General features: G+C 46.5%; 4 protein-coding genes, 1 long non-coding RNA gene, 2 other non-coding genes and 1 pseudogene across 26 annotated transcripts in view; 5 read left to right on the top strand and 3 right to left on the bottom strand.

The window, feature by feature from the left end:
* Positions 1-6,762: 6,762 nt before the first annotated feature.
* Creg1 (cellular repressor of E1A-stimulated genes 1) lies at positions 6,763-19,418 on the bottom strand. Of its 2 annotated transcripts, NM_001105966.1 has the most exon segments (4): positions 6,763-8,168; positions 12,385-12,569; positions 13,699-13,818; positions 19,042-19,418. In NM_001105966.1, coding segments are annotated over 4 exon segments (663 nt in total). In that variant the 5' UTR covers positions 19,396-19,418; the 3' UTR covers positions 6,763-8,164.
* Positions 19,419-49,360: 29,942 nt separating this feature from the next.
* Positions 49,361-52,221, top strand: LOC120096304 (uncharacterized). Its single transcript, XR_015636133.1, has 2 exons — positions 49,361-50,181; positions 51,502-52,221. It is a non-coding gene; the product is annotated as an uncharacterized LOC120096304 (long non-coding RNA).
* Positions 52,222-66,686: 14,465 nt separating this feature from the next.
* LOC148001737 (small ribosomal subunit protein eS28 pseudogene) lies at positions 66,687-66,954 on the top strand (annotated as a pseudogene).
* Positions 66,955-72,469: 5,515 nt separating this feature from the next.
* On the top strand, positions 72,470-136,840 carry Rcsd1 (RCSD domain containing 1). 7 transcript variants are annotated; one of them, XM_087581261.1, is made up of 7 exons: positions 72,470-72,852; positions 119,971-120,072; positions 121,643-121,732; positions 125,782-125,853; positions 127,833-128,036; positions 128,790-129,521; positions 135,531-136,840. In XM_087581261.1, exons 1-7 carry the CDS (start codon positions 72,769-72,771, stop codon positions 135,561-135,563), a joined length of 1,317 nt encoding a protein of 438 aa, XP_087437387.1. In that variant the 5' UTR covers positions 72,470-72,768; the 3' UTR covers positions 135,564-136,840.
* A 6,151-nt stretch (positions 136,841-142,991) lies between these two features.
* On the top strand, positions 142,992-143,063 carry Trnap-cgg3 (transfer RNA proline (anticodon CGG) 3). Its single transcript has one exon. It is a non-coding gene; the product is annotated as a tRNA-Pro (tRNA).
* A 560-nt stretch (positions 143,064-143,623) lies between these two features.
* On the bottom strand, positions 143,624-143,695 carry Trnap-agg14 (transfer RNA proline (anticodon AGG) 14). Its single transcript has one exon. It is a non-coding gene; the product is annotated as a tRNA-Pro (tRNA).
* Positions 143,696-149,478: 5,783 nt separating this feature from the next.
* Mpzl1 (myelin protein zero-like 1) lies at positions 149,479-186,237 on the top strand. Of its 2 annotated transcripts, NM_001007728.2 has the most exon segments (6): positions 149,479-149,702; positions 171,819-171,985; positions 174,348-174,561; positions 175,512-175,644; positions 178,329-178,434; positions 184,784-186,237. In NM_001007728.2, coding segments are annotated over 6 exon segments (813 nt in total). In that variant the 5' UTR covers positions 149,479-149,611; the 3' UTR covers positions 184,886-186,237.
* A 17,383-nt stretch (positions 186,238-203,620) lies between these two features.
* The window catches only part of Adcy10 (adenylate cyclase 10), an 88,680-nt gene continuing 73,272 nt past the window's right edge, over positions 203,621-219,028 (bottom strand). For 11 of the 12 annotated variants that reach the window (XM_087581528.1, XM_087581531.1, XM_087581536.1 and 8 more), the window contains 7 exons: positions 218,774-218,978; positions 218,598-218,694; positions 217,633-217,748; positions 215,175-215,292; positions 214,014-214,209; positions 212,785-212,973; positions 203,621-203,817 (listed from right to left, as the gene is read on the bottom strand). In XM_087581528.1, the coding sequence (XP_087437654.1) occupies positions 203,656-203,817; positions 212,785-212,973; positions 214,014-214,209; positions 215,175-215,292; positions 217,633-217,748; positions 218,598-218,694; positions 218,774-218,978 (1,083 nt within the window). In that variant the 3' untranslated portion in view covers positions 203,621-203,655. 12 annotated transcript variants of the gene reach the window in all.

Genomic DNA, 219,028 nt, shown 5'->3' with positions numbered 1-219,028 from the left:
GGGTCAAAATGTTTCCCTCAACGGCCACTAGTTCTTTCTTTATGAACTTATAATTTACAAATAATTTTATATTTATAAATTTCAGGAATAGTTTATACATTTATAAATAATCTTATAAATTTTATATATTTATAAACAAATAAATAAGAGTGTCTCTGTGTAGCCCTGGTTGTCCTGAAACTCATTCTGTAGACCAGGCTGGCCTCAAACTCAGAGATCCAGCTGCCTCTGCCTCCATGCACTACTCTATAATCTTATTTATTTATTTTTTTGGACAGTAGCCCAGGCTAGTCTGTAACTTTGTAACTTACTGTGTAGCTGAGGATAACCTTAAATCTCCCACCCTCCTGTCCCTAGTTCCCACAGTGCACCACCATGCTTATTTATGGCGGGCAGAAAGTATGAATCAAGCCCAGGGCTCTCTCCCTACACATTATTCCACTGAGTCCATATCTCCTCTGAGTCACATCCCGGTCCCCATCTTTTTATAATTTTTATGAGGATGTCAGGTAACACAGCTCAAATGCTGTTCCCCTAGAACTCTTTCAAAGGTTTCTTTAATTTTGTGTATATGTGTGTAGAGGGAAAGTGCTGTGTATGTGTTTCAGGGTGCCTGACTGAAGAAGCCAAAGGCATTGAACGCTTCCCCAAGGCTGACCCCCTAAAGCTGGAGGTAGAAGTGGTTGTGAGAAGCTTGATATGGATGCTGGGAACTGAACTCGAATCCTGCGGAAGAGCACTAAGTTCCCCTGACCACTAAGCTATCCTTTCAGCGTCTGCTTACTTAGAATTTAAGAGCAGCTGTGTACAGTGGCAGAGGCCTGAGACCTCAGCAATTGGGTTACGATTTTTTTTTTTATTAACTTGAGTATTTCTTATATACATTTCAAGTGTTATTCCCTTTCCCGGTTTCCGGGCAAACATCCCTCTCCCCCCTCCCCTTCCTTATGTGGTGTTCCCCTCCCAACCCTCCCCCCATTGCCGCCCTCCCCCCATAGTCTAGTTCACTGGGGGTTCAGTCTTAGCAGGACCCAGGGCTTCCCCTTCCACTGGTGCTCTTACTAGGATATTCATTGCTACTTATGGGGTCAGAGTCCAGGGTCAGTCCATGTATAGTCTTTAGGTAGTGGCTTAGTCCCTGGTGGGTTACGATTTCTTGATCATCCTTGGCTACAAAGTAAGTTTGAGACCAGCCCAGGGTGCAAGACTATCTCAAAAAAAAAAAAAAGTCAAAAATAAACAGGGTCTTAAAAGTAGAATCCAGCCTAGAAATATCTCTAAGTCCTTTGTCCCTACTTGGATTCATCCCAGGAGCTGCCTATGTCCTGTGATTACTGTGTGTCTGCCTGTGTCCTGTGCCTACTGTGTGTCTGCCTGTGTCCTGTGCCTACTGTGTGTCTGCCCGTGTCCTGTGCCTACTGTGTGTCTGCCTGTGTCCTGTGCCTACTGTGTGTCTGTGCCTGTGTCCTGTGCCTACTGTGTGTCTGCCTGTGCCCTGTGACTACTGTGTGTCTACCTGTGTCCTGTGCCTACTGTGTGTCTGCCTGTGTCCTGTGCCTACTGTGTGTCTGTCTGTGCTCTGTGCCTACTGTGTGTGTCTGTCTGTGCTCTGTGACTACTGTGGGTACTGCTCCACTCCACCCCAAATTCAATTTCTGTTGCTGGCAGACAAATGATTCTAATTTATGTATTGAGAGATTTTGGGAATTGAAGTAGCTTTCTATTGCCACATAATGAACTATCACAAACTTAGTGTCCTGAAACAGTGCAGACTTATAACCTTAAAGTGATATAGGGCTGAAGGGCAGATGTGGCATGCTGGCTTGGCTGCTGTTTGGATCTGAAGCGCCAGCTGCTATTCCTAATTCACTGGTGACTGGAAACTTTTCTTTCACTTAGAAGAACGGGGTCTAGATATTGCTCTCAGCCCTCGGAGGACACCTCCAGCTTCTTGTCAGTTTTCCCCATGCCAACCCAGCACTCTCTACTTTGCCCTTCTGAAGCTACTTGGAGGAAAGTCTGCATGGACTGACAGGGCATAGGAGATTAGGTCAGACACTCTGAGTTAATCTCTCCTTTTACCATAGACTCGATGAGAATCACAGGCATGCTAGCCCTTCCAGGCACAGGTCTTCTGTCATCAGGAAAGCTACACTGGTGTATATACCACAGTGTGGACATCGTGGAAGCTACCCTAACAGCTTGTCTCCCAGGGGAGTACCTCTCTCCCTTGTGAGCACTAGGCTCACCAAATGAAGGACTTTTGACCTTTTGCCCAAGGATGAAGCAGACACAGAGATGGGCAGAGTAAGAGATTTGTAGGAAACAGTTAGTGCACCTGTTGAGAGCCTGGATTACGGCATGTTTAAGGGTCTGCTTCATGGGTTTTAATTTTATAATCCAATGACTTTTCTGAAGAAAGTTGACTTTGAACCTGCAGTTTGCCCTTGAAATGCTCCTGATGTTACAGACGCTGAAAACGTGGCCACCAAAGACGCCACTGACCTGGGCCACCAAAGACGCCACTGACCTGGGCCCATTTTGCTGGGAGGCTAATTTTAGTTAACCCTTCTCTCTCTCTTTTTTTTTTTCTTTTTTTTTTTTCTATTTTTCGGAGCTGGGGACCGAGAACCCAGGGCCTTGTGCTTGCTAGGCAAGCGCTCTACCACTGAGCTAAATCCCCAACCCCTAACCCTTCTCTCAAAAGACCAATTTGTTTTTTAAGGATTAAAGCACAATTAAAAAAAAATTCTGTGAGATATTGTGGGGGGAAAGCATGCCCAAGGTCCAAACACACCGGTAAACATAATAGAGGACAAAATAATTTTAAAACATTGCACAAAGAAATAAAGCAAACGTGTCTTTAATGATCTTTGTAAAAGGTAGCAAAATTAAACTGGAGGTGTGGATAATATTACACGGGTACTATCAGGAGATAGGTCGAGCGATTGATTGCGTCTTAAATATTGTCCTTGACAGCCCAACACTGCTGGAGGGGTGCCTTCCATTTGAATGTCATTTTTACATATTGTCATCTTAATCTTTTTAGATGACCCAGGAAGACAGCCGTTACTGATGTGCACTTTCCCCTTTATAGTTAAGGAAATTGAAATTTTACCTACTATCCCAAAAGCTGGCAAACGTCCAAATCAAGACTGGAAGTCACGTGCTCTGGGTGGTGGTGCATCATGGTAGTGGGAAGACGTGTGCCGTACGGGGGCAGACTTTAAGGTGAGAGGACTTACTAACCAGCTCTGGACAAGTTCAGAAGTCTCTGAACCTTTGTCCTGAATTTGCCGACCACCAGCATGGCTTTTATCCATGAGTTATGCATTGGAAAATGGACAGCATGCTTCCTGGTAGTTTTCCTGAATCGTATGTCTGTATACCGCGGATGCTGGGAAAAGTTGGCTCCCTTTGCATACTTCAGGTTAGTTCGTCACTGTCAGCACTATCTGGGAGAGGGAAGCAAGGGGATTATTAAACGTTTAGCGGAAGAAGCTCTGGCCAGAATCTTCTAGAAATGATGGGAGCTGAGAAAGGACCGTGCACGGTCTCTGTGATGAGGAAGAGACTGAGAAAAAGCAGGCTGTGGACAAGTCTTAAGGGAGCATAGACCACGCCTGAGTAAGGACCTGTGGGCTTCTTTTTAATTCTTTCTGAGCATCGACTCAACGTGCTTGCCCTGTGTTCCTTATGAACAGATAGCCCTGGCTTCAGGGATGAGTTCAGCCTCAGAAGCTCTGAGGCACCTAAGCAAATGCAAAGTCATTGAGATGAGAAAAAGCCAACCCTGAGCCCTGAGGGCACCCCGGGAACCAGTTATGACATCTTGTGGGGAATGGGCTTTGTTTTCATGCTCAGTTCTGGTTCTTCCAGAAGGTCTTCCCCTCAGCTGGTTTTTGAGGAATACACCGCCCTAGGATCTGGTCCCAACTTCGTCCTTCACTTACTGTGTGACTTTGAGCAAAACAAACAAGAAAATCACTCTCCCTCTCCAGGTCTCTGTGTGCCCCCTTGAAGGGGCTGAATTCTTTGGCCTCCACAAACTGGTTTCGGGTCAGGCCCTGTACTGAGTATAATTTCTCCTGGCCGTTTCAATGCCACCAGCTGGCTGGCACCTTCCTAGAGCTGAGGCACAGGGTGGCGCTTCCCTGCATTGTCCCAGACACTAAGCGGGTGTCCAGTTTTGGTTGAAGAGTGGAGAATCAACCTCGGGGCCTGAAGGTTCTACCCAATCCCACGATGCTGGAGATTTTTTGACTTCGAATGGGTCCACTTTTTTTTAAGGGAGACTAGGTCGCCTCACCTCATCTGATGTGAGGAAGCTGCCAGAAGTCTTTGCTGAGCCAGCCTTGACTCTGGGGGCAAACAGGTCCGGCAGAGATCTCTTGCTCTAGGAACAATCCAAGAGCTCCAACTCTGGATACTGCTGATACTCTTGGCCTCTCCTTAGGATGGTCATTTCATTAAATGAAAGGCAAGATGTCAAAAGGGGGACGCAGCTCCAGCGGAGCAGAGGGTCTGCTAGCGAAAGGACTAACTTTTCTCATCCTGAGGAGAAAGGGTCGAAGGGCCGCCCCAGTGAACACCTGCGCTCGGCTTCACAGTGCCCTCTAGTGGCCATCATGTCAAACTGCGGTTCCCAAGTTTTGTTTTGTTTTGTTTTTCCCCCTTGCTCTGGGGCTGGCAGCCTAGCTTCTCAAGTCGGACCTCAGAATTCCAGGCCCGGTCTCCTGTGGACTCCTTTCCCTCAGTTCTTAGAATGAGGGAGCATGCGTACAGAACAGTTGGGACCTTCCCACGGTCGCATCATTTTCTAGAAGGTCGGGTTCCATGATTCTGCGCTGGTCTTACCTTCTGTGTAAGGACTTCTGGTCATTCGTATCCTGATTGATAAGTAAACAAAAGTCACTGTCTAGCCCGATCCTGGACTTAGTCCTGGTGACCACAGGCTAAGCTGTTGTGTTGAGATTTGGACACAGTCTGGCTTCAGAGCTCACAGGGCCTACTCCCCACCTCCCACCACCAAAGATGTCAAAGAACTACGTGGGAAATGAAAACCTAGCTTTTTCAAACACATGGCCCTTGCCCTTTGTTTTTTTTCCTTCCATACTACAAACCTTTAAAAACAAACCAGGAGGCAAAGCATTTCTTTAAAGGACCCACAGGGACCTCTAGTGTTGCGTTCCTGAATCAAAGTTAAAGGATCTGATATGGAAATGTGTGGACGACCTCAAACCAACGCTTTGGGTATCCAACCTCTTCCATAAAGTTAAAAAGGAAAATCCACGCGTGCTTCACCCGTTTCTTGGGCTTGCAGCTAGACTCAGAAAAAGAGCACCGCGCATGGATACATTTCATAAAATTAAGTGCATTGACATCTGCGACTATTACTTTTGAGAAAACTTGATATTATCAATTGATATGTGAAGAAACAGGATTCCCTATCTAGTCTTCTCTCTCCCCTATCCTGTATGCTCCCTAGAACACAGAGGAAGTGAAAAGCCCAAGGAAACAAATGCTCCATACTGTCTTCTAAACTTACCATTTGTCTTCTCACATGGAAATACAGACCATCTGTTTTTGAAGAGTTGGGAAAACACCACAAAAACACCGGCCAGTAAACTCCCACAGGGTATTATTTTCTCAGCGCTAAAACAGCTCCAGAATGTGCCGTTACAGCAAAGTAGTCCTCAGTCACCTTGTGGTTCTCGGTCTGAATACGACTAAGGATGGCTCATGATCCTGGCAGCCTCGAGTCAGAACATTCCTGTTTCTCCTGACCGTGCCTCCGTTCATAATGGATCCCCACCCAGATGTAAACCCAAGGGCTTCGACTCTGGATTAGAAGACAGGATTAACCTGGTTGTTGGTCATGGTTTGGGCAGGGAAACATCTGCCAAATGCAGCCAACTTATCCCAGCTAAGACCGGGGCTTAGTCTCTCTGCAGCAGGTAAGGTGTGAGACCCAGAGTCTGAAGCAAAGGCCCTGGTGTGAAGGAAGCGACCGAGCCTTGAACCTACCAGCGGCAGCGTGAGGCTGGGCCTTCATCTCACATTTTCTCTGCTGAAGTACCTATGCTAATGTCACCATCATGGTCACACTGGACACTGGCCTATGTGAGAAAGTGGCACTGTGCCGGGCATAATGTCATGCTTTTCTCATCCCAGTACTTAGGAAGCTGAGGCAGGAGAATCACAGGTTTGAAGACACCTCAGGCTACCGTCTATAAACACTAAGAAATAGAGGAAAACAAAATAAAACCAAACCACCGAAAACCAAAACAGTCTGGATCTGCTCTAACGGTAGTCTATGGCACCCCCTTGTGGACATCTAGAATACTCCCGTGACAGTCTGCAAATTCAATTATAATGGAATGTGCGGACCCTGCTGTGAAGAGCTGGCTGCTTCGCCCTGTAGGATAATTGGATTTGATCTGGATAGTTTTTTCATGGTGCCAAGTGCTTAAGACAGAACTCACAGTTAAATGGGAAAAGAGACAACTAGGGAGGTACCCTCAAGTCAGTGCCACAACTCATGCTGGAACCCAAGGGCCCGTGACAAAGCCTGCATTCAGACATTGCCCAAGTTCTAGGACATGAGCTCTCTGCCACTGGGGAAAGCATATGATTCTTCTCAAGTTCTGGAACAATCAGTGGTTGATTTAAAGTGTGACTAAATAGAACATTGATTGAGCAGTGCACAATGGAGCTTTCTCATAAACGCCCGTCTCTGAACTCAGTCCGACACACCTTGTTATAATAATGCTTTTAATTACTGATTTCAATAACAAGATCCTTACTGTTTAGTGGGTTTTGACTGAGACGTCGTTTGCTGGATTTCTGTTATGATTACCATCTCTTTCTCCAACATGATGGTTCATAGTTAACTTTTTTTTTTTTTTTTTTGGCTGTTTAAGTCAGTGTCTTGATTCCCCCACACTCTGTTAAAAGAAATCTTATGTCATCCAAGAGCATGAAACAGGTAATTAAACTAAGTAGTACCTCTTTGGAATAAAAGATGTACTGTTTTAAATTGTGTTGCTGTGTGTCTATGTGTGGGTGTGTGTATTCCAGTGCAGGTGACCTTGGAGGCTAGAGGTATTTGATCTCCTGGAGCTGGAGTTCTGGGCATATGTGCCTGTCTGACCCCTTGCGGGTACTGAACTTGGGTCCTCTGCTAGAGCAGTCATCTTACAAGCTGAGCCATCCTCTGGTGCAGAGACATGTTTTGTTGTTGTTGTAGTTTGTTTTTATGCCACAGTACCGTGGTACATCCCACAGAGGACGCAGGCAGCAGCACCAGGAGCTTCAAGATACAGAATGCCGGAGGAGGGCTTGGATTGCGGCTGGCACAGGGTTAAGTCTTACGAAAAAGAGCCCAACATATGCGAAATCCTTTTTCTTCTGAGGTTGCTTTTTCATGCACATAAAGATGTCGTCTGTGGCTGGCTGGTTGTTTCGACGTTATGGTCCCATTCATGCTTGGCAAGCTCTGTGCCAAGAAAGCTGCGCCCCAGCTCAGGCGTGCACATTCCAAAGGATGAGGAGTGAGTGCACAGTCTACTTAGATGGAGAATGGATGCAGGAAAATCTTTCTGATTTATTTTGTTCTGGGTAACGATGACTTTAGAATGTAAGACGTTTATGGAGTTTTACAGAAGACCCAGCTTTGCCTTGTGCTGATCAGCTATACAGGTTGACGTGAATGGGACGCTGCATCCGTGGTCACTGCTGTCCTGGACTGGAGGATTCATACGGCCCCTCTGCACTGGCTCCTGAGGCAGCTGGGTGAGCACAGCACCTTCAGGCACAGTGGCCATCAGGCACAGAGCATCTGCACCTCTGGACCTCCAGTGCCAATGGGCGGTCTACAGCTGGTATATGTCACCCTACTGAGGGCACCACTGAGGAAAAAGCACCGAGCATGGCTTCTTTGATCATAAAGAAGGGCATTTTTCTCTGAAAATGGCTTCAAGACTTTTTTTTTTTTTAAATCCAGCAAGCACGTCTTCTAATGGACAACACTCTGCAAAGACAAGCAAAGGAAATCGAAACAAGAGGTGGCAGAGTGGGCTAGCAGCCAGGCAGGGTCGAGCCCTCTGTGTGCATGAGCCTTGGAAGACCTGTCGCTGGTGTGATCCAGTTCACCGTATTTGCTTCACCTGCAGAGGAAGAGAGAGACCATTATCTCATGAGCCAGGATGACCAATCTTAGAGGTTCATTCATTCTCTGGAAAGACTGGAGAAAAACAGCACCTAAACGTTTACTATTTAAAGTTAATTTCAGAGACTCCCGAGCCCCGGGTCGGTGACAGACACGGGTCAAGAATCCTTTTTAGCAAGCCCCTCCCATCTCCACGGTTGGCATCTTAGTAAAAGCCAGAGTCATTTACACACATGCTATGGAGGCTCTTGTTTTTAAAAAACTTCTGAAGGGTTAAAATTTAAACAACAACAACAAGAGCTGGGGATGTAGCTCACTGGGAGAATGCTTGCCCGGTACTCACAAACACTTAGCAAGGTGACTCACACTTGCAATCCCAGCACTCTAAGGTGGACAGAAGGAGTTTCGGGAGTTCACGGTTATCCTCAGCTGCACAAAGAGATCTAGACCAGCCCAGGATACGTAAGACTCCTATCTCTCTCTCTTCCTCTCTTTCTCTCTCTCTCTCTCTCTCTCTCTCTCTCTCTCTCTCTCTCTCAAAAAGGGAGTATGAAGCAAAAACCTTAAAAAAAAGGGGGGGGGGTTCCCAGAACACTCGAGCAGGAGAGAAATGGCTGGCCAATGCCACCTAGCTGGGAGGTGATCTTGTCTGTCTTCCTGTCCCAGCTGGAGTTTCCATCCAACCAGGAAAGCTACACCCAGGTAAGGGTTCAGGTATGTGACTCGTGACCTTTCTGTGTCCACCTTGGTAGGATTCGTGTGAGTGAGCTACCCTGGACCAGCCTCCTGCTGCTGTCCCGGCTCCATGGTGATAGGCGTTCTGATCACGGCTGCCTCCAGGATGTAACAAACACATCCTGCCGACAATTACACCTTCACCCCGCATGCAGAAGAGCACATGGGCTGGGTCCAGCAACTCAGGACACTAGCCACTTAGCCCTGACTGAGCCGTCCCTGTGTGGACGCTTTCTCAGGATCATTTCAGAGTCTAGTCGTTAGCTACAGAAGGGGCTGGACTTTTTGGAGAAACAATGAGAAAGGCTGGGAAGGTGACTTGGAGAAAGAAAGCCCAGGATACCAAGAGGACCCCGTTAGTGGTTCCTGAGAATGTGCAGCCCCCAGTCCTCACAGACTCTGAAGTGGCAACCAGTGGCTACAGACACCTGGGGACAGGCACCTTCCTTCCCCAGTAGTGCCACCGGATGCCTCCCCCTGGTGTCCTATCCCCATCCCCACCCCCACCACGCCCTGGGGATCAGAGCAAAGGCTCCGTCTTATCTTTGAGCTGCAGAAAAGCACTTACCCACCCGTCTACAGAACTGAACAGGAGCCTCTGTTTTACTCACTCAGAGCAAAGACTTATGGGAAAACATAATTTTATTTTGTTATTAAAGTGAGCACTGCCCAGGGCGTGTTATTTACACGGAGATAACTGCGCTTTGGAGATTGTGATGTCCTGGGAAGGTAAACTCTAACCTCGCAGAGCAGCCCATCATTCTTACTGTCACTCTCCTTGATAATGTGCTGCCCGGTAATAATCTCACAATCACTACCTCCTACATCCTATAAAGGAGGAGGCCGGCCAGCCCCAGGGAGGGTCAGCAGCCCGTGCCTCTTCTCCCACACACATGGCAACAAAATCAATGTGAGGACAACCGGATTCTTTGCCCAGACAATTTGAAAGTCTTTGTTTCCAGGAAGCAGGGGGGAGGTGTTAGGGCTTACATAGTTTAATATAGGCTGCTCTCTAATAAAATAAAAACAAACTATACGTAAGCACTAAGAATTTAAGCTCTAGGACTGAAGATTGCTTGGTCCCCCAAAGAAATACCTTTTCCCAAGGTTGGGCATTTAGACCACTCCCTCAGGACTTGAAAGGGAGCCTTGCTCCTTGTCTCTGGCAAAAGGAACAAGTGGATCTTCCGTTAGCACACACTGTGGTGCCTAAGAACTTGACAAGGTCAATGTTAGCCTCTGGGCTCCCTCAGTCCCTGCTCATAAACCCCACCCAGTTCACAAGCTCCGTCTCTCTAGTTCCCATTTAACTCTGGAAATCTTTCCTTGTCTTCTCTCCTAGCCTTCCCAGGTTAATTGGAATAAAGTTTTCCCGTTTCACCTATGAATTGGCTACTTCTGGTTTCTTTACCGCACCCATATTCATTCGGCATTGATTTATAAATCTATCTTAGTATCCTCCCCCATCTCCCCACAGAGCTGTCAGTCATTGCAAACAGGAAGTGAACCTGGGGAGGCAGCTCCAGCTCGGCACACAATTAGGAGTCTGATGAGAGCTGGGGACTAGGATGCCTAGCGCTTGAATCCCAGCGCTGCCACCTGCTGGCTGAAAGGCATCATGCAAGCCCCTCCTTTCCCAGCCTGGCCCTTCTTGCATCCTAGGAATCAGTGCTTGCTTCACAGGGGTGCGGTAAGAATTTAAGCTAATCACAGGAAGCGATTAGCATAGCACGGACCAGCAAAACGTGCTCAACAGACTCTAGCTGCTATTACACCTCTCAGGCTTATAGATGTCCTATATTGCAAAACTCGGTGTCACTTAGGGGACACTCTAGTCCCTCCCCTTCTGTCCTCTGGCCCTTGACCTCACTTCACATCTGACCACTCCCTGCCCCAGTCCATCTTTAGATATTGCTACTTCTCTACATCCAGACAAGATGTACTGGGGACCAAACCCAGGACCTTAGACTGAGCTCTGTCTCCAGCTCTTAGCAATTTGATGATTCTTGTTTTCTCGCAATGCCGAGATTCCCACCCAAGCCCCAGGGCCCAATTGCTGAACTTAAATGTCCTGTACTCCTCCTTTCTCTCCAGCTGCCCTTTGGAATCAACTCCATTACCGTTGTAGTCATAAACCACAGATCCCTTCCAGTTGTGTTATAATTATGATCATAGAAAATGTGATTAAGTACAGACTCCAGACTTCACTATTCTGGAAGTTATAGGCTCCTTACTAGAGCCCCCTTGTTTGGGCTTGGTTTTGTTTCAAACATGGTTTCATGTAACTTGAGCTGACTTTCAGCCTCTCCGTGAAGCCGAAACTGGCCTTGAATTCCTAATCCTCTTGCCTCTGTCTGCCAAGGTCTAGGGTTATAGGTGAGCTTGCCCATTCTGTATTGCACATTTAAAACTATTTTATAAATATATTTTAAGAGTTGTTTCTGGTTAGTTAGCTGCATTTCTTTGTTTGTTTGCTTGCTTTTTGGTTATTCGATAGAGGGTTTCTCTGTGTAGGCCTGGTTGTCCTGGGAATCGCTCTGTAGACAGATTGGCCTTGAACTCAGAGACCCAACTCAGAGAGCTGCCTCCTGAGGGCTGGGGTTAAGGTTGGTTTAGTTTTTTTGAAACAAGATCTCACTATGCAGCTCTGGATGTCCTAGAACTCATTATGCAGAATTCATGCTGGCCTTGAACTCACCAAGATTCTCCCTGCCTGACTGAAGCACTGGGAGCGAGATGCTACGTCTTTAATCCCAAGTGTCTTATTATTTTGAGAGGTGATCCCAGCAGAATCAGCCTTGGAAGTGCTGCTGGGGAGAGGCACAGTGCGTCAATGGTGGACAGTGTATAATTGATGGACCCTAGGGGCTCTCACCAGCATTATACCTACTGCCTCAGGTCAAGACTAGGCCAAGTACCAGCTTCCCACCCCAGGTCAAGGTTAGACCAAGTTCTATTCTCCACCCACAGTTCTCCCGAGGAGCAGGGACACTCTTGAAAAACGGCAGAATGTACTGACATAGTCCCCTGACCCTCTGGTCCCAGATAGAGTTCGAATGCATGTCACATGCTTGCTAGCCAATAGATTCAAAGGTCAATATGCTTAGCCAGTAAATTCAAACTGTAACCTTGCTGATGCAACCTGTACCCTTATAAAGTATAAAAACTGCTTGTTATAGCCATTCGGGGTCGCCACGAAGGGCTGATTGAGGGTCAACCCTGATGCACGGGAGAAATAAACCTCTTGTGTTTGCATCAAACTCCATTCTCCTGTTTCACTTGAGAGGCAGGGTGGGGGACTGGGGGGCGTTCCTGGTAGTTAAGACTCACTTTGAGGGCTGGGGATTTAGCTCAGTGGTAGAGCGCTTACCTAGGAAGCGCAAGGCCCTGGGTTCGGTCCCCAGCTCCGAAAAAAAGAACCAAAAAAAAAAAAAAAAAAAAAAAAAAAGACTCACTTTGAGCCTTACTTAATTACTTACTGCAGTGTGACGTTAAAATATTCTTCAGGTGTCACTACTTTCGGTCCACCAAAGTAGTCCAAAACCCAGATATTGCTTATTTTTAACTTAGCAAAGAACCACTTATGGCTAGGAGGCCAGTGTTTCATCTCAGGGTGTCTGATGAATAGCGAGTCCCGTGCGTAGCCCTCTTCTGTCTCATTCACCTGAAGGACAAACAGGAGATAAACAGCCCATTCTAACACCACTTTCATCCCTTTTGCTAAGAGGGTGTGCTTCCTCCCACCTGTCAAGGACACCGCCCGCCCCTGAGATGCACCCACAGACCAGAAGTTACAAGGATCAGAGAGCAAATTGCTGGCTCAGCGATACGGTTGGTGTATTTACTACCTGCACACCAGCATCCAGCAGTTCTTTCTCCTATAGTTGTTTCATTGGGGTATTTTGTTTGTTTGTTTGTTTGTTTGTTTTTCTTTTCTATTTTTTGGAGCTGGGTTCCAAACCCAGGGCCTTGCACTTGCTAGGCAAGCGCTCTACCACTGAGCTAAATCCCCAACCCCTGTTTGTTTGTTTTTTAATAAGATTAATTTATTGTGTACAGTGTTCTGCCTGCATGTATGTCTGCACACCAGAAGACACTGACAGATCTCATCATGGATGGTTGTGAGCCACCATGTGGTTGCTGGGGATTGAACCCAGGACCTCTGGAGGGAGCAATCAGCGCTCTCTCAACCTCTGAGCCATCTCTCCAGCCCCGTTGTTTTGCTTTTTGAGATGCTGGACTCATGTAACTCACTATACAGATGAGACTGGCCTCAAACTCAGAGATCCACCTGTCTCTGCTTCCTTAGTGCTAGGATTAAAGGCATGTGCTGCTGCCAGCGCCACCACAGACTGATTGAGGGTTGACCCCTTATTTAACCTCTTCTCACCAGCACTCATCCCAAACTGTCCAAATGTCCTCCCTCCCAGTGAGTGACAGACACTCCTCTCACTGGTATCAAACACCGGGACAAGGAGCCCACATGAAACTAGAGAGCAGTGGCTCTGGATGAGCAGCTGTTTTTAGCAAGAGTGTTTAATACAGGAGCCTTCCAGATGTTACATCTATTTGGCCCCAGGACAGGGGTCCTTTGTCCCATAAGTACCCTACTGGACGCACCTCTACGACAGACCCTGGTCAGGACCCTTAGTTCTTGGAATTACTCTGTTAGAACATATTCTCACCATCTGCCCCTTCACAAATCAATTGTGTTTTATTCTCCAAACATCCCTCCCTTCATTTTTAATGCCTCCCCCCTTTTTTAAAAGCCCGTCTCTCTTCGTGGAACTTACTTTGATCACAGTCCCAGACATCATTATATGAACACAGAGGGGACTCTGGGGATCAAATCCATGGTTCCTACAGTAGGCAGTCTGTGCTAAAGACATAGTCAGCGTAGCCTCTGGATTTCCCTGAAGAGAGAAAAATAAAAATTCTTCCATGTGAAATACGGTTTCTGGAGAGGCACAAACTTTACGGCCTGCAGCCATGCTACCCTCAGCGCTGCAACACACTTCTTTGAAGCAGTGAACTGTAAGCTGCCGGGGTAGGGGGGCGATACATAGATAGAAAGTGGTCCCGTCCCCCACAAAGTGTGTGTGGAGAGGTGTCGTGTTTTAAAGAACAAACTACAGAGAATGTTTTAGTGTAACTATTCTTATCAGTTCCATAGTTATCCCCTAATAACATAAAGTTACATAAAGTATCCCCTAAGCCAGAGCTGGTGAGAGCCCTCACTGAAATATCTACCAGATTAAGCTCTAATTAAAAACAAAAAACAAAAAACTGCATGAAATTACCAAGGTGCTGGGACAGTCTGATTGCATAATTTAAACAAGAAAGTAGCTGAATCATGCTACATGGTTATCTCTTGACCTCAGAATTGTCATGTGATCTCAAGTTGCTTACTTCTTCTGTAACCAGAGAATTTTTACCTCAGATTCGAAACACAAGGCAAAAAGATTCCTAATTCATTTCCCTTCAGAACCCGGCACTGTTCAGATTGCTGCAAACTCACAACTATACCCACCCATCTCACCATGGGCCATCAAAACCACTGCGTCTCAGACTCTCAGGAAAGAGGAGGGAAGAAAAAAGACTCATCAGGGATGAGCATCCACTGCTCTTCTGAAGGCCTACGTTCCGTTTCCACAACCCACATGCAGTGGCTCAGACACTTATAAGTTAGGTTCAGCTCCAAAGGACCCAGTGTCTGGCCTTCGAGGGCACCCACACTCACATGAATATGTACACAGAGAGGGCCACACATACACATGGTTACAAAAAAAAATCTCACTGGACATGCTGGTGCAAACCTCTAATCCTAGCTAAAATGTCTGCAGTCTTCAAGCTGTAAGAAGAGAACCCCCCGCCCTCCCAAGAACGAAAAGAAGGGAGAGCCCTTGGGTAAGGTTTCTCCATTGTCAATTTTGCAGGCCATGCTTAAGCAGTGTTTTCTGGACTCCCCTACAGAGTCTGTTAAAATGCTGAGTACCAATCTGTACCCAAGGTTTTATTTATTTTACTATTTGTGAGTGTACGTGTGTGTGTGTGTTCGTTCCCATGTATGTGGGCAGATACACAGGTGTGGAAGTCAGAGGCTAACACTGGATGTCTTCCTTGACCAATCTCTCGTTACTAAGGCAGGGTTTGTTTTGTTTGTTTTGTTTTGTTCAACAGGGAAGTCAGAGTAGCTTGTCCCAGGAGACACCCAGTCTCTATTTGCCTAGCAGTGGGAGTATAGGACCTCCAGTTGACTTTCCAGGTGGGTGCTAGAGATCTAACTCTTGACATCTGCACGTCAAGCTCTTTTCCTGATGACCCATCTCCCCAGCCCTGACACTCAGGGTTTGCCGTAGCAGGCGTGTTCCTTAAGTCCTCTGTGCAGAGGGCGACCTGTAATTTTGTTATTGTAAGTCTGGCAGGCAGGGTGGTTCAGACAGATAATTTAAAAGTTGTTTGAGCACTTTCGAGCACGGTGGGGAGGACTTAGCCTAAGCATAGCACGAATGAAGAGGAGAGAACAGACATGATAACAAAGAGAGCAGAAGAAAAACTGAGAGGTGGAGAGGCAATGAGAATTCTATGCGTTTACTGGGAAAATCATTCCACAATCTGGGATGTTGCCAGTCGAGGGAAATTGGTTTCCAGAAGGAGAAAGAAATGAGACTTTCATTGGACAGATATTTAATGAAGGCAATGAAAAATACAAGACTCTGAGCTGGATCGGTGGTTAAGAGCACTGACTGTTCTCCCAGAGGTCCTGCGTTCAATTCCCAGCAACCACATGGTGGCTCACAACCATGTGTAATGGGATTCAATACCCTTTCCAGGTGTGTCTGAAAATAGCATATATATATATATATATATATATATATATATATATATATATATATATATATATATATATATATTCTCGATGAGGAAGTAAACCCTAGATGGAAAAACCATGACTGTGCACACAACATTCAAAGTATCTGATGAACAAGGAAGTAAGAGATGAACTTGTTTTTAATGGATCAAAGGGGAAAAGAAAAAATCAGGAATAACCTGGTCATAATCACAAGAGAGAAGCACCAAGAGGGACAGAGAGGTAAAAGGGTTTTGTTCGGTTTGAAATGGGACATTAGGTTGGGGATTTAGCTCAGTGGTAGAGCGCTTGCCTAGCAAGCGCAAGGCCCTGGGTTTGGTCCCCAGCTCCAAAAAAAAAAAAAGAAACGGACATTATACAGTCCAGTCAGGCTGTGAACTCGCCAAGATAACAGAGAAAAGTAACCATGCGCTGCTGACCCTTCCACCCCCACCTCCCAAATTCTGAGACTATATACGTCTGTACCACCAAGACTGGTTTACACAGCGCTGGGACAGAACTCAAGGCTTCCTGCATCCTAGGCAAGCGCCCTACCAGCTTTACTTTTGACTTGCTGGCTCTACGACACAACCTGGTACCATATTATCAACCAGCAGAAACAAATTCTTCCTTTAAACGTTCGTTATACAAAATTATCACACACCAAAAATCTAGATAAGAGGAATATCCGTATGGGAGGTACACCCAAACTTCCCCTTGTCTGTGAGGAAGATGGCTGGCATTTTACACAGGGGAAATGGTTTCAAGCCTCAGCCTTGTTCCTTCTAACCTAAAAGGAAGGCCCTTAGAGACTCTGGGTGGTTGAAGAGGAAAGGCACATCAGGAACCAGTTTCAGCTGGTTAACTGACCGAGTCAGCATCCAGAGGAATCGTGCCCATGCCTTTTCAATAATACCACAATGATACCATCCCAGAAACCTGAGAGCCGGGGGGTGGGGAGGTCACAATTGCCTCTTTTCTATGCAGGAAATATTTCACTGGAGGCCTACCTGCTGGCCATCAGCTAGGGGGTCACAGGTGAGCCCCCATCTCTAAACCTCAGTGCTCCTCATTTTGGCAGTGCAGATGATACGACCCCAGACACCTCACAAATAGAAAAAAGATCACGGGGTGTAGCAATGCTCAATCTGTCCCCTTCCTATTAGAAAGACCGGGGAGGGTTTGAGGGGGCAGGGGGCATCGCTTTAGAATAAAGTGACTTGGTAGTGCATTTTAAAACCTCTCTGCAAGTGCTGTGCAGGTCAGTTGAGTACCACTGCTGGGGTAGAGGGAACAGCCGACGCCTAGAGAAGGGAAACGGGCAGGGAAGAAAATGGTGAATTGGGGTCAATCTATTTGGACTGGAAGGGGCAGCGACTTCTATTCCGTTTGTCTCTCAGAAAAATACAGCCCCATCCCCCACTCCCAGTGCTGCTAAGTCTTCTGACATTTTCAAGAAGAGTTAGAAACTTAAATAAATAGACTTTGTACTCTAAAATGTTATCCTGTGTGTGCGCATGCGTGTATGCGTGCATGTGTATATGCATGTGCATGTGTGTGTGCGCGTGTGTGTGTGTGTGTGTTGTGTGTGTGTGCGTGTGTGTGCACCACAGGCACATGTGTATTATTAATGAGTATATGACATGGCCAGAGGTCAATTTTGGATGTCACCCCTCAGAAGCTGGAGCCATCCTACTTGCTTTTTGAGACAGGCTCTCTCCATGCGGTCTGAAGCTCACTCACTCCATTTGGCTGGCAGGACAGGGAGATGCCTAGCCAGTGTGGGGTCACAAGTGCTTGCATGCCATTGAGCCTCCCTTTTTACATGGGTGAGAGGAGGACCAAATATAGGTCCTCTTGACTACGTGGCCAGTATTTTACCAACTGGGCTATTCCCCTAGCCCCTACAATTGCAGTTTTAGAAGGCGGTCGCTAATTTTTAGAACAAAGCAGAACTCTGTGTAGGCTGAAGAAAACTGGTTTCTAGCACACAGGTTCCCAGTCTATGGCTTGTGCTTTGAAGTCAAGGGGGTCTGAGGTGAACTAGGGTGGGCCCCTTGGCTTTGCGCAATTACTTAACCTCACATCTTCATCTATAATATGGGAATAGCCAAGCCTATTTCTAAGAGTTACTACAAGAGACAATGTATGGAAATGAGTGGAATCAAAAAGCTGTTGGCACCTGACACTGCGGACTTGATAAAAACGTCAGCGTCTCTTGGTTCCCTTTTACCACTACCCTATGCCCCGCCCCCATCACGCCACACCCCGCCCCGCTTTGCCCCAAAGACCCTCCACCGAGTCACGCTCCATTTCTGAGCTCCTTTGTGGCCTTTCCCTTCCAGGGAGTTTCCACCCGAATTATAAACCTAGCCCGATCCCAGAGAGTAGGCAAAGGGCGAAGAGGAACCAGCCCTTCAAAGAGTCCTGCTCTCTACTGGGGGCAACACTATGACTATGGAATCCAAAGAATGCAGTCAACCATAGTGCTGTGTAGTAGTTTCCCACTGCTGGTAGGAAAGCTCTGCAGAGGTGGGGAAGAGAACCTCCGAAGTCACATAAGCCAAGTGCTAAACTATCCAACAACCTGGATGTCTTTAAAGAACAGGAGTTCAGGGGGTTGGGGATTTAGCTCAGTGGTAGAGCGCTTGCCTAGCAAGCGCAAGGCCCTGGGTTCGGTCCCCAGCTCCGAAAAAAAAAAAAAAAAAAAAAAAAAAAGAAAAAAAAAAAAAAAAAGAACAGGAGTTCAGTTCATGCCAAGAGGGCGCCTTCAAATGACGCCTGCCTTTTTTTTTTTTTGGTTCTTTTTTTCGGAGCTGGGGACCGAACCCAGGGCCTTGCGCTTCCTAGGTAAGCGCTCTACCACTGAGCTAAATCCCCAGCCCCGACGCCTGCCTTTTTAAAGGGTGTGAAGTGCTCCAGGTACTGGCAAAGAATTTACCTCAAGCGCTTAGATCAGGAGCAGGGTAAGAGAAGGAACGTCCCGGTAGTTGCCCAACATCTGGGATGCTACAGCCTCCGCCTAGCCAGCGCCGGCCGCATGAGACAGTCATGTAAGCTGGGTTCAAAAGTCTTATCTCTGGGGTTGGGGATTTAGCTCAGTGGTAGAGCGCTTGCCTAGCAAGCACAAGGCCCTGGGTTCGGTCCCCAGCTCCGGAAAAAAAAAAAAAAAAAAAAAAAAAAAAAGTCCTATCTCTAAGACCCACGCTCTCTCAGGAAGGCTAAACAGGAGAGGCCGGTTCCCTGCTCTGCCCGTCCTGGGAAACAGCGCCGCGCTCCCGCTCACCTGCAGGTCGCTCACTGCTTGTTGCAGCGGACTCAGGTACATGTAGGGCTCGCCTGAGCCTTCTCCCGGAGGACCGTCACTAATTGAGATGATGTCCGCGAAGGGCCTGCCGCGCACCTCCTCTCTCGTGGAGATAGTGGCCAGCGAGCCCCAGTCCGAGACGTGAGTCACGAAGCGGGCCACGCGCGGCCCGTCATCGCGGGGTGGCAGTGGAGGCAGTCGCCTGTCCACGTCCCAGTCCCCGTGGTCCCGGCCTCCGCGTCCCCAGGCCGGCGACACCAGTAGTGCCACTAGCGCGGGAGCCAGAAGGGCAGCAAGCAGGGAGCGCGCGAGCTCAGGAGCGCGGGCAGCCATGGCGCTGACTGCAGAGCACCTGCTTTGCGACCAAACTCTGCCGCCGTAACTATTGCACGCTAGGGTTCCGCCCCCCCGAGAAGGCCAATCAGAGAGGAGCAGGCCGGAGGGGGCGTGGCTCCAGTGCTGGCTAGTTTCCAGATGCATATGTTCTCTGCGTCTTGTGATCTGCTCTGTAAAGATTGCGAGTTTACCCTAAAGAGATACTTGTTCTGTTTGATTTACAGACAGATAAATGAGGTCTAGAAGAAATTAAGCAACTTCCTAAGTCACAATGCTAGAAAAAAGACTGCCTTCACGCACGCACACACCACCTTTTTAGCACACACCACCGTTTTAATGTCGTTTGAGTATGCGTGCCTGGCATCTAAGAGAAAGTGAGTTTTCTATATGCTCTTTTCCATTTACTCGCTGTTAGCAAGCAAGCCTATATGTAGTAAAGGGCAGAAGTACCGATAGGCAGGAACTTAAAAATTACTGGCTCAGAAGTGTCTTCAGATAAAGCCACTAAGAGTTTGTTAGTTTTCAGTTTTTACTCAAGACTTTGACCTTGCCTGTTTGAGACCTGTTAAGTCATCTAGCTTGGTTAAATTCGTGGTTTCACACATTTATTATCCTGGCAGATCTCCAAGTTGGTCCGATCTTCATTCTGCTCCCCCAGGGAGTTAGAAAATGTGTGTAAATGACCCCATCCACATTTTTCATCATTTTAAACTTTGGCCACTGTTAGAAGATAGAACTTTTAAAGCCCCATCCTATAGTCTGAATCAGGCCATGTCTCTCTGCAGCTCTCTCTCTCTCTCTCTCTCTCTCTCTCTCTCTCTCTCTCTCTCTCTCTCTCCAGAGTTAAGAAGCAATCTGTACTTGACAGCACCTCTTAGTTTATAGCACTCAGTTCCCTGTCACGAAGCCTGGACTGTGTGAGACTCCTTTCTAAAGGAGATTGCTGGAAAGATATTCTGAGGTCTGCCTCTAGCTGGGCCCCCCACCCATCCCACTAATCTGCCTCTCCCCTATCTCTCTCTCTCTCTTATTCATATTTGTTGAGGTTTGGTCAATTGCTATGTGTTGTATGCTAAATTCTATATGGGAAAGTCTAGCCTTGCTTTACAAGCTTTTGTTGTACAAACCTTGTTCCTTGATTTAAAACTATTGGTTTAATAGAATTGACTGCATCCAATTACTGGAAGGACTAGAGGTAGGTGGGTGTGGAGTGACCTAGTTGGGAGAGGGGAGACTGGAAAGAGGAGAAATGACAGGAGGAGAAGAGGAGGAAGAGAGGAGGAGGGAGAAGAGGAGGGAGAGGAGGAGGGGGAGGAGGAGGAAGAAGGGGAGGAGGAGGAGGGCGCCTTGAGGGAAGGGAGGAGGAAGCTGCCATGAGAGAAGGCAGGAGGAAGCATGAGCACATGGCCAGGAGAAAGAGGTACTGGGGTACACAGCTGGGGAGGTAGCCAGGCCTGCAGTTAGAGGAGTAGATTAGGGGTAACCCCCAGTAATTGTCAAAGCCAAATAAAATAACCATAGTCTCATCTATTTGTAAGCTAGTCAGGGATAAGTTTAAATTGTTTGCACTACACACATTCTTTTTTGTTGTGGTTTTTAAAGATTTGTTTGTTTGTTTGTTTCATGTATGAGTGCTCTATCTGTATGTACATCTGCGCGCCAGATGAGGGCATCAGATCTCATTACAGATGGTTGTGACCCACCATGTGGTTGCTAAGAATTGAACTCAGGACCTCTGGAAGAGCAGCCAGTGCCCTTACCTGGGGAGCCATCTCCCTAGCCCTTATTCCCATCTTTAGTGAAGCTCCTGTCCAGGTTTTAAGGGGAAGCCTTTTCTTATATTCAGGCTCTATCTTGTTAGAGCTCCATACGTTACATTGTCTCTGTGTAATGCTGTCCCTCCCATCTTCCGGCCCTGGATTCCTACTCAACGGCACAGAAGGACCGTGTCTGCTTCTTTGTTGTTCATCTTTTACAACAGTCACATCCTTGCAGGTCTTTGTGACCTGGCCTCTGGTGTTTGAAGGGCTCTGTAGGCCGGAGCATGGCGACCTCGGTTCTGACAAGCCTTTCCTTTCCCCAGTCCTTCCTAAACCACAGATTATTTTTCTAAAGCTAGACACCAAGGTCTGTCACCTTATTTGGCTATTCCTCCGCCCTCCCCCTCCCAGGCTGATCACCAAGGTCTAGATATCAAATTATTGAAGTCCAGCAATCAAAAGCTCCCTTTTGGCTGTCCTAATTAGCATGTCCAATCAAAACAGACCAACTCTTTGTAACATGAGGTTTCCCCTTTCCCTTTATAAACTGCCATTTTCCCATGAGCCTCTTCTGTCTCTATCCAGAGGCAGTCGTTTCCCTCCAAGGCAAATATCTCCTCCCACCCCTGTTCTTTTTCCCTTTCCCCTTCTCCTGTCTGCTGTCTTTGTCTCATTCCCTGTCCGGGCAGATACAGCTCCTCTGTGCTGGAACTTGGTCTCGGTATGTCCTATGTTATTCCCGATCCTTTCAGTGTATACCTCTGTTGTTACAAAGATGGTACCTTGTAAGGGTTCGCTGGTGTTAATCTGGTGACACGTGGCCTTCTTGGGCTTCGTTACGTAACTGGGGTAGCTTTCTTCCGCTGTGTGCCAGTCATGTGAGCAAGTGTGGGTAGCAGGCATGTAGGCCAAAACCCACCTCCACTTCTTGTCTGAAGGCCAGTTTCCCCACATTCAGCCAACTTTCAAGGCTACACAGCAAAACATGACTCAGCACTCTGAACAAGTCTGCGTTTCCGTCTGGTAGCCAATCCGTGTCACGCTGATTTCCACATCTGGCTTAGTGTCAACAAGGTTCTGTCCCAAGTTGCTTTGCTTTTCAGCCAGAGTTTAGAAGAATTTCAAGCTAGTTGGAAAACTAAGTAGGACACATTTAAAGGGAGGAAGGTCAAGTCCTCACCTTTCAAAAGCTACTATAAACAGTTCGAGTGTTTGTCTGTTAGCAACTGCTCAGTCATTAGGAACTGTGGAGGAAAAGGTTCGCACAGCCAAACTTGGAGTTCCAGTCGCAAGTGTAGCACTAGCCAGTCACGTGTGTATGGGTCCTTTCACCTCCACTTTTAGATTTCAACTGTTCTTATTCAAAAGCTGGAGTTGAAAGCTGGTTGTGGTGGCATATGCCTTTAATGCCAGCTGTAGTAAAAAAAAAAAAATTAAATAAAAATTCTGTTATGGAGTTTCCTCCTGGCTTTGACCATTTATGTTCCCAGATAAAAGACACACACACACGCACACACACACACACACACACACACGCACACACACGCACACACACACACGCACACACACACACACACACACACACACACACACACACACAGCACAATAGCTGGGCAGCTGCCCACCCTCCATGTTGCTAGAATCGCTTTCCTATTGATAACCCCAAATTCTCACTCACTATTTATTACCTTCCATCCAGGCTGCTCTTAACCCAATTTTGCAGCCCTCTGGGCCACATTCTCTTGGCCCGTAGCCCATGGAGGCTCTTCCTCCCTCCTGCACATTCTTATTCTTCCGTAGTGGCTCTCCTCCTCCCTTTCCCTCATGGTCTCAAGCCTGGGAACTCTAAACCCCGTCTGAGTTTCTTCTCTCCAGCTATCGGCTGCTGGCCTCTCTGTTTACCCCGAGCATTTGCACAGCTTGGGGATGGCTCCAAATCACACCACATCACCTGAGGAAACAAAAGCAACATTTACAGTACCGTCTCCACAGTTTTCATCATTGGACTTGCTGTTCCCTGTGGTCCAAATATGTCTCCCTGCCCTGACTGCCTCCCGCCTCAAGAGTTGGATGCCACTCTGCAAAGGTGCCCTAGACACCAGCTTCTTCTTTTTTTTTTTTTTAAATTATTTCCTCTCTGTGTGTGTGTGTGTGTGTGTGTGTGTGTGTGTGTGTGTGTGTGTGTCTGTCTGTCTGTCTGTCTGTCTGGTACCCTCAGGCCAGAAATGAGCCTCAGAGGCCATGGAACTAGAGTTATAGACCGCTCTGAGCCGCCATTTGAGTCCTCTGCTAGAGCAGTCACCTCTCCAGTCCCCAAAACCCAGCTTCTTAAACTGAGGTTCATGACCATACATAGGAAAATCTAACTTAACATGGCCATCATGAAACATTTGACAATAGTAAATTAATTGAAAAATCAAAGCCACGATGAATGTGAGACCTCATTGGTAGCACGCATCTGAGTTGCACCAAGACTTCCCTGTAGTCTTGGCTTGAAGCTCACACGTGTTCTTTGAGCTCAGTGCATGAGCTATCGTTCCGTGAAACTCCCATGCCTGAAGTACCAGGGCTCACAATGCAGATGACAGCACATTTGAATTGCAAGGCTTCTAATGGATGTTCAAAGTTTTTTCCTCTTATAGAAAGAGAGTGGTTTGATTATGAAAAAGAACAAAGATTTTTTAAATATGTTATATCAAATTTTTTAAATATGTTATACCAAATTTAAATATCATATCAAATTAATATAACTTTGGGTTGTTTTGTGCCATGATGTTTGACTCTTAACAATTACTATTTGAGTTGCTTGAGCTTCATTTAAAAATTGTTCAGTGGGGGTTGGGGATTTAGCTCAGTGGTAGAGCGCTTGCCTCCGAAAAAAAGAAAAAAAAATTGCTCAGTGAACTTGGGCTTGAGATTAGGATGGAATTGCTAACAGTCTCTGAAATGGCTTAAATGCACTTCTGCCATTGTGCACACAATGTATCTGAAGAGATGTTCTCGTTATTGTCTACCATGAAGTAAAAATGTTGTTCATCTCTGAAAACGTGCAATATGCTCTACCTGCTGTAGTAAATACCCACCCCAAAGTCATTATGCTTCAAGAGTGTCCTTGGCCTACTGACCCCTCTCTCCTCTGTTTACCTGGTGCTGTGCCAGGTCCTCCTGGCATTTACACACACACACACACACACACACACACGTCGAGGCTTGCTCCCCTACCATAACTGTAGCCATTTTATCTCATGCCTGCAGCCAGCCATCTTATGCTGATACTAGGAAGCTTTCTCATGTCTGAGTTAATTGCGTATTTTATTATAGTCTATGCTTTGGTGTTTTTTGGAAACTCCCCAATCCCTAGCCCTATTTTGAAACCAATCACGATAGATATCGGTTAGAGTTGTTTTGTATAGTTAGCCACAATAAGCTTGGACCCGAACCAACCACCCAGTAGCACTTCCTGCATCTGTGTATGAGCTTTTATGGTTTTTGCCTTTATAAGCTGCCCCTGGGATGGACCCCAACATAAGAGGGACACTTGTACCAATATAAGAAGCCATTTGGAATAAAACTTCCATTTTGAGTAGGAGTCAAATAAAGTTTTAAGTTCCCGAGACCTCCCTGGGAATTGACATTCTGTTTGGCAGAAAGAGGCATATACATGGGTAACTGACATCCTGGTTGGCAAGTTTGGACATGAATGCTAGGCAAACCAAATCACCCCACCACAGTTGAATAATTCAACCGGTGACAGCAGGATATGTGTAACACAAAGACATGTTCCTCAGGAAGTCTCCTATCCCTAAATCCTGATTGGTGAAATAATGTGACACAGATGTTTGTGGATTTCAGGCTTAAAAGCTCTGTAGGATTCTGGCTTGGGGTTGAAGTTTAAGTCTAGACTGCCACTCCCTCCCTGATTGATCAGTCTTGGGGTGTGTATTCGATAAACCAGTCCTGTTTCACTGAGATTGGTGTCTGAGTGGTTTGTGCGGCGCCTCCCAGATCTCAACAACAACAACAACAACAACAACACACACACATACACACACACACACACACACACACACACACACACACACACGAATCAATACTTTATAATTTATTGACAGTAAAAATCTTATTTCTATGCTTGTTTTATATAACTCTGTGCCTGAGGTCATGTACGAATTTCTCGGGTGAAGTGAGACAGTGAGTTGAAAGAAGTTTAAGAAGCCCTACCCCTTGGGTCAAGTGTAGGGGCAAATGTCTTTAATTATTCCACTTGGGAGGCAGAGGTAAGTGGTTCTCTGTGAGTACATCATGAAACACTGAACAAGCAAACAAACAAACAAACAAACACAATTTTAAAAGCCCTACCTTACACCACTCCTTCTGAGAGGATTTCTCTAATTATGCTTCATCAGAGAATATTCTTTCTTTCATTAACTATCACCACACCCTGCAATAACAGCATTTGTTTATTTAGTAACTTCTCCATTGTCCACTGCTGGATTAGGAGCTCTTGGAATGCTGTCTGTCTTGTCCACCTCCGTATCCCCCAAGCAGAGTGGGTGCTCAATCCGTGTGTCGAATGACTACTTGACTTAATGAATGACAGCTGGTGGAATTCTTTGCACACAGAGATGTGTAAAATTGGCAGTGAGATGTGTGCATGACAGCTTTATAACAGGCGAGTGCTTTAGCTCTTAATTAGCAAATTCCCCCATTAAAATGAGGAAACTCCCAGGCAGCAGTGGCTGAAAATCATTTGGGATCCTTCTGTGTCTTCTCACTTAGTGTTACTATTTGAGCAACATGACTGATTCCCATCCCCGATGGCCTACCATGAAACAGTTCTCTTCCCTTCACGGCTGTTCTTCATCCTGCTGAAAAACCCACCCCACAAGCTCCCTCCTCCTCATGGCGTTTCCACTGAGTATTTGTGCTAACAGTGCTAACATCTAGCAAACACTCACCGTGTTGTTAAGAAGATCAGCTACATTCAAGTAGTAATGTCGAGGTACGAGGGTTCTCAGCCTTCAAATCCTCAGGATTAAGTTCTGAAAGGACAGACATATTCCGCTTTGTGACATGTGCTTCAGCTTCCAGTGGGGGAAAGACTAGCTCAGAGATCTTCCATGTAAGCATGACCTCAGGGCGCAGGACACTTGAAAGAAAAAAGAAATAAAAAGGTAGGGAAAGGACACGGCTACTCCTAGGTGGAGGGGAAAGTTTATGGTAGATAAAAGGGGGAGAGTGACATCCAAGAGTCCAGAGTGGACTGTGCTGGGCTGTGTGAGAGAGAAGAGTGAGGGGTGCCAGGCACAGCAGCTAGAAGGTCAAAGACACAAAAGGGTGTAACCAAAATGTTTGGATTATATACGGAAACGCCTCTAGGGGAGGGTAGCCCAGCCCCTGGGCTAGATAGTGTAGGGTAGGGGGTGGGGTAGGGTAGCCATACCCTGTAACAGGTAGGGACTTAAGGATGCAGGGAGACCCTGGAGACCAGTTTGCTTTGATCTGTTAAATAGGCACCTCAACTGGGTTTTTTCCTCAAGAGGGTTTGAAACTTAATATTGTTGTGCCTCAGTTTCCTGGTTATTAAAAGGGAGCCAAGTAAAAGAGATGACCCAGAATGTGATCTGTTCCTTGGAACAGATCCTGGAGACCCTGTATGATGGGGAGCACTGTTACTTGCCAATAAAAACAAACAAACAAACAAACCCAAAAAACAAGCTCATAGCCAATGAGTTGAGGCTGGGTTAGAAGGTGGGATATCTGGCAGAGAGAGAGGGGATTCTGGGATAGTCAGGGGGGGAGGGGAAGGGGATTCGCCCCAGAACACTGATGGAGACAGATGCATGAAACTGAAGGAGAGGCAACTAACTTGCCATGTGGCACTCACAAAACAGAACAGACAGGATTATTAAGATATGAGCTGATTGAGAAACAAAGTCAAAGCTATTGGCCTAGGCCTTTATCATATTTAATTCAGTCTCAGAGTCCTTATTTCAGGGAACTGAGCATGAGAGGAAAAGACCAAGATTACAGAGGATGTACAACGAGGGGCATAGAATCCAAGCTTAGAATAAAAGATTCAAGCGTTAGTCCAAAAATTCCAGACACAGGAGCCAGACCAGAGGTCAGGCAGCAGTGCACTAGCTGGACAGGAGGCCTGGCCCTTTAAGAAAACAAATCAGGGAGACTGCAGAGAGGCAGAAGTACAGGCCCCTTACCCACTGTGTCCATTATGGTGGTGTAATGTGGCTAGCTGCTGTGGCAAGTGGAGGCCTGTGAGTAGTGGATAATGAGGCTTGGCTCTCACAAAAGGGTTAGCAGTGGCTCCAGCCCCCAAACCAGCCAGGCCAGCCTGTTGGACAGAGCCCAGGGGGTACAGTTAGATGCCATAGACACGTGCTGGACTGAGGAGCCTACGGACACACAGAAGGGCAAAGGGAAACTTTCCTAGAGCATCAGAAGAACTAAAAACCCCAAGCTTCTGAACTGGTAAGGTATTCAGTTTGAAAACAGTAAAAGAGAAAGGAAACTGGATCTAATCGTAGATGTTAAAATGAGAAACACAAGGACACAATGCATCTGGACGATATAGTTTTGCTTTGACTCTCAGCATAGCATAATTATATGTTCAGTAATGATTATAGTTTTATACATCCTTTTATAGAAAGACCAGAATAAACCAGATAAGGAGAGGACTGAAAGATAGAATGCTAGGTCACAGTGATAGGACAGAGATTGGAGGGTTCTTCCAATCAGAACAAGGAACCTTTGGAAGAATCTAATTTGGAACCTACGATAACAGCAAAAAGGGTAATTTCAGAAGACAAAAATCCACAAAGGCTTGAGTAATTAGAATGGCAGCCCATATAGATACAATATTCCGAATTAAGAATCCAGATTCTGCTTAACAAAATCACTTTAGAACAAAGTCATATAATAGCTTATGTATTTCATTTTCTAGGGTTTGAAAATCTAAAGTATGTACATGTGTTAATATATCATACTATTGTTACATGTTCAGAATTCCAATGGGCTTTTGCCTTGGATTCTGGCAGAAATGATTCTGAGATTACACATTTAATTAGAAATGGTGACTGTCTTAGCCTTCTCAGACTGAAGCTGATGATGCTTCAACACATACATCCATTTGAATATAACAATATTTTAGACATTCTGGCATAAAACCTGATATAGATATAGCTTGAAATCCTACAGGTCAAGCACTTATGGAGCCATCTAACAGGACTTTAACAGAAATGCTCATAGGACAAAAGGGAGACATAAGATTCCCAGACATGGGGGTTGGTGGTAGAGCACTTGCCTAGCAAGCACAAGGCCCTGGGTTCGGTCCCCAGCTCCGAAAAAACAAAAAACAAAAAACAAAAAACAAACAAAAAAAAAGATTCCCAGACATAGATTGAACAATGCTTTATTTGAATTTTTAAAATATCAACAAGACAGATGATATAGCTGTTAAAATATGCTGGGATTTGAAAGGAACTGATAAATTAGGTCAGTATATATTTATATATATAACACACACACACACACACACACACACACACACACACACACACACACACGTGTGTGTGTGTGTGTATATTCATGCCTTGGAATGGAAGGTAGGAAATTACATTGGGGAGGAGACTTTGTCTTTTGTCAACAGGAGAGAAAAGGCTGTTGATTCTGTTCAAATTGATGAAAGTCAGATTTGAGAGGGGAGATCCCCTGAAAATCTAGGCTGCACTCATAAAGGAAGAAATGAAGAAGACCAAAACAGGTAAAAATGTCTCCAGCCAGAACTTCAACTACACATGACCAATAAATCTTGTTAGCTACAAAGTTCTCAAGTCATTCATTATAATGCCATTCTTTCAAATGGCGTAGAGAGAAATTAAATTATATTATGATTATACAGTCCTAACCAACTTATAAAGAAAGACAGATGACTTATTTGCTTGAACAGAGAGCAAAAAAAAAATCATCTTTAGCTGAATTGTGCACACTGCATATCCCCTACTTAGGATAATGCAGAAACGTATACCACTTCTGAAAGTTTATATGTTCATAGGAAGAAAAAAAACAACAACCAAAAAAGCAGCCCTGACAAGATTCATCCTGAGGATGCTGAGAAGGATGATGCTGGGACATATTTATTCCAGCATCCTGCTTGACCCTACTCAGACAGCCTCAATACTATTTCCTCAGAATTCTGCATTCGGGACAGCTTCAAAGAAAGCAGCTGACTCCAGTCGGCCCAACATCACGGACTGTTCCAGTCTGGACTTCATTTAAGTTCTGAACCTTCTCAGCGGCTCTAGCTAGATTTCTTAAGACTGACCAATATCCTCTACCTTCCCCCCCCCTTTTTTTTTGATGGAGGCAAAAGAAAAAATGATGTTCCAAATCAACAGGGAGCAATTTATTTTTTCTTTTTTTCGGAGCTGGGGACTGAACCCAGGGCCTCGCGCTTGCTAGGCAAGCGCTCTACCACTGAGCTAAATCCCCAACCCCAACAGGGAGCAATTTTAAGAGAACAATGCCCCAATCCCCAAAGCGAGGTGGATGGATTTTGGGTACTCAGGGGATGATGTTTGTCATCTTTTAAGGGGGTGGTGGTGGTAACAAATTGTAATCGTCTTAGATCAGGGAGGAAACAAACAAACAAAAAAAAAGGAGCTTAGATTCAGGGATTTCTCTTTCTCTGTCCTTTTCTTTCCTCTATTCTTCTTTTTCTCCTATTTAATGTTAGGAGGAAAAGGCAGGGAAAGGGTTAAAAAGAAAAGGGGGGGGATAATGAAATAATGCAGGAACAATAGGAATAATGGGTGGATTATTGAATCAACTCTTAAACTACAGAGCCACTACTAGCCAAAAATCTTACATTGGTACAGATCTTTCTATATTGATACAAAATTCAAATTTGGTTACAATAGTGTGTGTGTGTGTATGTGTGTGTGTGTGTGTGTGTGTGTTCAACTCTTTCTAAGGTATTGTACCTATTAATTCTTAGAAGTGCAACATTAAGTTTCTAGTCCTTTTGAAAGTTGCTATTACAGACTATTTAAGATAATTAAGAAATACAGCTTAGCAGTAAGACAATCAAATTCATGGCCATGATCCTAGTCTAGTGTATTAAAGAAATATGTTTACAAGGTGGATCAGATAGTAAGTAGCTAGAAACAAGCACCATTTGCCCATTTAGATAACTACAGATAACTAGACGGGCTTCAAAAAGCTCAGAGATCCACAGAATATGGCATTTAAAGGTGTTTTATTATAAAAGGGTGTTTTTTTGACAATGAGACAGGTCCACTCCTGGCAGCACCCCAATTCCACTTCAAAGAAGATGATGAGCATTGAAGAACCTCCATATGGAGTTTGCTTCATATATGGTAAACTAAGTCACAGGGCAAAAACTGCCCTTGCTTCAGAATGCTGTCCAAAAAGGACAAATGGGGTGCAGGGAGGTCAACCGCTGAGCTTTGCCAAGAGAAGGTAAGCAGTCCTTCACAATCCCTTCTTCACAGAAAACTCTGTACATATTCTGGGCTACAAGGCTGAGGATGGATGCTCCAACGTTACAGAGACATTTTGATGGACTGTCCAGGCAGCCAGCTGGCTTTCTCTGTCATTTCTTTAGTTCTATAAGTTGCTTGCCTGCACTTCCTGTTTACGCAGGTAAAAATGTATTCCTTCTCAGGCCTCTGATAAAATGTATTCCTTCTCAGGCCTCTGATAAAATGTATTCCTTCTCAGGCCTCTGATAAAATGTATTCCTTCTCAGGCCTCTGATAAAATGTATTCCTTCTCAGGCCTCTGATAAAATGTATTCCTTCTCAGGCCTCTGATAAAATGTATTCCTTCTCAGGCCTCTGATGGGGTTGAAGACTAGAGAGTTATAGTCTCACATGTAAGTTTAAGTTGTTTAGAATTTAAGAAAATGTCTTTAAGTCTGAGAAGGTGTTTTAGGTTAATAATGCAGTTGTAATAGAAGTACAAAACTCAGGACTCACCAAGGTAGGATAGATAGCAGACCTTTTTCCAAGACTGCCAAATACAAAGGGACTAGACAGTGTAACTCTTACTTGATAGTTCTCATAATTGCTATGATTGTATATGGTTTATTACTATAAAGACAAAGAACCTTTCATTGTACTAAAAGAGTGAAGTATAGAGAGAATCTCTTGGGCCCTGCATGGAAGCTTCACCTGTCAATAAAAAAAAGCTATGGCCAATGAACTGAGGCAGGATTAGAAGGTGGGACATTTGCCAGAGAGAGAGAGAGGATAGGATAGAGTCAGACATGGGGGTATTCACTCCAGAACACTGATGGGAACGATGCATAGAACTGAAGGAGAGATAACTGGCCACGAGGCGCTCATAAAATAGGATAAACAAAATTATTGAGATATGAGCTAATGAAGGAACAGAGCCAAAGCTATTGGCCTCGGCGTTCATTCATATATAATTCAATCTCAGGAGTTATTTTGGGTAACTCTTGCATGGGAGGAAAAGCACAGGATTACAGAGCACAGCACAGCACAGTCCTGCTGGTCCTGCTGGTCTGTCAGGGGAGAGCAGGACAAGGGGAGAAAGGAGCAATGGATAATCTAAACTTCAAGTCAACCCGCAGATCTGTCCTGGACCCTCAGCAGAGTCCTGCTTTCTCCTAGATAATCTCAGAGTCAGAGATTCAGCTGCCCAACCCACTTCCTCCTGCAATCCCCACCCCATGGTTCCGGAAGACTTGGCCCATTTTTTTCTTGTAATCCAGGCATGGTGGCTCATACTTATAATCCCAGCACGAAGATAAGAGGATTTCCCAGATAGAGTCCAGCACAGGCTACATAGTGAGTTCCAACACGGAGTACACAATGAAACCCCATCCCCTCAAAAAAGAAGATATGGTCCTCACTGGAAGTGACAAAACTAAAACTGTTCGCTTTCCTTGTTTCTTTCTCTTTAAAATGTGTGTAGTTATTTGGTCTTCATGGCTGTCTGTGAACCACATGTGTGCCTTGTGCCTTTGGAAGCCAGAAGAGGGCGTCAGATCCCAGAGGGCTGGAGTTACAGAAAGTTGTGAGCTTCTGTGTGGGTGTTGGGAGCGGAACCCAAGTCTTCCAGAACTCCTTTCATAGTAACTAGGATAGCTGGGAGGATCAAAGGGAAGAATGTAGGCCTTTAAGCCTGAAGGAAAGATTGGGTATTGCCACTGGGAGAATGCAGAAGAACGTTTTGTACTTTAATGTTTGTGCATTTATTTCAGGAGAAAAATCTAACCTCCTTATGGAAGAGTTGTTATTGCTTAAAGAAAGTAGTTAAACAACTTGTTTGAAAACTGGCTTATGAATACTTAAGAACTGTTTTGTTGTTTGTTTTTCTTTTTGACTCAAAAGAAAAAGGAACAATAAGATATTGAACTAAGGGTTTGGGGATTTAGCTCAGTGGTAGAGCGCTTGCCTAGCAAGTGCAAGGCCCTGGGTTCAGTCCTCAGCTCCGGAAAAAAAGAAAAAAAAAAGATATTGAACTAAAAGATGTTCCAAACAACCAGATGTTGGTGGCACACACCTTTGATAGTAGCACTTGGGAGACAGAGGCAGGTGGATCTCTGTGAGTTCCAGGCCAGCCTGGTCTACAGAGTTTCAGCACAGACAAGGGTATACAAAGAAACATAGTTTCAAAACCAAACCAAACAAACAAACAGAACAATTTCAACTAGACTTTAGAACAGTGGCCTCTTTCGCATTTTAATATCGCAAGAATATTTTTTAACATGAAAAGAAAGCTATCCGTTTCTCAAAATAAAATGATAAAATCAGTTCATCCTAATCAAGGACAGTCCTTCTCTGCACCAGTCCAGTGATTTAACATGCTATTGAAGAGTACTTATGGCAAAATATCTGTTCATTTGCCTGTCAGATGCTAAATTCCACTACTTATGTGATTGAGTTTATGGAAGGCCTGGGGCTATAGGTCAGTGGTAGAACATTTCCTTAGTGTTTGTGAGATTCTGGGTTCCATCCCTGTGACTACAAAAATTATATATATATATATATAGAGAGAGAGCCAACCATACCTGAAGCACCATGATAGGAACTAAGAAATCAAAGATTAGCAGACATTGTCTCTATCCTTGGAGACTTTTTAAATTAATTCATAAATAAGCAAACAGACAATTTGTTAGTAATATCTTATTGTAGTGTGAAAAAATGTAGAGAATAAAAGTATGGAAGAAGGAAGTTAGATCTCTCTTGAGGGCAGGCTTCAAATAGGAGGTAATTTTTTTAAGTGGAAACCTGGAAGACAATGATAAAGTAGGAGAGAGAGAAGGAGGGGAGAGGAAGTAGAAGGTTAACCAGCAAGGACACCCGATGGGTTTTGAGGAGCGGCTCTAAGCTGAAGAGACTATTAAGGACCAATGTGTGAGATGGGCATGTTCGTTTGAGGAGGGAAATGGATCTTGGCAAGGAGAAGGGATTTTGACTCCTAGAAGCCATAGAAGATTCTTGGGTTTTTTGTTTGTTTGTTTGTTTGTTTTTCTTAAGAAAAATCAAGGGCTGGGATGTAGCAAGAGGAGCTAACCAGTATTGGCAAGACTGTCTGGGTTGCTCAAGGAGGCTGAGAGGGAAAGGAGGGAAGGAGGAAGGAAGGAAAGTCGATAGACTCAGAAAACTAATCATAAGTATTGGCAAGGCTGACAGTAAAACTTCCTTATACACTCATGCTATGCCTAGAAAAGTTAAGTTGATGAACTGAAATGCTATTAAATCTAAGCAAACTCCATAAAGTGGACTAACAAGACAAATGTAAAATCAATACCTTTCCAACACGCTGGCAATAAACAGTGAGACAACATAATGGGAACAACAGAATTCGTTAAAAAAAAATCATGAAAAGTGTTCCTTCTTCTCAAGCAAACAAATGCAGTTTAAATGGTTCGTTCTCTCTTAGTCTAGTAAGTCGGAGCTTCCAGCCAAAATCCCTACAGGACTGTAACAGAAGTCTCTTTCTGAAAATCACCTAGAATTCGAGTTTAATCATCAAGAAAGTTTTTGTAAAGAAAAGCAACGAGGGATAATGTGTCTTAGAACTATCAGACACACTGTGCAACAATAATAACATATTAAAGACATAAATCATAATTTTTAGCGAGCATGTTAAATGATGGCATTTATCAGACTTCAGTCAGCCTTGCAGCATTATGTGAAATTGCAGCATTATGTGTGGTTATGGAGTTCAGAAGTTAAAAGGTCATTATAAATGATAGCAGTTAAGATGCAGCAACAATTGTAGGAATTAACTGTTGCTAGCTGGATCCAAAAGAACTGGTGCAGGAGGGGTTGGGGATTTAGCTTAGTGGTAGAGCGCTTGCCTAGGAAGTGCAAGGCCCTGGGTTCGGTCCCCAGCTCCAAAAAAAAGAACCAAAAAAAAAAAAAAAAAAAAAAAAAAAAAAAGAACTGGTGCAGGGTTTGGCCTGCGGAGCACCCAGAATACATCAATACTCTGGGAAGGAAATGCGTGGAAGCAAGCTGCCTCAGAAAGAAGCTAACCCATTCTGTGAGGGAACAGATTTCCCCACTAGGAGTTCTAAGATGTGTATGTCCCATCAGCAGGTGCTAAATATGATGACCAGGCTCAAGATGCAAATTAACCTCACTTCGGAAATCACTAAAATGTGTTTAAAAGCCTGACAAAGCTAAGGGTAGGAGAGGATGCAGAACAGCCAGAGCTTACACATTTTTCTGCGAGACTACGAGTGGGCTGTAGGCATGTATTTTTTTGCAATCTACTTTTAATAAGGTTTGACCTCTTCTCTAGCCCACCACCCAGCAGAGGTAGTAGAAAAGTCATTAGGATGTGGGGGAAGTGGACCTGTTCAACAATAGTTCTTTGGGGGTGAGCTCAGTCTTCTTGGGCAGCAGCAGTTCAGTCCCTCAGCAAACACCAAATACGACTGAGCAGCTGCGGACCAGTCCCCCTCGGCAGGCAGACACCAGGCACGAACCAGCAGCCCCAGTCCAGTCTTCTCCGCAGGCAGACACCAGGCAGACATCAGGCAAAAACCGGCATCTGTAGTTCAATCCTAAAGAAACTGCCAGGCTGGCCAACCAGCCTGAGGTGAAGCCTCAGAAGCAGCAAGCTGATGTAGGAGCCTCATGAGCAGTTCTTGGGCAAGTTTCTCTCAATGGCTGTGCTATCACAGGTTGAGCCCAACGGTTCTATGCAAGGCAAACCAATACATGTGTGTTGTTAGTGAAGAAAAATGAGGGGCAGAGAAAACTCCACCAAAGCTCAGTGCTTGTCCCCCCTGTCTGTCGGCGTCACATTTTTGCTCCTTTATCGAGCATCCTTTCATGTGTTTGCAATAAGAAAACATCCTTTCACCTGTGTCTGCTTCAGAAAAACAGTCTTTTATGTGTTTACTTTAGCAAGACGTCCTTTCACCTGTGTGCCCCAGTGAAACATCATTAGACACAACTAACTTTCCAAAAACCAGAAGTTTCCACTTCAGTGGGCTGACCAGAAGGATCTACTGAACATGGGGGTCAGAAATCCCACTTCTCGGTATATGCTCAGCTGAAATTCTTATAAATGTTGGCCAAGATCTATGTACAAGGATGCCCATAACAGCATTATCAATAACATTTCCCAAGTGTATATCAACAGTGGAAAAGAAAATTACATTGTAGTATATACTCATACTGAAATGCTGTCATGAGAGGGCTGTGCCTTTCCAATGTCAAAATGTATTGAGTCACAAGAGATGATCACGTGGTATATTGATCATGATTCCCTTGGCCAAAGAGAACATAAGTTCTCATATTTGGACCTTAACTATTAGTGATGGTTCTCAGATCACACATTGCATAGTAAAATATGTCCTCTCTCTCCCTATGTTTGAGCGTTTTGCTTGATTGTATGTATACCAGGTGTATGCACGGCTCCCAGAGTCCAGAGAGGGTGTCAGATCCCCTGTTACTGGAGTTACAGAAGGCTGTAAGCAGCCGTATGGTTTTTGGAAACTGAACTCAGGTCCTCTGGAAGAGAAATCAGTGCCTTTAGCCAGTGAGCTATCTCCCAGCCCCTTTAGAAGATTTTAATATACCATGTGTTCATATGACGCCCACCTATTTTGGTAAGTGTACAGGCTTTGGTTGTAAGCCTAGCCTTTCATGGCAAAGGCTTCTCTCCAGTCCAACCCCTTTTACTTTAAAGAATAAGTTACTTATCAGTCTATGTTTAGCAGATGGCATTGTCTATGTGCCCACCCCGGCGCCCAGGCCTCTGTACTCACACTGGAAAAGAAGTCCAGAGCTTTACACTTTGCAGGGCTCTGTCTGGCAGGGCACAGCACATTTTGAAAAGCACTCAGTCGTGAATTATGAAGTAACCTGGAACACGGTACTACCTGACCTCATCAAATATTATAGCAAGGGATGTACCAACATGGATGAATCACAAGGGACAAAAACAAATCTCCCAAGTTGACTTTTATAATAACAAAAGCAGACAGACCGTTCTCAGAGGACAAGCATGAGAACAGCGGCCTCTTTAGAGGGGCGGTGGCAGGGACCCAGTGCTTTGGTTCAGAGCCTTTTGGAAGTGGCGAGTGCTGACCCAGGGGTACCCTGGTATAAAACAACCCCGAGCCTCCTCTGATTTGCACTCGTTCCTGTGTTTCTCCATAAGGAATGCCATCAGACGGAATTTCCCAAGACACCAGCCTTCTGTGGTCGGGAATCCAGATGTGGGTAAGTTCAGCGTTCCAGCTCAGCCTCTCTCATCACGGCCACAAGGCATTCCCGGTTCTATTGGAATCTCCTTGTAACTCTTTATGATCTCAGGACAACGTGCATCGCTCAGGGAGAGGAGGTGATCACAGCGCACGATCCCAAGGCGGAAAGCACTACTCTGGAGTTGAGAGTCTGTAGGACACAAGAAGCCTGCACCTTCTTTGTATTCTTTAGTCATTGGCCTGACATCCTTGGCCAGGAGCACAACAATAATGGAAAGAGGAAGAGAATACTGAAAATCCCTCAGTCACAGGGACAGAAAGTGAGCATTGGCAAGCGTGCTTGGCAATAACAGGGTCTGGGCTCCTCTGTAAACCTGTTATGGGACTTGAGGTCATGACCTGTGCCTTGATAAGTTTTCTTATATGCTAAAAACAAAGAAAGAAAAGAAACCTTTTTATCATATATATGTCAGCCACTCATCTTCAGTCAGGCAATCAAGAACCAAATCAATAGTGAGAGGCAGAAAAAGGAGATTTATTCAGAGAGATCCAGGAACTCCCCCAAATCCATCTTCAGGTTCCTGAAGTAAGATGAAGTTTACCTAAAAGAAAGAGTAAGGCCGTGCATATCTAAGCAGTCCTGGTCAAGGTCTGATCCCGCCCACTGCTGACTCAGCCTCTCCTGGGCGTCATCTCACCCTGTAAGTGGTCTGATGCGCTGTTAAAACTGTGTGAGGTCTCTTAAGGGAGTTGAGTTGGCCTTCTGGCTTGGGCTTTTCTTTCTCTGAGCATGAGAAATAGGAAAGACACCAACTTGGATCATCACTGCATTGAGGCTCCTCTCTAATCCTCTCGTCAGAACTGCACCAGTGTTGTGATAGACAATGAAAAAGACATCCTAAAAGCCGTGACAGATCTTCCAAATGACTGCATGATAACCCTCAGGGATTTCACTGGGATGGACAATTGCCTAGGCATTGTTCGTTACAAGATGGCAATACAATCAACAAACAGCTTGCAGGAAGAATGAAAAGTCTGCTGGAGACTTAGACCCACAACGGGCAGCCATGACATTGTGGACACACATTTATTTTGTAACTGACTTTGCTTTGGGGGTGCCTTAAACTGGAAGAAGAAATTACCTTGTCTTTACAAGGGCAGTTGAAAATATATAGATCGTGGCCAGGTGGTGATACACACCTTTAATCCTAGCAGTCGGGAGGCAAAGGCAGATGGATCTCCCTGAATTCGAGGCCAGCCTGGTCAACAGAGCAAGTTCCAGGACAGCCAGAGCTGTACAGAGAAACCCTGTTTCAAACAAACAAACAAGACAGAAAGAAAGAAAGAAAGAAAGAAAGAAAGAAAGAAAGAAAGAAAGAAAGAAAGAAAGAGAGAGAGAAAATATACACATTGTGATGGGCGGCCTCAACTGAAGAGCTGTCTGGATTGCCGTAACTGACGAGGGAAGACCCCTACGTGTAGACCCCGCCTTCTGGTAACTGTGTGCCTTGTGATGCTTTTGATGCTGAGTTGGTCTGCCCTGTTACCGGCCCCTGATTGTTTTGCTAATGTCAGAACTAATGTTCCCGGGTATCAATCCCTCACTAAGGACAGCAGCTCTTCAGGGACCTTCCAGGTGTCCAGTGCCAGCCTGGGACCTCTGAGAAACCCAGCTTCCTGGGCTGAGACATTGTGGGGTCTCTGCCTCTCCCGGTTCAGACAGCCACTGTGGGACTTCTCTGACTATTGAGACCCCCACCTCAAAGACCAAGCAACTATGCGCTCACCATTGCTTAGGTATTTAGGTGTGAGATAACTGTTGTATGTATATATATATATATATATATATATATATATATATATATATATATATATATATATATATATTCTCTTCTAGAGAACCTTGACTATTCATGAATTAATGAATAGGACAAAAAGACAAGTATGTTACAACCAAAGAGAGGTTTTCAAGACCTGTAACTGCCCTCTATCAACACAGTTACTCCTGCGTGCTACTCCTGCAGGCTGAGAGCTATTCGTGTTTCTTCAGAAGCGAAGCGACTTGAGACACACAACCCTGTGTTCTGTCTCAGCAGACAGCTATGCCTCTGTCTGTTCTGGAGTTTTTAACTGTGAAACTGGCACTTGGTTAATCATCTAAAAGAAGAGCTTGCATGGAGCAGGTCTTACCAATGATGATGGGGAAGAAACAGCCCAGATATACCGTTTGCAAGGTTCTGGAGATGACTTTTAAAGTTTTAAAAAAGTGTATTTCTAGGCTGGGGATTTAGCTCAGTGGTAGAGCGCTTACCTAGGAAGCGCAAGGCCCTGGGTTCGGTCCCCAGCTCCGAAAAAAAGAACCAAAAAAAAAAAAAGTGTATTTCATGTGTTTGGGTGTTTTGCCTTGTATATATGCTTGTGTGCCATGTGTGGGCCTGGATCAAGAGTTGGCCAGAAGAAGGCATTGGATTTCTTGGAACCGAAGTTACTGATAGTTGCGAGCCACAGACAGGTGCTGGGAATTGAACCAGGAGTTTCTGGAAGGGTCACCAATGCTCTCAACCTCTGAGCCTGGACATGTCTAAGTGCTAAAAGCCCACATAGATTTGTTTTTTCAGTTACAACCTGCAACCTGTAGTTACTCTGTTCTCTGCAACTAGATTTCTGCCTGGATATTGGGGATTACTTAGGGGTCCGTCTTAGACAAAGACTGAGTATCATCTGCCGCTATGTGGAGCTGGAAGCCATGGGGGAGCATTCCCGGGACCTGCACATCAGCTCAGTAGCTGCTGATTAGACAGGAGTATGAACATTAGTGCCTCCTGACACAGACCCCGTGACCTTCGTTGCACTAGGAAATTGGACAGGGTTGGCTGGCTCTACCATGCAGTAGCCAGTGCTGAACTGGAGTGTGATGGAGCGGTACAACAGACTCTCACCGGAGGAAGCTAAGGAGGATGTTTGGCTCCCTAGTGAATCTGGCCCTTTTCCTTGACCTCTCTAGAGAGTATAAATCATGTATGCAAAATGTATTGTGACATGTTTATAGTCTGCAACTACTACAGAGCTATAAAAGATGCTGAAAGAAGGAAGGACCCTGGGTTTTTTGTTTGTTTTTTTTTTTTCCCATTTCCACCATGGGAAAGAGTAAACTTAAACGTGGACATTGAAAACTTGCATTATACAACAAGGCAAGGAGTCAGGAAATGTTACAATATAACCACGGCTATCTCTCTAAAGAACCGTTTATTTAAAACTAGGCACTCCATGTTCATTCTTGTGAAATAGAAATTAAAAAAAAAGAGTTTTATGTCGTTATGTATTGGGTTTGTTATTTTGTAAGACTCTCAGAGAGAATCTTCCCTCAGGAGGGAGATCCTCAAGCCCCAATGACCAGTCCGAGTCCACCGGCTGTAATCTGTAAGAGGATTTTTATTGATCAGGATACACAGGTATCTGTGGGCGTCCCAGTCAATTTGGAAGACTGGAGCGCCTAGCAGAACCAGGGACGGGTTTTTATAGTGTATTGGGAGCAGAAGCAGGCTTACAGAAGCAGATGCATGGTTACAGGGATGTGATTGGTGGAGTAAATGAGGCATACGTGTATGTTACCTATTTTGGCTATAATCATAACAGTGAGTTAGCAAAAAGTACATGGTGGTCAGGGCTTCCGGGGGGTCAGGGACTTTTTCTTTTTCCTGTCAGGTGGCCCATGGAGTAGTGCCCATAATTTAGTCTGGTTTCTGCATTTTGTTTTCTTTTCTGGTCTGTTTTGTCTAAATGATGGGTCAGCTTGTCCCACATATCTAAAAACTTACTTTTTATTTCTATAGTTGAGGGCCTTGGGCTTGTACAATTCCCTTTCTGGGAGGGGGTCTTTCAATTTAAAACATGTGACAGCATCTCTCTTATTAGGCTGAATTTAGCTGGCATTCCTAAGGTGGACATTACGGGTTTGGGGTTTTATTTGTTTGGTTGGTTTTTGTTTGTTTGGTTTGGGTTTTTTGTTGTTGTTTTATTTTGTTTTGGGTTTTTTTTAGGGGGTGGGGTGGGGGTGGGGCGGTTGGTGACCTGTAGCCTTGGCTATTCTGGAACTCACTCTATAGCCCAGGCTGGCCTTGAACTCATATATCCAGCTGCCTCTGCCTCTTGAGTGCTAGGATCAAAGGCATCCGCCCTCACCACCCAGCTGAACACTGTGCTTTTCAACTAAAATGTATAAAATGGTGTGTGACTTTCCCTTGTCTGGCTGTTTTGGTTTTGTTTTGTCTAGTTTTTGTTTGTTTACTTGGTGTTGTTTTGTTTAATAGTAAGAAGAACAATTGGCTACAGTTAAAGAGGGAGTCATCCTCTGGCTTCATTTTGATGAGGGCTCTCAGAGCCACAAAGAAAGAAGCCAAAGCTTAAGTCGCGGAAACTGTGAACCAGACTCTACATTTTACAGTGAGTCTTGTCAGTGGACAGTTGGCTCAGCAGCTCTTCCTGCTGCTGCTGCAGAGGACCCAGGTTCAGTTCTCAGTTCCCATGTTGTGCAGCTCACAGTCACCTGTGACCCCAGCTCCTGAGAACCCAAAGTCATCCTCTGACCTCTAAGAGCATCCGTCCACACAGGAAGATCAGTAAGTAGTTCAAGGCCAGAAAGGCTGCACAGCGAGGCTTGCCAAAAACAAGCACATGACTGCCCCTTAAATACTTACAAACAGGGGTTGGGGATTTAGCTCAGTGGTAGAGCGCTTGCCTAGGAAGCGCAAGGCCCCGGGTTCGGTTCCCAGCTCCGAAAAAAAGAACCAAAAAAAAAAAAAAAAAAAAAAAACTTACAAACAAGAGTATATCGTTTCTGGGCTGGAGAGATGGCTCAGTGGTTAGAGCACCGACCGCTCTTCCTGAGGTCCTGAGTTCAAATCCCAGCAACCACATGGTGGCTCACAACCATCTGTAATGGAATCTGATGCCCTCTTCTGGTGTGTCTGAAGACAGCTACAGTGTACTTAGATATAATAAATAAAAAAATTTAAAAAAAAAGAGTATATCGTTAGACAGCAACTCTATCATACATCTTTACTACACTATCCACACCTCTCTGGCCTTTAAGATCCTCCCTGACTGAACTGGTCCCCAACCATCCCTCTTCTTATTAACGCTGCTTTGATCACAAGCTGTTCCTCAAGTGTCTTTTTAAGTTTTCCTTTATACTTACCATGTCATATGGCTGTATTTCCCTAATGCCGAGATGGCGTGCCTGACCCAAAGCACACTTGCTAAAGAATACTTGGTTGCCACTAACCAAGTCACATCTCACTAGCTGCATATCAGCCATGTGTCTATATGTGACGGGCAGTTTTCATAATGCCTCAGGAATCTGCCCCTTACCATGTTCCTGGAAGACCAGGCTGAAGAACAGGATGCAAACCAACCAAGTCCTAAAGTACTCAAGTGATTAGAGGCTCGATTCAGCAAGCTTCCGGGAGAGTGGGTGAAGGACAGCCTGGATTCCTTCCTGCACACCAGCAGCCATAGTTCAAGAGGTTTGGATCTTATCAGGAAGGGCAGGAAGGATAGCTGGGGGGACCTTCGGGAGTCTGGTGGGATCTCCTCAGTCCCTGAGTGTCTGTCACACTGAGTTTAATTGTAGGGACTGTTCCAGATCTTCCTGCTGGGATAGTGCAGTAATGTTTTTCTGGAAAATTCTAAATTCTGGGATACATCAAGCCTCGAGAATCTGAGATAACAGATTGTGTTTTTCTTTGTTCCATCTAACAGCTCAGGGTGCCGAGGCCTGTGGGAGTTGAGCATTAAGTGAGCAGCCATCCAGCCTGTTCTCTGAAAGTCACTCTCAGATGCTAGAGCAGCTGGGTCACAAGGACTAGGGCCTGTCAGTCAGGAGCCAAGCCCAGCACTACTCTGCCTCTGGACAAGGATGATGTGGCCTGCATGGCCTCCCTCCACCCGGAGGCTGAGAACTGAAGGACAACAGAACTCGCAGGCAGACAGGCCTCCTTCCCCTGACACATACTTTACTGACACATACTTTACTGACACATACTTCGTCTCACCTAGAGTTGATGAGGAAGACGGTGGCCTTCACTTCTTCTGTTTCCTTCCTTATTTGGCCATCATCATTTTTTTCTCTCCCCCAAGAATCATATAGAAATTAAAAAAAAAAAAAAGCCTGATGACTCATTGGAAATGAAAGGTAACGTGCTTGCAGCCTGGTCTTCTAGTTCTTGGGGAGGCTGGGGCAATGGTCCCCATGGCTCCCCTTGCTGAGTGTCTACGTGGGGTGAACTTCACACTGACCTTCAACAAGACTCCTCAAGACATGTGCACTCGCGAGCGCACACACACACACACACACACACACACGTACACAGGCACACACACACACACAATAAGACAGAGAAACAGAGACAAATACACACAGAGAGACAGAGGGAGACAGAGAGACAGACAGAGCAACAGCAAAACACATGGCAAACAGGCCCCCTGAGAAAACTGTAAATGCAAAAGAAAAATCACCTTTGCCACGATCCTTGTTTCACCGTCACCTCTTCACAGCACCTAGTTCTATCTTACAAACACCCCCGAGCTCTGTGTTTCTTCACACATACACCGAAGCCACTCTACGCTCTGCTTACTACGTGGGGTGTACTAAACCCTCTTCTCCTTGTGGCTCAGACTCCCACAGTGCCTGTGGGTGATTGAGGAAGTTCATCGGGAGGCAGAGGGATGTTCAGGAGGAGACTCACAGGCTGAGTGGTTTCAGCCTCAGCTGCCCATGGTGAAGCTATAATAATGGAATAGCAAGCTCCTCGGGGCTTGGAGGTCTCATTTCAACGCTGCCCGGGTTGAGTCTCAGCTAGTAAGGGGCAGACATTTCTCACACCAGCACACACACACACACACACACACACACACACACACTTCCTAGCAAAAGCACCAGTTTCAGCTTAGTATGACCAGGTTCCCTTTTTGTTTTTAAATTTAAAAAAAGAGAACTCACACGCTGGGCTTGAAACTCAATGCTTCCTTCCTTCACATAACGCTGACGGTTCCTTAGCAAGCTGCTCCTCACAACTGTCATCTGCGGGGCTCCTACTTGCTTGGCACTTGATGGTCCTTTCACTACAATGAGCACACCAAACGCTTTGTTGCCATTCTGGGCCAGAAACACAGCTTACCCAAAGTTCCACAGGCTTTTGTCCAATATTTAGGGTGTAGTCACACTGCGCCCAACCACAGCAGCTCACTTGAAATTGAATATTCGGATCCCTGGTCTAGAAGGTTTCTCAGACCGATTAAAGAATGAAATTCTTTTCACTTTGGTAAGGATGGTAACTTAGTTCTATGTCCTTTATTATCCTGGCCACTCAGGCCCTTGGGCTATTATATATAACAGTCTTTATAGATAATGGACTTTGGGCATACTTTGACGAGGGGTCAGAGGAGGCTTACAGGGAGGAGTCAAGCTAGGGATTCTCTGTGTAACACTCTGACTGTCCTGGAACTCACTTTGGAGACTGGCTTGGCCTCAAACTTCCAAAGATCAGCCTGCCTCTGCCTCCTGAGTGCTGGGATTAAAGGCATGAGCCACCATGCCTGGCTTTCTGGGCATACTTTTAAAAGTCCTTCATTCAGACTTATAAAACTGCAAAAAGGACACTATCAGTAGCATTAGATACCAATCAACATACACTCAGTCCATGATAATAGAAGTAATTCCCTGCACAGTGGTTGGCGATGTCTTATCATTTCATGCATACAAAGGAGCAGAAGACATTGCAGGTCTCTAGCTTGTAAGCTATATGTGGGAATAATGTGAATTCCTTTCACCCAGCTGGTGCAGGGCTATCCGGGGCAAAGGTTGTGAATGCTCCCTGCGGTGGCATTATGCTGCCCACCCTCTGGCTGGCTCTATTTTGGGACCTAAGGAAGGACAGCAATTCCTGCCTTGTCATTAGTAGAGCCACGTGACTACCTCTAGCCAATGAGCTACAAGTGGAGATACTGTGAGTTCCTTCCACCCAGCTGGCGCCAGGCTCCCAGAGGCTTCTCTCCCTTCACCTGGCAGCTGGTAAAGTTCCAGGCTTCTCTGCCCATGCATTTGGAGTATGTAGAGGAGAGCCACTCATCCTCTGGGACTGGCTTCCTGCTTGCTCTCATTCTCAGTAACAAGAGGCCACTCCTTCACTGGCATTAGAACTGACTCCTTAAGGATTCTGCTGTATACTGCAGACCAGCTGAGATACCAGGCTCATGGACCATGGACATATATATTTATATTATTATATAAATTCTGTTCCTCTGGAGAACCCTAATACAGTTACCATTACACAACCCACCCCACCTTCAATTTATTGATTGAATTAATAGACATAAATTTATGCAATTTATTGATTGAATCAATAATCAATCAAAGTATTGGTTACAATCCTTGTAAGCCCCCTTGAGGTAGATCTTATTGTTACCAGTGAGCTGCCTAGGATCCTATTACCTGGATAGAAATCATAAGTGGGCAAGAAGAGGGTCTTCAAGAGCTAGCCTTGGGCAGATTTTGTTTCCATTGGCATTTGGCAGACAGGATGTGCAGCCAAGTGTCCCCTCTGGTGTTAAAGTCTTGTGAAGCCTAGAGCACCCTAAGGAGGTACCTGTCTTTAGCATTGAGGTATGTTTCTTCGGTACAGGCATCCTGGTTTTGATTTTGATTTTGTTTTGACCCAATAGTGACTCTCTGTCTTTTGCTATGAGAGTTGAGTTTACTGATATTTACGGTTTCTGAAAGGTGTTTATTAATCCCTGTCCTTTGCTGAATTTGTGTGTTTAATGGTGAGCTGGTTAGTTTTTGGTCAACTTGATACAAACTAGAGACGTTTGGGAAGAGAGGAAGTCAAGTGAGGAATTGCCTCCATTAGAATGAAGTGTAGGCATAGCTCTAAGGGAGTTTTCTTGATTGCTAATTGATGGCGAAGGGCTGGCCCACTCTGGGAGATGCTGCTCTTGGGTAGGTGGCCCTGGGCTACATAAGAAAGGTAGTTGCCCTGGAGCCTAGGAGCAAACCACAAAGCATCATTCCTCAGTGGTTTCTGGGTCAAGCTCTTGCCTTGAGTTCCTACCATGGTTTCTCTTAATGGGCTGTAACCTACAAGTCAAATAAAAAATAACCTTTTTCTTTCACAGTTACTTTTGTTCACAGTGTTTTAGCACACACCAGGAAGATCAAGATCTCTAGGAGATCGTCATAAATTCTCTGGAACGCTTCATGGAACAGATTAGCAAGGGGACACTCTTGGCCATAGCAAGGGGACACTCTTGGCCATAGCAAGGGGACACTCTTGGCCATAGCAAGGGGACACTCTTGGCCATAGCAAGGGGACACTCTTGGCCGTAGCAAGGGGACACTCTTGGCCATAGCAAGAGGACACTCTTGGTCAAAGCCACTTGTTCCCCCTTTGCAACTGAGCCTGCTGTAGGTGTGTAATTGTCCCAGTAGGCCTGGGAGTTATCTGTTTACACAAAATCCCTGATGGTGTGGGGTTGCTTCATCCTTAATGAGCCTGGGTTTCAACAATCCTTAGCTAAAGCACATGAATTTCTAATCCACACTCCATGGCTCATCAATTTAACATCCTTTGAGGAAATTTGTCTGCGCCAGGGTTTAGTCTCTCTTCTTCAGCCTTTGATCCTTTGACCAGGAAAGTTTACAGATCAAAGTTGTGCCCACTGAACATTAGTTCTTAGTCACTTGAGATAGTTTTGTTGTTGTTGTTTTGTTTCACCTTAAAGTTCAGAGTGAGGCTACTGTGGAAAGACACCAAGCCCGTACCATGAATTACACAAATAAAGGAAGGGGTTTTGTGCCCAGTAGGAGGGAAAGATGACAGTCTGACTAGACTAAATGTCAATATTGTATTCTGCGTCGTTGCGAGAATGCTAAGTGGGCTTGGCCATTGAGGAAAATGATTCGCAATTATCTTCTATACTCAGACCTAGTTGTGCTCATAATTCAAATAGCATCCTAGAGAGGGCTTTGCTCAGCCTTTATAATAGAAAAAGCAGATTAACGCAGTAGAATCTGCTCAAATTTCCTCAGCAGGAGAGTTACATGGAAACTGTTCACCGAGAGGAACATTATACAACAACGAAAATCACCTCCTGCTACGGGCACCGATATGGAAGCACCGTGGAAATAGAAAGTTCCATGGGAGGACTTCAGAGATGCCTCTGTGGTTAAGAGCACTTGTTGCTCTTGCAGAGGACCTGAGTTCAGTTCCCAGCATCTGCATGGTAACCACACCAATGGTGACTCCAGTTCTAGCGGCTCTGAAGCTCTCTTCTGGACTTGGGGCACTGGGTTTGCATGGAGTATGTATGTAGTTGCACATACATAATCCTGTGAAGCACTCACACATGTACAGTAAAAACAGATGTTGCATAAATGAAGACCAACTAACTCCTGGTGTCATTCTCCAAGAGTGGGTCTGTTTTACTCAAAAGAGTTTTGACCTCTCCTGTCCAATCTGAAACAAGCCTGATCTACAAGAGAATGGTCTAATCACAGAGAGTCTAGTCTTAAGAAGCAGTGACCCAAACAAAGGCTTCTCTCATTGTGATTGATCAGTACAGCACATAAGATAACGAAAAAGGAACGAGGAACCTTTGTCTCAGGCAATCGGTGCTGTCCGAACCACACAAGGCCACATAAACTCCTAACTGAATGAGCGGCTTCAACTTGCTCTAAAATCACATCAGTTCTTACAAACAATAGGTTAAAAAAAAGACTTGAAGTAGGGAGGGGGACTGCTGGGGTGTTTGATGCCTACAGGGAGTGAAGGGGAAGGACTGAGAATGTATACAATCAAGATACGTTGTTTACATGGATGATATTGTCAAAGGATAAATAAAAGACAGTCTATTTTTAAAACGAAGGAAAACACAGCTTACAATAAACATAAATCAAGGCTTTCTGCTGAGAGATGTTTGTCCTTGTGAGCAATGACATCTGCTCCCACTTCTCTTCCCAGCTCGAAGCATCACAGTCTTGCTGTGGCAACATCCCCTTTCCAAATTGTCCCTTTGGCCGTTATTGAAAATTCAGCTTCGTTCTGGAGCGGGCAGATTCCTCAGGCCCAGTCTAAAGTAATAGGGCCAGATGTTTGGGTGAGACTTCTTTAACAAAGGCTCTCCCAGCACACTACCGTTTTAGAATCCTTTTCATGTCTCCCTTTCTTTCATGAGCTACAGGACACACTGACTAATTTTCTAAAAGGGACTTGGAAGCCAGGCGTGCTGGGAACATCTGTAGCTACAGCTCTCTGAAAGGCTAAGGCAGGAGACTATCAAGTTCGAGGCGAGCCTGGGCTACATTGTGCGATGAGGTATCAAAACAATTTTAGTTGCACCAAGAGGAAGTTTGAGTCTCGTTTTCTCTTTCTGTTGTGATGAAGTCGGCACTGTGAGTCGCGTGTCTTGGTAAAATCCTTATAATTTTCTCAAATGCAAGCATGAATGGGCCGGCGAGAGGAGAGATTTTGGGACTCAGCTCTCTCATCCCACCTTACTGAGTCAGGGTCTGTCCTGTGGTCTCTGATGAAGTGAAGCTCAGTTTTCCAGGTAGCTGGCCTAAGAGCTTTCAGCCAGCTCTGTCACCAGCTCCCATCTTCCAACCTGAACTTCGTTCCGGAATTACGTCACGGTCTTACTTAGGACACCGTTGAAACAAAGCAGGATACAAGACGTGGTGGGGCAAGCCCATGATCCCGGCTCTTTGGCGGCTGAGGCAATAGGATAACGAGTTTGAGACAAGCCTGAGTTATTTTGTGAGTTCTATATTTACACAGTAAGACCCTGCCTCAAAATAAATACAGGAAGAGAGGAAGGAAGAAAATGAGAATGAGTTGTGGGTGGTGGTGGTGGTGAGAGCATTTTTCTCTGGAGACTGTGTGGCTTGCTCTGGTCACAAGAGGGCACTGTTTCTATAGCTTGCAACAGTCTTGCAACCGATGTCTGTGGAACTCAGGAATGGGAGACAAGAAGTTTGCTGTGACTCCCAGAGTCTGGTTTCGGCAGCGAAGCCCATTTCAGTGCTCTAGACTGTATCTGGAGCCTCTCTGCAGGGCGTCTGCGCAGAGACAGGACCAGTATATGAAAGCATCAGTTTCAGGGTTTAAACTAGAGCACAAGATGAATGACCTGGAGTACTTCTTGGTTTAGAAGGGAAGTATTGGAGCTGCGGGGATGGCTCAGCAGCACACTTGTGGCTCCGGCAGAGAACTCAAGCTTGATTCCCAGCACCCACATGGAGGGTTTGAGAGAATCTGATAACCTCTTCTGGCTTCTGCAGGCACTACATGCACAAGGTATTCTGACATAGGTAGTCAAGCCACTCATAAACATAAATATAAATAAACCTTTAAAAATGGAAATATCCCATGATGCTCTGGGATCCATCTGAAGCACCCGCTCCCTCAGACCTGCCAGGGACTCAGAACATACAGAGCCAGTGAACTCAACCGTGGCTAAGCAAGTGAGTGAGTTGTGCTCGACTGCACGGATCTAACGGGCCTAAAGAAACCAAAAGGGAACTCAAATTGGTAGAGGCAAGTCTGGACTCAAAATGGAGGGCTGTGATAAAGGAACCAGAACAATTGAGAAAGCTGTTTATTGGTGGTCTGAGCTTCGAAGCCACAAATAATAACTTAAGAGAACGTTTTGAGAAATGGGGCACTGTTACAGACTGTGTGGTAACGAGGGATCCCCCAAATGGAATGTTCCAGAGGCTTCGAACTTGTGACCTTCTCTTGTGTTGAAGGGTGGATACTGCGATGAATGCTCCACCACACAAAGCTGATGGTTGTGGTGGAACCGAGGAGCCATTTCTAGAGAGTCCAAAAAGCCCTGGTGCTCGCTGAACAGTGAAGAAAAACTTTGTAGTATAAAAGAAAATACTGAAGAGTATAATCGAAAAGACTACTTTGAAAAGTATGGCAGAAACCATCCATGTTATAGAAGTCAGACAGAGTGGGGAAAAAGAGAGGATATGCTTTTGTGACTTTTGATGATCATGACACAGATGATAAAATTGTTGAGAAATACTGCACTGCCAATGGGTATAATTGTGAAGTGAAAAGGGCTTGCTTCTAAACAAGAGATGCATCTGCTGACCACAGAGAGACCACAGAGAGGTCTCTCAATGGACGTAATTGTGAAGAAGAGGTGCAGTCTGCTGGAGCGTAGAGAGGGTGGGGAGGTGGATATGGCAGCTTATGGGTCACGGAGGAAACTTTGGAGGTAATTTTGGTTGTAGTAGAAACTTTGGTGGAAGAGGAGGCTATGGTGGCAGAGATGGTGGCTGCCGAGGTAGTTGAAGTGGTGACGATGGTTATAAAGGATTTGAAGGTGATGGTGGTAACTGTGGTGGTGGTCAAGGTTACAGTAGTAGAGGAGGCTCTGGTGGTGGACCAGGATATGGAGACCAAGGTGGTGGATGTGGTGGAGGATATGACAGTTATAATGAAGGGGGAAACTGTGGTGGTGGTGGTGGTGGTGGTGGTGGTGGTGGTGGTGGTGGTGGTGGTGATCTATAATGACTTTGGGAATTAAAGTGGATAAAAGCAATCAAACCTTGGATCCAGGGGTGGGCAGTCTGGATGGTAAGAGCTCTGGCAGTCCCTATGGCAGTGGCTAAAGGTCTGATGGCAAAGGTGGTGGCTATGGTGGCAGGAGTTTTTACAAAAATAGAAAAGGGCTATCATTCTTATCAGGTTCTTATCGGGAGAGAAAGTGAGGAGTTGTCAGGAGAGCTGCAGCTTACTTTGAGACGGTTGTTACAGATGCCTTAGAGGAACTGTAACCGTCCGCTGCAGCTTAGACAGGAAGCCCTTCTTGCTTAGTGCTGTGCTAGTACTGTTTGCAAAATGTGCGGCTATTGATTAATGCAGTGTAGACTCGATTAGGTGTGCATGCCTGAGGCCTGTTATCCGCTGTACCTTTCTCTTTTTCTTTTTAGTGATACCAGAAATAAAAAAAAAATTAAGGAATTTTTAACTTGAGAGAGGTGGGGGTGAGGAGGAGGAGGAAAGGAAGAAGGAGGAGGAGGAGAAGAAGGAGGAGGAGGAGGGAGAGGAGGAGGAGGAGAAGGAGAAGGAGAAGGAGAAGAAGAGGAGGAGGAGGAGAACGAGGAGAAGGAGGAGAAGGAGAAGGAGAGGAAGGAGAAGATCAACAGTGACTGCAGAGATGGTTCAGTGGTTAAGAGCTGCTCTTCCAGAGGACCTGGGTTCAATTGCTAGGACTCACAGCTCACAACTCTCTGTAATTCCAGTTCCAGGGGGTCCACCACCTTCACAGTGACATATATGCAGACAAAATACCAATGAATATAAAATTAAAGCTAAACAATTAAAAAAAAAAGAAGGCTAACATGTATGGGCTTAAGCACCTTGAAATATAGAGCAGCCACCTCATAGTAAATACTTTAACTCTACTCTGCTCTGTGTGTGTATGTGTGCTCATGTTTATGTGTAAATGTTGATGTGCACGTGTACATACATGCTGTATTGTGCCCTCAACGTCTACCTTGTTTGAAGCGGGATCTTTTGTTTTCTATTACAGCATCCAACAAGCGGGCTAGCCTGCCATCAGCCAGGGGTTCTCTGCCTGCCTCCCATCTTGCCGTGCGAGCCCTGGAATTACAAATGTGTGCTACCCTGTCTGGCTTTTATAAGGGTTCTAGGCCTCTGAACTCAAGTCTTCATGCTTGCAAGCCTAGGATCTTACCCACTGAGCCGTCTCCCCAGCCCCCATAGACCTCTTGAGTCTCCTTATAAAGCGAAACTCATGGAATTCAATGACTGGGCTGGGAGGAGTTAGGGACTGACCCTAGAAAACAAACAAGCTTTTGGTTTGGTTTGGCTGCACTTATGAAGTCCACTGTCACCCAGCAGTGACCCCATCCTGGTGTGGAAAGAGCTAGAACAGTAAGGGGTTGCCACCCATGGAGAGCCACTAATCTGAAGGCCTTGGTGGAGAGCACGCTCACTTCCCCAGATGCAATCCTGCCTGTGTCGAAAGGGGCCTTGGGTCACCCTTTCTCTTTGTGCAACCAGGTCAAGAGAACAGTTTCTGCTTCTTCATCTGCTTCTTTCTTGAAAAACAAAAAGTTAAAGATTTTACTTGTTTTACTTTATGTGTATGAGTGTTTTGCCTGTGTGTATGTCTGGGCACCACAGGCATACATGGAGGTCAGAAGAGGGTGTCGTATCCCTTAAAACTGGAGTTATGGCATCAACGGGAGTTCTGGGGACAAGAGCAATAAACGCTTTTAATCACCGACCCATCCTTCCTGTCATCAAAGTTCCTTGTGAATTCTCAGGAAACAGATCTGCTGTGATCACCGTTGGCTTTTGTTTGGTTGTTTGGTTGGTTTTATTGAAACAGCCTCTAACCCCTGGCACCTCCATGCCCAGTGTGATTTTTTTTCCATCTCAAAGCTCCCCCTGGATTGCTGAGTGAGCAGATTAGCACTGAAGGTGTGCATATGCCTGAAGGCACTCATCTCTTCTGGGTGGACAGGCTATGCTGAGGACTAGCCCTGCCGCTGTCTTTGACCTTCTAGGTCTTTCTAAAAGCCCACGTGAGCCATACTTTCCAAATTAATAAATAAGACTCATTATCTGGCTAGCACGTTTAACTTTCTTTCTCTTATTTATTTTTAATAACGTTTTCTCAATCTTTTTTTTTTCTTTAAAGAAAGGATCTCACTATGTAGCCTTGGCTCTGGTCTGTACATTTCTATGTAGATGAGGCTGCATTTGAACTCAGAAATACAGGTGTCTCTTTGCCTCTGCCTCTCTAGTGTGAGATTAAAGGTATGTGCCACCATACCCAGTTTTTTTTTTTTTCTTTTTTCTTTTTTGGAGCTGGGGACTGAACCCAGGGCCTTGCGCTTGCTAGGCAAGCGCTCTACCACTGAGCTAAATCCCCAACCCCTACCCAGTTTTTTATTATGGTTAGTGTGTGTGTGTGTGTGTGTGTGTGTGTGTGTGTGTGTGTGTGTGTGTGTGAGCCCAACCACGTGCAGGTAGACTCAGTTCTTTTCATTCACTGTGTGAGTCTAAGAGATCAAACAGGTTGCAACCACCTTTACCTTTGGCTCTCTCTCTGAAGCCCACGTGACTTCTGCACTCTGATACAAACAGTGTGAAGCTGGACCTTGTCAGGAACCCCAGGATGGATGCCCATGGCTCCGGGGAAACCCACTCCCCCGTAGACAACTGTTGGAAGCACCATCTGCTTGTGCTGGAGTCTCATGGCTGCGGGTATGACATAGACATCGGTCACAACTGCCCCTTGTTTGACTCGAGCTCCAGTTTTTCCAGGAAGCCAAGCAGAGAAGCACTGCAGGAAGCCCTTTCCCATGGTGAAGGCTCCCTAAGACCCTGCACCTTCAACTCTTGGAATGCTGCTCTGGTTGTTTTAAAACGTCTATCCACGGGCTGAAGAAGGGACTCAGTGGTTAAGAACACTGGCTGTTCTTCCAGAGGATCCCAGTTCATTCCCAACTCACACATGGCGGTACATAACCATCTGTAACTCCAGTTTCAGAGACTCTGACACCCTTTTTGGCCTTCCTGGACATCAGGTACACAATTAGTACCCAGATATACATATAGGCAAAACGCTCGTACATGTAGAGTAAAATAAAAAAATTAAAAATACATCAATTCAACAACCAAAGTATACCCAATAAACACAATACTGTCTGTTCACTGCCTGTGGAAATGGCGAAAACCACCATTCACTCAAATTCTGAGTTCCCAGCAAGGGTGTGAAACTACACCAAACAACTTTGGGTTTCTACCCCTTCCGCTTAAGTGTGATTCTTCAACAATAGAGAGCCAGACTTGGCCCCAGACGTCCTGCATTCAAATCTTACCTCCTTTCTCTTGGTGGCGGTACTGTGCAAGGTTTTCTCCCAAACTCAACTCCTCCCCTAGCAGCAGGTAAACTCAAATTCCTGCTGGCCGACTGGGGCAGAGGATAAATACTGGCCCCTGAGTGATGTAATGGGTGGTAAGAAAAGGTTTTCTCCTAAGGAGATTAAAGGCCAATGGATGAGAACAGGTTCCCATAAAACAGGCACAGGCTGGAGATTGTCACAGACTCCACCAGAGTATGCAGAAGGGTTACTAACGCTGTGTCTGTGCCTTACAGCCTAGAAGGGGAGGAGAATGACTCCGAGGCATCCTGGAGGCTGTCTAATGGCTTCCTTCTCACAGAAGGTTAGTAAGTTCCACTGCCCTCTGATTCTCTTTGGCTACCTGCGATTACAGCTCAGGGGCCAGCAGGCACCCACCAGAGGGAAGCACAGAAGGCCAGGAGCAGAACCCCTGAGGAGCAGTTGGTCACAGTGTACTAAATAGAGCCACGGGAGTGCTCGCAGCAGAACAGGAGCAGACGGGCAAACCCAAGAGCTGTTCTGCAGGGCTCGCACCTACAACCAGGCTGAAGCCAGCTTGGGCTGATACGTTTGAAAGACGTACCAAAACAATGCTAAATGGGTATGCTGTGCCTGTCAAATCGCCTTGTGAATGTTCGTGTTTATGGCTACAGGTTAGTGAGGCTGTCCACTTTATCTGGACAAGCTTCTTTTCACAGTGGTTGGCAGTTACGGCTGAGACTCATAACTGCTCAAGGTGATGAGAACTGCTGGATGGATGGTGTGCTTATATCACACACACACGTACACACACACACACACACACACACACACACACACACACACACTGTCCACCGACCAAAACCCAGGGATTGTTAGGGACGAAGAGGCAGAAACAAGGTGATGGCGTTGAACTTCACTGTTTTCCCCACATGACCTGCCTGCTGCATTCTTGAGCTCCCAGCTTGTATGATTGCTTGCAACAAGACTCGAGCACAACTGGACCCATTAACACATGGTTGTGGCTTGTGAGGTCTCACTCTCCCGAGGATCTATATAGGAGGTTAATGTTTGCTGGAGGAGGGAGAATTTTCCTTCAACGGTATAACCGGTATAACCGCTGATAAGGTACCAACGCTCAGGTAAGGAATTCTAACTAGCCTCATTGGATACCTAAGGGGCGGGGCCTAGAGCTGGGGTAGCTGACTGTAGAAGGGAGATTAATTAGGAAGATAAAGGGAATGAGCTGAACAGGAGTGGGAGGGAGAAAAGGGAGGGCAATGCACTGCAGAGGTGGTGATGTCCCACACCTTCAATCTCAGGAGGCAGAAGCAGGCAGATCTCTGAGTTTGAGGCTGGACTGGTCTACAGAGCAAGTTCTAGAATAGCTAGTAGTAGAGCTATACCGAGAAATCCCATCTCAAATCAATCAATCAATCAATCAATCAATCAATCAGAAGGCAATGGGAAGTGAATGTGACCAAAATGTAAAATACATTATATATGGGTATGAGAATGCCATAATGGAACCTACTATGATGTGTGATTAGTATATGCTAACAAAAACGTAGAAAACAAGACAAACAGCCCTCCAGGTATCCCAGTATAGGACCTCTTCACTTTCCACCTGGCCTGGCATCCCCTAGCAAGTTCATTTATTTGGAACTTCCAGCATCCTCTTGAGATGTGTAGATTAATAATTCTCATCTCTTCACTGAGCAGAGGAAAAGTTAAATTTTGAAGAAGTTACAGAAACTTGCTATAAGATCAAACCTTCTGGGCAGAGATGTCTCTAAGCTTCACCTTCTTATCAAAGGCATAAAACGGCCTATCAAGCCAGGCAAGAAGCCAGGTAGTAGTAGCTGTTATCTGTTCTCCACATATGTTCTCTCTTTAAAAAATAACAACAGATCCCCCCCCCCCCCCCCCGCATGTGTGGCCGGATGCAGTAAAGACTACATTTCCCAGCATGCTTTGCATCTACAGCTGTCTGTATGGATCAACATAGGCTATAAGTAAAAGAGTGGCAGATGAAGAGTGTGATGGTTGGAGCCGAGGAAGCCATGTTGATGTGTACCTGGGAATTTTATGTGAAGAAGTAAGCTGAAGTCTAAGCCTCTGTTGTTTGCATTTCTTTGCTCCAACCACTTAGCATTTACTGTGATATGAATCACAAGTAAGAACTGTGTACGTTGGTGGGCCTTCCTTGTCTCAAGGAAAGGAAACTGTGGCACAATGGATGCTAGCAGCTAAGCCGGGGTGTCAGGGGACATGTTACCAATAGTTATGCCTGATAGTGTCACCTATAGTCACCACGCACCAAGCTTACACATGCACATGACGCTCCTGCGTCTTTACCGCACCCACATGGGAACAGCAGCCACTCTTGTCTTCAGAGTGATTTTTAAAAGCCCCAGACTGGAGGTCGAGAGGTCAGAGATCAAATCCCAGCTCAGCCTGTTCTGCCGGACCAAATTGCTCACTCTCTCTGAGTTTGCATCTCCATCTGTGAAATGAAGACGCCTGGATCCACCTGCAGCCACTCTGCACTCTCTCCACCCAGCCTTCTCCCTTACCCCAGCCGGATCAGTCTTGCTTGTGGGGTTTAATCTTCCTGAGTCAGAGACTCCGGGGCCAGCATCTCCCTGCCATAACTCCAATAAGCCAGGAGTCTTTTTACAAGGGAGTGGTTCTGTGACGCCTGGAGGAAGGGGGGCCTGTGGCATCTGTGAACTCCACAGTGGGAGCCATTGTGTGGATGAAGGGCGAAGATCATGACGGGAGCTTTTGAGCTCTTGGCTGGACCTGAAAGGTCAGAGATGCCTGGGAAAGAATGGTTCAAGGTCAGCATGCCACAGTTCTGGTGACTCGACTCTACAACTGAGAAACCTGGGAAACCTCTCTGCTGGGTAGCCCAGGGCTGACATCATCCTGAACCCCTACCAAGTATCAGTAGACACTGAAAAAAACAGGACAATTAAACACTGTGCAAGGAAGCCGATGGCAGGTTGTGTTCCAATCCCATGGCCAGCAAGCATTCCTGAGTGTCAGCTTAAACTAGCTATCGAGAGGTGGTGTCTGTCAGGGGACTTGAATCCCTCAACACTCTCCAACCACTTTACTAGTTTCCAATTTTCTCAGGCAGCGAGGCCCACCCACGTATACAGTCCTACCCATCTCCCACCCACTGGATGCCTGGGAGCTGCACGACAGATCCTATGTGTGGGGTCTTAATAGAATTCCATATTTCCCTCTCAACCCAGTCTAGCCCGCTGTCTGCGAGCACACTAGGGCATCTCCTTTCCACCCACAGTGGCTGAGGCTCCTGAGTCAGACCTGCCAGAGGTTTCCTTCTTCTACAGGTATTTCCCAAGGTGTGCACGTTAAGTTTGAGTATCAGGAGGATTTAGACTCATACTATGGTAGTGCCTTTAGTATAATGGACACAGAAAAAAAAAATAACCAACCATCTGAACTAGGTTATTTCCTTGGGGTTGTTACTTATAAGAATACTAAATTGTAACAACCATGTAACAACCATGGGCTGGGGAGATCGCTCAAGGAGCAAAGGCAAGCACCAGGTCGAGTTTGATCTCCAGCATGGGAATTAAAACTGGGAGAGTTATTTGTGATCGCAATGTTGGGAAGAGAGAGACAGGCAAGATCCCTGGTGCCCTCTGGCCTGGCACCTAACCTAGTCAGCCAACCCTAGGTCCCAGAGAGAGACACTGTCTGAGAAACAGTAGACAGCTCCAGAGGAATAACTCCTGAGGCTGACCTCTCACCTCCAGATGCACGCACATGTCTGCCACACTCATATGCACCCCACACACAGCATACTCAGTGAACGGTGGGTGGAGCAAGCTCCAGGACACGGAAGCAAAGACGATGTCTGAAAATGCTTTTATCTCTGCTCATGCTCCGGATGAAAATGAGAAATCCGATGGCGTCAAATACTCCTCCCAGTTCCCAAGCGTTTGTTTCTTCCCAGCAGGACCAGGTACCAGGTAATTCAGTTACAGATAGCATTGTAGCCAGAGGGTTTATACACGAGTGTGGCTAGCACAGGCAGCTGGCCTGCACTGAGGAGACTGAGGCAGGAGGATGATAAGTTCAAAAACAGTCTGGGCTACATCATATCTGTATCAAAAGGCCCAAAGAAATGAAGCTTGACAATAAATAAATAAATAAATAAATAAATAAATAAATAAATAAATAAATGACAGCAGGTCAGACTTATATTTAAGATGAGTTCGAAATAAAGCTCTCTGGGGAAAAAAACCCATAAACACTTGATTCATTTAGAACTTGAGATTAATTATAGCCCAGGACATATTTATACAGAAAATTATTCATAATTTGACATTCCATATTAACTACATGTCTGGTGTTTTTATTTGAGAAATCTGTCAGCCTTATTTCAAAATCTTAAATTATTCCAAGCCCCTTTAGCTCCCTACTCCATCCATCCTTGCCTGATAAGTCTTTTAAATCTTTTTTCCTCTCAGGTTTAGGTTTTCCGGTCTCAACCCCACGCTCTCTTTGTTCTGTTCAAAGACTTGCTGTTAGTTACCTTCCTAGAACATAAACCTGTCCTGTCCAAAAAGCCTGTGAAAACCGCCCTTCCCCTGCATCCAGGGGTGGATGAAGCCCAACCCCCTTCACAGGCCTGAGTCAGGCTCGGTTCCTAGTCACCCTCTGAAGCACTAGGGTTTTGCAGTCCGCGTTCACCAGTGAATCCTGTCATGAAGCAGTCTCCACTTTCCACTTCTAACAGCCTGACACACTACAGAAAATCTGATCAGAGTCTTCTGCTGTTAACCAGAGTCATCCTTCCTGTGAATCCTCCCCAGCGCCCCAGCTTCCCCCACCTCCTCCCACGCCTCTGGCCACATCCCTGCTCCAGGATATGGGAGCTAGCCTGGTCTACGGCTCTCCACTCAGGCTGATGGCGACGCTGAGGTGGGATCCTGTCCACAGCAGTAGCACCCTGGATCCCTTGAGTCAGCAAGAGATGAGAAGAGCAGAAAAGAGGGAAGGTCAAAAGATTAATAGAAGCGGTCTAGGAAGGGGCTCTTCCTCTCTTCTGTTTCAGTCTGGACAAGATTTTACCTAAGCCTTGCAACAGCATGCAGCCTCCACCTCAGATTCACACAGGGTGATAAAAGAGTTTACATGATTGGCCCGCAAATCCACAACAGTGGGAAAAAAAGTCGTCCAGACCCGTGTTTTCTAAGAAGGTTGCATGTCTCATTAACTCCACTTCCTCCCACTCCACGAGGTCCTCTCCGCTGACCCTTGTGCTCCAGGAGGAGGCCCAAGAAAACAAAGCCATTTCTCTTTAGCAGGCTACGGGCTCATTATTCCGTACATAGTGCCTGTATCCTGCTTACTGTATTGAATTGGTGATGGTTCGGGCTTTGCTGTTGATGTTTGCAGAAAAAAATTAAACGGGGGTAGGGTGGGGGAAGGACAGATCCTTTCATTGCTGCTGGGGCAAACAGCTGGGTAAACAAGACCGATATATTTTCAAAAGAATGAACGAGGAGTAGAATCTGGGATGGAACTGGAATCACTTGTCTGGTCCCCAGGACATTCCAGATAACCGGTTCTAGCAAGAGACTTTAGCTTGCAGAGTCAAAACTCCAAAAGGGTTGTCAGGTATGATGAGTTCCTGCCGTAATCTCGGAACCTGAGAGGTGTCGGTGGGAGGATCAGGAGTTTAAGGGTTTCCTCAACATCCAAAAGACTTCCAGGTCAGTCTGGAGCCTGGACTATGTGAGAAACTGCCTTAAAGAGAAGGTAAGTGAGGGAGGGACTGAGTGGGAGGGGAGGGGGGGAGGGGGGGGAGAGGGGAAACAAAGTAAGTTTGTTTTTTTTTTTTTTTTTTTTTTTTGGTTCTTTATTTGGAGCTGGGGATTGAACCCAGGGCCTTGCGCTTCCTAGGCAAGCGCTCTACCACTGAGCTAAATCCCCAACCCCTGTTTGTTTTTAAGTCTTCAAAATATTATGTTAATGCCCAGCTGTGGTAGCTCGGGCTTTTATTCCCAGCACTTGAGATGCAGAGGCAGGTGAAATCTCTGTGAGTTAGAGGCTAGCCTGGTCTACATACCCAATTCCAGGCCGGCCAGGGCAATATAGTGAGGTCCTGCCTCAAAATATATAAGTGAATAAATAATGCATATTTTATTTACATAACATATATCTGTATAATACACTTTGCTCTCATTTAAGTCTCTTGAAAATTCAGAGCTTTCAGCTGTTCTTGCCTCAGAGCACATTCTGGGAGGCCTGACTACCCACGGCAGGTGACTTGTCCAGGGTCCACAGTGCCTAAAGCACCCTGGTACCTCTGGAGAAGCCCTGGGAAGCCAGGGGGACCAATGTGTTCCCCTAGAGGGAGTAACCAAGACCTGGGAGGATCCCCTCCTGATCCATCCCCACCCAACCCTTCCAACCCTTTCAACCCTACCCTCACTTTGTCGTCTGCCAGTGCTTCTGAGAAGCCTCACAGCAACTAGGAGGATAACAGAACCTGGAAGCCTCCAACCATCCATCCTACAAAGTCTGGGCGAGGACCCTAAGCCACAAGCACTGGGAGGGTGGCAACCGATACATAGTTCTTCTCCCAGGACTACCAGGAGACCATCTCAGATGTCGTGAAAGATAACATATTCGACGAGGATCACGATGCGATGGTACTGTGAACTTCCTGTGTGTGTGAACATCACAGTGTCGCATACAACGAGCCAGTCCCTGGACCAGCAAACTTGCCAGGATTGTGGAAGTCCATGGTAGAAGACCACCCGTTCCAGAGGCCTCACTAAAGCTAACTGCGGTAGCCATCACAGAAGACTTGCAGCTTGCAGGGTGGGGTCAAGACTGAAGCCTCACACATCCTTTATGCAGCGTTGAGAGTGACTTAGGGACGGGTACAGAAAACTAAACAACACAAGGTGACCAGCAGCGTGCTAGGCGTTCTGGGACGCCTTAGGAGGAAGTCCTCCCACTCGTCAGAAGCTGGGCTTGTGTGTGTGGAGCTTGGGGTGCAGACCCTACCGGTGCTAATGTTGTCTTAGTCTCCCATTTCATTATCAGTTGGTACAGAGGTGATCTTCTTAACACCTTATTAGTGGCAGTGTTAAAATGAACCGCCCACAAAAGGTAGGCTATATGCACCAATCATTGCTCTTCAGATCACCTGAGGAGGCAGGCAAGGAGAGCTTAGGGATTTGGTTGTATTTGTTGTGGTTTTAGCCACTAATCTCAACGCCCAGCCAAAGACTAAGATACTGTACACAGCCCAGAGCACTCCACCTCTCCTCTTGCCACTGCTCGGCTCAGCCCTGTGGTTCATCTCAGAGCCTCCATGTTGGAAACCACCTCTCAAGCCAGTCATTAGACTGGATCATGACACAGGTGACTCTGATGTCCTTGTCTGAAGTTGGCTTTGTCTTCAGTCCTAGAAAACACAAGAGGCAGAATGCAGCTTATGGTTTGGTATTATAATGGTTCTTTTTTTATCGATGTCGTATCTGTTTTCTCAGAAATTTTTATCCAGTGAGTCATATACCTAGAGAGAAGAGTGACGGGTGGGGGCGATCTGTGGTCAGGGCTATTCAAGAATTCAGTTTAACACCTCCCCACTCCCCACCTTGCCACTTCCTTAGCATAAAATTCACCTTCTCAACCAGTGTCCAGAGCAGTAGTATTGACTTAACTTTAAGCTATTGTGTGATAGCCCCAAACCCAGCACAGTGGAACAGTGCAACACTGTAAATCTTAGCTGTTCAGGACATGGAGGTAGAAAAGTTACTTGTACCTCTCAGTTTTGAATCCAGCCTGGGCAAACAGTAAGATCCTGTCTCAAAACGCAACAATGGCAAGTTTATCTTTTTGCTAAACAGAGATTCTGTACCCATTGCACAGGGTGGGTGGATGGGGAGGGGGCCTCCCTTTGACTGGAGAGATGGCACAGCAGTTAAGAACACTTGCTCTTGAGAGGATCTGGGTTCAGTTACTAGCACCCACATAGCAGCCCATAACTACATCTAAGTGCAGGACCATGGGGTCCAGTGCCCTCTTCCGACCTCCTCTAGCACCAGGCACAGCATGGTACACATACATACATGTAGGTAATTGACAAACACATAAATTCCCAGTTTTCTGGATAGAAGAGCAGATATTATATCCATTCCTTTGAGAGGACATTGCTTAATATTGCTAGTTTTCCTGGAGATCTCTGGGCATAAGGAGGCCAGCAACTTCCAAGGTTTTTGGTAATTTAGAGTCCCTTGAGGTTCCATATGAATTTTGCAAGTCTTCCTTCTGGTCTGTTTTCCAAAAAGCGCTGTGGCAACCTTAACAGGGGTGGCATTGGACACCTAGATAGCTTTTGGCAATGTGGCTGTTTTAACAATGTAGCACGTCCTGATCTATGAACACATAGTATCTTTCTCTTTATTTAGCTTTCTTTAATCCTTTCAATGTTTGTGGTTTTCTGTGTCCGGTGTTTACCCCCTTGCTAAGCCGACTCCTTCCTGCCCAGTTCATTCTTTTTTATGCTATTTCAAATGACACTGTTTTCTTGCCTTTCTTCCTCGGTTGCTCATGCTGTGCAGAAACAGAGTTCTGTGTTAATATTCTATCCCGCGGCATTGCTGGATTTGTTTATTGTTTCCAGCTCTGTTTTCTTGCTGAATCTTCAGGGTTTTATACAAATAAAATCATGCCGTCTGAAAGCAGAGGTTTCTTTCCTTCTTGGGTTTCAGTATTCGTTATCTCTTCTTGCCAACTCCTCTGACTAGAACTCCGGGTGCCTTGTTGAAGAAAAGTGGAAAAAGGAGCCCCCTCACCTTGCTGCTGACTTTATGGAGAAAACTGTCAGTTTTTCACTGAGGACTATGATGCTAACTGTAGGCTTTACTTTTTTAAATTATAGGGCTTGGGGGCCAGCAAGATGGCTCAGTGGGTAAAGATGAGTCTAGTTAATTGGTCAACCTGAGTTCCATCCCTGGGTCCCATATGGTGGGAAGGAGATAACCAACTCCCTCAAGTTTTCCTTTGACTTCCACATGTGTACTGTGTCACCATACATACACACATACACATACACACACACACACACACACACACACACACACACACACAGTAAAATAAAATACTTATAATTAAAAATAAAACACAGGATTTGGGGCTGAGAGTAAAAATGAATGATTATGAATCCTAGCATTGACGGTGCTGAGACAGGACGTTCATAAGTTCAAGGTGAGCCTGGGCAACTTAGTAAGACTCTGAAGAATAAAACAAAGTTCTAGTGCCAGCAGAGGCAGGGGGATCTCTGTGAGTTCAAGGCTAGCCTGGTCTACAGAGTGAATTCCAGGACAGACAGGAGCTACACAGTAAAACCCCTCGAAAAAGAAAGAGTAGAGTAAGAATTAGGATAAAAGAAAGAAAATAAAGCAAAATCCCAAAAGCCATATATATTATATATAATATATGCTATATATTATATATATGGCTTGGAATTTATTGAAATATCAATTTTGGCAGATGCTTGCCTAGTGTTAGAAATGACAGCCCAGCTGAGAATGAATCTCATAGGCCAACTGCTTTCTTATTGTGTGTGATGTTAGGATTTTGATCTTCAGAGGTAGGAAGGAAAAAAGAAAAGGAAGAAGAGAGGAAAGCAGAAGGAAGGGGTGGAGAGAGGGAGGGAGAGAAGAAGGAATGGTGGAGGGAAGAAAGGAAGGAAGGAAGGAGGGAAGGGAGAAAGGAAGGAAGGAAGGAAGGAAAGAAGGAAGGAAGGAAGGAGGGAAGGAAGCAAGCGTGGGTAAGCAGGGGATAAGCCCAGGATGACCCGTTGCTAATAAAAGATGTTCTTCTGTATCATAACCTGGGTTTCTGAGCGTGGTTTATAGAGACACAGTTAAGGTGCATTCTCTCACACGTGGGTCTGAGGAGCGGTGGGCACTAAGGCTTTACCCAGGAAGTGTAACCCGAGTAACAAAAGATAAGCTACTTTCCTGGGCGGTCTTTAGAGCCCGAGCGGATGCTTTGCACATGCGCAGTAATGGATCAGTTACCACCATGAACGGGGGACATTCTTCTCCAATCTGTTGAGGGAGAACTTGGAAGAGATTAATTCCCATCCTAAAGTGCTTGATGGCTGTGGAGGCTTAGTTTAACTCTTGTTTTCTCTCTTGGTCTCACTCTAGAGGTATTTTCTCTCTAAACTCGAGCGCGAGGCAACAAAAGAAAAGGCAGCGTTCGAGGGACGGCGTCTCATTCCGAAGAGTACCAGAGCCATCTTGCTCCATGAAGACAGAAATATCGACAAGTAGAGAGCAAGACAGAAGCAGCCACAGGAAGAGAAGAAACAGCATCTCCAACAGGACCAAGTTGCGTTTGGGAACTGTAGCTTGCTTATTTGGGTCCTGTTTCTTTTATTCATTACCTGACAAACTGGGTTGAGGTTAAAGGACAGAGAGAAGGAAGCTTCATTCACTTCAGCACCAGCTGCTTCCGGAATGTATGAGGGAATGTGGTGGCTGCAGCCTATGCCGAGATGGCAGTGTAGGATGTTAGGAGAGAAGATACACCCACACGTGGCTGATAAGGGGTGAGCACCATGAATGAGTGAGGAGAGACTTTATGTAGGGCTCCTTTTCAGTCTTGATGGTCTTTCTTCAGTAATGATCCCTAAGTCAGACCCAACATCCTTAGCCTACCCGCAGTCAGCATTTCAGCCCCTGATGTTTTCTCAACACCCGACTTCCTTCTTGCAAACCATTCCTTCATTCTCATTTGCTTGCTCTCGTCCCATTACATAGCCTCAGTTCTTGGTGCCAAATTGTCTCCATATTTTCAGTCTTCTGTGCATGGATGAGGAAAGGAAAAGCACCAGACAGGGAAAGAGATGGACCCAAGATGTAGAGCCAGAGAGGATGCGTTAAGCCTTAACACAGCTGCAGATTTAAAACAAAAAATGTCAAGGGAACAGAGTGTTCCAGCTGATTTAACTTCCTGTTGATAGTCTCCAGGGAGAAGGGGGTGAGGCCTGGAGTCTCAGAATTGGGGTAGAGGGAAGGCAGGGGCTGGAGGGGCTGGACTTGCTTTTTCTTGGGTAGTCAGTCACCCAGAAGTTTGGTTCCCATCTGCGAGACTGTTGACACTCATTTCCTGAGGCAGGCCATGGTCAGACGAGGAGGCTCTTGGAGCCCGATGCGCCCAACCTACAGAAAAACAGGATGTGAGCTTTCAGATCTGACTGAGCCATGAGATGCAAATTCCTCCCTGTCCCCACACCCACCCCACTCCCCAGCCACTGCCACCCACACCACTCTCCTTTCCGCTGCAGAGACCATTCCTCTCCCTGTGTGGCTTTCATCAGGGAGGCCTGCAACCTTTTCTTACCTTTCTTTCTTTCATGGTGGGTTTTGATTTTAGGAGCTCTGTACCCATGGCTGATGAGAATTCTCATCAAATGAAAGAAGCAGAAAGGTTGAGTAATTCTGCTTTCTCACAAAACCTACCTGTAGTAAACTTGGGCCTCAGACCTCCCTGGGGCCCCTTGCTTTTCCTAGATCACCCTTCTTTCGCTTTTTGTTACCACTAAAAAGCCCTTCCTTGTGTGAATGAAGGAAAAAGAAACAAAATAGAAACCAACAGACACACAATCACACATACAGACATACGCACTCATACACAGAGACACACAAACTCACATACCTACACACATGCACACAGACACATTCACATACACACACACATACACTCACACATACAGATACACAAATTCACACACACAGATTTACCCTCACACAGACACACACACACTCATGCACAATCTCAGACACACACATAATCACATAGGCACACACACACACACACACACATACACACACACACACACACCACCTATTTTCACAGGGAAAAGATCAATGGTAAAATACTGGCACACTAACACTCTGTGTGTAGCTGACTTTCCTAAGAGAAGATGAACCCCAAACCTGTGCCTGCTTAAAGACTGGTGTGTGTTCGCCCTGTTGGTAATGTAGTAATATACACTACCAGCCTGAGGGCGTCTTCAGCCTGGCCTCTGAGGAACACTCATGCTCTCCCTACCCCTTGTTCCTCAAGGCTCATATAGCCCTGTCCCCCATGTCACCTCCATCCCATCCTCCACTCCACCATGGTCCACTCCCCCTCCTCTTGTCTCCCAGACTTCCCTGGACCAGTTCATCCTTGTCAGCATGGTCTTCCTCAGGATCCAGCAGCACCCGGCTGCCCACCACTTCAGAATATGTAGTGTAGTGTTCAATGTATTAGGTTTCCTTTTCTCAGAGGAGTGACAGTCTCATAAGTAGGGCCCCGAGCTTGTCTCATGGCACCTACAGTATAGGATGTACAGGGTGAGGAACGTCTTAAGTCATAGACAGATCAGGAAGTAGGGAGGTAAAGAAGCACATCTGATTTTAGACAACGGAACTGTGACATACCCCAAAGGGCAAAATCATTCTGAAAACCTCAGCACCAAGAATCGTCAGTTCACACATGGAGGAAGAGGAATGAGTAAAGTGTTGATGTGTGGGAAACGTTATGAATGACAGTCCCTCCTGCTCGCACTAGGGATAAACTATAGATACTTGTTTGTGTGTTATTTAGCTCTGGGGAACCTAAAAATGGTTTTCAAGATGGTAACCATTCAATATTTCTAATTTTATTCCAAATTGTGGTATGAAAATCATCATAGTCGTCTTCTTCCTCTTCTTCCTCCTCATCTTCCTCCTGCTCCTCTTCCTCTTCTGGCCTGTGTAAGCATAAGTAAAGAATCTCGCTCTCCACCAGATCATCCATCATGGACATGAGTCGAGTACAGTCCATCAAGCTGGCTAGGGTAACCAAAGTGCTGGGCAGGACCGGTTCACAGGGACAGTGCACGCAGGTGCGAGTGGAATTTATGGATGACACCAGCCGCTCTGTCATCTGAAATGTCAAAGGCTGTTCGAGAGGGTGATGGGCTCACCCTATGGGAGTCAGAAAGAGAAGCTTGGAGGTTGTGCTGACCTTGCTGCTGGGTCCTGGATATCCACACCTTAGCCCACGGAATGACCTGCAACTGTTAAATAAAGCATTTGTATTCAAAACATAAAATCACATCTGAACTTAGAATATTCAAGAACTTCTATACAGATTACAAAAGAGAAAAATGAAGTCTAACAAAGGCTTTCTCTAGAGGTCAGGCTGTGTCCAAACTCAGAGGCTTGTAAAAAGTGGGTGGAAATCACTAGGGGCTGGATGGCTTGGAACTGAGTGGTGACCTGGGAATCATGAGTGAAGTGTGCTACCTGGCCCAGGCCCTGTTTTAAATCTGTCCCTGCTGCTACTGACCAATGTATTTATTACAGTCATGTGACAGTGCTCTTTTAAGCATTCCTTGGGCCTCAGTGCAGTGAATTCCCTCATTCCTATTTTATTGATGAATCTGAGAGACAAAATCAAAAGTCACAGCTGGGCCAGAATGCTGATGACCGAGCTGACCCTAAACCTCTGTGTTCTGTACTTTCTGCTATGGCACTGTTAGCACAAGTCCATTTTCAGGGAGACAGGTGAGAACTGGATTACAAATGATGACACTACCTTTTTGCGTGGAGCGAGCATCCATTCAGTGCTTAGTCACTCGTCCAGCATGTATGGGCATCAAACTTGAGGTCAGCACTGACCACGAGACCTGTGAGAATGAAGTGTGCCCTCGTTAGTCTCATACTTTTGGTGGAGTGTGGAGAAAGTGTGTGGCTGTTACAGAGGCTTCACAGTGCTGGGTTAGGTCAGGAAGACACTGAGAAAGCCTTCCCAGAGGGCACCTCAGCGGGGAACCTAAATGAGGTGAGTGGGAGTTAGCTTCCTGCAAAGCAAGAGGAGCCAGAGTGTGGTGGTGCACGTCTTTAATCCCAGCACTTGGGAGGCAGAGGCAGGTAGATCTCTGTGAGCTCTATGTAGCCCAGACTGACCTTGAACTAACAACTCTCCTGCCTCTGCTTTCCAAGGGCAAAGACTAGGTGCTCTCTTGAGAAGAGGCTTGAGGAGTAAGTGGTGTGTGTTGTGAAAGGGCACAGGTCAGTCCTGCGCCATGTTCAGCTTCGTCCTGAGGGTTCCTGGGAACCATCTCTGGAGAGTGCAGAACAGATGAGGGGGACAGTAAGCAAGGGTGGAGAGGAGGAGAACCCGTTGGGAGATGTGCAGCTTTAGCCAAGACCAGCTCGCTTCATACAGAGGCAAGATGGAGGGAGAGGTTCCCTTGAGGCGTCTCAGAGCCAGAATTCAGTACTGACTGGTAAAGATGTGGGGAGCACAGGGCCAGAGCTGGTTTCTGTCAGAACAGATAGACAGTGAGATCAGCACACACAGACAGACAGAGAAACTAACAGTGAGGATGCAAGGCTTTAGTAGACATTTGCAAGTGAGTACACTAGCATCAGGCCCCACGCCCTAAACTATGTGGAGTGGGGCTCATAGCTTTTCAGATCTCCTTGGGTCAATGCCGCTGGCAGCTAAAGTTGAAGCTGGTGTGCAAGTGATCCGAATGACCTTGGGTCAGGCTCGAACTGGCTTGTTTAGTTGGCCAAACTCTACTCCTAGCCCTAATGTCATGCCTCAGAAGAGAAAGGGAACATCATCGGCTTGAACCGTTGGCTTGCCTTTGGGCTTTTATCACACTCTTCTTTAGCCTGTTGGCCAGTCCAGTGTGCTGTCTCTGCTTCTCTAACACATCCGGGTTCCCTCGTGGCCTCCTCTTCCTGCAGCCGCTGTGCAGGTAGCCTCCCCTCAGAGCTCCAGAGCTGCCAGCTCTCTCCATCTGTCTTCCACTCCATTAAATCTCCTCTCCAAAATTATAAAATACTCAGAAGGTGGAGGCCTGCCTGGTGATCAGGAGTTCAAGGTTTTCCTTGGCTATGCAGTGAGTTCAAAGGCAGCCTCAGTGGTGGGTGGGGGTGGGGAGAGGTATTAACTCAACCCACTGAAAGCAGCACAGAGACTCTTGCAACGGTGTGTTGGAATAATCTTATCTTCCCCATCTTCCCCTGCGTTATCCGAAGGCCGGACTCCTAGTATACATTGTTGGTCTCCAGGCCAGTATCACCGGACCCTAGAATTGGGAAATGAAATGACAGAGCCGTGCTCAGTCCAGAATCTCCCTACCTCACTACTGTTTTCCTTAATTTGTTCAGTTTAAAATAACTTTAAAAACGGTATATGTTTGTGTGTCTGTGTTGTGTGCGTGCCATGAGGGTGTTGGAACCCACAGAAGTCTGAAGAGAGTACATGATCTCTTAGAGACGAAGCTGGAGTTACAGGGGTGAGCCACCAGATGTAGGCACTGTGAGCCAAGAGTAAGGTGTTCTCTTAACCATGAAATCATCTCTCCTGACCGCTGATTTTAAACTTGGAGAAAATTGAAAATCAGTATAAAGGACTCTCACATACCCTTTGCTCAAAATTCATTTTAGCATTTCTATGCAAACTCTTCACAATTTTTGTAACGTGTTTCCAGACAAAAGAGCTAACTTAAAACTATGTGGTTGAAGCAGCTGTCATGTGTCTGCAGCCTTCTCTCCCACCAGAGCCCTGCGTGGGCCTCCCCTCAACATTGACAATGACTGCCTGATGATCACGAGTTCAAGGTTTTCCTTGGCTATGCAGTGAGTTCAAAGGCAGCCTCAGTGGTGGGGTGCCTTTAGGCTGTAGACCGGCCATTTTGAGAAATAGCTTCCTATTGGTCGGTGCCATGTTTCTTCCTGATTAGGCTCAGGTTGGTCCCTTTTGGTTAAAATAACACTGAAGCAGTGATGGGTTCTTTTCTCATCAGATAGCACAGGATGTGGTCTGTTCTCTCACTGGTGGGATTTGCTCTGGGCACTTGTGAACTTTCTTCTCTATCAAGTCACTCACTTCACTGTCACAGTAAAGTATCATTTTAGCATCTCCTCTATGAGCCAGGGAGAATGTCCTTATTTTCTTGGTATAAGATTTTCCTGGGCTTCACTTATTGTGTAGGATTTCATCCATTCTGTTAGTGAAGACCGGTCAGAGACAAAGGTGTGGACTGTGTGCTCCTGTTACTGTGTGCATTGCTTCTGGGCCATCTCAGCAGATCAGAGGAGGAATGCACATATGCAGACACACATCCATCACTACAGTCATTCTACAGAGAGAGAACCACGAGCCCCACATATGTGCTTCCTCAGTACCACCCCAGGGTTCATGCTAGCCCTCTCCTTTTGCACGTTGGTTTGTTCATTTTTAAGACAGAATTTCTCTATGTAGCTCTGGCTGGCCTCGAACTCACAGATATCTGCCTATCTCTGCCTCCCGAGTGTTAGGATTAGAAGTATGCACTGCTTCAGTGAGGATACTGATTCCTACCTTCCTTGACATTGATGATTTCTCAATGGGGCCCATCTACTGATCTCTACAGGAAGGCCTGGTTGAAAACCTTCCTCATGAATCCCCCATCCTTCTTTGTGGTAGAATAATCAGGGGCTTTTAGGTGTTATGTTTATTTTACCACATTCCCAGATTTAGACCTGAAATGTAGACAATCAGGTCTTTGTAATTGTGATTCTGCATCCATGGACTTGAAAAATACTCAGGAAAAAAATACACTTCTATTGATCTCATATAGATTTTTGCTTTCTCCTTATTCCCAAATAAACACAATTACTGGCACTGCACTTTCGCTATAATAGATACTGAAAGTAGTCTGAGGCCAGGAAGATGGCTCAGTGGGTACAGGTAATTGCCACCAAGCCCGATGACCTGAGTTTGACCCCCCCACCCAGACCCACATAGTGGACAGAGAGAACCAATTTTCAAAAGTTGAATCTGGCCTCCATACATGGGCTGTGTGATATGTGTTGTCACACACACACACACACACACACACACACACACACACACACACACAGAGAGAGAGAGAGAGAGAGAGAAAGTACAAATAAATAAGTGTAAATTTTTAAGAATTAAGTAAGCTAGAGATGATTTAGAGTATACAGAGCTCTGTGCATATCTTATATGCAAGTCTCATGCCATTGTATACAAAATACTTGAGTACCCCAGATTTGGGTACCTGTGGAAGGGTATTCCTGAAACCATTCACTGTAGGACAACTGCATGTATGTTTTACTTAGTATTTATAGTCACTAGAGAATATTTTCTTCCTGCTCTAAATACTAAAAGTAACAACCAAGCTGGGCATGCTGGTGCACACCTATGACCACAGTTCTGAGAAAGGCAGGCCGCAATTCTGAGGCAAACCTGGAACACAGAAAGACTATGCTGTGTAGTCTTAACCATCAACTTGACACAACCTAAAATCAGTTTAAGAAGGAATTACTTGGCTAGGGTTGGTCTGTGGGGAGATTGCCTTGATGGTTAATTGACCTAACCCATTGTGGGCAACACCATTCCCTTGGCTGGTGTAAAAGTGAAGAAAGTTAGTAGAGCAAACACAAATGGATCATGTGTTTATTCTCTATTCTTGACTATGGATATGCTATTTTAAGGTCCTGCCTTGATTTCCCCCAAATAATGGGCTGTAACCTGGAATGTTAAGCCAATAACTCCCCTTCTCCTCTATGTTGCTTTTGGTCAGGGTATTTTACTATAGTGACAGAAATGAAACTAGAACAGAGATGCTGCGTCAGCTTTATCAATCAATTAAAGTAAGTGATCAACAGCACTCGAAGGCCACTTACAAAGAGGTAGCTAATTGGAGGCCCTGGTAGTTCTGCATCCAATCAGTCTATTCAGATACTATTTATGGCATTCAATGATCTCTTCCACAAAGTCCTTTCTCCCATAGGACCTAGAGCCGGTGCCAAGGTAATTGTTGAACGACTCTGACTTTCGTTCACATGTACAGATTCTGCCAGGCTGCTCTTCATCTTCATTCTTTCAACTTTCCACATGGTCATTCATCCAACATTTGCTGATAGTCCGTGTGTAAGGGCTGCCCATATACGTGGGCGTTTCCTCTCCTGCCCTTTCCTGGCCCAGGCTGCCTCTCCAGTGTTCCACGGTCTTGCCTCTGTCTCTTGCTTAGCTGGTTTAGATCATTAGATTGTGTCAAGGGGAAACCCAGGTGGAGTGTGGAGGAAGCGGACCCTCCTGAGTGAGTTAGACCCTGGAGAGTGGAGAGAGAGGACTAAGGGAGCCATTTTCTCTACCCTTTGGCTGTCAGAAGAGCTGGGTGTGTATGAGTTCGCCTGCCTCCGCTTTGGTTTCTGACGATCTACAGAGGTGGGAGGGAGGACAAGGGAAGAACACATCCCACACATACTCTGCATTTCTGAGTGCAGCTCTGGGCTTCCATATTCCCCTTTACTCCTTCCCTGGGAGAAGGCCCCTGATGGGCAAAGAACTCTAGTGTGGCAACACTTGTTCCTGGGAAACATGGAGAGAGAGAGAGAGAGAGAGGGGGGGGGGGGAGAGGCTGTGGTGTTTTCTCTGTGGCTCATCTGTCCTCAGGCTAGGGAGGCCCTGCCTGAGGAGGGTGGGGCGGGAGAGCAGCTGCATCTCACCTTGGTGGCTGTGATGTTATCTGAGCCTAACGGTCTCTTCTGGGTAGGTACTTCCGCTCTCCTGCTTGAGGAGCAGAAAGACTCGAGCGGCTGTCTTTGAGTGGAAAGGAGCACCCGACTCTAAGAAAAAGGGGAAATCAGTCTGACCTGAAGGCACACACCTGTCAGCCCCGTATCAGGGAGCCAAGGCAAGGGGATCAGAAATTCAAGATCAGCGAGACTTTGCTTTCTTGCTTCCATCATCTCTGTTCTAGAATCTGCTTGCAGCTGTGCAGATAAAACAAGGGAAACTCTGTCTTTGGAACCCAGAATCCCTGACTCTTAAATAAAAAGATTATGGGGTGCTTATCCATCTGAACTATGTACATGAGACCACGCACTTTAAAAATAGCTCCTCTTTCCAAACATCTGCCACACCGAGAAGATGCAGACAATGAGGACCAGGTAAGAGGCTTTTCTAAAGGAACGCATTTAGAAAGCAGTGAACTGGAATCTAACCCTCCGTCTGCTTCTGAAAGCAGAGGTCTCGCCCCCGCACTCTGCTGAGTTCAATGAACAGAGGCTGCCCTGACATCATGGTTTACAAAGTAAGGTTTAGAAGGCCTGTGACCTCAAGGTCCACAGACCAGCTGTGACAAGACGCAGTCAGGACAGCCTTTGCAGTGTGGCTGAGTCCTCTACTGGTTTCTGGTGGTGGTTTCTCTTGGGCTCCTTGCACAGGGGTAGCACCAACATGCCCTGTCCTATTGTCCGCCACTGTGCTGTCTTTCTCTCTCTCTCTCTCTCTCTCTCTCTCTCTCTCTCTCTCTCTCTCTCTCTCTCTCCCTCCCTCCCTCCCTCCCTTCCTCCCTCTCTCCTTCCTCCTCCTCCTTCTCCTCCTCCTCCTTCTTCCTCTCTCTCTCCCCCTCCCTCCCTCTCTCCCTCCCTTCCTCCCTCTCTCCTTCCTCCTCCTCCTTCTTCTTCCTCTCTCCTCTCTCTCTCTCTCTCTCTCTCTCTCTCTCTCTCTCTCTCTCTCTCTCTCTCTCTCTCTCTCTCTCTCTCTCTCGCATAGTAGGTCCTGGTTAGGAGTACAAAGTCTACCGAAGCGCTCTACAAAGATATGCAGGCATCCTTGCCAGCCAGTTCTCTGAAGGCATTTCCCCTGAGAAATGGGACCCTGAAGGGGCACCCAGAGCTACAACCCAGAGCAGACAATGGCCTCGGCACAGATTCAACTCCCTACATCCCTCCCACACAGCCTCTTTGCTGTCCTGGGGGCTGTACAAACCGACATTCCCTGGGGAGAGTTACTAAGCTGGGCCTTCTGCTATATTTAATAGGAATGGAGAAGAGGTCCTTTAGCAAGCAGAATGGAGAAGCAGATATTCCCACAATCCCCCATGCTGCATGCATCAGAGCAGCTGAGGAGAAAACTTGGGAAACTTTGCTTGGATTCCCACCCCTCTTCATAGACACGTAGATAATAGATGGATAGACGGATAATTGTTTCCTGCAGATGGAATCCTGGGAGGTGGGCAGGAAAAGAGGTATCAAAGCAAAGGTGGTCCTATTAGGCTACTGAACACAGGAAGGCCAGGTAAGAGGTTAAAATACAGGAAAGGATGTGGAGCGGGAGAGGAGGAGGAGGAACGGAGGCTGGGAAAATGGGTATGAAACGAAGGAGATGGCGAAGAGGAAAAGACTGAAAAGGCGGTTCTAATCCGAGGGGCAGGGAAAGTAAAGAAGGCAGGCTAAAAGAGGGAGAGTTGAGGTGGTCTGAAAACGTGCAAAGCCCAGGGTCCTGAGAAACTTCGCGAGAAAGGGGGCGCGGCGCTGCCCTGCCCATGTTTGGGCAGATTAATGGAGTCGTGGCTCGGGCTCTTGAGTCCTGCCTTGGGAGGGACAGTATCTGTTTAGATTTGTGTCTAAATTTAAACCCCAATCCGGCCTCCCTCCCTGCTCCCCTCCACTCCCCTCCCCTCCTCCTGCGTCCCTCGGTCCCTCCCTCCTCCTCCTTCCTCGTTCTCTGGCGCTGGGCCCCCAGCTGGGGCAGTCCCGCAGCCGAGTGCAGCCAGGCGCGCGCCACCGCCCACTCGCCCTGTGGCCGCTACAGCCCAAAAGTACCCCGGGCTGGGAGCTGAGGGGACAGCGGGGATCCTGAGCTCTTAACCCGAGCGAGCGGGCGTGTCCGCAGCCGGAGGACTACCTGGAGGACATGGAGGTAAAAGACTGGGGCGAGGACGCGGGCCTGGGGGTGGGGGAGAGTGAGGTCAGAGCGCTCCTGCCCAGGTCGCTGTCCCTGCTCTCAGCAGGGAGCACGCAGCTAGACCGCCGCCTGGGCCGAGTGAAAGAGGTGGGTCCTGCTCCTAGGAGACCCCTGTGGGCCGGTGTGGGCTTGTCAGGAAAGGACCTCAAGGCGAAGGAGAGGGCCCTTTGTAGGGATTCAGGTGTTCTGACTGTGCAAATTCATTTTTTTAAGAAAATAAAACTTAGGCACAGCTAAAGTCATACATAAACGGCTAAAGGTGTGAGCCAAGAAACCGCCCCCCCCTCCCCGGAACAGAGCTGGCAGTTGAGGCGAGGACTCTGTCCGCATGGCTTCCTCTTTTGATCAGAGCGTGGCTTTTCTGACCAGTTGTTCTCTTCCTTCTGATGTCCCTTGTTTCTGTCACATCTTCTTTATAACTTTCTGCAAAGTTCCCTTGCCGCCGATCAAATAAACTTACTTCTGAGAAATTGGAGGCTTTCCAATATGCCTTGCCTCCTGAGGTTGTGTACACCTTGGGGTGTGGTAGCCATCTGAGAGGTATGCAGGGGTGAGTCCCAGACTTTCTCTGCACTTTTCCAACCTCAGTGGAATACAGCCCAGCCCACCACATCTTTCCATCCAGGGCGTACTGGTTCACCTAGCTCCCTCCTCCAGGACCACAGATTTCCAAAGAATGTCTCCCTTCAAACCCAGACCAGCAAGAGATGGGTGACCTTTTATTTTATCCTGATCGATCTCAGCAGGACCTGGGATTTTCAAAGAGGAAAAAGGGGGCGAAAAACCCCACAGGCCTTTCAGGTGATTCCTACTCCCATTCAAAAGGAAACTGCTCCTCGTTGCCCAAGGTCTGCAGAGGTCGCAGTGCACAGACGTCCAATCTCTCCCAGGCCCCAGTCTACTCATCTTTTCTAAGCTTCCCTGTCTGCTTGCCTTCTCTAACAGAATAGCAAGGCTGCACATTCAACTCGACCAGTGGTCATACAGGAACAAGGATTGTATTCTGTATTCTGGGCACTTGGGGAGTGCTGAGTACCCAGGATGTTGGGGTCTGAGATGGACTTTCTGTAGACATTTTCAAGTCAGGAAGTAGTTGATTAGGGTAGATAGACAACAAAGCATTCCAGATGGGTTCTTACATATGGTCAAGACCCTGCAAACTCAAAGCAGTAGGATTCTCTGTGCTGGCTACTACTACAGGGCAGAGGAGGGAAATGGAGCAGGGGGTATTCAAGTTGCTGGACCAGGGAAAGGCTCAGAAAGAAACGCTGTACTTAGAAGCTCCCTCCTCAGGGAGAACTCGGGGTCCCTCGGGTGACAAGCTAGAAGCTGTGGGATCACTCACAGAACTGTAAGGGACCTAAGATGGAGGCCTAACTAGACTTAAGGGGGTGCCACTCGAAGGCCCCAGTGTGAGTTCTAACCTTAATCTAGGGAAACACAGAAGGGCCCCCTTCACAGGACCACTTAGTCCTCCCTCAGCTGAGGAAGAAACAGAGGGAGTCCGGGCCTCTGAAAGTATCAGCCCAGCAGCTTCCTGTGTGGCTTGGTAGGTGGGAGGCACGAAAGAGAAGACTCCCATCTACAAGCTGATGTATAGAGTAACGGAAAAGGGCTTGGATGGAGATAGCCAGATTTCTGTGTGCCAAAGGCTGGACCAGCTAGCTAGCACTTAGCTGTTAAAGGAGGTAGAGAGGAAACAGAAGACAGAGGAGCTGACAGGTTCTCAGCTAGGAAGTGAAAGTCAGTGACAGGTGTATTGCCTGCTCATGAGTGGAGCTAGGACCTGAAATCAGTCTCCTGAAGGAGGCTACTTACTTTATTTGAGAAGAAACCATGTTATGTCATGTCCTCATCTTGAGCATTCAACCCAGATCAGCAGGGCCTGCTAATCACACTCAGACTCTACCCTGCAGTTCCCTACCGCAATGTTAGGGAAATCTTCAAATCCCCGTGACCACTGTCAGCCGCATTAATCACATCTCAGCCTACAGGGGCCTCCCTGGAATAAACAAAGCAAGGTAGCACTTGACCTGTGCCTTTTTAACACTCGAAATTCAGTCGAGGAAACAGGACCCACACATCCTGTCACTGTGTGGTTAATGAATGCCTCTGCAAGCGTGACATGTGCAGGCCAGAGTAGCTGCTGCTCAGGGCGTGATTGGGTAGAGAAACACGAGGACGGGGTGCAGGGCGAACACACTGGCTTCATTCAGGGAGGTAGGATGGTTGGTTGGAAGGGAAGATAGGGGTCCCTAAACGAATAAAAGTGAAAATAACAAGATAAAGCCATTGAACAAATGAGGTCCCCCTCTAGAGGTGGCGCTGGGGGCCAAAATCTAAGCCACCTAGAAGTCGTTGCTTTTTCTCCTTTCCTAGCTGTGCTCCCCACTCCTACCTTTTTCTAATTTACCATTTTCAGACCTCGAGGGCAGCTCATGAGTGGCCCTGGATTCTGCCCCACAGACAGTAGGAAACTGAGAAGTTCTGTATGAGGTGGCAGACGTGATGCCACCCATTGCGTATGCAAGGTGCTCAAGCCCCTCTGAGGCTCTGGACAATGTGTAGCCTGACTCCCAGAGAAGGACAGAGAGTAAAGACATTGTGCTGGAGGGAAAGGGGAACCACACCTGCATTTGGGTTCACCAGGGTGTCCAGGAGGGAGGACTGCACAGCATATGTGAAGTCCTGGGTTTGATCCCTAGCAGAGGAACAGAAAGAGGGGGCAGAGGGGGAGGGAGAGAGGAATAGAGGGAGGGTAGGAAGGAGGGAGGGAAGGAGAAAATATATCTCAGTGTAGGAGGGGCTGTCTTACTGGAGGGTGGGTCTCCATAAGCCAACACAGAACCCAAATTTCCCAGTAAAATTTGCCTAATAAATTAATAGAAACTCTGTAGCTCAAATGTTACCATCTCCCAGGGGCCCTCAGCCTCTAGAGAGCACTTAACTAGTCCCACTAGGGCTGGCTCTTTGGCTCCCAGTGAGGAGGAAGAGACCATACTTTACATATCTAGGGTCTCATGAGCACCAACTAAGACATATCGATTGGGTGAATATGTTATTGGAGCTGAGAGACATTAGAAAAGAGAGAGAAGGAGAAAAAAGAAAGAAAAGAAAAAGCAGACTTTAGTATGTTTATTTGCTGGTTTGTTCTGGACACTATTTCAGCACTGTGAGACAGGCAGACCTCTGGCTATGAAGGGTTGTCTCTAGAAACAATGATAGTGAAGGCATTGGAGATAGGAATCCAGGGAAAGCCCTCTTCTGGCCTCTGAGGGCCCTTGCATGAGCGTGTGCATACACATAAGTAATACTTTCCAAAGATGTGGTCTGAGAATGGTGGTGTACACCTTTAATTTCAGCACTGGAGAGGCAGATGCAGGTAGATCTATCTCTGTGGGTTCAAGGTCGGCCTTGTCTACAGAACAGTTCCAGGCCGGCCAGGACTACACACTGAGACAAACCCTCTCTGGAAGGGGCTGGGGTGTTTGATCAAGTGAGTGCATTTGCCTCCTTTTAATTGCAACACAGGGGAGCTGGAAGCAGCATAGCCAATAAAGATTATCTTCAACTACATACTGAGTTCCAGGCCAGCCAGGGCTTCAGGAGACCTTCTCTGAAGAGCAAACACACACACACACACACACACACACACACACACACACACACAAAACGAAGCTATCTTTTCATCCTTATATGAGTATGTGTATATGTATGTGTGTTTATCAGGACATCAGATCCCATTGTAGACTGCCATGAGTCACCATGTGGTTGATGGGACTTGAACTCAGGACTGGAAGAATAGCCAGTGCTCTTAACCACTGAGCCATCTCTCCAGCCTTGTAACCTATGTCTTAGGTTCATGTGTTTTTACCTTGTTAAACATTTGCTAGTTTATTTTACAAACATTTTAGCAGATTAAATGTTTATTATTATTATTATTATTATTATTATTATTATTATTATTATTATTATTATGACTGAGAGAGAGTATGGGGCTTCCAATGCTGTACTGTACATGTGCAGATCAGAACTTTCCATAGTCGGTTTTCTCCTTCCACATGGGAATCCCGGGGTGAACCCAGATTTTCTTGGTTACCCAGCAAGTATATTTACCCACTGGGGCATCTTCCCAGCCCTTCTACCTTATTTTTTTTATCTCATTTATTTATTAGAGGGGAAACTCCAAGTTTAGGTAAGAAAGATTATTTGGGGATGTCCCTGCGACCCTCGCTGGTTTTCCCCATCCTGTCCCTGAGCCATGGTGTGCTGGTTGAGGCCAGCGGTCATAATGGGGGACTGTTTAACCTCTGAAGGGGGAATTAGACTGGATAGACTTGTGAGCAAGCCGGGATACCCACTCCTCTCGTGCTCCTGCTGTGTGGAGACCCTTGCAGTCACTCGGGCTCCCCTTAGCAGACATCTTTCATTTGCTGGACTGTGAGAATAAGATTAGTTTTGGGTAGGCACGCGGTCAAGACCCGGCCCTATCACGGAGGGGTGAGAGCATTCCTGGAGCGGGAGTCAGGTTTCAGAGCCTGATCCTCAGCAGGCTGCCCACAGCAAGGAGGGCTGGAGCCTGGCTCCTGCGGTTCCGTGGGAAATCTGAACACCGCCGGCAGCTCAGCAGAGCCGTAATCTTATCGGAGCCACGGAAGAAAGCCTTTCGGTTCCAGAGGAGGCAGCTCTGCCTTCCTCTGGTGACAGTGTCTGAGGTTTGCCGAGCCAATCTAGCCTATCTAACCCACTGGAAAAACGCATAGCCCTGGGAGAAACAAGACAGCCCCTAATTGTCCCTGCCTCACTAGGAAGGAGCAAACCGGACTCTGAGGTATGCTGGGACCGTGGGGGCAGTCGGACCTTTGGAAAGCAACAACTTGTGGTTCTCCTCTTATCTGGGGAGTAGTTTAGCCCACACTTTGAGAAGTCAGTCTCATGAAGGTTGATCACAACAGCAGCATGTGGCTCGAATATCCCCTCCCACACACAATGGTGTCAGGTGGACACACCTCTCAGAGATACCATACATAGGCAGAGCACAAACATTGAACCACCACCGTCACTGCATGCCCTAGGACCCTCTACAAACCCATCTCCCAAACAGAGCCAGACCAGAGAGGACATTGCCATTGTCCTTTGGTCTTTGGGACAGTGTCCTTTCCACCTATTTTTCCCCATTGGGGCTTTCTAAATACTGGCTATGGGGACTTGTGGACATTACCTGGTGACCCTATGAGGCTCCCCATGTAAAGTCTCACATTTGGGTGGATCAGACCCTGTTCTAGTGAGAAGGCCATTCAAGACTCAGCAGGTCCCTAGGAAAGGTAGGGTGGACTTGCAGGATCCTTACCTCTCTAAGTCTCTCCACATGAAATCTCACCCTCAGTGGACCTTGGGCACCCCCAGCTAGAAGCTCTTAGTTCTGGTCATTAGAGATAACACAATCTTCCTAGATCATAGATGCCCCTGTGCCATCTCAGGGCTCTCTTCAGGGTCTGTGGATGGCAGCTCTGTCTCCAGCGAGTCTTCTACAGCCTATTGGTGGCGGTTTACAAGATAACAGATAGCTGGTTTTGGTTATTTTGGTTTTGGTTTTATTTGCATGCATGCATACATGTGTATACGAGGGCAGAAGTGCATGTGGAAGCCAGATGTCGACACCAAGTATCTTCCTAATTGCTCTCTGTCTTGCATTTCCGAGACTCTCACTAAATCTAGAGCTTGCCGATTCAGACGTGTATCACCTGACGCACACCCCCTTGTGACCTAAGTGCTGGGGACTGAACTGCAGTCTTCATGAGTACAGGGCCGGCCTCTGATTCACTCAGCTACGTCCCCAGCCCACGGAGCTGTTTAATTAGGATTAACCAACACATAATGATCATTCACAGCCTGCCAGGCACTGGGTCTGTACCTGTGACCTATCTCTCACCTTGCTGACCCTCTCAGAGGGGAAACGAGCACCCTTAATTGCAGAACAGGATGAGAGCTCTCCCACTGGAGGAGGGGTGCCACACCCAGCCTGGAGCTCAGGGAGGGCTTCCCATGACGGGTGACCTCTGAGTTGAGTGTTGAGGGAGTAGTAGACATTAACGAACAGCAGAGTGTCAGGAAGAGAACATTCCAGGCAAAAGCAAACACCACACTATACCTGTTGATCCCTGGAAGGTAACAGGAGATGGCAAACTTTGAGAAGGAGACCTGAGCGGCAGCAGAGAAATGTAGATTGTAGTTACTACCATCATCAGCTCTTTTCTATTTGGAGAAACAAGATCTACACATATGACAGGACGTGTTAAAAAAGAAAAAACAACAAGATGCGATCTTGATAAGCTGGAAGGTGTGTGGAGTTCAAAGTCAGCTTCTTCTGTGTGGGAGAGAAAGCAGGCTTCCTTCTTGGGCTTCCCCTCCAGGTGCTTCCCCTCCTTCATCTGACAGCCTTGGGGGTTTCAGTCTCAGTGAGCTCACTCCCGTCTGCCACTCCTACTGGGAGGTTCAGTTTGACACAGGGTCTTGGAACCCTGAGAGGAGCCTTTAATCCAGCCCACCAAAGCCATCTTCAAAACCACCTCTTCTTTTCTAACTAGAGGCCTCAGAACAAATCATGCACACACAATGTATTTTGATTATATTCACACACACACACACACACACACACACACACACACACACACACACACTCCTGTCCCACTCCACCTGTCGCCCCACTCGTGTCTCCCATTGAGGTTGCACCTCCTGCTCATTCTGTGAAAAGCCAGTTTGCTTCTCACTGTCCCCAGGGATGAGCCAGGTGGACCAAACGCATGCACGTTAGCCCCACCCAGTTAAAATGGAGCGGCGGAAGTGAACGGCTGAGCCTGTGGTTGCTGTTACACAACTCAGGCACCCGCCAGAGAGGGCATTTCCATCACATAAAATGCCACGCAAGGCTTCCACCTCCTCTGAACCTCCCTCCCTGCTCGACCCTCATCCTGAATGGTTCATTCCAGACTCATGAGCTACAGGGCCACTTACTCCAGCCTGCTGCCCCACCCCCCACTCTCTCAGCCCTCTAGACTACATTCCTAGGCCTCAGGTCCCTGGCTTGTCATGCTTCTGAGATATGAACTGATGGATAGTGGGAAATTCACTCCAGACAGCCACTGCAACGGCAGCAACGGCAGCGTGAGCAAACACCTAAAAGCTGTTGTCATGGTGATTACTACAACATGTTACAGACTTACTATGTGCGGGTGTTTTCCATAAATGTATCTTTTTATTCCTTATAAAGTCTAACTGCATCTGTTTTCTGGAAAAGAGAGGTAAGGGCCCGTGTTGCCAGAAGATCTAGAAAGTAATGAGCACAAGTGCCACGAGGGTACCCTCATGGGTGGGGTCCTAGGGCCCCTATGCTTTCTCTTCTGCCTGGACCCTCTTCCTTTAGCCAGCCTAGGCAGCTCAACACTTGGAGTTTTTAAAGACCTGGATCAGCTGAATTAATTCGGATCCTCGTCTAAAAGACATCAAGACGATTCCATTGTGTCTCCGATAGGGCCGAGGACGCCAACATTCATGACAAGGAAGTGGAATTTTGAAAGTTCATTTTTGTTGTTAAGATTTTTTTTTTGAGACAGGGTCTCCTATAGCCCAGGCTGGCCTTAAATTCTTGATCCCTCTGCTTCCACCTCCCAAATGCTGGGTTTATTAATGTACATTACACCAGTCATGGTGGTGCGCGCTTTTAATCCCAGGGGAGACAGAGGTCAGTGGATCTCTAAGCTCAAGGCCAGCCTGGTCTACAGAGCAAGTTCCAGGACAGCCAGGGCTCCACAGAGAAACCCTGTCTTGAAAAAAAAGCACATTAATGGATTTCCAGAGGGTAAGAGTTTGGAAAGTCAGAGGACTTAGAAGGTGGGGTCCTTAAGCATGGCGTATGGGTAGGAGTGCTGGAAGTCAGTAGTGGCTGAGTCAGAACTATGGCAAGGGCCTTCTAACCCCCGGGGCTCTCGATACAGGACAGGTCTGATCCACAGGCCTCACCTGACTCACACGTTCTTTGCTCTGTGCAGCTCAGAGCCTCACCTCCCGCCATCTCTCTTCCGTCTTCCAAATTCTAGTGTTCAGTGTGTCAAGGTTCTCCCGGCAAATCATTATTCTCAGTGGGAGTTGGGAGAATAAGAGTTTTCATAATCACTGTTTTAACCAGAGTCAGGAGACCATGAGCCAAGGCTAGAAAAGGTCTAGCCCCTTCCAAGTGCAGCACTGGTTTTCTCTCACTGTTTCACTCTCACTCCTCTTCACCTTGAGGGAGCTTCCTCTGGGAGATTTGTGGTCCCTATTGGCTGGTCATGGCCATGGCCCCTCAGGATGGCCTGACTTTGTATACTCCAAGGAGAGAAAGGAAGATCCTAGAGGTTTTTTTCTTGTGGAAATGTGAGAGAGGCTCACCGGGATACCTGGTGCCTTGGGCTGCTGGGACAGAGGGAGAAGCCAAAGTCAAGGAAGTTAGCCAGTGTGTGCGTTTGCTGAGCGTGTGTACCTCTGCTAAGAGACAGCCACAACCTGGGATTAGCTGGACCTCACTCCTTATCAAGGCTCCAAGGAACAATCCTCTTCTCCTCTTTCTTCACTCCTGGTACTTGCTGGCTCTGGCTTGAGGCTATGTCCCTCTTTTCTCGTGTTCCTAACAGGGATATGTGTCACTGAATTATGACCCTTGGTGACAATTCAGGATTATGATCTCCTCATTTCAAAATCCCTTACGTCCGTCTCCAAAATCTCTTTGTAGAAATAAGGTTGTATTTACAGGTTCCAGGGATCAAGGGGTGATTATGTGGTTGGGGAGCCACTAATCACCCCGTTTACAGCAGAGAACTTGTTATTCATACAGCAGTAGAGGGCTTGGGGACAGATAGGGAAAACCCTTGGTTTTAGGTTGTAGTGTAAGCATCCTCCCTGCTAAGCTCAGGAGGTCAATGTTTATTTAATGAATATAATAGATATTTGTTACCATTTACTGTGTGGCAAACTTCCTACCTTCTTAGGTACCCCATTTCCACTTTTGTCTTCTTTACACCTAAATGGATACAGAGCTTAGCTACAGCTCTTCATTGGGAGAGCTGCTGTTTGGAAGGGGAGCCCCTGGGGTGCAAAAGACCATTTCCATGAGCCACCCTCATCTCCTCCCGACCTTTTCTTCTGCTGGTGAGACTAGCTGGGTTGGTAGGCCAGCAGGAGCTGATCAAGCGAGCTCAGCACCACCTTCAGAAAGGAGCAGGCCCAGCGAGAAGCTAAGATGACATTGTACCTAACATTTCGCTCACTCCATGGTCCAGTCTCTCATTGCTTTTACATTCACTCATTCTTTGATTCTCTTATCAAGACATACGCTGAGCAGTTAGCAAAGAGAGCTGGGAAGACAGAACAGTTGCTCTCAAGAAATCTACCACCCAGAGGGGGAGAGAGGATCAGCGACAGAGCCAGGACAGCAGGATGGCGAGGAGATAGATAGCTCTGTTCCGGAGGTTCAAGCCAGGTGAACGTTGCCGCAACAAGCAAGGCCACGGTTCTAGTCTAAACAGCAAGTGTCTGTTCATTCCAGCAGTGCTATGTGACCCCTATCGTTAGGTAGGCCCCCCCCATCATCGGTCCCTCATCTGAGCCTGGAGAGGTGACAAGTAGCCACACAGCTTCTCACAACCACATGAGCCAGAAAGTATAGTTCCTCCTACCACCTCCCTGCTACCACGAGCTAGAAATACTGCGTGGTGCTTTTATAGGCCGAGGAAGTCTTATTTCACAGCACTGTCCATCTCTGAGCTGGTCTGGAAGCAAGGCTGTGTGTGTCCTTCAGGCTGCTGAAGGTGGGAAGGCTGAGGAAGGCCGCAACTTTACAGATCACTCAGTCTCGGGCTCTGGGGATTGGCAGAGCTGTGTGGTCAGATCTGCTCTTTCTGGTTGAAGCAAAAGTTGCTTTGCAAGCAGAAAGCTTGTTCCCAATAGTGTCAACTGTGCTCTGTGCTTGGGGGATGGTTTGGAAAGGCAATAGGCTTGGAGCGGAAGTCAAGAGTACACATATACCCATTTCTATAGGAGACCAGTGGAAACATCTATAGCTAAGCCATTAGGTATGGCTGCTTGGACAGTTTCTTAAACATCGTGGTCCTGGAATAGCTGGCTTCTCAGAGCATGCCGTCAGGAGATGTAGTTTATAGCTTTATTGGCTCCTGGGATTTGAAAACCTCTTTGCCTTTTGCAACAGCACAGTGCTGAATCACCCCAAAGTCTTTGATTTTAAACCCCACCTCCACTGCCATCATACCGGGAACCTTAGCCTCTCCCCTGCTTGCAGTTACAGGACACCAGCGATCACCATTCTTTTCCATGGCCCTTGCTCATAAGTCTTGCCTTTTGTGCCCACGGAAAGGTTAGGGAAGGTCACTGGAACTTGGCAGTGATGTTGAAGGATGTAGTCCAATCGTTAGATTTGGGGCAAGCCCAGGATGGCGCTGCCCCAGAGGGAGATGTGAACTCTGAGTTTTGGGCTCAGGGTAGATTTCAACCTGAGAGTCTGTTCTCCATCAGCAAAGCTAATGCCTCTTTACCATTCAGGCTGTCTTAAAAGGAACTCTGACCTTGCATGTCATAGATAAGATAATGGACGGTGTCAACTTGAAAAGCTACAGAGCCACAGATTCGCGGTGGTGTTAACAAGACTTAATCAGTTAGTGTATAGAAAACTGGGACAACCCTGAATAGGTCTTGTGGTATAGGTGTCAGAAGAGGAGGTGAAGAGGGGGACATGAGCAGAACTTTGAGAAAATAAGGATCATAATATAAGCAAGGACATTATCTCAGCCAATAGTGGCTCTGGAGGCCGAGCATGGTGGCTCACACCTTGAATCCCAGAACCCCAGTAGCAGAGGCAGGTCTCTGTGAGTCTGGTCTCCAAATCGAGTCGGCCAGAGCTATTACAGAGAAACCCTGTCTTGAAAAACCAAAACCAAAACCAAGCCAAACAAACAAAAAAGGTAGGTCTGGGCCAGAAGTATAGCTTGGTTAGTAGAGCATTTGCCTTGTATGTGGAGAGTCCTGAGTTCAGTCCCTGGCAGGTATGGTGGTGCATGCCTGTAATTCAAGTACTTGGGATGTAAAGGCAAGAGGATCAGGCTCACTGTGGGTTGGAAGCTGGCCTGGGCTAGATAACCTGCTTTAAAACAAAACAAGTCAAAGGTTCTGGGGCCAGTAAGATGTCTTAGGCACTAAAGGGCTTGATGCTCAAGCCTGATGACCTGAGTGCTATCTTTGAGTTTCCATTTGAAGATGGAAGGAAAGAACCTATTCCAAAGTTATCCTTTGATTTTTAAATGACTGCTGGGGCACGTAAACATCCCTGTATGCACATATCTTACACAGAGCAACAACGAAGTTCTGACCTGTGCCATGCAAAAAACACTTCTCGCTTCTCTAAAGTGGAAGATCTAGACACACTGGCTATAGACCCTATGAGAAGACACAGAATGCCCTTGTCCCTGCAGGCAGGATCACAGATGTCCTGCTCACGCTCGCTCTCTCTCTCTCTCTCTCTCTCTCTCTCTCTCTCTTAAGATGTATTTATTTCTTTCATGTGAGTATAGTGTTGCTGTCCTCAGACACACCAGAAGAGGGCATGGGATCCCTTTACAGATGGTTGTGAGCCACCATGTGGTTGCTGGGAATTGAACTCAGGACCTCTGGAAGAGCAGTCACTGCTCTTAACTGCTGAACCATCTCTCCAGCCCGACATTACTTGTCTTAATTAGGGTTTTACCACTGTGAACAGACATAATGACCAAGGCAAGTCTTCTCAAGGATAACATTTAATTGGGGCAGCTTACAGGTTCAGAGGTTCAGTCTGTCATCATCAAGGTGGGAGGAGGGCAGCATCCAGGCAGGCATGGTGCAGGCAGAGCTGAGAGTTCTACATCTTCACCTGAAGGGTGGTGGTGGAAGATTGACTTCCAGGTCATGAGGGTGAAGGTCTTAAGCCCAAGCCTACAGTGACACACATCCCAGTAGTGCCAATACCTGGGCCAAGTATATACAAACCATCATATTACCATTCACTAGAGTGTGAATTCCTATGCTCTTGATTCCCTATCTGTAGAGTGGAAGTCTTTAGAGAACACCTTTGAGTTAACGTTAATGATAAGGGCCAGGTGTGGATAATGAGTCAGGGAGGGGCTATTAATGGAAGAGAACAGCCCATGCATACAGTTGGTGCAGCCTTGCCTGGGACACCAGGACATCTGAAGGTCTCCTCTAGCCCCAGGGTCAGTGACTGGCACCTAGTTACTGCAGACCACACACAAGCCCACCTCTCAGGATTTCTGCAGACAGCTGGACCTGGTGTGGAGTAACAGATCAAAGCTGCAGGCTCCCAGAACAGCCCAGGCCTGCCAGAGGAAAGAAGATTCTTGGACTTAGATGCATTTTAGAAAAGGAAAGGGAGGAGAGGAGACAAGTGCATTTTATGTCTTCAACCTGGAGATGTGATTAAGGGAGGAGACAGGAAGCAGGGGAAAAAGATCGATTGCCTTTGATATGGTTACAGACCTCAGGAGATGCCTAAAAACAGAGTAGCACACCTGATAATTTAGTAATTTAATATCTTCCTCTATCTGTCTGTCTGTCTGTCTGTCTGTCTATCTATTTTTTTTTCTCTTTTTCTTTTTTCTATTTTTCGGAGCTGGGGACCGAACCCAGGGCCTTGCGTTTGCTAGGCAAGCGCTCTACCACTGAGCTAAATCCCCAGTCCTATCTATCTATTTTTGATTTCATTCATATCCCAGGCTGGCTGGCCTGGAACTCGTGGCAATCCTCCTGCTTCATTCAGCCTCCCAAGTGGAGATCTGTCAAGCGTGAGCTGACAAACCTGCCTTTGCCTTTTCTATCATAATCACAGCATGTGCTATGGTCATAACCTTTACAGAGTGAGGCACACTTGCAAAACTACCATGCACGATTTTGTGTAGTTTTTCCTTTGTCAAAATTTTATGGATAGAACATTCAATCTTACAGAATCTTAGCAGCCCAGATGATGATTTCCTTTTTCCTAACTTATTGAAAACAAAGAGTGCCCAAGCTTTTCACCTGAAGGAAGCACTTCATAGCTACTCTTCGGCATGTCCGAATCGCAGCTGATGCTGCTTTTGTGCTTCGAGGCCATAACCAAGTGAAATAAAGTTGCTTGAGCACGAACAGCAGCATGACAGTAGATCCGATGTAAGCCAGTAGGTGGGTAGCATATACAGACCGGATACGCTGGACGAAGAAAGCAAAATTTGTAACTGATTAGTTCTTTCTGTCTGGGAGTTTCTATTTAGTATTTGTGGATTATAGCTGACCATGCGTAATTGAAAGAAAAAATACAGTCAGGCCCAATGGAAAGTATGGTCTGCCCACCCTCAGCTTCCCCTCCGCCTCTCATATCCCCAGGACACTCCACCCACCCAATGCCCTGCTGACCTTCTGTAGGGAGGCCCCCTGGGAAGCAGAATAAAGTGGGGTGCCTAGGAGCACAGCAGGGATGGGAAAGTAAACATCAGACCTAAGCCCATGTCCCCCTCTCAGCTGACATCAATCAAGAACTTCTGGCTAGAGTTAGAGAATCAAATGTTTTCATATATCAACAAGGGTATTCTGATTTCTCCCATAGTCACTTTACTTATATTAAAAAGGAATTGTTTTGCCAAGTTGGATTCAGAGTAGCTTGAGCTGCCTGTCCAAAGTAACCTCATTAGCGACCTTGGGTCTTTCCTGAGGACAGTCTCCAGTGGCAAGACGCAGCATTCTGTCCTTGGCATGCTCTTGTTAAATATTTTTGTTAACGATTTAAACGAAGCCGAGAAAGAATCCAGATGACCTACAGCTGGGATGCTTAATATGACACATGACACATTCGAGTTCAAAATGATTTATATAGGATGGGACTCAGGGCCAAAGCCAACATAATGAAATTAAGCAGGGATAAATGTGAGATCCCCAGCTTAACTTTAGTGTAGGACAGACCTGGCTTGGAAAACCATGTCTGTTGGTTCAGTCAGTCTGCAATGGTTTCACGGCTAGCTGCACAGAGAACGCTGTCTGATTCTTGGAGAGAATACGATGTAAAGGCAGTGGTGAGCTGGCGGTGTGGTGGTGGTGGGAAGGCCTGTGCTCCCAAAATGAAGCAAGGGGATAGGTGTACTAGGTGCTGCGGAGGCAATGAGGCAATGGTGTTGAGGATTTGAGGAGAAAATACATTCTCCATTTATACAGCTGAAAGTGTATGCGTGTGTGTGTGTGTGTGTGTGTGTGTGTCTAGATGGTGAAAGGCCACTGGTCAGTGACCTGCAGGGTCTCAGATGTGTAAGGTGCATACATATGGCTGCACACAGGGGTGGACCAGTAGGAGAGCATGAGGCAAATCTCTGTACTGATTAGAAAGATAGCGTCGACCAGTGTATGCCTCCTCTTGTCTATAATGAGGGCTCTGGGACTCTTAAGGCCCAAAGCTGTGCTGGCAGGCTCTTGACTGGCCCCGGTGTATTGTGGGTGAAAAAGGAGAGGCAGACGTTTCAGTTGAGGGGCTGAAGCCCTAGAGAGGGGTGGCATTGGGCTTGGGATGGCAAGGATGCTGAAAACTCAGCCGAGGGAAGGATGAGGTGGAGCTCCAGTCCAACGCTCTCCCTCAAAAGAGAAAAGAAATGAGAAGGGTGAAGAAGTGACGTGTAGGAGAGGAGAGGGATGGAAAGAGAAGGGGAAGGAAGAGAAGCAGAGGAGAGGGGAGGGAAAGGGAGGAGAAGGGAGGGGAGGAGAAGAAGGAAAAGAGAGGAGACGGGTAGGAGAGGGGAGGGGAGGGAAGGGAAGGGGAAAGGAGGGGAACAAAGAGGAGGGAAGGGAAGAGGAGGGGGAGGAGAGGAGAGGAGAGAGGAGGGGAGGAGAGAGGGAGGAGAGGAGAGGGGAGGAGAGGAGAGGAGAGGGGAGGGGAGGAGAGGAGAGGAGAAGAAAGGAAAAGAGAGGAGACTGTAGGAGAGGGGAGGGGAGGAGAGGGGAGGGGAGGAGAGGGGAGGGAAGGGAAAGGGAAAGGAAAGGAGGGGAACAAAGGGGAGGGAAGGGAAGAGGAGGGGGAGGGGAGGAGAGGAGAGGAGAGAGGGGAGGAGAGGAGAGGGGAGGGGAGGAGAGGAGAGGAGAAGAAAGGGGAGGAGAGAGGAGAGGAGAGGAGAGGGGAGGGGAGGGGAGGGGAGAAGAGAGGGGAGAAGAGATCAGGGTGGGGAGAGGAGGGGAGGTGGAAAAAATAGCATAGAGAGGGGAGGAGAGTAAAGACAAGAGGGCTCACTTTCAGGCTTTATTTCCATCAGATGAAGTCTGTGCCTACTAGAGCTTCTTATCCACCTGGGTGACCCCTGGAATCTGTGGGACCCATCTCCTCCCCTCAAGCTCCAGAGGAGAGTGTCTGCAGGACTGCTGGGCTGTGGCCGGGAGGCTGGGGAATGGTGGCCAGATGGAGAACTATTTGCTCACTACACAAAATTGTCCTCTGCCTGCCTTTGGTAGCTGCCATGCTACTGTCCCATGCGGCAGGTAATTTATAAACCCACCACCAGGTACTGGAGAGGTCCACACGAGGCATATTCTCATTATTTTATTCCATGATAAAGTTGCAATTAAGGGGGTGGGGTCCTTCTAGAAATCCCTAGCACTTGTGTTCAAGGCATTTTCCATAGTTTCTAGACACAAAATATTAATGTATTAATAAGGGCCGGAAGCAGGGGTGTCCTGAGACCAAGGCCAACCTAGACTACGTGATCCAGGAGGGTCTCTCCTCCTGTTCTGTTTTTGTCTCAGAGCAGAGGTGGGGTGGAAGGAATTCGATGATCCCACTACACATGACTGCACCCAGCTTTGTGTGTCTTTATTATTCTTAGCCACATGAATAATTATGTTCAAATTATTATTTTTATTATATGTGTATGGCCATTTTTTGCATGTATATGCATGCCTGACAAAGCCAGAAGAAAGCACGGATCCCCTAGTTATAGATAATTGTGGGATTGAACATGGATCCTCCAGGGCTCTCAGCCACTGAACCATCTCTCTGGCCCCCGCTTACACAATTGTAATAAGTATATGCGCGTGCAAATCTGCACTGTAATCTTTTTATTTAAAGTGATTTGCAAGATGATGTCCTTGTTCTTACAAAGTTGTGTTTCCGCTTTAAATGTCTTTGCGATAGTCTGCTACACAAATACACCATCATTTATTTTATTATTTTTCTATTTTTGGGTCATGGCATTTGCTTCTACTTTCTCTGTGTTATAAATAACATAGCTATAAACGGCCCATGTATCCTTTCCTTCTTTTAAGCGATTTCTTTGGAAGCAATTCCCAGGAGTGGAATTAATAGGCCAAAGGATGTGGATATTTTTTATGGCTCTTGATGAGCATTGGCCCTGCCTGCCTTAGTCCACACAGCCTGGCTGTACCTGGTCTATACAAATTGCACAGCAGAGCGGACCAGAGAGGGAATGTGAGGGGAGAGGGACCCACAAGTGTATCCAACAGGCAGTCCGCTCCCTCCCTCCCTGCTGCCCGTGAGTCCTGTGGTTTCCGCTGGGAGGGGAGAGCAAGGCAGGGCAGGAAGGGGATGTGGACACTCTGGGAAATGAAGCAACCATTTGGTACTTCCTGCTGAAGCATCTGCAGATGGGGGAAATAGCAGGCTGGTGTGGTGTGTGCACACATACCTGTGCGTGCGTGTGCGTGTGTAGCCAGGGATAGAGCAAAACCAGAGTACTGTGTTAATGAGAAGGGAATGCCTTCTGGAAAATCCTTCACAGTTTAGTGTGGTCTGTCTGGGCTGTAACCACTAGCTCACTCACTCGATGGATAACCCGTTGACAAGGACCCACTAGGTCAGGTTCTTTGCTGGGTCTGGACTCAGTAGGAAAATGACTTGGCTTCTGTCTTTTGAGGGGACCCGGGACTTTGCAGTCTAGCGAGGGAGCCAGAAAGATGACAGATTGCTACAGTGTGATCAGGTGTTCGAGTAGATCTGACCTAGGTATCCTGTCGGGGGAAAGGAGCAGATAGGGTGTTTTGCAAGGGGAGGTGATGCTGAACTCAACCCTACTTGAAGGACAAATCAGGGACAGATTGCAGCAGGACCACACAGGAGGATAGAGCCTGTGAATGTACCCTACAGCTGGTGAGCGCATTACAGTGAGACGCTCCTGTCAGACCTTCCGAGCATCACCATCAGGGCGTGGGTTTAGAGGGGCCAGGATTTCTGCACAGTCTAGTTTCAAGGGAAAGTCTCAGGGGTTAGCCTTAAATCAGTGTCCAAATAGCCAACACCCTCTTCCACTTAAACTCATGGGTGTGGTTCATGGGTTACAGTGAGGAAGAACTCTCCCAAGCCACTCTTTGGGGTTACTGCTCATTTTAATTGAAGAGCAATGGGGCTAGGAATTGTGCAAATACACTAAGCTCACTTGGGCAGTGCAGGGAAACGAGTGGAGAATGCAAGTTAATGAAGACCTTTGGGGCTGTTCAGACATCCAATCTGAAGGCCAGGAGATCTGGGCTTCATGGGGGACTGGGGAGGGAGAGGCAGGAAAAGGAGAAAGGAGGAAGGAGGACCATTCTTTATTGGGACAGGACTTTTCCACCGAAGACCTAGAAGACTAAGAAGCCTGGGTTTTAGTGGGGATGTTGAGGTGCAACCATAATTTTAGACTTGTTTCCATAGCAACAGCAAGCATCTCACCTTGGGTACATGTGCAAGTATTGGTGTGGTGCGTATGATTCGAGAATGGGATCTTAACATCTTTAAAGTCTAACTGGACCTGGTGATACTAGACAGAACTCCATCGCTAAATTGCTATGGAGTGCTGAATCGGGCATGTAAAGTCTAGAGACCTCACCAGGATATAGTTTTTTCCCCTGCCTGGATTGCTGGAAGCGTTAAATGAGATAATATATTCATAGGCAGAGACTTGGGAGAATCGTGAAGTTCTCCCACACGTGCAAAGTACTGTTACCACTGTTCTTTCAAACATGCAGGGAAATATCTGGAAAAGATTTAGTTCCTTAACAGGAAGCAGGTGCCCTGAAACCGGGAAAGGTATTTGGGAGTGGGGATAAAGCTTCAGGACCTTCACCTGTCTGGAGCTCAGCCTCCCCCTCTTCTTATGGCTTCCCTTTGATGTTCCAGAGGCTGTTACAGATGAGAAACTAGGCTGGGCAGAGCTGACAACTCACTTGGAGGCTGAGACTGTTGAAGGCGACAACCAGAGACTTGCAGCACTTTCTGACTCTCCCCAAGAGGGTTGAGCACTGGTTGGTGTGAGACGTGCAGACACACCGGTTGCCCAGCCCTCAATGGCTGCTTGCCCAGCCATGCAGTCGTAAACTGTCCCAGTCACCGCAAAGACCAGGCTAGAGATCCCCCTGTCCAGGTAAAGAGTTTAAATTCTAGAAACAGGACTCTAGGTAAGGATAGAGCAAGGTAGACACACATCCTGAGTAATAGCCCAGCCACGGGCTCTGCCTTTGCAAAGTCACAGGTTTGGGTAGGCTGGGGAGACAGCACAGGCAGTGAGCAGAAGGGTCATGGTGGGGAAGGCGAGATCTCGAAGCTTCTGCCAAGCCACTCTCGGCGGCTCAACCATCAGATGAGCCTCTTTCTCACAGTCCCGGAGGCTAAGCGTCCGAGATCAAGGTAGATGAGTTGTCTCTTCTGAAACTACACCTCAGGGTTTGTACATGGTCATCTTCTCACTGTGTCCTCACATGGTGTCTGTGTGTCTATTAGTCACCTTTCTTGTGAGAAAATACCTGATACAGGAGGAAGGCTTTCTGTGGGATTACTGTTTCAAAGGTTTCAGTCTCTCATGGAGGTTGGGGTGAGGGTGGATCCTCCCACAACAACATCAAGAAATAGAGGGGTACAGGAAGGAGCCAAGGAGCCGGGGACCAATACTGAGGAAGAGCACACATCCTCCACACATACTCGTCCTCCCCCTCCCCTTCCCCATGATCTACTTTCTCCAGCTAAGTCCCATCTCCCAGAGTTTCCAATTCCCAAATGTCCTAAGGACCAAGATATTCAACATAAGGAATCTGGGGATCACTTTTCATGTTCAAGCTAGAATGATGCGTGTGTCTGTGTCGTTATCTCTTCCTCTATGGCTTCCCGTGTTGGTTCCGACCTCTGTTCCTTTGTGTCTAGCAGTCATAGGGGATTGAAGTAAAAAGGAAGCACCCTTGGGGGCTGGAGGGATGGTTTAATGGTTAAGAGCACTACTTACTCTCACAGAGGCCCCAGATTCAATTCCCAGCACCCACATGGTGGCTCACAACCATCTGTTCCAGGGAATCAGGGACCCTCTTCTAATCTCCATGGGCATCAGGCACTCGTGTGGTATACGTGAATTCATATGACAAACACTCATATACACAAAAATAAATACTTTTTTAAAAGAGATCACCCTCAAAGACACATTTTAATTTCATTATCTTGATAAAGACCCTATGTCCAAGTGTGTTCTGAGGTACTGAGGATCAAGGATTCAACGGGGGAGCTACAAAGGGCTCAATCCAACCCCTAACAATGCCCTGAACCTCACTGCCTATTGTGGGTGAGAATGGGAAGGTCTGGCTGGGTGGTGGTAGCCCATGTCTTTAATCCCAGAACTCCAAAAGCAAAGGAGTTCAAGGCCAGTCTGGTCTACAGAGTGAGCTCCAGGACAGTTAGGGCGACACAAAGAAACCCTGTATTAAAAAACAAGAGAGAGAGAGAGAGAGAGAGAGAGAGAGAGAGAGAGAGAGAGAGAGAGAGAGAGAGAAGGTCCCAGCAGGATTAACCTCTTTAGCCATCCTACTGGAATTTCATTCTCCTGTGATTATGTGAGAAAGCCTGTCTTCCCATTTAAGAGAGGAGAAGGGAGTGCAAACGTGGGTGTGTTTCCATGAACTGGTCCCCTTCTCCCTTGTACCTACTACAGTCCTCACTCTAAGAGAGATAGAGACATAATGAGTCTCCGTCAAATGACTCCAAGCTAGTTCTAGGAGTGTCTGTGTCCCTCCTCAGCCCCCATCTTTATCTGAGGAGTAGAGCCTAAATGCTTCCTATCACCCAGCCATCCCCAAAGCCTGTTCCCAGAGGAGAGCCTCACTGGGTTAAGAGGCCCAAGTGGAAGGAACTCTCCTACCCTGGCTCCTACTTCCTTCCCAGCTTCTCACCCTGCATGGGGCCACCATTCCTTTCCTATCCCTCAGACTGGAAAGAATTTAAGAGTAAAAGAAACTGAACCCCTTAAAAGTTGAACCGTCTCTAGGACCATACACTTGAAGGTAATTTCAGCCCCCTGGGGCCAAGTGAAGATGCCAGCAACTGTCCCTAAGACATCCATGATTGGATTGCTGGCCCCGGGAAAACACAGGGTTTCTTTCCAGTGATTATTTTCAAATTGTGAGAGGTGTGAACAGCCCCAAAGCTAGTAAAACATTACCATTTTTACCATCTCCGTCATGCTTGCAGTTTCCCCTCCAGTCTTGGCACCACATCCCTTCTGCTTGGTTACGCTGCACACTTACCATGGGGTTTCCAGCCATTTTGTGGCTGTTGTTGTTGTCGTTGGTGGTGGTGGTATTCATCTCACGGTGCAGGAATGTTGTATGAGTGTCTCGTTCAGCAGGAGCGTAATGTTTTACGAGCTTTGTGATCTGTGATTGACTTCAGACCTTCTCTGAATCCCAGCAATCAGATGGTTTCTAATTTTTTTCATTTTTATAGGACTAGCACTGCCATGTACAACAATGACATGCTTTCTCCACTTCCTCAGTGCCTATTCTAACAGGACGGCATAGCATTTCAGATCTCTTAACGATGCTTTTCCAGGTGACTGCACCAAAAGGGGGCAGAACTAACCAATGTGTAATGCTCACAACAGTTTTTAAGGAACCAATTCTCACCATAAGCTGGCAGCATTGGCCTCTAACCACACTGACACTTTGGTTTTGCCGCCAATCTGATGCTCAGCCTTCCCAGGTAGGAACTGTGAGTTGGTGTTTTCTCACTTGAGAAGGTTGCTTTCTAGAGCTTTCTTTGCCCAGATTTCACACCCAGGGACATGGGAGTCCCCTGGGGAGCCCTTTGCCTCTACCGTCTCCTTTAGACTCCAGCAATGGTGCACAAGCCCAGATGCATGTTAGGAGCACGCAGGGAGACTGTCTAAATTCGCCCTGGGAAGTGTTGGAAATAAAAGAGCGGAGCTGAGCAGACTGCTAGTCTCAGTTAAGACACAGCGAACCAAGTCACAGTAGCCGGGGGCCTGAATCCCAAAGCCCCTCAGCCTTCTCCGGTGGCTGATGTCTTGAAGTCAAATGAAATTGTTGCAAGTCTGTTGTATGCCAGCCTCTTTTCTAGGCATATGGGGAACCCAAGGTAGAGGCCATGGTGCCAACCTTTGTGAGAAAGTTACCAGCTAGTGAAAGGGACAGAGCGCCAGTCTGGCAAGCAAGTGGTGTGAGAGAGGATGCGGAGAGGAGCAGTGGTGAGGCAACTCAGGGAGAACTTCCACATAACCTGTGGGAGAGCGGGCAAGGAGCTGGGTCATGGAGGATACCAAACAATCTAGCCAGAGACAACAGGGCCAAGGCATCTGAGGAGCAAGAATAGCATGTGCAAGCATGCATGCATGTATGCGTGTATGTGTGTGGAAATGCAGTGTGTCGAAGGGCTGCAAGAGGCACGTGATGGGAAGTTCAAGGACCTGGAAAGGTTGGAACCCCAGGTCCACCACAGCTCGAGGCCCTAGGCAAGCCATTTAGCCTCCCTGAGTTCCAGCCTCCCCACCCACATTGTGATCAAAGTGTCTGGCTTGGACGGCCTTGGTGAGGATTCGGTGGGCTGGTTTTATGGTTCTGCCACGTGGCAAATGTTCAGTGAGTGTTGGCACTTGCTACTGAGGAAACATGACTTTCTCAGGAGAGATGAACAGGGACCTTATGTTCTCAGTGGGTCAAATACCTCTGACTAGAAATGCTTGGGGAGCAGAATTTTTTTTAAGATTGGTTCTCCTTTGTGTTTGTTTGTTTAGAGACAGACTCTTACTATGTAGCTCTGGCTGTCCTGGAACTCATTCTGTAGACCGGGCTGGCCTTGAACTCACAGAGATCCTCCTGCCTCTGCCTCCTGAGTGCTGGGAATAAAGACACACATCACTATGCCCGGATTGATTCTGCTATTTTAAATTGTGTGTATGTCTGTGTGGGGTGTGTGTTTATGAGAGGCCGGAGGCATTGGCTGCTCTGGGGCTATAGTTACGGGTGGTTCTGAGCTGCCTGACAGGGCAGCTGGGAGCTGCACTCGGGTTCTCTGGAAGAGCAGCCTTTAGCCACTGAACCATCTCCCCAGAGCACAAAATTATTATTATTTTTTTTTTTCGGAGCTGGGGACCGAACCCAGGGCCTTGCGCTTGCTAGCCAAGTGCTCTACCGCTGAGCTAAATCCCCAACCCCACAAAATTATTTTTAATCCTAGACTCTTTTCAGAGTCAAATCTGTGGCTATCTTGAGTTTTCTGGGATGCAAGAACAAACATAAGAGGCGGGCATGCTTCATTTACACCTCTTACGCAGAGGCTGGCGGTAATTTTGTGATACAGATTATTTTATTTTATTTTATTTTTTGTGTTCCTTCGTCTTAACCTCCTCCTATCACATGAGATTGGGTATGGGATTTTCTATTTGTGCCGTCATGCTTTCATCCGAAGAGTTTTGGGTTATGGAATCACTTCTGATTAAGGATTTGAAGATTCAGGCTGTTCGTCCTGCCCAAAGATGTTTCAAGCATACATGGAACAGGTAAACCAAGTGAGATCATGACTGAACTCAGTTTTGAGGATGAGTCTCTGGGCAGTGGAGGGAAGAGCAGAAGCAAGAAAGGCGGTGAGGTGAGCACCACCAGTGGCCGGAACTGAGGGAGAGAGGATAGCAACCTGGGGTCAGTGGCACAGCGATGTGGACACTCGGCCAGAAATAGATGCTAAGGACAAAAGTGCTAGGCTTGGTGATTTCTTGCAAGTGAGACATCAAGGAGCCAGCACGATCTATTTCTGGATTGCCACCCTCAGTCTGAGCCTGAGCTCAGCCAGGTCCTGTAAAGACAGCATCATGTCCTCTCTGGACAGGGTTGTCACCGCTGTGCTTGGTGACCCCAGGGACAGACTTCCTGGGATTGAGAACACAGTGAAGGAGGAATACAAGGGCCCCTTGTTTCCAACTCTGACTGGAGGCTGCATATCTCTCCAAGGAAATGAGGTTATCTTGGCTTCCCCTAACACACCCTCCTGCAGAAGAAGCCCAAAGCTTAGGGAGTGGAAACCTGTTCCAAGCCCGTCCCTCACAGACACCATCAATCATCTGGTTGTTAAAATGTGTGGTCCAGGCCCAGCTCTGCCCGGAGAGGGCTGTGCTTTGCTGAGAGGAAATGGCTCAAACCAGATATCGCTTTGTTTGTTTTCCCTGTGAAGAAAAGAGACCATTTTCCTCTCATCTTTTATTTATTTATTTTTTTGAAAGGGATCGGAAGATATTTTTAATCCCTCCAGCTTCCTGCTGTCTACAGGTGTTTCCTATGGGGTTGCTGTGGAAACGACCGAGTCTATGACGTAATCTGCTTTGTTCTCAAGGCTCCAAAATCCCTGCTCTGACCTGTGTTGTTGGATCCCCTCTGGGCAAGGTGCAGTGACTGCACTGCTCCACCAACCTTGCACCCCATCTATCCCCACCCCATTGCTCCCACCCCCATCACCCTCTCTCACGTCTGCTCCCCATCCCAGGCTGTCAGAAAGTACAAAATGGAGCACAGGTGGAAGCCTCCATCTCCATAGCTGGCTGCAGAGTCCCTGGGGACTGGGGACTGGGGACTGTGCGGAGGAATGGCACTGTAAGACAACCAAGTAGAACTGTTCTTGGCTTCTCACTTCAAGACAGCTCTTCTGTTACCACTCATGGGACCGGTGAAAGGCCTTTTCCTCTGACATTGAGAACACAGACTTCTTCATTTAAAAACAAAACGTTGCCCAGACCTAAAACTTAATGGAAAACACCAGGTCCTCCATGCACCAGAGAGACCTGTTACAGGGGATCCTTTTATAAAGCGAAGAGACAATTATTAAAATAGAGCTTCCTTAGTTTATTCATTTACAGCCTATGTGGACGTATGGCACCTCAAGACTTCCTTTTAGATGGAATAGAACTAATGTTCCTGGAATATTTTTTTTATGTGGCTTCTTTTAAAGCCATTCTATGAGACGGGTCTTTATTTGTTTGTCTTTCCTTTTTTTTTTTTTTTTTTTTTGATAGTTTTTCTGTACAGCCCTGGCTGTTCTGGAACTTACTCTGTAGATCAAGCTACCCTTGAACTCAGAACTCAGAGACCCACCGGCCTCTGGCCCAGTGCTGGAACTAAAGTTAATCCACCACCACACACAGCTAACATAGCTCCTTCGTCTCTTCCCTTTTTGTGGGGATGGCAGAGTCTTACCATGGTAGATCAGGCTGGCCTCAAACTCACAGAGATCCTCCTGCCTCTGCCTCCTGAGGGCTGAGATTAAAGGCATGCACCACCATAGCTGGCCAAATGATTCTCTTTTTTTTAATGATTTAGTTTTCCTTTAATCATGCGAACGTGTGTCTGTGTGTAGGTATGTTCATGTGAGCGCAGATGTCCTCAGAGGCAGGCAGGCCATCGGATTGCCTGAAGCTGGAGTTGCAGGATGTCCTGAGTTTCTCAGCTGATTCATTCTGCTGATGAGGAAACTAAGGTTCTGAACGTTAGGAGGTCTGATAGTTGTTAAGGGACAGGAGGAGAGTTTGAACCCAGGTCTTTTATCTGATCTGGAGTTTTATAGTACAATCCAACTTAGAATTCAAGGAGGAAGAAATAATACCTTTCGCATCAATCAATATTAAGAAAATAATACAAGCTTATAAAATTAAAAATAAATTAGTATAATTAAGCCAAAGACTGTCACATAGAATTGGGGAGGGAAATGGGTTTGCAGGATGACAGAATTCTTCCCATGAATCAGTGGTGGAAACTGGATACCTGACTTGGCCAAATGCACCTTTCCCGCCTTCATTACCTGTTGTAATCTTCTACTGAGAGTCAGACCAAGTTGTTCATCTGGAGCCTTTGCTGAGGTAGCATCCACATTCACTTAGATAGCCATGGCTTAACCACACACCCTTCTTTTACGTCATTTGCTTTGTCTCTGAACACCCTGAGGCCTCTGATCCCACGGCAGGAGAGAGGGGCATGTCATGGACTCAGCCTGCCAAGGTCACCACCCCAGCCTCAGCATGAAGCTCAGGTGTTGGGAAGATGTGTCTCTCATCTAGACAGAAGTGGGGCTTTGCTCTCAGGGCGAGGCTGTGTTCTCAGAGTAGCACCTGCTGTCCGTAATACCAGCATGTAGAGCAGAAGTAGACCTTGAAGAATCAGGCTTGCATGCTGACAGACTCAACAAGTTTTGAAGCCTGTGCCATTGGGCCACCATGTGGTCAAGGAACTAACCCTGTAGTACCATGTAGCTCCCAGGATGCAACGAGGGCTAAAAGCGGATGTCTGTAACACATGCACAGGAAGTGCTCCTGTCTTCTTTCTCCTTTCCCAAGGCGAGGTCTCCATGACCTCCTCTGGGGACATAGTCTGTTTATTGCCAGGAATATGAGTTTAAACTGGGTTATTCAAGGCTCTTAGGAAGTCAGGGGTGTGGGGACGAAAGGAAATTACCTGTGATCCTACTTCTCTCTGGAAATTGTCTCTTCTAAGGGGATGGTGAGGTCAAGTGGCTGTTTGAGCTTCAGACTGACCATAGGAGGAGGAAGAGGCAGGATTTAAAAATATGTCCGGGGAGGGGGGGTTGGGGATTTAGCTCAGCGGTAGAGCGCTTGCCTAGCGAGCGCAAGGCCCTGGTTCGGTCCCCAGCTCCGAAAAAAAGAAAAAGAAAAAAAAAATATGTCCGGAGCTACTGCAAGTTGACTTAAGTTTCGGTTTTCCTGAAACCACCTCCAGGGTGTACATATTTACATTTAGTACCGAAATATCTTCATGCAATTATTAGTAACTCTACCTCCTCTCCTCCTCTCCTCCTCTCCTCCTCTCCTCCTCTCCTCCTCTCCTCCTCTCCTCCTCTCCTCCCCTCCTCCCCTCCTCTCCTCCTCCCCTCCTCTCCTCCTCTCCTCCTCTCCTCCTCTCCTCCTCTCCTCCTCTCCTCCTCTCCTCCTCTCCTCCTCTCCTCCTCTCCTCCTCTCCTCCTCTCCTCCTCTCCTCCTCTCCTCCTCTCCTCCTCTCCTCCTCTCCTCCTCTCCTCTGGGCGTGCACGCCATTCTGCAGCCACCTGGGGCTAAGAGTTGACATTTGAGAGGCTGGCGACTCCCTCACTTGGGTGTTTTCCAGGTTTTGCTCCTGAGCCACCCCTTCCTCAGAGGACAGAGCTTGAAAATCTCACTTCAGCAATTCAACTTTTACTTCTATATTTAATATTTTAATATATCTTAGCAATTACCTTTTTTTCCCAAGAAAAAAAGTATGATGGACACCTTTATAATCAGCTCTGGATGGCTGTCTCATTCTGTTTGCCAGCATGCGTGTGCTCAATCTCGTACCTTTTCCCATGACTGGGATTATTCCCCACAGTCCCTAGAAGGCCCGGGTATGCCTTTCTGCAGAATGCCTATGCTCATGTAACTATCCAGTTGTGCGTGTTTGTACACATATGTATAGTTGCAGATATGCACGCACGAGACTTTGCATATACGGTTGGCTTCTAGAGTGTTACCATCTTTTTGTGGAAGTTCAGAATGTTCTCTTTCATGCCTTCTCACGGTTTTTTTTTTTTTTTTTTTTTGGTTCTTTTTTTCGGAGCTGGGGACCGAACCCAGGGCCTTGCGCTTCCTAGGTAAGCGCTCTACCACTGAGCTAAATCCCCAGCCCCCCTTCTCACGGTTTTGTAATAGCCTCTTATGTGAATACACTGTAAACCGTTTTCCTTTTTACGGGTATTTTCTCTGTCACTGTCATTACTTTACTGGTGTAAACAGTGCCGAAGTGGTCTCTGCGCCCATACACACGGGGCTTTTTTACAATCCGTGAGGTAGACAGAGAATGAGGCTGAGCCGGGAAGATTTGTATAATCTAGTGTAATAGATGCTTCCAAATTGCTTCCCCAAAACACTGAAACAACTCGTACTTCCTCCAGCAATGGATGAGGACTCCCCATGGCCTCTGGCTCCTCCACCTCCTCCTTCCTGCCCGTGTGAAAGACATAGCAGTCTCCTTGCAACTTTAACTCATGTTTCCTTACAATGAGTCTAGGCATCTTTTTACATAGACTAGCTTTTACATTTGCATGTTTGTACACACACACACACACACACACACACACACACACACACACACACACTCGCTTTCCATGACTGATGTTGCTCTTTTTGTTTGTGTTGCAAGTTCTTCCCCAGGTCTACTGTCTTCCCTTTGTGTATAGTAATTTTACCATACAAGTTTTTAGAGACTGGAGAGATGGCCCAGTTGGTAAACTGCTGCTCTGCAAGCTTGAGGACCTGAGTTCAAATCCCCACACCCCCACACAGCAGCTGGGTGTGGCAGTGTGTACCCGTAACCCCCAGCCCTGGGGAGGCAGAGACAGGAGATCCCTGGAGCTTCCTGGTCAGCCAGTCTAGCTGAATCAGCAGACCGCACGTTTAGTAAGGAACCTTGTCTCAAAATAAGGAGAGTGATGGAGGAAGACCCTGCTCGCCTCTGCATGTGTGCATGCTATGAGTACACGTCTTCACACAGGTGTGTACACAATGCATGAACAAATAGACATAGGCCACATACCAAAAACAGCTTTAAAAAGTTTTAATAGTTATAGGACGCTTCTGCTTTTTAACGTTGTTGTTTTAATAGCGTCTAGGATCTCTGTCTCCATTTAAAAGGGGAAGCACGTCGTGTTGGCACTCATGTGACATGCACGCTGCTGCTTCGTCCCTTCTCTCAGCTGAGTTATCTCAGTTTGCCTTTGAAATCCTAGAAACCAGAACCAAGTGTGGGAATTTAGCAAAACTTGCTGAGTTCTGTGGCTGCAGCCCCCCTCAGGCCTTGTGAGTCCTGTGGCTGCAGCCCCCCTCAGGCCTTGTGAGTCCTGTGGTGCAGGCCCCCTCAGGCCTTGCTGAGTCCTGTGGTGCAGGCCCCTCAGGCCTTGTGAGTCCTGTGGTGCAGGCCCCCTCAGGCCTTGTGAGTCCTGTGGTGCAGGCCCCCTCAGGCCTTGTGAGTCCTGTGGTGCAGCCCCCTTGAGGCCTTGTGAGTCCTGTGGTGCAGGCCCCCTCAGGCCTTGCTGAGGCCTGTGGTGCAGGCCCCCTCAGGCCTTGTGAGGCCTGTGGCTGCAGCTCCCGCAGGCTTCAAGCCCGCTCTGACCAGATCCCATAACAGATACCAGTGTGGTGTAATTCTGTGTTTTAGCCACTGTCTCCCTTTCCCTCCTCTGTAATCCCTCCTCCATGTGCACCTTAGATGGGAGTCCCCATTTCCCAGCATTCCGCTACATTTTGCCCTTTGCTGTGGTGGACTAGATATAGAATGTCCCTGAATTCTCTATGCCCCTGCTCCAAACATGCCCAGTATCGCAAGGTCCTTTCCAGTAGTCTCGGTAGGTCCCTGCCCTTCCCTGGACACCCAGCACTCTCTATGGAAGGATGCCTGCAGCACGGTGGGGTCTGCTCTCCTGTTTTTGTAGTCTCTCTTTGGGTAGTAAGATCCAGGTCAAGAGTTTCTCCTTAAAATTCTCTGCAGCTTTCGCCTCTTCAGAATAGCTTCCAAACACTTTTGCATTTGTAGAATAGTCAGGCTAACAAATACTCTGCACACACACCATCATTCGATTTTTTTTTTTTTAATTTATTTTTTGGATGTGCATGAGTGGTTTTTGCCTGTTTGTCTGTGCACCATGTGGATGCAGTACCATCAGGGTCCAGAAGAGGGCATCGAATGCCTTGGAGCTAGAGAAAGTTGGGAGCCACCCATGGGAGTGCTAGGACTGATCCCCACCCAGGTTCTCTGCAAGAGCAGTTTGCACTCAATCTCTGAGCCATCTTTCCTTTGATTGTCACACAAGCCCGTGATGGGAAGAGTTAGCGTCTGTCCTTTAGAGACAAGGTCCTGAACATCCCAGAGGTGAAGCCATCTGTCTACAGTCATGTAAAGTAAGATTGGCATCAGGTTTTTGCTTCCACAACCCCATCCATAACTGCCCATAACTGCCCCAGGTCTGTCCCCTCCTCATTCTCTCTCTGCTTCTCCTTCCTGGAGAGTCTGACCTCTCTTCCAACCTTGTTGAGGTAGGCCCTTATTTCTGCTATGCTGAATGCCCTAAGCTAGCTGACCTACAAACTCCCGGGCAATCTCCACCCCCGGTATCATTATAGATGTGCTGAGATTACAGATTCACACAGCCACGTTGAGGTTTTCGGACTTTAAAAAAGTTTTTCAAAAACTTTATCTATCTGAATGTGTATGTGTATATACGTATGGATCTCTCTCTCTCTCTCTCTCTCTCTCTCTCTCTCTGTGTGTGTGTGTGTGTGTGTGTGTGTGTGTGTGTGTGTGTGTAGGTATAGGTATGTGTGTCTGGGTGTAAATGCCTCACATGTGCAGTTACCTACAGAGGCCAGGAGAGGCTGTTGAATGCCCTGGATCACAGACTGTGTAAATCACCCACTGCGGGCCCTGGGAACTGAACTCAGCTCCCTGGAAGAGCAGCAAACACTCTTAACCACCGAGCCATGCCTTCCGCATCACACAAGCTGCTCTTTCCTGTGGATTCTGGGATCAAATTCAAGTTGTCAGGTTTTGCATGGCAAGTGTCTTTACCCAAGGAGCCACCTCACTGCCCCGTTCCCTGACTTCTAGCTTGTGTCATTTTCCAGGCTTTAACTCCTACCCGGACTGGGGTTTAATCTCTACTTTCTTCCTATCTCTGCAGTTGGACTGTGGCTTATTTCCCTGTAAACACAACCCTTATTGTGTTAATTGACTTCATGTCATTTTTCAAGAATTTGTATAATCTCCAGGAAAAAAAAATGAGGTTTGCTTGGGACTCTACTGAGATATTGTCTTAGTTCTCAGTTGTCTTAAGATCTTCATGACCATAAACTCACAGAAAGAAGTCTAAGCTTAATTCAGCAGATTCTGATTCTGAACAGTCTGGGGTCGTAGTAACTAAAACCAGTCCAAAATAGGAACAAGAAACTGGGGGCTGGGTCTTTAATGATGTTTTTAATTCTCCCACTGCATTATTTCATTTAATATTCACGGTCCTCTTAGATATGCAATGCCATAGATACACCCTCATTTTACAGAGAAGGAAAATGAAAGTCTAAGGTCACTGACACAGAGGCAGACCATGCTCTTCCGGCTGTTAGAGCCTCCTGAACAGATCTTGTCACCTGTGCCCAGATATAGGCTGACTACAGGCAGGCCAGAATGGGTTGTTCCAACCTCACTGCCAGCACTCTCCTGACCCAGGTGACAACGATCCCCCCCCCCATTTCTATGCTCTGCTTTCTGAGAGGACGCAGAGGTCCTTTCAACTCCAGGTCCTCTGTTTGAGAACTAGGCTAACCGCTACTGAGTGGAGGGACTTCTGGAAAAGCCTCGTCTGTGACCAGCCTGGGTACCATGGAGACAATTAGGAAGTGTGTGTTCTAGGGCGAGGGCATAAGCATTGCCGTCGTTACCCACTGATCCACTGGTGATTTAAAAGGAAAAAAGGGAGGGAGGGAGAGAGGAAGAGAGAGGGGGAGACAAAGAGGGAGAGGGGCAAGAAGAAAATAAATCGTCTGTGGGTCCCACGGCAAAGTCCCTATGTATGGAGCATGTTGGCTGGACTCCAATGAGAGAGCTCCCAAGGACAGTGGAGGGGGGGTTCAGATGCTAAGGGCAGTTTAGCTGCAGGAGGCTGGATTATTTCTTAGATCTCATAAGCATTGCTTCTTGAGATGGGGCCAGTTTCTTTCTGGCCCTTCTTGCCTCTGGGTTTCCTATGAGGAGTATAATGCACACATGTCTGCCAAATCCTGATCTTCAGCCACCAGGACAGACATTGCTCTTCCTTGGTAAGGGACCCAAACTCTCCTTGTCCTCAGATCATTCCTTGATGAAATGGGACCGAAAACTGTGGAATCACTCACAGAATATTTAACCACTACAGATGAAGAGATAGATTTGAAGTCCTCTGGACTTGTCCCAGAGTAGGTTAGGGATCAACCCGAGAAGGAAACACTCAGGGCAGAACATGAGATGGTAATGGGTTTCTTAGCTCTTTGTACACATGAGCTCTGATTCTTAAGTAACGAATTGGGCAGGAGCCATTCTCCCTCTGCCCTCCATTGCTATTCCCGTGACCCTGATGAGTTGCTGGAATTTAATGGAGATGTGCAAACCGATTTGCTCAGAACCATCCCTGGCTGACAGCGTCTCTCCACTTTCACCTCAAGGTCTGGATCTATATTTATAAGACCTTCAGAATGTTGGTTTTCTGAGGCAAGGGCTATTTCTTCATACATCCATTGGCAGGCATGTGTTAGGCACCTGCTATGGGCCAGGCAACTGGCCTAGAGGCTGGAACTAACCACATTGTATCTGTGCTCTGTGCTCAGGGGTGACAGCAGGAGAGACTCTCCCAGAGATGTATCTTAAAGGACCTCTTAATTCCAGCCACACAAGTTTCCTAACCCCAAGAACTTCTTCTCAACAGTCTTTTATGTAAGTCTCTGGTTGCAAGCACACACACACACACACATACACATACACACACACACACACACACACACACACACACACACACACACACACACATGGGCATGTACACACACCGTGCACCTTGTCCACACCACTTCTACTTATCTTATTTAAATGTCACATCTTCTTTCTCGTGTGCGTTCCTCACCCTTCCTCTCTGCATTTTTTCCCTAATAAACTGTGAACGGAAGTAAAAATAATGATGACTGCTGAATGAACGTCTTCACAGTACCCTCCATTATGGAAGGAGCTATTTCTTGGCATGCCCCGAGTACTTGGAGGTGCAGGGCACAGGCTACAGGAAGCTTGGGTGCACAAGTCTAAGACAAGGTAGGACAAAGAAGGAACAGCTACTTCTGGCCAAATGTGCAGATGGGTGACAGCGCCTGGCACAGCTCGTGCAAACGCCCAGTGTCTTGGGGGGACTCCGTGTCAGTTTGCCAGGTGAGGTCCCTGTACGCCTAGGCTCACAGCACTCTCTGGGGCCGGACAGTGTTTTGCCAGAGTTGTTATGCAGGCTTGTGGGTTCAGCTCTTTATTTAAAATAATTAAGGTGGTACCCTTCTGTTAGCTTCTCTCTCTCTACTGGACAATTCCACTTCTCAGAGCAGACAGGGGCCAAGCCAACTCAGTGCACAGTAGACATTTTCCTCTCGTTTACCAACATCCAATCAGCTGTGACTTCAAACACTGAAAAGCCTTGTGGGGAACCGTGGCTGAGTTACACTAGGCAAGTTAATCAAATAGCCTTATTTTGTAAAACCATCCAACAGATACATACTGATTAATGGGGAACTATTTAGCTTCCTCTCTTCAGTGCACTAGCCTCTGGTGGTATAAGCCCAAGGCCCCTGGCTTCCAGACGAGCCCTCAGCTGTGGTCCGAGTCTGCCAGACCTGCCATTTTCAGATAGCCCTGTCCTATCTGTTCCTTACTGCGGCTATGAAAGTACTCCTCTGTGGGACACAGAGTTCTGTGCACATTCCCCAGGGTGACACCAGAGAACATTGCTGTCCCTGCCACTTAGGGAATGTCACCTGCTAATAGCTCTCTGCCTTAATTTCTCCAGTCACAAGAAGCCAATATTCGTCCTTCTATTGATAGACTCTATTGTGTTGCATAAACTCTATGAAGCTGTGTCCATAGATGGGTCTGGTACTTGGAAGATGCTCCGGGCACTTTAGCTACTGGAATTACCAATGAGTTCTTCTGCCTGTGAACTAGGTCCACAACTCAGACGGGAGATATTTTAAGGGACTTTCTCCTCCCCACATCACCCCCTATGAGACTCTCAACATTAGGGATTCCAGGAGTCAGTACCACTCACTCCTGTGGGTCCCCCAAGCATGGGACATCCTGAGAACCCCTGATAAAACCCCCATTCCTGGCTGTGCTGGCAGGAGGAAGCTCCTGTAATAGGAGAGGCAGCAGCTGCCTGGCAGGCAAGCCTGGTCCTTGGGAAATCTGTTCTAATCTTAGAAGGTCGTATCCACCTTCTGCTGTGGCAGGCAGGACAAATGTCACAGACCTCGGATATATATACGCTGTCACCACTGTGGTCCCCAGAGAAGGGTTTTTGTGGTTCCCTCTATGTGGCTGCCCAGAGAACTCCAGGCTCACGGTAGGAGGGACTCTCCAGAAGGTCAAGTATATTTGTAGAGTCACCAGTGTGAGCATAGCACAGGGCTGGGAGGCTTTGAACAGACTCTGGAAAGAGACGGAATGTATATTTTACTTGTTGATGGTGAATGACTTGTCTAGGTGCACCTGACCTTTTGGCACTGGGACTTGATGTTGCCGTCTACAAAGTTCACAGTCAAGAATTGTGGGAGTGAGTTTAAAAAGCAAAAACAACTTGTGTTTTAATCTTACGTCAGACTGCATTGATAACTACCCTCAACTGAATGTGGTCCGAGGTCCTCCATCCCCACCTGTCTGCAGGCTCTGCTGTCACCTTGTAGTACCAGCCAGGCTTCAGCTCCAGGTTCCTGCCCGCCTCAATCCCACACTGGTGCTGCCAGGTCTGTGTGCTCCATCTCTGGCACCTCCTCTAACTTCATTTCCTGGGTCCTGCCTCTCCCTGGGCCTGTCCTCTTCGCCAACAACACCCTTGTCTACCCAGAAGCCTCTTGTCTCTACCCTGCACCTCCCTACGTACCCTCCTCCCTCCAGTCACCAGTTGGAATGTCTCTAGTGAAATCAGAAGCATCTGCTCCACCTTCCGGCCCTCCTGCCATCACAACACCATCATTCCTGTCCCCTCTACACAGGTGACAACAGCCCTTGTGGTCCCAGTCTCCATCCATTAGGTTAACCCATCCCACTGTACCCAGGTGTGACACTCACAGGCCAGGCAGTCACTTGCTCCTGCTTCTTTCCATTGGTCCATCTATTCTCTCCCCAACCACGTTCACTCCTCTTTCTGAGACAAGGCCTCATGTAGGCCAGGCTAGCTTTGATGTAGCTGAGGATGGCCCTAAACTTCTGATCTGCCTCATCTGCCAAGAGCCAACGTCGCAGGTGTGTGTCCACACCCAGTTTTCTGTTTGTTTTGTTGTTGTTGTCTGGGAGAGAGGGGTGTTTAAGACAGGGTTTCTCTGGGTCACACACAGTCCTGGACGTCCTGAAACTCACTTTGTAGACCAGGCTGGCCTTGAACTCATAGATACCCGCCTGCCTCTCCTCCTAAACACTGAAACTAAAGGTGTGTGCCGCGCCCTGGTTGGGTGGAGTCTTTCTAGGCCCCAGCCACTGACTCTTGCCTTTCAGTCTTCTCTACTCTAAAGATCTCGCAGTTAGATGGAGCCCACCCAGACCACACAGAACGCGCCTCCTGTTTTAAGATTAGCTAGGGGTTGGGGATTTAGCTCAGTGGTAGAGCGCTTGCCTAGGAAGCGCAAGGCCCTGGGTTCAGTCCTCAGCTCTGAAAAAAAGAACCAAAAAAAAAAAAATTAGCTAATCAGCAACTTCATTTCCGCCAGTTGCCTCATCTATCATTGACCCTGTGACCTAAAGTATTGACAGGCCCCAGGGACTAGGCTGTGGGTGCATTTGGTGGGGCCAGGGGAGCACCGTTCGGCCTCCGATGGTGACTATTTGTTGTGCTTTGACACGGGGTGCTCATCCCACCCAGATGCACACACTTCTCACCCAGTGCGCTAGCTCACGCTCTACATCACGAAGCCTCGTGGCCATTAGGGCACAGGACAAGGCAGGGGTAATCCTGATGTCACAGATGCAGAAGCTCCGGTAGCTCACGTGACTTGGTCGGGGTTACCTAGAGAGAGGAAGCCCAAGACTATCCTCCCCCAGCTGACTTGACAGCAGGCCTCGGAGAGCTCCTGCATTGGGAGGAAGGAACGTGTATAAAATAACAGAAATGGCCAAGACCAGGGTGATGGATGAAGAGAGGATGCAGACAATGACGTGTGTCCTTTTAGGGGGACTGCCTTCAGAGTCACAGCACATCCTCTCCAGTTGCCCACCGTCCCCAAGATGGAGCAAATTATCCAGTATTGTGGCTGGAGAGATGGCTCAAAGACTAAGACCACAAACAGCAGGGAGGCATGGTGGGACGCACCTTTAATACTAGCACTTGGAGGAAGAGGTGGTTGGATCTCTGAGTTCGAGACCAGCCTGGTCAACAGAGCCAGTTCCAGAGCAGCGGGGACTAAACAGGGAAAACCCATCCTGGAAAACAAACAGACAAACAGACAAACAGAATGCATACAGTCCTTGGAGAGGACTAAAGCTGGGTAAACTAAAAAACTGCCTCTAACTCCAGTTGTGGGTGAGCACACTCTCTTCCAGCCTCTGCAGGTATATGCACACACACACGTATCCCCATGCAGACACACATGTGCACGCATCATTTAAACAGTAAAACAGACATCTTCAAAACACGAGGAAAGAAATATCCATTCTCACAGTGTTGGCCTTGAGGTTAAACAGCAGATCCTTTAACATTTCAGCCCACATCAGCCTAAGGAGTGGACCGTGTTCTGACAACTTCAGTTAGCACGTCCCATATGGTGAGAGGGCACGAGAGGAATGAGCCTGTCACCCAGGGAGCTCACAATAAGCCCTGGCTGTGACCCTGTGACACGCTGATCACCTCCTTCGAGAGGTTGTTCCTGTGCCTTTTCCTCCGAGCTTTTGGTGTAGGTGGCAAGCCCCGCCAGCACAGTGGCCGGCCCTTCTCATCACCACCAAGCCTTCAGGTAAACCAGAGCTCTTTGAGCTCCAACACTATAAATGTTGCCCTTTAATCCATTGTTTAATATATCCATACATGGGTTATTTATCTTAACCAATAAGCACTTCACCATTGTTAGGCACACACAGCTGCGTCCAACTTCTCAATGCCGAGTGACTGAATCTAGAGCCTTCTGCTGCTTCTTGGAGCAAACTCCCTCCGTCCTTGAAGACGGTTAAGGTTTGGTGCCTAACTTATAAACACCTCATTAGCTCCTTCCCCCAGAGGCTGACTGAGAGACTCCTCCAATACATCTGCAGCTACAAGGCATGCTGGGAACAGGAAGAACCTATCCACAGGGGATGCAGAATGCAGCGAGGAAAGTCAGCACAACAGACACAAAGTCAGTTTTCCTCCCCATTAGCTTCTCTATCTCAAGTCAATGGTTCCTTTAGGCTGAGTATTAAGGATTTGCATTCTTTAAGTAATAATTTGATTGAGATATGATCGTATTTAAAGCAGACAGTTAGTGCTGGCAAGATGACTCTGGTCAGAGGCTTCCAAGTCGGACAACCTGAGTTTAATTCCTGAAACTTTAGTGGGAGGAAAGAAATGACTGATCTCTAGCATGCGCGTGCGCACGCGCACACACACACACACACACACACACACACACACACACACACTTAGTAAATAAATGAATTTTCCAAAGTAATGGGCAATTAGAACTGGCATGTTGGCTCAAGCCTATAGTCCCAGCACTTGGAAGGCTGAGGAAGAGGGATAGCTGTGAGTTTGGTACCAGCCTGTGCCACAGAGTGAGAGCCTCTCTCAAAGTTTGTGGGAGCGTACAGTGAAATGGTGTGGCTGTGTTGTGTCTTCTCTGTTCACTGGCTAGTGGACATGAACCTGGAGTTCTGATCCAAGGGCTTTGATTTGATTTAGAGATCCACACATAGCCAGGGTTTTGGGAGGTGGGGCAGGGCTCCTGTGAAATTTTCCTGGGGATGGTAAATGAGTCAAGGATGAGAGAGAATGTCTGCTGTGCATGCACCTCAGTGATAAAGTAGCCCAGTGGTTGGTGCGGGACGCCATACTCCTAATGGAGGAGTACAGCATCTTAGCCAGCGGGGCCTTCTGTACCCCAAAGAGAGCAGAGGAGAAGATTAGGCATTATGAACACCTATCAGCCCGTACAGGCAAGGGGCTAGCACCATAACCTACACTCATCAGTGAACCCTTTCTATGTGCCAAGTCCTATTCTAAGCATTTTACATGCATAACTCATTAAATCCTGTCAGTGGCTCTATAACATAGTACTATCATATTCGTTCCCATTTTACAGATTGGGAAACTGAGACATGAAGTTTAGACACCATTGTATCCAAAATGGCTGGGAGTTGACTTGCCTAGGAGCATAGGGAGAGAGGAGAAAAGAAAGACATGAGTACCCAGAATCGCTGGGGACAGTTGGGTCATGCAGACTCTGTTAGAACGGCACCAATGACCCCTGCAACCCAGAGCCTCAGCATGGTTATTATGCACAGCACAGGGGTGGGTAAGGATGTGTTTGTAGGGGAGCCGTCTTTGGCTGTAACCTTCCAGGGTGAGGAAGTTGCAGTTGTACTTTTGCACACACTGGTTACTCTCTCATCGACACTCATATTAGGCCAGAAGAAAGATTTGCCCAATCCAAGCCTAACCCACATGGGAAAGGCCCTCCAATTCCCTGTGAGTCAGAGGCCTTGATCCTTGACATGGCCGGCTCTCACTCAGGACCCCACTGGCTCAGGACTTCACTCGCTCCCTAGAGTTAACATCTGGGGCCACAGAATGGAAAGTTAAGAGCCAGCATTTGAACTCAGTCTGAAACCTGACCTGCTCCCCACACAGAGCAGGTAAAACACGCCCTGCCTGGAACACAGGGTTCACTCCCAGTCAAGTGGGGCTGTGTGGGTCTTAGTTTCTTGCCATCCATGGAGAAGGGTGGTGCGGCTTCCAAAAACCAGGACACAAGTTGCACATTGTGCTGAAGCAAAGGCTGCTGGGTATTACTAACCTCACTTACAAAACAGGAAACGGATGGTCAGGAAGGTTCTGTTGGTCCACTTTCCATTGCTGTAGTAACAAACACACACCCAGGCTGAATCAACTGCTAAAACAGGACAGGTTTGTTTACGTGTGTGATCTCTGAGGTTCCATGGTCAATCAGCCTTGCTGCTTTGGGCCTGTGGTAGCATACTACGTCACAGGGAAAGTGTACGGCAGAGGAGACTTGCTCATCTCATGACAGCTAGGATACAAAGAGAGAGAAGAGGTCACAGGTCAGAGTCGTAATATTTCCTGCTAGCACACGTCCCCAGTGGCCTCATGCCCTAACACTAGACCCAACTTCTCAAAGGTTTCACCCACCCCCTCACAATATTAGGCTGGAAACCAAACCTCCAATACATGGGCTTTACAGACATTCAAGATGCCCCTACCCTCCACACATGAGGAGCATCCGGAAGCCGACATCTGACTCTGAATGCGTTGCTCTCATTTATTGTCCCTGTGCCCTTGTGAGCCTAAATGCTTTCTTTCCAATGCTTGGGTCACAGCTCACAGTTGGGTTTCCCCCCAGAAAATGTATCTCCCAGATTACATTGCTAAACTGAAGCACTGCTGTGGCCATCCTTTTCCCTGATACCCACCGATGTTACATGGGCATCCACCCAGACCCCAACCCTGCTTACATTCCTACCATTATCCTACCATTATCCCTGATGGCCCCCACTTGATGGCCTCCCCAGGCCTCCTGCCCTTAGGCACCCAGGACTGTGTCCCATAGTCACCCCACTAGGACCAATGAGGTGCAATACCAAGTCCCAGATAAAATAGAAAGCCCAGAAACCCACCCCACACCAGTGCCCGGGCTCCCATGCTGTATTAGGTGTTTTATGTGGGTTTTCTCTCGGAGGGAGTGGCAGGGGCCAACTTCCATTTTCAGGTCCTCAAATCCTACAAATGGGCAGGTTGGAGATATTTGGCACTTTCTAAATCTTGTGTGAAATAAGTAAGTGTCGCCGCATGCCCGTTTCTTTTCTTCTGTCAAGAGTCGTTCACTTCCACCTAGTGTTCCCCTAGAGTGGGTGTTCATAGATTAAGGGCATCACTGGTTCCCACAATGCATTTGACAGACTCTGGTGATGCTCAAGAGAGAATGGATGAATTGGCAGGAATGAGGAACACCACACGGTCTATGTGGAACATTTGGGGGTTCTTGCCCCCTATTCACTTGAGTCAGGAAACCTGGCAGTGCCCTATCCTGTTGACAACCCACATGTGATGTCTCCCCTGGAGTGACAGTGAAGATCCACCTTCTGGAATGAAGGCCAGCTCATGGCGGAGGAGACCAGCAGTGTCCTACCTTCCATCTCTGTCCTTCCCTGTTCTGAGTCTCCTCTGATTTGATCCAGCCTTGTGGCTTCAACTGCCATCTCTACCTGGGTACTCCTGGGTACTCCTGATGTTGTTTCTTTCTTTTATCTCTAAACCCAGGTGTGCATTCACTCTCTCTCTCTCTCTACTGTGTCTTTTTTCTTCTTCTCTACTGCGTCTTAACTAGGGTGACTTTGAGGCATTGCAAACATTCATGATCAAGAAAGTACTATTCCGTCCCCATCTGTCCTACTCACTCTTCCTTCCACAACCAACCTTCCTTAACCCAGAAGAGAATACTCAAGTGTCCCATTGTCCCTAATAAAAGTCCAAGAGTTTGTTTATTTCACTTTATCCCCCACATCTACACATGCTCCGTTAGTCACTCTCCTTTCTCCCCATCTCCTGGCTGTATGACTGGTCCACTCTGCTGTCACCTCCTCACTGGACCATGCCCTGCCAGCACATGCCTTCAGCCTCTTACCCATCCTCATCGTCTTCCACATGTAGCTTCTTCATGAGTAACCATTGGCTCAAAATGAACTGGCAACCGCTTGTTACAGTGTACCCATGCGGGGCTGGCCTCAGACTTACTCTGACCTATCCCTTACCTCCCCACCTGACTCTGGTGCCCTAATTATCCCTGCTCACTTATCTCTGCTGTCCCTTATCCGGTTCCTGTTTGCCCTTCTGTGCGGAACCCTCCCTGCCTGGGATTTAACCGATACTCCCTCCTTGGAGATACCTTTCTGAACTCTCATGGAAAGGTGACCTGTTTTGCCTCTGTCATGTCCTTTCACAAATCACTTTGTTGTTAGTCTATCTTTGTTGTTGCTTTCTCTCACAGGAAAATTCTGGAAGGGGGGCAGCTGTTCTACCTTATTCGCTTTTACACTCAGAGCCTGAGACATGCCCTCTAGTGAAGGGGTAGGGCTAGTGGAGACTGGGGTGTGGGAAAAGCTGGCACTCCAGAACCCAAGTGGCTCTCCCACCAGCACTTACTCGGGTAACAGAAAATTACTCTGCAGTGTCGTTCCAATTTTCTCCTCTAGAAGAGGGAGGACTCACACAGTGTGAAACCCACAGCTCTGAGGACAGAGCTTCTCACAGAGGCAGGCAGGATAAATGGAACCTGCCTAGTCTGGTCCAGTAGCCTGTCCATCCTCCTAGGATGACAATAAGGGAAAGAGTGGGATGAACTGAAGAGTTAGGAACAAAGAGAACGAATGCCCTAAGACTCTATACCGATCCTTCCCAAGTGACAGTGAAGCAGCTCTCTAAGGGTTGGCTACTCTTCATGGGAGACGGCACCATCTTAAGATCCTTTTCCTTTCTGGGGGACCAAAGAAGCAAGCATCTTTTATTGCTTATGAAGCTCTGGGATCAGTGTTCTAAAGAGCAAGGAACCTTCCTATTGGCCGAGAGCAAAAGTTCCTTCACCCTCAGGCAGCGCTCTCTCGTTGCCATGCACTATCTGCCTTCCCATCATACCTTGTTGCCCTAAATTGTGGCCCAGAGATTGGTAGGCACTTGGAGTTTGGAACAACTGGGAGGGTGGGGAGGAGAGGAAGAGCCAGGGAGGTAGCAGGCCCTTCCTCAGGCCCATACACAAAGGTTCTACTATGGTCAGCAGCCTCCGAATTATTTACTCAGCATGGCAACAGTGTCCAGGAAGTTCCACACAGTCTAGACATAGGCTCCTCAGTTCTCAGAAACTCCCCCGGTCGTGGAAAAAAAAAAAAAACCCACCACAGGTAATTTTGCTCAGGCCCTGCTGAGTCTGACCTTTTCTTTCTTTTTTTTTCTTCTTCTTCTTCTTTTTTTTTTTTTTTTAAGTTTTTTGAGACAGGGTTTCCCTGTGTAGCCCTGGCTGTCCTGGAACTCACTCTGTAGATCAGTCTGGCCTCAAACTCAGAAATCCACCTGCCTCTACTTCCCAATGGCTGGTATTAAAGCTGTACATCGCCATTGCCCAATGTTTCAGACTTTCTTACAAGTGTGGTCTCAAAGGCAGTTGGCAGAGTCAGGCCCCCATGGTGGTGGGAAGGGTATAGCAAGCAAGAATCGAGCCCAGAAAGAGGTGGAGTTTGGGGTTACTACCGGGTGCGCTCCACAGGATGTTAGGGTGTCAGGGACTGTAGGAGCAGGTGCCCAGGTCCCACACTGGCAGATAAGGCTGGGTGAGAGAGGAGCAAAGAGCCCAAGCTCTGAGCAGCCTTATGCATTTCAGGCCCATGCTAAGCACTTCATAAACCAGAAGAGGGGAAAAAAAGATATTTATCCAGGGATGCTGAAGGTATTAGGAATGCCTAAAAGAGACACTGAAGTCTTTCTTAAAACCAGGAATATATGGACTATAAATGTGGCTCAGTTGCTAGAGTGCTCGCCTCTCATATACAAAGCTCTGGGTTCAATTCCCAGTGCTGATAAAACTGGGCATCTTGGTAGATGAGGGTAAGTAATCCCAGCACTTGGGGAGAGGAAGCAAAAGGTATAAGGTTATCCTCAGCCTCGCAGTGTATTTGAGATCTGGGTTTGCATAAATTCCCCTGGTGCAGGGATACAGGACAGGAGGCAGTGAGAGTGTGGCCGCTCCGGCCCGGGATGGCTTGTATGCTGTTGCACCCATTGAGGAGCTTTGTGGCTAGAATCGAAATGCAACGATGGAGGCATAATCTCACATGTGCTGGGCCACCAGCCTGAGGACCATGCTTGTCCCCTAGCAGCTGTGCACCTCAATGGCTAATCATGATTTTTGATATTTACGTAATAGCCCTTGACAGTTCTTCAAGTGCCTTGACAGGATATGTTACTTAACCTTTGCTGGGGGTCAGGGTCAAATATCCCATGGTTAATTCTACTGTTTCTTCTGTGTGTCCCTGGCTAAATGATGTATGTCTCCAGGCTTCAGTGTGTTCTGTGTGCACTAAGCAGTCATCTCTCAGTGTTCTGAAGTTCAGGAGAGGAGGTATTCTGGAGATAGGTGGGGGTGAGAAGCCTTACCCCCTAAAGAAAACACATTACCTAGGGAGCCTTAAGAAAACAAACTCTGTATTAGAATCTTTTTTTCCCACCTGATCTGTGAGCCCTAAGTGTTTCCAGAAGCCTTATGTTCCCTTGTTGCTGAGCCCCTTGCCAAGCACAGTCTTGAGACAGAGACGTTCTGGTGTTTTTTATCCCTCTATAACTCTATTTTTAACTGGAATGTCTCTCCCTGCACCACCAGCCATCAGCGCCCGGGAAGTTGGGGAGAGTGCACAGTCAGCAGGGCCGGAGCAATAAATAGTGGTGGACAGAGGCCATGCTGGTATGTGGCAGGAAGCTAGACAGATGGACAGAATGATCGCCCGCATCTTTGCCAAGGGTAGCTCAATTCACCACACTCTGACCCAGCCTTTCTGATGCTCCAGCACAGCGAGTCCTGGGTCTCTGGCCACTATTCAGGCAGCCAGTGGGACAATCAGTCCCGAGGGGTCAGTCCCGAGCCCACCAGCAGTCTCTTGGGATGGAGCGTCAGGCTTCCAGGGCCTTCCCAGGACTTGGGAGAAATGTGAAATCCTGAATAGAGGCAATCACTTGGACTCTTCCTTGAAATCAACCTCGGTGTTTAGACTGGAGTGGGGATGAACTTGAGTGATGCAGCTGAAAGGAATGATGTAGCTGACTTTGGCACCAGAGTATCCATTCCCATCCAGTCTGAGGCTCCATTCAGTCTTCCCTGCCTCTGCACAAATTTCCTTCCAACCAGCCATGCTCGCTCCCCTTGGTTGCCAGGAGGTGGCAGGGGCCAAATCAAGTAACTGGGAGACACTTTTAGTACCAGAAGGAGGGTCGTGGGTATGGCTGTGCACAGGGGACATGTGGTACAGAGATGAATGGTTGCTGCTGGAGCAGGGTATGATCCATCTCAGAGGCCATGAGGCTCATGCAGAGGCAAAGACAGCAGCCCTCCCAGAACAGGAGGAAAATGATAAAGTTCTCTGTCTATGTTTTATAAATAATAATAACAATAAAACTACAATCATAGTGACAAAAACAAAACAAAACAAAACAACGAAGATGCCTAATAGTTCCAGGACTGAATGCATAAGACCAAGAGGAGGGGCCGGCAAGATGGCTCAGTAGGTAAAGGTGATTGCTACCAAGGCTGATGACCAGAGTTCAGTTCCCGAGAACCACTGGTGGAAGGAAAGTCCTGCCTCCTGCAAGTAGCAAACAGGATGAGAAGGGAGCTGCTGGGACTCAGCTAGAGACTCACTCCACCCCTCTCATTGCTTCAGCAGTAAGCAGTGCTGATGTGTCTCTCATTGGGCTGCTCTGAGTTTGGTGACCCAATGGCAGCGGGGATGGGGAGTGGGGAGTGGAGAAGGTGCAGGGTTATTGTTATTAGGATTGTCTATGCGTCCAGCCTACAGGTCTGCAAGTTGTTCTCTGGCCCACACAGACACACTGACACACACACACTTTAAAAGTAAAAAGAAGGGGTTGGGGATTTAGCTCAGCGGTAGAGCGCTTGCCTAGCGAGCACAAGGCCCTGGGTTAGGTCCCCAGCTCTGAAAAAAAAAAAAAAAGTAAAAAGAAAAAACCCAAAAGGATCTGGGTATGGTGGTACACACTCAAAACCCTAACACTTGAGAAAGAAAAGGTAGGAGGGCCATAAGTTCAAGGTCAGCTTAGTTTACAGAACAAGACGACCCTGCATCAGAGAGAGGGACACACACACACACACACACACACTCACGCACAGAGAGAGAGTGAGAGACAGAGACAGAGACAGACAGAGACAGAGAAGAGAGGGAGAGAAGAGAGGGAGAGAAACAAAGACACAGAGACAGAAAGAGATCCAAAACCAGGTTATTATGTAGACCATGTGTATGTAACAGACATGAAGTGCCATTTCCAGGGTCATCTGACATCCTCTGTGTCACAGTGACAAGTGGCACATGTGATGGACTATGTCCTTCAAGCATCTTGACCTGAAGCATCAATAAGTTTATTGACCAGAACTGGGGGCTGGACCACAGCCAAGTGTCATGACAGGAACCCTGCTCCTTGCCCCTGCCCTGCCATTATAATACAGTCAGTCATCAAACTCAGATCAGCCTAAGGAGAGACACTGGTATCACCCCACTGAGGCCAGACTGCTGAAGCAATGAGAGATGGAGTGAGTCTCTGGTAGAGTCCCCCTCGCTCCGCCATGCCGCCTACTACTGCCTCTCAGTCAGTCACTAATGTAATAAATGGTCACTATTGCCCAAGGCTGTCAGTTAAGTAGGGAAAACAAAATCACATACATTTAGATGGGAAAATTCTAGAAAGAGTAAATGCTCTCTCCATTTCCTACAAAGACCCTGTCTCAGACAGCATTTTGCATTCCTACTGCACCCCCACTTTTCCGAGTCATTAAGCAGGGGAAGGGGATTTGCAGGCTGTTGTTGATGCGTCCCATGTCTGGGGTAGCAGATCTTTGCAGAGTAAGAGACCTTGCCCAACTCCCTCCAATCCCTCAACATCTGTCTAGGATGAGCGCTCGTTTTATTTGTCTCCAAGGGCACACCCAGAACCTCAATACATTGTAGCTACTCACTAAATGTTGGTGACTGAATAGGAGGAGGAGGAGGAGGAGGAGGAGGAGGAGGAGGAGGAGGAGGAGGAGGAGGAGGAGGAGGAGGAGGAGGAGGAGTTGTTTTTAATCCTGAATATGGGAGCTAGTTGCAAAACACTGTTAAAAATATCTCGTCATAGAATTCCTGAAGGGACCACAAAACAGGTGCCTTTCATGGCACCCCATGTGACCTTGCTGATTACCATTCATGTCTCCTTTGTTTGCCAGGAAAGACCCTCGGAGACCAACTCCAATGTTGACAGCTCAGCGCAGCCTTCAGTGGCCCAGCTGGCTGGGCGGTTTCGGGAGCAGGCAGCTGTGGCCAGGGAGGTGAGTCTAGATGCTTGGTGCATCCTCTTCCGGGAGGGGACTGGAGGAAGGAGAAGCCTCTCAGTCCCTGAGGAGAAAGAGGGCTGGAGGAGCCTTGGCAATTACCAAATTAGGAAGAGAAGCCACAGAGGGTCTCTCTGAATGTGGAGAATTTGCCACACACACACACACACACACACACACACACACACACACACACACACACACACACACGCCTTGGAGCTTGGGCAAAGTCTTTCCCTCCTGGAGTGAGGCTCCCATTGTGGTGAGGAGGGGTGATAACCAGACAGTATAGATTCCCTTTTTTCTTGATCTTCCACCCACCCACAACCGGCAGTGATCCCCTTTGCCCAGCCCGGACTGGTTCACACACACTTAGCTCCTGCTTCCAGCCTAGGAAGCAGAAGATAGGCAGGACCTCGTCAGATCCGGAACTGAGAATTTGGAGGGAAGCACATTCCACGAAGAAACCAGGAATGAGGAAGAAAGGGACCCAGGACTAGGAGATTCTAGAAGAATCCTGCCGAAGACGAAAATATTTAATTAAAAAAAAGTTATGCTTTTGACAGTTGTACTGGATTGTCTTACTTGGTGGCTTCCATTAGAAGTGAGCTGAGGGGAGCAGTGTTAGAAGAACCAAGAGTTCAAGGTCAGCCAGGTATGGGTGTATACAGCTTTAATCCCAGGACTGAGGAGGCAGAGGCAGGAGGATCTCTGATTGGAGGCCTGGTCTACAGAGTGAGTTCCAGGATAGCCAGGGCTACTGAGAACTGCCTTAAAACAAAACAGAACAAACAAACAAAGCAAAACAAAAAACAACAACAACCCCTTCCCCTCCCCCCAAAAAATAAGAAAGAGAGTTATTTCAAGGTCACCCTCAGTTCCACGAGGACGTCAAGGCTCTGCCCAGGCTACAGACAACAGGAGACCCTCTGTCAAATAGCAGCAAGGAAAGTAAAAGGAGGCTCCCGAGGTGGGGGAGGGGCCTGCCTGGATGCTGTGGACCCCACAGCAGCCTAGCTGCCTTGTTTAGGTGAGTGATTGATTTTGCACTTTTTTTTCCTTTCTTTCTTTTTTTTTTCTTCTTTTTTCTTTTTTTCAGAGCTGGGGACCGAACCCAGAGCCTTGCACTTGCTAGGCAAGCTCTCTACCACTGCGCTAAATCCCCAACCCCGATTTTGCACTTTTGTTTTCTCAATTAAAAATAAAATTGACCCACGGTCTCTAGAGAGGAATGCTCTAAAGGACAAAGGAGATGGTCTAGTTCTGCCTCTCGACAGAAAGGCAAAGATGTGGATGTCGTCTTGCAAGGTTAGCTTAGGTTGGAGGGGGGAGGGGGGCTCAAGTACAAGAGGATGGTGTCGCTGACCAGAGAAGGAGAGGGGATCATGGGTTGCCAATGCACAGCTGGAGGACAGTCCCTTAGATAGTCGGGCCCACCACCATTCTTTCCTCCTCTAGACATCCCTAACCACTCCTGACACCGGTTTCCGAGCCTTCCTCTTCCTCCCTATTGCCTGATTCACTGCCTCTCTTTCTCTCTCTGTGTCGTCTGTCACTCTTCCTCTAGACACCAGCCAGTAAGCCAACAAGAAGGAAACCACCCTGCTCCCTCCCCCTCTTCCCCCCCAAGGTAGAGCTGGGCCAGAATGGTGAGGAGGTAAGTGCCACCTGGGTACACAGCTGCTGCCTGTGGGGTTTCATCTTCTTTGCAGGAAAGAGCTACAAGCGTCACAGTGTTGGGCCTTGACATTCCCACCAGGATGGCTTCACCACTGGTACAAGAATGAGTCTCTCTCACTCCTTCCTGGATCTTTTACTGTAGAGACTAGCTTTCCCCTGAGCCTCCTTAAGGATCAGCCAAGGACCAGAGCCATTTTTCAGTCCCCAAGGGAAGAGTGGTAGACTGGTAGACGAGGTGTAAATGGGCCCTCACAAAGAGGAGCTATGCCCTCAGAGGCAGAGCCACCGTGGTAGAGAAGTTCACGGCCTCTCCGCATCCTTGGCAAAGGCTGGCCATTGTTCTGGGTCCCTGGAAGAGAACCAGAGCACACAGAAGGCCTCCTGGCTCTTGGATATAAATAGCTAGTGCTGCCGACATAAGGAAGGCTCTGGTGTTATACATCATAGCCAGTAATAGAGTCTCAGCCATCACACTGCCCGCTCTTATTTATCTAATTGTAGCTGTTGGAGTGGCTGCTGCAGGCCCCAACCCAGCAGCCCGTGAACTTTCGCTGTGGTCATGGTCTCGGTCCTGCCAGAAACCAATTTGCATGTTGTCTTCAGGCCCGAGAGGCCAAGCCCAAAATAGAGCAAACAAGCCAAACAGCTCAGCTCCTGAGTCCCACCTCAACCCCCTTCCCGCCCCCTTCTTTCCGGGGACCAGCATCCTGATAAAAGGCACCGAACTCAGGACATGTTGTCCCCTACAAAGTGAAACGGTTGATGTAGATGAATGATTTTCAAGCCCTTTTGTCAGCCCAAGGCTCACAGGCAGAAGTGCATCAAAAAGCAGAGAACCAGGGCCAGCAAGATGGCTCAGCGGGGAAAGGCACATACTTGCCACCAAGTCCGATGACCTGAATTCTGTCCTTAGTAACCACATGGTAAAAGGAAAGAACCCAGTCTCAAAAGTTGTTCTCTGACCTCTGTGTGCATGCAGTGACACATGTGTGACACATGCACACACACACACACACACACACACACACACACACACACACACACAAAACAAATAAATAAGAGCTAAGTATAACTAAAGAGCAGTAAACTCAGTGCTTGGAATATGGCTCAGTGGTTAAGAGCACGGACTACTGGTTCAGAGGACCTAGGTTCTGTTACCCAGGCTCTGTTGATGGCTCTGTTACCCCAGTGCAAGGGAATACAATGTTTTCCTTTAACTTCCATGGGCACCAACATGCAGGCAAAGCACCTACACATCAGTTGTTTTGTTTTTTCAGTTAAAATAAATTCTAAAACAATGAAAGGGTTGAGAACTCATAGCTACCCTCAGTCAAGTAAGCGCGGAGTCCTGGGTCCACCTGCTCTGGGGATAACTTCCCCTCCACCGAACAAGGTTAGTCTGGTGAGGTGAGAAAGCTCAAGAGCTGAGTTTGAGAAACTCCGTGGTTTAGTTGGGTCCCCTCAAGTGCTGGCATCATGGTGCTGTGACTGCATGGGGTTCCCAGCCCAGGCAACTTCTCTTTACGGAAGGTCAGCCTCTCCTTGTGGCCCTTCCCTGCTGAGCTTGGCACCTCTGCTGTGGTACAGTGGGCTGTGGTGTGACCATCTAAGCTGTCCCCTGATAACCTAGGCTTGCCCCAAGAGGACTCATTGCTCCACACTAATTCCTTAGTTTTGTAAAAAGGGGATGAGAACATCAGCAGAGAGAGAGAGAGAGAGAGAGAGAGAGAGAGAGAGAGAGAGAGAGAGAGAGAGAGAGAGAACTGGATGTAGAAGCTTTGTTTTTAGGAATGAAAACAGATGAAGTGGGTCGTGTTTGTAGTGTGTAATGGCCAAGGGGTGGGATGGTGTTAGGTTGAAGATCCTGTCTAGAGTGAGATGCTACATGTTTGGGGCGATAACATTGCCCCCCAGGGCCAATGACTTTCTTTTTGCCCTGAAATTTACAGAGTATGGTATCACAGAACACAAGAGTGACCCCAGCATTTCAGAGAGTGTCATAGAAGGATTGCTAATTCAAGACCAGACTTGTCTATATAGCAAGCCGAAGGCCAGGATGTCACAGTGAGACTTCTGTCAGAGAGAGAGAGAGGGCCTGGTTCGCCTGCCGGGGCTGAATGGAAGTGTTACAAGACTCTGTAGTGCTTGCCGCTTATAGGAGCACCGATGTCCCTCAGGCACGTTGCTCACACACAGGGATGGGTACGATGGCTGGGACTCCTATACCTTCTGGGTCTGAGATGTGAGGTTAGCCCCTAGAATTTTGCCTACTGACTGCAGGCAAAGTGACAAGCTACCTTTCCTGGGAGAATCAGATACCACAGGGTTTTGGAAGGACATGAATACCATTCTGAAAATATCAGGTCAACAACTTATAGATGTCATAACACATTGTTGGGATGTTATAGCAATACACATATATATAAAATGTATGAATGCCAACTGGTTCATCTCCCCTGACTGTCTTAGTCCCACCACTGGCCTGGCGCCTGTGATTAAATTCTCTAAACTAAATGCTGCCATCTGCTGTCCATGTTGTGAAACTGCATTAGTGGTTGTACGGGATTCATTCTGCTTTGTAGTCAAATCAGTAAGGGGTCTGAACTCCGACATCTGCTAGGTCTCTAGCCCTGAAGTTAAGAGGTGCTGTTTGTTGGATTTCAGAAGCAGTTTGAAGAGTTTATAATAACACCTAGAGTGAGCCTTGATAGCAAAATTTTCTATAGTTTATGGAACTGTAACTTCTAACTTGAACTTGAACTTGTAACTTTGTGACACCCAGAAACTAAGAACCTCCCAGTTGGGACTGGAGGATCCTAACACTCATAGAAGCAAAAGGCTCCAGGACTGACTGCCTTAGTAATGTGTCTGACTCACAGGGCAGAGGCAACCTAGCGCTTGAAGGGAAGCCCCCAGCACCCTTCCTTAGCGCCATCTCTTGCTAGGACAGCCACCAAACTTGGAATCAGAATGAGGCAGGTCTCTGAGTCCCAGCATTTACTGCCCCACTGCAGCATGCTCTCCCTTGACACTGGCCACAGAGATCAGCCCAGTCGGTCTCTCTTCTTCTACAACCATAACGTAGCCAGACATCTCAGAACATTACCCAGGTGTCAGCAGTATTTTTCTTCTTACGGTGCCCGTACACTCATATATGGAGATGGGGTGTGAGGGTGGGGTGGCCCCAAACTATTGGAGAAATCCTTCCCGTGCTTGGCCTTGTCTATCACCGTGAAGGCATCCTCCATTTCTTCACCATCACTTAATCATCGTACAGCTGTTGTCATTCTTGCCCTAGTAGCGGGAATTTAGAGTAGAATAAGGAGCCAATCTTTTTTATGAACATATAATCTGGAAGCAGGAATGATTCGTGGTGTACATGATCACAAAAGTAATTAACAAAGGACACGTAGTAGAGATAACAGCCTCTGACTGATATGGGAAGAGACCAAATTACCTTCATCTTCTCATAACTAACACAATACATGTGGTCCTGGTAGATACTTGACACACACATCTGCCTGTTTAAATGAATATTCTGTGTCTGGGAAAATGAACCATGCTGTTGGTGGAATTTTTCAAAATATTAATCCAATGGAGGGGTTTTAATAATACCTCTGTCTAATCTCATTCCCAGCCTGTGATTTATTGTTTTGTTTGTGACAAGAGAGTGAATAACCTTTTTTTTTTTTTTTGCCTTTTGTCTGAGAAATTCCCTCCAATTGTTGACTTGCCTTGTAGAAGGCCATGAGGTGAAGGCCTTGATCCCCACAGATGGAGTTTTTCCTCCTAGTGACAATGAAGTCACTCTTCCTGGGGTGGGAGTTTTCCTGTGATGTGAATGTCTGCCCTGACTTCTCAGCTCAAACTCGAGTGGCCTTGCTTGTGTGAGGTGAGGGGGTGGGAACAGGAGGCCTGTCTCAGCCAGGCTTGAGTGAGGTAAGTGGTAGGGGTACCAAAGCAGTGGCAGCTTAATAGCCTCCTCCCTTTGGCTCACTTGCTTGTTTTGGTCTGTTTGTCCTGTAGAAATCACCATCCAGCACCAGCCACCCACCTAAAATCAAGGTGAAGAGCTCACCTCTGATTGAGAAGCTCCAGGTAGGTGCAGAATGCATCCTGTCTCACACACTCCCGCTGACGTCTGTGGTCCTACCCCTTCCTTCATGCCATCATATGCTACAAAAACAAAAGCAAACAAACAAAACAAGCCTGGGCTCAACAGCACTGCTTCTCAGCTTGTGCGTTTTCTATATTTAATTCTTGCCACAATTCAGTCTTGTCTGTTTTGGGCATCCGTCCTTAAGGACACATTAAATGACTACCTTCCTAAACACACACATAATGTCCTGTGGTCTGGGAGTGCTAACCACCTTTCGGGGATGCTCAAAGGCATCGTCTGGCCTGAGGGGAGCACTGGGGAAGTGTGGGGTAGTAGACCAGAAATCCTCTGTAAAAGGCTGTGGAGGTCAGGCTGTGGAGGTCAGGCTGTGGAGGTCAGGCTGTGTGTGAGGTCAGACTCAGAAAGGTGTTGCTAAAGGTCATACGGTAGCTGTTAAGAGAAAGATCCTACATTTGGAGTTGGGTGTGTGGGACTTTCCGTTGCTCTATCTGCTTCTCTCGCCTGGCCCGCTCTCTGGGAAGTCCTACACTGACCGGCCCAGTTAGGTGGGGGAGATTCAACTGTTCGGATTTGGGTCTACAGAGAGCAGGAGCAAGAGGTGTGCCCCTAGATGGCGCTCAGACTTTCTGGACTGGTGGTGTAGCGCCAGTGGCCAGAGCGCTGGCCTAGTGTGCAGAAAGCCCAATTCAATTCAAAGTTCAAGTCCTAGCACCTCAAAAACCAGCACGGTGGAGGAAGCCTGAAGCCTGCAACCCCAGCACTCTAAAGACAGACAAAGGAGGCTCAGAAGCTCAGGCTCATTCCCCACTACACAGTGAGTTGAAGGCCACCCTGGGTCTGTGAGACCCTGTCTGGGCTGTTCATACACAGTCCCTCCATAACCTTCCTGCTCTATCATCTGTAAGGTTGATTTGGGGCCTCACACCTGTTTCCCCACCAAATCTGTAGGTTTCTTAGGCTTTAGTTACCTTCGAGTAACCCTCCCTTTGGTCTTTGGTCTCCCTTTATATCCATGTTTATCTGGTTTCACCTGTATTGTGATGGCTACAGGGCAGACACCCTGAAGACTGCTGTGTCCACACTGTGCTCTCTCCAAAGACAGAACTCCACCAGGAGGCTCGAGGGTCAAGCAGACCTGCTGTGAGCCTCAGGCGATTAAAGCCACCTTCCTAGTGTGTGTCAGGAGACCAGCACTGACTGTGTAGAGTTATTGCAGAGGCAATAGCTATGCACAACAGACAGATAGGGAACAAATGCTACTGGCTAATGGGGAGAGGACATGGGTGTGAAATACCGTAAGAACCCGAGGGCTGCTGGGAGGTGGCGGTGCACGCTTTTGAGCCCAGCACTCGGAAGGCAGAGACAGGCAGATCTCTGAGTTGGAGGCCAGCCTGGTCTACAGATCAAGTTCCAGGATAGCCAGGGCTACACAGAGAAACCCTATCCCAAGAAACAAACAAACAAACAAACAAAGGAACCTGGGAATTGAAGGTGCTGCCAACAATTACTTGTTGCACCACTGTAACCACTCATTGGGGCTGTTCTACTCCTCGTCCTCCATCATCATCACCACCATCATCATCACCACCATCATCATCACCACCACCACCATCACCACCACCACCACCACCACCACCACCACCACCATCATCATCATCATCATCATCAGATAGGGTCTCACTATGTAGCCCCAGCTGTCCTAGACCTCCCAGACTGACCTCTGGGAGTGTCTATACAGAATCCACTTCATCATGATCTGAGCATCCAAGAAGGTAGCCTACTGTGAGCCAGGTATTGGGTATGGGTAGGCCATGCTTCCAGAACAGCCATAGGATAAGTAACAGCAGATAATTGGTTGGGGAGTTACACACAAGCTTCCCGATAGCTATCGTCAACCAGCTGTGAAGCCAGTGAAGTAACACAGCAGAAGCCCTCATCATCTCCCCTTTCTTGACAGGCCAATTTAGCCTTTGATCCGGCAGCTCTTCTGCCTGGGGCTTCACCCAAAAGTCCCGGACTCAAGGCCATGGTGTCGCCATTTCACAGTCCCCCTTCCACACCCAGTAGCCCTGGCATCCGATCCCACCCAGGTGAGGCAGAAGAGGTGCCTGTGAGCTTTGACCAGCCTCCGGAAGGTACTCACCTGCCCTCTTACAATAAGGTAAATTACGGCTCCCTTGTACTGTGGTCTGCCGAGGAAACTACACTGTGTGTTCAAACTTTCCACTATTGCAAAGAGACATCACCTACAGTGTTTGGGATCCCTTCTCACAGAACCTGGAGTTCACCATAGGCTAGACTGCCAGCTGCAGGGATCTGCTATCTCAAAATGCCAGCCACAGGAATGCATTCTCAAAGGTTGCCTCCCTTGTCTTTCACGTGGGTGCTGAGGACCCAAACTCGGCCGGTCACCTTTCACAGCAAATGCTTTGCTCACTGAACTGTCTCTGCACGTTTGTTGACAGAAGGAAAACATTTCCATCTTCCTGAGACAAAAATCTGCAGCTCACCAAGTCGTTTTACAAACGTTCTAAGACTGTGACCTTTTAATATAGTTCCTGGTGATGTGGTGACCCCCAACCATAAAGTTATTTTGTTACTACTTCACAACTGCAAATTTGCTACTGTTAGGAATCATAATGTAATATGCAGGATACCTGATATGCAATCCCTGTGGCAGTTGTGACCCACAGGTTGAGAACCACTGCTCTAGATTCTGATTTATAATGAGCAGCAAAGAACTGTACACCCTCCTAGGAAACCAAACGAACCTGTAGTGGGTTTTTTGTTTTGTTTTTGTTTTTGTTTTTTGTTTTTTTTTCTGTTTTGTTTTTTTTTTCTCCTTCAGCACACATGGTCCTCCTCTTGGCCTTCTAAAATTTTTAAGATAATATTTCTTCGTATCTTCTTCCAGGTAAGGACTAGAGGCTCAATAAAAAGACGTCCTCCCTCGAGGCGATTCCGAAGGTCTCAGTCGGACTGTGGGGACCTCAGAGATTACAGAGCTGTGGAACCATCTCAGGAAAACGGTGCCAGGGAAGAAAATGGGGATGACGTGTTTCCTAGCAAGAGCAAGGACCCCGGGTCCCCCCAACCCAACCAGGAAGCCGGGGCAGATAGGGTAGAAGGAACCCTGAGGTCTACAGAAAAGCCACGGAGGAGGAACACGTGCAGCAGCACAGAGAAGCCAGAGGAGCTGGTCGGGACCCTAGAGGAGGCGAATGCCGGAGCGAAGGCTGGACAGACTCCAGACACAGCCAGTCAGGGTCATCCAGAGGTTCAGGAGCCATCACAAACCTGCAGCCCAGAGACTGAGAATGGGTGTGGAAGCCCACGGGAAGAGACAGCCCCTGGAGAGCACACAGACACTGGGAAGGCCACAGAAGGGACAGCCTCTGAGGAAAGGGTAACAGAGGAAGAGGATGGGCTTGGACAGAAAAGCCCAGATGCAAATATACCCGAGGACGAAGTGGTCAGGGGGAAGGTCCCCCAAACTTCTTCTGGAGAAGCGGAAGGTACCACTGTCCCAGAGCCGGAAGCAAAGCAAAAGGAGGAGGCGCCTCTGGAGCCAAGCGGCAGCCCAGGGGCCGACCATTCGGCAGGAGAGGCCAGCAATGAGATCCAGAGTGAGAATGCAGTCTCCACGGTAAGTGGCCCTGATGGTTCACAAGGTATCAGGACCAGAGCTGCCCCAATCAGCTCTGTATGCAAAGTCACCAGTTCCTGTCCCCTACCCGATGCTGACTGAGACTGCCTGACTCCGCCGTGAGAGCATGAAAGGGAAGCGTGTTCTGGGTATGCGTGCAGTGAAGCAGTGACTGATGTTGACAGTGTGTACTGAAGGGGTGCAGGGTGCTGCTGTTGGGGTCCTGAAGAGGAAGAGTCTGTGTGGAGAGAGTAGGGTAGGACATCAGGGACACTTCCAAGCCCAGATGGCCTCAGAGTTGTGTCTTTAGAGGAAGCTCTGTGTGGTATCACGCAGTCGCAGTCAACATCCCATGTCGCATCTGAGTAGGGAGCCAGGACAGTCTCTGACCATCTGTCTAGCCACATTTTGTGGACCTTGCTGACCACCTATCTCTTCCAACTAGCTCCCAGAAATTCCCCTTAAATTCACCGTTCCGCCGTAGGGGAATCCCAGAAATCCCTTGGAAGTTTCCCAAAACTCAGTGCCCCTCCCCGCCTGTTCCTGATGATGTCCACCCTGCCATCTTTATGTTCTCCTTTCATTGTGTCAGCCGGTCCCTCCCTCAGCCACCATGTGCATCCTACTATGGTAGTCTCTTGTCTGCCTTCCTACCATCCTTGATAGGGTTCATTCTTTACCCAGTAACCAAAAGGCGGGTAGGCCGATGGCTAGTTGGCTGGCAGGATCCACTCTTGGCAAAACATCTCACCTCTCTTACTAGGGTTTCCAGACACATCGTCACAGGCTCAGTGGCTTAAAACGACAGAAATGAACTGGCCGTGCAGCTCCTGCCTGTCATCCCAGCACTCAGTGTGAAATGGAAGGCCAGCGTAAATTCAAGGCTAGCCTGGGCTACATAGAACAGCCTGAGTAAAAGTTAAAGACTCTGCCTATAAGTAAATATGTAAATAAGCACATACGTATAAACAGACAGGCAGGCAGGCAGGCAGGCAGGCAGGCAGGCAGGCAGGCAGGCAGACAATGGAAATGTATTTTCTCACAGTCCTAAACATCAGAACTGGGACTCCAAAGTTAAGAATGTTGACAACCTGAGGCCCCCTAGAGGGCCAAAAGAGAACCTGTCCTTCTGTGGCTTGAAGATGCTTCCTCTTTGTCACCTTTGTCACCATGGCTGTGTGACCTCCCCCTTACCTATGTGTCCTGGGTCTCCTCCCCTTCTCTCTTACAAGCCACCAGTCTTCAGATGTAGGACATGTCTTAAAGCCAGAGTGACCTCTCCATGAAATCCTGCACAGCATCTGTAGCTCTCTGCTTTCCAAGTAAGATCAAACTTGGTGCAGGGATGGACGCACACTCCTTGCCCTGGCTCTCCCCAGAGCTGTGCTCTAGCCATCTGCCCTCTGCTTTCTGCAGCACACCAGATACATTCCCCGCTCAGAGTTTTGCCTTCGCAGCCCCCTCCGGTGAGAACACTCTTCTTTCTGATTCTCATGGGACCACTTCCAGCCCATCCTTCAGGTCTCAGATGAAGGTGACCGCTTCCCTAAAGCCTGTCTTGTGACCTCTCAGGCAAAGGAATCTGCTCCCACTCCACAGTTCCCCTCGCCCATAACTCCACTGTGTCATTCTCCTGGATTTTTGTTGTGCGTTTTGGTGTGCTCATTTCATGTTATGTGTATGCATGTTTTGCCTGCATATGTGTACATGTACTATGTGCATGCCTGGTGCCTATGGAGGCCAAAGAAGGCATTGGATCCTTTAGAACTGGAGTTAGGGATGGTTGTGAGCCACCGTGTGGGTGCTGGAAACCAAACCCAGGTCTTCTGTAAGAGCAGTAGGTGATCTTAACCACCGAACCGTCTCTCCAACTCCTCTCCTGCTTATTTTGATTGTCTCTTGTATATTCCTTCCTTGTATAATCCCAGAACTTACTGTAGGATCGGGAATGTGGTAGGTCTTTAATAACATGTGTAGAGAGAATGAAGAGTTTTTAATTAACTCATTAGTTTCTTGAGACAAGGTCTTAGTCTATAGCTCCGGCTGTCTGGGAGCTCACTGTTAGTCCAAGAGGCTTTGAACTCAAGGAAATCCTCCTGCTTTAGCCTCTTGGGTACTGCGATGGATGTGCACCACTATGTCATCAGAGTGGATGGATTTTTGAAGGGGGGTGAGAATACCTTGGCCCAAAGTAAGTGGCTCATAATGATAGAACAGCAGGTACAGGAGGGGCTGGTGTGCTCTGAAGGCTTCCCAGAGACCCCATGATGTATCAGCACTCGACGTAAATCAGGGAGAAGAGAGTCGCATGGACTCCCGAAGGGGGACAGATTTAATATTTCCTAACTGAGCATTCCTTAAATTAGATTCAGTCACTAGGCTCAGAATCTTCTGGAACCTGGACACTCCCCTGAATCCCCAGAAGATTACACTCAGTTCCCAAACCTTTAGTCCTCTTTGGGTCTAAGGGATCCTCTGCCAGTGACTCCAAGGTTGTGCCCGGGCCGGGAGGCCCCTGTTTTTCCTTTTGCCTCTGACAGCAGCGTCTCCTGGTCCTCAGGAGTAAGTGTCTCCTGGGCTGCCGAGTGGGCAGGACTTTGCTGTGTCTGGAGAAACTCAGGTAAAGGGTGGCTTCTCAAAGGAAACCCAGGCAGGTGCTATAGGACAGGCTCTCTGGTCATCTCTCCTGCTTTTTACACTCTGTATTCCTAACCCAGAGAACCCTGGCCAGGGGATCAAACTAAAGCCCTCTCCCTGCAAATAGCAGCTCAGACAGAGAAAGAAGAGCCTCATTCTCCCTGCCTCTCCACTTGTTACCCTTCTCCCCACCCCACCCTCACCCCCACTTCCCCACCCTCACCCCATCCACCCCCCACCACTGAGAGGCAAAACTTTAATACTATTTAGGCCACCCTCCTGGGAAGGCACCATGGGCCTGGACATTGTCCAAGGACAGCTTCATCAATGCTAACCTATTAGGTCCCTGTTCATCAGAATAAACTTTACGAAGGGCCTCAGTCCAAGTGAATTATCTGTCTAACCTGTGAGGGCTATTGCTTCCTGTCTTCTTTGGTGCCTCTCAAGCCTCACTGAAGATTAAAGTCAGAATGCCTCAGACTCAAGGGCAAAAGGATTCCCCAGAGGCAGTAGTTGCGAGGTCCCTTGGCACATCGCTAGGCACCCATGCCTATCCCGGTCTTTCCTGGGGCTGGCAGAAACAGGCAATGTACAGTAGCAAGTGGTTTCCTGCTCCCAATCTAATGCCCATCTTGTGCTTCCAATGATAGAAATCAGTTGATCAAATACACGAATTCCAGTTGCACTCGTTGTGCCAGCACTGATTAATCGTCCTTGTCACTGTGAGGCAGACTGGGGGTTCAAAGTGGGAAAACGCAGTGACAGAAACAAGAACAAGCGTGGTCTGTCTGCCAACAGACAGAAGCTCGTAGGAAGGATGGAGCAAGGTGTTCTTCCAGAAAGGGGGGGATGCAGGCAGGGGGATACAGACAGGGGGCTGCAGACGGGGGGTACAGGCAGGGGATACAGGCAGGAGGGATGCAGGCAATGGGATGCAGGCAGGGGATACAGGCAGGAGGATACAGGCAGAGGATATGCAGGCAGAGGGGTGCAGGCAGAGGGGTGCAGGCAGAGGGGTGCAGGCAGGGGTGCAGACAGGGGGTGCAGACAGGGGGTGCAGGCAGGGGGATACAGGCAGAGGATATACAGGCAGAGGGGTGCAGGCAGAGGGGTGCAGGCAGGGGGTGCAGGCAGGGGGTTCAGGCAAGGGAGTGTAGGCAGGGGATACAGGCAGAGTGGTGCAGGCAGAGGGGTGCAGGCAGGGGGTGCAGGCAGGGGGTGCAGGCAAGGGAGTGTAGGCAGGGGGTGCAGGCAGAGTGGTGCAGGCAGAGGGGTGCAGGCAGGGGGATGCAGGCAGGGGTTAGAGTCAGGGAGGTGCAGACTCAATCCATAGGGTTCTTACCATGCAATCATGAGGATCTAAACCCAGATCCTCCATATGATGTTTTTAACAAAAGGTAGACAAAGCAGTGCATGGCTGTGCATACCTTTGATTGAGCCCCTGGGAGGCTTAGGCAGGAGAATCTCCGAGACTAAGCCTTGCATGGACTATCTAGCTGGCTCCAGGACAGCCAGAGCTATACAGTGAGACTCCGTCTGAACAAACAAGCAAACAAACAAGATGGAAGACCTTTAGGAAGACGCCCAACATCTGCCTTTGGTCTCTACACACATGTGTGCATCTATATGTGTTTCTACATCTAGACACGCATTGTGTGAACCTGTATATCACACACACACACACACACACACACACACACACACACACACACTATTGAGCACATAAGTGTCGAATGTAAGGTGTGATCTAAGGGACTAACTTCCTCTTACTCCTCACAAATAATTTAACCTCTTATGCTGAAAACTTCCAATATGTCTGGACATCCAGGTCGTAGGACTTGGGACTCTGTAGACAAGGAAAGGAAGCGCTCGCCAAGTGCCGTGACATGCACAGTCTCAGCACTTGAGAGGTGGACACAGGCAGAGCAGAGGTCAAGGCCATCCTCAGGCACACATCCAGCCGACAGCCAGCCAGGGTTGCAGGAGCACTGGACCAGACACTTAATTGCCAAAGACTCACATCCACAAAAGGCAGTGGGGATGTCTCCGATCATCCAGCGCTTTAATGTGCCAACCCTAAATGTGGACGGCCTTCCTTACCACCTAACTTGATTGCTTCTCCTATCAGTTTTTGCTTTCTCTGTTGGTTGTCTTGAAATTTTTTCTTCCACAGCAGGAGAGACACATCCTGAGAGAGCCTGTGTATTTATTTGTGAATGTTTATCTGAAAGTTCATTCCCCTGCCTGGGTTTGCTGTTTCCTCTTCCTTCCCCTCAGGAAATTCGAGGGTCACTGAATCTCACCACTGGAGCCTCATATCCCTTCTGGTTCCCGTTGGGGCACCTTCCCTATACTCTACCTGAACCCGGCCCACACAATTGTCCTTCCCCAAGATCTCTTTCTCCTCCCTTCCCAGGCCAGCGGCCATGTGTCTTCCTTGTGTCTGCAATCACAGCTCACTCCCTCTGAATCCCTGGTCCTCAGACCCACCCTGTACACAAGCACCAAATTTCTCTTCCTCAAATCAACTCTGCTAGCCACCGAGCTCTCCCAAAAGCTTGATACTGCTTAGAAGGAACTCAGTTCACACTTCCGGGTTTAGGCTCACCAGGCCCAGCTATAATGATTGCCTGGGAGCCCTCTAACGTCTCCTCCATGGGCATCCACAACAACCCCACCAAAAACACTACAGACTTAAAAGTCTCATTACTGGGATGGCCCACCCTGGGCACATCTGTCGATGTGTTTATTTATCAACTAAAAACTGGTGGAAATGAGTTCCTAAGAACAGGAGGACACAACAGCGCCTTTTTGGGTGAGCACTGGACCAACGGCCCCTGTGTTGTCCTTTCAATCGACATAGGCCGTCTGCTACTTCTCCTTTGCAGTGCTGGGGACCAAACCCAGACCTCGTGCACAGCCAGGCCTCTCCCTCTGCATCAGTCCAGCTGGACAGTCTGTTCTTTCAACTCTTTCTGCTGCCCAAAATCTTGCATGGTGATTCAAGAAGGATGATATCGAGTGGGATAGAGAAGAGGCAGCGGGAAGAGCAAAGCTAAGCTTCGAAGAAGGGTTTAGTAGCCGGTGGGGCTCAAGCTCTAGCCCCTGGGACAGAGTCCCAACTCGACCATTTGCTAGCTGTGTAGTCCTGGAGAGTCATTTCCGTCTCGGTGCCTTAATTGTTTCCCCTATAACATAGAATCAATAGAACCACCTAATTCCCATGGGTTGGATGGAGATTAAATGGGCTGGTGAAGAGTTACATCAGGCTATTGTCTGCCGGCTCACTCCTACCTCATGAATGTTTTTCCTTATCCCACATTCTCGAGGAGCTCTGCTGAACTCGTTGTGTCTTTCTCCCCCTGTTGGCAGGAAGACATCCCCGTGGAGGATACCCGAATGTGATGAAGAGCTCAGGGTACCAGTGATGGGGCCACTGGAGACGTCTCCTTGGAAACAGCAGCAGCAGTAGCAGCAGTAGCAGTTGATGGAGCAGGGGAACACACTGAGCACCCGGAGGCAGCCCAGAATGCAGGGCGGATTGTCTCCCGTAGGCTCCACCAAGCCTTGTCAGAGACCAGAGCTGAGGACAGTAGAGTTTTGTCAACCTGAGTCTGCGCCATCCGATGCACCGACTCAGAGTTAAATATATTTAAAGCAGTTTGCTGTGGCGTCTACTCCACAGCAATCCTGGCCTTCCTGTTGCCCCCCTCCCCCAGGCCTTCCTGCAGCCGACCTCCCAACTAGGCTCTTGTTGAACTTGTGTAAAGTTACAGTCTTTTTCTATTGTTCTAACGTTTTTATGGTTCTCAGATGTAACTTAAGAAAAAAAACAAACTAATTTTAGGTAGATAAAGAAGACAGTCTTGTGGAGAATAAAATCCTCTGAGTTCCAGAGACCTGAAAAGGTATCAAAGTCCTCACTATGATCTTTCTGTTTGCTCCACATGGGGAACAGCTGACCAGTTTCCAAAAACAAAGCAAGATATTTATTAAAACATGTAAAAATTTTGTTCCTGTCTGTTCCAAGGGCAGGCGCTTTCCCTGTCCCACAGCCGGGATGATGAGAACAAGGGAAGTGATTGGTCCATCCCATCCCATGCTGCCCTGTTACAGGAACTCCCTCAGAGAGGCAGGGTATGACATTGTGGCTTTGTGCTTCATTTCCCCCCTGAAGGTGCAACAGTATCTGCCTCCTCCAAGCACTGGTTGCACTCTCCTACAAGGTTACACTTGAACAGGAAACTGGCTAACCTCTGGGACAGGTGCTGAGTGTCCACAGCGCAACTTACCTTCTGAGAGCATCCTCCCTCGTAGCTTCTCTATGAAGCGTTTGTTTGTTTGATCTTGATTTTTTTTTTTAATCTCACCATGTAGCCTTCAACTTACTATGAAGCCCAGGCTGGTTTTGAACTAGTGAGCCCCCTGCCTCTGCCTCTGGATTGTAGGTACGCATCATCGTGCCTGGCTCTCAGTAAGCATTTCTCAAATCCAAGTCCAAGTTCTTCTCCCAGACTCAGGAGGCATGAGTTGGGGCCGTCAGCCCGTTTTCATCAGGAAGTCCTGCTTAGTATCCTGTCTGGGGACAAAACAGGGTTTGTAGGGATGGGGGTCAGTCTGATATCCATCTCCCCATGCACTCCTGCTGAAGAATTGTTAACCTAAATAAATGTTGAATCTTCGGGGTTGGTTCTTATTCTGAATTCAGTAGTTCTGTGTCTCAAGGTACAGATCCGTACTCTAAAAAGGGATGGTTTTGCTGAAAGTTCATTAGAGCACATCAACTCTGGCTTCAGAAAACACTCTCACAGATAGAAGGGCCAGTGCCACAGGTGGTACCACAATTTCACATCTGACTTACAGGTTTTCTAGTTCCAAGATAGTGTTAATATATGAGACACGTTATTTTTCTAAACAAATTTCAAAGTGGTTTGTAAGTTGTCGCAAACGTTCAACCTGGTCAAGACTGACAATGTCGTATACATTATAAGCTTTGAACTTTAACAGAATTCAGGAGGACGTCTATGCCAGACATTTTATTTGAAATCTGCATACTGTCTACCTACTTACTTATCTGTCACCAGAGATGTCTGCCCCCTGAGGAACACGCGGTTTTATTTGTGTACCTCAGCGGATTGTTTCCATACTCACGGGACTGCACGGTGGACATGGGAGTGGCAGTTGTGAATAGCTTTTGATTGTGTGGTGGGAAAGATGCACAGAAGCAAGGGCAGGCTGTAGATGAAGAGGAGACTGTGCTCTCCTGGAGGCTTTGAGCACACAGTAGCAGATGAGAAATGAGCAGCTTTGAAATGTGGTGACATGGGGTTGGGGATTTAGCTCAGCGGTAGAGCGCTTGCCTAGCAAGCGCAAAACCCTGGGTTTAGTCCCCAGCTCCGAAAAAAAAAAATGTGGTGACATTGTGACACCATAGGAACATGGCTGATGGTGCCAAAGGTAGCCTTGTCCACCCTGCAATCCCAGGTCCTGTTACTTACATCATTTGTTCTAGTTCAAGCCCATTCCATTCCCAGGGGCTCTTTAGTCCCAAGAATCCTCTTGTTTGTGTGTCCCTACAGGGCAGATGCTTTCCTGTCTGTCCTCTGGCGATGTTTGCTGCCCTTTCTGAAGCAGCCAAGACCAAGTGCTGCACTTCTATAGCAGATAGGAAGGACTCCACATTTGGGGGGCATTGAGACAGGGTCTCTCTCCAGTGCTGGCTGTCCTGGAGAATACTTTATAGACCAGGCTGGACTCAAACTCATAGAGATCCTCCTGCCTCTGCCTCCTGAGTTCTGGGACCAAAGGCATGCAGCGCTGTGCCTAGAAACAATATTTGTGTTTAAAGAAGCTCACCTTCACATAGAATTAGTTAAATGGGTGCCTTATTGTTTCTATGGCTGCGATGAAACATTGTGACCAAAGCGTCTTGGGCAGAAAAGCATTTATTTGGCTTACACTTGCATTATCATTGGTTGTCACTGAACAACGTCAGGACAGAGGCAGGAATTGACGCAGAGGCCATGGAGGAGGGCTCCACCCTTCCACATCATCACTAATTAAGAAAACGTCCTGGGGGGCTGGGGATTTAGCTCAGTGGTAGAGCGCTTACCTAGGAAGCGCAAGGCCCTGGGTTCGGTCCCCAGCTCCGGAAAAAAAAAGAACCAAAAAAAAAAAAAAAAAAAAAAAAAAAGAAAACGTCCTGGAGCTGGAGCCCTGGCAGTACTTAAGAGCATTGGCTGCTCTTCCAGAGGTTCTGAGTTCAACTCCCAGCAACTACATGTTGGCTCACAACCATCTGCAATAGGATCCTATAGCCTCCTCTGGTGTGTCAGAAGACAGCAACAGCATATATATATATATATATATATATATATATATATATATATATATATGTACATATATGTATATGTACATATGTGTATATATACATATATATATATAGAGAGAGAGAGAATAAAAAATAAATCTTGAAAGAGAGAGAGAAAGAAAGAAAGAGAGAAAGAAAGAATTCTACAGCTGGATATTATGGAAGCCTTTTCTCAGTTGAAGTTCCCTCCTGTCAGCTGACTCTCTCTTGTATTGAGATAACAGAAAACTAGAAAGGGCATAAGAAGCCACAGGGGCTGATGACGCCACTGTTGCATAGAAATCACCCCCAACAAAGCCAGTCATGCAGGTTTGGGCCTGGGCTCTTGTTTAAATATGCGTCAAGTAAAGAGTAATGCATGATTAGAAGACAGCATTATTTTCCAGTTAGATTAAACAAGAGTTTAATGTCATGATGAGCTGGGAATGCAGCTCAGTCTGTATAGTGCTTGCCTAGAACCACAGAAGGATTGGTTATCTTGAGTTCAAGGCAAGCCTGGGTTACTTGGTGAGTTCGAGGCCAGGCTAAGAAAAATAACGAGGCCGTTTAAAAGCAAACCAAGAACAAAAGCAAGAGCAACATAGATGAAATTTAAGCCCCCACTGGTCATCTCATACCTGCCGATTTTGGAGCTCTTTCTCAAGAAAAGCCAGGTACACAGTCTTGGAGCTGGAGATCAACTCTGACTTTTCTGGGTTCTCAGGTGATTAATGAACAACTCCAGCTCTTCGGGACGTTTTACATAGGAACTTGAAGAAACAATCGGAAAGTAGGTAGCCTAATAACCTTACCTCTGTTTATGAGCTAAAAGAACGAGTGGGTTGAAGCTGGTGGGACAGCTCAGCAGGAAACAGGATGTGCTGCCAAATTCAGCAACTCCAGTTCAATCCCCTGGGCCCTCAAGGTGGAGGGAGAAACCTGAGCTCCACATGTTGTCCTCTGACCACTACACATACACCAAGGTGCATGAGTATGTCACACACACACACAGTATAAATGTAATCAGAATATTAAAACACTTTTTAACTGAGTGGACTGAATTACCCTTTAACAAGCACTTAAAAACTAGATTCTAGAATGAATTTGTGGTTACTAGTCAAAGATCATTACTAAGATTCGGAAACTCATTCTCCTTTAAGAAAACAATGGTTTCTTCGGGGACCAGTACCCCTGAAACTAACCATGACTGTCTTGAGTATCCAGGGAGTTGGGTGGCATTAGTCACTTCGCAGCACAAAGGCTGGCTTGCCCTCCCAGGAGTGGCAGAGCTGTCTTACTGATGACCTCTAGAAGCACATGGCAGAAGACACAAAAGTGGCTGCTCTGTGGTGCCTCTAGCTGTGTCCCTATCCATTCTTGAACAGACGTATTGAAATGAATGGTTTCACAAGCCCTGCCTTCTTTGTAGCTTAAAAATGTAACTTCTCTTGAAGCTGAAGAGATGGCTCAGTGCTTAAGCGTGCTTATGGCTCTTGTGGAGGACCCGGGTTTGGTTCCAGCAACCCACATGACGACTCACAACCTTCTGACCTTTATGGGCACTGTGCATATATGGTGCACATACAAACATAAAACTAAATTTAAACAGTATATTTAAAATATATTTCTTGGGGGTTGGGGATTTAGCTCAGTGGTAGAGCGCTTGCCTAGGAAGCACAAGGCCCTGGGTTCAGTCCCCAGCTCCGAAAAAAAAAAAATTAAAAAAAAATATATTTCTTATCTTAATTTTAGTCCGTGTATGTTTGCTTTGTTCTGAAACAGACTCTTCCAGTATCCCAGGCTGACTTCCAACTCAGTACCTTGAACTTCTAATCCTCCTGTCTCCGATTCCTGAGTGCTAGGATACGGGCATGCATCAGCACCCCTGGTTTAGAAGGGGCTAAGCATCAAATCCAGGGTTTTATGCATACTTGCCAGCACTCTACCAGGCTACATCCTTAGCCCGAATCTTAAAAGAAAAAAAAAAAAGCCCAGAGGAAGAGGAGGAGGAGAAGGAGAAGGGGAGGAGAGGGAGGAGGAGGAGAAAGAAGACTGCAGGATCCCTGGTGGGAAGTACTGATGACCACTGGACAGTACTTTCATACTCCAGGTCTGGCATCCCTCTGCCTCTTTCCTGGGGTAATGAACTCCAAAATATAACTGGATAGAAGACATGACAAATTTGAGAGTCATCTAAAACCAGATGGGGACATAATTGTTGAAAGTGAGAGAACAGCTTTTCTCCTTTGTAGTATTACAAATGCTCCTGCTACGGACCAGGTATCAGAGGTTAAATTGGATGGTGTTAGCCAAAAGAACATATGAGGTGCCTAGGAACTACCAGGAAAACCACGTGTCAATTCCAGGCAGGCTCAACTCCGGGACTGCGGGAACGTGTGGAGGCTTTTCAACACTTTATCAAAATAGGTGCCTTAATCAGTATGGAAGGAAGGAATAAACAGCATTTACAAATGAAGAGAGTGGGAAAGAGAACTAGACCCACCAATCTCTTATGCTTAGGATAAGCAATTTGCCTCCGGGAGGTCAAAAGCCAATGCTGGTTATGCTGGGAGTGGCTGGTTTAACTGGAGAATCCATACAGATAATGGTGCAGGACATGGGCACCCCTCCAAAGTAAGCCAGGTTTTCATGCCAGGTTTATGGTGGTTCTTTCTCACTGGTGACACTGGGCCATCCCCGTTTTCTAAAGAAACCATGTATCTTGAATGAAACCAAGGATCTGGCCACAGTGAGGAATACTTGCTATGCTATGAAAGCACAGGTTCAACGATTCCAAAACCTACATGGGCAGATCTTTTCCTAGTTAAAACAGAAATGATTGATGGGGAACAGGACATTTGTAACAAGACTCACTGGGCTGTTTTCTTGAGAGACCGGTTTGTAAGACTGTTAATTAGTATTTCAATGTGACCTTTTCTTTTTTTAAGACAGGGTCTCAGTGTGTAGCCATGGCTGGCCTGAAACTCACACAGAGCCACCTGCTTCTGCCTCTGTGGTGGCAACACACCTGGTCATTATACTTTTTACACAGAAATATTCCCAGGTATACTTTCTTTAGGTTGCATACAAGACATACATAAATTTACCAAATGGGTCATTTATTATTATTCACGAGCATTTTCAGACATGTGTTTGCATATGTATCTATTTTGTTTGTTGAGTGCCTTTGAAGGACAGTAGCCAGCAAAATGATATGTTTGCTGGTTGCCCTTTATTGTTCTTCAATGCCAACATGGTTCAGACTGCACTTCCTGTCCTGTTTCAATTAACTTTGTGTGTGAACTTTGGAATAATAATAATAATAATAATAATAATAATAATAATAATAATAATAATAATAATAATTTTTGAAACAGGAGCTCATATAGCCCAGGTTGGCCTTGAATATAGGAACTTGGAATACAGAGAAGTTTAGTAGCATTAAGTGGGGGGGGGGGAAGAGAGAGAGAGAGGGAGAGAGAGGGAGAGAGAGGGAGAGGGAGAGAGAGAGAGAGAGGAGAGGAGGGAGGAGCCGAGAGTCTGGCAGGAGCCAATGAGAGAACAAACACGCCAGCTGGACTCCTCGGAGAGGTCGGACCAGGATTCCGGACAAAGGCCATATGCACTGAATCCATGGTAGCCTAAAGATGGAAGAAAGGATTTGAAAACGAGGAATCGCTACGATCCTACCCTAATGCATTAAGCATGGTGAGGCATGAAGGTTGGTGGGAGAGAGCAGGGACTAAGGCTAGCCCAGTTTAGACGCCTGGCTGGGGACGGAGACCAGCCTGAGACCTAGGAGTAAGGAGTACTGCTGGACCGGACAGTAGGACCTAAGGCTCAGATTTGCTGGAGGGAGATCTGCCTCATTGTCATTGGGCCCCCACCCCACCCCCCTTTTACGAGCTACGGGCTCCCACTCCCCACCCGACCCTCAGTCCCTCTCCTCTCCCCGGTCCGGCTCCCATTGTCCCACCTTCCAGGAGCGCCGGGGTCCTTCCGTGAAACTCCACTTCCTTAATTGAGTAACTCAAGGTCTCTGGACCTCTGTGTCCCCCCCGCCGTAAAAGGGGACAACAGGAGTGCTTCAGGGACTGAGCTGAACTGATCATCAAATGGCTTCAGTACAAAGTGCTTAATAAGTTGGAATTTCGGGGAAGATCACTGCTCCCAGAACCCCAAGATTTCATCTCCCTCGCCCGCGCTCCGGTCTCAGGCACCGACTCCCTCCCGGCCTGTTCCCCTCCAGGCCCGTGGGTGAGCACAGCTCGGTTCCGCAGTGAACCCGCGGCACTGGCAATCAGGCTCCGGAGCGATCCTTCTGGGCAAAGGCGCGTTCTCTCGGCTCCCCTCGGCCGGGCTGAAAGGGATTCCGGCCCCGGTGCCTCGGAACCGAAAGAACTGCTCGCGGGGAAGGGTTTCCGGACCAGGTCAGCCCCCGCGGGAGCCTGAAGGGAGGTACTGAAAGCTCCGTCGCTGAGAGCGGCTCGTTGGTCTAGGGGTATGATTCTCGCTTCGGGTGCGAGAGGTCCCGGGTTCAAATCCCGGACGAGCCCTGGTTTTGTTTCTCCTTTTTTCCGTGAAAAATCTACAGATTGGAAATTAAAATCGGTTTCATTTTTCGCACGTATCTCATCCAAAAACCCAAGAGTCCTCTAAACTCGGCTGTCCACCCATTTCACTTTCGAAGCTAAGGGCCAGCTGACCGCCGTGTGGCTCAGCAGGCCAGGGCACTGGAGCACACCCCCAGTACCCAAACCTCGGGGACCCAGACCCTCACACACGTGGCAGGAGCGTCGGGGATTGGCAGGGCGACGTTCCAGAATCCCTGGAAGCCGCAGCCCCATTTCAGGACTGAGCAGCCCAGGCGCGGTGGTTTAAGCTCGGCCGCAAACTACCGAGCACTCCCGTGCCTGCACACGCCCTGCAATCGGAATAAGCAAGGCAAAAGACAGGACTAGAAAACCTTTACGCCTCCATGCTATTCCTTTTATTGGTATAAAGTGTGCTGGGTGTTTGTTGTTGGTGTTGTTATTGTTGTTGTTGTTTCTAAGGAACAATTTTAGGATTTTGTGCATTTATGTATCATCCAAAAAAGTATAAAGTTTTAAAAGTTGGGCTCGTCCGGGATTTGAACCCGGGACCTCTCGCACCCTAAGCGAGAATCATACCCCTAGACCAACGAGCCGATGTGCGTCTGCTTCTCCTGCCATCATAAAGGTCTATAGAAATGCTTAGCTGGCGCCCCCGTGTGGCTGTTCATATATGGTACCGTTTGTATTCTTTGATTTGTATTTTAAAGTTTTAAATTTTTTTCCTTTTTCTCTGTTTTATTCTTTGAAAATTAAGTGGGCCAGAAAGCGCAACGATGTCATTACTAGTTTAATGCTCACCTATTATTTTGAAAACCAGAATTCTGTCTTTGTGTCTAATAAGCTATGTGTGACAGCATTTCCCGGGCAAATGTCACGTACTGAGTTTTCAATGTTGCACTATTTCACACTTTGCGGTTTCGATGAAATCGTCCATTTTTGGCATGACATATTTTAAAATACTACTCTTCAAATCCCCACCTTTCTATGTTTGAACTTTTGCTTCAGACTGCTGTAGTTGTTATTTTGTTTTGTTTTTCAGCTGATAAAGCAGCTCTTTTGATAAATCCAAAACTCCAAATGTCTTGGGCATGGAGGAATCCTTTAACATATTAAAGCCAGTACTTTACTAGAATATAGTCTCACTATACAACCTTCGGTTAGCCTGGAACTATGTACATAGACCAGGTTGGACACAACTCACAGAACCCCACCGAATTCCATTTCCCAGTGGCTGTGATTTTTATATTTTTAATTTAATTTATTTAAAAGCAAGCATCACACCGGGCCTGAGCTGCAATCTTGACTCCCATAATTTCTTGGGGGCAAAATACCCAATACCAAACTGAAATCTATTGTTTAACTGGCAACTAATTGTGTAATTGTTGTCTGATTGCCCATGATCCTTAGTTAGACAAAGAAGTCACAGCCTGTGGTTTCTTCAGCAGAACACACTGCTTACTAAAATTGAAACAATATGAAGAATAGCATGACTCCTGTGTTCTGTATTCTTTTTTTTTTTTTAAAAAAGTCATAACTTCTTAACTATATAAAATTTTAAACATTTCTCATTGATGCTTATGGTAGACATCTAGGGTACTACTCAGTAATTCTGAGTGACTACAATTTGTCCCAAATTCCTTATCAGCATATATGTTGGTACTCTGAGGAAGAGTAATTGAGAAACAACAAAAGGCAGCGGGCTCTCCTGAACAGACACATTCATGTCACGTGCGTGGTATCCACCGGCTACTCCTTTGCTTCTTGAAGCTCAGTCATCCAGCAAGCATTTGGCACACGGTGGTTCTTCACCTTGAATTGTCAAAACTTTCCCCCTAGGGGTTGACACTAGATGGGATTCTACCATGCAGTCTCCGCCCTTTGTTTTATTTGAAACTGTCCTAACTCGAGTCTTTCATTCTTAGGGCTCCAGGCAGTAACTCTGAGAATACTCTTTAAAATATTAACGAGTTCTGGATGCCAGAATAGTTTATTCATGAAAACCTAACTGGGAAAAAAATGTGCCCCAGACACCAAAAGAAGCCTCTACTTCCTAAACGAAGCAGTGGTTGTTACTAAAATAACGTAATCCCTTAGTGTCCACGAACTAAGAGTCTGTGCTGTCTCCTTCTCTCCTTGAATTCACCGGAAGTAGCATAGGTAGCATCTCCTCCCCGTCCAGGGCAGCTGCTGGGACTCAGAATCTCCTCAAACCTTTGTCCCCCATCCTGGTCTGGTCTCCTGCACACTGCAAGTACAAGTGTGAGCCACCACGGCCAGCTAAGGGGCGTATCCTTTATTCTCTGCACCCCAGATCCGAGACTATCTCCTTTATCTATCATAACAGTGACGGAAGAAGCTGGCGACAGCAAGAGTCATAGTAGTGGTTGCCTTAGGGTGGAAAGCTTCCTGTCTTTGGGGGATGTGATGCTTCCGTGCTCTTTAGCTCTCGTCCATTTGACAGAAACTCGAGTCACCTAAAAAGAGGGAACCTTAGTTGAGGAGGTGCCTCCATCAGATTGGCTTGTGGGCGTGTCTGTGAGGCTTGATCTTATCAATGATTGCGGGGAGGATCCTTTGAGCATGGTCACCCCTGGGCGGGTGGTCCTGGGTGGTATCTGAAAGCAGACTTTGGAGACGTGAGGAGCAAACCGGTCAGCAGTATTCTTCCATGGTCACTGTCTCAGTTCCTGCCTCCAGGTTCTGTGAGTTCTTGCCTTGGCTTCCCTCGATAGACTGCAGGTTTTTTGGTCATGGTGTCTATCACAGCAATATAAAACCAACTAGGGAGGCCTGTGGTCCAGTCCCAGGCACATGCTTCCCTAGAATGAGGTCCTTGTGAAACAGGATGTGGATAGTTGCAGTGTGCAGGGAGTTTGAATCTTGAGGAACATTTTATCTCAGACACATTGCATGATATGCTGGGCGGCATATCCTTCAGGAGCAGGGTAGGAAGACGGAGAATTATGGGGTCCCGGGAAGAAAACAGAGCATCTCCAGATTCTGACGGAAGCAAGAATCCCAATATGTTTGCTAGAAAGGCTGTCAACTAAAGGTAATTTTTTAAAAAAAAAAAATTCTACATATCTATGCTGGAGAGATGGCTCAGCCCATTTAAAGGTTAGGTTTATAACCAAAATAAAAAGGATATCTATAATAGTTCTTGCAAATAAGATATTCTACCTTAAAATAGCAGTGAACCAGGCTTATGGCCTGAATGTGTGTAACCTTGGCAGCGTCTCGTTTCTCTACCAGACATTTGCTGTAATCTCACAGATAACGTTGTTAGCTCTGCAGCATTGCTGTCCCCGTTTGGTTTGGTTATAAAAATGTGTGTATTATTATTGTTGTTATTATTACTATTGTTATTGTTATGTGCATGCATGCATTTGTGGATGCACTCATGAATGCAGGTGCCCTTACAGGCTTCTCAGTTGTGTCTATCCTGGAGCTGGGGTCATGAGCTGTCTCCGGTGGGTACTGAGAATCAAATTTGGACCATATCTCTCCAGCTCCTAACTTAATTTACAATAAAGATCTCCCAACTTCCTGTGTCTCAGTGCTTTACCAGGTTGCTGTACCAATCATAATTTTGTCAGAAGCATCGCTGGACCCTCCCGTGGTCTCTCATTCATTAACCTCTTTAGCAAGGGCCTGAGATGGCTTAGCAGGTAAGGGTGCTTACTGCTGAGCCTGACAGCCTGCCCTGAACTCATTCACGTGGGTAGCTGAGAACCGACTCCCTTAGAGTTGTCCTCTGACTTCCACTTGTGCCTTGGTGGGTGTGTGCCTCTCTCTACACACGCAAAGTGAATGAATGCAATTTCTTTAGAAAGTTTACTTGTTTGCGATCTTTTGAAGACAATAGCTTCAAAAGCTCACCCAAGTCCTATCTGGTAGATGACTGAAATGTCCGCTGCAGGCTGAGGCACTTACCCGGAGGAAGGAGCTGGTTGAAAAGGCCGTAGAAACTGACCCTAAAGACAAGTTTGACAGTCTAGGAATTAGAACTCTTTTTCGCGATTGTATTTCCCATATCAATCTTTTTCTGAACCACTTCCCAGATGCTGCCTCCTCTCCATCTCCATGTGGATACTGTATGTTGTGTGCTTGTGAATGCTCTTCCATGCCCCCCCATCTCTATCTCTGTCTCTCTCTATAATCCTGTCAGTAATCCTGTCAGTCCTAGAACTCACTATGTAGAACAAACTCTCAAAGACCTCCTGTTTTTGCCTCCTGAGGGTAGGATTAAAGGCATGAGGAGCTCTCTCCATTACAGATCTGTCACCCCTTCTGTCACCCACAGAGTAACCTAAGGGTCTTCAAAATACCACCTCTGCATACACTGTTCACACTCGTACTTTGTCTCGTCCGTCTGACATACACTTTCCTGTCCTCTGTGTTTTCCTTTTCTATTCTTTTTTTTTAAAGATTTATTCATTTATTATATATAAGTACACTGTAGCTGTCTTCAGAAGGGGGCATCAGATCTCTTTACAGATGGTTGTGAGCCACCGTGTGGTTGCTGGGAATTGAACTCAGGACCTCTGGAAGAGTAGTCGGGTGCTCTTAACTGCTGAGCCATTTCTCCAGCCCTCTATTCGGTTTTTTGTTTTATTGTTTGTTTGTTTGTTTGTGGTATGAGTCTTACAGTGTAGTCTACCCTGTGGCACAGGCTAGCTTAGAACTCATGAAACAGCCTACGTTGGCCTCAAACTTGTTCCTCTTTCTCAGACTCATTCTCCACATCTTGCCTTTCTACTGCTCTTCTAAACTCTTAGTCCTTAAACGTCTGCCTCAAATATGTTAGCTTTCATAAGTCCTTCCCAGAGTCTTCTTGGCCAAGTGTGACTGTGTTGAAGCAAATGACAATCTGTGAAGATTTGACGCGTGCCTTTGAGAACCGCTGTTCCCATTAGCCGCAGGTATCTGCTTTGTTTTCTCTTCGTGAATGGCTGAGGTGAGTGTGGTGGCCCATGCCTTTAACCCAGCATTCGGGACCTTTATTTCCAGCACTCAGGAGGCAGATCTCTGTGAGTTAGAGGCTGACCTGGTCTACAAAGCAAGTTCCAGGCTAGCAAAGACTACACAGAGAGACCCTGCCTCAAAGAAACAACAAAACTCAAAAAGATTGTGTTAAAAATTGAGTATCGGGTTGTCTACGCTGAGTATCGGACATGTGCTACTTGAAAGTAAAGTCTAAGGGGCTGTGCATCTACAGATCAGTGAACACAGACATCTATTGGAAGGACTTGTGCACAGGAAAGGCAAAAATGTTGTGATAAGCATTCCTGGCTTTCACCAATTGCCTGGTAATTGGGAATTTGCTCTACTGCACGGTTAAGGGGCTAGACCAGCAAAAAACATCGGAAGGACACTGTTAAGACAGGCTTTTGACAAAATCCTGAAACGAGAGACTGCATTGTGGTCGACTGGACCACCCCCGCCTCTATTCTTGTTCCTGTCCAAAGCTTGTTTTCCTTCCCCAGACTCTCAGTTGGATTTTCCTGCTCTTCGGTCACTCTCATCTGTTTTGTGTTCTGGTCCCTCCTTCTTCCCTCTTTGAAGACCATTCTCAGAATCCTCCCACACTAGGATTTGTTGGGCAGCTAGAACGCAGCAGGCACTTTTCTGAATCGAAGTGAGGCACATCCTCCGTCCTCACTTCTCATCTACAGGCCGAGGGACATTGATACACTAAACAAACAGTAAGCGCATTCATTGATGATCTAGGTGGCCAGAAAGAGTTCCAATTCCCACTCCTTTCCTGTCCTTTGAAAAGCCAAAAGAAGGACTGCTCAGAAGTTAGGGCAAGATGGAGACTTCTCATGTTGCAACGCAAATGATCCAGTTCAGGCAAAGACAGACACTCGGCATAGGTCAAAGAGATGGTGGCTCCTTTTCTATCTGGACGACTGGATGGAAGTCTTTCCTCACCTCACTCTTCACTCCTACCCCTCCCCCACCCGGTCCCTAAATTAATTGCTTTTCTTTAGGTGAGGCCAGGAGTAACCAAGCAGATCCTAGTCGGAGATCAATCAGATCGGGACTTGGAAGAGAACGTGGGGAGGAACATTAAGAGAACTGTGGGGCTGGCCCCTCAGCGAAGAGGGCAGCCTCTGGCGGCTGCGGGCCGAAGGGCAGCCCCACTCCAGCCACGCAGGCAGGCTCAATGTAGTGCCGCTGCAGAGGCACAGTACGCGGGCATGCTGCACTGACACACCAAGGGCGGGGCCCGGGGGGCGGGGCCTTGCTCGAGGGGGGCTGACGGGGACTCGAGTTGTCCAATGGCTTCCTTCACAGGTTGCCAGAAAGACCAATGAGCGGGCAGCGGGGCGGGCACGGGGGCTGGAGCTGGGCTGAGGGCTGGCGGTTGGCCACTGGGGCCGGGAGCAGGGAGCTGTGGCGTGGAGGTGTCCTCGCGCCCGCAGCCGCGATCCGGAGCTGTGTGGTCTCAGGCAAGCGAGCCAACCGCTGCGGGAACCCGGGCGGAACGGAGCGGCGGGAGCAGGATGGCAGAGGCCGTCGGAGCCGTGACATTGATTGCGGCCCCGGCCCGCCGGCGCTGGCTGTGGTCGGCGCTAGCCGCGATGCTCGGGCTGTGTGAGTGATGCCGGGCCAGGGTCGGGCGGGGGCTCCGCGGCCGTGCGCGCGCTCGGGGCGCCGCGGAGGGGAGGGGGCGCGGCCTGCGCGCTCTTGGGGCCCGGGCACGCCGCCCGGGGAGCGCGGCCCAGAGCCGAGGAACCTTTCTTTGGATCCTTTTGCTTGGAGGGCGGAGATGGGGGCACCTTACCTTGTGGCTCCCTGGGGGCAATCCCAGGAGCCCACTCACGCCCAGTCCCCTGCCGTCGCTTCCTGGTGATTCTGGATCGCTCAGGACTGCCCGGGGGTCGGACTCTAGAATTGAGGTTCTCCACCTTTGGGAGATGGCGGAAGATTGTAGGATTTTTCACCTGTGGGGCCTTTGTTGGTTTATTTCCTTGTTTAAACCAGTGTTTTTCCTTTACCTGCTAAGATCTATTTCGAATGTTCTCAGATCCATTCTTAATGCTCTGTGGTTGAAAACTCAGAACCTCATTTATATCACCTCGGGGGTCTGCAAATCACAGAAACGAAATTTATGTTACTTCTAGACTAGAAAGCAAAGGCTTAAAAGAATTCGGTCGAATTCGTTTTAATGGTAAACATGGGCACCGTAGTTTGACAAGACAGAATTATTTCCAAAGCGTGCTTTTACTTTGATTTAAAAAGCCTCACTTCCAGGCCCTTTCCAAATAACCAGACTCAAGATTTTGATAAAGGCTCCGGCTTGGTTTATGTGAAGTCTTGGGCGAGTTGTTTTATGGGACGTCTGAAGAAGTGTCTGCCCCAGGACTTTTTTTGTGTGTTGTTCAAAACAAAGTACTTGTTTCTGTCTCAGAATTCGGTTAAGTAGTGGTTACTGAGAGGACGAACTGCTAAGAAAACACGGAGGGGGTTCCTCCCACTCATTTCTTTTGTTGTGTAAAATGTAATTTGTTCAAAATCCATTACTCAGTACTTTCGTGCAAAAGTTCTTAATGTAGTAGTCCCTGGAACCAGAAAATATAGGTAAGATTCTGTTATAGAGGTGAACATGGAGAAGGTTCCTTTTCTGTGTATCAGATGGGATCTGTTCTGTTTTAACCCCCTGTTTCTCCTAAGGAAACAGAAAGATGTGGGTTTTTTGTTTTGTTTTTGTTCTTTTTTGTTTTATGAATTGGTGTGGGTTGTATTTGTGTTTAAGCAAAGGAGGACAGAACAGACCGAAACTCCACTTTATCAGACCTCTTGTGGGCTGAATTGTGTAATGTCAGACATTGCTGTTGGGGACAGGGCAGTCAGAGTGATCTTAAGTTCAGGGTGTTATAAGCAGCAGAAGCAGAAACTTTGTGTTATGAATGAAATGCCACCTGCTCTGGTATAAAAGAAACCATCTTTTTTTTTTTTTTTTTTTTTTTTTTAAATAGAAGCCAGGTATTGTGGCTCATGCCTAAAATCCCAGCACTTGAGTGGCTGGGACATGAGTTGGAGGCCAGTCTGGGCTGATTTGAAGGAACTACACATAAGGGTTCATCTTTACAAAACGTTCTTTTGAGACAGCATCTCACGGTTTATCACAGGCTGTTCTTGAACTGGGCATCTTCCTGCCTCCACCTCCCAAGAGCTGGATTAAAGGTGTATACCACACGTGACTTTTCTGTTTTTGAGGTTTCTTTTCACCATGTTGTCTAGACTGGCCTTTAACTCCTGGGCTCAAGCAATCCTGCTTCAGCCTCCAGGCACCTGGGAGCTGGGAACACACCACCGTTTTCATCTAGAATAGCTTCTCAAGTTCTGTTCAGTTACTTAGCAAATAGCTATCAGCACCTCTTAGCTGTTAAGTACTTGAAACTGTTATGGAACTTGGGGTCACAGTCTTTACCCTAAGACTCCAGGTTCTTGAGAAGTCAAAATAGTCAAATCAATAAACAAAAATCTGTGGAAAGTGGAGATTTACTCAGTGTGGCCACGTTGGGAAGACACAGGAGATCCAGTGACTCAATTCCAGGCCATCCCCAGAGTCCTGAAAAGTTTAAGGTTTAAATAGAGGGCAAGAGACATGTGCAAGTCTAAGCAGCCCAGGTCAGGGTGTGGGCTCACCCACCCCATTGACCCATTATTATCTGGGCTTAAGTCTCTCCAGCAAGGTGGTCCAACAACTTGTTAGTGTTGCAAGCTGCCGACAGTTACATTGTAGGTGTGGAAGCTCAGTTTTGAAACTTGATTAGGGTCTTGCCCTGGACTTCAGTTTTCCAGGGCAGAGGCCTGCCATTTAGAAAGTAGATTAAACTCTACAAGTGACCAATGTGGTCCATTCTGTGGTAATTTATCTTGTATCAAAACTCAAACCCCTCGCCCCTTTTCTCCTTCACCTTAACAGTCGCTGTGTTTGTGTGTGTGTGTGTGTGTGTGTGTGTGTGTCTTAATTTGTGCTATATATGTCCACATGTTTAAACTAATGTTAAATGGGAAGAACACTGGGCTGAGAAGTTTGAGTACTTGGAAGCCTTGCACGCAGCCAGCACTCATGCCTGCTGGGTGTGCTGGTCACAGAGTGAGGTTATTGGCACACCTACTGACCCCATTACACACTCGTCTGCACTGCTCTGTTTTATATTCTTTCTCCTGGAGATTAGTTTTTCATGCTTATGAAGATATAAATCACTACCGAGGCTGAAGGAGAACAAGGTCGAGAGGACCACTTATTCCGTACTGATGATGTATTGATTGACGTAGCGATTTACTTCAAGCACTGCTCATACTGCCTATTGACCAAGCATGACTTTGCCTGATACCTGGAACAAAACGACCCGAAGAAACAGCTGAGAGCAGTGGGCAGTCAGCCTTAGCAATCCGCTCACTGCCAATGTTTCCACAAAACATTGGTGCCTACACTACCTTGTGGTTTTAGAGTATAAAATGACAGTGCAGACCGGAGCCCCGAGTGAAGCCTTTCAGGAGATGTCCTGGCTTTGGTTCACCAGTGACATCGCCTCTCTTCCACCATTACTTGTGTAGAATGCTTATTTCAGAATGATTCCCACCACAGGGCCTTGGAAAATGCCTGGGCAGTAAATCACCAGGTATTTGTTGAGGGATTCATCGGATAGCAGGGCTGGCATGACTTCATTTGCAAGTTGACGTTTGTTTCCTGAAAGTTTGAAGTGGAGAAACTTTTGAGTTCTTAACCTTTTATTTAATTTATTTGTATGTATATATGTTTGAGACAGAGTCTCACATGCTATATAGCTCTGACTAGCTTCAGACTCACCGTGTAGCTAGCTCAACCTGGCCTTGAACTCACAGTAATCCTCCTGCGTTGGCCTTCCTAAATGTTGGGATTAAATTTGACTTGAGTTTTTAAGATCATAGTTAAAACTTTCTAAACTCATGAGGTACGTAGATAATTTACTGTAAACAAATGTTAAAAGTGAGGTCTAAAATCCCCGCATGGTGCTTTTCCTATAAAACTAAACAACAAGCCCAGGGAGCCTGACAGGCCAGCAGACATCTGCCTGGGGAGCATAGGCAGATAACTCTTTCCTGGCTCACCTATGTCATCTCCCTGGGGGCTACTTACCTGCATGACCCCTTACCTACAGGAAGTCCCTGTTTCTCTGAGGTCCTGCTCACTCTCAGGCTGTTTCTTACTAGCCTGGCTTTCTCTCCTCCTGGGGTTCTTAAGCCTCTGACTGTCACTGTTACTAGAAAGCACACCAACTTCAGAGTGTCACCCTGCTCTTCTCTGCAGTCTCCCAAGCCCACTCCAAGTTGCTGGAGCTCATCAGGACTGTGGTCTTGCTCCCTACCACCACACCGCCCTTCAGTGCGTTAGTCACTTCCTGGCTGCTTGTCTCCCACTGCAGCTCTCCACAGCCATTGTTGGAATCATTTCCTGGCAAACTCTTCCCTTCCTTGTATGCACCTGGCAGTCCCCCGCGTCTGGGAAAGCACTACCACAGCCTCACGTCTGCTCTCACATCTGCAGTAGTGTCCCCTTTCAGATCTTTCTCAGATCGTGCAGTACAGACGTGCCGTAGGATTTGTCTAGTTAAGAAACCTGACTTCGGCCTCACAGCTTCCCTTAGTTACATCTCTAAGCTCCAGTTCTCTGCAGACTTTCTCCGAGGGGGCCTGCTCTCCATTTAGTAATCAAGTCTTGTCACCTGGAGGTTTGGGAATTTGACGTTTGCATTGCCGGTCTTTTATCCGCCCCCTAGCTTTCGGTTCTTACTCTTCTCTTTAGCCTCTGGTTTGTAGTGCTTTGTTTCCTCTGGTTCATGCCAGCAAATACGAGGGGGAGACTCAAAAGAAACCCCACCAGAGCGTGTGTTCAGGAACCTTCTAGTCATGGCGGATCAACAGTGATTTCCCTCCTGATGAATGGAGCTCCCATAAGGAAGCATGCTGAGGAGAGAGTTGGAAAGCCTCACCTCCTGCTGGCAGAGACTTCTGCACAGGGATGCTGTGCAAACCTTGACCTGTTTATAGCACTCGGTGGCTCCACAGGCACTTTACTAGGACAGTGGTTCTCAACCTTCCTAACACGCGACCCTTAAAACAGTTCCTCACGTTGTGGTGACCCCAACCATAAGATTATTTTGTTGCTAGGTCATGACTGTAATGTGCTACTATTAGGAATTGTAGTATAAAAATCTGCTTTCCGAGGATCCTAGATGACTCCATGAAAAAGTCATTCACCCCCACGTAAGAGGTCATGACCCACAAGTTGAGAAACACTGAACTAAGGGGTCACACAAGGCCCAAATTCACAAAAGCCTTAGGGCATAGTGGAAGACTGAAGATGCCTAGGTTCTTGTCAGTGCTTAGAGACCATTTGAACAGATAAGTAATGAACAGAAAGTAGGACCAAGGTTTTACTCTCATTCCAGTAATGGTCATTTTTAAAGTTAGAATACAAAGTAATGAGATTCTCCATGACATTTTAATGCATATTATATCCTAAATGTTCTAATTCATCCTCCTCCCTGGCTAATATCTCTTAGTTAATAATTTTCTTTGGGCATAAGTCTGTCCAATAGGAATGTACCTAAGTGTTCCTGCAGCTGCTGGCTTATTTCTTCCAGTATATGGAATGTATACTAGGCCAGGTACCATTTTCAGCTCTTTGAAAGCATTAACTAATTTCAGTTCTAAAATAACTTAACGAAGCAGGCACTCCAGGTCGAGTAACCCTGATCTAAAATGACAGGACCAGAAGTGTTTTTTTTTTTTTTTAAAAACCCTGCAGAAGCATATATCTGCAGAAGCATATATATGCTGAGATATCTTGGGGTGGGAGCAAGTCTGTTATGCAAACTCATTTGTTTAATAGATAACATTTAGAAGTATCCTGAAGGTGATTTTACACAACATTTTAATACACTTATATTTGGGTATTTATTTACTTTGAGTTTGTAAAATAGGGTCTTGCTGTGTTTCTCTAGCTGGCCTTGAACTCACTGCAGAATTTGGTTGAGTTGATGACATTGCATTTGCCTCAGGTCCATAACTCTTTGGAGAGCAGGGCAGGTTTTCTAAGGAAGTCCAGAATGGAGTAAGGGACTAGGGAAATGTTGACTGCTCCCCACCCCCCTGCTCTACCCTCCCACCTCCTGTTCCCACCTCCTGCCCCTACCCTTACCCCAAATGTGTGTGTATAAGGTACAGGCCAAAGATCAACCTCTGGTATCACTCCTCAAGCACTCTCTACCTTGGTTGTGCTTATTTCATTTTAAAATATTTTATTTTATGTCTTGAGTTTTCCCTGCATTATGCAAATGTGCCCTGCCTGTGCTATACCTAAGAAAGCCAGAAGGCGGACCAGATTTCCCACAACTGAAGTTCTGAGACTCCATATGGGTGCTGGGAACTGGTCCTCTGCAAGAGCAGTAAGTGCTCTTAACCCCTGAGCACCCTCCAGTCACCTCCCAGCCCTCCACTGCCTTAGAGACAAAGTCTCTCTTTGACCTGCAGCTCACCAAGTTAGGCACAGCTGGCAAACAGTTTCTCCTATTAGAGAGTTTTCATCTCAATTTCTTGAGAGTTTGAAGCACAAAAGTTTTTAATTTTTATTAAACTCAATTTACCCATCTTACCTTTTTATAATCTACTTACTTTTTTTTTTAATGTACATTGGTATTTTGACTGCATGCATGTCTGTGTGAGGGCGTCAGGTCCCCTGGAACAGGAGTTACAGACAGTTGTGAGCTGCCATGCGGGTACTGGGAATTGAACACAGTCCTCTGGGAGAACAGTGCTCTTAACCACTGAGCCATCTCTTTAGCCCCACACTCCTCCCTTTTATTGCTTCTGCTTTGGTTCTTTGAAACCATCACTGACTAATAACAATGCACAACAATGAACTCCCGTGCTTTTTTAAGATTGTATAGTTTTCCCTCTTCCATTTAAGTCTGCTCTATTTGAGTTAAATTTTGTATAGGGTGTATTCACATCTTTTTTCATTTAGTAATCTATATTTCATAATCATTTTATAGCAGCATTAAAGAACTTTCTTGGGGTTGGGGATTTAGCTCAGTGGTAGAGCACTTGCCTAGGAAGCGCAAGGCCCTGGGTTTGGTCCCCAGCTCCGAAAAAAAGACCAAAAAAAAAAAAAAAAAAAAAAAAAAAGAACTTTCATACTGGACTAGGGAGGTAGATGGCTCTGTCAGTCAAGTCCTTGTCACTCAAGGACAAGAGTGGCTTGGATTGTACCAGCAGCTCCCTTGTAAGAACCAGCACTGGAGCGGTAAGGAGTAGAACATGGGTTAAGTCTCCAAGCTGAGCATTTCTAGGTGGGGCTCATCACCCTCCTGAGGCTGCAGAAGCATCTCTGAATTATAGTAGCTCAAATGTCTGCAAGAGGACAGTAAGACACTGTTTTCCTTTTCTCATTCATATTTATTTTGTTATAATTTCAGACTTAAGGAAGAGTTGCAAACAAATGGGAAGAATACTGTGTGCCTTCAGGTTGTTTAAATGTTACCATTTGAATCTCTTTCTCCTCCCTCTCAGCTCAGCCTCAGGAATGATGCTTCCCATACTCCCAACTACTCCATTGCACGTTCTCTAGAGACACTTTCATGTCTGACCCGTGTCCTTCATAATCAGGAGATGGATATTGAAGTAGTCTTATTGTGCAGTATGTGGCTTCAATTTGCCTGTTGTCTTAAGAACATCCTTCATATCCTGGTGGCCCCTGTCTCTTTAGTCACCTTTAGTCAGGAGCACTTCCTCGGTTGTTAAAATTCACACCCATATCTGTGTTTGTTTTGAGACAAGGTTTCTCTGTGTAGCTCTGGCTGTTCTGGAACTCACTCTGTAGAACAGAGTTGAGTTGAGACTCAAACTCAAGAGATCCACCTGTTTCTGCCTCCTGAGTGCTGGGGTTTAAAGGCCTGTGCCACCATCCCCTGGCTTCACACCAACATATAAACAATAGAGGCCAGTTACACTGTAGATTGCCCCTCGGCCCACTGTCTGGTGACTTGGCTCTGTATTTGGCAGGAATGTCACAAGAGTGACACTGATTTCCGTGCAGGTCACCAAGAGATGCTGGCTCCTCTTTCCCTTCCTGGTGCCATGTTGCTCCACCGTACAGTAACCGTCATTTCCTGCTTTGTAGGGAACCATCCTGTGAGGAATATTTTGAAACTGCGTAGATGTTTGGTAAGATTCCCATAAGTGGGCTGGAGAGATGGCTCAGCGGTTAAGAGCACTGACTGGTCTTCCAGAGGGCCTGAGTTCAAATCCCAGCAACCACATGGTGGCTCACAACCATCTGTAATGGGATCAGATGTCCTCTTCTGGTGTGTCTGAAGACAGCGACAGTGTACTTATATATAATAAATAAATCTTTAAAAAAATTCCCATAAGTGATTATGGTGTTTGAAACTAAGCTTTAGGTAAGAGCTTTTGATAAATCTATAGAATTCATTTCTTCCCCTGTTTTGGAGACAGGGTTTTGCTATGTAGGGGACACACCATGTATATCAGGTTCACCTTGAATAGAGACTTGGTTGTCTCTTTATGCTCTAGAATTTCTTATTGCTAGTTATTTCAAAGAAATTGGGCATGTGTCCTTTTTTCTTAAAAAAAAAAAAAAAAGGAAAAAAAATACTCCTTTGTGCTAAAGAAATGGCTTAGCTGCTCTTCCATAGGTTCTGAGTTCAATTCTCAGCAACCAGATGGTGGCTCACAACCACCTGTAATGGGATCGGATGTCCTCTTCCAGTGTGTCTGGTGACATCGACTGTACTGATGTACTGATATACATAAAATAAACAAATAAATCTTCAAAAAGAAAAACCTCACCTATCTAAAGTATTTGTACTTTTATAACTTGATTTTCTTAATAGTACCATTTTTAGATGATTTGAGATCAGATTCTGCCTCTGGGAGTTTTGTATTTATCTGATATCGAGGTTACAATTGACATTTTAAAGAATCCTTTGGGAAAGTTTTGTTCTGAGTCTCTCTTCTCTTTGCTGTGTAATGGGTGATCTCATCCAGAAAGCCCACCGTGGTCATGTTGTCCTGTTTAAAAACCCTTAGGCTTAGTTCAAACCCTTTGGATCTGCATACTCCAAGCTTTAAACCGCTCTTCTTGTTTCTGTTTCTGCAGCATGTGCCTCTGGTCTGTCTGGAGTCTTTCTGACATTCTGGACAAAACTCACATGCACTTTCCTAAAGCTTGCCCTTCCTCCCTGTGCTTCTTCAGACTTTGACTTTAACTGTGTGCAGTCTATTTTGTACTTCAGGGTGCATGATGGTTTGATGGGAATATAAGGAAATGGTGGGAAAACGGTAAATAACCCACACTCAGGACAGCCATGCTCCTGTTACAGAGGCCATTTTTCTGAGCTTACATCTGCTTACTGCGTGTACTCAACTCTTCTTTTTGAGACACAGTCTTTCGTGTATCTCTAGCCAGCCTAGAGTTCACTTTAAACTTGTGGTGGTGATCCTCCTGTCTCTGCTGGGATTACAGGTATGTGCCAGCACACCCGATTCATGAGAGTGCACACATCCGTGTATGGTGTTTGACCAGTATAGCCCTGCAGAACCTAGCACTGAACTGTGCAGGACCACTAATCAAGAGTTTGTTTTTCTCTGGAAGGTTCTGCTTCCATGAGATACAGGATGAGAGACACTGAGTATCAGGGCAGAACTCATCAAATCCGAGGCATCCTCACCAGTCTCCTTGGATGGAACCTCGGGAGACTGGGCTTTCACAGAGACCGGCCTGGTTCTGGGTTGAGAGAAAAATAGCCATCATGTGTGCAAAGGGATGAATGTTACTGTGGACGTGGAAGGAAGTGGGCACTTCCAGCTCCCGAGTGTGGCACCTCAGATAGAAAGCAGGGGAGGACCCTGGTTTTGAAAAGCCTGCAGGGTCTCGCTGAGGGTTGGTGGCAATTTTTTTTTTTCTTTGCTTGTTTTTGTTTTTCCAAGACGTTCTCTGTGGACCCCCGGCTGTCCCAGAACTCACTCTGTAGACCATTCTGGCTCTAGCTCAGAGCGCCACCTGCCTCTGCCTCCTGAGTGCTGAGATTATAAGCGTGTGCCACCACTGCCTGTCCAAATATGGCACTTTTAAAATAAGAAATGGGCATGGACAAATTTTCATTCAAATCAAATTTAATTGAGAATCTGCCCCCAAATAATTGGTAATCGACACAGCCCCCAGCTCTACACAGCTCTAAACATTTCTAGCCACTATTTACCTCACTTTCCTGTGTGTGAGCCATGCTGCTAGCTTGTTCGGCCCACTCCGGACGTTTTGGCAAAAGACTTAGGTTTCACACACCATTAGTACACTTGCATTTCTCAAAACCTGGCAGAGCAGTAATGGTTCAAGCCTCCAGTAGAATCTGTAGATGTTCTGGTCACTGTGCTATAGAATAAACACTAGCTTCATGTTTCATTTCTTCCTAATGTACATCTCTAACCATTAAAGTCCCGACAGTTTGCACTCGCAGACATTATGGTAGGTATCGTGTGTGTATGGAGACTTTGAAGGCATCTTTAACTCGGACTTGGTTACTATTTTTTTGTGCACATTTAACAGTGTCTTTAAGAAGACCATAGAGCATTGCCTTAGTCTTTTGAAAGTCTCAGGTCCGTAACCTTTATTTTACTAGTGAACCTTCCTATGCCTGAACCTTACTCAGTCAAGTGCAGTGAAGTAGAGCTTGTCTGCCACAGGCCTGGTCTTCCTGTGGAAGGGCATCACTAGTGAAGGTCTGACTTCCTCTTTGGTATGCCAGAGAGTGGTTGGTCTTGTGGGCATTTAAAGGTTTTGAATGCCTTTACACTTCGCAACAATTAAAAGGTCAAAGGATAAAATGCTATGGGCCCCACGTATGAGTGTTTTGATTGCTTTATTTTCCTAGTTTATTCCAGTCTGGGTTTCATGTGACCGTGCTTGGCCTTGAACTGGCTGAGTGGATGAGGATGGTCTTGAACTCATCCCATTCTCCAACTCCCAAGTTCTGGGATCGTAGCGTGTGCCACCACCCCTGGCATGCATTGTGTTAAAGAACAAATCTTAAGCGTCTGCGCCTGCGCCTGCGCCTGCGTCTGCGCCTGCGCCTGCGTCTGCGCCTGCGCCTGCGCCTGCGCCTGCGCTTATAGTACTTGTGAGTACCTCTCTGTAGAGGCCTGAGGAAGCCAGAAGAAGGCATTAGATCCCCGGAGCTGATGTTCCAGGAGCTTGGGAGCTGTCTAACTTGAGTACTTGGAACTGAATTCAGGTGCTCTGGAAGAGTACAAGCTCTCCTAACCACTAGTGGCCTCCCAGCCCCAAGGCCTTCTAAGATGACTTTGGTTTTTAGAGTTGTTTGGGTTATACAGGAGATGCATTTGTTTCAGGCCCTCCCCCATCCACACACTCGTCTATGTGTCTATGCACAGTCTCCCGTGTCACCAGCATCCTCCACCAGGGTGATGCTTTGGAGAAGGCTGTTGGGCCTGCTGAACCTGTACTGCAACATCACTGTAACCCAAAGACTCCAGTGTTCACAGCAGTATTTACTTCTAGTGTGTCTAGTGCTAAGTCCACCATTGTGAGCACACACATAGTAGTTCCAGAGTTTTTCAGTAGTTTAAATGAGCACCACTAACTTTTATTTATTTATTCTATTTTACGTTTTTTTTTCTTTTTTTTTCTTTTTTTTCTTTTTTTTTTTTTTTTGAGGAATGCCCTTCTTGCCATTGACCTTGAGCACAGTCTCCTTTCTGTTCATTATAGTGATGTATTACGGTAATAGCCAGATTTGTTTCCCACGGCTTCTGATGTACCGTAAATCTTCTAAGATTTGAAAATTCATGCAGTTTTAAGACACAGTGATCTTTTGCTAAAAGAGAAAATTGTGTACATTTCTGCACTTGGAAAAGTGAAGTATTGAATGGTGGGCTCCCTAGTGGTAATGAAGGACCCCCGGGGCTTTCAACATTGGGTGTTAAGTTCTAACCCTGGGAAGTAAAATGATCTGATTTACCCAAAGTACCGTATTTTTATCTGCTTGCCAAATCTGAGGACGTGCTTGGATCCCACATGCTGCTACTCCAGGGCAGGCGGAGGGCAGGAATGGCGTTTGCATTGCCTGCTTGATTGCACTGAGCTTTTGGACTTTAGGGAAGGCCCATCATGGGACATCCCCGTATGACTCCCTGGGAGTCCAGATGCAGGGAATGGTGCCGCCCTGATGTACTGTGGATGTTTGTCTGTCTGCACAAGGCTGTCAGTTCCAGCATAGGCTTGTAAGAATGAATGCTTGATTGGAAAAAAGAAACCAGTTACAGGAAAGAGACGAACAGTGCACACAGAGAGACAGAGAAGCAATGCCAGGCCTTATAGTCAAGTGATCAGCACAGTGACTGGCCTGGTTCAGGACCTTTTGAATATTTCTCATTTCAGCAACAGAACAATCTTTGTTGGTTCAGAAAAAAAGTTAAGGATAGAGACATGGCCAGCTGGACATGGACGTGAATGGTAGGAATTGATTTTGAGAGATTGGGGAATCCTGCCTGTTCCTACAAGGACCAGGAAATTTCTCTTGCATTGAAAGTCTGACAGATAAGTCCCTTTGGGGGAGACCTGCAGATGCTTCCTTCAAGGTTGTGTCAGCCAACAGATTTTACCCTCAGTAATCTGTATGATGGTGATTTAAAACTTGGATTTTTTTGTTTGTTTGTTTGGTTTGGATTTTGGTTTTTTAAGACAGGGTTTCTCTTTCTAGCCTTGGCTGTCCTGGAACCCACTCACTCTATAGACCAGGCTGGCTTCAAACTTTGAGACTCACCTGTCTCTGCCTCCTGGGTGCTGGGGTTAAAGGCATACACTCCCATCCCTGCAAATCTTAAAGTTTAAAAATGCTTTTGTTTTTGTTTTTTCTTTGTTTGTTTTCTTTTCTTTTTTTTCTGGAGCTGGGGACCAAACCCAGGGCCTTGTGCTTGCTAGGCAAGCGCTGTACCACTGAGCTAAATCCCCAACCCTTGTTGTTTTTTTAAAGACTTATTTATTTTATGTATATGAGTATGCTGTCACTGACACACAGAAGAGGGCATCGGATCCTGTTATAGATGGTTGTGAGCCACCATGTGGTTGCTGGGAATTGAACTCAGGACCTCTGGAAGAGCAGCCAGTGCTCTTAACTATGGAGCCATCTCTCCAATCCAAATCTTGAAATCTTTATTGTGAATCAGTTAGAACTTTGGATGTTTTGTTCTTTCTTTTGTTAGTTCTCTCATTTTGTGACCCCCTTCAAACAATACTGAACACACTGAGAGGGGGCCAGGCGTCTGCTAGGTAAAAAAGGTGTAATGGTGAACATAGAAGCCGTCCTCTGCCCTCTGATGGCTATAGACAACTATCCTTTCCACAGAGCATGATGGGAGAAGTGACCAGGGAAGGACAGGATGTCACGGGATCAAAAGTTCACTTGATGAGGGTTTTGGGCTCACTGAGTGGTGTATATTTTTGTAGGCGTCCCTGACTTTGTGTCATTCAGCTAAGAGTGATCCAAAATAGCAACGCTGACACATGGAAGAAAGGAGCCCATTTGAGCTCTAAGTGGCCTCTGGCCACCAACTGCAGCCAAGCAGCCCTGCACCTGCCCAGTTGCCGCTGACTCGAGATCAAGCTCTGCTTCTCCAGCCAGATTGTGCAGGCACAGTGGGCACTACTGAAGGTTTTGACTGGAACATTCTGGGACTGAAAAAAGACATCTTTCCAATTCTTACTAATGTCTTTCCCTCTGTTTGTTCGTTTGTTTCTTTATTGTTTTGGTTTTCAAGACAGGGCTTCTCTGTGTAGCTCTAGGTGTCCTGGAAGTTACTCTGTAGATCAGGCTGGCCTCGAACCCAGAGATCCACCTGCCTTAATCTCTGAAGTGCTGAGATTAAAGCATTCCACCACCACCTGGCTTCCTCTCAGTTTTTATTCTGAAACATAAAATGTGTGAGGGAAAAAGGCAGAGAGAGAACACTGCTTGTGGGGTAAACAGAGAGTAAGGACCCAGGTATCGGTCCCCCACCACTGTGGCCCAGCAGTAACTTCATCCTGAATAATCTCGTGTTTAGTGTGTTTTGTCCTTTTCTTTTAAAAGGTCACATGAGTGCTTGTCTTAGGAGGGAATATTAGCCCATCACTGTGTACCAACAAAATCAAGGAAAGATGGGTCAGAGAGCAGTTCCTAAGTAGATGGATTTGTACTCATCATAAGAGACCAAACTGACAACGTCAAAGTCCTTGGGGCACAGGGTAGGGGGAGGGCGGTCGGAGGTGGGGTAATTGTGGATTAAAGCCTTCTTTCAACAAGGAAAACCTTAACAGGATCCTTTCTGTAACACTTAAGGTTGAAAGTGGACCCATAGTAGCAGGGGGAGGATTGCCTCAACCAAATGCACTCTCAGGCCCATTGTCTGCCTGGGCTGTGGGAGTGTTTTATTTACTCACAACTGTGCTATTCCAGTGTATTTCCAGCGATTTTACAAGTTTGAATTTGTTTGGAGTAACAAGGTCATTGGATCGCCTCACTCACTTCCTGTTACGTTCATAATTCAGAGTATTGGAACAGGCTATGTCAGGAAATGACCTCCTGGACAAGCCGTGTTTGTCTAACCGAGCATGAATTTGCTTCAGGGGGCTGGGTGGTGTGGCACTTGTGCCTGTGGACTCAGCTAGATAGATTGCCAGGTCAGAGTCAGCCAGACCAGCTGCCAGACCAAAGAAACACAACTTTGTTTCTTTGTTGTTTCATACTGTTTTCCTTTTGATCTTTCCTAATATATCGTGGCTTTCCATCTAAAGTATAGGCACATCAAGGTGGGCATCATTGTAGAAATGACCTTGCTCCGTTGTTTCTTCCTGTCAGGTATTTTCTAGGTGTCTTTCAGTCTGAGGCAGGCTCCGCGCTCTTTGTTGTCAAAGTCACTGCTCAAAGGTAAATTGGTAGTTTTAGAAGTCCTATTCTCCAGGGCTCAGTAACTGAAGAGTTCTTTCCAGGTTGTTTATTTGTTTTCTTGACCTTTAAGCTCTAGCATAACTCAGCAAAGTTTTCTACTTCTTGCTAAACCAAGGGGGAGAAAATGTGCCGATGCCATTACTGTGTCTGAGTTTATATGTAAGCTTGTTTATGTGAGCCTTGGATGTAAGTTCATGGAGTATGGAAACACTTGATAAGCATTTCATCTTTTTATTCATTTCATTTTTGTTTTATTTGTAGGCCTGATGTCAACAGAAAAAATCATTTTAAAGTGTTTTGGGGCTCAAACTTAATGCAATGTGTCCTAGTTTTCTGTTTGTTTTATTTCTTTCTTTCCTCCCTCCTCTTCCTCCTCTTCTTCCTCCTCTCCTTCCTTTTCCTCCTTCTCCTTTTTTTCCCTTTCCTGTAATAAATACTATGACCCAAACAGTGCACCATGAAAGGGAAATCTGTTAGGGACTCAAAGCAGAAAGTGAGGCAGAAGCCATGGAGAAAGTCTGACTACTGCATGCTCTCCAGGCTCCCTTTCAGCTACTTCTCTTCTGCCTGAGGTGGGTTGGCCCCTCCCACGTTGATCATTAATCAAGAAAATGTCCCTCAGGCTTGCCTATAGGCCAACTTGATGAGGCATTTCCTCACTTGACGTTCCTTCTTCTTAGATGACTGTAATTTGTGTCAAGTTCACAAAAAACTTACCAACATACGTTGCAGCAGTCACTTTGCTTCCCTTAATTTTCTTTTTTACTCTTATGTTTTTTACTTACATTTTACTTATGTGTCTATGCTTGCAGAAACATTAATATTTTCCTGACAAGCTGGCTCATAATTCATCTGCTTTTGTTCCTCTAGGACTGTGAAGCTCATTGTACAGCTCATATTGCATCCTTATATGTTGTATAGTTGAGAAATTATATATTTTTGAACTCATGGTTTCAGCATTCTTTCCCACAGCCTTAAGGGTTGTCCTGAAGGTCATAGTGTTCTACCATTTTGCTGAGACATAGACACACCCTCACCTTCCGGACTCATGCTGTCTTTGATTATCATGGAGTCATTAACCTTGGCAAAGAGGACATTCCTTGAAGGAGGACCATGAAAATATGTATACTGTTATACAAACAAGCCATATGCCACAACAACCATTGACACTCATGGAGGCCCACACACTCTGGCTCTGTTCCAGGGGCAGGAAACCATGTCATACTGTCTCTTAAATGGCTAAGCCAACTTGGAACTCTGGGTATGGAACTCGGTTATCAGGTTTGTACAATAAGCATCTTGACTCTCTGAGCTATCTAGCCTCAACTTTTATTTCCTCATTATCTTGAGAAGTATCAGATTTCCACATTTTTTGATACATTATTATTTTTGGTTGACCTTCCCCACTATGTTCTCCTCTCCCATCCTCTGCCTCCCCCTACACCCCTATCTTAACTCATCTGTGTTTATAGCATATCTGTTCTACTCTCCTTCCCTTCCCAAATTAAAGAATCTCTTTTTCCCTCCCACAAGCCCTTTTAAGTCTCCTTGATTCTGTGCACACTTCACCTAAATGCACATAAAGAAAATCAGAAGCTAGAATCTGCATATAAGGAAGAATACATGGTTTGTCTTTCTGAGCTTGGGTTACCTCACTTCATGTGTTTTCCAGTTCTACGTATTTCTTACACGTCATAATTTCAGGTTCTTTACAGCTGAATAAAGTCCATTGTGCATACTTACATTGCATTACCCATTCAGCAGTTGGTGGACATCTAAGATAATAGCCACTTTTTACCATGATCCCATAATTATAAATTCTAGATCTGAAAGGAATCCGTTTGATATTTTTTTTCACATTGGGATTTCAGCCTTGGTGACTTGGAATGTAGCTTAGCACAGTTCTTTCTGTGTCTTGGTGCTCTTCACATCTGCATGTGCAGACATTATAATTAGACCCTGAGAACTCTCTTTTATGACTCTGAAGCCGAGCTGTCTGAATCCACAATAATTTAACTGTGATCTTCCACTATAATAATTATGGGGGGCGGGCAGGACAAAGCAAGCCATTCCTAATTGTTTAAGAAACCAATGAACCCACCCTTTGCTTGGGCTACGTGGACTGTAACCTTAGAGGGACACCTGCTTTTTAGCTTCTCTCTTTGCTCACACAGGAGACCATTTCTAACAAAGGTGCCATTCCCGCTCATTGTAGAAGGTCAGAAACAACAATTGCAGTGTGCTTGTGTAAAAGCACATTGGATCCCATACTCTGCCATTGCATGGAAACCACGTGCAGGCTTAAGCAAGAAAGACTGTCGGAGTGTGCTTGGTAAAAGCTGGTTGTTGCTCTTGCATAGAAACCACTTACAGATTGAACTTGTGTTGGAAGAGGTGAGTCAGGTCTCAAACTGGAGCCATGATCCAAAGGAACAGGTGCACTTGAGGAAGCTGTTTATTGGTGTCTTAAGCTTTACAACCACAGATAATAGTTTAAAAGAACATTCTGAGAATGAGAAACGTTAACAGGTTGTGTGGAGATGAGAGACCTTCAACAAAACATTCCAGGGACTCTGGTTTTGTGACTTGCTCCTGTGTTGAAGAGGTGGATGTAACATGTGCCCAGCCACGCAAACTTGATGGTTGTGGTAGAATGGAGGAGCCGTTTCTAGAGAGTCCGTAAAGACGATTTTGGTGGTATTAAAGAAGAACCTGAAGACTATAATCTGAGAGTCCACTTTGAAAAAATAAGCAGGTTGAAACCATCCAAGTTCTGGAAGTCGGACAGAGTGGGAAAAAGAGGATTTGCTTTTGTAGCTTTTGACGATCGTGACACAATTAATGACATTGTTGTTCAGGAATACCACAGTGGTCAGTGAGCCTAACTGTGATGTGAGAAGGGCCGTTTCTAAACAAGTGATGCATCTGCTGACACAGAGAGGTCTCTCAATGGACGTAATTGTGAAGAAGAGGTGCAGTCTGCTGGAGCGTAGAGAGGGTGGGGAGGTGGATATGGCAGCTTATGGGTCGTGGAGGAAACTTTGGAAGCAGTTTTGGTCTTGGTGGAATCTTTGATAGAAGAGGAGGCGATGGTGGCCGCAGAGGTAGTTAGAGAAGTGGTGACAGTGGATATAAAGGACTTGAAGGTGACGGTGGTCACTGTGCTGGTGGTTATGGTTACAGTAGTAGAGGAGGCTATGGTGGTGGACAGGATATGGAGACCAAGGTGGTGGAAGAGAAGAGGAGGATATGATGGTTATATGAAGGTTATATATGATGGTTATATGTGGTGGAGGTAACTGTGGTGGTGGTGGGAACTGTAATGACTTTGGAAACTAGAGTGGATAAAAGCATCAAAACCTGGATCCATGGATGAGGGCAGTGTTGGGATGCTTAAGATAATCTGCATGGGGGTAGCTGCTGATCCGTGGTGGACGTGGTAGATATGGAAGCAGAAGGTTTAACAAGCAGCAGAAAATGGCTACAGAAGGGAGGGCAGGTTTGTCAGGAAAGCTCTAGGTTACTCTAAGACAGTCATCTTCAATACTTTAGAGGAACTGTAAAAACCTGCCACGGAAGGAGCAAGGGTCCATAGCCAGGAAGCCCTTCTTGTTCAGAACTGTCACAGCATGGTTTGCAAAAGCGCAGCTGTGTATTAATGCAGTGTAGGGTCAATTAGGTGTACATGCCAAGGTCTTTTACCTGTTGTAGCTTTTCTTTTCATTACATCAGGTATGTGGCCCCGTAAATTGTAGTAGTGGTACCAGGAATTAAAAAAAAAAAGAAATTTTTTAGCTTAAAATGAAAGAAAACACATGGACGTTTAAGCCAGAAGAACTGCTGCAGTGTGCTGGGTAAGAACAGGATGAACTCCAGCTGCTGTAGCAAGCAAGGGTTTCTTCCCCCGAGGCTTCCTCTTGAGATAGCTATGCCGAGCATTTGACACAGTTCCTTTCCCTGTATCTCTCTTCATCCCGGGGCTCTGAGACACTCCCAGGCTTGTCCTCCTTGGCGCTCTCCATACTTAGATACATTCCTAGCTTCGGAGTGGATACTGCTGCATGTTTCAATGAGTTTGGAGAGGTGGGGCTAACCCACCTCAAGGGATGTGAGGGCTGGCCTGATTGTGGGTCTTGTAGGGAGCCCTGAAGACTCAAGCAGAGCAGTGATAAAATCTTACCTTTGCTTTTAAACAGAACCTTCCTGACCTCTCTGTGGAACACGTGTAGTTAAGTGAGTAGGATAGAGTAAAGACCCTAGTTAGGAGGCCATTGAAGTCCTCCATGTGAAAGTGCTAGCTTAGACCAAGACTAGCACTGAATCCCAGAGAGATTTCAACTGTCAAAGAATGGGGAATGTGGTTTTTAGACAGCTTTGGAACTTGTGAGAAAAAGGAGTCAGGACCACTCTGGGTCAGCCTTGCCACTGACTGCCACAGAAGTTAATGGAAAGCCAAGCTGCTGTTCAAGAATGAGGGGATTGGTTTGGGCATTTCAAATTTGTGTGTTCTGAGCGATCACTTTTAGGAGCCCCAAAGCGAGATGAAGTCACAAAGAGGAACGCTAAGTGCACATGGGTCAGAGTGTCCTGGGGCTTAGAGATGAGGAAAGCAGGGAAGGAGCGGGCAGTGAGATAAGAGAATTCAGGAGAAAAACCTTCCACAACCAGACTATGAGATGCTATGGAGCAGGAATGAACTCTATCTGATAAGAGTTAGAACCTAACCGTTGATTAACCACGTGAAGGTAGTTTCATTCCTTAGCAAGAATGCATTGGTTGGAGGAGTGGGGATGTGAATCTGAGGTGGGTTTCTTCATGAGAGAAAGGTGTACATTGGACATTGGGACTGTCTGGGGTTAGATCTGCTCTAAGGGTTGTGTGTTCAAATTAACTGGTGATAAGGTGTTTCAGAACAACTTTACTCACCAGCTTGAAGTAATTAAATCAGGCCCATCTTACATAGACTGCTGAGAACCTTTTTAACTATCTGACTAGGCTTTTTCTCAAAACTCTTGACTTTAAACTCTGCCACCTGGCTCTCACTGTGTAGGCCAGGCTGGTTTTGACCTCTCATCGCCTTGCTGTAGGCTCGCAGTGGGGGGATCTCAGGCCTGTGACCTTACAAGTGGGCTGAGAGACAAGGCTCTAACTTAACAAAACTCCTGAAGAAACTTGTTGCTGTTCTCACCATCTGAGGAAAAATGTGTCAAAACCATGTGGAGTAAGCTACTGCAGCAAGCTATAGTCCTGCAGGGAGCTGGTTAACTGCTCTGTCTTGTGCTTTGTCACCGGTTCTGAAACCCACGTCCCCGGGGCGGCTTTCCTGCCTGCCCACAACGGCAAGGAACGTCTTTTGTTTGCTCCTAGTCTCAAAGAAAGGCTTATTTTGAGGTCTGGACCACAAATAATAATCCATTGTTCCCTATAATAATCCACCCTCACTGAGTAGAAAAAAATTTTCCTGATGCAGTGTGGCTATCGGTTTATTTAAAAGAATAGCCAAAGTGCCCATTATATTCTGAGAATAAACATTTGCAAGATGATTGGGAGGAATGAGGAGGTGCTCTTATTCTTCCTGGCTGGAGTCACAGTCAAACCCTCGGGGAGAAAATGACTGTCGTCCGGTGACAGTGCTGGTCTGTTCATTCTGAGGGTATTTGAACACAGCAGGTATTTATTCCAAACTGTTTCTTATAAGAATACCTTATTTTGCAGATGGGTGTTTTTAAGTTAATGGTTTCAGGGCAAATGCATTTAGCCTGTGAACATGCCTCTGTTCTGAATGCAGACGGTCTTACTGAGGCTGCCTGCTCTAACTGCCCTGCCCTGGCCTCTGATTACAGAGAGGGGTGGGGGAAGAGCTATTTTAAAATTGCAGAACGGTAGACACATTTTAATTGGCATTTCCTGGTCTTAAGCTAAGTAAACAACGTGGAAGGAAAAATGCGAACTTAAACCAACCAGTGTGGTCAGCGCTGTCGCTGTCTAGAGGCCCCGTGTCCCTAGCACAGGGACATTTTAAAGGAGGTAAGATTTCTCTCAGAAAGCTGAATAATTTATACATTTTCCTGCCTTGAGTCCTCTCTAGGAAGAGTGTCAGTTAAGTGTGTCTTAGATTAGTTTAACTTCGTTTAAATTTAAGTATTGCTTCAAATATAAATGTGAGTAGAGCTTAATGCAGTGACAATGGCAGTATATCAGATGAGTATAAAAACTTCTTTAAGAAATAAAAATAAGACATTCATGTTATAGCAAACAGTCCACCAGGGAAATCCCAAGAAGCCCCCCCTCCCCCGCCATTGTTTTCTGTTCTGGAACTCACTTTCTAGATCAGGCTGCTTTCAAACGCAGAGATCTGCCTGCCTCTACCTCCTGAGTTTGAGGATTAAGGGTCTGCACCACCATGCCCAACTACCCAAGAAGGCAAGTGGTTGAATGCTAGAATCTGTGGAACAGCGGGAGTGTTTCCCATTGCATTTGTTACTTTCCTGTGGCTGTGTTGAAACTTATCTACAGTGTGACTCCAGCTATCCAATGCTGGGAAGGAGACAGAAATCTAGAGACAGTAAAAGGCCAGTGTTTCCAGGATCTTGAGGCCATTTCTTAATCAGAGGCACTCAGAGGTGTTTAGGAGAGTGGACTTTTATATGTGATTCCTTAGTGAGGGCTATATGTTGCTACACTCATTGTTAAAATCCACAGGACTTAGAAAAAAGCCTTTACAAGAATGAACCCTAATGTAAACTAGGGACCTTAGTTAACAGTAATGTAGCAATATGTTTATAATTGAGACAAATGTACCACACTGATGCCAGATGTTAGTAACAGGGCGACCGGAAGGGAAGAGGGGGATGCAGTTTGTGGCAGCTCTACACTTTGCCTGCATGTCTCTAAACATGAAACTGTGTTTACTGTTTGTTCTTGCCTTTTAATTATTTTTAAGACTTATTTATTTCGCTTTATTTGTATGAGAATTGGGCCCAGGTTCTCTACAAGAGCACCAAGCCCTCCTAACTGTTGAGCCATCTTTCCAGTCCCCAAAAAGGACTTTTACCCCCAAACAGAGTCTTACTATGTCTTTCCGGCTAACCTGGAACTTACTGTGTAAGCAAGGGTGTCCTCAGACTCACAAAGATCTGACTGCCTCTGCCTCTGCCTCTGCCTCTGCCTCTGCCTCTGCCTCTGCCTCTGCCTCTGCCCCTGCCCCTGCCCCTGCCCCTGCCCCTGCCCCTGCCCCTGCCCCTGCCCCTGCCCCTGCCCTCTGCCCTCTGCCCTCTGCCCTCTGCCCTCTGCCCTCTGCCCTCTGCCGTGCTAGGATTAAAGGCATTTGCTACCACACCTGGTTCATCTGTTAATTTAAAAAAATTTTTTCTTACTATAGCCAAATTAATGAAAAATATTTAATTAATAAAAACTCAAAACTAACCAAGTCTGTCTGTAGCCCAGAGCAGGAGGAGTCTGAATCCAAGGCCAGCTTGGGTTACCTATTGAGACTTTGTCTCCAAATACGACATCTCCCAAACGAGTAAAAACCAACCAACCAAACAACAAACAAATAAACAGCCAGACAGTGACAATTACTCTGAAGAAACCCAGTGAGATCTCTTTCTTTGGTAAATACATACAGTGGTATTTCTGCCAAATCCTGCTCTTAAACTTTGCTTTTTGTTTTGTTTTGTTTTGTCTTCAGTGACAGCTAGAATATCAGCCTTGGAGGTACATACTCCTAAAGAAATCTTTGTGGTGAATGGGACACAAGGGAAGCTCACGTGCACGTTTGACTCTCCTAATACAACTGGGTGGTTGACCACCGTCTCCTGGAGCTTCCAGCCAGAAGGCACCGACAGCGCCGTGTCGGTAAGGACCACGCCCCTCACCTATTCAGCGTCCCTCCTCTTCCGCCCGTGTTTATTGTTTCTCCTAACTGCTCTGTTGCTCTCCTGTGAACAGTGATCCACTCAGCACCCATCTCTGAAATGAGATACGTCAAGGCTCGCTCTTCTCTGGCTTCAGAATGTTCCAGAATTAAGAGTTGCTCTGCATCTCTTAATGCAGCTTATTTCCTTGTCTTTTTAATTATCTCCCTTTCCATGTGGTCATCGTTGTCCCGTGTGTTGTGTCCCCCTCACCCCACTTCTGTCCATCAGATCCCATTTGGAATTGTCCACTTCCTCAGAACACTCTCTGTTGGAACAAGTTTTATCCTGCACCTTTTCAGCTTACATTTGCCCCATTTTTAATTTCTATTTATGTTATGACATCTGTCTATAGCTGTCTGTCTTTGCTCTTCCTAGGGCGTAATGAGAATACACCTGGCATGTATTCTGACAGACACAGCAGAAGGGAAGTGCTGAGTTTGCACAGAACATGTATTAGTGTTATTTTCTCCTTGTTGCTGTGATAAAATAATGACCAAGGCAACTTGAAGGAGAAAGTTTTTTATTTTGGCTCATAATTCAATAACATTATGGAGGGAAGACATCATGACAGCTGAGCTAGATGTAGCTGGTCACATCATGGTGACAGGAGGGAAGCAGAGGGTGACAAATGCACACTCAGATCACTTTCTCCTTTTTATATTGCCAATCCCAGCCTAGGGAATGATACCAACCACAGTGGGCAAGTCTTCCCATATCAGTTAACTAAGTCAAGGTGATAATCTCCCATAGGCATGCTCAGAAACCCATCTTCCAGGTCTTTTTAGATTTCATGAATAATTGAGATTAATCATCACAGAAAATCAGTTACCAGCTAGAAGCTAGTTATGTAGTGGGTTCTTGTTAGACATGGACCAACTGTTCTCATTCACTAATCCCAGCACTTGGGAGGCAAAAGCAGGGGGATCTCTGAGTTTGAGTCCAGCCTGGTCTACAAAGTGGGTTCTAGAATGGCCGGGGCTCCCCCGCCCCTCAAAAAAATCCCAGAATGGTGATTCTTCTTTAGCTGATGAATAGGTGATTTGAATGGGTTCCCCAAATGCTGTTCCCTAAGCCTGTTTGGAGATCTTTAGGTGAGATTAGGTGAAGTGGTGAAAGTAGGGTTCCCATGATGCACTAGTGACTAGAAGCAGAGATACTTGCCCTAGAATTTTCCCATATGATGGATACCCTCTGCCATGTTCTGATGCAGCAAGATGCTCCACGGTGCTGACACTGGCTCTCCTGCTGTGCGAAGTCAGGTTCCACACTCGAGCAACACTGAACTGAGTTTTCTTCTCCTCACTTTCCTGTCTCTGTTCTTTGAGGGTAGCTGTGCTCTTTGAAGTGGCTCTGCGAGATTCAGTTGTAATTGTTCTGCCTTCTCCAGTGTTATCTTTAGAGATAAGAACCTTTGTTGCCGCTCCTCCTGAGTCTGGTCCCTGGCTTGGCACAGAGTACCAGTTCTTTCTACGGTGCGATGTGTGTGGCTGGTTCAGAGTGCAAGTTAGGGAATATTTGGAGATGATAATGGAATGGAAAACTAGATTATTTAAAAAAAAAAACTCCTTTATTAGCTTGAAAATTTATTTTTTATTTCCTTGTTGGAGATGGGGGAAGAAGGGAGGGAGGAAGGAAGACAGACAGCAGCTGACTTTGAGCAGGCAAAATGTAACCAACCAGGATCGATGTTAAATAACAGAAATCACATGGGCTTCGAAATCAAAGCTGGGCTTAAATTCCATCTCCAGGGCCTGTGACCTTAAGCAGGTCACTGAGGTTTTCTGAGCTTCCAGTTCCTCATCTGTGACATTCAGGGCATGCACAGGGAGGTCAAGCTTAGTGAAATCAGATAGGACTTGAAGAGAAAACAGAGAACGTGGGTTGTTTGTGCAGTAGTTGACTGTTAGGATACACATTGCATAGGAAGGGCAGGAGCAGGGTGGATGACTACAAGGTTTATGGTGAACAACAGATTTCTAAGCCCATTGCTGTGCTGTAATAAAATGGCAAGGATTGGGTAATTTATAAGGAACATAGATTTATGTCTTACAGATCCGGAGTCTGAAAAGCTGAAGACCAAGGAACCCAGCATTTGGCAAGAACTTTCTTGTTGTGTCATCCTGTAGTGGAAGCCAGAAAGACAAGAGAGTAAAGGCCCTTTGCCAAACCCTTGTGTGATTTGCTTGTCTTCCTGTGGGAATCTTTTGAAAGAGAAGCTGACAGCGCAGCCCCACTGTCACCGGACGACGGGGATTTGTGCCTCTGAGAGTAGCTCATGAGTTCTTGTTTTCTTATTGCAGTTTTTCCACTACTCACAAGGACAAGTGTACATCGGGGATTATCCACCGTTTAAAGACCGAGTCACCTGGGCTGGGGACCTTGACAAGAAAGATGCATCGATCAATATAGAAAACATTCAGGCTGTTCACAATGGCACCTATATCTGCGATGTCAAAAACCCTCCTGACATTGTTGTGCGGCCTGGGCAGATTAGGCTCCATGTGGTGGAAATAGGTAACTGATAGATGGATGGACCGATGGATGGTCTGCTTTGTTGTGGTCCACAGTGGCTGATGTGATAGATGGACAGATGTCTGCTTTGTTGGGGTTCACAATGGCTGATGGATGGATGGACAGATGTCTGCTTTGTTGGGGTTCACAGTGGCTGATGGATGGACAGATGGTCTTTTTTGCTGTAGTTAGCTGGAGAATTATGTTTCAAGGTGCATTTGGAAGGAAGATTTTTTTAATTTATTTTCATGGGTGTTGTAGATCAAACCCCAGCCTTACAAATGCTGGCCAGTTACTTTACTAATGAGCCCTATCCCCAAGTCCTGCAGGAAAGGTTTTTGCCTTTCAGCTATGCTTCCCAGCTCTGCGGACACTCAAGGCTCAGCCTGGCAGAGCTGATGGCTGAGAACCGCTCAGTCAGTTCAGAGCCAGCTCCCTTTCCCTTGCCTCTATCTGGAGCCTGGGGCTGACTTCAGACATAATAATGTCTTGGTCTTCACACCAAGAAAGACCAAATTTACTCTGGCTAGATGGGGTGGGCCATGGGGAAAGGAGAGTAGTGAGGCTATCTTGATACTGTCTGAGGTGATATTTAATATCTTTCATCACAACACAGTATTTTCTTCCCTTGTCTGAGGGTATGCAGGGAGTGCAGGTTTCAGTGCCTCCCCTTGTGGCAGTTTTCAGCTGAAGAGTCAATTGTGAGCATTCGCATCTCCAGATTTTCTTTGACTGCAGAATGTGAAGCTGGGTTGTGGGTAGAGAAATGCCTGGCTCTCTAGGTCATTTTCAACCTAGATGCCAGGGGCATTGCCAGCTGTGGGCCATCATTAGATGCTGCTCTAACAGAGGCAGCTAAAGAAGATAACTGCCGCGGGGAGACTTTTGCTCTAAATTAATGAGATCCCGTTTCTTCTCTCTGTTCCTGACCCTTGCCCTGTTCCCTCCTCTAGACAACCTGCTGGTGTTCCTGGTTTGGGTGGTGGTGGGCACTGTCACTGCTGTGGTCCTTGGGCTCACTCTACTCATCAGCTTGGTCCTGGTCGTCCTCTACAGACGGAAGCATTCGAAGCGGGATTATACCGGGTAAGAACTGCTTCCTTGTAGGAAAGGGCTGGGGAGAAGAAACCGGGATAGAAACTTACTCTTTATGGGGAAAGCGCTGCAAGGAATTAACCTGCGGTTGGCTCCTCGGTCGGGCTCCAGCAGTCCTCCGTGCTGTGCTATGAGGAAGCAGACGTGAGCGGCTTGCTGTTGGTGAGCATAGGATGCCAGTGTCTGTTCTGTAGTTTCCTTCCAAGGTTTGGGGAAATGAATGGCTCAGCAGTCAGATGCTGAGTTCCCGTGCCGTCCACTCGTCAGTTAGAATTCTTAAGCCAGACATCACTTACTCAATTTAAGTAATGCTTCAGACGGTTTAAGGGTTTGATTTTGCCAGGCATGGTGGCACATGCATGTAATTCTAGTGCTTGGGAAGTAGTCCAAGGTCATACTGGGCTTCACTGTAGGTGTGAGGCCAGCCTCCCAAGACCTTGTTTCACAATAACAACAGGGTCTGGCACGATAGTTCGGCGGGTTGCCCCCAATGACTGGAGTTTAATACTGAAGCCCATATGGTAGGAAGGAACTAACCCCTGACAAGTTTTCCTTTGAGCCTCTATTTGCATACCATGGTACACATGTGTGTGTATCCCCCTCAAATTAAAATGAGAAAAGGTTAAAGATAGTTTAATTGCAGTATGTTGCTATTAATTCATAAGGGCCTTCCTTTTGCTTGCTTATATAAAACACGACTGGAGACGCTCTGGTAGTGAATGGCTCTCCTAGCCCTGTGTCCTGCGCAACTTCTCTCTGCTGTAGTTCCCACCCCACTACAGCATGAGCAGCTTTATCACTTTGCTTTTTGCTGGTTGCATGCGCTGGGAGATTAAGAGCTAACGTCACAGCACAAGAGGAAGAAAGAAGACATGGCTTTGTTATGGTGTCTCGCCAGGGATGTCTGAGTGTAGGGGTTGTGTCTAACTTCAAGACCTTCTCTTTTCTCACTCCAGCTGGAAAGCTGACCCAATATAAGATGTAGCACCCATGGGTAAGACTGGGGGTGAGGCTGGTTTCAAGTTGGTATAGCATGCACAGTGTCACACAGGCACAAGCTAACTTGAGTCATCCTAGAGGGACTGTGGTTAGAGAGGATCGCATGCCCGGATGACGGGGCCTCTCTGGGAGTTTTGCTGATCTAGAGTCCTTGGAAGTGCTGTGTTTAAACAAGTCTTCGTGCTCTGATTCGGGTACTGCCTGCTTGGAATGCTTCTGTTCTGCTGAGTATTGCTCCTTTGCATGAGTGTTTGGTGATTAAATCCAGCAGAATGGATGGTTCTCAGCATGAGGCTAGGCTAAGGTAGTAATGCTTCAGACGGTAATGTTTGCTTGGGGTTAATAAAGTGGGCAGGAAAGATTTTCCTCAGGTCCTTCCTACAGGGCACCATGGTTGCTGCTGTTCTTACCCCCCTCCCCCCATTTCTTGCTTTTCTTCCTTGGTATGCTGGGGCCAGGTCCTGGTTAGCTTTCCTTCTTAAGATGACATAGAAGATACATTGTTACTTAGAAGATACAGAAGGCACTGTAAAGGGCTGAGTCTCCTCTTCTACTCCCACTAGACACATGGTAACCGATCCCACTGCCTGCTACTTGTTAATAGTGTGTGTACATGTTCAGCCCATTCCCTTTGTTGGCACTAACCAGCTAGCTCTGTGCTAACCCAACAGCTATTATGGCTTGTTCAAGAATATGTCCTTTGACTATACTGAAAACATAAAACATAACATCCGGATGAAGTTAGGTTCATCTGAGTGTGTGTGTGTGTGTGTGTGTGTGTGTGTGTGTGTGTGTGTGTGTGTTTGTATATGTGTGAGATTCTTGTACATGAATTTTATTGTCAATGATCAAGACCTTCTTTGTATAGAATAATCGAACAGTTTGGCTTAGGGCATAGCTTCCCATCCAGAGAAGGCCATTCACAAAGTGCCTAGGATGCTTTAGTCTTAGTCATGACACTGAATGTAGTCCCCTCCAGACTCTTTATTTCTTAAGCACTAATGACAGCCCTAATGACCTGCTTCTTGGTGTTCAGTTTTCCTGATTTATTCATGAGGTGGCACTTGTTAGAGATGTTCCTATGTCTCTCACAGAGTTCAGTCCATGGAACATTCCAGAGTTTGTGGGTCATGACTTCCTGGCTGATGTGTTTTGAGGCTTTTGTGTTTATTGGTTTTGTTCAGTTGTAATGTTGACAGGGAAACAAACTATGGGGACGGAAGACTGGAGGGAGCAAGGGGGTGCTCTTCTGGCTCTGGATGTGGACCTATAATTTTGAAATTCATCCAGAAGACACTTTCCCGTGTGGAGGACTAAAGATTTTGGCCATTAAGCAAGTGGAAGTTATCACTTTGAACATTTATCCTGAAGTGGGGTGGATGGCAGGAGAGAGGATAGTGTCACAGACACAGACAGAAAGAATCACATTGTCTCCCCACACAGACGGAATCACAGAGTCGCCCCTCCCCCTCAGCAACATGCTGATTGGTTGAGAAGGATGCAGGGGTTTCAGGAGTGGGAAGCATTTGTCAACTGTTGGTTGTCTGTAGACCCACGGTTCTGTTTCCGGTCGTTTTGCTTTTGTGCATCTGTTGCCATCACATCATTATATTTTTGTTTCCATTTATTGTAATTTTTTGTTTTTACATTTGTTCTTCAAATCGTCACTTCATCAGCTGCAGTACCTCAGAGCGTTTGTCACCAGTTAAGCAGGCTCCACGGAAGTGTCCCTCCGACACAGAGGGTCTAGTAAAGAGTCCGCCTTCCGCCGGATCTCACCAGGTAACAGCTGATGGCACTCTGCTCTAAGGTTTGGTACACTATAACTTATTGGGTATGAAGGCAAATTCTGCACCGTGATAGAACCACGCAGACAGAGAAAGGGAGGAAGATGGAGGAATTAAAGGGGTGGTCAAGACGACAAAAAAAGTGTGTAACAAAGAACTGATCTCAGTAAAGTTTTCCACCAAACCACCATTTAGTAAAATGTGGCTCCTTTGACCCAAGTAGCAAGTGACTTTGTCAGCTGTAAAGCATTCTTCAGTTGCCCACGGAAATAAAGTTTAGGAAACCGTAATCTAAAGAAACTCTGTAAGAACTGATGGGGGCGGGGGGCGGGCTGGAGAGATGGCTCAGCGGTTAAGAGCACCCGACTGCTCTTCCAGAGGTCATGAGTTCAATTCCCAGCAACCACATGGTGGCTCACAACCATCTGTAAAGAGTTCCGATGCCCTCTTCTGGTGTATCTGAAGACAGCTACAGTGTACTTATATATAAAAAATGAGTAAATCTTAAAAAAAAAAAAAAAAAGAACTGATCGGGGAAGGGCTGGGGCAATAGTTAATTGATTCATTTGGTAAAGTTCTTACAAAAAGACCTGGGCTCAGTTCTCAGAACCCACATAAAGGGAGACTTGCGCTTAAAATCACAGTGCTGGAGAGGTAGGGGTGATGGACTCCTTAAGCTCACTGGGCAGATTACCCACCATCCTGGAAGTTAGGAGGGAAAGTTGGTGTTCTTAGTATTAATAAAACAAGAAAATTATTTCATGGTGGTCAGGATTTATGATGCAGAGTACCAGAAAATTTACTTTAAAGGAAAAATTGATATTTGTGGTATTCATAATAAAACAAAAAAATTGACTTTCTTTAGAAAAAATAGAGGGGCTAGAGAGATAGATGGTCCACCATTGGGAGCACTTGACTGCTCTTGCAGAGGACCCTGGTTCAATTCCCAGAACCCACATGGTAGCTCACAATCATCTGTATAATTCAGGCAATCCAATATCCTTAATTGAAAGGAAATGCTTCTCTGAATAATTTATAGGCAAGATGAATAAGGAAGTGTTTGGGTTCTGCTTCTTTTAGGTACTATTGCGAATACTTGGAATTTAGCGCAGGATCCAGCATCTTACTTCATATTGTGCCTTTACCGAGCTGTTTGAACCATAACTGTGGCTTCCTCAAAGCTTCATGGCTTAGTGCCCATGGGATCTGCAAGGAGTAGAAACCATTCTGAGGAATTGGGCCAATACTGTTTTGCCCTAAAGAAGTGATAGCTAAAGGGACTGGATGGTTTTCACAAACAGTAAAAAGAATTTATATATTTTTTTTTCCATAAATAACACAATGGCCTTAGTTCATGGGTCTTACATGTGAGGAGACCTAGGTCAGTAAGGAAACTGATACCAGGAAGGAAGGGTCAGGATTGGGATTCAGACCTAGACTCACAGACAGCAGGTGTGGTACAGCAGCCGCAGGCTCAGAACCTGTTCCTCTTCCCTTCCTCCCACTCCGTCCCCCCATTTCCACAGTATACCACAGCTAACTGACTGGGCCCTGACTAGGAATAGGGTTGTGGTGATGTCAGGGGAGTTATAAATAGGTCTAATGGCAAACAAAGCCTTGGGGAAGTTTTGTTCTGCCCTTGGAGTGAGGTGGGCATTGCTCTTCTGCTGAAAACAAACTCCTAGTGTGGATGGATTTCAAGACACTGTAGAACAGGGCATATGGCAATCTGATCTCTCAAAGGGAAGAAACAGTACAGGCCTGTCGAGCCACAGACTGTACGGCAGGGAAGGAAACGGTAGGATGGGAAATCAGACATCCCAGCGCATGGCCATGTGGATGACGTATTTGAGAGACCTGAAGGGGCATCTCTGAGAGTTTGAGGCTGAGTATAGATCTTGTGTACATGGCAGAAAACGTTTGAGACCCGGGAAAGAACCACCTGAAAAGAACACATGGAGCTTGGAGCTCCCCTGGAGCTGGGAAGTTGTGTGCTGGCTCTGGTGCTCGGGGTAGTCTCACCTTTATGGGTGTGATACCTCAGTAAAGGGTGCTCTGTACCTGCTGTGTCAGGGCTTGTGAAGAAGCCTCTAGAGAATTAAACTAATCCAGAAGTAATTTAGCTGTGTGCCACAACAGTGCCACAACCCAGCAGTGTGCCAGCAACCCAGTGCCCAATCGTGTAAAATTCTTAATGTCTGGTATTAAAAATGACTAGGTATATGGCCAAGTGTGGTGACACACACTTGTAACACCAGTACTTGAGAGGCTGAGTTTGTCCTCTGCTGAAAACAAACTTGGTATTGCCTAAAGACCAAACTGGGCTACATGGAGACCCTTCCTCAAAGAGGGCTAAGGGAAATGAGGTGTGTAAGAAGCCAGCAATCAGTCGGTAGAAACCAACCCAGGCTGAGGCTGAAGAGGTGACCCAGGCAGCTAAGGTGCCTGCTGCATATGCAAGGTTCCCAGCAGCCACGCAGTGCCTCATAGCCATCCATAACTCCAGTTCTAGGGGATCTGACATGACACGCCCCGGCCTCCTTGGGCGCCAGGCATGCACACGGTACACATACATGCAAGCAAACATTCATGCATTAAAAAAAAATCAATAAACCTTTTAAAATTTGAGCCCAGAAATGACACCTATAATCCTAGCATTTGGGAGGCTGAGTCAGGAGGATCAAGAATTCAAGGCCAATCTGAGGTACTCTAAGATTGGATCTCAAAAAGAAGCACATTTATTCTTAGAAGGTTATTTTCTAAGTCTGTGCCTTTTAAAAGTTATAATTAATGAAGTTTCTGCCTTGCCTGTCTGTTGAGTTTGTCCATCCACTGACAGTTGGCACAATACTATGAAGTGAATCACATGATTTTCAGATTTACTGGATAGGCTTTTGTTTTTTATTTTAATGATTGTTTCTATGGCCGTGTTAACTTACCTCAGAGGCTGCTGCTCTGCTAGGGCTTAAAATTTCCCAAACTCCTTAGCCCACAGTCATTAATCCTGCTGGCTGCTGCTGCTCCCTCAGCCCCACCTTCCGAAGCTGAGGTAGAGCCTCCCCCACAGGCAAGCTGCTCCCGAGAGTCCCAAGAGCACCTCTGTACCAGAGGCACAAGTTCAAGTGCCCTGTCTCTGCCTCTTCTGCACTTTCTTTCTTCAGGTTTGTTAGGAATTGGTTCTCAGCCTTCCAAGTGCTAGGACTCTGGAGACTGTCACTCTGACTGACCGAAAGCTTCCTTTTTTTTTTTTTTTTTTTTTTTTGGTAGCTCTTTTCTCTCAGTCTCACGCTCTGATTTTGTTTAGACATCACATAAAAATGGCTAACAGGAAGAAACCCCTAGGTCCCCTTGTGTGCCAGTATCTGTTATGAGTGAGACAGTGCCAGAAAATCCCACAGACTCTTGTCCCTAGTCCCTGAAGGCCAAGAGTGAGTTACCTCTCCTTGTCACCTGCAAGGGTCAGTCATTGTGACTGGCAGAGATAAGTTCATGATTCACCCTGGGACCCAAATGGTGAAGTCCTTTGCCTCAAGAAAAACAAAACCAAGCAAACAATCAACAAAGACAAAGCAAATACTGAGGGTGAATAGCGGAAGCACAGGAGGTCCCCACCAGCAGCAGGAGACAGGACGGGTTGGGTGGGGGTGGTCTGTAGTCCTAGATCTGTGTGGTTCTAACACACAAGCAACTTCTTTCCTGCTTGACCAATTCTTCTCAGTTCTCTTGATACCTCTCAAAGAGTCATAACACATAGTTTGACTTTTGTATTTGGCCTCTAAAACCCCAGGAAGTAAATCCTGTAATGGGGCTTAGCCAGCAGTTTGTGGACACATGCTGAAGACAGGTGCTCCCTCTCAGGGCGCACTGGGGGTTAAAAGTGAGTCTTTTCAGCCTGGGAAGCAGAGGCAGGTGGGTCTCTGAATTTAAGACCAGCCTGAGCTACAGAGGGATCCTGTGTCAAAAACAAAGCAAAAAATTTCGAGAAACACAAAGCCTGAGGCGGTCTATTCTTTTAATTGAACTCAATCAACTGGAGTTGCGTCAGCTCCGAATCTACCCTTCAGATTGACTTTCCTACTAGAACATCTGCTGAAGGTGGAAGGAAGAAGGGATCAAGGTACACACCACAGCACCCAACTTCTGGAAACACTTTTAAGGCCTTTGGTAGTAAATCGGTGGTGGTATGCAAGCAAAAGGTTCGCTTCATTGTTGTAACAGTTTTGGGGGAAAATGTCGGAGGTTGAATGTTGAACCATCTATGGCTGCTCTGGGCCCAGTTGCTGCTCTTCTCTCTCTGTGGTCCTACCCTCACTCACCTGCTCTCTTAGAAGTTGGGCTCCCTCCTGAGGCATCGCCTTGTAACTAGCTCCAGAGCCAGGCTCCAGATGAAGCCAAGATCTCAATCTCGCCCCCACAGCTTTATTTTATACGTCTTTCATGTGGCGTGGCCCCTACATAATCTCGAAAGTTCTAGGTGATTAAGTAATGAAGATCCTGACTTTAGACCTATTGTATTCTAAGGGGAAGAATGATCAGACTGATCGGGTAAGCACCTGAAGAAAGCCAGTGCAGCCCCAGGAAGGATTTCTGTCTCATGACCTTTGCAGACAGCCTTCCCATGAAACGCAATCTTGTGTCACGTGATTGCTGCGATGATTCTGTGTGTTTTCTCTGTCTCCTATTCATGCTGGGTCAGTTACCTGCTGCTGTGTGTGTAACCCCACCGCTCCACAACCAAGGGCTGAAATCAGCCGATTATGCACATTGGTCGGGGGACGCTCTGGTTTAGATTTACTGGATGAGTTACCTCAGAGTGTTTGTAAGTTTGTGTGACATGATTCTGGCGGTAACAGCTGGTGTGTGTCTGTCATGCACACTGCCCAGCACTGCCCAGGTCATTCACAGGTACTGTTTCAGTGTCATAACAAGACCAAAGGTCTCATCGTGAGAGCAGATTCAGTCTGCCCAGTGCCACGTGGCCATCGGCCAGGCCGAATAGAGAGCGCCTCATGAATTCAAAGTGGCTTTACCAGAGTCCAGATGGGCTTAGTGACTGACTGATTTTATGGCCTATGATTTATTGTCACACAGCCCTGGCCATGGGCCTGTGTTCCCCATGGAAGTCAGGATGTTGAACATTGCAGGAAGGATCTCGCCTTACACACTGGAGGGCACAGGTTGGCCTCCTGGCTACCGAGGGCTTTGGCTACCCCGCTGGACCTCTCAAAGTCCCCTGGATTGGGAGAAGACCTGACTTTGGGTTGAACTACATTTTTCTTAAGTTAGAGCGGTTTTGTTGTTTTTACTTACAGTTTTACAGATTTAAAGGAATTGAGAAAGTCATAAATGTAAACTGCCTTTCTGGCAGTTGACCCATCAGCCTTTGCCAGACTTGGTCCCCTAAGAGTCAGGTATTTGCTCTGCTTCCAGCAGCCCAGCCTCTCTTGCTTTCCTGGACTGGACTCTGACACCCATCGTTGACTTCATTGGCTTCCTCGATGCTGAGGGAGAAGTGGGAAACTTCTACTTTAATCTAGCTACCATTTTTCTTTATGTTTCTTAAACTGTGAATTTATTTAAAAAGAAAGAAAGAAAGAAAGAAAGAAAGAAAGAAAGAAAGAAAGAAAGAAAGAAAGAAAGAAAGAAAGAAAGAAAGAAAGAAATGACTTAGAAGGACAGGTACCTGATTCTGGAAGTCAGCAGGCTGGTGGTAGTGAAGCTCAGTGATGGGGTATTCCTAACCTGGGTAGGATTAAGGATCAGTCTGATCCCTAACCAGAGAAGGCTGCAGGGATCACAAAGCCCCAAAACTTTAAGCAATCATGACAGGGTCAGACTGAAAGGATTGTGTTGTATTTATATTGAATATTTAAACTGCTTGAGGATCTATTAGTATAAATTGACCAGCACAAATTAATCAAATGGGTGGCATCTATATGTAATTCTCTATAGGGTGATTCTGAAACTCAGTGGCCCTTGGATTGGGCAAGGTCCAACCTAGTCCTCATGCCCAGTTCTAATTGCAAATGCTGACGAATGCTCTGATAACCTAGTAAGGGGCATTGCCAGGAAGGAATGTCATATATTTTTATGAAAATGTCTAAGATACACAAAACCAAGAGGAGTAACATAACTAATTTTCATGTACCAGCTTTGGTGGCTTCAGTGGGTACTCACTCTGGTTTTAAGACCAATTCTAAACATGTCATACGGAACCTTAACTCTTCAAAGGAGCAGAATCCTTGCCTTGGGAGCCTAAAGTATGGCTGTAATGCTTGCTTCCGTTCCTGTGGCTTAGCGGATTGTAGGTCTTTCCAAACCTCTAATTGGTGTCTCTTTTCCAGGGCCCAGTCATATACGCACAGTTAGACCACTCTGGCGGACATCACAGTGGCAAGATTAATAAGTCAGAGTCTGTTGTGTATGCGGACATCCGGAAAGACTAAGAGAACACCCCAAATATTTCTTAAGCAAGAAACAAATCCAAGCGGACTCTTGTGAGGAAAGTGTCCATAACCATGTGTGGCCTTGAAGCAAGGACAAGCACGTGTGTACTCAGAGAGAGAAGAAAATGTGTATAAAGGAAATGTGTATTCTATTTAATCTTCCGATGTGAGAGGCCAATGTTGCATGATGAGATGGTATGAGTCTATGTATGTGTAAGTTGTCTTGCTGTTTCTCTATATTCTTTCAGAGTCATTTCCAGCTGGAAAGTTTCAGAAACATCCTGTCACCCTGGGATATGGTTTGCCTTATTGAAGACTCTGCAGAACCCTTAGGCTTCCCAACAGACGTGGCCTTTTCATCAAGGGCTCAACCAGTCTAAGCATTTCTTGTAGTTAGAGAGTGAGATGTTGAGTGGAAGTGTGTCTCTCAAAATATCAGGACCGTTTTGTTCTGTGCCCGTGCTAGCTGATCGATGCCATCCATTAACCATGCCACCAGAGGATGGTTTGAGAGGTTTTTGTTGATGCTTTTCTAAAATTTGAGGGACTTTTGAGCTTGAGAGCATCGCCATCCTGCTATTAGCTAAGAGCTCACCAGTGAGTCGGCTGACTGAGGCTGTGGTTAAAAGGGTACAAGTTACAGCACCCCAGCATGACATTAACGTGTGAAGGGTACAAGTTACAGCACCCCAGCATGACATTAACATGTGAAAGATGTCAGAGGAAGTCAGCATCTTGCTTCTCCTCTCCTTAGGGATTCAGTGAATGAACGTACATTCTAGATACCCCAGGTGCTTGATGGTCTCCTTGTAGTGCCGAGACAGAGACAGTGCATACGGTGCTAGGAGTGGGCTCTGTTCAAATGACACCTCCTCTTAGGGGCTTTCTGCATCTGGCTCCGTGACCTCCCTGCCCAGTTAGAACCAAACCCTCTGTTGGCCCAAGCCAACCTTCTTCCCTAGGCAGAAACAGTTAGCTGCTGGCATCCTGGACTGAGTCTGCAGCCTGGTTCTAGCTGCTTACAGGACAGCGTGCAAACCTCAGGGTCTAACTCCACACCCCACCTCCTTGGAGCATCCGGTCTCTTTCCGGAAACTCTGTCTTCGGGCCTAGCTACAGATAACAGTGAGGTCACATCCACACGGCAGACCTGTGCTTCCTGTGTCTTCTGACCAGAAGAGTGCATGCGATTTGAGAAGAGACACTTAAAAGTGATGGCTTTTTAAAATCCCTGTCTGTATTTTCTCACGGAAATGTATCCAGCTAGGAGAGATATCAAGTTCATTGTTACTTTTTGATATTTTCATTTGTACTTCTGTGACTATTTTAATACATCTTTTTTGATTTCTGAATGGTGTTGTCTGCTTATTTTTAATCAAACAGAAAGAGAGATAGAAGCCCTTTCATGTGAACCACGGCAGCTACACAAGACTCTATCTTTGAAACATACTACCTGTGTGCCTACTTCAGAGCCTAAAACAGGACTACTGCAGATTTTTGAGTGAGATCTGCTCTGTAGCTTAAGTCTGAGTTCAGATATCCCCTTAAAGAGACCCTCCTGCAACATAAAAGCCACCTCAGGACAGTGAGATGGCTCGGTGGGCCTGACAACCTACTTTAGGTTCCCAAATCCACATCTCACACACACACACACACACACACACACACACACACACACACACACACACATCCTTAAAATGATTTGAAATAAAACAGCAACTCCCTAGCCTGTCAGCTCTGATCTTGTGCTGCTCTCCCCAGCAAGACTTGGTTGTTTTGTTCATGGCTTCGCCCCGTGTAGAAAAGCACCCGGCACATTCCGGCTGCTTGCTCTATGCTTGCTGGGCAGGTGGGTCTGTCTACTAAGCAAGTGACACTGAGGACTGTCCTGGGCCAGTCACTGCACTAAGCACGAGGAAACAGTGAAGAGGATCACACTCTGGAGATGGCTGCAGAGGCCTGGCAGGGAGACCCAATTACTCCTAAGACTTGGCACATGCCCAGTGCTTGCCTTTCTTACTCTCTTGTAGCACACTGAGCTATTACCAGCTCTGCTAGCCTCACACCTCTTTTTAGAAAGATGTTCAGGCTTAGATTATATATTTTGCCCAACCACTGTCACTTAGCAATTAGTTACAGAGAGGGAGTTGAGACCATTTAGTCTAAAGGAAAAAAAGACCTCACTTCTAATTCATTCAGATGAGCGTTCCACATGCTAGCAGCAGTTTTCTCTCCAGGAGCTGTGGGTGGGGCATGGGAGGATGGAGGGATGGGAGGGTGAGTGATAGAGACATGGCTGTCCAGGGTCTTAGTTTCAGTTTGAAAAACGGTGTGATGAAGGTAGAAAAAAAAACCAAAGACTACATGGTGACTTAGCCTGTCAAGAGCTGTGCCACAAATGCTACCAGTGACCAAACAACAAGAGTTGGTGCTTTCTAGTGATGTGTGTGTGTGTGTGTGTGTGTGTGTGTGTTGCTGATACGAAGGGAGCCCCTGGCTTTCATAACTTAAGGCTCTCCAGATGGGAGATATGGGACCCTTAGGGTTTTTTTTTTTTTTTTTTTTTTTTTTTTTTTTTTATCATCTATGCTTCTCTCAAGGGAAAACTGGGTGTTGTTGGCCTTCCTTCTGCTTTGAGGGCTCTGGCTTCTCAGGAAACATGCCAACCCCTTGTGCAGCTTCTCACAGAGGCCAGGGCCTAGTGAGCTGAGCTGGTCTAAGAGGAAACCTCTGGGGTTCATTCTGAAGGCAGTTGCGTGACCTTGGTGCCAGCTGGATTTCAGACTCCATCCTGCCCTGCTCAGGGAAGGTGAGTCTTTGTGGAGGTGGAGTCTGGTACTGGGACAGTGGTAGAAAAGGTGGCAGGGACTTAGCTGAGGTCCTCCTGCCCTTGCTTCCCATAGAATCAAAACTATGCTATTTTGGAAAAAAAAAAAAAACTTCAACATTTATAAAAGAGTAAAATTAGCCTCCATAACTCTCTGGGGTGGTAGAGCACACACACCATCCCAACACTTGGGAGGTTGAGGCAGGAGAATGAGGAACTGGACTATGTGAAACACTGTCTCAAAAAATATAAAGAAAACCCTAAATAAACAAGCTCAGAATTCTTAAGGGTAACAGGCACACACGGGGTGCACATGCATACGTGTATGCATATATGCAGACCTCAGGCTAAAGACGACGTTAAATTTAAACATTAAAATAGGGACATTGGGGGAAAGGGAACCCGTGAGAGTACATGAACAGAACCCATGTGCCAACCTTAAAAGATTAATTAAAAGTCTGGATACACCCATATACAACAACTACTCTAACCCTAACCCTAAAAAGCCCTGTATAACCCTAACCCTAACCTTAACCCAAGCCTAACCCTTGTCATGTTGAATTAAAACGTTTCTGTATGTGAGAGCACATGTACCGTGCAAGTGTAGATGTTGAAGGACTGGCTACCTGGTGAAGTTGGTTCCCTCCTCTGACCATAGGGTGCCTGCAGAACAAACATGTCTGGTTCATCAAGGCTTCTTCCTCCCAAGTCCTCTCACTGGACCAACATAAACACTTTGAAAAATGCATTCCGAAAGCCAAAGCCTTGGTTTTATCTATTGCCCAGTGTGTAGTCAAATTTCCTCTGTTGTGAAAATGGCATTTTTACAAGTGGTTTCTTCAAATCAGGAAACAAACACGGTCCTAGTAAAGATTTTCAGAGTAGGGGATGAGGAAAAAAACCAAAAATGGCATCACGATGCTTTTGCATTTGCCTCTGTTGCCCTTCTCGCTGTACCAGAGAAGTGCGAGTGGTGGAAAATAAGGAAGCAGGTTGTCAGTCACCCACACCTACAGACAGGGCTGCTCTGCTACAGATGATGCACCGTGAAAGTTTAAGCCGTTTCTAAACTCACAGACATTTTAGGCTGTCCCAGTTGTTGGTCTTACTAGTAATTCTGTAATTATTTGTCCTTATGAACTACTAAGGGGGAAAAATCCACTGCCAAATGTAAACCATTTTCAGCCAGAGGAATCACAGCCCAGGGTCAGGCCAACCCTTCAGGCCTTTGGAAGTGGAATCTAACATCTGAGAGTGTTGGTGGAGGGGGGTGTGGGGGGTAGGGGTGGGTGCTGGGGTCCCCTCCCTCCCCACATCCTTCCCAAAGCCTTCGGGAGCTGACAGGAAAGCTTGGCTTTGTGGGTTGGAAGAAAAACATTTGGGAGTAAAGCAGGGAGGGCGCTTGTGGATCAGCAGGAGACTGGGCTGTGTTTACCAGCAGGGAAACACAAACCTCTCAGGCTCAAAGGGGTCCCCAAGGACCTGCGTTTCCAGCTTCCATTTCCTCCTGCAAACAGGATGTGAAACTTCATTGTCCTTTCTTGGCTCTGGCATCCGTGTCTTGTGTCTTTGCTATGGGCTTTCTGGCATGGCCTTTGGTGTACCAGCCTTTTAGGGCAGGTTGGGTTTTGTGTGTGTGTAAGTCTCGCTAACATCTGAGACAAGAATTTGGACATATTTATTAATATTCTCACTCTTGCTTCTGCTCCTTGTCATTGGAGCTGCGTGGCTGCCACACTGTGGTGGACAGCTCGCCTTTGAGCGTACCAACCGGTGTCAAACATGGACATTTTGAAACACGGCTCTGGGCTGGGGATTTAGCTCAGTGGTAGAGCGCTTACCTAGGAAGCGCAAGGCCCTGGGTTCGGTCCCCAGCTCCAAAAAAAAAAAAAAAAAAAAAAAAAGCGTTGAAACACGGCTCTGCTTGGGTGTGGGGCCTAAAGCTAAAGAGAAGCTGGCTTTTGGCTGGAGGTTTTTCTCTGAGGAGACTAACTGTATTCTAGCTCCTTCTCTCTCTTAGAATTTAAAAAAAAAACTTTAAATTACATTTTATCATGTGTACATGCATGTGCATGTGTGTGTGCCTCAGTGCATATACGGGGGTGGGAGGCAGAACACAGCCTTCTTGAGTCATTCCACCACGTGGCCTCCTGGGATTGAGTTAAAGTCTCACTAGGCTAGGTCACCAACCTTCGAACTTTCTTTTAATTAATTTTTTTCATTTCTCTTTTAAACATTTATTCCCCCCGATTCAACCCCCCATGAGACAGGGTTTCTCTGTGTGGGCTATCCTGGAATTCACTTTGTAGACCAGGCTGGCTTTGAACTCAAAGATTAGCCTGTTTCTCCCTCCCGAGTGCTGGGATTAAAGGCATGCACCTTCACTGCCTAACATAACATTTATTAATTTGGTTTGTATATGTTGGGGCACATGGGCATGAATCCAGGTGCACATGAGTTCAGGGATGAGAGGCCACCTCAGATCTCCCCGGGAGCTGAGTTACATGGGTTGGTTATGAGCTTCATGACATAGATGCTGAGAACTGAACTCCAGTCCCGTGCAAGGGCAGTATATGTTCTTAACTGCTGAGCCATCCAGCCCCACAAAACTTCTTTTAGCTAGATGAAATAAACTTCGCACTTATTCTGGAAACGCACTTCTGGAGTGTTTAGTAGCTCCGTAAGAATATGGAACATTTTTAGAAAACTCTGATCTCATTTGTACTGGCCCAACAGGATCCCAGAGGTCTATGATGTATCTGGGTGTTCCTGGTCTCTTCCTGGTCCTCAAGGACATGGCACTGGCAGAGGGAGAGTGTCCTGAAAACTTGCTGGAGGATCTTGGTCCCAAGAATGCCAAGCATCCATTCAACACACGGTTATTGGCAGCTACTGGGCAGCGACCTTCCTCTTCTTCCAGAAACACTAGACAGAGTTCATGTCACTGAAGGAATATGATATGTGGTAGGAATACGACCTCTGGTAGGAAGTCATGTGGTAGAGAGAGTCCCGCCATGAATCCACAGCGCCGGAGACATCACACCCCAGGCTCTTGGCTAAACCAGTATTTTAATGTTGACCAAGAGAAAAAAAATCCAAGAGAACAAAATGTAATAAACAAGAGGAGAGCTGGTACTTGCCTGGGAATAACTGGTCCCCATTCCAAACCCTGCCGGGGGTGGGTTGGAGCTCAGGGAAGAGGATGTTCATGCTTTGGGTTCCCTGGCCAGAAACTCGTAACTGGGGAGCTCAGAGGCCTCAGGGGCCAACCTACTACTATTAATTTTGCTTAAAGGACATTAACCTGCCCTTTGAATAAATACGCACTACCAAACCCATCTCTCAGTCCTCAGCAGAGACGTTTCTTTGTATGGTGGTTCATATGAGGGCACAGCCAGGCAAAGTGCAAGTCAGTGTGTCTTCGAAGTGGCCGTAAGTGGGATATCTGTGTCACACATCCCTCCCACCCAAGGCTCATGGGACGTCACAGAAGAGGAGGGGAAAGCAAGTGCTTGAGGAGGACTGAGACAAAGCAGTGTCTCCTGGACGTGGCAAGATCAGACAGGATCAGGAACTTAGAACAATCCTGCACGGGCAGGGGGGCGGGTGGGGGGGTGGAGACTCGATTCCCCACCCGGCTGACAGGAGAACCATTGCCATGGATGGCTCCTAGAGGAAGGAAGGTTTGGCTTTATGGCTGTGATCCTTGGAAGGTGGACCATGCTCCAGTGGGTAATGGCACACATGCCCTGATTTCCGGTCCTCTTATTTTTATTTTTTATAACTTTTTGAATTTGATAAGTGCTTGCCATAGGCACATGGAGGAGGAGCTGGTGTGTGTGTGTGTGTGTGTGTGTGTGTGTGTGTGTAATCAAAATACATTGTATGTGTGTATGAAACTCTCAAAGGATAAAAAAGTATATATTTTAAAAAAATGGTTTGGGGGGCTGGAAAGATGGCTCAGTGGTTAAGAGCACTGACTACTCTTCCAGAGGTCCTGAGTTCAAATCCCAGCAACCACATGGTGGCTCACAACCATCTGTAATGGGATCTGATGCCCTCTTCTGGTGTGTCTGAAGAGAGTTACAGTGTACTCATATACCTAAAATAAGTAAATAAATCTTAACAAAAAGAAAGAAAACAGAGAAGAAATAGCAGCAGCCTAGCTAGTGTTTACCTGTGCACCCAACACATCCCAATTATTGGATAGCTGTATATTTCCTTTGTCCTGCTTAGGCTATGGGGTTCAAGGCCAGCCTGAACAACTTAATGAACCATGTTTCAAAAATATATGTGTTTTAAAAAGAGGTGAGAGATATAGGGAGAAGAAAAAGGAGGGAGGAGGAAGAAGGAAGGAAAGAAAGATTGAGGATATAGCTCAGTGGTAAGGTGCTTGCCTAGCATGCTCAAGGTCCTGGGTTCAGGACCCAGTACTGCCAATAAAGAAATAATCTAGAGCATTGGTTCTTGACCTTTCTAATGACCCTCAGCCATAGGGTTATTTAGTTGCTACTTTGTAATTTTGCTACTATTATGAATCATAATATAAATATCCGGTATGTAGGATATCTGATGTGTAATCTCCAGAGGGTTGAGACTCACAGGTTGAGAACCTGGTCTAGAACCACACATGGTATCACAAGCCTATAATCCCAGCAGGGTCTTGAGTTCAAGGCTGGCCTGGGCTATATAGTGAGACTGACAACGAACAAACAAACAAACAAACAAATAGCAGTGCCTGTAATTCCAGCACAAGAGGTGATGAAGAAAATTTGCCCCAGGTTTGGGGTCTTTCTAGGCTATGCAGTGAGTTCTAAGCTAAGCTGGACTGTAAAAGAAGACCCTGTAAAAAAGAAGGAAAAAAACCCAGCGAACAGCAGAAACCATAGATAAACAAGTCCACTCTCCTTTCCCCTCTGAATGAAGTATGGAGGGCAGGATGGTGGGATCTCACCGTCCCTGAACGCTGCCGCTTTCTAGTGGCTTGACAGTGTCAACTCCTTCACTCACCCTACACGCCTACGGCCCACACTCTAAGGGGCTCTGAAGCAACTGTGAGCAAGACAGAACTTGCCCAAGACCTTCTGGTGCTTGACCTGATGCTAAGTGCTGGAGATACAAAACTGAGCGTGTGAGAATCCCCTCCCATTCAATGAGCCCAGCCCTCAAGGAGCCCCTGGAGGAAAGAGGCCAGAGCCATCCACCGCAGCTGGGGTGAGCCTTAATGGGCAAAGGCTCCTGGCTAGACAGCCTGTGAAGGCTAAGGAGGTCGGGGACAGAAAAGCTTGAAGCAGGTGGAGAGGAGCGCCAAACCCTGATAAGGGCTGTTCCAGGTAGCAGAATCAGTTCAAAGTCCACACACCTGCCAGCGCACCCCCATCCCTTCTGGGGTTTAGCCTTGGAAGCCTTATGGTTCAGGCTTAGGAATTTCATCATGGTCCTGCACGGCGATTTCATTGGGAAGCTTACTCTGCCAGTTCCACAGGTAAAGGCTGGAACTCAGAAATTGGGAAATGTGACTTAGTGCAGAGCCGAGTTAGGCGTGAGGGAACTGGATTTTTAACAGCGGTGAGGACAACAATGAAAGAGGTGGGAGAAAGGTTTAGAAAAATGTTTAGGGGCACTGAGAGAATATGAGTGGCCAAGGACAGCCAGGTGAGACAGCTCATGCGTGGAAGCCCAGCATGCAGGAGGCTGCGGCGGGAGAATTTCTTGGAGTTTGAAATCAGTCTGACTACAAAGTTCCAGTCTAAGCAAAGGAAATAACGCAAAGGAAAACGGCCAGGGTTGTTACAGACAGTAGAATCATGAAGAGCAAAGGCTGTACCGTTAACATGAGGAAGCGACTCCTAAACTCCAAGATGGAATTTAGGGTTGAAAATCTGGGGTTTCCGTGCAGGGGCAAAGCTAAGTGGCCAGCACTGGCTACGCTGCGCTTGCAACTCTGTAGACCTCAGTTCACTTGGCCGCTGTTATCTGGTCCTTTGAGTAAGTACCCTTCCTAAAAAAGACCTGATTTCCGGGTGTCCTGTCTCCTGCTACCCTGCAGATCAGCATCCTTGACCTAAATTCCAATCACTTCTCTTTTGCAGGTCACCCTGATTCCAGCTTGCGACACGATTTACCTGTCTTTATCTTGGCCCAGATCTCTTCCAACCCTGAGTGTCTGGTGAAGCCTGGGTGGCCTTGGGCTAGGGATACATCTCAGTGGGAGAATACTCGCTCAGCCTGTGTGAATCCTTTGATTAGATTCTTAGTACCCCATATAAAAACCAAAGACTTTCTAAAACAGAAATATGCTCCACACACTCAGGTGGTAATCCTGAGTCTCCTATTTTGGGTGGTATTGATGGGTCCTAGCCTGTAAGCTAGATGGCCCACCAGGCTGGGGTGATTGATGTTCCTATCCCTTTGCTGGTGGATCTCCTCCAGACCAGTTGGGGACTGGGGGAGGGGCACCCAGTCCTCGGGTGCTCCAGGATCAAATGCCATGTGCTGGCCTGGAAAGGCCTTCTCCGGTCTGATTCATACCTCCTCCCAGCTAGCTTCCACTAGCCTTCTAAAGGCTATTGGGGTGTGCAACAGGTGCCCTGTATTTGGTGACTTTTTTTTTTTTTGGTTCTTTTTTTCGGAGCTGGGGACCGAACCCAGGGCCATGCACTTCCTAGGCAAGCGCTCTACCACTGAGCTAAATCCCAACCCCTGCCCTGTATTTGAATTGCCTGTTTGCTCCTTGACTGCTTAGCCAGCATTAACACACAACCACCACCTTACGAAAAGACTACTACTATTATCTCCATTTTACAGTCCAGGAAACTGAGGCACAAAGAGCTTTCCCCAAAGGGCATAGACTGAGCAACTGGATCCAATCCAGTGTGTTTTCAGGTCTGTGTCAGATGCCACTGTTGTTGTTCTTTTTTTCCGGAGCTGGGGACCGAACCCAGGGCCTTGCGCTTCCTAGGCAAGCGCTCTACCACTGAGCTAAATCCCCAACCCCGTCAGATGCCACTGTATGGACTGTTTCTTGGCTCATTCCTGTACCCCTGGTACAGGGCCGAGGTCATCATTTCACTCACTGAATAAGTACTAGGTCCCTAGCGCCGCTCTAAGAAAGAGCAGAAGCAAACATTCTTTATACATCCACCAGCTGACAGCTCCTGAACACTGACTACATGCCAAGCCCTGGGCTTGTTGCTACAGACACCTACAGGAGTTCAGGATAGGTAAGGTTAAGGTTCAAGGGCACATGGGAAGAGCACATCAGAACCCACAAAGATAATGCTTCTCTTCTCTGTTCCTAAAGTCGTCATGGATTATCTATCACATCCTTCTCCTAAAAATAATTCTGGGGGGCTGGGGATTTAGCTCAGTGGTTAGAGTGCTTACCTAGGAAGCGCAAGGCCCTGGGTTCGGTCCCCAGCTCCGAAAAAAAGAACCAAAAAAAAATAATAATAATTCTGGGCAGGCTGCTCCAGAAAGCGCGTTGGTGGAAGCTTCCTGTGGGAGGTGCATAGTGCTGAAGCTGCAGGTCTGAGTGAGACAAGGGCTCTGAAGTGAAGCTAGAAAAGGCTCCTGAGGCTACAGCCAAGTCCAGTGCTGCCATCTGCTGGCCACAAAAGAAGATGCACCCAAACCCAGGGTTCGTGACGTAGCCAAGACTAGCAACCAAGTTCATCATCCCTGCGAAACCTGTGGGACATCTGTAAAACCAGATAGATGTACCTGGACCCCAGATATGTAGAACATTCGATCTGGGCCCAGACATGTAGAACGTACACTTTCTAAACCTCACTGTTGTCTTCTCTATTTCGGCCTGTCTCTCTTTTCTTTCCTATGGAGGGTGCTGAATTAATTTTACCTCCAGCTACTTGGCTGAAAAATGTTTATTAGCTGCAGGAGTTCCACTGTGGGATTTTTTTAAGATTTATTATATATAAGTACGCTGTAGCTGTCTTCAGACGCACCAGAAGAGGGCATAGATCTCATTACAGAGGGTTGTGAGCCACCATGTGGTTGCTGGGATTTGAACTCAGGACCTCTGGAAGAGTCATCGCTCAACTCCCGCCAACCCCCCACCACCCATGGAATTTTAAGGACCATGTATGTATACTATCACATGTAAAAAAAAGGTTCTTTGACTTCCTTTCCAATTTAACCCGCCTTGATCATCTTCAGTTGTCTTAGTGCTCTAGCTAGAACTAAGTACTATACTGAACAGATATGGAGGGGACGGCCTTGTCTGGGTCTTGATTTGGGTGGAATTGCTGCGTTTCTCCATTTAAGTTGATGCTGGCTATGGGCTTGCTGTGGGCTTTATCATGTTTATTATGTTGATGTAGGACCCGAATCCCCATCTCCTCCCCCAGTACTTTCATCATGAAGGGTTGTTGGATTTTGTCTAAGGTTTTTTCTGCATCAAATGTGATCATGGGGGATTTGAGATTGTTTATGTGGTGAATTGCATTTATCAGTTTACACATGTTGAACCGTCCCTGCAGCTCTGGGATGAAGCCTACTTGATTACGGTAAATGATTGCATTTGTAGACCAGGCTGGCCTTAGAGAGAGAAACTTAGAGAAATCTGCCTACCTCTGCCCCCCAATGCTGGGGCTAAAGGCGTGAGCCCCAATACCTGGCTCTCTTCCATCTCTGGTATTCTGTTGGTGAGGCTTGCCTCTGAGGTTCCACTTTGAGTTCCTAAATTTTCCTTTCCAGATTTCCCTCAGATTGAGTTTTCTTTACTGACTCTATTTCCACTTTGAAGTCATGACCTGTTTTACTCATTTCCTTCCACTGTTTGTGTCTGCATAGATTCCCATTAAATCCCCCTTAACGGTTTTATTAACCTCTTCATTAAGGACCTCTATCATATTCAAAAAGGCTGTTTAAGGTCTTTTTCTTGTGTTTCAAATAAGGCCTCTGAGGTAGGGCCGCTGGGCTCTAGTGGAGACATATTGTCTTGGCTGTTATTGTGGTTTTGTGTAGGCATCTGGGTCTGGGAAGATTATAATTCTAGGTCCTGACATACAGTATAGTCTTTGTTGGGTGGGCATTTTGTTCCTAGGTTTTCCAGTTGCCCTGAGTGTGGTGGCTGTGTGTTGCTTGGTGGGAAATTCTTCTGGGGTTCTGGTAGGGTGTGGCCACTGAGGGTCTAGGTAAAGTGTCTTTCTGAGTATGGGGTGCTGACACTTAGGAATGGGAATGGGTTTGGAGGAGGGCTGATGGGGGGGGGGTCCACAGAAGGGATTAAACTAGGGTGTCCTACCAGGATCTGCTTAGTTAGTCCCTTGAGCGTGGAGGCAGAGGAGTGAAAAGAGGCCAGAGAAGAAGGTCTACAGCAGAGCTGGGGTGAGACTGCGGGACTGGATTTGAAGGGGTGGAAGGATCTGCAGTTGGTCCAAGTGGCCTGGGAATGCCTGCTGGAGCTGGGAGGTGGGAAAAGGAACAAGCAGGGGGAGGGAGGTTAGGAGGGGAAGATGTGTGGGACCCACTGGAGAAAGGGGTGAGGTGGGAGGGAAGCTGCAGGGGGAGGGAGGTTAGGAGGGGAAGATGTGTGGGACCCACTGGAGACAGGGGTGAGGTGGGAGGGAAGCTGCAGGGGGAGGGAGGTTAGGAGGGGAAGATGTGTGGGATCCACTGGAGACAGGGGTGAGGTGGGAGGGAAGCTGCAGGGGGGGAGGTTAGGAGGGGAAGATGTGTGGGATCCACTGGAGACAGGGGTGAGGTGGGAGGGAAGCTGCGGGGGGGGAGGTTAGGAGGGGAAGATGTGTGGGATCCACTGGAGACAGGGGTGAGGGGGGAGGGAAGCTGCAGCAGGTGCTCTACCTGCAGAGCCTCGGATGAGACTGGTGGGGGTGGGGGGGAGCAGAGGTGGGGAGGGTGGGTGTGGGTGTGGAGGAGCAGGAAAGGTGAAGATCTAGTTAGCCTACCTACTTCCCTGGCTGGAGCCGTGTCCTAAATTCTTTTATAAGTAGCTTGTAACCCTCAAAACCAACAATGATAACCACACACTACAGAAAGAGGTACCTGGCATAGTCTCCACGACACAGGATCGGAAATGTTTCACACTTCGGAATTCTTCAGATTCGGAAATACCTGCCTAGACTTTACGGGTTGGAAATCTTGTCAGCATTCCAAACAGTTCTCATTTAGGGGTATTTTAGGTTCTTTGCCTCAGGGATACTCACCCCGTCTTGTGTATCACTGTTTCTATTTACAGACGAGGGAAGTAAGATAGAACGTGTGGGTTGTCATCCAGTCAGTTGACAGGGCTACAGCGACTCCACACACATAGCCAAACCCAAAGACAAGTCCACAGCCATTTCTAACAGAGAGGCAGCAGTCCGCTTGCTTCTGTTCTTTGCTGGCTATTCTGGTCATGTCCATTGCGAAGACAGAGAGATGAGTGTCAGCGTGTTCAGGAAGTGCTACCAAGGTGCAGGGAAGTCAAAACCACTGGTCGTAGAAGAAGGACTAAAGGGAGGTTTAGCTTGGGAAAGAGAAGATTTAAGAGAACCAGAAAGGTGAGTTCAAGGGTATAAAGGGAACAGGACCAAGAAGCTTGGAGCTGCAGAGCCAGCTCTGTGGTCACAAGCACTGACTCAAAGTACCCACACAGTGGCTCACAACTATCTGTAACTCCACTTCCAGGGGATCTGGTGTCCTCTTCTGGTCTTCAAGAACAGGCAGAGGCACACATGCCATGCATTTATATACATGCCAGACACTTCTTTAAAAAGTTTAAGTATATTCTAAGTTCAAGTGGAAAAGAACATGAATCTTTAGGTGATCAAATTATTTAAAGTCCAAAACAAAAGAAAGAAAGGAAAGAGAGAGAAATAGAGATAGAGATAGAGATAGAGAGATAGAGAGATAGAGAGATAGAGAGATAGAGAGATAGAGAGATAGAGAGATAGAGAGATAGATAGATAGATAGATAGATAGATAGATAGAGAGGAGAGAAAGGCTGGTTTCCTGGTGGGTGAGCAGGAATAATTTTGCACTGACTGACCGGATGACCTCAGTGAAGAATAGTCCTCAAGTTCTTTGTATCTGCATAAAATCAAGTATATAAATTTGACAGTAGGGGTAAAAATGGTCTAGAAGGACAGAGGGGATTATGGGAGTGGAAGGGAAGAGGAGGTTTAAAGGGTGGATATGTTCAACAGACAGTACATACTTATACAGAAAGCTTAAAACCCCATTATCTGTGAAGAGTAGAAAATATAAGAAACTCTCATGATGGTGCGTTTGCTTCTTGTGACATCATCAGACTGGCTTGATTTCAAAGCTGTTCAGCTGCGTCTTTTCCAGAGCTGTACTTTATTTGAATTTAACTTTCATGTTTTCAATGTTTTTACAAAATAATTTTCTCATTATTCAGTATAATACACATTTTAAAAAATAAGTTGACGAAAGCTTATTTAATCTTCCAAGACAGAGTACATTTTGAGATTACATATATTTTAAAGCCAAATTTTTTCCTTTTTAAGATTTACTTATTTTTATTTATTATATGTACAGCATCCTTCCTGCAAGTATCCCCAAAGGCCAGAAGAGGGCACCAGATCTCATGATAGATGGTTGTAAGCTGCCATGTGGTTGCTGGTTTTGAACTCAGGACCTCTGGAAGAGCAACCAGTGCTCTTAACCACTGAGCCATCTCTCCAGCCCTAAAGCCAAATCCTTAATTGCCCAAACAAAAACTTTTTCCTTAGGAGGAAAAAAATTGATTTGAGTCGGTCATGATTAATTATTGTTTCCATTAATATTAAAAATGTTAAAAGACAGTACACTGAACATTTTCAAAGGCCCGTAACATGCTCAGATGTCTGATTCCATGTGTACTGTCTGGAGATTTCCAAAGATTTGCATTAAGTCTTTTTATCCAAGTTATGAAAAAGAAACTAAACTTTTGATGTCTACAACTTAAGAGGCGATGTTTCATGATTAATAGAATATTCGAGGTATCCTATAGCACAATTAGCTGAGATCAAAAGATTAATTGAACAATGGGCTGAAGAAATGACAGCTCAGCTGTGGAGAGAGAGGACCGCTCTTGCCAAAGACCTGAATTCGGCTCCCTGTACTCTGGGTGGCTCACAACTGTAACTGCAGTTCCAGGCCTTCCAAGGTCCCAAGGGGATCTGTGCTCATGTGCACCCACCACCACTTAATTAAATAGAATAAAATAAATATTTTAAAATTAAACAGTATCGGGGTTGGGGATTTAGCTCAGCGGTAGAGCGCTTGCCTAGGAAGCGCAAGGCCCTGGGTTCGGTCCCCAGCTCCGAAAAAAAAAAAAAAAAAGAAAAAAAAATTAAACAGTATCTGTATTTTTACTATTGAAAAAGACATGAGCAACATTACAGTAACTCGAGTGCCATTTTTATTTCTAATCATTAAAATAAGAAGAAAGTCAGATGTAGGGGCACATACCTTTAATCCCAACACTCAGGAGGCAGAGGCAGGCAGATCTCTGAGTTTGAGGCCAGCCTGGTCTATGTAGTGGGCTCCAGGCCAGCCAGGGCTACAGAGTAAGACCCTGCCTTAAAATAACAATACAATAACAACAACAACAACAAAGACCCAGTCATGCAGACAAAGTTTATAAAATCAGAATTTCTAGCAGGTCTGATATTTTGTTTCTATTGTTTTTAATATTTTTTCACATGAAAAAAGACAATCTTGTTATAAAATGTAAAGGAATTCTATATTGTTACCTAATTTCTTCTATAATGTGACTTTCTGTTTCCTCTTCTAAACTCAAAGATTGTGGATTTGTTTAAATACTCTAATTTTTATTTACCTTTTTATTAATTTTTTTCTTTTTTGTGACAGGGTCTCTTTCCTGGCTGTCCTGGAACTCACTATGTAGATCAGGCTGGTCTCATTCTCAGAGATCTGCCTGCCTCTGCCTCTGTACTTGACATAATTTTATAAATACGTAAATTACATATTACATTACATAATTGTAATACCCCCAAAATTAAAATAACCATCAATTATGCACTTCCCCCCTGAGATCTAGGACTAAAGGCATATGTCATCACGCCTAGCTTGTTTTTTTTTATTTTAAAGTTTATTTACTTTTTGATATGTATGACTGCTTTGCCTCCATATATGTGTGTGCATCATATGCATGCCTGGTGCCCTTAGAGACCAGAAGAGGACATTAGAATCCTTGGAACTGGAGTCCCAGACAGCTGTGAGCTGCTGTGTGGGTTCTGGCAATCAAATTTAGGTCCTCTGGAAAAGCAGCCAGTGCTCTTAACCACTGAGCCATCTCTCTAGCTCCCAATACTTCAGTTTTAAATGAAATAGTTCATACAGTACAAATATCTGTAAAAGCTGGGGAAATGCATAATTAATCTATTTTTAATATGTAAATTTTGGTTATTAAAAATGCCTGATTCTTCTCCTGCTATCTTTACTTAATTAAGCCAGTCAGTGGTATTGGCTATTTTAATTTTTGGTGTATTATAATTATGTGATGTGATACGTAATTTATGTATTTATAAATTAATGTCAAGAACAGGGAATTAAAAGCTTTGATGGTGACGAGTGATCGGATCCAGGAATTTCTTCTTTACCGGCTTTACCTGAAGTTCGTCTCTCCTGAAGACTGCTGTCCTGTCAGCTACTCAGCCCCGTTTATATTAGATCCTAGGACTGAGCCTTGCTAGCAATGCTGGAATGTTAGCACTTTGTCCTTGTGCGCACGAAGCAAGATACTTAGTCAACAAGAGGAAGTGTAAATCCAGGTTCCTAGAAAGAACCATGTGTCTGGGAGCCCTCTAGAAAGCTGGTGGGCTGATTTAGAACTTCAGTGCTTGTAGGAAGGAGTTGCAGGTCTGTAGCCTAATTATAACGTATCTTCAGGAATCTTTAGCTCCCTCAAGTCCCGTTCCTTTTCCCTGCTTCGCATGTGACCTAACACCCTTGGCAGGTAAAACCTTTAATACGAACTTCCACCAACAAAATGGTTAAGAACGAGGTCAGGCGGGGCAAGGGTGGCGTACTCCAGAGGCGGAGGCAGGCGGATCTCTGAGTTTGTAGGCCAGCCTGGTCTACAGAGTGAGTTCCAGGACAGCCAGGGCTACACAGAGAAATCCTATCGTGAAAACAAAACAAAGCAAAACAAAAAGCAAAGAAAAATATTGTCAGCTAGCATCTGAAGCTCATCGCAGAGATTTCCCTGGTTTGCAATAACCTGTATGTTTACCAGTGCGTTTGAAGTGTTGATTCATGGGGCTGGGGATTTAGCTCAGTGGTAGAGCGCTTACCTAGGAAGCGCAAGGCCCTGGGTTCGGTCCCCAGCTCCGAAAAAAAAGAACCAAAAAAAAAAAAAAAAAAGAAGTGTTGATTCACAACTCTGCTTTGTTCCTAGAAAACTTCATGAACTCCATAGCACATTGCAACCCAAGTCTGTGCTCCCAGGCCATGCTCCAAACAAGTTATCGCTTATCCCTTTTGAGACACCTTGTGGTCTCGGGTCTTATGGGTCTCGGGGTCTGTGCTATAGCCTGGCTTCCTTTGCAGTAGGCCGTTCTCTGTGGCTAACCTTGTGACTCACAGGACTCTGCCTCACCTCCTCTGAGAAGCCTGGTTGTATTAACAAGAGAAAAGATACGCAGCCTTGCCTTGTTGTCCGGGAAATAAAGATGCATACTATTTATATACTAAACGTTTCTTCCATGCTTGCAAATTTAGAGCATGTAAAAAGATAACCACATCAAATTGCTATTTCTACTTAAAGCATTTATTTCTACAGATGTGAAGTGGCTCTGGAAGCAGGCACAGCAAGCCGTATGCTTTCTAATCCTGCTGCTTCAGACCTTAACAGAGATCTGACATTTGCAATATTGTGTTACTTCCAAGCTGTTGAGTGCACTGAGGCTGACCCCTGGAACCCACGAAAAGGTGGAAGGACAGAACCAACTCCACAAATGCTTCCTCTGACCTAAATGCATGTATGCACATACTGTGTGTGTGTGTGTGTGTGTGTGTGTGTGTGAGAGAGAGAGAGAGAGAGAGAGACAGAGAGAGAGACAGAGAGAGAGAGACAGAGAGAGAGACAGAGAGAGAGGGAGGGAGAGAGAGAGACAGAGAGAGAGACAGAGAGAGAGAGACAAAGAGACACAGAGAGAGAGATGGTAAATTTAAAAATATTTAAATAAACATTTTCAGATTAACACATTATCTAGAAAACAGTCCGTTGCAATACAAAATGTCACATTACCTTGATAATAGTATTTCCTCATACTGAGGCAGGAGAATGGGGCAGACGGAGGGCTGGACACTTCCCAAGTGAGGTGTTTAGTGATTCTGAAAGCTAGCTCTCCTGCACTACTATAAAAGCCAGAATGTCCAAATATGACCTGCATCATGCTACTCAAACACATCCCTGGGTAGAGTTAAGACGCTCATGAGAGGCGCAGCATAAGAAGTTGTAAGTAACCAGATATTGGAAAAACCCACACCAGGCGACATCGTGAAACCCCAATCCTTCCTGCACAGCTGCCCTTTGAGCAAGAAACCGAGTGTTTCTCTTTCCAGCCTAGTTCTTCCCCTGTGGAAGTGCACTAGCACTTAATGAACTCTGATTGCTTAATGAACTCTTGCTGGGGCTGCAAGTCGCTTCTCGATCCCTTATTCAGGGACACCAGAACCCCTTCAGCCCAATCTCATGATTGTGTTTTATATGGGCGGAGCCCCACAGGTCAAGCAAACAGCCAGCGACGGTGAAGGCAGTTGTGCAAGGTTAAAGCAAGCCAGATAGTGATGCTCACTGACTTACTGGAAAGGAATCCAGGCATCGGTTCCTAGGTTTGGTCCAGAAGGGTCTATGGGAACCTGGGCATGCTGGCTATGCAGAGAGAACAATAACAGATCATGGAAAAACAACGGTCCTTACTGCAATCTTTGTTCTCATTCATAATTATTAGAAAGGATTGTCCAGAATATTAACTCTCATCAAGAATTTGTTCTTTTGAACATCCTGAAGGGTTACGTTGCCTGATACAATTTTATCCCACGATGGGAGACTCAAGACTGTCTGAAGCCATTGATCTCCTGTCAACTCGGGGGCTGAGTACCACCATTCCTGAGAGAAAGAGAGAGAACAAAGGCCTCGTCAGTGCTTCAGCCTGTGGAAGACGAACCTGATCCCAGCAATGCTAATGTGTCTTTCAGCCTATTTTGGTTTGGGATAAGATCTCGCTATGCAGCCCTGGCTGGGCTAACCTTTAAGTTAGGCTGATCCTCCTGTCTCTGAGTCTGGAGGGCTAGAATTATAGGCTTGTGCTGCCACACATGGCTCTGGCTCCTCTGAGCTTTTAAAAACAGGGAGATCCACAGACAAAAATGAAATTTTTCTTTATTCTTTTTGCTTCTTCTCTCCTTCCTTCCTTCCTTCCTTCCTTCTTTTTTTTTATTTTTACTTTCTTTCTTTCTTTTTTTTTCTTTTTTTTTATTATTATTATTATCTTGAGTATTTCTTATATACATTTCAAGTGTTATTCCCTTTCCCGGTTTCCAGACAGACATCACCCTCCCCCCTCCCCTTCCTTGTGGGTGTTCCCCTCCCAAACCTCCCCCCATTGCCACCCTCCCCGCATAGTCTAGTTCACTGGGGGTTCAGTCTTAGCAGGACCCAGGGCTTCCCCTTCCACTGGTGCTCTTACTAGGATATTCATTGCTACCTATGGGGACAGAGTCCAGGGTCAGTCCATGTATAGTCTTTAGGTAGTGGCTTAGTCCCTGGAAGCTCTGGTTGCTTGACATTGTTGTACTTTTGGGGTCTCGAGCACCTTCAAGCTCTTCCAGTTCTTTCTCTGATTCCTTCAACGGGGGACCTATTCTCAGTTCAGTGGTTTGCTGCTGGCATTCGCCTCTGTATTTGCTGTATTCTGGCTGTGTCTCTCAGGAGCGATCTACATCCGGCTCCTGTCGGTCTGCACTTCTTTGCTTCATCCATCTTGTCTAATTGGGTGGCTGTATATGTATGGGCCACCTGTGGGGCAGGCTCTGAATGGGTGTTCCTTCAGTCTCTGTTTTAATCTTTGCCTCTCCCTTCCCTGCCAAGGGTATTCTTTTTCCTCATTTAAAGAAGGAGTGAAGCATTCACATTTTGATCATCCGTCTTGAGTTTCCTTTGTTCTAGGGATCTAGGGTAATTCAAGCATTTGGGCTAATAGCCACTTATCAATGAGTGCATACCATGTATGTCTTTCTGTGAGTGGGTTAGCTCACTCAGGATGATATTTTCCAGTTCCAACCATTTGCCTACGAATTTCATAAACTCGTTGTTTTTGATAGCTGAGTAATATTCCATTGTGTAGATGTACCACATTTTCTGTATCCATTCCTCTGTTGAAGGGCATCTGGGTTCTTTCCAGTTTCTGGCTATTATAAATAAGGCTGCGATGAACATAGTGGAGCACGTGTCTCTTTTATATGTTGAGGCATCTTTTGGGTATATGCCCAAGAGAGGTATGGCTGGATCCTCAGGCAGTTCAATGTCCAATTTTCTGAGGAACCTCCAGACTGATTTCCAGAATGGTTTTACCAGTCTGCAATCCCACCAACAATGGAGGAGTGTTCCTCTTTCTCCACATCCTCGCCAGCATCTGCTGTCACCTGAGTTTTTGATCTTAGCCATTCTCACTGGTGTGAGGTGAAATCTCAGGGTTGTTTTGATTTGCATTTCCCTTATGACTAAAGATGTTGAACATTTCTTTAGGTGTTTCTCAGCCATTCGGCATTCCTCAGCTGTGAATTCTTTGTTCAGCTCTGAACCCCATTTTTTAATAGGGTTATTTGTTTCCCTGCGGTCTAACTTCTTGAGTTCTTTGTATATTTTGGATATAAGGCCTCTATCTGTTATAGGATTGGTAAAGATCTTTTCCCAATCTGTTGGTTGTCGTTTTGTCCTAACCACAGTGTCCTTTGCCTTACAGAAGCTTTGCAGTTTTATGAGATCCCATTTGTCGATTCTTGATCTTAGAGCATAAGCCATTGGTGTTTTGTTCAGGAAATTTTTTCCAGTGCCCATGTGTTCCAGATGCTTCCCTAGTTTTTCTTCTATTAGTTTGAGTGTGTCTGGTTTGATGTGGAGGTCCTTGATCCACTTGGACTTAAGCTTTGTACAGGGTGATAAGCATGGATCGATCTGCATTCTTCTACATGTTGCCCTCCAGTTGAACCAGCACCATTTGCTGAAAATGCTATCTTTTTTCCATTGGATGGTTTTGGCTCCTTTGTCAAAAATCAAGTGACCATAGGTGTGTGGGTTCATTTCTGGGTCTTCAATTCTATTCCATTGGTCTATCTGTCTGTCTCTGTACCAATACCATGCAGTTTTTATCACTATTGCTCTGTAATACTGCTTGAGTTCAGGGATAGTGATTCCCCCTGAAGTCCTCTTATTGTGGAGGATAGCTTTAGCTATCCTGGGTTTTTTGTTATTCCAGATGAATTTGCAAATTGTTCTGTCTAACTCTTTGAAGAATTGGATTGGTATTTTGATGGGGATTGCATTGAATCTGTAGATTGCTTTTGGTAAAATGGCCATTTTTACTATATTAATCCTGCCAATCCATGAGCATGGGAGATCTTTCCATCTTCTGAGGTCTTCTTCAATTTCTTTCCTCAGTGTCTTGAAGTTCTTATTGTACAGATCTTTTACTTGCTTGGTTAAAGTCACACCGAGGTACTTTATATTATTTGGGTCTATTATGAAGGGTGTCGTTTCCCTAATTTCTTTCTCGGCTTGTTTCTCTTTTGTATAGAGGAAGGCAACTGATTTATTTGAGTTAATTTTATACCCAGCCACTTTGCTGAAGTTGTTTATCAGCTTTAGTAGTTCTCTGGTGGAACTTTTGGGATCACTTAAATATACTATCATGTCGTCTGCAAATAGTGATATTTTGACCTCTTCTTTTCCGATCTGTATCCCCTTGATCTCCTTTTGTTGTCTGATTGCTCTGGCTAGAACTTCAAGAACTATATTGAATAAGTAGGGAGAGAGTGGGCAGCCTTGTCTAGTCCCTGATTTTAGTGGGATTGCTTCAAGTTTCTCTCCATTTAGTTTAATGTTAGCAACTGGTTTGCTGTATATGGCTTTTACTATGTTTAGGTATGGGCCTTGAATACCTATTCTTTCCAGGACTTTTATCATGAAGGGGTGTTGAATTTTGTCAAATGCTTTCTCAGCATCTAATGAAATGATCATGTGGTTCTGTTCTTTCAGTTTGTTTATATGATGGATCACGTTGATGGTTTTCCTTATATTAAACCATCCCTGCATGCCTGGGATGAAGCCTACTTGATCATGGTGGATGATTGTTTTGATGTGCTCTTGAATTCGGTTTGCCAGAATTTTATTGAGTATTTTTGCGTCGATATTCATAAGGGAAATTGGTCTGAAGTTCTCTTTCTTTGTTGGGTCTTTGTGTGGTTTAGGTATAAGAGTAATTGTGGCTTCATAGAAGGAATTCGGTAGGGCTCCATCTGTTTCAATTTTGTGGAATAGTTTGGATAATATTGGTATAAGGTCTTCTATGAAGGTTTGATAGAATTCTGCACTAAACCCGTCTGGACCTGGGCTCTTTTTGTTTGGGAGACCTTTAATGACTGCTTCTATTTCCTTAGGAGTTATGGGGTTGTTTAACTGGTTTATCTGTTCCTGATTTAACTTCGATACCTGGTATCTGTCTAGGAAATTGTCCATTTCCTGAAGATTTTCAAGTTTTGTTGAATATAGGTTTTTATAGTAAGATCTGATGATTTTTTGAATTTCCTCTGAATCTGTAGTTATGTCTCCCTTTTCATTTCTGATTTTGTTAATTTGGACGCACTCTCTGTGTCCTCTCGTTAGTCTGGCTAAGGGTTTATCTATCTTGTTGATTTTCTCAAAGAACCAACTTTTGGTTCTGTTGATTCTTTCTATGGTCCTTTTTGTTTCTACTTGGTTGATTTCAGCTCTGAGTTTGATTATTTCTTGCCTTCTACTCCTCCTGGGTGTATTTGCTTCTTTTTGTTCTAGAGCTTTTAGGTGTGCTGTCAAGCTGCTGACATATGCTCTTTCCTGTTTCTTTCTGCAGGCACTCAGCGCTATGAGTTTTCCTCTTAGCACAGCTTTCATTGTGTCCCATAAGTTTGGGTATGTTGTACCTTCATTTTCATTAAATTCTAAAAAGTTTTTAATTTCTTTCTTTATTTCTTCCTTGACCAGGTTATCATTGAGTAGAGCATTGTTCAATTTCCACGTATATGTGGGCATTCGTCCCTTATTGTTATTGAAGACCAGTTTTAGGCCGTGGTGGTCCGATAGCATGCATGGGATTATTTCTATCTTTCTGTACCTGTTGAGGCCCATTTTTTGACCAATTATATGGTCAATTTTGGAGAAAGTACCATGAGGAGCTGAGAAGAAGGTATATCCTTTTGCTTTAGGATAGAATGTTCTATAAATATCCGTTAAGTCCATTTGGCTCATGACTTCTCTTAGTCTGTCTACATCTCTGTTTAATTTCTGTTTCCATGATCTGTCCATTGATGAGAGTGGGGTGTTGAAATCTCCCACTATTATTGTGTGAGGTGCAATGTGTGTTTTGAGCTTTAGTAAGGTTTCTTTTACATATGTAGGTGCCCTTTTATTTGGGGCATAGATATTTAGGATTGAGAGTTCATCTTGGTGGATTTTTCCTTTGATGAATATGAAGTGTCCTTCCTTATCTTTTTTGATGACTTTTAGTTGAAAATTGATTTTATTTGATATTAGAATGGCTACTCCAGCTTGCTTCTTCTGACCATTTGCTTGGAAAATTGTTTTCCAGCCTTTCACTCTGAGGTAATGTCTGTCTTTGTCTCTGAGGTGTGTTTCCTGTAGGCAGCAGAATGCAGGGTCCTCGTTGCGTATCCAGTTTGTTAATCTATGTCTTTTTTATTGGGGAGTTGAGGCCATTGATATTGAGAGATATTAAGGAATAGTGATTATTGCTTCCCGTTATATTCATATTTGGAAGTGAGGTTATGTTTGTGTGCTTTCATTCTCTTTGTTTTGTTGCTAAGATGATTAGTTTCTTGCTTCTAGGGTATAGCTTGCCTCCTTATGTTGGGCTTTACCCTTTATTATCCTTTGTAGTGCTGGACTTGTAGAAAGATATTGTGTAAATTTGGTTTTGTCATGGAATATCTTGGTTTCTCCATCTATGTTAATTGAGAGTTTTGCAGGATACAGTAACCTGGGCTGGCATTTGTGTTCTCTTAGGGTCTGTATGACATCTGTCCAGGATCTTCTGGCCTTCATAGTTTCTGGCGAAAAGTCTGGTGTGATTCTGATAGGTCTGCCTTTATATGTTACTTGACCTTTTTCCCTTACTGCTTTTAATATTCTTTCTTTATTTTGTGCGTTTGGTGTTTTGACAATTATGTGACGGGAGGTGTTTCTTTTCTGGTCCAATCTATTTGGAGTTCTGTAGGCTTCTTGTATGCCTATGGGTATCTCTTTTTTTAGGTTAGGGAAGTTTTCTTCTATGATTTTGTTGAAGATATTTACTGGTCCTTTGAGCTGGGAGTCTTCACTCTCTTCTATACCTATTATCCTTAGGTTTGATCTTCTCATTGAGTCCTGGATTTCCTGTATGTTTTGGACCAGTAGCTTTTTCTGCTTTACATTATCTTTGACAGTTGAGTCAATGATTTCTATGGAATCTTCTGCTCCTGAGATTCTCTCTTCCATCTCTTGAATTCTGTTGGTGAAGCTTGTATCTACAGCTCCTTGTCTTTTCTTTTGATTTTCTATGTCCAGGGTTGTTTCCATGTGTTCTTTCTTGATTGCTTCTATTTCCATTTTTAATTCCTTCAACTGTTTGATTGTGTTTTCCTGGAATTCTTTCAGGGATTTTTGCGATTCCTCTCTGTAGGCTTCTACTTGTTCTCTAAGGGAGTTCTTTATGTCTTTCTTGAAGTCCTCCGGCATCATGATCAAATATGATTTTGAAACTAGGTCTTGCTTTTCTGGTGTGTTTGGATATTCCGTGTTTGCTTTGGTGGGAGAATTGGGCTCCGATGATGCCATGTAGTCTTGGTTTCTGTTGCTTGGGTTCCTGCGCTTGCCTCTCGCCATCAGATTATCTCTAGTGTTACTTTGTTCTGCTATTTCTGACAGTGGCTAGACTGTCCTATAACCTGTGTGTCAGGAGTGCTGTAGACCTGTTTTCCTGTTTTCTTTCAGCCAGTTATGGGGACAGAGTGTTCTGCTTTCGGGCGTGTAGTTTTTCCTCTCTACAGGTCTTCAGCTGTTCCTGTGGGCCTGTGTCTTGAGTTCACCAGGCAGGTTTCTTGCAGGGGAAAAGTTGGTCCTACCTGTGGTTCCAAGGCTCAAGTTTGCTCGTGGGGTACTGCCTAAGTCCTCTCCGCTGTGGCAGCAACCGGGAAAATCTGTGCCGCTCCTTCCGGGAGCCTCCGTGCACCAGGGTTTCAGATGACGTTTGGTGTTTTCCTCTGGCGCCTGGATGTGCACAGAGTGCAGTCTCTTCTGGTTTCCCAGGCGTGTCCGCCTGTCTGAAGGTTCAGCTCTCCCTCCCACGGGATTTGGGTGCAGAGAACTGTTTATCCGGTCTGTTTCCTTCAGGTTCCGGCAGTGTCTCAGACGCAGGGGTCCTGCCGCTCCCGGGCCCTCCCCTATGGGAACCCAGAGGCCTTATACAGTTGCCTCTTGGGCCAGGGATGTGGGCAGGGGTGGGCAGTGTTGGTGGTCTCCTCCGCTCTGCAGCCTCAGGAGTGCCCACTTGATCAGGCGGTGAGGTCTCTCTCCCACGGGGTTTGGGAGCAGAGAGCTGCTGCGGTCCGGGATCCGCCGGTCCCTTCCTTCCTTCTTTATTCCTCTCTTTCTTTCTTCCCTTCTTCCTTTCTTTCTTTTTTTCTTTGTTTTGTTTTATGAGATGGTTCCATGCAGCCAAATCTGACCTTGAATTTTCTGTGTAGCTGAGGATGACCTTGAACTCCTGACCCTCCTGACTCCACCTCCCAAGTGTTGGAATAACAGACAACAAATGACAGAAATAATTTTCGTTTTCCAAATTAGAACTCAGATGCATCTTCAAACAAGCATGCATAACTGCACAGCCAGTCTCTCCTAGCGCTCTGCTGAGCCTGCAGTTCCCCTCTGAGGTGCTCGTGTGGGGAGTGAGAGCATGGGGTGGGGTGGGGCACTTGGAACACAGATGGGGAGTGGAGGGGACCAGAGAGATGGGGAGACTGTGCTAAGGGGGCTCGAATTGGGGAGTTCTCTGGAAAAAAAACCTGAAAGCTAAGAAGAAACCCATAAACCTGAGCTGTGGATGCAGACCTCGTTTTGGTAGAGCCAGTGATGGAGTGATGGTTACTGTGTTTGGAGCGTGTGCACACTCCCTACCATCCGCACCTTGGAGCCCCACCCTTAAGGGGATAGTATTGAAAGTCAGGGCTTTTTGGGGTTAGATTCTGAGGGCTTTGGGATTTATGTCCTAATACATAAAAGCACAGGAGAACAACCCCCCACCCAATTCTATGGACAGGCAAAAAGGAGAGAGAATAGAAAGACAGGGGAAATTGGAAAGGAAGGAGCCTCTTATGCCAGAGCATCAGTTCTCAATCAGTGGGTAGAGACCTCTTTTAGGGGTCAAGTTACCTTTTTACAAGAGTCACCCAAGACCATTAGAAAACACAGATATTTACATTATGACTTATAACAGAAGCAAAATTACAGTTATGAAGTAGCAACAGAAATAATTTTATGATTGGGGGTCACCACAACATGAGGAGCTGTATTAAAGGATCACAGTGTTAGGAAGGTTGAGAACCGCTGCTCTAGAGTCTGGCTGAAGTTAAAAATGCCTACTCAATCAACAAAATGACATAGGAAAGCTATGTCTTTCCTACATAAAGACAAGTTTTCCTTCCCACGGAGGTATCTTAAGTATGAATGCTAAACTAGTCATCCATGCTGAAGAGCCTCGAGTAGCTTTGAATATGGCTTTGCTCCTTCTGTGAAGCTGCAGTTTTCTGGAAACATCAGAAAAAAGACCATAAACTTCATTTGCAGGAAGAAAGAAAGAAAGAAAGAAAGAAAGAAAGAAAGAAAGAAAGCAAGCAAAGGTCTTAATTTCCTTGCATAGTCCTGGTGACAGATGGTGTCTCGTACAAGCCAATATACCTCCAGGAACCACCTTTTGACAATGCAATTTCAGAAGCTACCAGAACCGTACAGCATGAAAAGCTCACACGATGTTTTGTGTGTTACATTTTCCTAAGCACTCTTTTTTTTTTTTTTTTTTTTTTTGGTTCTTTTTTTCGGAGCTGGGGACCGAACCCAGGGCCTTGCGCTTCCTAGGCAAGCGCTCTACCACTGAGCTAAATTCCCAACCCCTTCCTAAGCACTCTTAATACCTGTACTTAAATCTATGTTTAAATCTCTGTTTCTATGTCTCTATGTCTCTCTCTTTTTCTGTCTGTCTCTGTCTTTGAGACAGAGTTTCTCTGTGTAACCCTGGCTATCCTGAAACTAATTCTGTAGACCAGGCTGGCCTCAACTTCAGAGACCCTCCTGCCTCTGCCTCTGGAATTCTGTGATTAAAGGCGTGTGCCACCACCGCCTGACTGAGCCTCAAAGTCTTTCCAGCAGCTATAGAAGAATCCTAGCTTCATTTGAGTGGAGGTCTCTGAAGGGATTTCCTCAGGCAACAGGTGGCAGAGTGGGACTGTGTCTCTGGCTCCTGCTCCTTCTGCCACTGATAGGGACACAGCCAGAGGTACCATCAATGAGGAACTCATCTTCATCAGATACTGAATTCTAGCACCATGGTCTTAAACTCACCAGCCTGCAAAACTGTGAACAGTAAACTTCTAAGTGACACAGGATGAGGTATTTTGTGATGGCAGCACAAGTGAACTAAGACAATGACCTCTGATGCTTCCTAAAGCTCCACTGACAAGTGGGAAGGGTGAGCCCTGCCCCCATCTCTCTCTCTCTCTCTCTGACTCTCTCTCTCTCTCTCTCTCTCACCTGCTGGCTGAGGGTACATACCTTACTCATGCTCAGCCAACATTTCTCCAGCAAATTCCCCTGTGTCTCAGAGAGCTCCAAGGCTGTGTTTAGGAAGAAGTCACAACTGTGCCCGTCTCCCATCAGTATACAGACATAGGCCATCAAATGGTAGAGCCTGGGGTAGAAGACGGGGCCAGTGGTATTTTGAGCCACAAGGGTCTCTAAGGCCTAGAGAAAACAAACAACAAATAAAACTAGAGGCTGGAGATGGAGATGGCTCTGATGGTCAAGAGCTTGTCAACAGGAGTTCAGTTCCTAAAACCAACATTTAAAAATTATGGCAAGGGGATGGAGGGATGGCCCAGCGGTTAAGAGCACTGACTGAGCTTCCAGAGGTCCTGAGTTCAATTCCCAGCAACAACGTGGTGGCTCTCAACCATCTGTAATGGGATCTGATGCTATCCTCTGTGTCTGAAGACAGCAAGAGTGTACTCACATACATCAAATAAATAAACCTTTAAAAAATAATTTTAAAAAAAATCTTGAAGTTGGAGGATCTTGACTATTATAGAAAGGGAAGGAATCGCATGTAAAAATCTTTTTTAAAAATCTCTTTATAAAACAACATCATGATGGGAAGTCATTGAGAATTCTATTTGACAGCAAATCTCAGCAAATGGGAACACATGGACACACGCAGGAAACACTGAGCAGTGCTAACACACCCTCTCTACGTAGTACAGCTACAATTTGTGTTTTTGGGGTTTTTTTTGTTTTTCTTTTTTTCGGAGCTGGGGATTGAACCCAGGGCCTTGCGCTTGCTAGGCAAGCGCTCTACCACTAAGCTAAATCCCCAACCCCGTGTTTTTTTCTTTTTAATTAAAACTTTTATTACATTGTGTGAGTGTGTGTGTGTGTGTGTGTGCGTGTGTGTGTGTGCGTGTGTGTGTATGTGTGTGTGTATGTGTGCATGTGTGGTCACACGTGCTACAACATAGGTGTAGACGTCAAAGAATGACTTTCAGGACTTGGTTTTCTACTTCTGCTATGTAGGTCTTGTGGATCAAACGTAAGCACCTTTACCTGCTAAGCCATCTCTCCAGCCCCCACCCCCCTTTTTTTTCTAACTTTTTAGGAGGGTTGTCTTAAAAATAAAGCTTTTAGCATAAACATGTACAAAGTCTGTGATGAGAAGACAGTTATGCAGGAGGGTAGATAGGAAGCTGCTGGAGGAGGGATTGTGCTGCAAACCAGGAAGCAGGCCTCACCTTGAGTAGCTCCACCCCACTGTCCTGAGCATTCTCGGCCTGCTCTTCTATTTGCTTCTGAAGATGGAGGACTTGCCCTTCCATATACCTAGAAATTCCTTCGTAGTAAAGGACCGTTGGGGTTCTTCGAGTCACTAAAGTCTTCGCTCTATTGGAAAATTTGTAAAAGTTGTCCCATTCCTGAAGTCTGGCGTACCTGCAGCGCCAGAGAGGACAATGTAAAATCAGAATGGCTCTCCGGATGGGCTGGTTTGCTGACAGATCTCTGTGGATGGCAACTTTCAGTCCCTTGGATCTCTACTTCTACCCAGTGTCTGAAACATCAAGGATGTTAGGTGACATGGACCTGGGAAAGGATGGAATCCTATGACTGCAGAGGGACAGAGAGCCCGCAGGAGCACACATCGAGTGCTGGGTTATCCTTGGACTCTAGGAAGTGAGATAGGTCCCACATTTCAGGCTTGAAGAAGCTGTCCCAGTTGCAAAGAGAGGTGGGCCAGCAGTTCTCAGCACGACCTGCAGACAAGCCAGTGTCACCTGGGTCCTCTTTAATTTTAGGTACCATCAGCTTATTATAAAAGGGAAGTATTAAAATTAGTTACACGGTGAGAGAGTTCAGAAAGTGATGGAATGGCCAGCTTCATGTGACACTGTTTCAGTTGTGATTTCAGTCCACAGACTTTCCAAGAATGTCACCATCTCTAACTAAGAAGTAATCCTTGCCATGGTGCCTCCATGTTCTGGGAGGAGAGCTTTGTCTCCAGCTTTCACATGGACTGCTTGAATCTCCCCACAGTTTTCCTTTTGCACCTCATCCCACAACACTGTTACTGCAATACTTTTCCTGGAGACTTTCTGGAAGCATAACCCCACCCTCTGGGTGCCCCACAGTCTCGGCAGCACCCCTTTCAGGGGCTTTCTCTAAAAATATTCTCTGGCGCCTTTAAGCTGTATCAGATGTAAACTATGAATATCTGTTCTTTTTTTTTTTTTTTCGGAGCTGGGGACGGAACCCAGGGCCTTGCGCTTGCTAGGCAAACGCTCTACCACTGAGCTAAATCCCCAACCCCCTGTTCTTTCTTTTAAAGAATGTAACTGAACTCTTCTTCGGCATCTAACTCTTTCCCTCTAGACTCTAAATGATATGTAACACATTGTTACCAGACAGCTATGCAGGAGTAAAGTCCCAGGAGGAGTCCGCTTTGGAACTTGAGGATTCTGTTGTCTTCATTGTGGTGTATGAATTCCAAACATTCTTCAAATGTTCTGTAAATGAAGCCTAAAAAGGAAACAGTGATTTTGCTGCAGCATGGTGTGGGGTTGGGGTGTGTGTGTGTGTGGGTCTTTCTGGCCTTTAGCTGGCAACAGAACTTCCCACTACCTAGTAATACCTGGTTGCTTTAGATATTCAAAGGGTCCTGTGGGCTGTAACAATCACATTGCTGCCTTGGCCTGTGTTTACAGGATCTTAGGTAGACTGTGGAGTCTTACAGGTGGGTACATGACCCAATTCCATAGAAGAGACCAAACGCCATCAGATTAATCCAATCTTTCCTGCTCAACTACAAGTCCTGGTAGTTCAGGAACCTTCAGTTTTTCACCTACAGTTCCCTTATTAGTAACGATGTATGTCTCTCCTTGGTTAACCATGAGTGGAGAAAGAACCCCTAGTTGGTCCCTCTGGTTTAACATAACAGCCATCTACTCAATCCTATTTAAAGGTTGTCAGGAAAGAACTTGTTTTTTGTATATACGAGTGAGGATTCTTAAAACTAAGCCGTTGTTTGCACTGGCTGATTAGAACTTCAATAATGTGGAGAAGCTGGGATACTGCACGATAACTTGAATGCGAATTATCTTGGACTATCTTTAGCTCCCTAAATAGTCATTCCTTGCTCACTTCTGTGTTGGGCCCACCACTCTGTGACTGACACATTAAAAACTTTCTAGAATGTTTTTAACTTAGCAGACCCCTAGCTTCTACCAACTTGATCTAAAAGCTGAGTGTGTCGGCAGACAGCATTGGAAGCCTAGAGCTGAGATCTGTCCACTTTGCCGTAAGTTCTCTCTGATGTTCCCACCTATATGTTTGAAAAGCACCTTGATTGATGACTTTCTTTGTAATGTTATTATGAAAGAGCTCAAGGAGTTGGTTCTATGCTGGGGGTGTGGAACTGTGTTCCTGAACCACTGTCACCCACATCTGGCTCCAGAAGAGACACTTTCTTATCCTTTTTGAGGTGAGAGCTGTGTTTTTGTGTTGCCATCCCCATCAGTGATTAACTCTCATTATCAATGGACCAGCCCTTGTAGGCGTGTAAAAGCTTTAACATAGCAATACACACTGTCATTGATAATGTTCATGTTGGAGAATCATGCAACCAAGTTACAAAAGAAGATCTCATAAAGTTTTAGGTAGATTTACAGTTTTGTGTTGGACCATGTGCTGGTTAGTTTTCTGTCACCTTCAGATAAGCTAGTGACATCTAGGAAGAGGGAGGGAACCTCAGTTGAGAATATGCATCCATAGGGTTGGCCTATAGGAAATGATGTGGCACGTCCCAGCCCGTTGGATACACCCTGGGTAGGTGATCCTGGGTTGTGGCTGAGTAAGCCACAAGAGCAAGCCAGTAAGGGGCACTCCTCCGTGGTCTCTGCTTCAGTTAGTGTCTTCAAGTTCCTGTCTTGAGCTCCTGTCCTGACTGTAGCCTGCAAGGTGAATTATGTCCTCTCCTCTCCAGGTTGCTATTGGTCATTGTGTTTTATCACGGTAACAGAGGCCAAACAAGGACAGACCAGGGTCTTGGCTATGAAGCCTGCAGATTATGTTATGATAAGCATGCTTATCAACATGAAGTTTCTAAGCGTATCCTGTAAATATTAAGGATTAAATAATCCCAGTAAAAGGCACACTGTAAAACAGTGCCAGTGACTACCACTCATTCAGAAGTTGATCTGGGGCTGGAGAGACGGCTCAGTGGTTAAGAGCACTGACTGCTCTTCCAGAGGTCCTGAGTTCAATTCCCAGCAACCACAAGGTGGCTCATTACCATCTGTAATGGGATCTGATGCCCTCTTCTGGTGTGTCTGAAGACAGCTAGCATGTACTCACATACATTAAATAAATAAATCTTTTTTTTTTTTTTTAAAGAAATTGATCGGACAGCTCAGACCTACAAGCGTCCTCCAGATTTAATTTTTCTTTGTCACTGCTCCTCCAGCCCTGAGACAAGTTCTCACTATGTAGCCCTGGTGTCCTGGAACTTGCTATATAGAGCAGGATGGTCTTGACTCACAGAGATCTGCCTCTACCTCCCACGTGCTGGGATTAAAGGTGTGCATCAACACATCAGACATCCGCTGCTTCCTTACAGTTCCGGTGATTGCTAACCAGCTCCTTGAATCATTCTCTGCATCCCTGACCGCCAACTCTCTCTCTCTCTCTCTCTCTCTCTCTCTCTCTCTCTCTCTCTCTCTCTCTCTCTCTCCATCCCTTAATGCTAACCAGTTCAAAGTCAAAGCCCAAAGCCCAAGCCCCGAGGGCTGCCTCATCACTCCAGTGTGGAGATCCACCCTGATTTCTTTTCATTCCCCAAGTTAGAATAAATCCCATGCTTACCAGAATAAAGCATGATGTCCAAGCAGACGAAATAGAAAAATGCCTTGCTGAAGATGTGCTCCTCTGTTACAGAAAGGTCCCACAACCATCCCAGCACCTGGACCAAATGCTTGTATCTGTGGAACAGAAGTGGGGAGGTTGGAAGGAGTGAGAGGGCGGGATGGAGTTCAGTTCTGGTCTCGTTAGTCTTGGACATGAACCAAATACAGTTCTTAAAATAGCCTTCAAATCTTCCCTTGCCCAGAACCGGAACCTAAGTCTCCAACTGGGTCCTCACCCTCTACTGTTCTTATAGGCCTCCTCCATATCCGGGGGACTAGGGTCCGGCCAGTGTAGTGTGGCCTAGTCTTCATTGCTGTTCATTTGCGCGTGCGCAATGCCCCCCCCCCCTTTACCTGTCAGAGATGGCGGCCGGATTCCCACAATAATCTTGATTGGCTGCCCCCGGCCAGAGGCAACCAGAATACAAAAGAACTCCAGTAAGAGAATTAACAGGGAAAAGGTGACGTCGATAGTTATCTATGTTACATCCAGGGAGGAATAAGCCAGAACCCCACAGGCAGCTTCCCGTTCTAACTAGCTTTGATTACCAGCCCAACAGCCTAGAGCCATCTGAGAGAAAAGCTTCCTGATTGAGGGGCTGGCTGTGTCTGTGGGCATTGTCTTGGTTATTAGTCATTGCTGGGAGGCTCGGCCTTCTGCCGGAGGCACCATTTCTGCTTCTGAGAGCTAGCTTAATCCCGTCCTGGAGAGGGAAGCAAAGGAGAAGCCAGCAAGAAGCTGCGTGGTTTCCGCTCAGGTCCCTGCGCAAGTTCCTCTTCCTGAATTTCCTCAAAGATGTACTATGACCTGGAAGTGTCAACGCCACCATCCCTCCCCTCCCCACTTTCAGGCAGAGTGCTCCATCACAGCAACCGGGAAGGAAAGTAGAATCTGAACTCTGGAAAATGCTTTAGGACAAATACCTGCTCTTCAAGAAAAGAGGTTTACTCAGTCTGCAGAGAACCATATGGTATTTGTTGGGATTCCGGAGAAGTGACCACATCTTGTGAGCTCGGGAGCCTGGGGAGAAAGCAATCGTGGTGCGTTTGGGGGGTATTACAAGTGACTTTATGCTTTTTCTAGCCTCGCCAGCCCTTACCTAATTCAATGGCCAAGTCCAGATGACCGGTTAAGAACTTGATATGGCCCAGTGCGTCGGCTGCATAGGCCATGATTTCAAAGGCTTCGCCTTTCAGGGGGAGGTTCAAGAGCTGCTCCATGACCAGGATTTCATATTTGAACCACACGCCCTCGTATCCAGCCAGATGGCGGTACAGGGAAAAGTCCAGGAAAGCCTTGATGATCTACAAAGGCAGCAAAAGAGAGAGGAGGAGGGAGACTGAGGAAGAACCCC

The sequence above is a fragment of the Rattus norvegicus genome, chromosome 13 (genome assembly GCF_021556685.1).
Source record: "Rattus norvegicus strain SHRSP/BbbUtx chromosome 13, alternate assembly SHRSP_T2T, whole genome shotgun sequence".
Lineage (NCBI taxonomy): Eukaryota > Metazoa > Chordata > Mammalia > Rodentia > Muridae > Rattus > Rattus norvegicus.
Note: the sequence above shows the minus strand (reverse complement) of the source record. Positions and strands in the feature narration are given on the sequence as shown.

What these genes read in the sequence shown, in the direction of transcription:
- Creg1 (XM_087580261.1), bottom strand. Translation starts at nt 19,395, where the DNA reads ATGGCTGCCCGCGCTCCTGAGCTCGCGCGCTCCCTGCTTGCTGCCCTT. An exon ending in AAGCAGTGAGCGACCTGCAG is followed by an intron (nt 13,819 to 19,041) that starts GTGAGCGGGAGC and finishes TTCTCTCTTCAG; the next exon opens with GGAAATCCAGAGGCTACGCT. An exon ending in TGTCTGGGACTGTGATCAAA is followed by an intron (nt 12,570 to 13,698) that starts GTAAGTTCCACG and finishes TTTGTCCTTCAG; the next exon opens with GTGAATGAGACAGAAGAGGG.
- Rcsd1 (XM_087581261.1), top strand. Translation starts at nt 72,769, where the DNA reads ATGTACATGAGACCACGCACTTTAAAAATAGCTCCTCTTTCCAAACAT. An exon ending in AGGCAGCTGTGGCCAGGGAG is followed by an intron (nt 120,073 to 121,642) that starts GTGAGTCTAGAT and finishes CTCTTCCTCTAG; the next exon opens with ACACCAGCCAGTAAGCCAAC. An exon ending in ACCTGCCCTCTTACAATAAG is followed by an intron (nt 128,037 to 128,789) that starts GTAAATTACGGC and finishes ATCTTCTTCCAG; the next exon opens with GTAAGGACTAGAGGCTCAAT.